Source organism: Dendropsophus ebraccatus, chromosome 2 (genome assembly GCF_027789765.1).
Source record: "Dendropsophus ebraccatus isolate aDenEbr1 chromosome 2, aDenEbr1.pat, whole genome shotgun sequence".
Classification (NCBI taxonomy): Eukaryota; Metazoa; Chordata; class Amphibia; order Anura; family Hylidae; genus Dendropsophus; species Dendropsophus ebraccatus.
The window spans coordinates 192,105,278-192,393,635 of NC_091455.1; the positions used below are offsets into that span (position 1 = coordinate 192,105,278).

General features: G+C 44.3%; 6 protein-coding genes across 10 annotated transcripts in view; 3 read left to right on the forward strand and 3 right to left on the reverse strand.

Annotated features, from left to right (window-relative positions):
- The first annotated feature begins 6,357 nt into the window (after positions 1-6,357).
- FZD8 (frizzled class receptor 8) lies at positions 6,358-9,175 on the forward strand. Its single transcript, XM_069958936.1, has one exon. The coding sequence runs from the start codon at positions 6,610-6,612 to the stop codon at positions 8,401-8,403; it is 1,794 nt and encodes a 597-aa protein (XP_069815037.1). The 5' UTR covers positions 6,358-6,609; the 3' UTR covers positions 8,404-9,175.
- Positions 9,176-50,414: 41,239 nt separating this feature from the next.
- Positions 50,415-53,590, reverse strand: GJD4 (gap junction protein delta 4). The gene is made up of 2 exons (XM_069960515.1): positions 53,527-53,590; positions 50,415-51,460 (listed from the first exon to the last, which is right to left on the reverse strand). Exons 1-2 carry the CDS (start codon positions 53,588-53,590, stop codon positions 50,415-50,417), a joined length of 1,110 nt encoding a protein of 369 aa, XP_069816616.1.
- A 14,369-nt stretch (positions 53,591-67,959) lies between these two features.
- Positions 67,960-191,967, reverse strand: CCNY (cyclin Y). 2 transcript variants are annotated; one of them, XM_069958937.1, is made up of 10 exons: positions 191,534-191,967; positions 102,910-102,984; positions 101,997-102,031; positions 98,177-98,277; positions 96,369-96,404; positions 87,059-87,116; positions 85,408-85,527; positions 81,139-81,305; positions 78,691-78,853; positions 67,960-76,603 (listed from the first exon to the last, which is right to left on the reverse strand). In XM_069958937.1, the coding sequence occupies exons 1-10, from the start codon at positions 191,685-191,687 to the stop codon at positions 76,487-76,489; spliced, it is 1,026 nt and encodes a 341-aa protein (XP_069815038.1). In that variant the 5' UTR covers positions 191,688-191,967; the 3' UTR covers positions 67,960-76,486. The 2 variants fall into 2 exon arrangements, with proteins under 2 accessions (XP_069815038.1, XP_069815039.1); XM_069958938.1 differs by lacking the exon at positions 191,534-191,967 and adding an exon at positions 120,370-120,448.
- A 24,915-nt stretch (positions 191,968-216,882) lies between these two features.
- Positions 216,883-234,164, forward strand: LOC138784823 (transcription factor JunD-like). Of its 2 annotated transcripts, none has more exons than XM_069960516.1 (12): positions 216,883-217,113; positions 220,002-220,113; positions 220,896-220,978; positions 222,685-222,809; positions 224,351-224,491; positions 225,180-225,320; positions 225,928-226,077; positions 227,061-227,153; positions 227,411-227,572; positions 228,911-229,078; positions 232,080-232,230; positions 233,992-234,164. In XM_069960516.1, exons 2-12 carry the CDS (start codon positions 220,012-220,014, stop codon positions 234,137-234,139), a joined length of 1,464 nt encoding a protein of 487 aa, XP_069816617.1. In that variant the 5' UTR covers positions 216,883-217,113; positions 220,002-220,011; the 3' UTR covers positions 234,140-234,164. The 2 variants fall into 2 exon arrangements, with proteins under 2 accessions (XP_069816617.1, XP_069816618.1); XM_069960517.1 differs by having other exon boundaries at positions 216,884-217,113; positions 224,399-224,491.
- A 10,276-nt stretch (positions 234,165-244,440) lies between these two features.
- Positions 244,441-253,902, reverse strand: LOC138783800 (cAMP-responsive element modulator-like). Of its 2 annotated transcripts, none has more exons than XM_069958940.1 (3): positions 253,813-253,902; positions 250,006-250,162; positions 244,441-246,017 (listed from the first exon to the last, which is right to left on the reverse strand). In XM_069958940.1, the coding sequence occupies exons 1-3, from the start codon at positions 253,835-253,837 to the stop codon at positions 245,873-245,875; spliced, it is 327 nt and encodes a 108-aa protein (XP_069815041.1). In that variant the 5' UTR covers positions 253,838-253,902; the 3' UTR covers positions 244,441-245,872. The 2 variants fall into 2 exon arrangements, with proteins under 2 accessions (XP_069815041.1, XP_069815040.1); XM_069958939.1 differs by lacking the exon at positions 253,813-253,902 and adding an exon at positions 253,308-253,472.
- Positions 253,903-283,826: 29,924 nt separating this feature from the next.
- CUL2 (cullin 2) overlaps positions 283,827-288,358 on the forward strand; it is a 57,231-nt gene continuing 52,699 nt past the window's right edge. The window contains exon 1 of one of the 2 annotated variants that reach the window (XM_069958943.1): positions 283,827-283,996. The gene's annotated coding sequence lies outside the window, so the exon portion shown is untranslated. Of the gene's footprint in view, positions 283,997-284,034; positions 284,139-288,358 lie in introns of those variants that run through there. The other variant, XM_069958941.1, reaches the window with a different exon arrangement.

A 288,358-nucleotide genomic window follows, 5' to 3' on the forward strand; every position in this document is an offset into this window, starting at 1 on the left:
ATCCTGAGACACCGTATGATTAACTGAGATCCATTCTGCAGAGCGGGATCACGTTTACACATCATTACAATAGCTTCACACCAAGGAAATGCGGGCAGAAATGGCAAACTCACACAGACAAACAAAATCATTCTAATTCTAGGGTCAAATATTGAGCGAATGTTAAAGCGAAGCTCCAGCGTGAAGCCGCTATCAGTCTATTATCTACTATCACACTAGGCCTTCAGGCAAAGAGCCATATTGGTTATCCATATAACCTTTTAAATTGTACTTAGGTTTAATATGGTAGCCATAAAAGCCATACTAGAGTCCTTCTCAACCCTTATATTGATAGGAGTTACGTAAACAGGATAGCACTGCAAGCTACACTGTTTACACAACTCCAATTAATGTCAATAGGAGTTAAGAAAACTGAATACTCACCTTCCTGGCTCCCCTCTGCTGACACTGTCTTCCAGTCCCTGCTGCCACCATCTTCTTCCAATGACGTTTCATGCTGGTCTGCACTGTCCAGTGATTGGCTAATCAGGCACAAAATGTTATCAGAAGAAGAGAATCATAGTGAGGACATAGAGGTGGGGGATTAGGGGAGGTGAGTATGCAGTTCTTTTTTTTTGTCCAAGGACATATTTTATATAAATTTATTTTCCCCTGGGAAATCCCACAAAGTATATTGAACTTAAGGAGGGTGATAAAGATGTTAAATAGCTAAGACTTAAAGAGGAGCTGTCACCCCCCGTGCCGGGGTGACAGGCTCCCGACCCCCGTTACAGCCCCCTATACTCACCGGGTCCCGCTTCCTGATCTGGTCGGGTCACAGAGATATCAGCTCCCGAAGCCCAGCGCGCGCTCACAGGAGACTCCGACGCTCATAGAGAATGAATGGGGAGTCCGATGCTCCGTCATTCTCTATGAGCATCGGACTCTCCTGTGAGTGCGCGCGCCGGGCTTTGGGAGCTGGTATCTCCGTGACCCGACCGGATCCAAAAGCGGGACCCGTGGGATCAGGTGAGTATAGGGGGCTGTATCGGGGGTCGGGAGCCTGTCACAGGTCTCCTTTAAGGGCATATGCTCCTTTTTCCTTTACCTATAAGAAGTTTCATCCAAATACAACCGTTCATGTGCCATTTTAACCACTTACTCACTTTATTAGAAATCACCCAGATTATATGGAGGAAGGGGGGAATACATATTAACTCCCTAATATATTAAAAGGGTTATCCAGCGCTACAAAAACATTGCCACTTTCTTCCAGAGACAGCACCACTCTTGTCTCTAGCTTGGGTGGGGTTTGTAACTCAGTTCCATTGAAGTATATGGAGCTTAAATGCAAACCGCACCTGAACTGGAGACCAGAGTGGTGCTGTCTCTGGAAGAAAGTGGCCATGTTTAGTAACACTGGATAATCCTTTTCATGTCTGGGTAGTCCACAGTCCAAAAGGTTAGTATATAGAAGCAATAAATTAGAACATTTCTAGAAGTTTTAAAGGGGGGGGGGGTGTCATACATCATTGGGGGGGGGGGGATTTATGAAGACCGGCAAAAAAGTACGCCAGTCTCATATTAGGCCCCACCCCTTTTCACTTACAGGATTCACTAAGAGGCGCACACCTCTGCGCCTGGCGTACTAAATAGTACATTTTTATCATGATAAATCAGGTGTAAATCATGATAAATGACGCCCCCCCCCCAGCTCCCCCAGCGCGCCCCTGAGCAGGGCATACGGGAGGCGTACGCCAGGGAAAAGGGGCGAATCTGCACCTTCTCACTGGCGTACGCCTCGGGCATATCTTTTATAAATGTCCCCCCATGTGTACATGCGCCAAACTGATGACAATAAACGAAACCACATTGAACAGCTTACTCTGGTCTGGTTTAGAGTGATCTTGCCCAAAAATGAAGGGAATAATATTATCCCTTAGTGGTCAGTGAACCATTTAGTCTTTTATATGACTATTCCCATACAAGCTGGTCAGGTGCTTAAGCCGTTTTATACTTCTCAGATCCTCTAGAATTAGGGGAAACAGAAAGCGGTGTTATTATATTTTACTGGAATCCATCCTACATGCGGCTCCAATCTGGCGTTCGCTTTAACAATATTGTCATCTTGTCACCAGCACAGAAGATTACACATGGCTCCGGTCCACTGCTAGTTTATAATAGTCACGGCCTAAAATAGAAGTCCTTTTCTCGGTCGTCCGCTACCACAGTTACACAGCTTTCCTTTCTAGAAATAACTCACCTTTACTAAACCTACAGATTGACAATTTATTAGGCCGAAACGCTGTTTCGATTGTTGTTTTCTGCTCTCGTCATACTTCTCTTTGCCTTCTTGTGTCAGTGTGCTTCTCCCCGCTGGTATGTTCTGCAACTTCTTAACATACCACTCAGTGTATCAATTTCCTGAACTCCTAGACTATCTGTCTACAGTCACCAAATCTCAATGGTCATAAATAAACACACATTGAGCTATACATATTTCAGGGGAGAAGAAGCAGAACGCTTCTTAAAATGTCAGGAGTCGGACTATCTGGTACGGCTAGTAAGGTGCAAACTCTATTATATGAGGGGATAAGGATTCAGAAGCGATATCTGCTTAATATTTCTATTTTCTAATTTATTCTAATTTAATATTTCTGCAAAATGATTTATTCTGCTCATGCATCCCTGCTTTATACTATGAAACAATATACTAAAAGGTCATAAGAAAGAAAACCGACATAAGAAGAAATGGCCAAGCGAATCTGGGTGAAGAAGTAATATTGGGCATAGCAGACCCTGTCCCAATGGCTACCATCAAGAGAATGTTTACTTGTTCAGTCCTATTGTTGTTCTGTTTGCCCAAATCAGTCAGGCTGAGCATGCTAGCATTTTATGTCAGTAGGGTAAATCCCTACTGACATAAAATGCTAGCATGCTCAGCTCTGCTACATATATGTTATATATATATATATGACAGCGTTTATGGCCTACTTAAAGGAATTGTCTCATATATATATATACAGTGTTGGACTGGCTCACCAGAGGACTGGACAATCCTCTGGTGAGTAGAGATGATCGAACTCAAACGTTCTTGAACCTGCAGCATTTGATTCCTGATTCCTTCCCAGTCCGTGGGGAAGGATGAGACAACTCGGGTACCTCCTGTACCCGGGCTGTCTCCTCCTTCCCCATGCACCGGGAAGGAATCAGGAATCAAATGCGGAAGGTTCGACAAGGTTTGAGTTCAATCGAACCTAAAATTTTCCGATGTTCGATCATTTCGATACCCTAGTCTGGTATACCCCTGCATACATATACTACCACTGGTGCATAGGTTTCGGCTCTGGAGTCATTCCCATCTCATGTCTTACATAGTCACTAGAGATAAGGCCAACTCGAGCATGCTGGAGTCTGATCATTCAGTATTTGAGTACCGGTGGCTGAAGAAGATGGAAGCAGCCCTAGGGAGTTCTGGAAAACATGGATACAGCCATAGGCCTTAGGCTGTATCCATGTTTTCCTGGACTCCCCAGGGCTGCTTCCATCTTCTTCAGCCACCGGTACTCAAATGCCAGTCGAGATGAGCATGTTCCAGTTGTGCTTATTTCTAAATGTCACGCATTTATCTAAATCAGGGATGGGGAACCTTCGGCCCTTCAGCTGTTGCAAAACTACAATTCCCATCATGCCTGGAAAGCCAAAGCTAAAGCTTTGGCTGTCCAGGCATGATGGGAGTTGTAGTTTTGCTCCAGCTGGAGGGGCGAAGGTTCCCTATTCCTTATTTACTGTAGATGAACACCCAGTAATACTTGCACCTGCAACTTCAGTCATCCATGGGGGTCTCTAGAAGCCAGACTCACAGTGATTTACATATAACTGGACCAGCTTCACTAGAACAAGAGGATGTCATGGCAAGATTGCACCTTTAAGGAATCACAGTCACATGTGGCACAGTACACATGGTTTCCTCATGTTTGTGGAGACTGATGAAATGTTTCTTTAGCCATATTGACTCTAGGGCTTCTCTCTTATGTATCTACCATTTACAAAACAAATAAATAAATGACATTCAATCTGACATGTAAATAAATCCTAATGTATCTTCCTTTGTACATATAAAGAAGGTAAATAAGACAACAAGCTGCACCAAAAGAAAGGCAGTGTTACATTTTTATTTCGCTTTTGGACATGGAAAGAATCTCTCGTATTCGCATCACTCATAGGAAATTGTATTAATGTGGCTTTCCAGTTGTTCCAGAACTACAACTCCCAGCATGTCCTTACAAATATGATGGGGTAGTAGTTTTTCAACAAGTGACAGGTTGGATACTCCCCCTTTTGGCTGTCGGGGCACAATGGGAGTTGAAATTTTGCAACAGCTAAAGAGCCACAGACTGGAAACCAAGGCGTTCAGCCTTTTAAGGATGCTGGGAGTTGTAGTTGTGCAACAGCTGGAGAGCCACAGGTTGGAGACAACAGCTTCTGGCCATCAGGGCATACTGGGAGCTGTAGTCTTTCTACAGTGAAGGAGCCATAGGTTAGAGACTACAGACTTTCACTGTCATAGCATGCTGGGGGTTGTAGTTTGTAAAGCCAAAGGTTGGAGATCACAATCTCAAGTTATCAGGGCATGCTGGGAGTTTTCATTTTTTCAATAGTTGGAGAGATACAGGTTGGAGACTACAGTTGTTGCCTTTAAGGGCATGCTGGGAGTTGTAGTCCTGAAAAGGCTGACTAGCCACAGGTTGGAGATGGCAGCATTACGCTGTCAGGGCATGCTATGAGTTGTAGTTTTGCAATAGCTGGAGAGCCACAAGTTGGAGATTGATACCTATGGCTGTCAGAGCATGCTGGGACTTGTAGTTCTGCAACAGGTTGTAGATCACTGTGATAATGTAATGGGACAATGGCAGAAGCAACAGCATTGCTCAAATTACTACAGCACTTATATGTTGGTGATATTATTATTATTATTATTATTATTATTATTATTATTATTATTAATAATAATAATATATTTTACAAATAATACATAAATATATTGTTTTATATTAAAATAAATAAATTAATTAATTAATAAATGTAATATATTCTACAAATAATATAGAAATATATTATTATATATAAATAAAAATTAATGAATATAATATATTCTAAAAATAATATAGAAATATATTATTATATATAAATATATATAAATTAATTAATAAATAAATATAATATATTCTAAAAATAATATAGAAATATATAAATTAATTTAATAAATATAATATACACTCACCGGCCACTTTATTAGATACACCTGTCCAACTGCACGTTACCACTTAATTTCTAATCAGACAATCACATGGCGGCAAATCAGTGCATTTAGGCATGTAGACATGGTCAAGACAATCTCCTGCAGTTCAAACCGAGCATCAGTATGGGGAAGAAAGGTGATTTGAGTGCCTTTGAACGTGGCATGGTTGTTGGTGCCAGAAAGGCTGGTCTGAGTATTTCAGAAACTGCTGATCTACTGGGATTTTCACGCACAACCAAGAGAATGGTCTGGAAAAGAAAAAACATCCAGTGAGCGGCAGTTCTGTGGGCGGAAATGCCTTGTTGATGCCAGAGGTCAGAGGAGAATGGGCAGACTGGTTCGAGCTGATAGAAAGGCAACAGTGACTCAAATAGCCAACCGTTACAACCAAGGTAGGCAGAAGAGCATCTCTGAACGCACAGTACGTCCAACTTTGAGGCAGATGGGCTACAGCAGCAGAAGACCACCCGTTACTAGCATGGTGTACCTAATAAAGTGGGCGGTGAGTGTATTCTACAAATAATATATAAATATATATATAATATATATATATATATATATATATATATATATTAATTAATAAATAAATATAATATATTCTACAAATAAATCCTATAATATATTTGTGTGGATGGATATAAATATTTTTTTTCAAGTTTGAAAAATAAATAAATAAATGACCCAATCAACACCCTCCTCCTAATAAACAATTGCAGATTAGATTACCCACTGTGATTCCATGCAGAACACAAGTGTGTATTTCCAAGTGGCAGCAGGTTTGTCACTGTGTGTGTGATGGGCTTCAGCAGTCCCTCATAAATACATCAAGTCAGTGATAAAATACATCCCAGCAGCCCTGTGCATAACAATAGCTGCTAATAAACACACTGAGACCACCTTTACAATAAGGTTGATTGCTTCAGGCAGCAGCAGCAGCAGTCCCACCTCACTCTGGAGGGGAAGGAGGAGAAGGGGGGGGGGGGGGTAGGGGGATTGGTCAGGGAGGGGTGGGAGCTGGATGCTCCTGGTATAAATATTCAATAGAGGAGTTACTGAGCACTAGTAAAGCTTGCAGAGTGAGGTGGAGGAGTGCAGCAGCATTTACTTCCAGGGACTGAGTTTGCACATCACTGAAGCTGTCATTGTGGATTTATAAGCTTTTCTGCAGCCTGGATGAACTTGTTCTGTAACTTTGCTGGCGCTGGCAGAGCTGATGCCCCTGCTGATCTGTGAGTGGCACAGGGGTGAGCAGAGGAGATGACCCTACAGCCTGGGCTGTGACACTGCACATAATCCAGGGACAGATCAGAGACTGTGGTGGAGACACGATGGAGAGGAGCTGCTGCTGCTGCTGGCTGCTGCTGGGGAAGACTTACCTACTGGCGCTGCTGCTGCTCGGAGCCGCTTCCTGGTTCCCCAGCGCGTACGGGGCGGCAGCTAAGGAGCTGACCTGCCAGGAGATCACTGTGCCCCTCTGCAAGGGCATCGGCTACAACTACACCTACATGCCCAACCAGTTCAACCACGACACGCAGGACGAGGCTGGCCTGGAGGTGCACCAGTTCTGGCCGCTGGTGGAGATCCACTGCTCCCCGGATCTGAAGTTCTTTCTGTGCAGCATGTACACTCCCATCTGCCTGGAGGACTACAAGAAGCCGCTGCCCCCCTGCAGGAGCGTGTGTGAACGGGCACGGGATGGCTGTGCGCCACTTATGCGACAATATGGCTTTGCCTGGCCGGACAGGATGCGATGCGACCGGCTGCCCGAGCAGGGGAACCCGGACATCCTGTGCATGGACTACAACAGGACCGATCAGACCACGGTGGCCCCCAGTCTACCGGAGCAGCCCCAGCGCCCCCCTAAAGCGCCAACACATGGGCACAACAAGGGCAAAGCACGTGTGGAGCCTCCCAGGACTAAGCCAAGACCCCCTGCTGGGTGTGAGCCCGGGTGCCAGTGCAGGGCACCCATGGTGCTGGTGTCCAATGAGAGACACCCACTCTACAACCGAGTAAGGACTGGGCAGATCCCTAACTGTGCCATGCCATGCCACAACCCCTTCTTCACCCCAGAGGAGAGGACCTTCACCAACTTCTGGATTGGACTTTGGTCTGTACTTTGCTTTGCCTCCACCTTTGCCACAGTATCCACCTTCCTGATAGATATGGAGCGTTTCAAGTACCCAGAGCGCCCCATCATTTTCCTGTCCGCCTGCTACCTGCTGGTGTCTGCTGGCTACCTGGTGAGACTAATAGCTGGGCATGAGAAGGTGGCATGCAGCAGGGAGCATGACCTGGAGCACATCCACTATGAGACCACTGGGCCTGCCCTCTGCACCCTGGTCTTCCTGCTCATCTACTTCTTTGGCATGGCCAGCTCCATCTGGTGGGTTATCCTGTCCCTCACCTGGTTCTTAGCAGCTGGCATGAAATGGGGCAATGAAGCCATAGCTGGCTACTCACAATACTTCCACCTGGCAGCTTGGTTGGTACCCAGCATCAAGTCCATAGCAGTGCTAGCTCTTAGCTCAGTAGATGGTGACCCAGTGGCGGGCATCTGTTATGTGGGCAACCAGAACTTGGACAATTTGAGGGGCTTTGTCTTGGCACCCTTAGTCATCTACCTCTTCATTGGCAGCATGTTCCTGCTGGCTGGATTTGTGTCCCTTTTCAGGATCCGCAGTGTCATCAAACAGGGTGGCACCAAGACTGACAAGCTGGAGAAACTTATGATCCGGATAGGGATATTCAGTGTTCTGTACACTGTGCCAGCTACTATTGTGGTGGCATGCTTCTTCTATGAACAGCACAACCGCCAGGGCTGGGAGGCAGCACACAACTGCAACTCATGCCTACCTGAACTGGCACAGCCACGCCGGCCGGACTATGCCGTCTTTATGCTCAAGTACTTTATGTGCCTGGTAGTTGGCATCACATCTGGGGTATGGATCTGGTCTGGGAAAACTCTGGAGTCCTGGAAAGCTTTCTGTACCCGCTGCTGCTGGGGCAGCAAAGCAACTGGTGGGTCCATGTATAGTGATGTCAGCACTGGGTTGACATGGAGGTCTGGCACTGCCAGCTCAGTGTCATACCCAAAACAGATGCCCTTATCTCAGGTCTAAGACTGAACAGGAAAAGGGGTGGGGGTAGGGACCAGAGACACTTGACTGTCTGCGATCTGCCAACCTAGTCCACCCCCCCCCCACCCCCTTCTTTTTTTTTTTTTTTTTAGTTTCTTGCTATTAGCATGATAATGAACTCTTAATGGTATCCATTAGTAGGGACTTGAATGACTGGTCAGAACAATGTACCTGGAATTGAAGCCTCCCTGATTCCTCTCCATTTATATGCAAGGAGCATCGCTGAAACCATAATTTAACTGGCCAGGGGCTGGGGATTGTCTCTGGACTCTCAAGTAATGAGGCGATAACTTATTTGTTTCTTGGAAGCATGTCTGGAGAAAACTTCCATTTTTGTTTTATTTTTTTTTACGTTTGCTGGATGTGTCCTTAAACATTTCTTTTTCTGCCATTGCTAAGAGGGGGGGGGGGTCGACCCTACCAATGCCCAGCTGCCTACAAACAAACCCCCCCTTATCAATCCAGTATGCCTTGTGGCACTCCCCAGTCACATGACAACAATGGGGGATGGAAACTGTTAATTAAAAGCCGAGTAAATGCCTTAAATCATTTGTCTTAAGTCCCAAGTACAAAAAAAAAAAAAACATACGGGTTTCTTCCAATTTACGGGATGGTAATTTATATAAATGTTTGTCGCGACTTTGTAATTAGGTGTAAGATAATGTATATAAGACAGAGCTATAATGTTTCTGTACATATTTGTATAAAGTTTAGAGGCTTCTTCGTAAGAAACGAAAATAATTGATTATTCTATTTTGTCAATAAAAGAATTTTTTTTTAATATAAATTATAATTACTGGTTTCCTGCTGTTTTTTGTTTTCTTATGTCAAAGGATGGGCCGGTGTTCTGGGATTGGGTGGGGAGGGGGTCTAGAGAAAACATTAGGGTGCTATAACACAGAGTAACCCGATTTATTGCACATTGATATATAAAATAGGTTAAACAATGTATTTTTTTTTAACAAATTCAGTTTTAGACGGCTATTGCAAAACTACAATTTCCATCATGCCTGGACAGCCGAAGGCTGTCCAGGCATGATGGAAATTGTAGTTTTGCAACAACCGGAGTGCCAAAGGTTTCCCACCCTTGCCCTATGACATTGTTGCAAAACTACAACTCCCAGCATGCCCTAACAGCTGGCTGTGGTTATGGTAGCTTTGCAGCAGGAAGGGAAAACTGCTTTGTGACAACAAAACTTGTTAACAAATATTGCACAAAATACAAAATTTGCCGTTTTTTTTTGCAACAAAATATAGTTGCAAAAAAAAATAGATATTCTCTATGTTGCAAAACAATTCCCATCATGCTTTGGATCTCAGGGTATGCCAAGAACAGTAGTTTGGCAATAGCTGGAGGGCCACAGATTGGGTAACACTGCCCTATGTGGCCTGCAACCCTACATTGTTGCAAAACCATCAGCTATCATCCCAAACTCACTTCCATGAAAAAGTTGCATTGCAACCAATATCCTCGTACAAAACCATTCACTATAGTAGAAAAACAACTTGCACTTTAGTTTTTTTTCCATAGGAAATAATTAAAGTAGCATTTCCAGGTCCAAAACACGTCTATGTCCCCCCCCCCCCCCCCCCCTTTCATAGTCACTGCGGATGCAGCCAAGAATCTCTTACCAGGCCTTAAAATGTCAAATTGGTCAATTTACCGGAATAATTTAAGGGGTTAACATCTTAGTAACCTTTTATACTTAACTTGTGTATATTAAACGTGATCCCCTTTGTGCGCAGAGAATGCATTGTGTGTCCGTCAAGCCTAAGTCCATTTACCCAGTAAAAAGGGGAAGCTGAATTAGTTGTAAAAATTCTTTGGAAATTATTGAACTTTTTACCTGTCTGCCTAGTGGCTCAGCACATGGGTCCCCCCTTTAAGAGAGGCCAAATGAATGGGGGTTAATCTGTAAGGAACTTGGTCTTTTCAGCCCGGGAAGCTTTGATCTTTTCTGTCCTCCATACATGATCTATAGTCTGAAGTCTGTTTCCCAGCTCCCTGTCCCCCCTGTTTTTGAACAGCAATTGACCACCGCTAGCCCTTAAAGGATCTTCAATTAAAGACATGTGGGATTCTTTCTCTTTTTTTTTTCACCTTTTATTTCAATTTTTTTTTTTTTACTATGAGTTGTAACAGTCAGTGCGGAGAGAGGGAAAGAAAGCTGCCTTTTTCCATTAGCCATCCCTACATTGTTAGCCAGACTGCAGGCAGCAAAGCATGAGGTAGAGAATGAGAATGCCCTACAGGTGGTCTGTTCACATAATCCCCCAATTTGCAGAGTTTTCCTTTACAAGACAATTTCATTACGAAAAGAAGAAGAAGAAAAAAAAAATCTCTTCTCTGCTCCTTATTCCTTAATTGAACCAATTGCGCAGGCATTATGGAGCAGGGCTTCTATAGAAACCTCTTCTGCCAGGGCCTGGGACTTCAATAAATTGGTGGGACCTTAGGGATAGGCCTGACATCCCCAGCTCCCTCTCTATATAGGGTTTTTTAGTTGCTTATACTTATTCCCTGTTGGTTTGGCCACAGTTTACGAATAATGGATAGGAGGATATGTGTTTGAGTGCATATATGCCCCGGGGACCCTTATTAGCCTGTCATTCAGGATCAGACATGGCAGCTAGCTTACTAATGACATCCGTCATCGGCGGTGGCTGAATCCTTCACTGCTCAATAAGAAGGTTTAACTTCTAAGATCCCAAGATCCCTGCACCTGTCATATCACGACTTTAGCCCAAACATATTAGGAATCCGGTAAACTGGCAATGTAGTACATGAACGTGTTAAGTCCTTAACGTCCTTAAAGACGTGTTAAGTAATATAGAGAAAGTTAAATGCAAGACCATGTATTTTAAAGGGTTAAAGGGTTTGCTATATCACTGATAACCATTGATAATCTATAACACCTATGCATTTCGATAATAAAGTAGGCACATAGGATAGTTTGGTCGGTATCTTTAAAGGGGTTATCCGGCGCTACAAAAACATGGCCACTTTTCCCCCTACTGTTGTCTCCAGTTCAGGTGCAGTTTGCAATTAAGCTCCATTTACTTCAATGGAACTGAGTTTTAAAACCCCACCCAATCTGCAGACAACAGTAGGGGGGAAATCCTACTCGGCTGACTTCAGCCTACTTTGACTTAAAGGGGCACTCCAGTAAAAATGTTTTTTTTTGTTTTTGTTTTTTTGTTTTTCAAATCAACTGGTGCCAGAAAGTGCAACTTCTTTTAAAAAATCTGAAGTCTTCCACTACTTATCAGCTGTTGTATGTCCTGCAGGAAGTGGTGTATTTTTTACAGTCTGGAGAGCAGGAGAGGTTTTCTAGGTTGCTACTGGACAGTTCCTGTCACGGACAGAGGCGGCAGCAGAGAGCACCATGTCAGACTGAAAAGAACCGTGTCACACCACTTATTGCAGGACATGCAGCTGCGGCTAAGTACTGGAACACTTGAGATTTCTTAATAAAAATAAATTACAAATCTCTGACACTTTCTGACACCAGTTGTGTTGAAAGAATTATTTTTTTTTTTTTGCTAGAGTACCCCTTTAATTAGGAGTGGGATTTAATTAGACTTTGGCTACAGAGTTACTTAGGGCCAGTTCACATGGAGTTAAACTGATGGAATTCCACTGCAGAATCCCGCCAGCTTCCGTGTCATACTGGCAGTCTATGGGAGGCTAGCGCACCTCCTCTCTCTTTGCCTCCCAGTTCAGAAGAATTGAAATGTCAATTCTTCCACATGGAGAGAGGAGGCGCACTAGGAGCTCAGTTGCCCCTAGCAACCAATCAGATTCCCCCTTTCATTCCTTACGGACTCATTGGAAAATGAAAGGTGGAATCAGATTGGTTGCTAGGGGCAACTGAGCCAGTTTCACTTTACACCATGTTTGATAAATCTCCCCCACAGTGTCCACCACTATGAGACAGAAGTCATAAGACTGGGTCAGGTCATGGTTGCAGTCACTTGTAGTTGACCCCATTTACTTACATTACATTAGGCACAAAGGTCCACATAGTACAACACTGATATTTTTCATAGCCATTTAGCCCAGTATCACACACTCACGTCTTAGAGGAAATGGAAGAACCCCCGTGCAACATTGCTTGGAATTGGAGGCCTACACTGACCCCATAGACATCTGTTGCAGCAATATTACTACTCTATGTGGCACTATAAGGCATACATAAAAAAGAATTGTCATTTACTTGCAGATAATAAAGTAAACTTGGGAAAATACAATTTTTTTATGCACTTCCTTCCATTATCAGACCCCAAATCCCAGCGTCAGACAGCGAATAATCTCTTGTTTACTTGTAGTAAATGGAGCCTGGAGTTTGGAGAGCGCTGGTCTGGTGAGTTACTCCATGTGGGCGTGTGGAGTTTAGCTTCCTATGTGTAGCCTGGAGCTATTCCCTCGGAAGGAGCTGAGACTTTACTAAATATTACTTAAAGTGTCTACACAGAGTCAATGTTTAAGCTGGAGATAAGGCAGATTTGTAGACTGAATTTCCTAGACTGACTTATCTTGATTGGTAAGGACATAATAGGTGGGCTTTACGGAAAAACTGGCTCCCACTGGAATTTTAATGCCATAACACCACATAGCAACATGAAGTAACACGGCAACTAATAGCACGGCCATTACCTGCCGCTCTTATCTGATTGACTCTAATTGGAGATTTACAGTATAAGACAGTGGCTAATTATGAATCGGACTGATAAGATCGTCTACCTCAGACCTGACGGCAATTACATGAGGCTGCGATAGGCAGGATTTCATATCCAAACATACAGGCAAATGGCACTTATGTAGCTGCCGCCCCACTCCCATGGGGTCATCCCGGCCTACAATGTCCAGATCCTTGTCAGCATCAGGATGTTAAGGCAGCTGTGAGACGGCACCCTCATCGCTAAGGGGTCTGGCCTAAGGCCTAATAATAAAAGGGTCTCGGTTATGAGTCTTGATAATTTAAGACATTTTTTTAGACCCTCTAAATAACCAGACTGCAGGCCTCGATAGGATCCAGCCCTTAATAGGGTGGGCCTGTAGGGGTCTGTTATAGTGTCATGGTGTAAGGGCCTGGGGGCTCTTAGTTTAAAGAGGACCTGTCACCCCCAGTGACGGGGTGACAGGCTCCTGACCCCCCGTTAGAGCACCCTATACTCACCTGATCCCGCTGGGTCCCGCTTCTGGAGATGGTCGGGTCACGGAGATATCGGCACCCGAAGCCCGACGCGCGCGCTCCTCAGATGAGTCCAACACTCATAGAGAATGACAGGAGAGTCCAGCGCTCGGTCATTCTCTATGAACGTTGGACTCATCTGAGGAGCGCGCGCGCCGGGCTGCAGCGGCTGAGATCTCCGTGACCCGACCATCTCCAGAAGCGGGACCCAGCGGGATTAGGTGAGTATAGCGTGCTCTAACGGGGGGGTCGGGAGTCTGTCACCCCGGCACGGGGGGGTGACAGGTTCCCTTTAAGGGTCTTGGTCTGAGGTCTGAATGACTAAAAACTTTAACATGTCAGGGCTTAAAGTGGTATTCCAAGTTACACTTATTCCCTATCCGCAACATAGAAGATAAGTGTCTAGGACAACCGCCTATCCCACCCCCCCATGATCTCAACAACAGGGTCCCAAGTCTTTGTTTTGAAAAGTTGTGTATGGGCACCCCCAAGCATTCATTGTCTATGAAGATGTCAGGGATAGCCAAGTGCATTCTGACACGTATCCCTTAACCTTAGAGGGGTTGTCTGGGGATACTTACAAGGCTGCCTCCCACTGACATCCCTTCCATTCTCAGTCCCCAGTGAACAGGTGTCTAACACATCTACACACACAAGAAGTGCCCACTCGACCAATCACTGGGGGCAGCAGTGACGCACACCGCAGACAAATGGACAGTAGTGGTGACAACTTCTATCTATCTATCTCCTATCTATCTCCTATCTATTATCTATCTATCTATCTATCTATCTATCTATTATCTATCTATCTATCTCCTATCTATTATCTATCTATCTATCTATCTATCTATCGTCTATCTCCTATCTCTCTCTCTATCTATCTCCTATCTCTCTAGCTGCACCTATCCCTCCATATGTCCTTCTATGTCATCATATATGTATAAATCTAAATATCCAGTTATTCCTCTTTGTCATTATCTATCTATCTACCTATCTATCTAATTCTCTATCCAAATTTGCTTATTTACAAACCGAATTAAACCAGTTGAATAAAAGGTCACAGTAACTTCTGAGAGGTAAGATAGCGCCCGATCTATAATCATTGCTGACATTTTTGTGTGACCTCCAGGCTTCTGTTTATTTTCCCGAGGAAGCGCAGTTATCCAGATTAGGGGGCTTCAGGCAGAATGTGCTAAGTTACTTATCAATAACTTTGACTAGACATGCGGTAAACTACTCCGCAGACTACAATGCCAATCAATACTTTAAAGGTCCCTCATTCAGTGCTGGGATTAATATTAAACTGCCATAGTATTCAATAGCCTTATCAGTATTAAGATGTCAGCGTTTAGACACACAGATATAATTGAGAGTATTTGGTGCTCAGATAGGTGATGCTGCTCCTTAATATAAGGAAATAACAGCTGGGCCAGGCTGCTAATGCTATACTGCCATCTAGTGGTAAATTGTGGGATACTACTACTACTATTATTTCATTGGTCTGATAGTATAATGCTAAAAAAAAAAATTTGAAACTAACTTTTTAGCACTATATTACTGGATGTAAATAACATAACTGCCTGTTAGTATCATATAATTATTATTATTCGCCATTAGGGATTCTCACTGCCATAAAGGGATGTACTTGGTCTGTATAATGTTCAGCTAGATGGTATGTATCACAGGAGCATCTACATGATGCCAGGCTTCCCAGCAGAACATATCCTTTCCCAGTTTGTCATTTTCCCATGGTGCATCTTCGTCTTATTTCTTCCCAAGTAGGTGATATACAGGCACTTGGCCATCTGCATGACAAAAAGCCGTTTATTAGACAATGACACCTTCTTCATTGCTCCATGGTCCAGTTCTGATACTCACATGCCCATTGTGGGTGCTTTCAGGACAGGGGTCCATACACTGCAAGCTGCACTGTATATTCTATAACCAGTCATTTGTTTTATAGCATAACCATAGCCCTGTAGTCAGTTGCTTTCCTTGGACCACTTTTGATAATTATTAAAGGGGTTATCCAAGATTTATTTATTATTTTTTTTTTTTTAAAAGCTACTTTCTTGCAAAAACAGCGCCACCCCTGGTTGTGTGTGTGGTATTAAAAATCGGCTCCATTTACTTCAACAGAACTGAGCTGCAAAAACCCCACACTGCGGACCTCTTTAAAGGGGAACTCCGGATAAGAAAAACTTGTTTTCTATTAAAAGTTCTGCCACACTGGTAGCTGATAGAAATCCAGGAAGTAAAAAAAAGAATGGCCCCTGTGCAAATCCACATTTTCTCCTGCTCCCACTGCTCTCCCACCTTAGGAGACAAATCTTTCATGCCTCTGTCTCACATTGTGTGTGTTTGCTGAGATCAGGCTGATGATGCAGACAGGGGGCAGGGCGTGATGTCACAGGAGGCGGGTCTGGATCCCCCAATCCCCTGAGTGATTCACCATCTCTAACCGGCCAGAAGCAGGTGTTGCACTGATTTCTCTGATACAGTGCAGAAGTGTGAAATTAGTGAAATTAGGGCTGTGCTCACACATGTTGGAGTGTCATTGCAGTACTTCAGCGTAGTCACAAAAATTATGCAGTAACACAAGTAAATGATGCTAAACGGCAGAGAGGATCAGAGCCTTATTGTGGGGCTCAACTTCAAAGATAACAGATGCTTAATCATAATAGTTGCATGGAAATGAAAAGAAAAAAAAATTCTAAAAGTTCTTTACTTTATTCCAATAACAGTGTTACAGGTAGAGAATACAGTGTGCTGTGTAGTGTTACAGGTAGAGAATACAGCGTGCTGTGTGGTGTTACAGGTAGAGAATACAGCGTGCTGTGTGGTGTTACAGTTAGAGAATACAGCGTGCTGTGTGGTGTTACAGGTAGAGAATACAGTGTGCTGTGTGGAGTTACAGGTAGAGAATACAGCGTGCTGTGTGGTGTTACAGGTAGAGAATACAGCGTGCTGTGTGGTGTTACAGGTAGAGAATACAGCGTGCTGTGTGGTGTTACATGTAGAGAATACAGTGCTGTGTGGTGTTACAGGTAGAGAATACAGTGTGCTGTGTGGTGTTACAGGTAGAGAATACATTGTGCTGTGTGGTGTTACAGGTAGAGAATACAGTGTGCTGTGTGGTGTTACAGGTAGAGAATACAGTGTGCTGTGTGGTGTTACAGGTAGAGAATACAGTGTGCTATGTGGTGTTACAGGTAGAGAATACAGTGTGCTGTGTGGTGTTACAGGTAGAGAATACAGTGTGCTGTGTGGTGTTACAGGGGAAGAATACAGTGCTGTGTGGTGTTACAGGTAGAGAATACAGCGTGCTGTGTGGTGTTACAGGTAGAGAATACAGTGTGCTGTGTGGAGTTACATGTAGAGAATACAGTGCTGTGTGGTGTTACAGGTAGAGAATACAGTGTGCTGTGTAGTTACAGGTAGAGAATACAGTGTGCTGTGTGGAGTTACAGGTAGAGAATACAGCGTGCTGTGTGGTGTTACAGGTAGAGAATATAGTGTGCTGTGTGGTGTTACAGGTAGAGAATACAGTGCTGTGTGGTGTTACAGGTAGAGAATACAGCGTGCTGTGTGGTGTTACAGGTAGAGAATACAGTGTGCTGTGTGGTGTTACAGGTAGAGAATACAGCGTGCTATGTGGTGTTACAGGTAGAGAATACAGCGTGCTGTGTGGTGTTACAGGTAGAGAATACAGCGTGCTGTGTGGTGTTACAGGTAGAGAATACAGCGTGCTGTGTGGTGTTACAGGTAGAGAATACAGTGTGCTGTGTGGTGTTACAGGTAGATAATACAGCGTGCTGTGTGGTGTTACAGGTAGAGAATACAGTGTGCTGTGTGGTGTTACAGGTAGAGAATACAGCGTGCTGTGTAGTGTTACAGGTAGAGAATACAGCGTGCTGTGTGGTGTTACAGGTAGAGAATACAGTGTGCTGTGTGGTGTTACAGGTAGAGAATACAGTGTGCTGTGTGGTGTTACAGGTAGAGAATATAGTGTACTGTGTGGTGTTACAGGTAGAGAATACAGGGTGCTGTGTGGTGTTACAGGTAGAAAATACAGCGTGCTGTGTGGTGTTACAGGGGAAGAATACAGTGCTGTGTGGTGTTACAGGTAGAGAATACAGCGTGCTATGTGGTGTTACAGGTAGAGAAAATAGTGTACTGTGTGGTGTTACAGGTAGAAAATACAGTGTGCTGTGTAGTTACAGGTAGAGAATACAGTGTACTGTGTGGTGTTACAGGTAGAGAATACAGTGCTGTGTGGTGTTACAGGTAGAGAATACAGCGTGCTGTGTGGTGTTACAGGTAGAGAATACAGTGTGCTGTGTGGTGTTACAGGTAGAGAATACAGCGTGCTGTGTGGTGTTACAGGTAGAGAATACAGTGTGCTATGTGGTGTTACAGGTAGAGAATACAGTGTGCTATGTGGTGTTACAGGTAGAGAATACAGCATGCTGTGTGGTGTTACAGGTAGAGAATACAGCGTGCTGTGTGGTGTTACAGGTAGAGAATACAGCGTGCTGTGTGGTGTTATAGGAAGTAACAGCGTGCTGTGTGGGTGGGACCACAATGAAATCATAAATTACTGCAAATAATTCAGTAACACAATGAAACTGCAATGTGTGAACACAGCCTAGGCCCTAGATGTTCTGCAACAGCTTTGGGCAGGGAAAAGGCAGGGTGGAGGACTGTAATGAACAGTTAAGGAAAAGCATTGCATTCTGGAACCTGTAGTACTGTGCACAACTGATAAACCAGGAAATACAGAAACACAAAACAGAACAAAACCCCCCAAAACAAATGGATTTTTGGTAGTTTCAAGAATGGAATAGATAGGTAAGTAATGCTATATGCTTCTGCAGAAGTTTAATTTTTCTTAACCTCTACCTGGAGTTCCCCTTTTATTTCTCTACACTGGGAACACCCAGACATGTTATATCCCCAGTAGGGATGGTCCGAACCCTCCGAGGTTTGGGTTCGTATGAACCCGAACGCTCGGCATCAGATTCCCGCTGGATACAGAGGGAGGACCGCCTGGAAAACTGGGATACAGCCTATGGCTGTATCCCAGTTTTCCAGGCGGTCCTCCCTCTGGATCCGCCCTCTCCACGGAGCGGGCAGACAGCGGGAATCATTACCAAGAGTTCGGGTTCGTACGAACCCGAACCGAACTCGGTTCGGACCATCCCTAATCCCCAGGTCTCACCATCACACTTTATTCCTTGTCAAAGTTATTCAGATCTTATTAACTTCCCCTAACAGGTTATTTTAGGAAAATGTTAGTTTCAACTTAGTTAGTGCCAGAAAGTGATACAGATTTGTAAATTATTTCTACTTAAATAATCTCCAGTCTTCCAGTACTTACCAGCTGCTGTATGTCCTGCAGGAGGTGCATTCTTTCCAGTATGACACAGTACTTTCTGCTGCCACCTCTGTCCATGTCAGGAACTGTCCAGAGCAATAGCAAATTCCCATAGATAACCTCTCCTGCTCTGTAATTTACTGCCATTTAAAGTGATTTTTGACATGTCAAAGGTTACTGATTTCATCAGGTCTCACTCCTGAGACCAGCTGTGATCCGCATATAAAGCCAGCTGAGTGTGTGTCAGTATGCTCTTCTCCGTGGTCAGCCAAATATCCAACTGTTTTGCTTCTTAGACTGTAATGAAGCAAAGGATTTGACTGTCAGCCATGCTGTCATGCACTCTCTTCCCTGGCTGTATCTCCAGATTGTAGCTGGTCTCAGGAGTGGGACCTGGTGCAATCAGTAACTTTCAATGTCTCTGATGACAAGTCAAAAGTTTCTCAAAATAAAGAAAACAAAGAAAAAGAATTGCGTTTTTTTTCCAATTTCACCTCGCATATAATTCTTTTCTGGTTTCGCAGCATATTTTATGCAAAAAATTAAGTCTGCAAAGTACAATTAGTGGCGCAAAAAATAAGGGCTCATGTGGGTTTCTAGGGGGAAAAATGCAAGTGCTATGGCCTTTTAAACACAAGGAGGAAAAAAACGAAAACGCAAAAACGAAAATTGGCTCCGTCCTTAAAAGGTTAAAGGGGAACTCCAGGTAGAGGTTAAAAAATGAAACTTCTGCAGAAGCATAACGCATTACTTATCTGTCTATCCCAGTTTTGAAACTTCCAAAAATCCATTTGTTGGGGGGGGGTTGCTCTGTTTTGTGTTTCTGTTCTTCCTGGTTTGACATTTTCCAGAATGCAATGCTTTCCCTCATGTGATCATCACAGCCCCCACACATTACAATCAGTAAAATTAGTGCAGCAGCTGCTTCTGGCCGGACAGAGATGGTGAATCAGTTAGGGGATTGGGTTATCCAGCTGCGCCTCCTATGATATCACACCCTGCCACCTGTCTGCATCATCAACCTGTGCTCAGCAAACACACACAATGTGAGACAGAGGCATGGAAGATTTGTCTCCTAAGGGTGGGATAGCAGAAGGAGCAGGAGACAATGTGAATTGGCACAGGGGCCATTTTTCACTTCCTGGAAGTCTATCAGCTACCAGTGTGGCAGAACCGCACAGATACGGTGATACATTGTATAGACACATCTATATAACTTAAATGTACTTTTAATACAAGTTTTTCTTATCCGGAGTTCCCCTTTAAAGAGCTTTTTATTAGGGAGGTCATTGGCAGAATATCACTTTAAAGGGGCTATCCAAGCTTAGAAAAACATAGCTGCTCTCTTCTAAAAACAGCACCTCTCTTGTCCTCAGTGTGGTATGGCAGCTTAGTTCCATTGAAATGAATTGCAACACCACAATGCTTTTTGTAATTCTGGATATCCTCTTTAAAGGAGAATGAAAATCAGGCAGACGTCAAGGGTAGAGGGGAATTTGATCCGGAGTAGGCACGCATGCCCGTTGTGAGCAGAGGGACCGGCCTCGTGACTCCCTGAGTTTGGATGACGTCACGACTCGGGGGGGAAAATGCCTGTCCCGGCTGATGGACTGGCCACTCAGCCAATCAGTGACTGGAGCGGTGTCCCACCATAGTTACTGACTGGCTAAGTAGCCAGTCCATCAGCCGGGTCATGACATGTTCTCCCCGGGGCCTGGCGGGGTTCCCAAGGCCGGTACTGCCACTCACCGCGGGCACAAAGAGAGGTAAGTGCCTATTTCTGATCTAATTCCCCCCCCCCCCCTGCCCCTGCTGGCTGCCTGATTTTCAAAATCCCCGGACTTTAACCTTTAAACAGCATATATACCAGCATAGATGCCAAGAACGGACAGAGCAATTCAGCTTAATTGAAATACCCTACAATATTGCAACAAGAGCAACATAACCTAATGGCTGACCCATCATCATAAGCTCAAGCCTAAGGCTACATTCACACATCAGTTTTTTTCATCCATTTTCCCGGACCAGGAAATACGGAAATAATCCATTTTTTTCAATTGTGCTATTTATACATCTAGTTTTTTTGCGGATCTGCAATCAGTGATAAAAAAAAAAAGGGACATGTTGTAATACGGTCCATAATTACAGAACGGACACCCCAATAGAAGTCTATGCAGAACAGAAAATTTGCGAAGAGTACATTGCAATCCGCAAAACCATCCCTATCATGGATCCGTTTTTTTGTGACATCACCAAGCAGGGCCGGGACAAAGAGTAGGCAGGGGTAGGCGATGGCCTAGGGCGCCAAACGTCAGGGGGCGCCATCTGGATGGGTAAGTAATTTATTTACCCATCCATCCTACCCCCCGCTCGCCCCCCTGCCTGTCTGCCGGCCCGCCCTGCACTGTAGCTGTTACATACAGCAGCAGGAATAGAGTGTCCAGGAGGTGTAAAGGACCTTTGATGACATCATGCCCATGTGACCAGTGTGGGAGGAGCTATCTTCCTTTGCTAGGCTCTATGAGGCAGCTAGTTTCCTAGGCAGTTTATGAGGCAGTGAGGGCAGTGTATAAGATCAGCAGGAGGTAAGCCACACTGAGGGCACTGGTCAGCAGGGGGAGGGGGAGGGGGAGCATAGATATGAGATGTTCTGCAGGGGTGTGTGTGTGTGTGTGTGTGCATAGATATGAGATGTTCTGCAGGGGGGGGTGTGCATAGATATGAGATGTTCTGCAGGGGTGTGTGGGTGCATAAATATGAGATGTTCTGCAGGGGGGGGGTGCATAGATATGAGATGTTCTGCAGGTCAGGGGTGTGTGGGTGCATAGATATGAGATGTTCTGCAGGGGTGTGTGTGTGCATAGATATGAGATGATCTGCAGGTGTGTGTGTGTGTTTGTGTGTGTGTGTGCGCATAGATATGAGATGTTCTGCAGGGGGAATGTGTGCATAGATATGAGATGTTCTGCAGGTCAGGGGTGTGTGGGTGCATAGATATGAGATGTTCTGCAGGTCAGGGGTGTGTGGGTGCATAGATATGAGATGTTCTGCAGGTCAGGGGTGTGTAGGTGCATAGATATGAGATGTTCTGCAGGTCAGGGGTGTGTGGGTGCATAGATATGAGATGTTCTGCAGGGTCAGGGGTGTGTGGGTGCACTGTTATGTGATGCTCTGCAGGGTCAGGGGTGTGTTGGTGCACTGTTATGCGATGGGGAGAGCGGGCTCTTGTGACCGCAGGTAACTCTGCCACAAGAGTGCAGTGAAGAGAAGACGCATGGCCCAGGTGAGTATAAGTGGGGTTTTTTTGTCTGTTTTGGAGAATTACTGTTATATGGGAAGGGTTAGGGAGCACACAGGGGTCTATATATAACTGGAAGAGCACACAGGGGTCTATATATAACTGGAAGAGCACACAGGGGTCTATATATAACTGGAGGAGCACACAGGGGTCTATATATAACTGGAAGAGCACACAGGGGTCTATATATAACTGGGGGAGCACACAGGGGGTCTATGTATAACTGGAGGAGCACACAGGGGGTCTATGTATAACTGGAAGAGCACACAGGGGTCTATATATAACTGGAAGAGCACACAGGGGTCTATGTATAACTGGGGGCAGCACACAGGGGGTCTATGTATAACTGGGGGCAGCACACAGGGGATTTATATATATAACTGGGGGAGCACACGGGGTCTATATACCTCTGGGAGAGCACACAGGGGTTCTATATACTTCTGGGGAGCACACAGGGGGTCTATATACTTCTGGGGGAGCACACAGGAGATCTATATATTTATGGGGGAGCACTCAGGGGGTCTATATATTTCTGGGGGCAGCACACAGCAGTCTATACTATATTGGGGCTGCACAGAGGGGCTTTACTACAATACTGGGGCACAGGGACACCTTAAAACTATGGGGGCACAGAGGAGTGTAACTACTATATAGGGGTACAGAGGGGGCTAACTACTGTATGTGTTGGAGCCTAAAATGTTTCTCTGACAGATTCTGGAGAGAAGATTCACAGCCAGAAGACGACTTCTAGGTGGCCCAGGCTGGATGGAGGGAAAAAGAAAATGTGACAGATCGGAGAAGACGGCCCATGTGAGTCACTGGATGTAACTGCTCAGTTATAGGGTTGTAGTGATAGGGGTCATGGTGTGGCGGTATTATGGAATGGTATCATTGCGGATATCTTTCTGTTCTGTTCAGTGCAGTTTTCATGTAATATGTAATCACTGTATGGTGGAAATAGTGTTATAAGGTAACTACTGTATGTATTGGGGCTCTTAATACAGTGTGGGGGTACATTCAGGGCATTATACTGTGCGGGGAGCACCAATTCTAATGTGGGGGGGGGGGCGCCATTTGCCTTCTCTGCCTAGGGCACCAAAACTCCTTGTCCCGGCCCTGTCACCAAGCTCCTCCTGCCAGAAATATCCTGCCTGATAGAAATCACTGTAAAATGGCCCCAGACCTTTTTTGGCGGTGTTGGAACAGAAAATAACATCATTTTTGCCATCCCCTCTTTTTTCTTCACTATACCGTTTTTTGCGGGTGTACAAAAAACGGATACAAATACGGAACACAATACGGATGATTTTTTTGCAGATTGAAAAATAGAGGATCCAAATTTTCATCCAGGAAAACATACTGACGTGTGAATTAGGCCTAAAGCTCAACATCCATTCCATGAAGCTGCCCAGTCATACTGTTACCTGCAGCGTCATGTCATTATCTGTTCACCTTTCCACCTTTGAGAAGCTGGTTAGTCAGGTGGATTTTTACTACGGAACTAATAATGTTACCTGACAACATACAATGTGCAGGTTATCCTATCCTAATTACTCATCTTTCAGAAAAGATTAGCTTCCTTGCAAATGATTTATTAGCAAGCCCAAATAGTTTCAGGTTTCCATGAACTGCTGAAAAGGGTCAGGGTCCTGGGATAGGAGATTAGACCCTAAGGGGCTTGTGGATGGGATGGGCCGCAGCCCACTAAGCCTGACACCTGGTAGGCAGGGTGTGGACATACTGGGGATGGTTAAGCTGTAAATCACTGGGAGAGTGGACAATGGCCAGAGGCTGTTACATAAAAAAGAGGCATTATCCCATGTAGAGTCACTAATTTGTAGCTTTTACTAATTGATTTTTTTTATAAAAGAAGGAAAAAAAAAACCTTTGTCCCATTTAGTAACAAATATAAAAAAAAAAAAGAAAGACAAATGACACATAGGTATTCAAAGGAACGCCCCATATTGTAATTCATTATCTGAATAGTGATTGCTGTTTTGTTAATGGTTTACATGCTTCTCGTGACCAGTCCTCAGATAACCCACAATGGTCAGAGGGGTTTGCTTCATGGAAGATGCTCAAAACATTATTTAAAGGGGTATTAGGGGTTTTAATGTAATTATTATTATTATTATTATTATTATTATTATTATTATTTATTTTATTTATTTTTTCAAATCAGTTGGTGTCACAAAGTTATAAAGATTTTTAATTTACTTCTATTAAAAAATCTCAAGCCTTCCAGTACTTATCCGCTGCTGTATGTCCTGCAGGAAGTGGTGTATTCTTTCCAGCTTGAGACAGTGCTCTCTGTCCGTGTCAGGAACTGTCCAGAGCAGAAATGGTTTCCTGTTTCAGGCTATGCTCACACTACGTATATGTCCGGCCGCATATTTTTCGCGGCCGGACATGTACGTGTAAAACTCCAGCCGGGATTTATGCAAGTTGCGGCCAGCTACGTACGGACCGTGAACTTACGCCCGTAAGCTACGTACGCTTCCCGAGCGGCGTACGTAGCGATCTGACAGCGGTCTTTTACTTGGATATCTTCGGCTAGCCCCGGACACCCCACAGAACCTTTTGGATCGGCAAATCAAAGTATAAAAATGAAGAAATCACCACTACGTACGGGACCGCATGTTACGCTACGGGCGTAAGTTACAGCATTTCCGTCCCGAAATAATGGTCTGGTTCATTTTTTACGGCACCGCATACGATCCGGGTGTAAGTTTGTACGTAGTGTGAACTGTGCAGCCGTAGATCGTATAATTTGCATTGTACGCAAACTACGTAAATCTCCGGCCACTTATTCACGGAGCGCGCTACGGCTGGAAACTTACGTAGTGTGAACCTAGCCTCAATGTGTTTATTGTACAAATCGTGGCGGAATAAGTTTAGCTTTCAAAACATCAAACTATTATGAAAGTCAGAATGGATAACAAGAAAAGATGAGTATTAATAGGCAGGTAAGAACATAAGAATATTATCTTACTTTATAGGCAGGTGAAAATATTTATAAATTTGGACTATGTTTCCATATCAACCACATTTCCCGGAATGGCTTGAAGGAATTGTTTCTACAAGCTATAACTTCTTTGTATTTAGACGTATTTATCTCTCTTATATGATATCTCTTATGTTAGGCATGGTGGTTGCTTTTCAATACCTGGTCAGTATAAACTTAGCAGTCGTCACAATTTTACAAAATAACATTGTATCGGTGATTTATTTTGGATACCCAGTGACAAATGTGTCAATTGGGGTTTTAAAGGGATAGTATGTTGAAAAGTATTATTTATTAGCATGGAAATTTCTTTCCAGCATCTTTATTGCTATAATGAGCAAGAAAGGTTTTCTATGGGGATTTGCTATAATGAGCAAGAAAGGTTTTCTATGGGGATTTGCTACTACTCTGGACAGTTCCTGACATGGACAGAGGTGGCAGCAGAGAGCACTGTGTCACACTAGAAAGAATACACCACTTCCTACAGGACATACAACAGCTAATAAGTACTGGAAGACCTGAGACTGACTATTCAGAGCAGTGGCAAAAATATATCATGGTTAAAACACATGAATTATCACAGAACTGGTGCAGAGCTTAAAGGGGTTATCCGGGGTTAGAAAAATATGGGCAGCTCTTTCTTCCAGAAACAGCACCTCTCCTGTCCTCAGTTTGGGTGTGGGTTTTGCAGCTAAGATCTATTGACGTGAATAGTGCTAAATTGTAATAGCACACACAACCTGAGGACAAGGGTGGCGCTGTTTTTTGCAAAAAAAAAAGTGGCTGTGCTTTTTCTTATCCGGGACAACCCCTTTACCTTTAAAGAGAACCAATCACCTCAAATTAACTGTCCCTATAATAAAAGATTATCTCTCCCTAAATCTATTCCTGAAGATACAGACTGCCTGTGCAGTCTGTATCTTATGCTTTTACCTAATCCTGTATAGCGGAGCAGTAAGGCCGGGGGCGGCCATCTTGATGACGTCACAGTGGTGCGTTCCAACGCTGGAACGCAAGGGACGTAATCAAGATGGCGCCCGGCTTTACTGCACCGCTACAGAGGACTGGGTAAAGTATAAGATACAGACTGCAAAGGCAGTCTGTATCTTCATGAAGTTTATTTCTGAAGATACAGACTGCCTGTGCAGTCTGTATCTTATACTTTGCCCAGTCCTCTGTAGCGGTGCAGTAAAGCCGGGCGCCATCTTGATTACGTCCCTTGCGTTCCAGCGCTGGAACGCACCAGTGACATCATCAAGATGGCCGCCCCCCGCCCTTACTGCTCCGCTATACAGGATTAGGTAAACGCATAAGATGCAGACTGCACAGGCAGTCTGTATCTTCAGGGACAGACTATAAGGCCCAGTTAGAATAGACATACACAGCGATCTCGCGCTGTATAGCGCGGGATCACTGTGTATTTACAGAGCGGCGGCAAAGGCTCATGGGAGCCCTTCCCGCCGCTCGGCATGCCGGGAGCTTCCTGTCTCGCGCCGGCTCTTTTGAAAAGAGCCGGCGCGAGACAGGAAAAGAGAATGTGTATATTTTAAAAACGCGGCCGTAAAATTAAATAATTCCAATTACAAATATTAATAAAATATTAATTTACAGCTAATTATCAAAAAAAAAATGTTTTAATTTCGGCCATGATTGGTTCTCTTTAAGTCCAATTCTTAAGCATTCCTCCCTGGGGTTCCATCCACGTGTCAACCAAAAGCTAGGTTGCACCCAAAGATGCTCCCAGTTTTCACCCAGTTCAACATTGTTGCATCGGGCTACTCCCTTTAACAGATGAACTCTACCCCACAATGCAATATGTAACATTTGATTTTTTTTCTTTACGCCTTGGAACCTTTGGGCCACTGGGTTAAAAGCGTCTATATACCTAAACCATTATCCCTCCCAACTGCCCCATACACATTAACGTTTGACGTGACTGCAGCCAGAACAATAAGATTGGGCAGGTAAAATCTAACATACCTGAACCTTCTGTTCCCTGACACTAATGTTGGGATGTCGCAAAGCCACCATACACCTATCTAGCGGTTGTTTGTGTGGCTCTGAATGCAACATAGTGGAGGGGTTTGTGGCTTCTTAAATAAGTGTGAATGAGTACAGTCTGCCAGTGTAATACAAAGAGAGTGAAGTGAGGGAAGCCATGCTGAGGAGTGAGAAGGGAGCCATACTAGGGTGTGAGCAAAGAAAAAACCAGGGTCTGAAAAAATGCCAGGGTCTGAGAAGAAGAGAACTGGGTAGAGGGAAGCCATGCTGGAGACAAAAAATAGAGGAGCCATGCTGGGGATTAGGCAAAGGGGAGCCATACTGGAGTCTAAAGGCCCTATTACACCAAGTGATTTTAAACCATACTGGCCCTGGTCTTTCAACATGTTGAAACGGCATGATCATATTAGCGACAGTCTGCTACTTTTTGCTCCGTGCAACAGGAACAGCGGCAGCAGACCGCTGCTAACTATAATGGGCCATCCGGACAATCTAAGGATCATCCGGGCAGCACCTCCCTGCTCACCATCTGTGCATGTAATAGCACAAACAGCTAGCGGGTAATGAGGAGGAAGCGAGCACTGACACGACAGGTTGGCAATTGCTTCCGCCTCAATATCACTGTGTGTAATACGTCCTTAAATGACCTTTTAAATGGGCCAATTATTATGTCAAAAAAACATTAAATTGTTTGAATGTAAGCGATAATCTTCTAAAGTAAATGCGGTAACGATCAAACAACGAACGAAAATTTGTTTCTATGGCGTTGATCGCATCATTTGAGCTGACCTAAAAACCATTGTTAATCGTCTTTCGCTCACAGTACAGTATATAGATACAAAAGCAATTACAATCATTCACAGTATATATGAGCGCAATTACAACCATATATACGATATATATATCGTTTTGATGACTACTCATAGCGATTTACCTTGTCTAAATGTCTTTTAAATGTCTTATTGTTTGAAAGAAGAAATCATTGCTGTTGTTCACTAAACAAGCACATAAGTGATTTATCTGTACATGTAAAAGAACCCTAAGTAAAGCAAAACCATGCTGAGGACTGATGAAGAACGCCAAGGTGGGAGCTGAAGAGAGGGAAGCTACACTGAGAAATGAGAAGGAAGCCATGGGAAGCAGTGCGGAGCCATGCTGGGGACAGAGGAAAGGGAAGCCATGCTGGGGACAGAGGAGAGGGGAGCCATGCTGGGGACAGAGGAGCCATGCTGGGGACAGAGGAGCCATGCTGGGGACAGAGGAGAGGGGAGCCATGCTGGGGACAGAGGAGCCATGCTGGGGACAGAGGAGAGGGGAGCCATGCTGGGGACAAAGGAGAGGGGAGCCATGCTGGGGACAGAGGAAAGGGAAGCCATGCTGGGGACAGAGGAGCCATGCTGGGGACAGAGGAGAGGGAAGCCATGCTGGGGACAGAGGAGAGGGGAGCCATGCTGGGGACAGAGGAAAGGGGTGCCATGCTGGGTACAAAGGAGAGGGGAGCCATGCTGGGGACAGAGGAGAGGGAAGCCATGCTGGGGACAGAGGAGAGGGGAGCCATGCTGGGGACAGAGGAGAGGGGAGCCATGCTGGGGACAGAGGAGAGGGGAGCCATGCTGGGGACAGAGGAGAGGGGAGCCATGCTGGGGACAGAGGAGAGGGGAGCCATGCTGGGGACAGAGGAGAGGGGAGCCATGCTGGGGACAGAGGAGAGGGGAGCCATGCTGGGGACAAAGGAGAGGGGAGCCATGCTGGGGACAGAGGAGAGGGGAGCCATGCTGGGGACAGAGGAGAGGGAAGCCATGCTGGGGACAGAGAAGAGGAGAGGGGAGCCATGCTGGGGACAGAGGAGAGGGGAGCCATGCTGGGGACAGAGGAGAGGGGAGCCATCCTGGGGACAGAGAAGAGGGGAGGGGAGCCATGCTGGGGACAGAGGAGAGGGGAGCCATGCTGGGGACAGAGAAGAGGGGAGGGGAGCCATGCTGGGGACAGAGGAGAGGGGAGCCATGCTGGGGACAGAGAAGAGGAGAGGGGAGCCATGCTGGGGACAGAGGAGAGGGGACCCATGCTGGGGACAGAGGAGAGGGGAGCCATGCTGGGGACAGAGGAGAGGGGAGCCATGCTGGGGACAGAGGAGAGGGGAGCCATGCTGGGGACAGAGGAGAGGGGAGCCATGCTGGGGACAGAGGAGAGGGGAGCAATGCTGGTAACAGAGGAGAGGGAAGCCATGCTGGGGACAGAGGAGAGGGGAGCCATGCTGGGGACAGAGGAGAGGGGAGCCATGCTGGGGACAGAGGAGAGGGGAGCCATGCTGGGGACAGAGGAGAGGGGAGCCATGCTGGGGACAAAGGAGAGGGGACCCATGCTGGGGACAGAGGAGAGGGGAGCCATGCTGGGGACAGAGAAGAGGAGAGGGGAGCCATGCTGGGGACAGAGGAGAGGGGAGCCATGCTGGGGACAGAGGAGAGGGGAGCCATGCTGGGGACAGAGAAGAGGGGAGGGGAGCCATGCTGGGGACAGAGGAGAGGGGAGCCATGCTGGGGACAGAGAAGAGGGGAGGGGAGCCATGCTGGGGACAGAGGAGAGGGGAGCCATGCTGGGGACAGAGAAGAGGAGAGGGGAGCCATGCTGGGGACAGAGGAGAGGGGAGCCATGCTGGGGACAGAGAAGAGGAGAGGGGAGCCATGCTGGGGACAGAGGAGAGGGGAGCCATGCTGGGGACAGAGGAGAGGGGAGCCATGCTGGGGACAGAGAAGAGGGGAGGGGAGCCATGCTGGGGACAGAGGAGAGGGGAGCCATGCTGGATACAGAGGAGAGGGGAGCCATGCTGGGGACAGAGGAGAGGGGAGCCATGCTGGGGACAGAGGAGAGGGGAGCCATGCTGGGGACAGAGGAGAGGGGAGCCATGCTGGGGACAGAGAAGAGGGGAGGGGAGCCATGCTGGGGACAGAGGAGAGGGGAGCAATGCTGGGGACAGAGAAGAGGGGTGCCATGCTGGGTACAAAGGAGAGGGGAGCCATGCTGGGGACAGAGGGGAGGGGAGCCATGCTGGGGACAGAGGGGAGGGGAGCCATGCTGGGGACAGAGGAGAGGGGAGCCATGCTGGGGACAGAGGGGAGGGGAGCCATGCTGGGGACAGAGGAGAGGGGAGCCATGCTGGGGACAGAGGAGAGGGGAGCCATGCTGAGGAAAGAGAAGAAGTGAGCCATGCTGGGAATAGAAAAGAGGGGAGTCATGCTGAGGACAGAGAAGAGGGGAGCCATGATGGGTACAAAGGAGAGGGGAGCCATGCTGAGAATAGAAAAGAGGGGAGCCATGCTGAGGACAGAGAAGAGGGCAGCCATGCCAGGGACAGAGGAGAGGGGAGCGATGCTGGGGACAGAGGAGAGGGGAGCCATGCTGGGGACAGAGGAGAGGGGAGCCATGCTGGTAACAGAGGAGAGGGGAGCGATGCTGGGGACAGAGAAGAGGGGAGCCATGGTGGGGACAGAGGAGAGGGGAGCGATGCTGGGGACAGAGGAGAGGGGAGCCATGCTGAGGAAAGAGAAGAGGTGAGCCATGCTGGGGACAGAGGATAGAAGAGCTATGCTGGGGACAGAGGAGAGGGGAGCCATGCTGGGGACAGAGGAGAGGGGAGCCATGCTGGGGACAGAGGAGAGGGGAGCCATGCTGGGGACAGAGGAGAGGGGAGCCATGCTGGGGACAGAGGAGAGGGGAGCAATGCTGGTAACAGAGGAGAGGGGAGCCATGCTGGGGACAGAGGAGAGGGGAGCGATGCTGGGGACAGAGGAGAGGGGAGCCATGCTAGGGACAGAGGGGAGGGGAGCCATGCTGGGTACAAAGGAGAGGGAAGCAATGCTGGGGACAGAGGAGAGGGGAGCCATGCTGGGGACAGAGGAGAGGGGAGCCATGCTGGGGACAGAGGAGAGGGGAGCCATGCTGGGGACAGAGGAGAGGGGAGCGATGCTGGGGACAGAGGAGAGGGGAGCCATGCTAGGGACAGAGGGGAGGGGAGCCATGCTGGGTACAAAGGAGAGGGAAGCAATGCTGGGGACAGAGGAGAGGGGAGCCATGCTGGGGACAGAGGAGAGGGGAGCCATGCTGGGGACAGAGGAGAGGGGAGCCATGCTGGGGACAGAGGAGAGGGGAGCCATGCTGGGGACAGAGGAGAGGGGAGCCATGCTGGGGACAGAGGGGAGGGGAGCCATGCTGGGGACAGAGGAGAGGGGAGCCATGCTGGGGACAGAGGAGAGGGGAGCCATGCTGGGGACAGAGGAGAGGGGAGCCATGCTGGGGACAGAGGAGAGGGGAGCCATGCTGGTAACAGAGGAGAGGGGAGCAATGCTGGGGACAGAGGAGCCATGCTGGGTACAGAGGAGAGGGGTGCCATGTTGGAGACAGTGGGTAGATAAGCCATTTTGGGGATATGGTTCTTCATGCCTTGTACAGGTTTGCCGACCATACTTGCTGTATTCATTTCTCTTTGCCATCCCATAGAAAGAAAATAAAGTTTTTCTGTGTCATTTCTGATGGCCATCAAAAGGGGCTTTCACTGTATTCACATTAAATAAACCTTCTTCCCCATCAACAACTGCAAAAAAAAAAGTTATAGACGTCTCTCCAGCACACTAGAAACATTCTAAATATGTCTGTGCAACCATCCCAGACATTAGGGGGTTAAAATTATAAATAGGTTGATCACTGTAATTGTGCACATTGCAAGGAAGGAATCTCAGCAGAACAAATGGGGAGAACTTTTCTTAGATCCATAATTGGCCACAATGTAAAATCTGAAAGGCCCTTTATCTCATTAGGAGTGTGTCAATCAACCCCTCGGCCTTTCATCCCGCAGCACATGTATATTTAGCAGTTTTCTGTTTTGCAGCCTTTATGATGTGAATTCCCAATTTATCAGGGGGCAGAGGTACACACAAGACACCCACGTGAACGGGGTGTAAATCAGCACATCAAACAAATCCTGTCCCATAGAAAAGAGGGGAAGACAGTTCTCATTAATGGAATTAGCTGAATGGAAGCTGGAAAGACGTACAATCTGCATCACACCACAATGAGGCGTATATCTGGAAACACGTGCATATTTTACAGAACGTCCATTGGGGAAAAAATAATAACTAAGCTAATTGGTTGCTGTAGGCAACCTCTCTACTTTCCATGTTCATTGTATTGAATCCTAACACACTGACACATAGTGGACGTAAGACCAGTAGTCAGATGATGATCACTGTTCTTATAAGCAGAAAATTTGAATATGACAATTAAAGGTGTACTCCGGCAATTTTTTCAAAATTTCTTTCAGATCATCTGGTTTCAAAAAGTTATATAGATTTGTAATTTACTTTACTTTAAAAATCTCAAGTCTTCCCATACTTAGACTGCAAGAAGTGGTGTTTTATTCTAGTCTGACACAGTTCTCTCCACTGCCACCTCTGTCTGTAACAGGAACTTTTTAGAGCACTAGCAAATCCCCATAGAAAACCTTTCCTCCTTTGGACAGAGGTGGCAACAGAGATCACTGTGTGTCAGACTGGAAAGAATACACCACTCCCTCAGGACATACAGCAGCTAATAAGTTCTGGAAGACTCCAACCTAGGGAATGACCCCAGATGTCCACTTTTGGGTATGGTTGACATAAATAATTTGATATACTGGATTGTCCAATCAGAACTGGTGTGTATGTTTGTCAGTTGTTTCTGGCAGCTCCTCCATGATGGTGGCATGTGTAATGAACATGCCACAATCCAGTTATCTTATGTATGCAACCAGCATTAGCCGTTATGTTGTAAGGAAGCACTCATAGTACCTGCAACTTTTTTTTTTTTTAAGAAGAAACTCTGTACTTCTCTGGAAGCATAAAGAGGTACAGTAGAGTCAGGGGTGTAACTAGGATTCATGGGGCCCCATAGCAAAAAACTGTATGGGCCCCCCCCCCCCCCCCCCCCTCCTCAGCATACTCCTGGAAGGAACACTGCCTCCGGCAACGTGGTGCGAGCCCTACATATACACATGCACCCACATAGCCGCTAGTGCACTGTGCCACCATCTCCCCCTCGTGTACCCTGTCATCGTCTTATCTGTTGCAAAACTACAACTCCTATTATGTGATGAAGTCCTGCATATTACCACACACAGCATGCTGGGATATGTAGTCCTGCATATTACCACACAGCATGCTGGGAGATGTAGTCCTGTATATTACCACACACAGCATGCTGGGAGATGTAATCCTGTATATTACCACACACAGCATGCTGGGAGATTTAGTCCTGTATACTACCCCACACACCATGATGGGAGATGTAGTTCTACAGCCCACCCTATACACCAAGCTGGGGGATGTAGTCCTGCATATTACCTCACAGCATGCTGGGAGATGTAGTCCTGTATACTACCCCACACACCATGATGGGAGATGTAGTTCTACAGCCCACCCTATACACCAAGCTGGGGGATGTAGTCCTGCATATTACCTCACAGCATGCTGGGAGAAGTAGTTCTACTGTGCCACTGCCTCCCCCCTCCTACACTGTGTCAACCTCCAATTCGTTGCAGAACTTCAATCCCCACTATGAACTGTCAATAGGAAATGATTGTTGTGATGATGGTTGTAGTTCTGCAACTTGAATGTCCACAGGCAAACTACATGTCCCATCATGAACTGTTAGCAGGACATAGTGGGGGTTGTAGTTCTCTGGGGCTAATCTCACCTGTCCTGGTTCCTGCTCTGGCCTCTGGTCCTGTGTGGCTTCTGTGTTCGCCTTTCTCTTCTCTCTGGTCTGTGGGGTTACTGATGGTGATGGTAGGGGACAGGGGCCCCGCAGGTTGTGAGGTTGGGGGGACTGCACAGGGCCCTCTGGGATATTGGGGAGGGTGGCCCTGGCACACTGAGGGGGTGGGGGGATTGGCCCTGGGAAGCTGGGGGGACGGGGGGCTGCTAGGGACGGGGGACTGCAGGGGCACACAGGAAGGGGTCGGGGGCCGCAGGGCAGGGGTGGATTAAGGGTACCATGGGCCCCGGGCAGTTCAGAAATTGTGGGCCCCTCACTAACCACACCCCCTCTAGCCCTTCCCCCACAGCAATAACCACGCCCCAGCTAACTGTGGCCATTAAGCATATAAATTACCACAGAAAAGCCCTAGTCATCATTTAGAGGTCACATAGCCTCAGACTATGGTATATAGCTCCCTCAGGCTATGTGACCTATAAATGATGACTAGGGCTTTGCTGTAACCATGTTCTCTGTTTGTCCCCTCACAATTTGCTCAAGCTGGCATAAAATAAATTAATTAAATCATCAAATCTGCAATGTATTCAGTAAGTGTGAACAGAGCATTAAGGAGACTCTGTGAGGTCCATACTAGGTACACGGCTGCAGCTACAAGGTGACACTGGTTATGTCACTATATCTTTCTAACACTTGTCTGCTGGGACCTGTAGTCCTCACAGACATCCTTTAAAAAAAATAAAGGACTGTTTTCTTTACAAATAGAGCGTTACATCCAGTGACTCACAGGGGGCGTCTTCTCTACACGAATTACAAGGGACTTTTGCTAGTCGAAGTTGTTAGTTTTTCCTTTTCTTCCCCATCTGGCTCCGCCCATCATGAAGACTTCTCTGGCCATGACTCCTCCCCACAGGATCTGTCAGACAAACATTTTAGGCTCCTTGCTCCATCATTCCTGTGATCACCATATAATAAATAAGCTTTTATCTTTGCTGTGTCCCCATTATTAAGCACCTCTATTTTGTTCCCCCCAATATAGAAAAAGCCCCCTCTGTGTAGCATTACCTCTATATAGAATAGTTGCCTCTGTGTAGCATCCCCCATGAATAGCCCCCCTGTATTCCCCATGAATAGCCCCCCTCTATCCCCCAAGAAAAGCCCACCCCTGTATCCCCCACCCCTGTATCCCCCACCCCTGTATCCCCCATGAATAGCCCACCTGTATCACCCATGAATGGCCCACCTGTATTCCCCATGAATAGCCCACCTGTATCCCCCATGAATAGCCCACCCCTGTATCCCCCATGAATAGCCCACCTGTATCCCCCATAAATAGCCCACCTGTATCCCCCATGAATAGCCCACCCTTGTATCCCCCATGAATAGCCCACCCCTGTATCCCTCATGAATAGCCCACCCCTGTATCCCTCATGAATAGCCCACCCCTGTATCCCCATGAATAACCCACCTGTACCCCCCATGAATAGCCCACCCCTGTATCCCCCATGACTAGCCCACCCCTGTATCCCCATGAATAACCCACTTGTACCCCCCATTAATTGCCCACCCCTGTATCCCCCATGACTAGCCCACCCCTGTATCACCCATGAACAGCCCACCCCTGTATCCCCCATGAATAGCCCACCCCTGTATCCCCCATGAATAGCCCACCTGTATCACCCATGAATAGCCCACCTGTATTCCCCATGAATAGCCCACCTGTATCCCCCATGAATAGCCCAGCCTTGTATCCCGCATGAATAGCCCACCCCTGTATCCCTCATGAATAGCCCACCCCTGTATCCCTCATGAATAGCCCACCCCTGTATCCCCATGAATAACCCACCTGTACCCTCCATGAATAGCCCACCCCTGTATCCCCCATGACTAGCCCACCCCCGTATCCCCATGAATAACCCACCTGTACCCCCCATTAATTGCCCACCCCTGTATCCCCCATGACTAGCCCACCCCTGTATCCCCCATGAACAGCCCACCCCTATCCCCCATGAATAGCCCACCCCTGTATCCCCCATGAATAGCCCACCTGTATCCCCCATGAATATCCCCCTCAGTAGCATCTCCCATTATTAGCCCCCCCTTTAGCATCCCCATGAATGGCCCCCTCAGTAGCCTCCCCCATTAGCTCCCCTTTAGCAACCCCATGAATGGCCCCTCAGTATTAGCCCCCTCTGTAGCTTCCCCCATTACTAGCCCCCCTTTAGCATCCCCATGAATGGCCCCTCAGTATTAGCCCCCTCTGTAGCTTCCCCCATTATTAGCCCCCCTTTAGCATCCCCATGAATGGCCCCCTCAGCATTATCCCCCATTATTAGCCCCCCTATGAATGGCCCCCTCTGTAGCCTCCCTTATTATTAGCCCCCCTTTAGCATCCCCCCAAAAAAAGTAATAAAATTATACTCACCTGGCACCGCTCCCCAGCAGCATCTCTCTCCTTCTGGAGCTTGGGCTTCTCTCTTCTCCCGGCCGCTGTTTGCCGCACCTCCGCGTCGGCGTGCATCCCGGAAGTGACGTTACGGGTCATAGGACGCTCTAGCAGACGTGCCTGCACGAGGCACGTCTGCTCCAAAATGGCAGACATTTTAAAGGGGCAGAGCGGCCTGAGATAGATCCGGGGGCCGCGGACCTTTGCTGCACTCCGGAGACATGCAGAGGTATGCTTTGGCAACATTATAATGGGGGCAATCGCCCAGATTGCCCTCATTATAATCCGCCTCTGCCGCAGGGGGACACGGGACGGAGACGGAGGCCTCGGGGGACACAGGACAAGGCGGGAGCCGCAGGGGAAGCTGAGAACGGGGGTGGGAGCAGCAGGACAGGGGAAGGAGGGGGCGGGTGCCGCAGGAGACGCTGAGGACGTGGGCCTCATGGTACACTGCGGATTGACGTTTGCAGCACCCGGGAGGCCCGCTCAGCGGTCGCGTGCTGCGAGTGTCTTCTCAGGGGGCTCGGTCCATTACAGGATCGGGCACCGGGCCCCCTGATAAGGCGGGCCCCATAGCAGCGGCTACGGCTGCTACGGTGGTAGTTCCGCCACTGAGTAGAGTGCTATAAAAGTCATTGGGCTTCCGTTTATGAATTGAATTTAGAGAGGGTCCAACTGATTATTTTACTCCTGTATTCTGTCTTGCAAGAGTTAAAGTCTATGGACACCATTGCACTGAATTTTTTTTTATTGTTTATTTGTTTCCTGCATGCAAAATTAAGTAGCTCTCTAAATAGTCTTTATTAAAAATTTCCTACCACTTAGCTGCTACAGTTCCATTGTTTCTCTGTGTTAATATTGATAAGTGGTCTATTTCTCCTCAAACCCCAGATAATCTCCAGGTTTTATTTATTTATTTATTTGAAGATTTGGTCCAGCAAGCCTTTGAGAACTTAAATAGGGAATTTTGAAGGGATTCTCCCAGAATTTAAGAATGTCACAAAAGAAAACATTCATTATTCATCGTAAAGATGAGCATAACTGGAGCATGCTCACGTCTGATTATTCGGCATTTGATTACCAGTGGCTGAAGTAGTTGGATCCAACCCTAGGGAATCCTGGAAAACATGGATACAGCCTATGGCCTATAGGTGTATCCATGTTTTCCAGGAAGCCCTAGGACAGCCTTCCGCTAGACTTGGGTTTCAATCCAATCAAATGCAACATTAATATATATTTTGTTTGTTTTCACCACGTTTGTATAAGATTCCAACATATTCTCTGGTTTCCTCCCATATTCCAGGATCATATTAATAGGTTAACCTGGAATCCAATTTATCAGCTTCAATAGTGGCAGATACCTGTCAGGGCCCTGGGGAACAAAGAGACAGGACAAGTGGGCCCTAAAACTAGTAACCCCCACAAATGAGTGACAGTACCCGGAGCGATAGTACGAGCCTGGACAATCTATGTCACTCTTTCTCTCTAAAAAAAAAGCAAACTTACCTCTTTACATGACCCTGTCGTGCCAATCACAGCCGTTGGATGTCATTCTTGGCCAGCAGCCGTATACAGTCACGTACCCGGCTTCTCCAGCTGCAATGTCATAGCCTGACTGAATGATTTCCCCACTCAGCCAGTCACTCACGGAAATCGGTAAGTCAGTACTACTGCAGGGGCACAGAGGTGGGTAAGTATGCTTTCCTTATTTTGTTCCCACACACCCCTGCCTGCCTTGATTTTTAAATTTGGTGGGACTTCTCATTTAGTCTTATAATTTTTTACATTTTCAGGTAAATACCTATTTTTAATACTTTTTAAGAGAAACATTTACAATTATTTTGTACAATTTGAACATACAATTACTGATATTACAATATTTAGGCTATGATCAGACACAGTAAAATAAAAGCAAAATACAACAGTAAAATTAGGTATATAACATGGACCTGTTTCTAATGTTTTTATGAATAAAAGAAATATGTATGTTTACCTTTTACACCTATTTTACTGCTGTATTTTGCTGCTGTTTTACTGTGTGTGAACATAGCCTAATACTAACTACAACTGACAAGATAAAAACAGAACAGATTAGCATGCACCTTGGGGTTCTAAATATTTTGTACTTATTATGTATTTTTGCTTCTTTACCACTAGGTGGCAGAACAAGTCAGTAAAACTAAATTCAAGTAAACTTTCCAAATAGATGTATTTTTTAAAACTCTGGCGCAGATGGTTTGGGGTTGGATTTATAGATGATAGTAAATTCTTTATTATGGCCATTAACATCATAATATCATATGTATAGGAACAACCAGACAGAGCACTAAAAATACAGAAATCATAGGAAAAACAATATTATACAGGAAACTGTAAGGCTAGGTTAAAACACAATCTGACTGTAATTTTGAGTGAAAATTAAACGTGGAAAATGTGTGAACAGGTGGGAAAAAAAACTGTTTTGTAGGGTCATAATCGGTTATAGCCGTTATTCTATGTGGTCTGTGCACTGGCAGCTAAATTCCCATTGACTTTAATGGGATGCATTATTAAATTAAAAATATTGTGCTATTATTTTACTATGTATGAGTATACCTACTTTTACTGTTTTAAAAAACGGACGTTGTTATTACCGTTATATGAACATACTCTTAAATGTGACACATGAAAGTGTGTTTTTTTAACAAATATTAACAGAACTTTGGGAAATTTGCAGCAGTAAAGCCATGTTCACATGGCGTAAGAGACCGGCTGTTCCGTGACCCTGCCGGGTCACAGAGGGGCCGGTCTCTACAAAGATCATCCGGATGATCTTTACAGCCGCAGAGTTCTGGTGCGGGCGCATCAGCGCGCGCCCGCATCATAACTCCCCACAGCTCACTATAAGGCAAGAGGCCGGAGCCGCTCGCTCCACAGTGTGCACTGACATGGTTTCCTACGGTCACTATTCACTGAATAGCGGCCGCAGAAAACTGACATGTCAGTTGTTTGCGGCGTCGCTAGGGGTCCCGGCCGGAGCGTATACTATGTGTATAAGCTCCCGTCGTGATCCCATAGACACCCAGCCAACGTATTTTATTCGTATTTTTATGGTCGTTGTTGCAATCGGCAACAACGGCCGTAGAAATACGAAAAAACACGTTGTGTGAACATAGCCTAAGACCGTGTTCCCACACAGTAAAATAAAAGCAAAATACGCTGTCATTTTGAGTTCAAACAACGTCCGTTATTTCAAAATAATAATGTCCGTTATTTTGCCTCAAAATGACGGCTGTCCAAATAGACGGCCATCAAACGTTCAAAAAATATCATTGTGTGGTTGTATAAAATGTGGTCATATTATGAAGTCTGTGAAAAAATGTGAGTTTGTGTTTGCATAGTAAGGATTAGAGATGAGCGAACCTGGAGCATGCTGGGGTCCACCCGAACCCGAACTTTCGGCATTTGATTAGCGGTGGCCGCTGAAGTTGGATAAAGCCCTAAGGCTATGTGGAAAACATGGATATAATCATTGGCTGTATCCATGTTTTCCAGACAACCTTAGAGCTTTATCCAACTTCAGCAGCCCCCGCTAATCAAATACCGAACGTTCGGGTTCGGATCGACTCGAACCTGAACCCGGTAGTAAGGATACAAACCCTCACCAGATCACCGCCTCCGCAGTGGATTTCACACTGGGAATTCGCAGAGAAATCCGCTGCGGATCTCTTGTTGGACATACTCGCAGCGGGATTAAACCCCCTTTGATCGCTGTGTGAACATACCCTCAAAATACGTCTGTGTTTCCTAGCTATTTGACTTTTATTTTACTGTGTGTGAACATAGCCTCAATCTTTGTAAATAAGACCTAATGGATTTTTATACCTTTATTATCAGCTTCTCCTATAATGGACGTTTCTTCTTTGTGTAGAGAATTAATCCTCGGTATTCCTCCACCTCCGTCCGTGTATTTGATGTTTCTAAAAATGTAAAAGAAAAATTTGACGACAAAACATCCATATAAACCTGTGGACACGACTCAAGTACCTTACATTTCCCAAATTCCGGGATTGCTCTAGAGAATGGCAGGAATGTGGAGACAGGTGCACGTCATCTGAAGTGGAGAGCTCATAAAATCGCTGTTTGTGTACTATCCCTTTAAGTAACACTTGGGTCCCGGCACCCTTGATCCTTATAAAACTCAAATGTTTTTTTCAAAGATTCACATTTCCGTCTCCATGGCAATAAAGTGAATAACCCTGAGTTACATGTACAATATGAATCTCGCACATGTGTATCCTGCAGCCTGGCTCTATAGAGCTGGGTTCACACTAGCGTAATACTAGCGTAGTCCATATTATGGTGCCAAGTCCAGGGCTTAGTGCAGGTCTGCACAGCTGGACATAAAAAATGCATCTGTGTGAACCCAGTCTTATGCTGCAGATTTAAAGGTTGCACAAATCATACCCCTTTATAAATGGTATAACTATTAAGCCATTTTTCTTTTGCTCCAAACCTTACTTTTTTATGCTGCAGCCCAAGCTGACAGGCAGGAATGAATAAAGGGGTTAACCAAGAAAAGAAAAAAAAACAGTTGCTTACTTCTAGTAACAGCGCCACCCTTGTCCTCAGGCTGTGTGTGGTATTACAACTCAGCTCCGTTCACTTCAATAGAACTGAACTGCAATACCACACTTAGCATGAAGATGAGAGTGGCGCTGTTTCTGGAAAAATAAAAGAAGCTAGGTTTTTTTGCAATCCCAGACAACCCCTTTAGGCTATGTTCGCACACACCGTAAAATAAAAGCAAACTTCAACAGTAAAATACAGTATAAAATGTATTACTTTAAAGTCAATGGGAAAGCAGTCATCTGTGCACACACACACACACATATATATATATATATATATATATATATACACACTCCATATATATATATATATATATATATATATAATCTCCATCCTACTGCAAGAGATGGGGCACAGCAGGTTAGGGTGGAATGAGCAGGGAGCTAAGTGCAGGTCCCTGTATATTTGTATACCTTTATATACCTGTATAGACCAGGGGCTGAAGGTCCAGGAGATAAAATGGTAATCTTGCCCTGGCCATAACTATAATAAGTAATTTGTATATAATGAATAGTTAAAAATTATTTGGACAGATACCAAATTGAGAGGAAGGGGTTATCTTCTCTACTCCTGTCAGTGCAGGCTCTTGTTTTATGCCTTTACATCTCTTAACTCCATCCTGCATGACACCTCAGCTCCTGTCGGTGCTGCTGCACAGACCTTTGTATACTGTCAACCTTAAAGTGACTGTACCACCAGGCCCAGGCTGAAGCACTGGAGGCGGGCCGACCCACCCTTAGTGGGAGGAAACCCCCGCCCCTCTATGATAGGGTTCCATTGATTCTAATGGAGTCATGTCATGGGGTGGCTGGGGTTTCTTCCCACTGGGGGTGGGTCGGCCCGCCTCCACTGCTTTGGCCTGGTCACTTTAAGGAAGTGAGGGACCCCCTTGACCTATGGACCCATTTGAAGCTGTGCCCATGGTGACCGCTATAGCTATGTTACTGCGTCCATCCAGGGAATAATGTAAACAGAATGTGTCTTCCATCAGGTTCATATAACTTCAGTCAGGTCAGATGTATTTCTCAGTAGTTAGGAAATGGCAACTTCCCATTATTCTGGCGTATAACCAAAGTTTCCCTTACAGTATTAGGCTATGTTCACACAACATATATTTTCGTAAATTCACAGCCGTTGTACAAATTATTACGAGATTATATACTTTGCATTGCTGTCTATAGAATCCCGACCGGAGCGTATACACATAGTATACGCTCCAGCCGGCTTCCCTAGAGGTGCCGCAAACAACTGACGTGTCAGTTTTCTGCGGCCGCTATTCAGTGAATAGCGGCCGTAGAAACCCTGTCAGTGCACACTGTGGAGCGAGCGGATCCGGCAATAGCGTGCAGTGTAAAGTTCTGCTGTGGGCGCGCACATATACGCCCTCATCAGACCACTGCGGCCCAAAAGATCATCCGGTCGGTACTGACCTGGCCGGGTTACGGAACGGCCGGTCTCTTACGCTATGTGAACACTTCTCTTGTTCCAGACAACAAAGGAACTTCATGCAGAGTTCGTGCAGGGCGTGAGTTCACTTCAGTAAGGGGTCCAGCATGCAGCATGAAGTGCAAATTTTTCCATAGTTTTTCTCATTGTCAGTATCACTCCTGGTTCTGGTAAAAAATAACCAAAAATAAGTTATCAATATAACAACAATACTACGGGTGAACCTAGCCTAAAGGGGTTTTGCTGGCCCAAACAGACTGATGAGCTACCCACAGGATAGCCCACCAGTCACTGAATGGTGGGTAATGACACCCGGTACCTCCACCGATCAGCTCTTTGGCTCCTCAGGACCTGGTGTAAAATCCAACTGGGGCAACATCTGCACAAAGCTTCTTTGTTGTCTGGTTTCCCCCCATGTTACAAAACACTCAACTTAGGATAAATACAATATGATATATACATCGATAATAAAAAAAATTAAAACCAAAATATCCCGCTTCCCAATAAATAAAACTTAAAGGGGTCTTCCACTCAAGGATAATTTTTCATATCTTGCTGCCCATGGTTAGACTAATTATTCCTTGCATACTTGTTATATATTCAGTCCACTTTCCCCAGTTCTGAGCTGCTGCTTTGTGCTGAAGACACAAAAATCTGTGTATGAGTTTTTCTCTCTATTTCCCACTCCTCCCCCCCTCCTGTCTGAGACGGCTGATGTAAACAAGTCCCTGGCAGTCTGTATCTGCAACTTTGTAGCAGCTTTGTAATGCTGGGAGGGTTATTCTGAGGTCAAGTTGCTGATGAACTCACTGTTAGGGATGGTCCGAACCTGCCGAGGTTCGGGTTCGTATGAACCCGAACACTTGGCAGCAGATTCCCGCTGTCTGCCCGTTCCGTGGAGCGGGCGGATACAGTGGGAGTAACTCCTGGAAAACTGGGATACAGCCTATGGCTATGGCTGTATCCCAGTTTTCCAGGCGGTCCTCCTGCTGGATCCGCCCGCTCCATGGAGCGGGCAGACAGCGGGGATCATTACCGAGGGTTCGGTTCGTACGAACCCGAACCGAACTCGGTTCGGACCATCCCTACTCACTGTGAATAATCCTCCCGGCACTACAAAGCTGCTACAAAGTTGCAGATAGGGACTTGTTTACATCAGCCGCCTCGGAGGGGAGAGAAAAGCTCACACAGTTTTTTGTGTCTTCAGCAGAAAGCAGCAGCTCAGAACTGGTAGAAGGAGACTGAATAGATAATAACAAGTATGTAATAAATTGTTTGTGTCATCATGGGCAGCAACACATGAAAAGTTATGTTTGAGCGGAATACCCTTTTAAATTTTATTAATGGAAGAAAAAATTACATCAATACAAGAATACCAACATGATTTGAGTATAAACCCACTCTTAATCATGGCATATACTGCATCCTCAGGACTCGGCCTGCAGCTGTTGTGTGCTCCCTAGATGGCATTGCACTGCGGACCTATAATATTATGTACAATATGGTAGAATAATGTATAGTATAATGGTATGCACATCTAGTGCATGAATATACATGTAATAATTCTAATCATGCATGATGTTGTAAATGTAACCTGAATAAATGAGGAGAACTTTTCTCAGATCCATAATTGGCCACAATGTAAATGTAACGGCCCTTTATCTCATTAGGAGCGTGTCAGTCAACCCCTCGGCCTTTCATCCCGCAGCACATGTATATTTAGCAGCTTTCTGGTTTGCAGCCTTTATGATGTCAATTCCCAGTTTATCATTGGGGCCGAGATACACACAAGACACCCACGTGAACGGGGTGTAAATCAGCACATCAAACAAATCCTCCGCCATAGAACAGGAGCAAAGATGGCTCTCATTAATGGAATTAGCTGAATGGAAATTAGAAGGACCTGCAATCTGGATTACATTGCACAATGAGGCCTGGTGCTAGGCCAGAGGCTTAGCCTGAAGCTGTTAGGGTTTACCCAAAAATTAGTATACAGTACAGATAGATGCATGCTACAGCGGCACAGGCATCACCAGAAATCAAGTAGGTCAGTGATTTCATTTTCTATTGTGCACCTAAATAATGGCAGCTATGGAAAACACATCCACTTCTGCCCAACAATAATCCCTAAGGGGTTATCCAGTGAAAATCTATTTATTTCAAATCAACTGGTTTCAAAAAGTCATATAGTTTTCTCATTTACTTCTATTTAAAAAATCTCAAATCTTCTAGTACTTATCAGCTGCTGTATGTCCTGCAGGAAGTGGTGTATTTTTTCCAGTTTGACACAGAGCTCTCTGCTGCCACCTCTGTCCATGTCAGGAACTGTCCAGAGCAGGAGAGGTTTTTTTTATGGGGATTTGCTGCTGCTCTGGACAGTTCCTGACATGGACAGAGGTGGCAGCAGAGAGCACCGTGTCAGACTGGAAAGAATACACCACTTCCTGCAGGACATACAGCAGCTGACAAGTACTGAAAGACTTGAGATTTTTAAATTAAAGTAAATAACAAATCTATATAACTTTCTGAAACCAGTTGATCTGGAAAAAAAAAAGATTTTCGGTGGAGTACCCCTTTAACTATGGAGTAGATGAGACTGTATGGTGCTCTGTATATTGTTGTATTATAGAGGTATTCTTAACTATAATCATAGCTCATGTAAGTTAGTGTACAATGCATTGCACTACAATTCCCTATATAAATCCAAGGTAATAAATAAGGTCCATTACATATTCCGGACTCAGCAGTTCTATTATAGTCCCAGCCCTATCTATATGTGCTAAATGGAGGCTGAGATTTTATATCCTGTGCATTTTTAATGGCTGTGGTTTGTTCTTACAGCATAACCATCAGTTTTATTGTCCTTTTCCATGTTTGTCAGAGCCGGTGACAGCAGCACTTACAGTAGCAGCCTATGTCTGATCATGTTACAGGCAAAAAGCAGACCGCCCCGGGATCCATATGTTGTGCTCTGACACTCTTGAAGTGACTGTCTTTTTTCATTTGTTTCACTGTAAGCTTCTATTGTACTCAGGCTCTGTCAGATATGGCTGCTGAAGATGTGATTCAGCCCAGATAAAATACAGCAATGCGTCCAGGGATGGTGAGATGCACTGTGCACACGATATAGATAGAAGATCGATAGATGAATACATAGATACAGTAGACAGAAGATAGATGGATAGATGGAAAGATGGATGGATAGATAGATTGATATATAGATGGATGGATAGATGGATAGATAATAAATAGAAGCGAAAAAAAAACTCTGGCACAATCCCGGTAAAATTCTAGTACAATTTTACTAGTTGTGGCTATGATGACAAATGCAATTACCTTTGAAATGCGTTGGTGCTATTTTGACTGTCTTTTGGACTTAAACGAGAAGTCCAGCGGGGGGGATGAAAAATCAATTTGGGCAGGGGGTGGGTAGAACATAACAATAACAGTATGCTTACTGGACCATTGAGCAAACTGCCTTACTCATTCTGGATATATCTCAAAATTGCAGCTGGTCTCAGTAGTGAGACCCAGTGCGATCAGTTAGGGCCCTATTACACGGGAAGATTATCGTTCGGAAAATCAATAGATCGTTTGGATTTGAGAGATAATAGTTTAGTGTAATAGCAGACAACGATTAAATGAACAAGAAATCGTTAGTCGTTTGATAGAATTTGGACCTATTTTTATCGTTGATCGTTCGTATGGAATAAGACGTTGTTCGCTGTAGCGACAAATGCAATAGCGATGACAAAACAACCGCAAGAACGATCATAGGTAACGATTATCGTTCCCTGTAATTGGGTGAACAATTTCAGGTCATTCGCCATAGCGTTCGTTTGAGATCATTTATCGTTAATCGTTGATCGTCAAAAAATTGCTTTGTGTAACAGTGCCCTAACTCTTGACATGTCTGATGACATAAAAAGCAAAATATGGCCAGCACTGCAATACCACTGTTCATACTGTACAGCTTGCACACTGCTGTCGCTAAAAATACAGAAAAAAATAAACAAAGATGGAACAGCAACCTGCAAGTGCTAGGACTTACCTTTTACACCTTATAGATATTTGAGATGGAAAAAGTGCTCTAAAATTATTTTGGAAAAAATTAGGTTCTTGGCAAACCATTTGATCAAATAGAGTGTACCATCTCACCAGGTTAAGGTGACCTCAGAGGGGTGGTTCCTACACTACTCTCCCTACTCTCTTGGGCAAATACAAAGTCTACAAAACTGGGCATGAAGGGTCCAACTAATTTCTATTTAATCGACACATCAAAAGTTAATGCAAATGACTGTAATGCTTTAAAGGTTAGTGATAGTATTCGAATGATACTTCTGGTAGTCTAGAGTGATTCAGTGGTAAATGTTATTTATAGTCGTCTTGGGTGAAGGAGTTATCATTAATATTATGATGGGCGTAAGTAGTCATGGGCTTTAGATGAGCATCCAAACTCCAAACCCGAAAGCTTTGATCAGCAGTGTTATCTTTGGCTGGTCTCCCTGAGGTCAGTGATCTGCTCCCACCTAGCCAGAATCCTGCTCCACACTGATGAGGGGCAACACCCTGAAACAGCTGTCTGTGGATGGATACCTGGCCTTGGTTTTTCCCTTGTCATTACATTGACTTATAGGGCAGCTTAATATGGTGGTTTTGGTGGTTTCCCTACAGGAGCCAGCCCTTGGCTGGGTCCTGTGTTTGAGGCTCTTAAATGAGGCTCCACAGGCTCTAATTACAAACCCAAACTCTTGGCATTTGAACTCTCGGTTGGATGCAGCCCTAGGGAGCCCAGGGAGCCCTGGAAAACATAGATACAGCCTATGGTCTATGTTTTTATCCATGTTTTCCAGGCAGTCTTATGGCTGCATCCAACTTCTTTAGCCCCTGGTAATCAAATGCAGAGAGTTTGGGTTCAGATAAACACAAGGCAACTTGAGGTTTGTTCCTCTCTAGTAGTTGTCAATTAAAGGTGTTATCCAGCAATAAAAAAAAAAAATTAAAGGGATCAGACCAGCTTAAGACCAAAATAAGTAAATTTTATCTGACTGATACCCCACTGCTGTCTAATGGTGCCCGGGTCCCCACTGAACAGCACTTGCTGGTCCCATCTCAACATGCAGGAAATGCCCAAACAGCCAATCATAGGCCTTAATGGTGACCTTGGCTGATCAAGCATTACCTGTTTTTCAAGACTGGGACAAGGATGTAGTCAAAGAACAGTGCAACAGCAACCTACAGGTGCAAGTGCCTACCGTATATAATTCCCCCCCGGCATAGACATGATGAAAATCTGCATCCTAGCAAACTATTTGATCAAAAATGTTAAAGCGACTCTGTACCAACAATCTGACCCCCCCCCCCAAACCACTTTGGATAGCTGCTTTTAATCCAAGATCTGTCCTGCGGTCCGTTCAGCAGGTGATGCAGTTATTACTTGAAGCCCCATGCCAAACGGGAGTATCTGTGCCCTAACTTTGCATAACCTCTCTGTCCCTCCTCCCCACCCTCCTCATTGCTGTTACACTTTCTGGTTTTTGTCTGTACTTAAAGAGGATGTACCATCAGGTACATCCTCTTTAATCTGACGCAGGAATAGAACGGCGCCTTCACGGGGATGCCGTTTCCGCGGTCCGTTTTTTGAATTGCGGTCCGGTTCCCGTGTACGGCGCCATTCTATACACGGGTACCGGGCCGGGACTGAAGCACAGGAGGCAGGCCGGCCCGCCCCCCCAGTGGGCGGAATCCCCCGCCCCTGTATAACGCGGCTTTATTGATTCTAATGGAGCCGCGTCATAGAGGAAAGGGAATTCCCTCCCACTGGGGGAGGGCCGGCTGGCCTCCTGTGCTTCAGCCCCGGCCCAGTACCCCTGGATAGAACGGCGCCGTACACGGGAACCGGGCCACGGTTCGAAAAACGCGGCACCAGCTTTCCTGTGACGGTGCCATTCTATCCCTGGTTCAGATTAAAGAGGATGAACCTGATGGTACATCCTCTTTACGCTACATGCTGCATGCAACCTGCAGTGTAAACAGTGGCATGGAGGTGCTGCCAATTTTTCACTTTTCTTTTTTTTTTTTTTTTGAACTAGGAAGTGTGAACAGTGGGGCCCCGGAAGTTGGGTAGTAAAGTATATCATTCCTGTTTAAAAAAAAAAAAAAAAACAGACAACCACTTTAATATCTAAAGTCCTCTGAGGGTACCTTCTTACCAAGCAAAAAAATGTGCCATGGTAGAAGATTGGGATTGCCATGGAGTGGTTGGAATCTTTTGTAGATAGATAGATAGATAGATGATAGATAGATAGATAGATAGATAGATAGATAGATAGATAGATAGAAGATAGATAGATAGATAGATAGATAGATAGACACACACATATATATGAAAATAGTAAAAAAAAAAACTGTGAAATAAATAGACACACAATCACTATAAATACGTAATATCTTTATTATGACTGACAACTCAGATTAAGGTAACAGTTAAGAACACTTATTGAGTTGTCCTATAAATTTTACAAACAAGTCTGAATCACCAACGGAAAAAAAATCCTAGAACGATAATAAGCTCATTCTTATCCCATGACATTGTTTTAAAATAATATTTTAAAAAATTCAGAGAAATTCAAACGTGTTTAAAAAAAAATAAATCAGCTGTTCCCAGAAATCTTAGAAAGGTCAGGCCAGCTTCAAGTATATGTGGGCCCCCCCTATGATATAACCTCACTTTACCACCCAGTATGCGGTATACCAAGAATGCCACCAGTTGCACCAAGGGTACAGTTACATGCAATGTTTAGTTTTAGTTTTTAGTTTTTTTAGTTTTTTTTGTTAAAAAAATTCCTCAAATTACACAAGGTAGCAGCTGCAAAGTTTGCAATTTATCTCTTTCATTACCAGAAATTTAGGTGCTGTGTTTGTTCAGGTAGCAGGTAAAATATAAAACCATATGTATGTAATTATGTACTTATGTATAATGACTGTCTTTAATATATATATAAATTTGTTTTATTATTATTTATTCACTTATTTTTTAATTTGAAGAAAATTAAATTGGCGCTGTCAGCAAATGAAAAAAAAAAAATTTCGACTTGTCATAGAACATATTTTTATTGGGTGCGATTTGATCATAATAAGCTGTGCTCACTTAACACATTCCCTGTCGACTCATATGTCATGTGATCAAGATGGCCACTTAGTGAAAGTCTATGGGGCTGTCTCCCTCACACAGAGCAAGAAGGGAGGCACAGTAACACTTAAAATAGGCATTGTAAGATTTAAAAAACTTGTCGTAGAGACATCAAAATCTAAAAGAGGTTGGAACCACTCTTTCTTCCGTAAGCAACAACCAAATGGCCCCAATCCGGCAGTTCAGTTGAGAAAGAATAAGATGTTCATCTTTCCAATCAAACAATAAATGTAAAGTACAGTCAATGGCAACGTTTCGACCCAGACATATTTAAATTGAGGCATCCTCCCTGATGCCAACTGGACCCCAAAACTATGCAGGTCAAAAAATACAACCACGTAGCAGTGGACCGCTCTTACAGTGCTATTGGCCCAACCTTACTAGTTGCTAATGGCCCATGACATGTTAATAACACATTGTTCCTGCACCATAAGTTATATAGTTAACCTGGTTTTGGTTGGAAAACAATATATACCACAAATGCACATAATCTGAACAAGGCCTAGAAAATACAGATGGCTTGGAATCATGCAGCACTTTTCTGTTTTTTTCTGTTACTGTTTCAGCTAGAAACTCTTTCATGTATCTCTTAGTCATCATCTAATATTATATATCAGATACAATGAGGCTATAGATCAAAGGAGAAAATCTAAAGATGTTCCTCGCTTTATTTATAGACACATTAGACCCACTCAGACTTTTTGTTTTTCGATCCGGTGTTTTTGTCGAGCTGTGATGCATCCGCCAGACTGGGATTACTGCAATTTTCTTTCTTAGCCTTTGCTTGCCTGTGGGTGAGCAGATGATGTTCGTTTCCAAATGTATTATTTCCAGCTGATGTCATGTTCACTTGCCAGGAGCAGGTTTTATTGCTGTTTGCATTGATGTTAGACTTTCCCATGTCTTGTCGAGAACTCTCGGTCTGAAATGAAGCCGTTTCCCCTTCAAATGAAGGCAGAGAATGAGAGTCCACTTTGATTTGCTCATCTCCTTTCTCAAGGTTATGGGAAGGGCAGTTGGGGTAGATGGCCATGGGGTCTGGAGTCACGGCTAGCTTCGCGTGCGGAGGGGTTTCTGAACAACAACCCCCTTTAAGAGAATCATTTTCGAGAAGCAGTAGCTGTTTCTTAATCTTCTCGGAATGGCTTCTTCTATGGAACACACAAACCAGATCCACAAAACTCAGAATCAGGGAAACCACCCCAGTGCCCCATATAAAAATCATCATCAGGGACTTTTCCGTTGGTCTTGAGATATAGCAATCGACATTACTGGTACACGGGGCCTGAGAACAGCTAAATCTACTTGGAACTAAAATCCCGAAAAGAAAGTATTGACCAATCCCAAAGCCAAGTTCCAATAGAATCTTCAGCACCACATGGACAAGATAAGCCCTCGAGAAATCAAGGATTTCCATCTGTAATCCCACTCCATGGTAGGTGGAGGAGTTACTTTTTCGACAGTTATCATTGGAAGTCGCCATGTAAGTCATTACTTTATGGAAGACGTGGACGCTGAATAAGGCATAGGGCAAAAACACCATGACCGTCTGAATAAGCCAATATCTCATGTGGGACATGGGAGAGAAAATGTCATAGCACACATTGGAACAACCTGGCTGGAGTGTGTTGCAGATGAATCGCTCTTGTTCATCTTGGTAGAGCGGGTATCCAGCAAGAACAACCATCACCATTCTTAGAAGGATCATCAGTGTCAGCCAGATTTTGCCTAGAATACAAAAACAGAATTTTTTTTTTCTTTTCAGAAATTCATGGAAAATTGGAAATTGTTATTTTAAATTGCAGTAAAATTGTGCTGAGGGCTAAAGATAAGGTTAGGTGAAACATAGAGGTTAAACAGTAACTCCTTTATTTCAGGTGGTCATACCTAAGGCACATTACGTCTTTGTAGTTATGGGCCACTTATCATGCCTGATTCTTTAAAGGGGTTATCCAGCCTTAAAAAAACATGGACACTTTTTCCAGAAACAGCTCAGTACCATTGAAGTGAATAGAGATGAATTGTAATACCACACACAACCTGAGGACAGGGGTGGTGCAGATTTAGCAAAAAAGTATCTGTGCTTTTTGTAATCTGGATAATCCCTTTAAATGAATGTTGGCTAAGGCTGCTGGTTCCATCTGCCCAGTAATGTCTATGAGGGTCTCCTAACTCTAATCTGATGGCACATGCCAGTGAAAGGAGAGCCCCACTTCATGACTTTAAAGATCAAATTAAATAATGTACAGTAATAATTTCCAGTGTATAGGTTTTATATATATATATATATATATATATATATATATATATATATATATATATATTATGCATGCTTCAATTGCAGGTGAATAAAAAAGGAAAATAAAGTCAGTACTAGAGATGAGTGAATTGGGTTCGGGTTCGAGTCCATCTGAACCCGAACGTTCGGTATTTGATTAGCGGGGGCTGCAGAACTTGGATAAAGCTCTAAGGTTGTCTGGAAAACATGGATACGGCCAATGACTATATCCATGATTTCCACATAGCCTTAGGGCTTTATCCAACTTCAGCAGCCACCGCTAATCAAATACCGAAAGTTCGGGTTCGGGTGGACTCGAGCATGCTCCAGGTTCGCTCATCTCTAGTCAGTACCTGTAATTTTTTAACTTTGGGTAAATGGGTCTCATGAATAATATATATATATATATATATATATATATATATATATATATATATATATAAAATTAAGGATGGTCCGAACCGAGTTCGGTTCGGGTTCGTATGAACCCAAACTCATGGTAATGATTCCCGCTGTCTGCCCGCTGTCTGCATCGGGCGGATCCAGCGGGAGGACCGCCTGGAAAACTGGGATACAGCCATAGCCATAGGCTGTATCCCAGTTTTCCAGGCAGTCCTCCCGCTGTATCCACTCGCTCCACGGAGCGGGCAGACAGCGGGTATCTGATGCCGAGCGTTGGATGGTTCGGACCATCCCTATATATAATATAGTAATTCTTACAATGATTAACCATAACATGTTCTAACAACTAATATTTGTTGCTATCAATAGCTATAACTTTAAACTAAAACAATATGTGAACTCAATGAATAGATGAATGAGACTAGATAGATACATAGATAGATAATAGATAGATAGATAGATAGATAGATAATAGATAGATCGATCGATCGATCGATCGATCGATAGATAGATAGATAGATAGATAGATAGATAGATAATAGATAGATAGATAGGAGATAGATACATAGATAGATAATAGATAGATAGATAGATAGATAGATAGATAGATAGATAGATAGATAGGAGATAGATAGATAGGAGATAGATACATAGATAGATAATAGATAGATAGATAGATAGATAGATAGATAGATAGATAGATAGATAGATAGGAGATAGATAGATAGGAGATAGATACATAGATAGATAATAGATAGATAGATAGATAGATAGATACATAGATAGATAAATCGATAGATAGATAGATAGATAGATAGATAGATAGATAGATAGATAGATAGGAGATAGATAGATACATAGATAGATAAATCGATAGATAGATAGATAGATAGATAGATAGATAGATAGATAAATAGATAGATAGGAGATAGATAGATAGATAATAGATAGACACTTTCCTCCAACATTATATTATAAAGGTAAATTGATAAAACTTCTGAAATCATCATGACATTTTATATTAAAAGACATATAATACATGGAAATTTTATCTTTATCATATTGAATAAAATTTTTCTTATATATAAATATAAATGTATGTTGTTCTACTCACCAATTACAGTAATGTTGTAGTTGAAGGTGATGATCAAATATCCCATTGAGTCAAAATACTCCATCATCTGTCAGGCTCCCACCTTCTAGCCACCAACCAGAATTTTTAATTTTATAATTTACTTTAGTATAGGATTCAATAATGTTTTTTAAAAAAAAAAAATTAAAAAGTTTGTTTGTAGACTTTAAGCCAGACGTCACTTGAGCAGTCCCTGTCCTTCTTCCTCTTACCTCTGTGGTCAGTCCAATCTGACAAATGCTGCAGGACAAAAGCCATCCAGAGTCACCCCAGTCATTGTGGCTATTCTTACCACCCAAGAGCATTCCAGTATGTGAAAATTGCTGAAATATTTGTCGGAAAAAGAGATCAGAACATGGAATGACACACGTCTATAAATTCCCATGGGACGCATATCAGACACTCTGTTGACAGAGACTGGCTCTTTATGACAGTCACACTTCCCATTACTTGTGCTATGTATCTGGCAATTTTTAAATTTAACCACTTAACGGCCAAGGACAATAAAAATGGCTAGGATTTTATGGTTCACATTTTATTAGCTGGATTATCTAGGTTATTTAACTAGTTCAATTTTTGAAAAAATTTGACTAATTAATATGCAACTTCAGAAACCTTTTGCACCAATAATTATATGTGGTAATGTGTTTGATTACAGTAAAAATCACAATTAGAACGTACCAAGTGAAAATTCTCAAAAATATTCCTACATGTTAAGATGTGTTCCCATTCCTCTAATAAATATATATATATATATATATATATATATATATATATATATATATAATTTTATTTTTAATTTTTTTAAATCTTGAAATTATGAAATTTGCCATACTCAGGCTACTATAGATGAGAAAATTTACAGTAATAGCAAAGCTCTTTGTTGGCTCGGTAGTCTGCTTATAAGCCTGTTGCCCTTGAACACTGTGTCGCTCCATTCCGGGTGCCTGGAAAAGCTGGATCCAGTCTTCTCACAGATTCCCGTGATTGTATCCAGCTTTTCCAGTTACCCAAAACGGAATGGCAAAAAGTTCAAAGACAGCAGGCAGGTAAGCCAGCTGGTGCTCAGCTCAAAGGAATCCAGTGTACGTAAACGGTTGGAGCTGGTAACATCCATTATACAAGGAATCTGGATCCGTTTTTTTCTCTATAATCAAAGACTAAATGTTAACTAAGCCTTAGAACTAGTCTGGATCTTTTTTGGACTTTGCAGATTGGGCTCTGGACTGGAGTGGCATGGATAACATAATGTTTTACCTGATTCCTATTATGCATATTAGACATAGCTCCATCTCATCCTACACAACACTAATGGAGGAACAACCAGTGGTTTGTTGCCTTGGATCCAATGGCCGTTGCCATTAGTACAGTCACTATGAGCAGCATTTACATTTATTTATAATTTCTCAGTTAATCATGATTTTTACTATGGTCATTATTATAACAATCAATCAGAAACATGTGACATGTGGTAACAAACTAATCCACAGAAGTGTGCCCCCGAAGCCTCCAAACACAAGTCCCGGTGCGGATGGAAAGGGATTGCAGTACGCATGTACTAGTTTCACTCAAAGTAAATTTGTAGAAAGTTTATAGAGCTTGAAGTAAAGGAGAAGTCCCATGAAATTGAAAAAAGTGAGGAAGGCAGGGGGGTGCGGGAAAATAATAAACTATGGAAACTGCAACAATGGCCGTGATTTATAAAAAAACATACATTGTGTGAACATAGCCTGAGGATGTATGCATAAAAGTTACTGTATATAGCAGTGCATTAAGGCCACCGAGTTTCTATATGCAGCTGTCCTGGTTGTGTTGGGTGCTCTACATATGAAGATTTTATCCTTTAGAAGTAGTACATACAGGGTCCAATGGAGCATGCCACAATTTGTAACTTCAGAAGCCCCCCGTGTGATTGTGTGTTATAACCCTGTACAATGATGATGTATGCAGCCATAAAAAGGTCATTGTGTGACCTCTAGGGCCATTGTCAGAAGAATATAATGTAGCTGTATTAAATAGCTTTATCATAGATGGAAGGTCCGGACCCTAAGGAGTTCAACCATAAAGAGAGTTAAAAAAAAAAACGTCATCAAAAAACGTCTTTATTACAGTCATATGAAATCGATCCTGCAGGGCACCAAAATAGCAGCGTATCTTTTATAAAACCCCCAGTGTCCTATTGCTATATCTATGGCTGCCATTGGGTATTATCACGATTAGGATTATCCATCCATTTCGGTGTCTAGAAGAGTTTTATACGCAGCATAAAATGCAGGAGACCAGACATATTTGCATCTATAGTCTCCGTCCATTTTTAGCTGTGGTTACATTCTACTAATAGACAAGAATGCGCCTCCATCCTTTCTAGCTGTTTAACACCATGCACCTGTCTGGGACATTTTAGACATAATCTGCAAAGAATGTTTCACATTTACTCTGTATCATCCAGCTTACCGTCACATCACGTTCCTAATCCGGCAAAAATTATATATAAAAAAAAAAATTAAAAAATAGTAGGACAAAAAAGAAAGATTCTGAATTATAATTGAAGTCAATGAATTGATGCCCGCTATGTGCTAATGATGGCTGCCTATAATGATCGTGAACAATATAGACGGCCATCATTAGTTCATATCGGACGTCTTTTTGTCAGTCGTCGGCAATGAAGGCAGAAAAATCCCATAATGTGGACATAGCCTGAAAGGGGTTGTCAGAGATAATAAAATGTGTGCGTTCAGCTTTGACCTAAAATTTAAAAAAAAAAAAAATGCACTCACCTGCTCCAATCGTCCACTGTGTCTAACCAATGGTGCCTGTCCCCGGCAGAGCAGTGCTTCCCGCCCATCCAGGAAGAGCTCACCCAGTCAGCTCACAGGTGACGCACCATCCCCGCTAACTGGATGAGCAGATGCTTCTTGCATTTCGAAATGGAAATAAGATGCGCAATATATTCAGAATCGGGGCAGGTGACAATAAAAATGCGACACAACGCGTTTCCAAACCGCTCCGGTTTCTTTTTCAAGTGTCATATGACACTTGAAAAAGAAACCGGAGCAGTTTGGAAATGCCTTGTCGCATTTTTATTGTCAAATAAATTTTTTACTACACACTGTCTGATGGTCACATTGGACTTGAGCCTGCGCCCTACAGTACCTCATGGTGGAGTGGAGGTTTTTTCTGGCTATATTAATCCCGCTCCGAGGAGTGGTTGCGGTTCACCTTCTACGCTGTTTGAGTGTTGTGCCTCTTAAAGAGGACCTGTCACCCCCCGTGCCGGGGTGACAGGCTCCCGACCCCCGCTAGAGCACCTTATACGTACCTGATCCCGCTTCTTGATTCGGTCGGGTGACAGAGATATAAGCGCCCGAAGCCCGGCGCGCACGCTCCTGAGATGAGTCCAATGCTCATAGAGAATGACTGGTGAGTCCGACGCTCCGTCATTCTTTATGAGGGTTGGACTCATCTCAGGAGCACGCGTCGGGTTTCAGGTGCTGACACCTCCGTCACCGGACCGGATCAAGAATCGGGACCTGGCGGGATCAGGTACGTATAAGGTGCTCTAGCGGGGGGTCGGGAGCCTGTCACCCCGCCACCGGGGGTGACAGGTTCCCTTTAAGATCGCACAACACGATCAGGTGAAAGCATTCTCTACTATCGCTCCCATTTGACGTATGGTCTGTATTATGCCATGGAGCACTGTTTCTCTTTTTCTTCTCTAGTTCTTGTCACCGACAGAGGTGGCAGCAGGGAGCACCGTGTCAGATTGGAAAAAATACACCACTTCCTGCAGGACATACAGCAGCTCATAAGTACTGGAAGACTTGAGATTTTTAAATAGAAATAAAATACAAATACAATAATACAAATCGATATAACTTTCTGAAGCCAGTTGATTTAAAAGGAAAATATTTTCACGGGAGTACCCCTTTAATTCTATGTACTGTTGCATCAATATATTTATAATATATCTCTGTATATCTATAATGTATCCCTGTCATTACAACTTTCAAAATCTAAATGAACAGTAGATGTGCTAAAAAGCAAGTTTGCAAATTTTTTTTTTTTAAGTTACCATGGAAAACATGGCACTTCCTGTTTTCTGAAAACAAGAAGTTCAGTTTCCCAGGCCATCTGTGCGCTCACAGAGAGAAGGGAGTCATGTGACTAACGGACACATTGAGCCGTGACTCTCTGTACTGACCGGAATTACTGTGTTTAGTCTGTTTTTTTCCACCAGCACAAGTCAGAAAATCTGCCTTCAGGAGACTGGACCTGGATTTCTGGTAAGTTCGGCTTTATTTTACAGCATAATAACACCAACAAAAAAATGAATGTACAGTATATTGCAAACTTTGATGATATAGAAAGTTATAAAAACAGTTACACTTTAAGTATGACCAGTGTGCTGTGACATCACTGAGTGCATCTTTCCTACAGCAGGAGCTGTTCTCCCTCTCACAGTCCCCTATATAGTGGCACATTGGCTCAGATTTACAAGACCCTTACCCCTTATAGTGGCCATGGACAGTAAATGATGGCTGGTCAAACACTCGTCTCCCAACTGTTTTTAACCCTTTATTGGCAAGGCCTGAGGAACCACAGTGGGTGGTCATCAAGAGGTTAAAAAAAGAAAAAAAAAAGTTTAGCTCAACCAAGTTTGTCTCAATGGAGAATAAGCTACTTCTATGATCTGTAATAGTAACAAAGGACTGGGCATGATGAAATCGGGGGACCCCATACACCAGGGGTAGGAAACTAAAACTCCCATCATGCCTGGACAGCTAAAGCTAAAGCCATACACCTTGGTTCAACATCCAATCCCACAGAACTCGGCCCCATTAGAATGACCCCCGCACTTTCTTACTGTGCAGTTTTCTCAGGATTGTGAATAATTTAGCATCAGCAGCAGCAGCACTGCGGCAGGGAGATGTCTCAGCCATGACCACATCTTCTATTTCTGTCGCTTCCATGTGACGCTCCTCGTCTCCCCTACCTGTTTATCAGTGATCGGCGTGCACATCTCTCCCTTTTGTATGCGCTATCAGTTTCTGTTCTGCGTTCACATTGTCCCTGGCCCGGCTCACCCCTCATTCTTCGGTTCCTTTTCCAGACTCTCCTGAGGCGTATAAACATGACAGGCAGTCAGGTCTATAACCAGGAACGGAATCCTTCTGATGGGAAGAATTGTGCGGATTGCCGTGCTAATTCAGACACTATGATCAGCATTCCCTGTCTTTTCTGGGACTGAGATCTCTCCATGCATATAGGTGACATTGGTTATCATTGCAAATAAATCCAAAGGACCTGACAACATCTTTAGTGACTTGGAAGAAGATGTCGCAGGAGAACATCTCATCACAAAATCATATTATATATGTGTGTTCTCCATATAAATCATGTGTATATATATGTGTTCTTCCTATAAAAATGTAGCTTTTAACCTTTAGCAATAATCCCGAAATATATAATGTGTGTATATACTATATATATATATATATATATATATGTATGTGTGTGTGTGTGTATATATATATATATATATATATATGTGTGTGTATATTTATATATATATAATGTGTGTATATATATATATATATATATATATATATATATATATATATATATATATATATATCCTAAAGTGTTACTGATATACAGCCTCCCCTCAAGTAATGTACATTGTTATCCCTTAGAAAATATACAGCGTGGTAAAGCAGGCTGGCTGTCAGTAGTGCTGCCACACACAAAGTGCTATTTATACTGAGCCTTCATTAGTGCACCGTCTAACTACACCTCTGCATCTGTGTTAGCCACGGTTATTAAAGGGGTGCTCCGGCAAAAAAAATAAAAATTTAAATGATGTCAGAAAGGTTTACAGATTTGTAATTTACTTCTATAAAAAAAAACCTGCAGTCTTCCAGTACTTATCAGCTGCTGTATGTCCTGCAGGAAGTGGTGTATTCTTTCCAGTCTGACACAGTGCTCTCTGCTGCCACCTCTGTCCATGTCAGGAACTGTCCAGAGCTGTAGTAAATTCCCTCAAAAACACTTTCCTGCTCTGAACAGTTCCGGACATGGACAGAGGTGGCAGCAGAGAGCACAGACTGTCAGACTGAAAAGAATACACCACTTCCTGCAGGACATACAGCAGCTGATAAGCACAGGAAGTAATAGAAGTAATATAAGTAATAGAAGTAATATACAAATCTGTATAATTTTCTGACTCCAGTTGATTTGACAAATGCCCTGCTCAGCCAGTCAGTGACTGGGGTGGGACAGTGCTGCAGTCACTGATTGGCTGAGCTGGCTAAATCCCACCCTTTAGTGACATTTCAGCCGGGTCGTGATGTACCCCACAGCCAGGGAGAAAATGACATCCGGTGGGGTATGCGATGCCGCAGGGGTGCATACTTTCTTTATAATGCCCCCCCTCTGCCGAACTTCACCTTTAACCAAGGGTGATCTGTCTAATGATTATAAGGGCCTAAACATCCAGAATGATCAAAACTTTTGGTTTTGCCGAACTTTAAGGTTTGGATGAACCGAAAAGTTTGGCAAGTTCGCTTATAACTACTTTTGCTATGCCATGTAGACTCTCCCGTTATTTCCGCCTCGCTTCTATGTAAATCTCAGGGTTTTACCGCTCTTAGTTGTGAAATTCCTTGGTGCTCAGGATGGGGATATTATTAACTTATAGAGAAGACACTTGTTCAGGAGATAAGCAGAAGCCAGACGTTGGTCTCTCTAGGATTTGTATTCTATATTAGATGCTTTACAACACTTACTATTTTATCGGTTGTATAGACGTTTCTGCCATCCAGGCGCACTGACCAGGGATAAAGCCCTAATTTATAGATGTCACTAAGCCGTCATGCACGGTGCAAAGACACGTGCGTAGGGATGATTCCGTACTATGGAACTACAGGCATTCCAAATGCTATTGTGTGGTTTCTCTACACTAGATTAGGTTGGAATTCTTCCTTAGAGTATTATGGAAAAGAGGCGGAATTTCCGCATCAAATGGTACACGGAATCCGCTCAAAATTCCGCCTGTAAAATATGAACATTGGTTCTTTCCACAGGTTCTAATTGGCTTTCCGCTCATTCGTGCACAAGGTGGAATTCTCGGATGGAAAATTTCACCATGAATGTGTGTTCCGTGGATGCGTGTTTGGGCAGATTCCGTTACAATAATCCTATAGAAGTCAACAGGTCTTGAATTCTGCTTCAATTCCACTCACATTCCGCTCAAAGGGTATGTTCACATGGAAGAAAAGGCGAGTATTTAGCAAGGAATTGAAGAGGAAAGTTTTCTGCTTGAAATTCCTGACCTATTCACCTCTGGCAGAATAGGATCAGAATGCAAGCAGAATTCAAGCCCAATTGACTTCTATGAGATTCCTCTAGCGGAATCCGCTCAAAGAATTGACATGTCAATTCTTCAGGCAGAAAGTGGATCCATGGTTGAATTTTCAGAGCAGAAATTCCGCGGAACCGGAAAGGCCATTAAAGCCAATGTACATTCACAATGTTTCAGGTGAATTTCAGGTGGATTCCGGATGCATTTTGTTGTAGAATCCACCTCAAATTCTGCACATATTCCTCAGTGTGAATGTACCCTAATTCTGCTTCAGTTCTGCCAGAGCTGAATAGGCGAGGAATTTCAAGCAGAAAACTTTTCTCCTCAATTCCTTGTGGAATCCGGGTGAATTCCATAGTGTGCACATACCCTTACAAGCAATGTGTCTAGGAAAAGAATATCTTTGTAGATCAGAGGCATGCTGGTGTATCCTAGTTATTCTATGGGAGACCCATTACAGTTTCATCCCCCCCCAAAATTTTATAGAGCGATAAATGAGGCCCAATATATTCCTCGTACACTTCTTATTGGTGCACGCCTGGAGCTTTATTGGGCTTGGATATTGTAATTTTTACAATATCCAATAAAATTATTTTGAGATCATCTCATGTTCATTTCCTTTTTTTTAGCTGCATTACCAAACAGGACCTGTGGACAATAGTGGCGCTGTCTCTTAGAGGGGGGGGAAAAAAAACCCAACCCTCTTTTTTCTAGTGTCATATTACCACTTAAAGGGGTACTCCAGTGAAAAATGTTTTCTGTAAAATCAACTGGTGCCGGAAAGTGCCAGAGATTTATAATTTGCTTCCACTAAAAAAGAACTCAAGTCTTCCAGTACTTATTACCTGCTGTATGTCCTGCAGGAAGTGGTGTATTCTTTCCAGTCTGGCACAGTGCTCTCTGCAGAGAGCACTGTGTCAGACTGGAAAGAATACACCACTTCCTGCAGGACATACAGCAGCTGATAAGTACTACAATACTTGAGATTTTTAAATAGAAGTCATTTACAAATCTGTATAACTCTCTGACACCAGTTGATTTGAAAGAAGAAAAAAAATGGCCGGAGTCCCCCTTTAAGCCATAACAGATTGCCAATATTAAAAGCATAAACCTTGACCATTTTTGCATACAGCAAGTGTTAGGGAGTAAACAGGAGTGGGCTGGTAAAGCATTAAGATAAGCGCTATCATTTACCGGATAGCATAAAGCCGGGCTATGGTGCCATATAACAAGGCAAAATGTGTTCACAGAGACGATTTGCAACATGTTATCTTGAGACTTGTGCTTTATAGATAGATAGCGGCTATGAACAGCTAAGAACTAAAAGGACATCACTTAAATACTGTACTTAAGTCATCTGCCACCTCAAGAGCTAAACATAAGCCGTAGTGTAAACTTACTGTTGACAACATCATTTTGCATCATGTTCCTAATTCTGTACTCTATTTCACTCAAATACATTGAAGATCACAATAGCACAAAAAACGTCACAAAATTAACGTTTCAACATGAAGCTTTGTCAGCATTGGCATAATCTAGGGCAGGGATGGGCAACCTTCGACCCTCCAGCTGTTGCAAAACTACAACTCCCATCATGCCTGGACAGGGGTATTTAGGGTACTATTACACGGAACGATAATTGGCTGAATCGGCCCGATTCGGTCGATTATCGTTCTGTGTAATAAAGACAACGATCAGCCGATGATCGTTGTCATCGGCTGATCATTGATATAGGTTCTGACCTATAATTGTCAGGCCCCGACCGCACACCGCTACATGTAATAGTGGTAGTGGACAATATACATTACCTGTCCAGGTTGCACGGATCCTTTTCTTTTGTACTTTTCCGTGGGTCCCGCGCGCTCCAGCTTCAGAGTGGCCTGTCTCAGTTGACAGGCCGCTCAGCCAATCACCTCCAGCCGCGGCCAGGACCTCCGCGGCTGAGTGGCCTGTCAGCTGAGACAGGCCACTCTGAAGCTGGAGCGCGCGGGACCCGGGGAGAAGCACAGAGGAAGAGAAGCCCTGCAACCTGGACATACCTGTATGTATAACATTTAAACAAGGGCTGCAAGGACATCGGTAAGGATGTCCCTGCAGCCCTTGTTAAACTATTATCAGGCCATGTAATAGGCCCAGTAAACGAGCGCCAATCTAGCAAATCGGCGCTCGTTTACATTTATTATCGGGCCCCCATCGGCCCGTCTAATAGTACCCTTAGAAACTAATAAAAGGTAGAGGAACCCGCAATGCCACCAGATGCCCCCGAGTTATGTTCCTCTGATCACCGCTTATGGGCCAATCTTTCACTGTCTTTTCCAACCAGCCCATGCCAGTGGGGCCCATCATCATCCTTTCTTTCCCCAGCCACTGCAGTTCCTCAGTTGTCCTCTAGAGCAAGCACCTGCTTTCCCAAATTGAAAAGGCCGGTGTACGCTACATTATTTCGTCCTCCACCTATCCTGATCCTCCAACGCCTATTTAAAACTGTTCCACCCATTCCTCCTTGCCTGAGCATGGTCGGTCCATAATGTTCCTGAGCAAAGGTGTGTTGCTATTTTGTGTATCCATCTTTGAGCAGGATAAAGGGTGAAGACCGAGAGGGCACCTAGAATATGCTCCCTGGTGCAAGTCCACATCCGCCGCGTGTTGCACAACCATATGTTTTCTATGCCGTCTAGTCTGGCTCCTTTCACACGGGTAGCCAAATTAAATTAACGCAGGATAGGGGGTAAGAGTGAGATTGCAGGGGGTTGGACCACTGTGCCCAGAATTCTTTCTTTTCAGTGGAGCTACTAGATTCCCTCTCTATGGAGCTGCTGAGGAGATTGAATTGAGCTGCAGCACTTGTGCCAACACAGAAGCCAGGGCCCCCTTCTGGAAATCATGAAGGACCCAACCGTTAGACCTCCACAATTTCACACTTATCCCCTATAACTTTGTGGATTGATATAATTTAGGTCAGAATACCCCGTTAACTGTTACCAGTCCCAAAGATAATCCTCATCAGATAGCCAGGTAAGCTGGTATCAAGCTGAGCTTGAGATGTAGTCAGATATAGATATAGAATTTAGTAGATGTTGAAGGAGAGAAGAATAAGGGTCCTATTACGCGGGTCGATCATTTTAGTAAACAGGTGCCGATCTGCTACATCGTTTACTGGACCAATTACACAGCCTGATAATCAGGCAGTAAGGGCTGCATGGACATTGTCGTCAGGGTAATAGGGACAACTGAGAGTGATATGGCTTTCCTGAAGAATTCTAGTCATTACTTTCTAATCATAGTAAACTTGGAATCAGATAATAGCATTACTCAGCAGTATTAATCTTTAGTCAACTCTGTCTTTCTCCGATGCAGTCAAGAAAGTGTACCGGGAGAGAGAGGGCCCTATTTCACGGGACGATTATCGTTCAGATTATCGTTAAATTGTTCGAATCTAAACGATATCGTTGATAGTTTAATAAGACCTGGACCTATTTTTATCGTTGCTTGTTTGCAAATCGTTCGCATTGAATAAGACGTCTTTCGGTCGTTCGCAGTAGTGACGAACGCAATAGCGACGACAAGAGCACCGCAAGAACGATCATAAGTAACGATTATCGTTCCATGTAAATGGGTGAATGATTTCAGGTCTTTCGCAAAAGCGTTCGTTTGGATCGTTTATAGTTAACAATTATGCGAAAGATAATCGTCCCGTGGAATAGGGCCCATAGAGTTAGCTGAATGACTGGCATGCATATCTTGTACAGAGGAGCAGGAAATCTGTTACAGAATTGAAGACAACAGAGCAGTTTACATCAACTGCTGAAGCAAAGCATCAAAGACCGCCAGGGGTCCTACCTGCCTTATGGAAATTTTTAAATATTTCCGGACTTCTCCTTTAAGCTGGCTTTTAGGTAAAAGTTGGCATACACGTTAGTCTAGGTTCTTCTGCATCAGAGTCTTTGATGTCTAGATGTCACATATTCTGTTAAAGGGGTAGTGCGGCGGTAAAAAATGATTCACAGAATAACACACATTACAAAGTTATACAACTTTGTAATGTATGTTATGTCTGTGAATGGCCCCCTTCCCCGTGTCCCACCACCCCCACCCGTGTACCCGGCCGGCACTCGGGAAGATCGAAGGTGTTCGGGATGGCCGGCCGAAGATGACGTTTGGCACAAGATGGCGGACGCATGTCGGCACGGATCAGGTATGTATAATGCACTACACTTCTGGGTACACGGGTGGGGGTGGTGGGACACGGGGAAGGGGGCCATTCACAGACATAACATACATTACAAAGTTGTATAACTTTGTAATGTGTGTTATTCTGTGAATCATTTTTTACCGCCGCACTACCCCTTTAAGCAGCAGCAAACAGAACCAACCCATCCACTGCACAACAGACACCAATGGAGCAAACCAACTCCACTGACCTTAACCTGGTCCGTCGGGTTTCCGGACAGTGTCTGTCATTTCACTAGATTTTACCAGACAAGAAATAGTGTTGACAAAGTGTTAACAAAGTGTAAATTTTTTTACCCATCAATTAGAGAGGAACAAATTTACAGTAAAAACCAAGCAAGCACTTAATTACCTCTGCAATCTGCTCATCAGACGGCTGCCATTTAACTCAATGCTGCTCTGCTCTTTTCCAGCTCCAGCTTTTTCCAGGCAATGCTAAGCAGATTGCAGAGGTAACAAAGTGCTTCACATTGTTATTACTGTAAATTAAGTAAGCATAGTCCGAGAAAGTCCAGGCATAGGTCAAGAAACACTGGAAAGTAGACACTGCAAAATACCTTCACTAACCCTGGGAACCAACAACTCTCAGACAAGAAGGAATGAGTGGTGCAGCTTTAAATAGGAGATTTAGAATAAGTAGGGGAAGAAAATGCAGTGCACACTGGCCCTTTAAATTTTGAAAGGTAGGCACGTGCTCTTCATTGCAAGCAGGGCCTTCACTCCTCTTGTGTGACTTGATAATTACATGTGTATCTCTGTAATATCTCACGCCGTCTATGTTTGTACCCCCAGAAATGTAAAATGCTGCGGAATATGTTGAAGCTAATAAATAAAAAAATATTATTATTAGAGGACAACAGAGGAACACCGTTTGGGAGGAGAGAGAATGAAGGAAGGCACCCACCGCCATGGACTGCACAGAGAGAACAGTGGAAGAGCAGGTAGGACCAGGACCGGGCAGAGAGCGGAGGAACACACTACAATAATTACGTAGGTGAGAAGATATGTGGTTCTGAAGATGGAAAGAATGAAACATTTCTGTACAATGGACAGATCTGCCACAGTGGGAGCAACCTGCAGCTTAAAAAAAAATGGATGAGGTTGGTGAGACGTCTGACCATTCATGTTTTTCCTTCAAGGCTTTTCGTTTGGCTATTCAGTTCTAACATAACCATATTCTATAGGATTTACATTGTAAACTTGCCCAGGCAGCACTTTTCGGCAACTCAGCCGAATGAAGGTCAGGGTCTGTAATGTTATACAGATACGGACTTCAAATAGATGTAAATCTTTAGACCACAGAATCATAAAGTGTCATCTTGTAAGCCCCGGCATGCTCCTTGGGCCGTGCTTGAAATAGATCAAGTGTCTGTGTAAACATAATGGCTCCTTCTCCCAGATCGCTTTACATCCCTTCAACAAATGTTTTTGAAGCCCAAAATTATTGCTGTGAAAAGGCCAAAAGTTGAAGGCAATTTACAAATTAATATAAGTCAAGTTAAGATAGTTATGTTAAGCCTTAGATACAAGTATCATGAGGAACATACCTCCGCCTTCTATAGAGAGACACGCGGGATACACTTTGTATGTTAGTGTAATATACTCAGAGGCACACACAAATATTTATATGGAGACTTTAATAGCTAATACAGAATAGATCAGAGAGAAGATGGTCATGGACAGAACCACTCAGTCACACAATGTGCGTAATATAGAGGTAAAAAAAAATGAAAATAGAATTTAATTGCAGCCATTATAGTAGTTATAAATATCGTGGAGCCTCCTAGAAATGTAGACCGACATATGGACACCAAAGAGGGTGGGAGTTCTCTCTTACATTAGAACAGCTTCTGCTCTTGAAAACGTCCTTGTAATACTACAAATCCCCTGTAGTGGCCACTAAAGTTTCCCCCCAAAAAAAATCTGTTGATTGGCGAGGGTGCCTGAAGCGAAGCCTGTGACAACCAAGTATTTGCAATCCTCAGAGACATCCCCTTGTAGGTCATATGCACAAATGGCAAACTAGCAGACCAGTTGAAAAGACTTGGTTTGGAATTTCCATGCTGGAACACTTATCCCCAATCCACAGAAGATAAAATGTTAGATTGCAGGGGGTCTGACCACTGGGACCCTTGCAATTTCAAGAACAGGGCCACACGTCCTTGTTTTGGATGGAGCTGTGAGTTGCATGCAGTTGCTTTACTGACTACGGAGCTGCCGAGGGTAGCCTTACTCGGCTATCTCAAGCAGCGTCAGCTTCATAGACAATAACTAAAATGGTGGTGTGCATACGCAATTCACTGTTTCATTTAACACATGGGGGGGATTTATCAAGACAGGCATCCTCATATGTCGGTCTTAAATTAGGCTCCGGACCCTATTCTCTGGCTGAATTCACTAAGAGGCAGGCCCCTCTAAGTGAATCCGCAAGGGCGGGCGCCCAAACCTGCTCCTGGCAAAACAAATCTACACCTGCAAGTAGGCGTAAATCATGATAAATGAGGCCAAACCCCTCCCCACAACCCCACCCCTTTAATCACAAATCATTGGGTGATACCTAATGGCTTTTCGATGCCTCACCAGCCATGATTGATATCGCTCTCTTTGTTTGGGTATAGAGAGAGATTTATCAAGCAAGGCCAGCAGAACCCGCTGGGGACTTCCTTGATGACTCGTGGTTTGGGCAGCATGAATGACAGGTCCCCTTTAAGAAGGTTAGATAATGCTCTTTATTGCCCTGGGTGTCGTGCAAACATAATGATGCAGAATACATTATATTATTGTGAACATATACAACCACACCATATTTTTCTTACAAATCCAGCTTTATTAACATTGTATGGAACTTGCAAACAATTGACAGTCACTAAGTGTAATCCAAAGTTACTGTACTTTTTTTTTTATTATTTGGCAAAATCAGAACAAGTATAAAACAAAAGCAGCGATAACTTCTCTCATTACAAGATAATAAAAATAATGAAAAACTGAAAAATAAACCCACACAGCAAAATCTTAGTTTATAGTGCAAGAGACATAAGAAAGATCATCAAGGAATAAACGGTGGACAAGGGGCAAGAGAGAGAGAGATGTGTATACAGAATATAAATATATAGCAATTTAAAAAGAAGCAATGAAACACTTCTTTGTCTTGCCCTATCTATTTTGTACCCAGTAAAGTTGGAGTTTTTTTTTTATTTGGTTATATTTATTTTGGGCTTTATTATCTTCTTATAGTTTGTGGAAAGAACCTGATTTAAGTTCACTGCAGCTAGGATTGGTGGGCTAGTGTGGTTTCCAGCTTATCTGTATAGACCACCTCAGCATGGTTATTATATAAACTGTAGAAAAAGGAATGTGCATAAATAGTTTTAAAGCCAACCTTGGACAGCTACCATAGGTATCTATATGATGCTCCTCAGTCAAAAGAAGCTGCAGTATTCTCAACTTTGAACCAACTGGTACCGCTATGGGGGTCGACCATACCCTTTACTATGAGTTAAATATCCTGCATTCTATATTAGATATCTGATGCTTCTGGATATTTGAAATGCTTGATATCTTCCTATACACTGCTCAATTCTTTGACCTGAATAATGTATTTGGCATTTAAGAGAAAAATCTAAGTATAGCAGTTGTAATGCCTTAACAGATCTGGGATTATGTCACTTGCCACAGAGAGCAAGCTGCTTAGTAAGACATCCCCTGCATTTCATGAAGAGAAGTCCTGTTCACATGGCCTATTAGAGGATAGGGGGGGTGGGGGCCCCCGACTCAGGACTGCCCTCTATGAACTATAAGCTTTCCAACTGTGATGCACTAAAGCTGGCCATCTGGCCGACTAAATAGCCACTATACAATACTACATTTTCCGCAGCAGTGGTTATATCCAGCCAGCATTAGCTACCCCTCCCCCCCTCCAAAAAAAAAAAAAAAAAATCAACTGTGTGCTAGAAGTGCCAGAAGCCAGACTCTTGGCATTTATCTGATCAATTCTGCAGCTCTTAGAGGTTATCAAGCTCTTTAAAGATCTAAAACACACACATTTAAACTTTTACTAATCAGAATTAAAAACAATATTAGAGATTACAATTTTTTGTAGAATCTCGTTGTAGAAAGTGTCTAGAAGATGCTAGACTTACCTGCCTCAAACAGTGAATGACTTCTCTTATGTAAGCAGTTCAGCATTCATATGACATAGATCTGATACAACAGATAGACCCATTACGTGTACAGAAAGAAAAAAAGTTATATTAAAAAGAAGTTGCTCCGTGGCACATATTATTAGCAGCCATTGTGGGGGGGGGGGGGGGAGGGGGAGGGGAAGGGTCACAACTGTATTAATCTATGTTATTATTAATTAAAGACTAAGGGGGCATCAACATAATCTGTGATTACGGTCTGTGCAGGGAAGATGTGCTATGGACCGGAAAGAAGAACTCCCGGTATCATTATTTATTATGATGCTGGGAGCTCCGAAAGTTTAAATCTTTGCGCTACTGTACTGATACACAGTAGCACGAAAATTACTTGTGATGAATCATTATGCTGGGAGTTCCATATTCCGGTCCATAGCACATCTTCCATAAACGGACACGGAATGTGTAAATGCCCCCTTACTCAGTTATTCGGTAATACTCTTAAGTTACCATAAGTGCTCTGCTTTATGGAGAGTGAGATAACCCTCATCATTTCTGTCAATTTATTTTTAATTGACAGAGAGGATTTAAAAACTTGGATAATGAACATTAACATTTATTTAAAAGTTGGATATCTGTCTACTGTGTTATTGAACCAATATACATATCAGGAAGGGGGCAGCTGTTACAGACGCTCCACAGCCAGTAGATAGAAAAGCTGTAATTTAAGAGCTCAAGTAAGCAAGGAGAACCCTTTACTAAAGCAGACTTATGAGCAACTTTTGTTGACTAAAGACCGTATACATCAGGGCTATTGCTTCAGGAGATAGAACTCTTATTTTATTCTGTCACTCCAGATATAAGCTTTAAAAAATTCTAAGCAAATTTTAAGCAAAAGCCCAAAAAACACCCCTATGCCCACAGGTAAACAAACACTCTGTATAAATTCACAGCCTGAATGTTGCTGGGCTTTTGCAGCCTGGGGAACACCCCATAGTCTTAATCTCTTAATTTGCATGAAACATCTAAAGGGTACAAACCCACACACCGTATACACAGCAGATACGCAGCAAAAACGCAGCAGATTTGAAGCAGATTTGGTGGTGTAGATTTGATGCTGTGTTCAGTTATTTAGATCTAATCTGCTGCGTATTTGTTGCGTATTTGCTGCGTATTTGCTGCGTATCGCAGCAGTAAATAAGCTGCGTATACGGTGTGTGGGTTTTTACCCAAAAGGGTACCTCTCATTTAGATTGGCAGGTGACCATTTTGAACCCCCAGCAGGTTTGCACCTAAAGCGAGCAGATATGGAACTGCCAGAAGCGCCATTGACTTGTAAGACATGTGATGCAAATAAAGGTACTTTTTAGTTGTCATGGTAACACTGTTTTTGCAATTTTTTAAAGACTTAAATAAAAATATTCTGGAACAAGAGCTATACATGAAGCCCCCCCCCCCTTTATGTATAACTCTTGTTCCTAAATATTTTTATTTAAGTCTTTAATGTTTTTTTTCCATTTTCATGATAGGCTCCTGATAATAGGCAAAGAATCCTTCAAAAAATTACAATAAAAAGATTTTCTAGAAATTAGTCCCTGATTAAGTGCGAGAACATACAAACATGCGTCTATCACAATGACCGTATCAAATATCGCTATCTCTCTTTTCCACACACCAAGCACATTTAATTCTAAAGGGGTCCAATGTCTTACATTCTCTTTCTCCAATATTCTAAATCTCTTACAAAAACATTCAACTTTTTACATTTCAGTCTATATAAAATGGCAAGAAAATGTTTTCTTAGAATTGGAAGCACATTCACAAGGGATACAAAGAGTTGGGATTGAGGAATTTAAAAAGCATCAGTCAACCAATGAGGTCACTGGAAATTTTCTAAATTTGGAAATTTAGTCAGCTCTATCTGGTTCAAATATTATCTGACCATCACATGTAAATGCATTTCCTAAATGAAAGGAGTTCCCATGCCTTATAAAATTTATATTTAAATCCATTCAATCTTCAAAATTTTAAGTCATCACAAAAAAATCCAAAATTAATGTTCACACACAGTATTTTGCTCAGAATTTCGGTCAGTATTTTTCAACCAAAACCAGGAGTGGGTTGAAAACACAGAAAGGCTATGCTCACACACACTGTTGAAATGATGGCAGTTTTTAGTGGACACTATTTAAAAACAATGGTTGCTGTTTGCCGTTAAATTACATCGGTCCAAAAAAAAAAAAAAAAAAAAAGGCCGTCATTTCATCAGTGTGTGAACATAGCCTTTCTGTGTTTTCAAACCACTCCTGGTTTTGGTTGAAAAATACTGAGCAAAAATACTGTGTGACCATAGCCTTAAAATGTAAGAATATTTAACAAATCAGTGACCTCCGTGACAGATGCTTTTTAAATTAAGAAGCGCTATAACATAGATTGTAAAATTGTAAAAAGTAGCAGCCTCACAAAGTAGAATTAATGCCTGTCAAATTATTGAGTCCAGAGGGTGGCGCTACTTAGCGACTGATAGCTAAATCTGTATGCATGTTAACAAAGAAAAGGTAATCCTTAAAGGGGCTTTCCATAAATAAATAAAAAGCCTGCATCAACTGTTCTCTGCTCTCCCTGTCTTGCTGCAGAGGGATGGGCTCCATAGACTTACTATAGTCTCCTGCAGCAAGGCGGAGAGTGCCGGGCCTGTATGTACAGCAGGTACCCCTTTTAGCTGTGGCCGTGATCAAGTGGTGTCTACTGGCCATTGCAACCACTGCAATGAAACGGAACCTGTCATGTTAAATTTTGCAGGTAGGAGAAGCGCCAGCCCGCCTCCAGTGCATAGAGCAGGCCAAAGTGCACATGAAGTAACCGGCAACGATGGCGGGAATCAGGCAGCATTTTAAAAAATGGACCGCATCACCAGGATCTCCAGGTAGAGAAAAAAAATTCAGTAACCAAACTGATACGTTCTTTTTAAGTAGACCTTGTGAACTATTAATTTAAATTCAAAGGGTGGAGGGCGGTCCTACTCAGTGACTTATTATCTCTTAATGCACACTTCTAAGGAAGGCTGTCAATCACAGAGTAGGACCACCCACTGGACTCCTAAGCCCAGAATAAGCTAAGATTTAAATGACTAGACCACAAAAGGCTACTTAAAGGAGAAGTCTCGTCATAATAATAAAGAATGTATACTTACCTGTCCCAGTGTCCCCGCAATGCTGTATCACCAGTTCCCTGACCACAGCCGGGCTCCAGTTTCTCCCGGCTTCCTGGTATGTCACAACCCGTCAGAAAGTACCCACTCAGCCTGGTTGAGCGGGTATCCATGAGCCTGAGTTATGACGACACAAGCCCGGAAGTTGCAGGGGCACAAGGACAGGTAAGTATACATTTTTTATTATGTTCCCACACACCCCTACCTTCAGCAGAGTTTTCAGTTTGGCTCAATTTCTCCTGCTCTGCGACGTGCTTCCTGCAGCTTAGACACCATGTTCAATGTGCTTTTGCATGCCAGAAGTTAATTTTAAGAGCTTGATAATATGGTTATACAAATGAGAAATTACCCGATGCATACATATATACATAAGATTGTAAACGGTTACTTTCACAGCGATCATGTTTAAAGTTTATTTTTAAACAATTTATAGAAAAAGTGGGATTTATAATTTATTAGTACTAGCCCAATCATATAGCCTCTCTAGGGTATAAATACTGTGAATAGTAAAAGCTGGATTTTTTTTTTTAAAGTTTTTTTGTTGTTGTTTTTTTAGTTTTTTTTTACCTGCAATATATATATTATATACAAGTACAAACAGATTTATGCTGCGTTAAGGTAAACATATACAAGTTTGAAATATTGCTTGCAAATTGGACCTAGTTGCCTCGCAAAAGAATGAACTTATGTTGATATACAGAATAAAATGTATTCAAAAATAGGAATTTCACTCCTGTTTAAAAACACACAGCAATGGCTATTCAATTGGCCACGACCTCTTATGTTTTTGACAGAAATAAAAAATTTCAAACTAGAGCAAAAAAAAAAAAAATTTTAAATATATTTCACAGAATTTTTTCAAGTGCAGGCAAAAAGGAATGCACTAAATCTTGCACACACACACACTCTCCCACTCACACGCACATATAATACATCCACAATATAAATAGTATATGTGTGTATATATATATATTTATAACCTCAGGAATGATCCACAACTTCCCAATGCACTTTTGGTTCAGCACTATGATATGAAGAATTGACGTAAAATAACTATGTGTACAGTATTTGTATTCTGCCCCTTCTGGAGGCAATAAAATAGGGTGCCCCACAGCTCAATGGAAATGACTTCACATTTTATATTACTAGTACATTTATGTTGTCTTTATGTTTTTTGATCCATATACAATTCACAAAATTCATGAATAAAAAAATATATAACTGTGTGAACTGTGTAAATTAGTAAAGAGGGTCTCCACCTTGTAGGTCAAACACTGAGTGTGTAATTTCTCTGCAGCGCCACCACTGGAGAAACTAAGTATTACTCAGCTCCTATGGAAATCAATAGACATCTGCAATGCATGGAAATTGAAATGCTGTTTATATCCAGTCTCATTTCGATGAGGAGACCCATCATGGGGTTTCTATATAGATATCTTAGACTCACAGTTACATAAAATTTTATCATATATATTTTGTTAGTAGATGGTTGAAAACTGAGAAATGATGAATTCAAGTGAATTTATGTATATGCTTGTGAAGAGGGTCAATGATATTAATGGTGACTTAGATTTCTGCCCATTGTCAGATGGACTACTGGTGGCACATACATGGTCATGGTATTCTCTCCACTAAAGAAAGACTGAGCATTCCATGCATCTCTATGCGCGGTATCAGGTGCTTTACTTTGTTTAGACGTATGCTCACATATGAACAACACTGTACAGTTCATAATCAGATTTAAGTTGTGTAAATTCTAACTACATTGTATTAGTTATCTTCTATTGATCAAGTGTTACGGTCTATATAACAGCCTTGTAAACTTTTAGAAATTATGGTTGTTGTCACTGGAAACAGTCAGTAAGTATATCACCAACAGTGGCTACAACCAGAGAAACTGACCAAACAATGAATAATGGGAGATTTCAGCACTGAAGCCTGCAGAACAGTGTATGCAGCTCGAGACTATACAGGCTGTAACTCTGGATCCATAAAACATAAGATAAGCAATGTATATATAATGCTATTCAAACTCTTGTGCAAGTTGTAAAATGGCATTACAATGAACATCTGACCGGTTAATTTTAAACTGTTGGAGTAAGGAGACACATGCTACCTTTAGCATATCTATCTGTGCTTCCATAAAGTAAAAAAATGCTTTCATTCTCCACTGCAAAGTGTCAAAGAGGCGTTCCCTAGCCCATGAGGGCTGTAATGTCTCCTTGCTCCCCCTTCCATCCCTATCCCTGTTTGATTAACAGTCCGCTGGAAGCCAAGCCCTGCTACCAAATCTCACACCTGGGCACAATTTGGAACAAAATTTGCAAGCAGTGATCGGCGCTGAACGTTAACTGTCAATTCAGAAGGGACTGGGGAGGAAGGAGGTATTCCAGCTTTTAGATTTCTGGAGCTTGAGAAAGCCCTCCTGACACTCTGATTTAGAAAATGAAAGCATCTTCTATGTTATGAAAGCACAGAGGGATATCTGAATGGTACCATGTGTCTCCTTGCCCGAACAGTGTCAGCAATTTGGAACATGAATTGCATCTGACAGATTCACATTTAAGTGTGGAATGTTGTAAATATGTTGTAAATTGTGCAAAAGTTAAAATTTCCTTTAAGGAGTACCTGTTGTACATTAAGAGAGTAATTCCACCTGAAATCAAGATATTCATGCTGTCCTTCTTAAAGGGATTATACATGATTACCTTTCCACATGATGGGTAGAATGTTGTAATCTTAAGATTACCTTTTACTGTATAGGCTTCTTGGACTGGAAGCTGAAAAACACACAGCTCATGAAGGGGAAGCATAACTGCTAAGCATGGTTATTAATATGTTATTAGACATTCACAGTGCTGTGGGAATAAGAGGAGGACACTTGGGGTGGAACAAGGTAAAAGTTGGATTATACACTAGATGTTGGGAAAAGGGCACCGCAATGGGGACAATCAAATATGCCAAAGCCATACATGCTTTAAATGTGTGGCCTGGAGTGATGGTTGGAGTCTAAGGCCGTGTTCCTATATTGTGGTCACCCCATGTGACCAAAACGTAAGGTGGGAACGCAACTCAAGGGCCCTTTTAGACTTTTGGGTAATTTTTACTTATTTCTAAAGCCTTCACGAGGCTTGATCAATCATGCAGCCAATAATCAATGGATCATTTGTACGGCCCTTTAAATACTTAATTTTCAGCCATACATGACCCCTTTACACAGGGCTATGTGCTGAGGATAGCGATGCCTTAAATAGCCGCACAGAAGAGCCAATCAGCCAATGGACAAGCATGTGATTGTTCATCAGGTTGATTATCAGGAACAAGCATTTATAGGATATAGGATTATGAGAGACACCAGACAATCTAGGCCTGAGGCTTCTGAGACCTAATTCTGATACCATGACAATTTATAGAGGACTATGATTTCAGGTGGAGTTCCCCTTTAGTTGTAAGACACCCCCCCCCCCCCCAATATATTTCTGCGATCACATTTGCTTTAATCACCTTGACCAGCACTCTGTACACCCACTCACAGCTGCTGTTTTTTTTCTTTACCATCAATGAACAGAACATGGTGACCGTAAACAGACTGGATCCTATTGTTATCCTATAGATTTTCCCAATGTATAGAGGGGGGGAAAAAATCATAATTTTGCCAGTTGATGGCTTTTTCCGGCATTTGTTTTCGATAAATTTTGTCGTTGTTCCTGTTTTTTGTGGTTCTTTTTTAATCAATATTCTTCATTTATTTTCAACAATTTAAGAACCGTAGTCCAAATACTTGAGAGAAGGCTGAAGCAATGAAATGGCTTAAAATGTCTCCGGAAAGTGACAGATGTGTCCCATCTTTGTGACAGGGAGGCACTGTAAGGGAGGCTTGTCGACTCTTCAGAATAATAATAAAAAAAAATAATAATAATACAATGTCTTATTTCCCAAGACAAAAGACAACAATATTTGGACAAAACAGTACATGAGACAGTGGAGTCTGGGTTGAAGCCACTGTTAGGATATAATGGCTGGAGACCATCGTACAACAGTTAGGTTATCAGTACTTGCAGAACGTCTCTTGGCCATTTTTCGGAAGTCCTTGTACTTATCCTCACACAAGCGAGAAATAGCCTAAAAAATAAGAACAACATCTAAATTAGTACATTTACTATTAGCAGAAAACTGGTGTAAAACACTTAAAATTTTTGCAAAAAAAAAAAAAAAAACATGGCTAGCAAATGTTTAAAGTGACACTGTCACCCCCTTTGTGCATTTTGGCATCTCTACACAGGTGTAAAGCGTAAATTTAGCAGTTTTCATACCTTATTTTTTAATCATAGTATCATTTTTCAAGTAAAAAGTCATCTTTTTTTTTTTTTTTTTTTTTTTCCCATCTGGACCAGCTCCTTTCCATTCCATTTGATCTGTAACAACCACTAAGTGTCTTATATATAAAAGAAATTCGCTTTTTCTTAATATCTAATTGTGACAAACTTAAAAATAGTGAAGCATTCGTGACCTGAAAAAATGTGTCATCTAGCGAGGCACGCCTCGCATTGTAATACCTGATTATACAAAAAGGATTGTGATTTTGCTAACCCATATGTTTCGGAGAGCTCTGCAAAAGAGCGAGCCTTGTCCCCCTCAAAAACCTGCTGAACTTGCGTGATACCTTGATTAACCCATAAAAAACAAATATGAATTTTTGTGAACTCTGGAAGATGGAGGTTATACCATAACGGAGTACATGGAAGACTACCCTCCACTCCGCACCAAGACCTAACCGCCCACCATACCTTATCTATCAATGTGCAAATTGAAAATCCCTTAAATCTGCTGTCTCTCAGATTCCCTGATTCCAACAGTTCAAACCAGTGAGTGTGTCTAGGTAGACTTTTTAAGTGTCTATATGTCATTACTTCATCACCCTTACAAATATTCACAAAGCTGGCCCCGCCCCCTCACCGGCCATTGGAACGGGCTGGCCAAAAGGTCTAGACCCCACCCCCTTTACATCGGCCACACCCACTTAATACAATCTGCAGTTGATAAAAGATGACTTTTTACTTGAAACAAATAAGCAATAGTTCAATAACATACATTTTTTAAAAATTTTTTTTTTAGCATACCTATCACTTCAGCAGGTGCCAAGACCGATTGATAAAACAAAGAGGCACAAGAGCTCGGCTGAGTGCCCGGCACTTTTTGGAAAGCTAAGGGAGTGGTATATGGATTTGCAGAAAGTTCTGCAGACTAACATTCATTTAATGCTTGCTTGGCTTTCTGAGAAGAGTCAAGCAAAAACAGTGTTCAGTCAAGCACTTCTGCCACCTTTGTTTTATTGATTGGTAGGGTCCGAGTGTCTGGACCCCCACGATCAAGACATCTAACATGGCACTTTGACCTGGCATAAGTTTAACAAAATTTGAACAATTTGGAATATCACCATGTTAGTCCCCAACGTAATGCAAATACAACATCCCTAGTGGGCAAAAATGGCACCGCACAAGGCGAGTATAGCCCCTTTTTTTATTTTATAGCTTTGTTAGCTATTAGTAAAAAAAAAAAAAAAACAACAACATGGTTCTGGAAGATTTCTTTTGACTATTTTATTTCATAGAGTAAGATAAAACTTGTCCATGGGTCTTGGGTATATTCTGTTTTTACCATGAAAAAAGTGGAACTGAGCCAACAGTCATTTGGAGTAACAGAAAAAGCAGACTGGGCATATTGCCCCCATTCTTTTATTGTCAAGGTAGACAAGAAAAAAGCAGCCATGGTTTTTCTGATCCTGGATAACCCCTTTAAGCATGCATGTGTATAGTAAGTTAACTGGTATAGTGATCTGCCAAATTTACATTCATCGTGCTATTGACAGTGTATGGCCAGCACTTAAAGGGGTATTACGGAAAAAATAACTTTTCCCCTATGCTGTGGATAGGGGAAAAGTAGGAGATTTGGGGGGTCTGACCCCTGAACCCCTCGGCAATGTCCATATCGGACCCCTGCTAGCCTATTATGAATAGAGCGACCCGCGGCTCTACTCATTCCTATGGAGCAACGGAAAGAGCAGAGTATGGCGTACTCGTCTCTTTCCGTTGCTCCATAGGAATGAATAGAGAGCCGTCTGGGGTCCGATACGGAGATCGTCGGGGGCTTCAGGGGTCGTTATGCATGTCAAAAAACAAAACAAACAATAGAAAATGAATTTATTTTACCTCAAGTTTACAAGCACGGTCCCGGCTGAGGGGTTCCAGAGGAAAGCTGAGGTTGTTACCTTCTGCCAGTGAGCGCAGGTCAAAGTAATACTTGGCATAGACACTGGACGGAACATTAATGTTGAACTGCAGCAACTCGAGAAACTGACGCTCCAGCTCATTCCTTTAAAGAAGAAAAAGAAGAAAGGGGTTAAATGTATAATATGTTATAATATTATATATGTTATAATATACGCTACTGTGTGGTATACATCATACATAGACTCCGATGCTAAAAAAAAGAAGAATAATCACAAGGTATAACATACTTTTTTTTTTTTTTAACTAGATCAGAGAGGTCTGCGCTATTCCATCCAGCAGAGAAAACTGAAACTCCAATGGAAAGCAGCTAAATGCAGGTCACACAGGATCTGGCCTCTTGATGTTCTGCACTCCTTTTGAAATATTTGGACTTGCTAATGAACTTGGGTGATGAGCTCATTTTGGAAGTCAGTGATGGGCACTATGTTCCACAACAGGTCTACTGGGTGCTGTCTAGGGCACCTTAGTAAGTCATTCCCTCAGGTTCGCACAAGTGGGAGATGCAGTATTGTGTTTTCTCCACTAGGTGTCACTACTGTCTCAACCTATTGCACAGCTGAAGGAGTGGAAGGGTTAAATTGTTTTGTACCACATGTTATGTGCTGACCAGTCACAGGTGCTAGTTCTTCTCTATCCTATCTCTTCTTCTCTCTCAACAAAACACCTACTACTACAAGCACTGGTTCTACCTCACTGTCAGCACCTACGTTCTATGTCAAGATTTGCTCTGTTATATTTTTACTAAAATGCATGGGACTCTGGTCTACTCTGTCAGCACCTACACACTTTTGTATACTTGCGTTATCCTTCCCTTCCTGTGAGTGGCAGTACCAAAAACCCTAAGTGGTCTACTACCACTCCAGGCTACCGTGACAAGTGCCCATGTGACCCTAAACTCCCCCGGATGTTGACGACCATAGAGGCAGCCGGACCAACCATCACACACCCATTGCTGGGGATTACAAATAAGGAAAAAAGAGCCTGTAGTGCCTCATTTAAGAGTCTCGAAACATAGGACTAACCAGATATCCCTCCAGAGAAAGACCTAGCCAAAGGGTTGCTCCTATAAGTAGACCACCAAAACCACCATATTAAGTGGCCTTTTCAGTCAATATACAACTCAATTTATGAGTCTAAGCCAGCAGTTCCCAACCAGGGTGCCGGGAGAACCCACCAGGGGTGCCGCAGGATCCCGGTAGGAAATGCGACACTGTTCCTTTAATATCCCTAGAAGCTGCGGCCGCGCAGCTTCTAGGGATATACCGATCGGTTTGATGTTCCGCCCGCTCACACAGTGAGCAGGCGGAACATTCAATTAAGCAGAATGTAGGAGCAGGACCTTTCAGCGTCCTGCTCTGACATTCACTCAAATAGGCCGCCGGCACTTCATGCCAGCAGCCTATGGGACTCCGGGACGTGAACTCTGCAGCAGGCTTGCTGATGTGACGTCATCACACCTGCCGGAGGTCCCGTCCCCGCGGCTCACAAGATGGAGCCCGAAGAGAAGAAGAGCAGCCACACAGCCCGGATTAGGTGAGTAGGATGTTTGTTTTTTTATGTATAGGTGGGGGCACAGCATGCAGGGGCCATTTATACTGAGGGGGCAGCATGGGGGAGAGTCAGAGAAGGGAGAGGGCACAGCATGGGCATTATTACTATATGGGGGGTACAGCATGGGCATTATTACTATACTGAGAACACAGCATGGACATTATTACTATATGGGGGGTACAGCAGAAGGCATGATCACTATATTGAGGGCACAGCATGGGCAGTTTGGGATTCTATAGGAGGGAGAAAGGGAAGCAAGTTGCTAGAAATGTGCAGAACCTAATATGTTTGTCTGGCAGCTTCTGAAGAGATGAAACGTAGCCACGGAGGTCTGGACCAGATGGAGAGGAAACGGAGAGTAACATCTCGGATCAAAGAAGACGTCACCTGTGAGTCCCTGAATGGCGGTTTATATATTGTGTAGAACATTATTTGGTAGGGGTTTCCCCTGAGGTGTAAAAGTTTAGGAAGCACTGGTCTAAGCATATGACAAGGGAAACACCAAAGCCAGGTATCCATCCACAGACAGCTGTTTCGAGGTGTTGCCTCTCATCAGTATGGAGTAAAATTCTGGCTAAATGGAAGCAAAGCCTAGTAGACCAATATGGTAAAACGATCACTGATCACCATCTAAAGAAGAAGACACTGTCAGCTACTAGTAAAAGGGCTCAACACTGTAAAAACCTAGGTAGATTGCTGGAGATAGCTTAGATCGATATTCTGGTCTTGTTTCAAAAATGTAGATAGAAAAACAGGAACACACGCTACATAAATGACACGAGAAACACATCTTGGAGTGAAGGAAAGTTAACTCACATGTCTTCAACCGTGATATCCTTCAGGATCTGACAATAGTCGACATTCCACACAGCCTGGTCATCCCAAACCTTGGAGGCAAGTAATATCGCTCCTAGTACAATCCTTTTCCAGTTTGCTGGACAAATGTCTATTTCCGCATAGGTTAACAGTCTTTCTAGATAAACCTGGAAATAAAGCACCCAGGTAAGTATAGAGGCGTTTATCTATTGTAGCACAATAGGTAAAAGCTAAGATGGGCTTGAATATTTAGAAGATGAAATTATTTCCCATTTTTAAGATTAGTGCGGTATTTGAACTTGGTATCAACATTCCCTAACCTGTCGGGCTCCATATTCTTGTCTATGGATTATAACTATTATATTTTAACCATTACGGTATTATAACTATTAAATAGATTGTTTGGATAGTTTGAAAAAATTAACCTAACTGCAAACATTTTACGTCTTGGTTTATTTCCCTGAAGCGTTGACGTCCTATGCATCCGCATGACCACTGCAACTAATCACTGACCTCACTAGTGTTGCTAACCTGGATGACAGGAATAGGGAATATTCAGCCCTCCAGCGGTACTCTAGGAGAAAAAACAGACATGGTAGCACATCCATACACTTTTCACTGATCCTTTTGCTTCTCAGCACTAAATACTACTAACATCAGGAGTAAGTTACATTTTAAAGTGCATAAGCCCACACACCAATCCAAGGTTCCTGTTACATGTGGGTCCCTAACTAAAAAGTAATGCAGCCCCATACAGTGACCACCATCGCTGCCAAAGGGAGGAGCGACCCAGTAGTCCAACAGAAACATAGTTTTTATACTTATCATTCCTCCTGAGCTGTTACTGTTTGAATTTCCCACTGTCTGCATACCCCCTGATTTCCATTCTCGGTCTTCATTTCTTCCTTACTTCCTGGTTTCAGCTTCCCATGATGCACTTTGGCTGCTGTGACGTTGCAAGTGCCTGCCCCTCCATTCACTTCAACTCCCATCATACACTAAACATGACCCTCTCTCTCTCTTCAATCAGGCTGCTATATAATCACACAGGTTGTCAGCCCCTGCACTGAAGCTGCACACACATACTTTCACTTTGCAGGATGGCCGTCCCTAATGAGGTCAGGGCAGCAGGGGAGAGATAAGACGGGGGTCTGTGCAGCTCATCTGCCGGGAGTCAGTCATGGAGGGAAGATGAGCAAGTGACATGACTCATCCACTCACTCAGGAGGGGGAAGGGGGGGTCTGTAGCTGGCTATGTGCTGGGAGTCAGTCCTGAGGGAAGATAAGCAAGTGACATGACTCAGATGGCTTGCAGTTGCTCAGCCAATCGGAGCTGAAGAAGCAGAGTCACCTGACATGGCAGGGGAGGGGGAGGCTGGTGTAACAGGAGCTAGCCCAGCCCTCCTGATGATGACGCACGGTCACAAGAAGGAGCTGAGAGAAGAGCCTGGTGACGACAGTAATTAGGTATGTGTGAGTTTCCTACACTTCCTGGTGGGGGGTTGAGGGGGGAAAAGACAGGGAAGGAGGGCAGATAGGTGATTGAAGCACATTACAGATGTATATAATTTTGTAATGTGCTTCAATTACTGGGAAAAAGTTTTTCATGGGAGTTGTCCTTTAACTAACTCCTGATGTTAGTAGTATTTAACGCTGAGAAGGGATAAGTATATGCATGTGCAACCATGTCTGTTTTTTCTCCAGAGAATTATTCAGCCCTCCAGCTGTTGCAAAACTACAGTTCCCATCATACCTAGATAGCCAAAGCTATAGTTTTTTTCACATTTCAACATCTCAAAGAACTCCTTTAACACTTGGTTGGTGAAGATATTAGGACCCTATACACCCTGGACAAAAGTTGACCAAACCAGATAATTTTGTCATGACTAGCTGACTACCTAGACCAGGGATGGGGGACCTTTAATCCTTCAGCTGTTGCAAAGCTACAATTTCCAACATGCCTGGTCAGTCAAAGCTTTGGCTCTCCAAATGTTTGCATAAAGACTGAAGGTTCCCCATCCCCATGTAATGTGCAAGAAGCCCATCTAACTCCTCCCAAAGAAATTTTGTAAGAAAAGAGAGATACAGGGTGCATTGCATTTCAATGCCAGATCCCTTTTCTTCTCTAGATATAACCTGTCTCTCGATGGACCAGCCAATAGATTCCTTTTCTCTCCAAATTGGAATACATGAGCGCTCAGCCAACCACCTGCTTGTATGGGGTGGTAGTGGACTGAATATTTCATCTGACAATTATTGAAAATGTATGGAGACTTTGTGACAACCACGCCCACAACTCAGAGCATCTCCTTCCCCCACCCTTCATGGCAGGTCCAACCAATTTAGAAAGGGACAAGAAGGTGCACAGGACAAACAGAAATATAATATACAGCCATCCCGGGAGAGAATCGCAGAATTAAAACAGTGTTTGGCTAAATATATTTTCCCTTCTCTCAGCAGCCCAGAGAGACACTGAGAAGAACATCTCTCACTATGAAGGAATGCTGACGTCAATGGATTACAAAGACGCTCATTGATTTCAGGAGGTGCTGTGTAATGTTGCAAATGTTACAACAGAAAAAGTCTGAAAATAGAGCAAACAGAGAAGACAGCGCTTCTTCCGCTGCAGTACTCTATGTACACCATCATCATCACCGCCATTTGTAATTACTAACCATGCTGGGTTGTACTAGGCACAACCCTACAGTAGCCATACAGTTGTATAAACCTCAAAAATACACCAATGCAAAACTGATGAGGAGGTCACAATGGATCGCTTGGCTGACTAAGTTGGATGCAGCCCCAGGGAGTCCAGGAAACGAGGACACAGCCTATGGCCTTAGAGCTACATACAACTTCTGCAACCACCGCTAATCAAATGCCGAGCACTCCGACTCGAGCGTGCTTGAGTCACGCTCATCTCTACTTCTTACCAAAGGGAATGCGGTGACAATGTAGTGCACTGAATAGTCTTGACATCGGCTGTAGGACTACACCTCTACAACTCTTTGGACACTGTGGTCATCCAGTATGGTCATGAGTGTGGTATATTATATTGTGCATAAAAATAGTACTAAGGGTACAAACAGACACACCAGATACGCAGCAGATCTGCAGCAGATTTGTTGCTTTGTTCAGTTATCGAGATCTAATCTGCTGCGTATTGCCGCAGAAAATACGCTGCGTATACGGTGTGTTTGTACACGTTTTGGCATGGTGTGGTGTATTAAGACTGAAACACATTGCCTTTTATTATTAGTATTCTACAAATAAAAGAGAGTTTTTTTAATTTTTTTTAAAAATCATGGCAATACTGGATGACCCAAGCACCGGCCTGGCACAGTCCAGTCTCCATGCTCCTGTTAAAATGGTGGCATTACTAGGGCAGAAGAGCTAGTGACGTGCCCCCCCCCCCCTTACCCTCAGCCACCAGCACCTTCATCATTTGCATTTCTCAGGGTTAAATGATGACCCTTATTGCTAGGTCTGCACTATTAGGACGTGCTCATACATTATAGTATGAGCTGCATATTAGTCAGTCCTGGCAATTCAAACATAGAAGACATGTTATTATGCATGTTTCTTGTATACCTTGAGATAAGACTTTGTGTAGTGATAGGTAAAAACAAAGGACAGGTGAAACCTTCTATTTTAGCCCCTGTACAACCCAGTCGGCATGAAATTTTGGATGCCTCCCTCTGGCTTGGCAACATATTCCAGTCGAATGTGGCCTATAATACAGATGAAGTCATGCCGCTCCGTATTAGTAAACTATTCTATCTTATGCTTTTGATACTGTGTATCTAGGTCCTATCGGTTTTCATGGTCATGTCTGTGAAAACATCTGCTCTTCTTATCTAGGCCCTGCCATGATGCGCCTGATGGGGACTTATTAAATCTTTTTGGATTCCTTTTCTCCACGAGCTGAAATAAGGGATCAGATAACCCATAATTAAATGGAATATTCCAGTCAGATACAAGGCTGGACATGATTTAATTTCCTGCGGCTTTCCAAGAATACCGTCTTCTCCGGGACGCGGTAAAAGATGCATCAGTTTCAGATGTACCAGAGGAAACTATGATAATATTACAGCTGTCCTAGGCTCTATATGTTCACAGGGACAACTGAAGAGATCTCAGGTATATACTGTATACTTGTATAGAGGCCTTACACTATAATAGTACAACTTACTAATGTCTATGTCACTGATTTGGTAAGAAATTGACCCTGACCATATCTAAAGTTTCACAAATCAACATCAGACTTACCAAAGTTACTATGGCACATTCAGCTGTCAGCTGGGCAGCACTGAAGAGCGTTCGAACAAATCGGTATATGTGTTTCTGTTCTGGGTCGTGCTTCTCATAATCAGATGGTACTTCTGATTTCTGCAAGGGGAAATTACTTTTCATATATGATGAAATAAAACTATATCACCTGGACATAAATAGGACATAGTAGTGTTGAATAGAGATGAGCGAACCTCGAGCACGCTTAGGTCCATCTTAACCAGAGCGTGCAGCATTTGATTCCCCACGGCTGAAGAAGTTGGATGCAGCCCTGAGGCTATATGGAAAACATGGAAGCCATAGGCTGTATCCATGTTTTCCAGGACTCCTTAGGGCTACATCCAACTTCTTTAGCCATGGGGAATCAAATGCTGAGCGCTCTGGTTTGGATGGACCTAAGCGTGCTCGAGGTTTGCTTATCTCCACCATAAACATCTAAACATTGATTTAAAAAAAACTGTTACTTAAATGGGTGTCCTGAGCAAGGGACTTTTTTTTTTTTTTTTTTAATATGCCCAGAAATGGGCTGTATGAAAATAATAAAGTGCACTTACCTCCCTGGCTCCAGCACTGCCACCCCTATCTTACAACTCTGTCCCACTGTTTGGCCACTTCTGGGTCCTGGGACTGTGACATTGCAGGCCTGCTGAGCCAATCAGCGACTTAGATGGGACACTGCAGCAGCTTCTGATTGGCTGGGCAGGCCTGCAACGTCACAGAAGTAAGTATGCTTTTTTTTTATTTTCGCACAAATAACAAAAAAAAAAAAAAGTCCCTTGCCCGGAGTACCTCTTCCAATCTGTCCTGTGCCAATCCGCCTGTCAGAGAGGCGTCTGATTAGCTCCGAAATGTTATTCTGCAACAGGACACGGACCCCAAAGTCGGAAGAGACAGAAAATTTGTGTGGGTAGCAACACCCACAGATCAGGAGTTAAATTCTCCAAGATGTTTGGAACAACCTTCCTGCCAAGTTCATTTAAAGAGATACTCTGAAGGAAATAAATTGTTTGCAAATCAACTGGTCTCAGAAAGTGATACAGATTTGCAAATTACCTCCATTTAAAAATCTCATGTCTTTCAGTACTTATCAGCTGCTTTATGTCCTGCAGGAAGTGGTGTATTCTTTACAGTCTGATATGCTGCCACCTCTGTCTGTGCCAGGAACATTTTATCATAGAAAACCTCCCCTGCTCTGTATAGTTCCTGACACAAACAGAGGTGGCAGAAGAGAGCAGTGTGTCAGACTGGAAAGAATACACCATTTCCTGCAAGACATACAGCAGCTGATAAGTACTGGAAGACTTGAGATTTTTAAATAATAATTCACAAATCTGTATAAATTTATGGCACCAGTTGATTTAAAAACATTTTTTTTCACTAAAGTACCCCTTTAAGACCTGTGTCAAGGTTACATAGATCAATTCATGCTGTTAAAAAAGTAAAGTGCAGTCACACCAAATAGCAATTTGCTTTGGATTCTCTTCCGTTCATTCACTTTGAATTTTGTTCATTTATAGAAAGAAAAAATGATTAACACATCTATAATTTAAAGCATTCCTACTTTGCAGCATTTTTTCCACACCTTCCCAAAAACTTTGCAGAAAAAAATATTAATAAATAAAATTCTTACAGAAAGCGGGTGAAGCTTTTCATCAAAAATGTCCAGCAGCAATCTTCCATCTCCATCTCTAGAGAAGCAAAAAATAAAATCAATAACAATCAATATAATTATTTATATATAATAGTATTTTGCCCTAACATCTATGATTTTGCATTCTCCTCATTTATTCTGGTTAAAGGTCATATGTAGAGATGAGCGAAGCGGATCTTGCGAATCAAGATTCGCTGCGAATGGCGCTGTCAATTAAATCCGTTCTGTGAAGCAAATTCCCGCTGATTTATTAAGGGAATTCGCAAAAAAATAAATAAATGGCGGCCGCACATGCTGTCTGGAGCATCACTTGGCGAGAGAAAGGTATTAACCATAATCCCTAGCGCCTGTCCAATCAGCTGCAGGCCCCTCTGTGATGTCAGCACCTCCCCCTCTATATAAGGAGGTTCAGTAACGGAGGCGGCCAGTCGGCTGTGTGTGGAGGAGAGAGGAGGATGGCAGCAGGCAGCTACAGCAGAGCAGGGAGAGACTAACAGCGTGATATAGAAACAGAGAGGAGAGAAATGGCATTAATTGGATGAGTGATTGGCTGATTGACATTTTTTTAAATTGTGATTTTCCGATTTTTTTTACACTTTTACAACAACATGCTTTAACAAATTTGCCCTTCTGTAATAGTCTCAGTATTGTAGCTACTATAGTTTTGGCTGTTTTAATGAAATACGATAAGATTCTCAAATCTTAATGAGTTTGACCGAAAATTCAAGAAGCTTGCGAAACAAATTTCCGGCAGCTTCATCTGTAGTCATATGGTTTATGGGTCAATAGGATATGATATCAACGTCCTGCTGGAGGGTCCAATTGTCACCTCCAAAAAGAACAATGACTAACAGCAGAACACAATGCTTGGCTTCTATGGCTTCTTTCGGATGTGCTTCACTCTTTCCATGAAAGAAGCCCCCCACCCCCAATATAAAGCTGGATGGAATGAATAATGAAAATGTACAAAATTTTCCCCCATCCAACACAGATACCCTCTGGGAAATTACATAGAAAGCCAAAGAACCTAAAAGGCAGACCAGTATGTGGGATTAAGGAAATCCACTATAACCACAAATAACATCAGAGGTTTTTATACTAAAAAAACTATAAAAACTGAATGAAGACCCAAGAAGCCATGTTAGCTACATGTCCCATGGTGTGACCAGCTATAATACTAAAAGTATTGAATACGGTAAAATGGCATGGTGAACAACTCCTATTACTATAGTGAACAGCAGAGGGCGCAAACGGCTCACAATGTAACACATGAGAAGACGATAAACATCCAGGACAGTCTGTGGCTTCAATCTTCTGTGGCTTCAGCTGAAATATATATTCTGGGACGATCCTCAGACCCGCTTTTGTTCCTAGTATTCCAGCCGTGATGCCAACGTGTGGTCACCCACCACATAAAATATGGAGCAACCATCTAAATATGCAGAACCGCTTGAATGAAGATGCTGAATGACAACCAGCGGCTCACGCCTGAATATATTTACATGATCTGTAATTGAAATGACCCTATTTGCATCTATTAATAGGCGCGATGATCCGCTGCCTCGCTTATCTCCGGGCTCTTGGACACATTTACTAGGTTATCAAACTTCAGTACTAGAATCGGTGATAAGAGTCGGAGTTGGCATGTGAAGTGTATGCTGTTTGTTTGGAAACTAAATATCGGGCTATGTAAATGTAGAGAATGTCAACATCAAGATTATTCAGATTACTTTAGTTCCCAAGGAGAATAAGAGCCACCATGTGTATCGGAAGATACTGGGTGCTACTGTAACTGAGATAGCCTTTGGCTAGGATATGCCATTGCTTTATGATCAGTGAGGGCCTGATCTCTGACACTATTGCCAATTTTGGGATAGGTTGCATGATTGATACAACGCCGAGCCTGTTCATTGTTGCACAAACTCATAAGCTAATTGGTTGCCAAATTCTTGCCAACAGCTTGTGTGTTTTCATTCTTTAATATGTGTTAAACTATAAAATTCCTGACAATGGTATAAGAGAGCAAGCCATGACACTGGGAGCGACCTATTGTATGACGGATCCAAGCCGAGACACTGGGAGGGACCCATTGTATGACGGATCCAAGCCGAGACACTGGGAGGGACCCATTGTATGACGGATCCAAGCCGAGACACTGGGAGGGACCATTGTATGACAGATCTAAGCCGAGACACTGAGAGGGACCCATTGTATGACGGATCCAAGCCGAGACACTAGAAGGGACCCAATGTATGACAGATCCAAGCCAAGACACTGGGAGGGACCATTGTATGACGGATCTAAGCCGAGACACTGGTAGAGACCCATTGCATGTCAGATCCAAGCAGAGACACTGGGAGGGACCCATTGTATGACAGATCCAACCAGAGACACTGGGAGGGACCCATTGTATGACAGATCCAAGCCGCGACACTGGGAGGGACCCATTGCATATCAGATCCAAGCCGAGACACTGGGAGGGACCCATTGCATGTCAGATCCAAGCCGAGACACTGGGAGGGACCCATTGTATGACAAATTCAAGCCGAGACAACGGGAGGGACCCATTGTATGACAGATCCAAGCCGAGACACTGGGAGGGACCCATTGTATGACAGATCCAAGCCGAGACACTGGGGGGGACCCATTGTATGACAGATCCAACCCGAGACACTGGGAGGGACCCATTGTATGACAGATCCAAGCCGAGACACTGGGAGGGACCCATCGTATGACAGATCCAAGCCGAGACACTGAGAGGGACCCATTGTATGACAGATCCAAGCCGAGACACTGGGAGGGACCCATTGTGTGACAGATCCAAGCCGAGACACTAGGAGGGACCCATTGTATGACAGATCCAAGCCGAGACACTGGGGGGACCCATTGTATGACAGATCCAACCAGAGACACTGGGAGGGACCCATCGTATGACAGATCCAAGCCGAGACACTGGGAGGGACCCATTGTATGACAGATCCAAGCCGAGACACTGGGAGGGACCCATTGTATGACAGATCCAAGCCGAGACACTGGGAGGGACCAATTGTATGACAAATCCAAGCCGAGACACTGGGAGGAATCTATTTTATGACAGATCTAAGCCAAGACACTGGAAAGGAGCCATTGTATGACAGAGGTAAGCCAAATTACGGGGAAGGATCCATTGTATGACAGATGCAAGCCAAGACACTGGGAAGGACCCATTGTTTGACAGATCCAATCTATAAAACTAAACAAGATCCACTGTGTGACAGATCCAACCAATGACACTTGAAGGGCTGCATTTTATAAAATATCAAAGCCAAGATACTAGGAAGAGTCCATTGTATAACAGATCAAAGCCAAGACACTGGGAAGGAAGGATTGTGTCACATCAACAAGCCAAGACACTGGGAAGAATCCATTGCATGAGAAATCCAAGCTAATACACTGGGAAGGATCAACTGTATCACAGATCCAAGCCAAGACACTGGGAAGCATCCATTGTTCGATAGATCCAAGTCAAAACACTAGGAAAGATCTATTGTATGACAGGACAGAGCTAAGCCAAGACACTGGGTGGGATCCACTGTACAACAGATCTAAGGCATAACGCTCATAAGCTTCCATTATATGACAAATACAAGCCAAAACACTACCATGACATTGGTAGGGTTCCATTGTTTCACAAATCCAAATGGTTACGGACTGACCCTACTGACCCCTTTTAATAGGGTCTGACAGGATATATGTCACGTTGACGAAAGAACAGATCGGCACACTGAGCGGAGTAAGTGACGGGTAAGGTGTAAACACAGCCTATGGCTTTTATTTTAAGATTCATTGTACATATATGTTGGATCCAAGCGGTAACAATGAACCTCACTACTTGGGGTCAGTCAGGGTTTCCAGCACTTTGAGCACCAGAGCATTGGTACATGTTGGGCTAGTCTTGCCATCCAAAGAAACGGTGCCACCAAATGGAAGCTCTAAAGATGTTGAGGATATAATTGAATTATAAGCTTGATAGACCAGTGTCTTTATTTACAACCTGAGCAACTACTACTTATAAAGCATCTATGGTACAGTATGGCTTCAGAAACCTCTAAGGCAACCACACACATCTCTTTTATATGTATATGTAATAGAAAGTTGCCTTCAGAAAACTAGAGCAGGATTTTTTTCCTTTGTCTCCACTCCATGGGAGATTAACACTGGGGCTGGCATACAGTAGAGAATAAAGATCCAGCGCCTGGGGTGAGAACTCCATTATTACAGCTGCTCTACTGTATTAGCAACACAAGAATCAGGCAGAAAATGCTGCTTTTTGCTCATTATAATTGACACGGACTGGCTGCAAAACATAATAAAAAGGCAAATCATCCAAAATTATTAATAGCCTTTAAAATCATGAAAAGATTTGGTAAGTGATGTACAGTGGAGCAGAGGATTATGGGTCTGAATAGATGTAGAGGCAAGCTAAATTGGTAGTCAATAGAGATCAGCGAACCGGGTTCGGGTTCGAGTCGAGCCAATGACTATATCCATGATTTCCACATAGCTTTATCCAAGTTCAGCAGCCACCGCTAATCAAATGCTGAAATTTCGGGTTCGGATCGACTCGAGCATGCTCCAGGTTCGCTCATCTCTAGTAGTCAACCAAGGCAAGTTCAGAACTGGCTGCAAAATATATGCAAAACCCAAGACACTTGCTGTATCCTGACGTGTTGACTGATTAGTATAGAACGCATATGTTTAGAAGGCATTAGTTCTCCTTGTGGAAATCCAGCTGATTCCTGGGAAAAAATTATGTAAATCATGTCTTCTATGGAAAGAAAAAAAACCCTCTCTCTTTAGTGCCACCTATAGGTAGCTACCCTGTACGTCAACCCCTGACCCATTAGACATATCAGCCAAACCAGAAACACCCGTCCTTGTCAGTACAGATCAGAGTACTGATGCAGATTATTCTTGCAGAAATCCAGTTGGTGTATGGAGTCTCATAGGCACACTTGAAGCAAGAACTGCGAAGTAATGCTGTCTACACATGAGTGTCTGGTTTGGCCAATTCGGACAATTATCGCTCCATGTAATAAATACAACGATCAGCTCATGACAACGATCATCGGCTGATCGTTGATATAGGTTCTGACTTATTTTCGTTTGGCGCCAACCGCGCACCGCTACGAAACAATATACATTACCTATCCACGTTCCAGGGCTGCTCCTGCGGTCTTCTCCCCGGGTCCCGCTCGCTCGGCCTTCAGAAAGGCCTGTCAGCTAACAGGCCACCCGGTCAATCACAGGCTGCGGCGGCCCCGGCCTGTGATTGGCTGAGCGGTCTGTCAGCTGACAGGCCACTCAGGCGCGGGACCTGTGGAGAAGCGGAACGCAGAAGCAGCCCTGGAGCGTGGATAGGTAATGTATGTAGTTTAAACATCATTAACGATGTCCCTGCAGCCCTTGTTAAACGATTATCGGGCCGTGGAATAGGCCCAGTAAACGAGTGACGATCTAGCTCTCCCACTCCTCCCCCTCACTTCCGATATGGCTGATGTAAACAAGTAACCATCTGCAATGTTATAGCAACTTTGGAATGCCTGGAGGGATAATCACAGTGAGTTCATCAGCAACTTGACTTCCCACTACTACAAAGAAGCTACAAAGTTGCAGATACAGCCTGCCAGGGACTTGTTTACATCAGCCGGGGGGAGGAGGGAGAGACAGAGAAAAAAGCTCACACACAGTTTTTTGTTTCTTCAGTAGAAAGCAGCAGCTCAGAACTGGGGGAAGGAGACTGAATAGATAACAACAAGTATGGAATGAATTGTTAGTCTCATCACGGGCAGCAACATATGAAAAGTTTGAGTATGTTTGAGTGCAATACCCCTTTAACCCATTCCTAACCTAAATTATGGTTCGTATAAAAAAAAAATAGCCATAATTAAAGGGAAAGATCTGACAAGTGCGGGGATGATCTGCAACAAAGCAGGCAAAATTTCGGAACTATAATAGCTCTCGAGGGATCCTGACTATCGGAGTATTGCTGCAATGTACTTCAGCTCTGAGATATGTCTTGCTATGTGACTAGTAAAGCCTATTTAATTGAAATCTAATATGGAAGTAAGACCATCAGTATCACTTTGAGGAAGCAGTGGTGTAATGTTCAATGCGAGAATAAATGGTGTAACACATTCCTGACAGTTTGCCAAGCCGATACCCGCTTCATGAGACATTTCCACACAAATTAAACCTGACATCTTTTACAGAGATTTATCTCACTGTCAGCCTGACATTCCTAATGTGTCCGTCTATTTTTTTCCCAGCCGGGCCATAGGATTACAGAGACGGGGCTCTAAAAAGTGATGAGGAAATAGAGCTGATTAACATATAGCAATCTCCGAAGAAATCTCATTGTCCTCTGTACTCCATTACCATCTTGGAAACAATGCCAATGGAATATTATTAGTGGAAATTATTCACATACTAAAACTGGAAATAAATGTAAAGGGTTCGCGGAAAGGGATTGTCTGATTTTGCTGCTGTCCACTGGCTATTTCCCTACAGTGGCCACTAGAGGAGAAATGGAGTATTACATGCAGCCATTCAAAGGTATACAGATTGGTAGGGTCCGTCAGAGAAAAAGCCACTCCTTCAAAGAGACTCTGTCAGCAGGTTTATACTGTCTTATCTAAAGGCCCTATTCCACAGAACGAATATCGGACCATAATCTTCCCGTGAAATAGGAGGCAACGATCGGCTGACATCTTTCGTGTCGGCTGATCGTTGGAGTCGTTTGTCGTTCAACATGTTGAAAGACAAACGAGTTATATAGCAGCGATCTGCTGCCGCCGCTGCAAGAGGTAGGAGCGGAGGCAGCAGACCGCCGCTATATCCTATGGGCTGTCCGGACGATCACCGATCACCCGAGCAGCCCCCCCGCACCTCCCCGCAGCTTCCCCCGGCCCTCCCCGGACTTATCTGCTCGCTGCTGCTGCGTGTAATAGCGGCAGCAGCGAGCGGGGAACAAGGAGCAAACGAGCGCTGACAGAGATGGGCCGTGTAATACGGCCTTAAAGCGTAACTGTCATTTCAAGGTCATTTTTTGGAAAACATTAAATATCAATAGTACAAGCGATTTTAAGAAACTCTGTAATAGGTTTTATAAACCAAAAGAGTTTCCTTCTGGACTGAAAAAGCAATCTCCCAGCCTCCCCCCTCCCTTCAGAAGAAGCAGGATTTCTGTCTCCACTATGTGGCTATGGAGGGGGGAGGGGCTGTTAGGAGTGACTGAGCACGGAGCAGTCCTGCACAGCACAACACCCTGCAATCTTCTCTCAGTAAGTTCATAGATAAGCACTGACCTAAAATAGTTTATACTACTGATTTCTGCAATAAAAAAAAATATGACAGTTACGCTTTAAGGGTAGCAAAAAACTAGTGACAGAGAAGCTGAACAGAATGATGTATCACTTGCATTGTTCTGTGCAGCTGATTCAGAGATATCCTCCTGAATAACATGGACAATAAGTAGTCCTCTCCATTATGTGCATGAGCTCAGTAGTCCTCAATATTCATGAGCAGCAAAGTCCTCCCAACAGCTGCTGATTGGCAGTTATCTATCCAAGCTGTGTATAGGCAGTCACCTGTCAATCAGCAGCGTGTGTGTGTGTGTGGGGGGGGGGATATTAGAACAACTGACCAGAATAATGTAAGTAATACACCGATCTGTTTAGCATTTCTGTCACTAGTTTATGCTGCCCTCATTTAAGGCCACATAAACCTAGTGACAGATTCCCTTTAAGTATGCTGTGAAATACTTTAACTTGGGAAATATTTTTGAGCTTTATGGATGCTACCAAGATGTGTATTTTCCTCCTACTATGATTTGTATACTATTTTTTATGTTTTTGTTAGATTACTTTCGGGCTGTTTTGCAGAAGGCTTTTGCATTGAGATGTGTCCTTCTCCAATGTTCATGACATATCAACCTGCAAGGTGTCCTGATGGCTCCACAATTATCATATCATAGACCTATCCAGAAAGGTGATGCAATAACTGCAGTGATTATAATGATTTTACTGATTTACTGTAAGCCATTTCATCCTTTAGTCTAACATTAATTCACAGGAGACGGGAGACACTCCAGGCACCTCTTGCCAGCAATACCATAAATTGTCTGAAAATATTTCAACATATCCTCACGGTACGGTTGGAGCGGGAGATAGATATCTCCTGACTTGTGACACCAATCACCCGGCTTACACACATCATTAAAAGTTAAAAAAAATATAAAAAAATTAAAAAGTATATACATGGTAGGTCCTTGCTCCCCATACACCTTCAATAACTGGGGGCCAAAGGATCATTCGGCCATCATTGATCTCTCCTGTCCAGTGCCCACCCTCCCTATACACAGGAACGTTCTCTATGGGGAGGGGTAAGTCGCAGCAGGAGAGCTCTGGCCGTGGCTTCTCTCTTCCAGAACAAAGGGGTCGGGCTTGATGGAAAATGCCCCATACACATTAGACTGGCACATTGGACTCCCATCGATCTCCCAAACAGATGACATTAGGGGGTGAGAAGGATCAGGCTTTGGGTTTCAATTGCCTAATCTTAATATTCTTGGAGGGACAAGCTGACACCGGAGTTGGCTGGCTGCAGCTTACCTCTCCTTATAGGTAACAGATGTCTATGGAGATCCTTTTAGCGATCACTTATCACCTATCCTATCAGTGTCCAATAACAGCTCGACACAACTAGAAGGTTCTACGAAGCAATCTATCTATCTAAACTATCTACAAAGTACATCTATCTATCTCAGGAAGGAAGAACCTTTAGTCTTTCGTGCTATTGAAAAACTACAATTCCCATCATGCCTAGACATCCACATCCAGCCATTAAAGGGGTTATCCAGCGCTACAAAAACATGGCCACTTTCTTCCAGAGACAGCATGACTTTTGTCTCCAGATCAGGTGTGGTTTGTAATTAAGCTCCATTCACTTCAATGGAACAGAGCTGCAAACTCCGGCTAAACTGGAGACAAGAAAGTGGCCATGTTTTTGTAGCACTGGATAACCCCTTTAAGGGAAATGTAGTTTTGAAAAAGCTGGAAAGGCTGAAGGTTCCTCATTCTTGACCTCTATCATATAAAAGGCAAATACTGACATTATGTAACCAGTCATATTGGTACGGGAACAAACAGCTACACAAAATAGTCACTTTAGACACCTCGACCTTGTGTCTGCCTCATCGGTTCTATGTATATTTTACTGTAATCGGTAGAACTCACAATGTTCAACATACCTGTTTTTTATGTGGTAATATATTGCCAGTGCTACGCTATAGAAAAAAAAAAAAAGTATAGGTTTAATATACATCATAATATCACCGAAGGACAATTCATTTTTTTTTATATATCTATATCTGTATCTATATATCTATCTATATATATATATATATATATATATATATATATATATATATATTCATACACATCACAAATCATAAAAACAATGCTCCAATTTATCGAAAATAAAATAAAAAAAAAAAATCAAATCAAATGTACTACCGTTATGCGTCTACAGCTCCTATAGTGATATATGTGTCTCCATGGAAATAACCCTTGATCTTCTAGGTTTCCCCTTACTACCTGGCCCCTATTTCTTACAAAGTTATAGGTTTTCTATCAAATCATTCCTTTATTAACGTTATATAATCCTTACTTAATATTATATTATATATATATATTTATATATATATATATATATATATATATATATATATATATATATATATATATTACATTTTAAATCTTGAGCAAAATGTATAAAACAAAAAAAGAACAGTATAAATTTTATTTGAAGAGGATTGTGCAGACTTGAAATGAAATGTGACTGGCAAAAAGCTATTTATAGCCAGAAAATATACCCACAGCGTCTTTCCACAGGAAACCACAAGTGTGATACGAGCAAGAAGTTATTGGTTCTTCAGTCTATAGAAAGCCCTTCGTTTCCCTCAGTGTTTCTTTATTATGGTTCATGTCATCCATGGAGTTAGAGGTTTCAAGAAATTTACAACTATAATTTACTTAAAATTCATGACTTCGCAGTGTACCACCATTGTAGTCTGTTACCACGGATACACATAGGTCTGCATAGGAGCTGTAGACAAAAAGCGACAGAGTACATTCAAGGGAACCGGCAGGAAATACAGCAGCTTCTGGCTTTATTTTAGATCCATTGGAACAATATAAAAATAGTACAGAGCATATTCTTTAAATGTCATTTTCTGTATATCAATAGTGGTTAAATACACCCAAAGAAGGGAGATATATCATGAGATGAAGTATTGTCAGTCTGTAGTCAGATCTATACAAGAGATTCTTTGTCCTTTATACCATAAATATTAAAGTGTACCTGTGGTTATAACTTTCAAAACCTAAATAATCTGCTTCACACCATTCCTCTGTTCGGGTATATGCACACTACGGAATACTTGCGGATATCATTGGGCGGGCGGCAAAATCCACCTGGGTGGAGAGTCAAGTAGGAGCGCACGGCAGAATCCACGGGAAGTTATCCGCGAGAATTCCGTAGCGTGCATATACCCTTATTCCACTTGGAAATATATGACTACTTTACTGCCAATATGGCGTGTCCTTTCGCAGTCTGGCACTGTCCAGTCGACACACCCCTTAGACAAGAGGACTGGTAACAACCAATAGATAATTTATTTAATAATTTTCCAGGTAAAATATAAAAAAATGCTCCAAAATTTTTATTTTAAGGCAAAAACAAGTAATTTGTAAGACATGCCAGGAGAGCTGACTGGTCCAACTTATATTGATAGTAGTGTTGAGCAGAGAGGCCAAACTGTTTGGCAAAGTTCTTATGGCTGTATCCATATTTTCCAGGACTCCCTAGGGCAGAATCCAACCTCTGCAGCTCCAGGGTGTCAAATGCCGAACGTTCGGGTTCGGGGAATGTTGGCGAACCCGATCAGTTTGGCCTAACACTAATAGGCCTTATAATAAACTGAAAAAATACTTGAAATAGTAACTTAATTTCCTTTTGGTGTTGTAAAATGACCTATAAGAAGAGGCAGGCACTGACCATTTAATGGTATACTTGAGGTTAGGTTGGCTGACTGTGCTGTCATCAAGGAAAATTGTAGAGCAAGAGCTGTACTTTCTCCTCATCTGTCCTGGTGGATGCTGTAGAAAAAGAATCAAAGCAGCTTAATAAGTTTATTATAACGAAACACGAAGCACCGAACACTGAACAATGGAACAGTTACAGGGATCTTCCATAATGGACATTTATCACCTATCCATAGAATAGGTGGCAATCACACTGATCACAAGAACAAGGGTCCAGGGGTATGTATTCACCAGTAGTGTTGAGCGGACTTGCCGAACTGTTCCGGTTCGGAAATAAAAACATGAATACAGCCTATGGCCTAAAGGCCCTATTACACAAAACGATTATCGGTCGTTACGACCGATAATAATCGTCTTGTGTAATAGAAGACAATGATCAGCGGACATGAACGATGTTGGCTGATTGTTGTCTTTTAACATGTTGAAAGACAAAATACTAAGATAGCAACGATCTGCTGCCATTGCTCCGTGACCCATCTCCTATGGGCTGCACAGAAGATCCAGCGATCACCCGGGTAGCTCCCCGCATACACTTCACCCCGGCTCTTACGCGCTTGTGGTCGACACGCGTAATAGCGTCGGCAGCGAGCAGTGAACTAGGAGCAAGGGAGCGCTGACAGCTCCTCTCCATCATCCTGTGTAATAGGGGCTTATGGCTGTATCCATGTTTTCCAGGACTCCATAGTGCAGCATCCAACAGTGTTCAGTGTCGGAGAATGTTGCCGAATTCAAAAAGTTTAGAAAGTCAGCTCAGCACTACTCACAAGCAGTTTTCTTAGGATTACTTAGGATTAGAAAAACATGGTGGAATTTTACCAAAAAATAACACCACTCTTCTTCTCAGTTCATTTGTGGTATTGCAACCCAGTTGCAGTGAAGTTTAGAGCTGCATTGTAATTTTACTGACAACCTGAGGACAGGTATGGGGTTTTTGGAAGAAATCATGTACAGTAGGATTTTTCTTATCCTGCTCTGTGCATGCTTCACCGCCACTCCATTTAGACTTAAATTGCATACGTGTAAGCTTCAATTCTATGAAATTTCTCAGAGTTAAAAAAAAATAAAAATCTCTTCCTATACTTCCATATGACACTTCTGAACTCACTGTCAGCCAAGCCGTGTATTTTTAGCGCAGACGTCGGGGGTTAATAAGAATTTTTGCCGTCATTCATCTCAGTACATTCTGAAATGGAATAAGTGCCCTGTGTGTTTGACCTTCATTTAGTCTAAGTGGCCGCCATTCATCCACTTTCCCGGGAAAAGCTGATCGTATTGATTGGGATCACTTCAATTTTGCCATACAAAGATGGATCCGCCCTTGTGTGATTATACGCTGCTGAAATTTTTCGTGTGAGTTTGTAGATGTGGAGACTGAAGTCTTCATGGAAAAATATATCAAATGGTATATATCTATAGAAAATGCAGGTTTGCACCACTAAGTGATGGACACAGCTCACTGTCACCCCAACCCTGTCAGTGACCCCTGCACAGGTCACAGAGCATGCCCACTAAATTCTCCAGAATTCTTCAACAGAAGTCAGTGAGTCAGCTACAGGTTCCTATCACCAAAATTCTAGATTGTACACTCTTTTTGTTTTTTGTTTTTTAACTCATACAGTGCATTATAGGGATGGTACTGTAGGAGTAGTCATTGTGAGTGTGCATTATATTATACTGGAGTGCTTCTTTAAAACAGAATAAAACAGACATTTAAAAGGAAAAATTAAAGGGATACTTCAGCGTAATAAAAAAAAAAAATTCAAATCAACTGGTGTCAGAAAAGATCAAAGATTTGTAATTTACTTCTATTAAAAAATCTCATATCTTACAGTACTTATAATGCTGTATGTCCTGCAGGAAGTGATGTATTCTGTCCAGTCCGACACAATGCTCTCTGCTGCCAGAGCATACAGCAGCTGATAAGTACTGGGAGATTTTTTAATAGAAGTAAATGACAAATCTCTGTCACTTTCTGGGAACAATTGATTTGAAAGATTTTTTTTTTTTTGTTGGAGTACCCCTTTAATATACAATCTGGGGAAAGAACTGCAAACTGTTAATGTAGAGGTAGAAATGATTGTCCGCTCAGCAGAATAATACACAATGTTATTTATGGGTTGTCAATCACATAAACGGGTGCATTTACATGAGAGCTCTGCAGTGCAACTCATGTGAGCCGGAGCTCCATTCCCTTCAATTAGAGATAGATGGTGCAGAAAATCTCTCCGATGGGGTTCTAAAAAGGTATTATTAATCTCTATGAGAAGCACAGGGCAAACAGAGATCTCTCCACAATGCAACAGAGCGAGGATACAACTTACAACAATGTCACAGCCGCTCTGCCGTATCCTAGGTCTCTCATCAGTACCCCCAGCTCTGGTGTCATACTGTAATGAAATATGGACCGGGGGTCCACAAACCTGGATGTCTAGGTTGCTTAATATTAAAGGGGTTTTCTAATTAAAACTAACTTGTCCCCTATCCACAGGATAGAGGACAAGTAAGAGATTGTGATGGGTCCAAACCCCGGAGATCTCCAGATCGGCCCTGGCTCCTTTGCTTTGAATACAGCTGCAAGTCAGCACATGAATCGTGGCTCTATTCAATCTTTTATGTAGCCGCCAGAGAAAGCAGAGTACAATACTCTGCTCTTTTTGGCGGCTCCATAGAGAATAAATAGAGCTGGGGGTCACGTGCCGTACCTGCAGCTGTATTCAAAACAAAGGAGCTGGGGGGGCGATATTGGGATTAAAAAGTAGCCCTTTAAGTGTAAAGTGTGAGTGTGTGCGAGTGGGGGGGGAGGGGGTTGAGGCTTTTTTAGGCCTTATTCACACAGTAGCAGTCTATATTTAAAGTGTCACAAAAATTTTTTTTGCAGAAATCAATAGTACAGGTGATTTTAAGAAACTTTGTAATTGGGTTTATCATGAAAAAGCTCTCCCCCCTGTCTTCAATGTTCTCTATGGAGAGGGGAGGGGTGGAGGGACATGAGGCACCAAAACAGGAAAACAATGAGTTCATTTATAGCTACATCACCAGGTTATCTCCTCTAAGGTCAGCACTGACCTCTCTGACCTCTGAATACGGCTTTTACACAGGTCCCGCTGTGTAATCTTTTGTTCTCTGCTCTCTGCTGGCGACTAATCTCCCTCCTCCCCCTTCCCTCTCCATAGAACAGACAGGACTCGACTGATGTAAACCAGTCGAGATTTCCTGATAATGAGCAGTGTATAAGAGAGAGGAGGGAGGGGGGGGGCCCAAGGAAAGTCTTTTTGAATGCAGATAATGGCATATTTGCCTAAAAACCCAATTACAAAGTTTCTTAAAATCGCCTGGACTTGATTTCTGCAAAAAAAAAAAAATGACAGTGACACTTTAAAGTTACCCTGTCACTTAAAAAAACAAAACAAAAATCAGTGATCAGTTGGGGGTCTGGTTTCTCGCACACCCACCAATCATTATATACAGCCGGGAGAAGCACTCAGCCAAGAGCTTCAATCCCCGGCTCGATCTCTCTCTAACTGCAGGAGACTATAGACTTATAACAGAGATGATTTACATTGGTCTATAAACGATATGACGGTTAGTATGGTTAGTATTGGGGCCTGGGAACACTTCTCATAGCATCTAAGCTCTGTAGTCACTGACAATGTAAACTGCTGGGATTAGTAGGAGGACAGAAAAGGGGTTCTTGGTATTTGCCATTCACTAAAAAGTGACAGGACAAAAATGTAAACTGTTTTTTGTCTTAATTTTTTTTTTTTTTTACTTACATGGTTTATGTAAAGGCTCTTCCGTTTTTCTCTCACTGTGAACATTAAAATAAGAAAATGAGGTTATAATGACCAAATAATTGTATACTATAGTCATGAGCCCCTCTTGACTAAAAAAAAAAAGATGAAAGATGAAAAAAAAAGACCAATCATAGCGTGTCATTGAACTAGAAAACTGATTGGCTGATGAGGAGCGAGGGGAACCGGGGCCAGGGGTTAAAGGGGCCAGGTCACATATCTGCAGCTGCAAGCTCGCAGCGTGAAATCCGCTGCAGATCCGGTACTTCTGAAGGCACCCTAAAGGAGTATTCCACGGGGAAAAAAAATTATTTCAAATCAACCAGTGTCAGAAACTGCCAGATAAATCTACATTCTTCCAGTACTTGTTAGCTGCTGTATGTCCTGCAGTAAGTGGTGTATTCTTTCCAGCCAGACAGAGTGCTCTTTACTGCCACCTCTGTCCATGACAAGAACTGTACAGAGCAGAAGCAAATCACCATAGAAAACCTCTTCTGCTCTCCAGACTGGAAAGAATACAGTACTTCCTGCAGGACATTCAGCAGCTGATTGATGCTGGAAGACTTGAGATTTTTAAATAGAAGTAAATTACTAATCTCTGGCACCAGTTGATTTGAAAGAATTTTTTTTTTAAATAAAAAAAAAGTAATTGGGAAAAGTTTACTAGGACCGATATTTCACACACTAACCCTAAATAGTCAGAAAAAAAAAGTTTTGGTGTGAGAACAAGAGAGACATATCAAAAAAATTTTAGCAGTTTTAGACCCTAAGCGATCAGGTGGACAAGCCAGAAGAAGTCAGTGCTTAGCGTGTTCTCTCCTGGCTCACATGATCTAGGTAGATGTAGCCTTGAAGATATCTAAGCCCCGACAGAAGACAAAGTACAGCCACATACCATCTGTCTGGGATTTGCTGAGGAATATTGTGCTTGCCCGTGGATGATCCGAGGGGTTAAATTCCATGTTCATATCTAGGAAAAGAAGAGACATATTCAGTTATTATATATCCAGCCCGGCGATGTAAACATTGTTTATTCTAGCAGACAAGCAATTTACAGAAGAACAAACAATTCACTATCCACAGACAAAAGCAATTTATAAGCTATAAGAAATTGTTTCTGCATAATAATGCAATTTATGAAGTGAACATGTGGAAAGAGAAGCGCTGGGAGATGAAGAAACGGCCCCCTAGATGGTGATTACAAAAGAAAATCATTGTCTCAAAGCCATTCTCATTTTATTTCCAGAAAAAAAGAAAAATTTTCTTACTGAAGCCTGTAAACTGAATGGAACACAAAACTAGATCACACCGAAGTAAAAGGGGTCCAGATGTTAGGGTATGTTCACACTGAATGTGTCTCTATGGGATGGCTCGCACGCCTCTGCTCCCGCCTCTCTCCGCTCAAAGAATTGACATGTCAATTCTTTGATCGGAGAGCAATGGAAGCAGAGACGCGTGAGCCATCCAATAGAGACACTCTTTGACACTGAGGCAGTCGGGATTCCACAGCGGATTCTGCCTGTTTACTCCTTTCCTTACTATGGAAGGAAAGCTGAGGGTGGGAGACAGGACATCACTGTAGCTGCTGACTGGCAGGAAGGGCCTGAAACACAGACATGCCATTGGTTTGGCAACGTTCTCCTAACCCGTATGCTCGGCTTATGACTCCCATTAGCTGGAGAAGTTGGATACCACCCTAGGAAGTCCTGGAAAACATGGATACAGCCATAGGTTGTAGCTTATATTGATAGTAGTGTTGAGCAGAGAGGCCAAACTGTTTGGTTCTGCTAAGTTCTTATGGCTGTATCCATGTTTTCCAGCACTCCCTAGGGGGGTATCCAACTTTTCCAGCTACTGGGAGTAGCTTCCAACCTATGCACGGAGAGATATCTGCCTGATTTGGGACCTTTATACCTGGTCATCCAAACCCGCCAAAGTTCAGTGGAATTAGATGGCCATCTACTATTTATAGGAGGGGGGGTCCATTGACTCTTTCTCGATAACAGATCTCGGAGGAAATTAGGATTGGGGACGTGCTGGTTTTCAACATGCCTGATTCTTTTGTTCTCAGGCCACTAGATTTCCTGTTGGATCCACCATTGGCTTTTGCTCATAAACTGTACCAGAACTAAATGTGTGGATGACAATTTTTTAAAAAGTAAAAATTCTGGATTCTCACATTTATTTTTTTGAATTGCTGTACAATTTCTGTTCCGTTTAGGAGAAGAAAAATGGAATTCAAGCTGTGACAAATTGGTCACAGGGACTGACTTAGAATGGGGTCAATCAGGTTCCATTATAGTGTCTGCCGGAAGAATAGTGCTGTATGCTGTGTGTTTCCTTCAAACATATAATAGAATCTATCGCATGGGCTTCAAGTGGAGAGTTCTACCCCCCATTGATCATGAACGATGCCATATTTTAGTCATATGCCATCGCTTTGTAATGGTATCAAAAAAAGAAAAACTTTTAGCAGGAGTACAAGATTTTGAAAAGGATTCTTTACTGTAACAGCCTACAGTGAGAGTAGTAATGTTTGTTGAGACAAAATTTGCAGTGCCCCAGAACCCAGCTTATTTCTGCTGCTGAACGTATAGCCGTAGGGAGGCACTAGTCTAAAGTTTATTCAGAGTCTGTGGATGAAGGGTGTGTAAACTGCACTTATCTGCGTATGCTATTCAGCAAGCCCATACTGGAGGCTACAAAAGGGTTAACTGTGTATGTGACTTTATGCACTCTTTATTTTCTACGACCTGCAAGTGAAGATAGACTGTTAGCATCCTCCCCTACCCCCTGGGTCTATCATAGCCCTGCTAAAAGTCTCCCAGTCTGTTCTGACCAATCCTCTGTCAAGTTACTAAGGCCTCTCTCCACCAATAGAAGCCCACTCCCAGGATAAAAAAAGTGGGGTGTGCCATGTGATCTAGTCAGTTCAGGAGTTAGTCAGTGAGTCTCCTGCTACAGTAGTTGCTCCAGTTGTTTATGTGCCTGCTGAACTAGCCGGAGCCAAAGTGTTGTCTTCCAGAGGCCTGGCCGCTATCTCGTACCTATCCCTGAATTAGCGTTCCTGTCTCTACATTCCTTAATTCACTTAGCATCATTAAATAAGTACACCAGAAGTCCGACTACCGCCCAAGAGACCTAACCTGTCCACGCTGAGGTGGTTAATCTCTACGTCTCAACTAAAGTCCTACAATACACTGTGTTCCGACTAAAGTCAGAGATTGGAGAAGTGCTCCTACCAGCGTTCCACCTGGTACCAAATACTCCTGGATGTGCTGCTCTGGGTACACATCTCAGCTAGATGAATTCCGGACCATGAGAACTGGTGCACAGTGCCTCTCTAGGTAGTCTGCCCTGTCGCTACTGCTACAACATATTTAAAGTCCTCCATTTCCCAAGTTCTAAACCTCAGTCTACCTGCTAACGCAGAGAATCAAGTGTTCGTTAAGCAAACCACTGACAGACCAAATCCCGAGCTAAAATGCACATTGTGAACAAGGATTGTACTGTGAACTGTTTCGCACCTTTAAAGAACTGTTCAGTAAAGCTTATCATTCTGCAAGTATTCCCTAACCGTATGTAACTGAGTCTCGCACCATCAGGCTATGTTCACACTACGTATGATTCTGGCCATACTGCGAACCGCGAATGTACGCACGTAGTTTCGAGGTTGATGCGTTCGCTTGAAAGTATACGATATACGGCCGCACAATGCACACTACGTATGAACTTACCGCCGGATCGTATACGGCGCCGTGAAAAATGAACACGACCATTGTTTGAGGACGGAAATGTTCCAATTCACGGCCGTGGATTTCCATGCGGTCCCGTACAAAGTACTTATTTCAGCCAAATTTAACTTGATTTTTCGATCCAAAAGGTTCTGTGTGGTTTACTGGGCTGGGCGAAGATTTCCAAGTAAATTACCTGTTTCAGATCGCTTCGAAACAAGCTAGGGAAGCATAACTGTACTACGGGCGTATGTTCGCGGTTCGTACGCATCCGGCCGCATGTCTATTTTTCCCACGGCCGTAGTTTCAACTACGGCCGGAATCGTACGTAGTGTGAACATAGCCTCACATTGTAGGAAGGAGTACTAGGAACACTTTACAGAGTGTTTTGTGGTACCATAGGCACCCAGGTCTCGTGCCAAGCACCTCAGCGATACCTCAACATCTACTAGCTCCAGCACTACACCATCAGGCAGGCCCCTCAGGTCACCACAGACTGATAAAAAATAGGGTTAAGGACAAAAAAAAACACCCCTGTCCATAGGTTGTGTGTGGTATTGCAATTCAGTGCCATTCACTTTAATGGAATAGCAAAATCCCACCCAACCTGAGCACAGGAGAGGTCCTGTTGCTAGTAAACAAGTGGCTATGTTTTTCTAAGTCTGGACAACCCCTATAAGGCCATGTTCCCACATTGCAAATACCACATGTGGCCAAAACCATGGTCCCCTATGTGGTCACCAATAGCTGTGCAATATTAATATACTATCGCGCAGCTATTGGTAATAGCATGGGGGTATGTAGTTTTGGCCACATGAGGTGAACACACTGTGATTAAGGTCAGGAAGGACTTTTTGGACCACATTTTATAAGGAATTCATCCTTACGACTGACTAGGTTTCCCTATTTCGTGCTAAGGATATGTTTACAAAACTGGTGTAATGTAGAATTAGTGTAGTTGCCCCTAGCAACCAATCAGATTCCACCTTTCATTTTTTTTTAAAAATCTGTGAGAAATGAATATTGTATTCTGATTGGTTGCTAGGGGCAACTGAGCCAGTTCTACTTTACACCAGTTTGATAAATCTCCCCCTATGTCTTTGTCATGCAACTATGTCATTCACTGGCAAACTTACTCACAGGATCCAATGACTCCCACCACCCGGCCATTCCCGCAGGATAAACACTCACTACCTGTTTCCTCTCCCACCATGGGAAATCTCTCTTTATTCAATGTAACCAGGCTCGCCAATTACCAATGACATAACTGCAAAAATATTCCCGCACAATGCAAGATAGGAATCTCAGCAAAGCAATAAATCACCATCATTATAAACATGCCAGCCAGATATTAAGTCACCGAGAAAAGGACACCTTGAAATATTTCACTTAATTCCATCAGAAAATCCGCTACAGGAGGCTGAGGTCCTATGTGACATACTATGCCTCAATAACAATACAAAAAAATCAATAATACACAGTGGAAACTCAGCGTAACACAATATCATCTCCAATATTAACCTGTTGTTTCAATAAAGGTGGTTTTTAATATTGGTGGCCTATCTTCTGCATGGGCTACCAAATCTGTGGATCACCTGAATGAAAGGGTGACACATTGGCACATTCAGGGGAAAAAAAAAATAAAAAAAAATATATATATATATATATATATATTAAAAATCTAAAAAAATATATATATATATATAAAAATGTGTGTATATATATATATATATATATATATATATATATATATATATATATATATCTTCAGTAAAACTTTTATAAAAATCCATGTATAAGAGCTCACGGCTGTTGATATTCTTACCAAGGTATTATATATAATATATCTTTTTTCTAAGCTCAAGAGTCGCAGATGCTGAGCTTAAGCATGCATGCCTCCTCCCCAACTCCTCTTTGCATGGCTACCATCTGTACATCAATTATAAAAAGCAGAGAGGAGTGGGGAAGGGAACAGGCATGCATACTGCAGCTCAGTCCGGCCTTTTGTCTCTTGAGCTTTGAAAGAAAACATTATTTTATAACTTTGCAAACTGTCAGCTAAGAGACAAGTATCATTCCCAGCTATCTGTCCATGTTTGCCACTTTGATCATGATGCGGACAGATTCCCTTTAAACAAAATGGGTAATATTTCCCACCAAAGTCCAACTTTTACATCTCTCCCATCCCATGCGATCTTTTCCGCTGCCCAGTTTCTATCTCTTTCTGGTCTATTTTTATGCCGAGACTTTAAAGTGCGGATAAACACATTCATTTGTGTAAGATAATTATGCAGTCGGCTAAAAGATACAAGGGAGAAAAACAAAAAACGAAGCAAACAATAACCACTCGACGGCTTCACAAGACACAAAAGACACCGGAGAAAATAGAAACATGTGTTAACAAGAACCTGAACAATAAAAAGGCAAATACAGTAATTGCCACCTGTGGCAGAGAACAAGGATATAGAAATTTTTTTAAAAAAAATTATAATAATAAAAAAAAAAAATACAAGACAGCCTTGTCTCACTGGAGATGACATGTTTTCTTACGCAGCTATAGTAATCATGGTTGTCACCCAATGTCTAGAACAAGTCCTGAGTGGTCCAGACACAAGGTACATGGGTAAAGGAAGATTTACTTAATAAAACTAAAATTTAGCATCTGCCGATATAATAAAATATTAACTTTGTAGCCAAGGAAACTGTCACAATAAACCCACATAGAGAAATGAATATGCTGTGAGATAATAATACATAGTACAACCCAGTCCATCAGCGGCTCAGATCTCTTCTGCTGCTGTCAAACTTCTATCTCTACCCCCGAAAAGAGGAGTAGATGAAATATTAAGCAGCTACATTGTGTGCAATTCACTTATAGACTGTCACTACTTCAAGGGGTCCTGCTGCTATCTGAACATGGAGACGGGCTACACAGCAGCCATGAAATATATACTATATGGTTGGCGTTAGACTACAAATAAAGCATCAAGGGTAAGGAAAATATGAACTTTGTATTGCAGTGTTAGTCATCTTGCTGCCTTGTGTATTTAAAGGGATTATTCAGCAAAAATAATTTTCTTTTAAAATCAACTGGTTTCAGAGAGCTATATAGATTTGTTATTTACTTCTATTTAAAAATCTCCCGCCTTCCATTACTTATCAGCTGCTGTATGTCCTGCAGGAAGTGGTGTATTTTTCCCCAGTCTGACACAGTGCTCTCTGCTGACACCGCTGTCTGAGACAAGAACTTTTCAGATCAGTAGCAAATCCCCATAGAAAACCTGTAACTGCTCTGGACAGTTCCTGACATGGCAGAGGTGGCAGCAGAGAGCACTGTGTCAGAATGAAAAGAAAATGCCACTTCCTGCAGGACATACAGCAGATGATAAGTACTAGAAGACTTGAGATATTTAAATAGAAGTAAATTACAAATCCATATAAACTTCCTGAAAACAGCTGATTTAAAAGAAAAATATTTTCACTGGATAAACCCTTTAAGCAAATGTGCAGTCTTGGTCATGAATACAATGCATCTTGAGTGGCATCTATTATTTCCTTCATTACCTTGTATAGGCTTACCTCTATTCCATTAAAAGGGATGGTCTCCACAAGTCGGTTCCTGTACTATACCCATTGAGGGCAAATTATGCCCAATCATATAATTTATGCAATACTATATTTTCCCTGTAGGGGCACTGTTGGAGAAATGCTCAGATGACTGCTTAGATTTTCTTTTAAAAAGGGATTGCTGCATGTAGAAAACCTTTTTTATTTACTTTGTACTTTCTATGTTTGTGCTCTCTAGTATTATATGTATATGTGGTTATATGTAGCTTATATAGTTGTATAGAGCAATGATTACCTATTATCCCTCACTATAATGCACATTTAGCACATGAGGGCCACATGTGGCCCCTAGACAGCCAGCTGAGTATCACGGGAGTCTAATGTAGTCTGATATCTCTTGTTTCTTGGGCTGCTGCTTTATCATTACTGAAGCTGGCATACACATATGATAGCTGTAGGCCAAAGGCTCAGTCATCCAACAGCTACATCTCTCCAGACCCCTGTGAATCATGTGATCAGAATAGAGAGAGGAGGGGTTAATCACTGCCAGGCTCCTCTGCTGACAGAAATAGGAAGATAATATCCAACATGCTTAAAAGAGTTAGAAAAACATGGCCACTTCCTTCCAGAGACAGCACCACCCTGGATAAGCTGGATAACGGTCAGTAGGCCCTGTTGAAATCAGCGGGTTCCGTCAACATGTGTCTAATAAGTAGTTATTAGTTATGATAAGTAGTGTTATCTATCCAGGCTAGAAAAAGCACTACTCTTAGGGTCCTATTACACGGCCCGATCATAAACTGTAAACGAGCACTGATCTGCTAGATCAGCATTTGTTTACTGAGCGATTACACAGCTCAACTATCAGACAGCAAGGGCTGCACAGACATCGTTAGTGATGTCCGTGCAGCCCTTGTCTTTAGTTTAAAATAATAAAGTATTAACTTACTTTACCATGTTCCCTGGTGTCCTTGGGCCTTCTTTGGATTCTGCAGCTCTGCCTTCTGTTCTGGTCTCTACACTGACAGGCCGCCGGCCAATCAGCCAATCACTGGCCAGTCAGTGCCAGTCAGTGCAGAGGCCGGAACAGAAGGCAGAGCTGCAGAGACCAAGGAAGGCCCAAGGACACGAGGGAACATGGTAAGGTAAGTGAATATTTCAGTATTTTATACTACAATCATCAGCCGTCAGCCCCACATTGCAGCGATGTGCACCTGACACCTGTTGATTTTAAGTCTGGACCTTAAAGGGGTAGTGCGGCGCTAAACAATTACTCACAAAATAACACAAATTACAAAGTTATACAACTTTGTAATGTATGTTATGTATGTGAATGGCCCCCTTCCCCGTGTTTCCCCCCACCCACGCCAGACCCGGAAGTGTGAGGCACTATACTCACCTGATACGTGTTGACTGTCGACATGTATCAGGTGAGTATAGTGCCTCACACTTCCGAGTCTGGTGTGGGTGGTGGGAAACACGGGGAAGGGGGCCACTCACATACATACCATACATTACAAAGTTGTATACCTTTGTAATGTGTGTTATTTTGTGAATAATAGTTTAGCGCTGCACTACCCCTTTAAGAAACGATCAGCCGATGATCATTTCATCTGCTGATCATTCTCTCACAGAAAAATAATAGGGCAAACAAGCTGATGAGGGTGCTGGTTTTGCAGCTCAGTTCTACTAAAGTGAATGGAGCTGAATTGCAATACCAAACACAACCTGAGAACAGGGGTGGCGCTGTTTTTGCAAGAAAATATGTCTATGAGCTACAGACGGAGAGATTCCCTTTCTAGAGACACTATATCCACTCCATCCAATACCATCTGTGTGGTCTCCCTCCTATATCGATGCAGTGAAGTCGTCTGTTCTGAGCCCGGGAGATTAAACATTTACTGTTCTACAAATATTTATGTGTGAAAGTGTAAATAAGGTTTATGATGTAACTTTTACAAACGCTAACAAATTCTATAATTTACAAGGTAATAAATCCGCTATCAGTCTTCCTGCCATAGTTTATTAACAATGTACGAGTATGTATTAGTTTCACTTAAAGTGGTTTCCACATCACGTTTTCTTCCATTAGGGTTCAAATCGCTGCTGAAATAAATAACTTTGAGGAGCCGTCTCCTCTCCTCCCTCCTCTGTATTAGGAGACACTTGAACTCACTATAACAATGGCGGAGCAGCTTTCTTACAGTTCCGCTTTTGTAAGGCTGGGTCCACACTACGTTTTTGCAATTTGTTTTTCTTCATGTGCTTTTTGCAAAAAACTGATGCATGTGTGTGCATCCGTTTTGATCCGTTTTTCCAGAGAATTCCATTATTAAAAAAAACGGATGTTTGTTTTTTTTAACGGACACAAAAATTAGGTCGACTACTATTTTGATCCGTTATTTTATAATGGAATTCTATGGGGAAAAAAAACCTGATCAAAACGGATGCACACACCTGCATCCGGTTTTTTTTTTGCAAAAAACATGATAAAAAAACTATTGCAAAAACGTACTGTGAACCGGGCCTTATGGTCCTTTACACGGAGCGATTATTGTTCGAATTTTCACGATAGTGATCGCATTTAAGCGATAATCGACTTGTGTAAATACAGCGGACGATCAAGCGACAAATCGTTCATTTTGATCTTTCAACAAGTTCTCAAATCTTCGTTGTTCGTTCACTGAAAATTCGTCGATCGCTTCATGTAAACAGCCTTTCACCGATTCATCCTATGTGTGAGATGGGCCTAAGCGATCTTAAAACGATCGCAATAACGATTTTTCTAACGATTTATTCGTCTAAACGCTGATCGTTATAAAAAACACATCGTTCCATTGGGCGAATTATCGCTCCGTGTAAAAAGATCATTAGTCTTATTAATCAGTTTTATGGTGCATTTACACAGAGATTTATCTGACAGATTTTTGAAGCCAAAGCCAGGAATGGATTTAAAAATGGGAGAAATCTCAGTCTTTCCTTTATGACCTGTTCTTTGTTTATAGTCTGTTCCTGGCTTTGGCTTAAAAAAATCTGTCAGACAAATCTCTCTGTGTAAATGTGCCATTATACCTAGTTTACAGTTTATTCATACGGTTCCAGGTGGAGTAACAAAGAATCGGGACAATATAAAACACTAATAAAATAGGAAATTAAAACACATATACTAAAAGTGACACGTCACAAGAGATAATATGTTTTAATGAAGATCAGGAACTAGGGCAGGTTGATGTCCTATTTAATGGACCAGACAGAAGGGACTGCCATACCCTGGGATACAGCTCAGGAGCATGGGCAACCTTTAGCAGAATCACCAGACACTATTATCAAGTATAAAATACAATAGAAAAATCTTGGCACTCACCAATTTCAGAATTTTTCAAGTTTATTCAATATCCATAAACCATACAAGTGTGAACAAATAGCAGAACGCGTTTTGGCCACCACCCTTATCAACTGTCAGTTGAGAAAAGCAGTGACCAAAACGCGTTCTGATTTTTGTTCACACTCGTACAGTTTATGGATACCGAATAAACTTGGAAGATTATAAATTGGTGAGTGCCAGGATTTTTCTATTGAATTGTTTCGTTGGGATTGTATTCCTTTCCTCGTGCACCCCCTGAACCACGTGGAGTGCTGCTCTGAACTTTTCCGTTTGATAATCAAGTCTGATATGGGGAATTAGGGATTTTACGTTAGAGTTGCAGGATAGACACATAGGTAAAAATGGACCAAATTAGAAACCGTATATCAAAAGGGAGTAAGCAGTATGATAAATGTGGCAGAACTTGCCAGGCATGTTACACCAAGAACCTCCAAACAGCTCTCTTGCTTTTGGAGGTGCTTTTGGCTTAGCTAGTAATCCCCAGTTATGTTTCAAGGCTTCTTAAAAGGGACTGAGCATTGACTTGCCAATAGGTGGCACCAGAGAGCAAGCTCTCTTCCTTTGCATATTTCTTTTCCAGTGGAGCATTGTATGGCCTACGACTCTACACACTTTTTGGCACTCTTTTTGAAGAGAAACCTTACCTCTACTATCCCTTGACATACTTATACACCACTATATTCCACAACAAATCTGACACGTTATTGCTCCTTGTAGCCACTCATCTTTTCCTAGACACGTCCCAAAACTCCAGAAAATATAATATATATAAACACAACCTAAAGCAGTGCATATGATTGACTCATATTTGGTGATGACGTCATCAATTTTGGCAGTTCTGCGACCCCTCATCCCACCACTGGGGGGTGCCCTAGTCATGGTGGCTGTTACAGCTTAGTACATCTCACAGTAAATACATCTGTATGTGGTTAGTGAGATGAATAATTCAGCACGTATTCCACCGCTCACATCCCTTTCATCTATTTACTTGACTGGACAGACGGCTTCATTGTTTGACAGTGTAGGTTTGAGATCTGTCCAAACACATTGTTTGCAGTTGTGTGAGCCGCCTGCAGATGAAAGATTACGGCACTTGTTTGTAATGCCCAAACACGGCCCTTCAATGTGGCTGGCAGTAACATATACAGACTCCTCTGCCAGTCGGATGCGGACGGCCACATCTAGATATATTAATATCTGCTAAACACACATATCTAATATACTGGGGGGCAATCCTGGACCTGTACTTAACCCACTGGTCACAGTAGCACATGTAAAAGACAGCGTATCATGGTGGGAGGGGATCCCATCTATAGTCATACATCAGAATGTGTCCATAATATGTCACAGTAATAAATGTCAGCATCAGGGTCTGGAAGGGTCTGCACCAAATGTTTCACTATCTTGTACTGATCGTAAAGCTCTCGATAGTACATTCATACCAGAGTGTGCCTGCCACAGACCCTACCCAATGTTCCCTTTGTAGATAGTGAGCGGGATGGTTATTCACCTGGTGTCTAATCCATCTAAAATGGAAAATCCTGGTGGCCTAGGGTTGTGACAGGGCCTATGTCTGAACCCCTAGGGGTCAAGGGCTCTAACAGATTCAATGTCGGACCCCCTGGTGGTCTAGGGCAGTAACTGATTCAATGTCGGACCCCCTGGTGGTCTAGGGCAGTGACAGGTCTAATATTGGAACCCCTGATGGTCTAGGGAAAATGTAAAAATATAATACTTAAGCGAAACACAGCCTACAGAAGGGTGTAATTTTAAATACCTGGTGGTCTGGGGTAGTATAGAGGGTAATGCTTCACACGTGCGGGCCAGACTTGAACCACACATGCAGTGTTTTTAAGCTAAAGTTATAAGTAGATCTCAAGACCTACCTAATGAGTATGGCAGTGTTCTGACTTACGGACACTGAACACTTACGGCCAGGTTTCCCCGCAGATTATCGGTGACACGTCCGCAGCTTTCTTGTGCCCTGTTCATGTACCATATACCACTGGCGTCTAATAATGCATTCAGGCTTGTATGACGTTAGTCATGGTAGGACCATGTCCTGTTACCCATCTCCATGGATTATAATTTTGCTTTTCCCCATACAGCAGGCTAAAGCCATATAGTGACTCTGGCCACTGCACAGATCATGCGGCTAAAGGTCGTCATGTGGCGCTGCAGTGCGTTACAATGGATTTCTTTGGATTCAGGATGGAGTTCTTATAAATGGAAGGTCAAGGCCACTGGTAGGTTACAAAGAAGCATTTTCTCATCCATTGCCTGATCCTTGGCCCTTTAACCCAGATCTGGAGTGCACATTCACCCCATGTCAAATGCCCTGAAAAAGTCAGGACACTGCAATACCCATTAGGTGGTACCCTGGTCCTATGAACAGGCTGCATGGATGTATTATATGTATGGGCATTAAACATGCAATTTTTGAGTTACAACTTGCTGCGGATTCCGTGTACGCTCCCGATAAAACATCGGGCCGTCCCATAAGTTCCATTCTATGGTCAGGCAGATTCCAGCGTCCGCCCAAAGAATTGACACGTCAATTCTTTTTTGGGCTTCTGCCTCAATAGAATGGAACCTATGGGATGGGCAGATCTGGAAGATGAGCAGAAAGCGCGTTGGGGGGGGGGGGGATGGGGGGCGAGCGCACAGAATCCTCCGGAGGTTATCCGCGCAGATTCCGTAGTTTGACCGTGTCCTTAGAGGGTCATGATCAACCTGTGTAACTGGACACATGTATGGATGCTTAGACAGCCCTTATACCAGCGTCCACATGTAGCAGTGTGCAGTCAGCGTTAGTAGCACAGCCCTCCTCATAGTCAGCATCTCTGAGAGGGACAGTATGCGAAGCCACACAGGCCCCAGCCCTTCCTCCTCCCCTATAAAATGCAGCATGTGGTGTGGGTGGAGGCCGTCCTCCGTGCAGGAAGAGGATGCTCACTATTACATGGAGAGGTCGCTCCTCCAAGCAGAGCCCAGGCTGCACCCTGCACAGGAGGGAGACGTGGTCACATTACAAGGGGATGGAGGGGAAGCTACGAGGTGATATTGCACAGCATTGTGACAGGCGAGAATGGAAAGTTACACATAAAAGGGCTGAGAGGCTAATGTGCCAGACAGGCTGCGGAGATGCTTTTGTTTGCATACAATGTGATGAGATGGATTCTGTTTGAAAGCAGAATGTAAGACCAGGGCGGCTCTTGTATCTATGGTGGTGGATGGACAACATTTGTTTTGGCGATAACACGTTGGAGGTCGTGACATTGGGTATGACGTGTATAAGGACACTGATATTTCATACATTTATTGCAGCTATATTATATGACAGACACCAAGGCATAAATGTGTGCTATTCTTTATTATACCTAGGGTTAGTGTTTGGACAGATAGACATGACCTGTGGTCAGTCCTAAAAAAAAAGTTGTTAAAATATATTTTATAGCCTTGGGTGCCCTGATGCCAGTGCTGTTTTTATTTTGTTGTTACGCCCTCTCGTTCCCAAGATATACACTCACCGGCCACTTTATTAGGTACACCTGTCCAACTGCACGTTACCACTTAATTTCTAATCAGCCAATCACATGGCGGCAACTCAGTGCATTTAGGCATGTAGGCATGGTCAAGACAATCTCCTGCAGTTCAAACCGAGCATCAGTATGGGGCAGAAAGGGGATTTGAGTGCCTTTGAACGTGGCATGGTTGTTGGTGCCAGAAGGGCTGGTCTGAGTATTTCAGAAACTGCTGATCTACTGGGATTTTCACGCACAACCATCTCTAGGGTTTACAGAGAATGGTCCGAAAAAGAAAAAACATCCAGTGAGCGGCAGTTCTGTGGGCGGAACTGCCTTGTTGATGCCAGAGGTCAGAGGAGAATGGGCAGACTGGTTCGAGCTGATAGAAAGGCAACAATGACTCAAATAGCTAACCGTTACAACCAAGGTAGGCAGAAGAGCATCTCTGAACGCACAGTACGTCCAACTTTGAGACAGATGGGCTACAGCAGCAGAAGACCACCCGTTACTAGCATGGTGTACCTAATAAAGTGGCCGGTAAGTGTAGGTATGTTACTATTTGATTGACTTTTCACTGAAAAGTCGGGTGGGCGGGACATTATTGGAAAGTAGCATGACAATACAAAACTCGGGGTGGGTGTTTAAGAGCTCCATACGCCTCCCAATGTTATTTATAACCCCCACAGCCTCATATTTACACACACACATCTCTCCTCTTGAGCCTTGCATTCACATCCCATTTTGCATTGAAAGGGATATTCCAGGGATATATATATATATAAGGGATATATATATATATATATATATATATATATATATATATATATATATATAATGCTGTTGAGGCAATACAGGAAAAAAGTGACATACATAGGACAGATGCCCTGCAGCTCCTATTCGGCTCCGACCGGTCCCTCAATCTTCTGTCTCCTTCCTGCTTTTAAGACAGGACCTGCAAGCTCAGCCAATCACTGGTCATAGCAGTGACCCACCTCAGCCACAGATTGGCTGAGCAGGCAGGTCCTGCATCGAGTGCTCATATCAGAAAGAGGAAGAAGATGAAGAAGATTGGAAGACCAGGTCAAGCTGAATGGAAGCTGTGGGGGCCAAGAGCTAGGCAAGTATGGCTTTTTCTTTTCTGTTGCTTTTTTTCCACCTCCTAGGAGCATATTTTCTATTACAGACCCCTGGAATACCCCTTTAAGTTCCCACTTAAGTTCCTATTCTAGACACAGGTAGCAAGGAGCTACAGGGGATGGAAATGCTGAGCACTTGAGGCTAACAGCCACACCTTGTGGGCACTTCAGACTAATCCCTCCACCATGCGGGCACTTCAGACTAATCTCTCCACCGTGCGGGCACTTCAGACTAATCTCTCCACCCTGCGGGCACTTCAGACTAATCTCTCCACCATGCGGGCACTTCAGACTAATCTCTCCACCGTGCGGGCACTTCAGACTAATCTCTCCACCCTGCGGGCACTTCAGACTAATCTCTCCACCCTGCGGGCACTTCAGACTAATCTCTCCACCCTGCGGGCACTTCAGACTAATCTCTCCACCCTGTGGGCACTTCAGACTAATCTCTCCACCATGCGGGCACTTCAGACTAATCTCTCCACCGTGCGGGCACTTCAGACTAATCTCTCCACCCTGCGGGCACTTCAGACTAATCTCTCCACCCTGCGGGCACTTCAGACTAATCTCTCCACCCTGCGGGCACTTCAGACTAATCTCTCCACCCTGTGGGCACTTCAGACTAATCTCTCCACCCTGTGGGCACTTCAGACTAATCTCTCCACCCGGTGGGCACCTCAGACTAATCTCTCCACCCTGTGGGCACCTCAGACTAATCTCTCCACCCTGCGGGCACCTCAGACTAATCTCTCCACCCTGTGGGCACCTCAGACTAATCTCTCCACCCTGTGAGCACTTCAGACTAATCTCTCCACCCTGTGAGCACTTCAGACTAATCTCTCCACCCTGTGGGCACTTCAGACTAATCTCTCCACCCTGTGGGCACTTGCTGCTCATTTTCATTCATAAAAATGCTAACGGCTTTGCACACAAGCAAAAGTTCCCAAATCTAAAAGGTTGTTTCAATCCCTAGCTGGCACCGTTATTAGATACACTGACAGGTTCACATTAAAAGAAGCCTATTATTCCTACAAACTTCTCATACCTCATAGTGACATGGAAGACGTTTTGAACGTGGGGGGTCTAGATGTTGAGAACTAGAGATGAGTGAACCTTGAGCATGATCAGTTTCATCCGAATGCTCTGCATTTGATCACCGGTTTCTAAATAAGTAAGATGCAGCCCTAAGGCTGCCTAGAAAACATGGTTGTACTTATAGACCGTATCCATGTTTTCCAGGTTTCCCTAGGGCTGCATCCAACTTCTCCAGCCATTGGTAATCAAATCCAGAGTGTTCAGGTTCGGATGAAATCCAAGCATTTTCGAGATTCGCTCATGTCTAATCACTATAAAATGGGAAAGGTTTATAAAAATGATGTCATTCATTCCTCAGAGAACCCAATATTGGCCTTCATTTCCTTCACGAAAATGCTGTGTGTACTTTACCCAAAAGTCTTTGGGAACTCTTGAAAATATTGAAAGAACAATTGCAAGAACTTTAAATCCTTATCAAATTGCTGGGTTGTGAACTAGGTAACAAACATAGTCGTTGTCAGTCAACTCATAGTATTTGGTGTCTGTGCTTTATATCCTGAAACAATGGCATAATACTAGAATTACTTCAACCAAGTGTATGAAAATGTTGCATCTGGGATATAAATAAATCATAAATCCTTGTAATAAACTATTAAAATACAGTGGTGCCTTGGATTACGAGCATAATTCGTTCCGGGACCGTGCTTGTAATACAAATCCGCTTTTAAACCAAAGCAAATTTTCCCATAAGAAATCATAGAAATGCAGACAATTTGTTCCACACCCCAAAAATAATGATTTATTATTCTGAATAACATGTAAAACAGATGAAACAAACATTCAGAAACAGCAGAATATGTGATATTATAAGTTACTGTACAGTAATGGAGAGGATGGGAAACACAAGGGCGGACAGAGACTGCAGGGAGCAGGAAGGAATGAGCAGGACAGATGTGGGCACATACATGCAGCGCTCTCTGTCCGGGGCCTGTCCCCAGCCTGAAGTGGATCTGCTATGATTTGGAAGGTGAGGGAGACCTGGGTCAGAGTACAGTGCTGTAGACCCCGCTATGCAGACCATGCCCCTCCTCCACTCGCACTCCCACCCAGTACAGGGAGCTCTTATACCAAAGCAATGCTCTTAAACCAAGTCACAATTTTGAAAAACTGTGAGCTCTTAAACCAAAACGCTCATAAACCAAGTTACTCTTAAACCAAGGTACCACTGTATTTATTGTAACTTCAAGTTTTCATTTATTTCATTAGGTATAAATATGAGAGAGAATGCAGAGGTGCACTAGTCATCACAATGCATGCATACTATGAGATGAGCGAACCTCAAGGCTTGTCCGAACCCGAGCTCTGAAGAAGATGAATTCAGCCCTAGGAAGCCCTGGAAAATGTTAATACAGCCTATGGCCTATAGCTGCATCCATGTATTCCAGGCAGTCTTAGGGCTGCATCCAACTTCCTCCACCAGTTATAAAATGACAAGAGTTTGGGTTCAGACGTACACAAATGAGCTCAATGTTCGCTCACCTCTAATGCATACGTATGCGCTCATGTTGCTGTATACAAAGCAAAAAGATGGAGCCCTGATCTTTCTGGTTTTACCAGGCAAACAAGAAATGTCAACCAAACACTCTGAGCAAGCAGCCCCTGGGTGAAAGTCATTATGCTTGTTTATGCCTGCCTCGGGCCAACTCAGAGTCGCTTCAAGACAGAACGATTGAGGTGAAGATACACAACTAACGTTAAGGACTCGTCCAGAACACACAAAACTCACCATTAACTCACATAGTTGAGCAGAAATAATTGTCACTTTCTTTAGCAATAGATTAGGGTTTGTTCACACACTGAGGTTTTTAACCGTAATGATAAAAGAGACCATGTCATCAGGTTTATGCTGTCCTATCTCAGGGTAGCATACGCTAGTGACAGAGAAGCTGAACAGAATGATGTATCACTTACATTGTTCTGTGCAGCTGATTCAGAGATATCCTCCTGAATAACATGGACAATAAGTAGTCCTCTCCATTATTTGCATGAGCCCGTTAGTCCTGGATATTCATGAGAAGCAGAAAACTCTGCCCATCAGCTGCTGATTGGCAGTTATTTATCCATGCTGTGTATAGGCAATCAACTGTCAATCAGCAGCGTGAGGGCGGGGAAGGGGTGTGGCAAGAATCCTATTTTCCTCCATATTAGGAGAACAGCTGAACAGAATGATGTAAGTGATACACCCATCTGTTCAGCATTGATATCATGGTTTGTGCTACCCTCATTTAAAGCAGAATAAACCTAGATTCCCTTTAAATACAAAGCCAGGAATGGATTCAAGAAGAGGAGAAGTCTCAGTCTTCACTTTGCCCGGATACATTCCTAAAAATAGGTTTTCAAGGAGAACTGCATCAGTACCACTTAAAGAAAATATATCACATTATAGTGAAACACGCTCATTTTCTAATTAGTTTATTTTGAGATTGTATATGTATTTTATTTAGCTGATGATTATGAGGCAACCATCTGCTACAGTAGCTGCACAGATTTGCAATATGCAACTGGACATATGAAAACTAAGAGAACAATTTCTATGGGAGAGGAGTACGGACATGCAGGGGCTGAGCTGATACACTGTTAGGCTGGATTCACACCACGTATATTTCAGTCAGTATTGTGGTCCTCATATTGCAACCAAAACCAGGAGTGGATTAAAAACACAGAAAGGATCTGTTCACACAATGTTGAAATTAAGTGGATGGCCGCCATTTAATGGCAAATATTTGCTGTTATTTTAGAACAACGGCCGTTATATTGAAATAATTGCAGTTATTTACTGTTATATGGCGGCCATCCACTCAATTTCACCATTATGTGGAGAGAGCCTTTCTGTGTTTTTAATCCACTCCTGGTTTTGGTTGCAATACTGACTGAAATATACGTAGTGTGAACGCAGCCTTGTCCTCAGTTTGTGTGTGGCATTCCAGCTCAGTTGAACTTGAATTTATTTGCAGAAATCAATAGTACAGGCAATTTTAAGAAACTTTGTAATTGGGTTTATTAGCCGAAAAATGCATTTTTATCATGAAAAAGCAGTTTGAAGCTCTCCCCCATCTTTATAGTTCCCTATGGAGAGGGGAGGGGTGGAGGGAGATGAGGCACCAAAACCGGACAAAAAAAGAGTTAATTTACAGCTCTCTCCTTTGACATCAGCACTGACCTCACTGACCTCTGAATAGGGGCTTTCACAAGGTCCCGCTGTTGTTCTCTGCTCTCTGCTGCTGACTAATCTCCCTCCCTCCCCCCCTCCCCTCTCCATAGAACAGACATGATGACTGATGTAAAACAGTATAGAATTCCTGGTAATTAGCAGTGAATGACAGAAAGGAGAGGAGGGGGGGGGGGGGCTGGAAGAAAGTCTTTTTAAAAGCAAATAATGGCATATTTGCCTAATAAACCCAATTACAAAGTTTTTTTTTAAATCGCCTGGACTATTGATTTCTGCAAAAACATTTTAACAACAATGACTCTAAGTATATAGAGCTGGGTTGTAATACCACACACAACCTGAGGACAGGTGTAGCACTGTTTTTATAAGAAAACACATCTTTTTCAAATTCTGTATAATCCCTCTAATGGTGGAGCTTCAACTGAGGTTTTAAAGGGGCACTCTAGCATTTAAAAATTTATCACTATCCATTAGCAGGGGGTCCAACCGCTAGTTCTTTCAAATCTTCCAAACGAGAACCCAAATCTTCTAGCTGAATGAAGCGGTGATGCACTTGTTTGTCATACTGCTCTATACTCTATGGAGCAGCTAGACATAGCTGAGCACTCTGTACTGTCCAATGGCTCAATAGAGAATAAAAATGACATCGGTGGACGTCAGCAGGACCCGGGAGCGGCGCTACAGAGGCACGAGGATGGGTGAGTTTACATTGCTAATATTTTTCCCGCACTCCCCTGCCTTCCTAGATGTTTGGATATGAGAGACTTCTCCTTTAAGCTGAAGGCATCATATTAGAGAGCAGATGGATATGTAAACTTGTGAGAAAAGCTCCAGGATAACCTGTCATTTATTTGTGGAAATGTCTGTTCATTCTCTGCTAAGGAGTCATGTGGGCGGTCCTGCTCAGTGATTGACAGCACTCTCAAACACATAGACAACTGTCAATCCCTGAGTAGGACCACCTTCTTGACTATTTACCCCATAAATGAGCAGATATTTCGACAAATTAACTATTTATCCTGGAACCTTTCCTATAAAATCATATATCAGTCTGCTCAGCTTTTGCTTTATAACATGGTGTCTGCAGATCAGACTGCATTTTCATGGTGACAGGTTCAGCTCGAATAGAAATGACAGAACCAGGTGGTTTCTTATGCATGAACCTCAGATTCTCCATGTATCCCACTCATTCACTGATAGAATGATACATCCTCCAAAGATTTACAGGCTGGAGAGGATACAAGGAATACAGAAGTGACAGCAAAACAACCAGTGATGAGTGACCAGTCAGCCATGGCAGCTGTCCAAGCAGCAGGAGGTAACTTCATATAAACTTCTGCAGGGCGTAGAAACCTGGAGAAGTGATCTTAAAGGAAAAGTATCGCCTATATATATATATTTTTTATTAGACCAGATACTAAGCCATCTTGCCTATGTAGTAGAAGTCCGGCCATTTTTAAAATCCGGCAGCCGGCAGGGGGGAATTTGGTAATAAGTAGGAACTTACCTACCTGGTGAGCGACAGGACCGACCTCGGGACCCCTGACAAAAGACATTTTCCCCCCAAATTATATGATGTCAGAACATCAAAAAGGCATGTCCTGGCTGATGGACTGGCCACTCAGCCAATCAGTGACCGGAGTCCCGTCCCAGTCACTGACTGGCTGAAAGCCCAGTCCATCAGTCGGTTCGTGATGTGTGCAGCGCTGCGAACCCGGAGCCATAGGGGGGCCCGAGGCTAGTCCCGCTGCTCAATGTAGACAAGGGGAGAGGTAAGTTCCTACTTGTTATCAAGTTCCCCCCTGATGGATTTTAAAAATGGCCAGACTTTTCTTTTAACAGCATATGGAGATATGCTTTACTGCAAGCCCCCAATAGACTAGGCCTGAACCTATTCAATGCAATGCAATTGTTTTTCTGGGCATGCTCTGTCCAACGGTCATTTCTCAGAGGAGAAAGCTGAGCTCTGAGCGTTAGCTATTGTGAAAATGATGGTGTTATCTATACACTAATGTCACGTTGTTTGTGCTAATAAGGAAGATCATCTGAAATATGGCAGCTGTCAGTGAGACACTGGAGTGGCACTACGATGCAGGATAGGTAAGTATGCTTTGTTTATTATGTTCCTGCACCCCCGCCTTCCTGTCGTTTTTCGTTTCATGGGAGTTCTCTTTTAATGTTGCAGTTTTACAGAATTATTTTATAGATAGTAAAATGGAAAAATAAAAAAACATCACCAAAAATGCTTTGAAATAACTTCAAACATAAAAAACTTTAAACAGTAGGTCATTTATAGTGAAACATTCCCTTTACGATAGCAAAAAGAGATGGTGGGTCATAAAGAAGGCCGGTCACTATGGGGGGGGGGGGCGCACCGGTATGGAGAAACAGATGGATTTCCAGTATTATGCAACATAATCATTGTATAATGCTTAGTCGTTCTATAAGCTGTTTCTCAAGCATTCAGCACTGGTGCGGTCATCAATGATATGTTAAAGGGGTATTCTGCTCAAATTAAACTTTTAATATGCTGCTGCCCTTGAGGAGAACATAACTAGAGATAAGCAAAGCGGGCTTCATTAAGGTTCGTACGAAGTAAACCAATGGCTTTTGAAATTGCTGCCAGCTTCATGGAGAAGGTAGATACATCCTGAGTACCGCCTGGAGAACATGGATACGGCCTATGGCGTATGGCTGTAGGCATATTTTCAAGGCGGTTTTTGGGATGTATCCACTTTTCCCAAGGAGCTGCTAGACAGCAAGATTCAAAAGCCGATGGTTCGGCTTCATATGAACCTTAATGAAGCCCGCTTCGCTCATCTCTAGTTATGTTCTCCCCAGAGGCAGCAACATATTGAAAGATTAATTTGAGAGGACTACCCCTTTAAACACACATGGTCTAAGTGGTGTCCACAAGGTGGTGGGTGGGTGGTCCTGCAATCTGTCTCTCTGCTATTATTATATAACTTTCTGATGGAGTATGACTGCTCGATCAGACTACACTGCCTTTGCTGTCTACATCCATGCAAACACACAAGTATACATTGGAGCTGCAGACAAAAAATTGTGAAGTTGCTTTACTTGTTTCCATATAACATGTTGTCGGCAGATACTAATTACTTATGTTCCACCGAAGAACAATGCTATTTTGAAAAATGTGGGGGCAAACATTTCTATTTCTCGCGTAAATATACTGGGTATTGGAGGCCATATCGTCATGTCCACTAAGTGAATGTAGATTGTTAGCCATGCTATTCTGAGAAATCTGAAGCTCTGAACTAGATGTATTCTACAAAGAAGCGGCAGACTATGCCATATAACAAGCAGGATCTCCTGATCTAGTGACTCACCGAAGGACAGGAACGACAATAACTGCCAGGATAAACCATGACAAATCGGTAATAATGGGGAAAAAAAAAACCACTGACTGACATACGAGGCTCCCACTGGGGACGGCGGTGACTCAGCAGCAACCCCCTACAAATAGGCTAACATTGCATGACTAAGGTACTAATGAGAGTTATGTTGTGCATGCTGCACAAACAAGCAATAACAACTTCAAAAGTAGGTTAATGGCGGCCTGGTGATGACCTCAATCACTAGCTGTAAGTAGCAAAAGCAACCATAAAATTAAATTTTTGTTTGATATATTTCAGAACTCATGGGCCCTGTTGAGTCCAGTCCCATTAAATTGACATAACCAAGGATCAAATGATAACCTTCTGGTGGTTTGGTCTAAAGGTCCCCATACACTTTAATCAAAAGTTGGCCAAACCCATTGACTTGGGTAGGATCGGTTGGCTGACTAAAGTTTTCCAACTCTCTTTGGTGGTGGGAATGTTGGATTTCAGTTGCCCAATCCTCTCCCTGTTCAGAACACACAAACATTTAGCCAGATGAGATATCTTTCGGCCCAACGAACATTCGACCAACAGTTATGGAAGGTTTAAGGGGGCGAAAACTAATATGACTCCTTTACTGTCTATGTAGATATGCCCCTTCTCACAAAACATTAAAGTATTAGATGTGGATGGGAAAGTCTCTGCAGGGTTGACTGAGTTGATTATGTGGAAGGCAATGACCTGTTGTAGCTTGGTGATCATGGGACATATGTAAACGAGGGACTATAAATAGTCTTGTGATCTCCCGTAAGATGCTGCTTGTCACGTTGATGTATATGATTTGCTCTTGTCATTGAGGACACATGTTTACATATTGACAAAGAAAGAATCTGAAAACGCCTTTTCCTGCCATTCTTGTCTGGTCAGAGTCAGGAAGAACATTGTAAGCCTTGTAGTGCCAATGAGGCCATATCCACTTAGTAGAGGAAACGTACAGTATGCTTATTCTCCAATACTATTCTAAACATGTAGAGTCATACTTGGTGGTATGGACGATTAATGCTGGTGAGAAAATAGAACGTACTAGGGACAAACAGAAGTAGCATCACCGATTATAATACAACTAATAGTGGGACATGGACCAGATACTGCAGCCATCAAGAATAGTGTTAAACGGAGTGGCTGAACTGTTTGGGTTCAGCAACGTTCTCAGAACCTGAACTCTCTGGGGTACTGGAAAACATGGATACAGCCATAGACTGTTTTCCATGGATTCCCTATGGCAACATCTAACTTCTCCAGACTGCAGGAGGCAAATGATGAGCATTTGGGTTCGGAGAACATTGCCAAACCTGAACAGTTCGGCAACTCTGCTTAACACTAATCAAAAATCTTTATTTAGTTATTTTTGGACTGTCTAGCGTATGCTATAACATATGATAAGTAACTAAAAGAGGTTATCTTGGTAATAAAAAAAATTTTTCTAAACGATCCCCCTCCTAATTCCACCCTAAATCTAATATACATGTATAACCTATCTTGCACCCTTTCCCTGTTTTTTTCTCATACTGACCCCTCTGGATGTCTAAAATCATCTTCTCTGAGTCCACTCTGACAACAGGCTGCTCCCCCTCTTCCCCCTCAGTTTATAGACACAGGATATGTGATATAACGTGCATAGAATTGGGGGGGACATGTCTGCCTCCCCCAGGTGTCACAACTGTATATTAAGTAGTGCAAGCTCAGAACTATTTACTACAGCTGAGCCGCAATATCAGCCACAAGACCACATGAAGCAGAGATTCTGGAAGAATTCTGGAAGCCACATTCTTCCAATAATGTAAAAGCCCCTTAAGCAACACAGCAATGCTTGTCACATATAAGTCTACCCAGGTTTATAGAAATGGTAGTGTAAGCGGCCTGAAGGAAGCCACAACTCTCACCAGCCCCATAGCAACACTGTATTTTGTCACTTGCTAAACCACATGTTTACACTGTATATAAGCATAGCAGGCCGAGTATGACCAATTTAATTAAAATAATCATGTTTCCCGGCAGCGAAACAATAGGTAAAAATTGCAGCATGATTTATGCGAGCATGACCGAGAGGATTCAAACTATTAAAGTGCTTTATGTATTGTGATTCAGTCTGAACACGACTCTGAAGTTCACCTGTCAGTAAGATTTATGATGTCATTCTGCACCGTGCAATTAAGGGGAAAAAAATCCATGATGAACTCATTCACCCAGGATCCATGCAGACTACAGGTGAGCTGCGAGGCAGTCAATGCACAGGGTTTAATAGTAACATTTTTTATAGCCTCTCGTATCGATCAGTGCCGGCAGGACTTGTGGTCTTTAATAGCGTTTGCCTAGGAGAAAGTATAGCATGCACATTGCAGGCACGTTGGACTACTAAAAGATTTGTAAACCTAAGAAAAGCAAAGGGATTCTCCAGGTCCTAATGGCCAGGATTGCACAAAGTTTTATGATTTTTTTGGTTGCAAAGGTGCCTGCTACTGCAACTCTCTTCAGTTCAGTCCCATTCAAGGGTATGGAGTTGAGCTGCAATACCAGGAATAGTCACTACCAGGTGTACAGAGCTGTGACACATAAACCGTGAGGAAGCCAAAGTATTCTGGCCTCTTCAATCAGCTGACTGTGGAGGGTGCTGGGTGTTTGACTCACGTTGATCTAATATTAATCAATATTAAAGTCCTGAAAAACCCTTTAAGTGTAGGTTATAACAAGAGCTGGTGATATAATTTACATATATGTACTATATATACATGTATATATAGTAAATTTCTTAAAATCCAGCACCCTTGGGATCACGGTTTTGCTGGACTACTAGGAAAAAAAACTCCTAGGAACTTGAATTATCTGGAAATTCATTTATGGAGAAGTCCGGGCTCAGACTTCTTTTTTTCAAAAGAGTCGGGGAGAAAGTAGCTGAACATAACATGTACTTACCTGCCCAGCTCTAGCACTGCCTTCCGCTGTCCTCCACTCTGACTGCCGGTTCCCTGGATGCTTCTAGGTCTGAATGGGGACATAGGATGTGATGTGTCAGCCCCCCTCAGCCAGTCAGCGGCTGTTTAATTAGGGTCCAGGCTGAAGGCTGTACAAAATTAATTAAAATACTCACCCTCCTCTGTTCCCCTGCAGCTGCCATGCCTATGGTTTAAGTTTTTTTTTTTGTTTCCAGCCATCCCGATCCCAAAGCACCTGTCCCACCTGCACCACTGACCAGGCGACAGGTCCTGTGGGGATGAGAGCGCACACAACCTGGAAAAAGTGGAGACAGGAAGTGCCTGCACCACAGCTGCAGGTGAATAGAAGAGGTGAGTATAGTATGTTTGTTTGTTTTTTACACAACCCTAGGCCCGAAAGCAAATTTTTGTTTTGCCCACTTAAGATAAAAAAAAAAAAAAATATATATATATATATATATATATATATATATATATATATATATAATATATATATATTTATATTAATGTAGTATTACTCTTTAGTCCCCATGCAGGGGTCTACATTAACTACTATAGGCCTCGCATGGGAGGTTTGTAGTGATTAATATCATACAATACAGAAAGTAGAGTCCAACAGTTCTTATTGTTCCAATTTACAGTAGTCAGTTAATGCACGCTAGAAGGTCCACAGTCCAAAGCGGTGGGCAAATGAAATGGAAAAAAAAACGTTTCAACTTACCATGAGTATATGATATACTATACTTGAGAACGACTCACAGCGAGTTGAAACATATTTTTTATGCTTGGACTTTCAAAAAAAATTTGAAGAACTCTATATCTATATGCGACTCCCTATTTTCTAATATCATACAATGACTGGCTGGAGCCTTCCCCCTCTCCAATTTTAAGATGGTCAAAAACAAAAAAAGTTGTGAAGCCCCACCCCTTTATAAAGCTCCACCCCTTTGTCAAGCCCACCCCCTTTGTTAAGCTCCACCCCAGGTCGATCACCGACCAGAGACAGAACAGATCCAGAGATGAAACTTTATATACCCTGCAGGATTTCTACAAGAGTATTTGTTTCCTTGCAGAAAATGCTGATATACTGAATATATATAAAAGAAGATTCAGCTGTGAATGGTAAAGTAGGCAGCAATCACTATTCTGCACAATGTATCATTCCTTCCCTATTACAGATACTGTACATTCAGCATAATACATCTGGATTAATATGCTGAAAGAGGAAACCTTGTGCGCCCTTTAGACCGTCTAACTCTTATTTAGTAAAGGAGGCGCCTTTAATTGATCTCCACAAATGAAAATCCTGCTGACATTCAAATTATTGGGAAAATTTTAAAGAGAAATAATCAGCGGCTTCTGCAATTTTGCTGATTCTTGCCAAGATAATGATACGTTATAAAAATAGTTCAGGGCTCTGCTAGGAGCAGCTGCTGGAGAAGTACAGCCGCCATTCTTCTGAAGTACGAGCGATGAGACGCTCATAATCTCTTCACCTCCCATCACACATACAGGATAGAGATCACACTTTCCTGTGCAAGGAAGAAAGAGCCATCGCAGCAGAAACCTGAAGGGGACAAGTTATGGGGATAAGATCAAAGCAATTGTAGATATCATATAATTCCCAAGTATGGAAGGAAATTCATTCCATAAACAGAGTCTGGCTTCATCAGTGGAGGAAGGGTTACATTTGCACTGTGCACATACAGGAAGCTGTCAATTGGCAGCCAGTGGCAGCTCATGACTACTGGGAGTTCTTGCCCTGTACGGACGGACAGCCACCAGAAAAAAATAAGATAGCCCTAAGAAAAATATTTTATTAAAAAGTCTTCCAGTACTTATCAGCTGCTGTATGTCATGCAGGAAGTGGTGTATTCTTTCCAGTCTGACACAGTGCTCTCTGCTGCCACCTGCTGTCCATGTCAGGAACTGTCCAGAGCATTAGTAGCAAATCCTATCCTGCAATGGACAGTTCCTGTTATAGACAGAGGTGGCAGCAAAGAGCACTGTGACAGACTGGAAAGAATACACCACCTCCTGCAGGACATACAGCAGCTGATAAGTACTGGAAGGTTTGAGCTTCTAAACAGAAGCAATTTACAAATCTGTATAACTTTCTGGGTTGGCCACTTTATAGTAAAATTGTTCATTGTCCAGTATTTTAGTGTACTCACTGCACTTACAGCAGTTCCCTGTGTACCCCATAGAACCGTGGTGAGGAGCCTATGGCATGCATACCAGATGGGGCAATCAGAGCACTCTCTCTGGATGCAAGCGACATTGATTGTTCACTAATGCCCCTATTCCACGAGTCGTTTGGAGGAGCAAACGAGCGCTATTAGCGCTCGTTTGCTCCTCGTTCCCCGCTCGCTGCCGCCGCTATTCAACGCGGCGTCAGCGAGCGGGTGAGTGCGGGAGGGGCGGCGGGGAGCTGCTGGGGGGGCTGCCCGGGGGATCGCTGATCGTCCGGGCAGCCCATAGGATATAGCAGCGCCTGCTGCCGATGCTCCTATTCAATGGAGCGACGGCAGCAGATCGCTGCTATATCAGTCGCTTGTTTTTCAACATGTTGAAAAACAAGCGACTGCAACGATCAGCCGACATGAACGATGTCGGCTGATCGTTGCACTCTATTCCACGGGACGAATATCGTTCGTAGCGGCCGATATCGGCCGAATACGAACGATATTGCTCCTCTAAACGACCCGTGGAATAGAGCCTTAAGGGGGAATCTAGGACTGCTGTCCCAGATCCCCCCGCATGTGCTCCTTTCAGGTGTGTGTGCATTTGGACATACACCTGAAAACTGGAGGCCATCTTGGCTTACGCTGACGCAGATGCAATGATATCAGGGGAAGAAAGAGTTTCTCCGGCTGCTCTTTGAAGGAGTATAGGTATGTATGTTTTCCACCACATAACTAATGCCCCTATTCCACGAGTCGTTTGGAGGAGCAAACGAGCGCTATTAGCGCTCGTTTGCTCCTCGTTCCCCGCTCGCTGCCGCCGCTATTCAACGCGGCTGCAGCGAGCGGGTGAGTGCGGTAGGGGCGGCGGGGAGCTGCTGGGGGGGCTGCCCGTGGGATCGCTGATCGTCCGGGCAGCTCACAGGATATAGCAGCGCCTGCTGCCGATGCTCCTATTCAACGGAGCGACGGCAGCAGATCGCTGCTATATCAGTCGCTTGTTTTTCAACATGTTGAAAAACAAGCGACTGCAACGATCAGCCGACATGAACGATGTCGGCTGATCGTTGCACTCTATTCCACGGGACGAATATCGTTCGTAACGGCCGATATCGGCCGAATACGAACGATATTGCTTAAGGGCCTTAAGGAACGAGGTAAGTGGTGACACTTAGCATCACCGCTTACCTCTTGGGGCCACGCAGCACACAACAGTGCATAGAGCACTGCACTGTACAGCGGGGAAGCCTGCACTCCACTTCACCCCTTACTGCTACCACTCAACAGAAGTAGTTAAATAAAAAAAAATATGCATTTATATTAATGAAGTTATAATACAAAGTAATAAAAGCTTAATTAAAGCAATGTGTAACAAAGAATACAATTCTCTAAAGAATACCGCTTTAAGCAAAATGAAATCTGCTGCAAAAATTTTTTGTAAACTTTGCCTGTTTACTTGTTTCTGTCAAGGCTTTTGAATAATCTGTCATTCAAGAACTGACTGCAAGGACACAAGGAAAAGCAAAGCTACATAATGGTGCAAAACAATAAACTAAAATTTAGCAGTACTAACCCTCAACATATTTCTCACTCCCGTCTACAATAAACTATGTCAATTACAACTCTCTTAAAAGGGGTTTTTCGGGGACAAATTGATTTCTATAAATGAGTTCCGCTGCTGCAAATAAAACATACTCACCTGCCCTGATACCCTGCTATTCTGATGGTGCATGGACCATGGTACTCTACGCTTCTTCCCACTATGGTGACCGGCCTCTGCCAGTGATTGGATGAGCAGGCAATTACTCCATGGACAGGATATCATAGGAAACAGGAAAAAGTGGAGGGCACCAGGGAAGAGTGAGTGAGTGCTTGTTTTGTCTAAAATACTGACCAAACTGCTCAGCTGCAATTCTGTCTTTGGCCTCTAGGGCAAAGGCACCAGCTTTCAAAAATGTATAGAGCCATGGCGCATATACTTTACCTAATCCTTCCCCTACCTTTCTTAACCCATTTACATCTACACAAGTCAGCTTTGTTCACTAGTTGTTGCCTGAGCTTTTTTGGTTCTTTGGGGGGGGGGGGGGGGGATTTATGAAGAACGGCATACAAGTACGCCGGTGTTATATTAAGCCCCGCCCCATTTTTCGCGGCAGGATTCACTAAGAGGCATACGCCTCTTAGTGAATCCGTGGCCGGGCGCCCGAACCTGCACCCGGCGTACCAAATCTACACCTGCTTCCAGCAGGTGTAGATTTGCGTCATGATTTCCGCCTGCGAGCAGGCGTAAATCATGATAAATGAGGCCTCATCACGCCCCCCCCTAAGTGCCGCCAGCCCACCCATTGGACGAGCGGGGTGCACGGGAGGCGTACGCCAGGGAGAAGGGGCAAATCTGCACCTTCTTCCTGGCGTACCCCTCTGGTGTAAGCTTAGTAAATCCCCCCCTTCACGTTTCTAGTAGAGATGAGCGAAACATGCTTCGTTGTGATTCGTACAAAGCAGCTCGCTCAGCTTTTGAATCTCCATGTCTGATAGTGAAGACAACCTGAGAATTGCATGGAAAACATAGATACAGCCCAGACTTCGGGATTGAAAAGTCAAGCAGGCTTTGCTTATCTTTGCTGCCCTGATCCTAACATTACGTATTCTGACCCATTTCCTGTTTTCCAATTTTGTCTGACCTGACCCTATGCCGCCTGCCTCAACCATTTGCCTGTATTCTGCCTCATCTCTGACTCTCCTGTGTACAACTCCAACTGCAGAATATGTTTAACTGCCTGACCCATTGGTACCATGCACTGGTACCATTTGGTTTGCTGGACTGGCTGATGCCCCACTTGTGGAGCAACCTGACCCCCTTGCTGCAAAAGTCCTGCTTCTATATACAGGGTGACGAAGTACTCAGATTCTACTCCAAAGCCAAACCAGTTTGGGTCCACCATTGCCCATTACAAGCTAGCTCAACGAACAAAGCCTTGCCTGGTACAGCGTTATCCCCTTCTCAGATACCAGTAGGACTTGTTATTTTACAATTTCCCGCCTGTTACGAGTATATAAGGGTGCTCTCTTCTGAAACACTAAGTATATTTCAAATACTGTACATATCTCTCTTCATTTATACACTTTACATCCTATCTTGTCGGAGCCCTACATTGCATTTTATCAGTTTGCGGTTTACCATTAGCTTTTCTTATCTGCAGTGCGTTCAAGGAGTCTATCGTATTTCTGAGAATAGAGCAAAATTCCGCCTCTGAAAGAAAACCCAAAGAGAACCTACATTACTGATAAGTGAATGAAGCGATAACCAGATGAGGTCCCATATCAGAGTCAAAAAGCCATTTATAATATTCTTCATCACAGAGTCCACGTCTATCAAAGCCTAATGGATGGCAGGAGGTGTCTACCCTGAAAACACAATGATCCAGAGGCGGGAAAGCTAAATGACATTTCAATTAACGCGTCCTGCAGTTTGCTAATCTCTGTGCCGTTTTCCATTATGCCACGCCGGCTTGCGGCACCTCGGGAGGAATAATAAAACACTTATTTTGTGACTGATTATTGGAGGAAGCCAAAGAACATGAAGTTATGTCTATGAGTAATTTGGACTGATGGCGGCTAAGGAAATACTGAGCTCACATAGGTTTCTGATTGATTTTTACTAATTGTTCCAGGCTCCCTGCAATAAAGCCAGTGTATTCCAATCTATCGGCGCACTTCGCTGTCATTGTCTTCCCATCAGTCTTCCCGCACTGGAGGCTCAACAAGGCTATAAAGAAAAAAAAAAGGGATTATCCAGCACGATTCCCTACACAGCTCCTCCGAGTGCCAGACCAGCAAATAAAATACGGTCTGAGCTTCTCTTTTCTTCCTCTGATCGGCAAATTATACCTAAGACTTGGACGGCGAAGCTGCCAAGATCTAAAATAAATAAATACGTGGCACGCATAAAAGACGGCACCGGGGAACAAGAGCTCTCACACTGTGAACAAAGACCATTACGGTGTCCCTAACAACCAATTACGAGCCCGGCTTACGTTTGTCTGGAGAAGGGTAGAAAATAAAATCAGGCACCTAATGGGTTGCTACGGGTGACAACTTTCCGCTCATTTGTGCTGCATAGCCTTTCCCATTATTCTTGCACATTGCTGCAGTGTGAACAGAATACAGAACTGATTGACCCGGATACGAGTGAATTTATACAATATTGTTATATAGCCATATTTCCCGCCTTCCAGGGACCTGTAGGTTCCATTTTCCAGCCTAGAAGTCATCTGTAAATGCTCAGTAAAGTTCTTAGTTGCTAGAAAAATCCATCCAGAACACAAGAAGTGGGGGAAGCAGCTGCAGTTTGTCACTCAAAAAAAACGCATATGGCTGGCTTCACGAGGGTGCATTTTTGCATTCATAGTACGGCTTCGAGCCCCAGCCTGGCCGCAAGCTTATTGACCCAATTTGACAGCATTATTATACTCTATGGTACTGTCAGTAAGGGTCATCTGACCTACGGTTAAGCCAGGACTTGCACTAGTATTACAGATACAATAACGCTCCCTTACTATGCTCTAGAGATGAGCGCAACTGATGCATGCTCGAGCCCGATCATTTGGCATCTGAATAGTGATGGCTGAAAAAGTTGGAAACAGCCATTGAGAGTTCAGGAAAACATGGACACAGCCACCAGTATTCAAATGCTAAATGATTGGACTCGAGCGTGTTCGGGTTGTGCTCATTTCTAGTATGTTTTTGTGAAACCAACCACCCAATTGGTATTTAGGCAGAATTCACACAACGATTTGTGCCTCGAAGGCATGAATACTTTGGAAAAATGTAAAAATTATACACTAACGTATCCCAGCTTGGATTGACAAGGGCCCCATTCATATTAATGGCCCAAGCACAGTCGGCTCGCGACTACATTCTTGTCATTGTATGATGGTATCAGAGTTTTGTGCTTTTGGGGTTTTACTATTAAGCTCCATTCACTTCAATGGAACGGACTGGCAAAACTATACCCAAACTGGAGAAAAGCTGTTTCTGGAAGAAAGCTGCCATTTTTCAAAGCCTGGATAACCCCTTTTAATCTGTTCCATTCTGGTCCAAGTAACCCGTATGTTCACAAAGAGTGGCAATATGTGACAGCATATAATTGGAGAATAACGGGCATGGCATTAATCACTATATTTGGGTTAAAGGAGAACTCTGGGCCACATCTAAAAATCCAGTGTGTGCAGGGGGTGGGGGGAGCATAACAAAGAATCTATACTCACCCGTCCCTGTGCCCCTGCAGTGCCATGTCAAAAGCTCGCTAACCACCAGGCTCCAGTTCCTCCTACCTTCCTGCATCATTATGCCCCAGTAGGAAGCACCCACTGAGTATATATTTCTCAACCAGAATGTGCCGTTGTAGGAGCAGGAGCTAGAGGAGGCCAACAGACTACTGATGTAGCGATTGTGGGACACAGGGACAGGTAAGTATAGATTCTTTATTTAGTTCCCTCCTCCCGGAATTTTTAGGTGTGATGCCGTTTTTGTTTTTTTTTTGTTTTTTTTATTTAGATGGGAAATCCTCTACAAGAAGCAGTATAGACTTTTATTGTTTCCTAAAACCCAGGATTATAAGTCTTACATTTGCTAAGATATCTGAATGTAAAACAACAATGATCAATTCAATGATTCAGTAATCGCAAAAAAGGAATTCTGAAACCAACGACTAACTTAATACTCTTATAGAAAACTGCCTAACATTCTATTCTACAGTCGCCCATTCAAAGCATGATAAACCTTACAATTCAATAGTATTATAACCTGAATTTTAATTTCCTATTTTTCTCATATCCGTAAAATAGAATAACATATTTTTATAAAAGATTGTTCTCCGTGTTCCTTATTGAATAAGGAAAAGGCAGCGGGAATCTTTCTAATGAGACAAGTGCGGTTGGAGAGATTAATAATCTACTTTTATAAAGTAAAACCTTTGAAGGCACCTCAGGTCTTTTTACGCACAGAAATTCTTAAATCTGGATGAATTTCACCTCTAAATTTTTTTCCCCCCGAACAGAACGCAGGTTAAGAGAGGCGGCAGAGTAAAAGTGAGATCATACACTGCGCTGAGATATTCATATGCCGGCGTGAGGCGACGGGGGACGCATTGAACTAAAAATATTCAGCGCACACTAATTGGTAGAGAACATTGTCGTTTCCAACCTGCTTACATACAGTTCAGATATCAATACATACTTTATATAGCTCAATATCCAGTTGCTAAGAAAATACAATACATTTGCGGAATGTGTTTAACCAAGCGCCAGGGCCTATTCTAGATTTTCTGCTGCCTAAAGGCGGAAAACTGTAATGGCGCCCCTCGCCCTAATTGAAAAAGAAAATGTGCAAAGTGAACTGTATACTTCTATATAAAAATCCTGACTGCCTTGCATTTCCTATCTGTGTCCTGCATCAATTGCAGGTCACAGAGTCAATGGAACCAACAGAAAAGAATGCGAGTGTGCTGCTGAAGATAAACATTATGATTTATGGCCACTCCATGAAACATGCCGCCTCTCAGGGACTATTCAATCTGCTGCCTGAGGCAAGATACTCATCTCACCTCATGGCAGATGCAGTCTAGTGACAGATGTAGCTGCACAGAGGTCCCTGCAAGTAGGGGATCCCATAGCTATCAGATAAAATAGAAACATTACCTATTATCTGCTAGATCTAGAGTTAAAAATTACATAACAACAGAATACACCGTAAAAACAATGAAACGCAGGGATATAGACAAACGCTGTTGTAACAGTAGTTATCACAATAGACCACAGAATGAGAATAATGACAAACGGTATTTTGATAGAACAATGTAAAGTGTTTAGGAATGAAACATTGTTGTGACATCATCACACTAGAACACAAACGCTTCCATGACATCATCACAAAAGAGTACAAATTAGGATATCATGAGGCATTGTGACAATAAAGCCTTGAAGAAAAAAAAAAAAAAAAAACTATAGTGACATAATCAATATACAACACAGACTTGGAATAAAGGGGAAACCCTTTTGTGACATCATCAGAACAAGAATAAAGCCTAGGTTTATGTCATAAACTTTTTATGACATCATCACAATAGAACCCAGGCTATTGAGACGTTATCAATATGGAACACAGCATAGAAACACAGACAATTGTACTGTAACATTATAAGAGAACACAGAATAAACGTGAGGACACAGTATATAGCAATAAATAATGCACAATACCACACGTCTGCTGATGTCAGTCATTAATGCAGCCTATAAATGAAGGAGAACCGAGCTGTAAACTAAACTATATGGAGTGACACATGATAATAAAAAAGTCTGTATTATAGATCAGGGGTAGTGAGTAAATACTAATGGAGGATGGATGACATGACTGCCATTGTGGTGAGTAGTCAGGATTACGCAAAAGAATATTGTAGACCCCATAGCTGCTCCTGATATAGATTGCCACTGCATAAGTGATATAAAACATGCTATAAAACCACCGGGACAACAAAGTGAGCAATAAAGATTAAACAGCACTAATTGAAAAGGCTGTGCAGAATTATACAAACACAGTCCCACATTGCAACTCAGCTTGGTTAAAGTCAGTGAGGATGAGTAGCAATACCACACACAACCTGTGGACTGGTGTGGCGCTGTTTTTGGAAAAAGGCAGCCATGTTTGTCTAATCCTATGCAACTTATTTGCAAGCATCAAAGACATATAGGGAGATTTATCAAACTGGTGTAAAGTGAAACTGGCTCAGCTGCCCCTAGCAACCAATCAGATTCCACCTTTCATTCCTCACAGACACTTTGGAAAATAAAAGGTGGAATCTGATTGGTTGCTAGGGGCAACTGAGCCAGTTTCACTTTACACCATGTTTGATAAATCTCCTCCATAGTGTACCCATGATGACAAGCTGTCAATGAGTAAAAGACGCATGACACATATTATGTAGTAGAGATGAGCAAAACTCTGGCATTCTCGAGTCCAATGGCTGAAGAAGTTGGATGCAGTCCTAGGGAGTCCAGGAAAACATGGATGCAGCTATAGCATAGGCTATGTTCACACTACGTAAAAAACATGGCCGTATTTCATAACAACGGCCATATTTGCGCAAACAACGGCCGTTGTTATGAAATACGGCCAGGTTTTTTTTAACGTAGTGTGAACCCGGCCACAGGCTGTAATCATGTTTTCCTGGATTCCATAAGACAACCTCCTACTTCTTCAGCCACCGATAATCAAATGCCGCACGAGTGAACTCGAGCATGCTCCTCTTGTGCTCATCTCTAGTGATTAGGAAAAAATTGTAAACTTTTTTTTTTTTTGTTTAAGGATCAAAGGTCCTGTGTGTTTTTGGTCCTTTCTAAAAGGGTCTGTCTAATCAGAAACAATCCCTTTAAAAATGCAGCCACAAGGGGCGATAGCTATGTTTCCCATGCTGCCTAGTCTCCATAACTACCTATATGACGACAATTGTTTTCTTTCACATCGGTGAGTGACAGGGAACTACTAAACTTCCAGTAAGTTGAGAAATTCCAAAAATTTTTTACTTCCCATTCCCCTACCCTCAAATCATCTGATGCTTCTCCATGAAAGCAAAACTTTACAATTCTTTCAGGGGGGAAATGAAATACAAATTCTAACATTAAAGGCCAATAATCCCTAATGCTATAATGATAGGGGAGGGGGGTGAATTAAAGAGAAGTGTGGCGGGGGGAATCATGGCAGGGGGTGGGGGGAACATAATAAGGAAGGTATACTTACCTGTCCCGTTGGCTGCACAGCACCGCGACCAGCTCCTGGATGCTGCGGACAGTCTTCATATCTCCCCTCCTGCTACTTTCCAACCCTGCTGACGGATGCCGCAACGGGATGCTGATGGGGCACCGCTGCACTCACTGACTGGCTGAGTATACAAAGGGCCCTATTACACCAACAGATTTTGACCAATTTATCTGACAGATTTTTTATAACCAAAGCCAGGAATGGATTTGAAAAGAGGAGAAATCTCAGTCTTTTCTTTATGACCTGTTCTCAGTTTATAGCCTGTTCCTGGCTTTGACTTCAAAAATCTGTCAGATAAATTGGTTAGTGATCTGTGTGTGTGTAATAGGGCCCTAAATCCCACCCGGGTTGTGTGACGTATGTTTGACGTACCCTGAAGCCTGGAGAAAATGAAATCTGGCAGGGTACAGGAGCCCAGTATGCACAAGGTCTGGTAAGCATACTGTCTTTATTATGATGATTATTTATTAAATGATTGCCCCATACCCCCCACCCCCATGCGTGTCGGACTTCTCCTTTAACCTAAGCCTTATTCACACGTTCCGTGAAATTGTCTGTGGTCATGGATCTGCACCATGGACAATTTTAGGCCCCTATTGAAGTGAATGCGGCAAATCACATGATCTGTGCCGCGACCCACACTGCGAAAAAATAGGGCATGACGTAGTGCGGATGGCGACACTGATCATCCCCCCGCTGCCCGGCCGCAGAGATGACAGGAAAGCATGATGTGCTCTCCTGTCATCCCATCTACTACCCACCTACTCCCAGCGCTCACCGGCTTCATGTTCACCAGAAGTGGCCGGTCAGGCCGAGGGAATAGGTGAGTACTAGATGAGATGACAGGAGAGCACATCATGCTCCCCTGTCATCTCTGTGGCTGGGTGGGGGGGATCCGTGCCGGGGGCTCCGGCTAGGGGATGCGTGCCGCGATCCTCATCCGGATCGCGGCACAGCAGTTTCCTGCCATACAAAAGTTGCTATTTTTGTGTGTGACTCATTTTCCAATTTCCCAACTTTTGCGCTGCTTATGGTGGAGTATGTTGTATTTCTTGTCAATGTGTTTTCCCAGTACAGAACCCAAGGAGATGTTCATGGCACATATTCTTATGTACCTCTTCTTCTATTTGGGCGTCCAAGACCATATGCTACTCGACAATGCACGGACAGTGAATGTCATCAGGCAGCACACGGCTGACATTCCTGTTCAACCCTACTGTGTTGATCCAGAAGAAGGCAAACACCCCTATGAGGCAAATGCCAGTTGCCCCATCACAGGGTCATTAGTTTGGATGTGGGTTTTGCAGCTCAGTTCCATTGAAGTAAATGGAGCTTAGTTGTAATACCACACATAACCTAGTGTTGTTTTTACAAGAAAGTAGCTGTGTTTTTTCTAATCCTGGATAACTAATGAGCAACCGGGTTCGGGTTCGAGTCGATCCGAACCCGAACGTTCGGTATTTGATTAGCGGGGGCTGCAGAACTTGGATAAAGCTCTAAGGTTGTCTGGAAAACGTGGATACAGCCAATGACTATATCCATGTTTTCCACATAGCCTTAGGGCTTTATCCACCTTCTGCAGCCACCGCTAATCAAATGCCGAACGTTCGGGTTCGGATAGACTCGAGCATGCTCCAGGTTCGCTCATCTCTATGGATAACCCTTTTAATGAGTGCCACCATTTTTGTGTTTATTTTAACCTCTTAAGCCGCATAGATGAAACCAGAGACCTCACATAACACCTCCATTGAGAACCTGCCATCTGCAGTGAGATGCAGAATCGAGCTCACAAATCAATGGAATCTACGATACAGGGGCCTGTTATTACCCGATAACTCTAAATCCCGTCCTGTCCGTCATCCGCACAATTTACTCTCATCTCGCTGGATAACAGGGACTTGTATCAGATGACAAGTCAAACGCTCTTAAATGCCCGCTAATTTATAGACCCCCCTTCCGAGTCCCAGATCTCCCATAAAATGACACATAAATACATCTCCTCCTTACACTGAACTGTGAATAAAATGTTTCAGTGACGGAGGGCCCAGAGCAATGCTGTTACAATGATTAAAACCCCAAACCAACAAGCTTTTAAAACCACATCATTTTTCCCAGCCAGCTGCTTCTGGGGACAGCATGTACTGAATAAACATGTCAAATGCAGCAGATTGCCGTTCCAGGCAGCAAAGTGGATGAAGATAAAAAAGCAGAAAAAAAAAAAAAAAGCACTTCACTTGGTACAATATAGTTGGTTGTATTTGCATTGGGAAAAGGGCAACTGTGCCAGTCTAGCACCCCCCCCCCAGCTGTTTGCATTGACAAAAATAACGTGCCGTACACAGACGACAAAAGCTGCCAAAACGGTAAGAAGTCTGGATGGAAAATTCTGAATGTTGTGAAATTCCATCATCTGGCTTTTTTTTTTTTTTAAATGCATCAATGAAGATCGGAGATTGTGGGTGATCTACCAGGACTATGCACTATACTGCTACATACATGTAGCTTCAACTCCCCGTTAACCAGGAATGGAAGACCTACGGCCCTCCAGCTGTTGCAAAACTACAATTCCCATCGTGCCTGGACAGCCGAAGCTTTAGCTTCGGCTGTCCAGGCATGATGGGAATTGTAGTTTTGCAACAGCTGGAGGGCCGAAGGTTTTCCATTCCCTGCTGTACACCTTATACTTTAGTTGGCCATGTCTGCCGCTTGTGATCGTTCAGCCGTCAGTTACTGAAAGTGTATAAGGACCTTTAGGCACTAAGGTCCAGTCAAGCCAAGTGTTGTGGCATTGACATTTACTGTCCCCTTAGACCCCGTACTAGGCATGTTACAGGGCATCAGATTGACCCAGATTGCTGTATAGAAGGGAGAGAAGGGATACTTCTATACAAGAAGACATTTATACATTTTGTAGCCTATCCTGATCACCCAAATAAAAAAAATAACTGAACCCCCGTTCAGTTAGGCCCCTATTACATGGGGCGATTCGTTCCCCGATCACTGTCTGTGCTATTACATGCGTTTGCAGCGAGCGGTTAAGAGATGGGGGGGGGGGGCTGCCTGGGTGTTCGCTAGATTGTCCGGGCAGCCCATAGAAGATAGCGATGGTCTGCTATCACTGTGATCGCTGCTATCGAGATTGTTGTTTCTCAACATGGTGAAACGTGTACAATCAGCCGACATCGTGTATGTTGGCTGATGGTTGTCTTCAATTACACTAAGCAATTAACGTCCGTAACGGTCAGTATCAGACGAATATGGCCAATAATAGCGCCTTTAGACATTCGTGGAGGTGAGTGACTGCTTTCAGACTGTTGATCCCATGTAACTAATATAGGCGGAGTGCGCGGTGCTGGTCAGCTGTGTCTTTACCCTGCACGGTTAGATGGAAATACCCCTTTAAGATCTATGACTCTTACGAGTGATAAAGTTGTGGACCAAAATGAATTGCTCAACTCTATTCTAGATGCTTTGAATTCAGCGCTCCAAGGGGAAAGCTCGATAGAGTCCGCTATCCGTCCTCCCCACATATAGGAAAGTTCCTGTGTTGTCTATGAGGAAGGGAGGGGAGGAGTGGCGGGAAAAACGATGGTTCTGCTATTCCTCTTCCATTTCCGTGGTGTTTCTATCACTTTCTGAGGTTTTCAGTTGAACCAAAACTCCCTCCCATCTGCCAAGCAGGGGGGCACCTGGTTAGATGCTGGAGTCTTCCATCGACTTTAATGGGGTTCGTTACTCGAGTTCAATACGGTAAACAGATCCGGGAGATCAGCTAGGATTTCCCCGCGTTAAGCATTTTGTCTGGCAGCCGAAAGTGTCTTCTTTAGCTGGTCTCCCTGAGATCAGTGATCTGTTCACTGTAATAATATGAATAAGGAAAACAGCAGAAGTCAAAAACAGCAATATAAAAACAGCAAAAAAAGAAATCGAATAAATTAAAATTTTGGTAAAAGGAAAATATACTCTGTAGTGTAATAAGGCTCCAGCCAAATGAGTCAACTACAGGCCCAACAACAAAATCATCTATTACTCTGGGTTAACCTAATGGGTCTGGGGAGGAAAAAAAAAAAAAGAGAGATTGATTAATACCTTTACTAATACCTTCGAATGTTTCACATAAAAAAATGCCAGAAAATAGCACCAGATTTGCCCTTTATATTTTTCATTCATCTTGTTCTAGATTGATCAACAGGGTGGGTGTCCGAATGATGGACGTGGCATACACTGCATGGGGGGGGGGGGAGCTTGATACAGGATAAAAAGGGGAGATAAAAAGCCACGTCTATGGGCTATAACATTAGTATAAAGTGATGAATGGTTCAGTCTGACACTCGGCTGTCAGTACAGATTGTCATTTCATGTATATACGAGATCTGATGTGAAAAATGAAGACAGAATGGATGAGTGGGAGAAGAGCATCGGATGGTATACACTCTATCACTGTCAGTTTGGTTCACTGTATATATGTATACAAAGAATATGAACACCTATAATTGCGAAATGATCTGGTAGTAAACATATAGGGATGAATGTGCTGTAGCGTGGGAGTAATATATATATATATATATATATATATATATATATATATATATATACACACATACACTCACCGGCCACTTTATTAGGTACACCATGCTAGTAACGGGTTGGACCCCCTTTTGCCTTCAGAACTGCCTCAATTCTTGGTGGCATAGATACAACAAGGTGCTGGAAGCATTCCTCAGAGATTTTGGTCCATATTGACATGATGGCATCACACAGTTGCGGCAGATTTGTCGGCTGCACATCCATGATGCGAATCTCCTGTTCCACCACATCCCAAAGATGCTCTATTGGATTGAGATCTGGTGACTGTGGAGGCCATTGGAGTACAGTGAACTCATTGTCATGTTCAAGAAACCAGTCTGAGATGATTCTAGCTTTATGACATGGCGCATTATCCTGCTGAAAGTAGCCATCAGATGTTGGGTACATTGTGGTCATAAAGGGATGGACATGGTCAGCAACAATACTCAGGTAGGCTGTGGCATTGCAACGATGCTCAATTGGTACCAAGGGGCCCAAAGAGTGCCAAGAAAATATTCCCCACACCATGACACCACCACCACCAGCCTGAACCGTTGATACAAGGCAGGATGGATCCATGCTTTCATGTTGTTGACGCCAAATTTTGACCCTATCATCCGAATGTTGCAGCAGAAATCGAGACTCATCAGACCAGGCAACGTTTTTCCAATCTTCTACTGTCCAATTTTGATGAGCTTGTGCAAATTGTAGCCTCAGTTTCCTGTTCTTAGCTGAAAGGAGTGGCACCCGGTGTGGTCTTCTGCTGCTGTAGCCCATCTGCCTCAAAGTTGGACGTACTGTGCGTTCATAGATGCTCTTCTGCCTACCTTGGTTGTAACGGTTGGCTATTTGAGTCACTGTTGCCTTTCTATCAGCTCGAACCAGTCTGCCCATTCTCCTCTGACCTCTGGCATCAACAAGGCATTTCCGCCCACAGAACTGCCGCTCACTGGATGTTTTTTCTTTTTCGGACTATTCTCTGTAAACCCTAGAGATGGTTGTGTGTGAAAATCCCAGTAGATCAGCAGTTTCTGAAATACTCAGACCAGCCTTTCAGGCACCGACAACCATGCCACGTTCAAAGGCACTCAAATCACCTTTCTTCCCCAAAGATGCTCGGTTTGAACTGCAGGAGATTGTCTTGACCATGTCTACATGCCTAAATGCACTGAGTTGCCGCCATGTGATTGGCTGATTAGAAATTAAGTGGTAACGTGCAGTTGGACAGGTGTACTTAATAAAGTGGCCGGTGAGAGTGTATATATATATATATATATATATATATATATATATATATATATATATATATACACACACATACATACATATACACACACAACTCAACCATGCCATAGGCTGTATCAATTTTGTTCCTGGCAGCCATAGGGCTGCATCCAACTTCTCCAGGTAGCGGAAGTCAACTGTCAAGCGGTTGTGTTCGAACGAACGTTCTGTAAGTTTGCTCATCACTTTTCATAACACAATATAAAACGGTTTTTACTGGCTATAACCTTCATTACATGCATGTACACAATAATCTCTCTCTTAAGTAGAGGCTACATTGAGCAATCACCAAAGTCAAGTCGCTGACCATTCATAAACTTTCACCAAATTAAGACTAAGCTCACACAGTCGTTTTCTGGCCTACCTTTTGGATAGCTGTCACTTTGGGAAAGCCAAGAAATGTCCAAAAAGAGACGTTGCAGGAACATAGTCTAAGGTACACTATCAGCAGGTTAGAAGCATCTGTCCCTATAGAGCACAGGGCACCAAGGATGAATGTAATTTCCTTACCTTGAACCTCAGGGCCGTTTTCGCGTACTTTGTAGTCTATAAGATAGGTAAATGAGGCGGTTTGGTGCACTAGGGGCAGAACCACCAATTGCAGCACCCCTCCTAACATTGTTTACTGGAGGGCAGGCCGGCTGGGGTGAAGTATGGTAGTCCCACTCCCAGTGCACCAAACCACCTTACATATATATCTAATATCCCCCAACCACAGCACTGAGTATCAGGGTAAGAAAATTACTTTCATACTCCCCTGTAAGCTATAGGGCCCTTTAAGGCCGGTTCCAGACAAGCATAAAACAGCCATAATTTGGGTCCACTACAGCTGGAAGCTGCTACATCCGTCACAATGTAGTGTGTTTTAGAAGGCGCAGGGGCACTTGTCTTTAACAGGAGTGCCCTATGCTATTAGTATAAGATGCCATGGAAACAAGAGCTGGGATTTGGGTGCGTCTTCAAAAGTAATCCAGAGATACATAAAGTATAGGTGGTTTACTTCTGAAAGTCTGGATAGATCTCCCAGGCTAGGTGCAGAGAACCCAGCCCCAATTAATCTGCTGACAGTAAGTCAGCAATGCATAAAGCATCACTGGCCTACTGTTAAAGGAGAAGTCTGGTAAAAAAAATTTATTACAGTATTGTATCCCCCCCCCCCCCCCCCCCCCCAAAAAAAAAAGTTATAAAATCCCCAATATACACTTATTACAGGAAATGCTTATACAGGGCTCCAGATGGCGACCAAAATGGTCGCCAATGCGACTGACATTTTGCAAATGGCGCCCAGATTTATTAATCTGGGCGCCATTTGCGACTGGCCCCGGCGGCAGCGCGCTGTCTCTTTAAGATGCGCGGCTGATGCGCGGCTGCCGGGGGTGTCCCGTCCTATCCCCGGCAGCGCGGCGCATCAGTGAGCTGCCTGGGGCCCTGACTTCCGGCACAGGAAGCGCGCGTCAGAGACGCTTCCTGTGTCAGAAGTCACAGCCCCGGCGTACAGGGAGCTCACTGATGCGCCGCGCTGCCGGGGATAGGACGGGACACCCCCGGCAGCCGCGCATCAGCCGGGGACAGCGTCCGAAGAAGAAGAGGATCGCCGGGGGAGCGGGTTGTCAGGTGAGTTTGTGTGTTTGTTTTTTTTAAATATTGCTTAGCATAGAGGAAAGGGGGGGGCTTTATAATGGGGGGAAGAGAAGGGGGGCATCTATAATGGGGGGAGAAGAGGGGCCATCTTCAAGGGGGGGAGAGGGGGCCATCTATAAGGGGAGGGGGTATCTATAAGGGGGGGAGAAGAGGGGGCATCTATAATGGGGGGGGGGGAGGGGGCATCTATAAGGGGAGGGGGTATCTATAAGGGGGGGAGAAGAGGGGGCATCTATAATGGGGGGGAGGAGGGGGCATCTATAATGGGGGGGGAGGGGGCATCTATAATGGGGGTAGAGGGGGTCATCTATAAGGGGAGGGGGCCATCTATAAGTGTAGGGCAAACTGGCTGCAGACACTGGGAGATAGATATATGCACAATTATTATTATCAGGGCCCCTCAGGTGTCTGTATTGTAGGGGGTCACTTGCATTAGTCACTAGGTGAGAGATATATCTATTTATATACACATCTTGTGGGGGGTCACTATGGCTACAGTCATAAGTCTAGCTCAGTATGTATAGACTGTTGCAAGCTTTTAAAGGGAACCTGTCACCCCCGGTGCCGGGGTGACAGGCTCCCAACCCCCCGTTAGAGCACCCTATACTCACCTCATCTTCACCCCGCTTCTGAAGATGGTCGGGTCACGGATATCTCAGCCGCTGCAGCCTGACGCGCACACTGAGAGATGAGTCCAACGCTCATAGAGAATGACGGAGCGCTGGACTCTCCCATCATTCTCTATGAGCGTTGGACTCATCTCTCAGCGCACGCCGGGCTGCAGCGGCTGAGATCTCCGTGACCCGACCATCTTCAGAAGCGGGGTGAAGATGAGGTGAGTATAGGGGGTTCTAACGGGGGGTTGGGAGCCTGTCACCCCGGTACGGGGGTCGACAGGTTCCCTTTAAGTTCAAGTTCAGAAGAGTAAGCCTCATTAAAAGGCTAGCCAAGTGAAGCTGAAGTACTGAGTCAGACTGTATATGGTTGTCAGACTGTATATGGTTGTCAGACTGTATATGGTTGTCAGACTGTATATGGTTGTCAAGTTGCAAGTTTCCATGTTGAACGTTTTCAAACTAAGAAAAGAAAGGATCTAAAGGAGGAGGCTGCCGTGGCCTCTGCACACAGTAAGTCCCATGTAACATAACATTAATTTTACATGGTTTAAAATGTTGGCGACCAAATATTCTATTTGGCGCCTAAATTTTTCAGGTTAGGAGCCAATGGCTCCTAGGTAAATTTTTTAGTCTGGAGCCCTGTTATAAAGTGCTTTTTTCACTGCACTTAATACTGCATCAAGGCTTCACTTCCTGGATAAAATGGTGATGTCACTTCCTGGATAAAATGCTGATTTCAAGACCCGACTCCCAGAGCGGTGCGGGCTGTGGCTGCTGGAGAGGATGATGGCAGGGGGAAGCTCAGTGTCCTCCAGTGCCCTGTGTCCTTCAGTGTTCCCCTGCCATCATCCTCTCCAGCAGCCACAGCCAGCACAGCTCTGGGAGTCGGGGCGTGACATCACCATTTTAAAAAGCACTTTATAAGCATTTCCTGTAATAAGTGTATATTGAGGATTTGTATAACGTTTGGGGGGCAATACAATACTTTAATAAAAATTTTTGCTTCTCCTTTAAGTACAAGTTGCAGTGCACTCCATATTTGACAGGAGTCCCTGCGTCACTTACCAAGTTTTTATACACTGCTGGCGTAGAGCGCCACATACACAGCTATAAGTGAACTGCAAAGAGCCCTATGAGGAAGAAGTGTGTTGTGGTCTCATGGTGCCAGGTCGATGTGATAGCATTGGCGCTGGCTATTTCTTTATGATGCTTTCATCAGACCCACTGACAGGTCTCGACTTAATACTTATGCAAAAAATTGTCTGAAAATGGCCTTGTGTGCACCCAATAAATAGTAAGTGGTCATCAGAAGAGGAAAGACTCTCTACAGAGATCTGTGGAGAAACAACATCCCTTAAAGCGACTCTGTACCCACAATCTGACCCCCCCAAACCACTTGTACCTTCGGATAGCTGCTTTTAATCCAAGATCTGTCCTGGGGTCCGTTCGGCAGGTGATGCAGTTGTTGTCATAAAAACAACTTTTAATCCGGCAGCCCTGTGTCTAACGGCCGGGCTTACATTTGTATATGCATTAGGCTGGCACACCCTCCCTGTCCTTCCTCCCCACCCTCCTCAACATTAGGAATACTCCAGGCAGATTGCTTCCTATTCCCCACCTGTGCAAAGCTCAAACAGCAGTAAATGTTCCTGGATCATTCCTAATAATGAGGAGGGTGGGGAGGAAGGACGGAGAGGTGGTGCCAGCCTAATGCATATACAAATGTAAGCCCGGCTGTTAGACACAGCTCTGCAGGATTAAAAGTTGTTTTTAGGACAATAACTGCATCCCCTGCCGAACGGACCCCAGGACAGATCTTGGATTAAAAGCAGCTATCCGACGGTACAAGTGTTTTGGGGGGGGGGGGGACAGATTGTGAGTTGCTTTAACATGTTATGACAGTTGAAAGTTAATCAGGGCATGCTGAGAGTTGTAGTCTGCATCTGCTGGACAGCCACAGGTTGGGAAGGGAAGTGGAAAATTGTAAACTGGAAATTTTCGATTTGGAGTGGATGTGAATCATTTTTGGGTGTTTCACATAGCTGGTGTTTAGTCGCACTCCTATTTGATTTGCACAGCTGCTTTTCATTTATTACAATCACAAATTACTTGCCATGGAATAAAGCCGGCACAGAGATCGCTGTAATTTTTCCATCCTCTAATTACGGAATTGTCTCATTATGTAAAATTAATCATTTACAGAATTCTTAAATGATATCAAATAATACAATTCCTCCTTCTGCTTCCTTTTATAATTTTTCAGTATTTCGGAGAAAAACTATCAAATTGATTTAGAGAAGCGAAGCCGAACAATAGCCAATTAGGCCGGGGCTACACGGAGGCTGCCCCCCCCCCCACACACACACACACCTTGCTCTATACAGCCAAAACTGTGCCGGTCTGCAGTTTCCAAATTAACTGTAGATAGAAATAATTTGACCACATGTTTCTGCAGTTTAGCTGCTTTGTCATGGCCGCAACGGCAGGCGTTATCCAGACTTCAGACAAAACATGGACACTTTCTTTCAGAAACACACTGTTCTCTTTTGAAGCTCAGTTTCATTATAGTGAATGGAGCCAAACTGTAATACCACGCACAGGACAGGGGTTGCACTGTTTTTAATGTGCACGCAGATTTTTGGGACCTTTCTAAATCTTATTTTGCATTCGGGCCAATCCTCTGAATTTTTTGGGCAAACACACTATAGGGGACATTTACAAAGCCTGTGTCCTGGGCGTACGCCAGGATGAAGGTGCAAATTCGCCCCTTATCCCTGGCGTATGACAGAAGTATCCCCTGCTCATCCAATGGGCGCGTAGGGGGGAGGGGCACGTCAAGGCAGAAAGGAGGTGTGGCCTCCTCCCACACCTGATTTACACTTGCAGGCATAAATCATGATACAAATCTACACCGTGCGCCTCTTAGTAAATTCGGCCAGGAAAAAGGGGGCAGGGCTGCATTTAAAGCGGCACTATCAGCAGGTTCTTTCCATAGAACCTGCTGATATGCCGCAGTAGCTGTGTACCACGCATTGTTTGGTAAATCGCTAAATGCACTTATGCAAATTACTTGCATAAGAGCATTTAGGACGTTGCTCGGGGCCGGAGAGCATCGCCGCGCCATGCCCGCCCACTATGCATATTCATAACTGCATAGTGGGCTGTATACACTGCCGCTGTGCTGCAAAGCAGTCCCACTGGAGACAGGCTGCTTGCCGCGCACCGCCGATCCTCTCGGAGGTCCCTAAAAACGTAAGTATAGAGTTTATCTTATACTTACGGACTGAGGGACCTCCGGGAGGGTCGGTGGCAGCCCGGGGGTTTGCTCATGCGCGGGAAGCAGCCTGTCTCTGGCGGGACTGCTTCCCAGCACAGCGACAGTGTATACAGCCCACTATGCAGTTAGGTATATGCATAGTGGGCAGGACGGGAGGGGGCGGACTGGGCGGGGCGCATCGATGCTCTCCGGCCCCGAGCAACGCCCTAAATGCTCTTATGCAAGTAATTTGCATAAGTACATTTAGCGATTCACAAAACAATGCGCAGGAGGAAAGGGGTTAAAGTAGTGGCTATGTACTACTGTGGTACACAGCTACTGCGGCATATTAGCAGGTTCTCTGCTGAAAGCGCCACTTTAAGCCTTCGATTTAAGGTTATATTTTAAGCGACTCTGCACCCACAATCTGCCCCCCCCCCAAGACCGCTCATGCCATCGGATAGCCGCTTTTAATCAAAGATCTGTCCTGCGGTCTGTTCGGCAGGTGATGCAGTTATTGTCCTAAAAAACAACTTTTAAACTTGAGAGCCTGTGTCAAATTGGCGTGGCCAGAGTACCCGTGCCCTAGGCTTGCTTCCCTGCTCCGTGCCCTTCTCATCGTCAGGAATGCCCCTGGCAGGAGTTCTACTAATCATCACTTGTCTGAACACTGCACATGTGCCGTACCGAACCAGCACATGTGCAGTGTTCAGACAAGTGATGATTAGGAAAAATTCTGCATGGGGTGTTCCTAATGGTAAAGAGGGTGGGGAGGAGGGACGGAGGGGCGTAGCAGGACTAGGGCATAGACACTCTAGGCCCCGCCAACACTGCAAGTTTAAAAGTTGTTTTTTAGGACAATAACTGCATCACCTGCCGAACGGACCCCAGGACAGATCTTGGATTAAAAGCAGCTTTGAGGTTTTTAAACAAAAGTAATTTACAAATCTGTACCTTCTGAACCCAGTTGATGTTACTTTTCTTTTCCTCCACAGTAGGGATGCACGATGCACCGAAATATCGATACTACCATCGATATTTCGGTGAAAAAAAACGGTTCGATACCAGGATTTCCTGGTATCGAAACTTTAAGTTAAGCTGAGAACACGGTGGGCGGCTAGCTGAGCGCCGGCCGTGTTCTCTATGTGCCTCCCCCTGCCCCCTGCAGTCTCCTCCTCTGCTCTCCCTCCCTCCCCTCCCATTGCCGCCAATTTCAAATAGCCGGCACTTAGCTATTGCTAGTGCTGGCTATTTAAGTATATAGATGCCGCTGTCACACTGACAGCGGCATCTGACCCCTCCTGAGCCCGCTCCATATACAGCGGGGGTCGGCTACTGTGTGTAACAGACCCCCGCTGCTGGTGTCTCTCTGATAACAGAGTCCGGCTCCGCCAGACTCTGTTATCAGAAAAATGATTTATGCAGAGGAGCCGGAGCTGCACGGAGGAGAGCGGCTGGAGAGGGAGAGCGGGAGAGGAGGACGGGGGAGAAGGCTGGAGGGAGAGCGGGAGGTCCGGGAGAGAGGAGTACGGAGAGGGAGAGCGGGATGTCCGGGAGAGGAGCCGGAGCTGCACAGAGGAGAGCGGCTAGGGAGGGAGAGCGGGAGGTCACGGAGAGAGGAGGACGGAGAAGGCTGGAGGTGGGGAGGATGAAGAGGGAGAGCGGGGGTCTGTGAGATCCAGGAGAGGAGGCCGGGGGAAGTGCAGCACATGTGAGGATCTAGCCGGCTGGCAGGTGGGGGAGGTGGCCGGGGCTGAGAGGAGCAGATAAGATCGGCTGTAGTGTGTGGGATCCTGTGTAACCTCCTCTTCTCTTCCTCCGCAATCTTGGTAACTGGTGCAGCAGAGCTATCTTAGTGATGGGTGGTGCAGCAGAGCTGTCTTAGTGATGGGTGGTGCAGCAGAGCTGTCTTAGTGGTGGGTGGTGCAGCAGAGCTGTCTTAGTGATGGGTGGTGCAGCAGAGCTGTCTTAGTGGTGGGTGGTGCAGCAGAGCTGTCTTATCGCTTGGTATAGCAGAGCTGTCTCAGTGATGGGTGGTGCAGCAGAGCTGTCTTAGTGATGGGTGGTGCAGCAGAGCTGTCTTAGTGGTGGGTGGTGCAGCAGAGCTGTCTTAGTGGTGGGGGGTGCAGCAGAGCTGTCTTAGTGGTGGGTGGTGCAGCAGAGCTGTCTTAGTGGTGGGTGGTGCAGCAGAGCTGTCTTAGTGATGGGTGGTGCAGCAGAGCTGTCTTAGTGGTGGATGGTGCAGCAGAGCTGTCTTATCGCTTGGTATAGCAGAGCTGTCTCAGTGATGGATGGTGCAGTAGAGCTGTCTTAGTGATGGGTGGTGCAGCAGAGCTGTCTTAGTGGTGGGTGGTGCAGCAGAGCTGTCTTAGTGGTGGGTGGTGCAGCAGAGCTGTCTTAGTGATGGGTGGTGCAGCAGAGCTGTCTTAGTGATGGGTGGTGCAGCAGAGCTGTCTCAGTGATGGGTGGTGCAGCAGAGCTGTCTTAGTGATGGGTGGTGCAGCAGAGCTGTCTTAGTGATGGGTGGTGCAGCAGAGCTGTCTTTTTGCATGGTATAGCAGAGCTGTCTCAGTGATGGGTGGTGCAGCAGAGCTGTCTTAGTGATGGGTGGTGCAGCAGAGCTGTCTTATCGCTTGGTATAGCAGAGCTGTTTTAGTGATGGGTGGTGCAGCAGAGCTGTCTTATCGCTTGGTATAGCAGAGCTGTTTTAGTGGTCAGGCTATTTGGAAGAGCAGAATTGTATTAATGATAATGACTAGTGACTATATTTCTACCCCTGTGTTTTTTTTTTTTTTGTTTTTTTTTTATACTTTACTAAGTATCGAACCGGTATTGAGTATCGAAATAAAAAAGTTAGTATCGGTATCGAACTCAAAATTTTGGTATCGTGACATCACTACTCCACAGTACCTCCTTAAGAATGCAAACTTATACTCAATATGAACCAACAGATATTTTACTATTGACGTTCACTGGCCTTGATTGATAGTTCTCTCCCTATATGTAAACAGGGATAGATCTATCAATCAAATCAACAGGGTCTACCGCGATTACTAGGATCCATGGTCGCAGTTACAGAACAGCCGTATATATATATTTATTTGTCAATGTTTCATGCTGCCTGAACCACCAAAACTATTGACTAGTCCTCCTCATTGTAATGATGCAATGAGGTGAAATTGGGATTTAGGACCCTCTTTCAGGGATCAGAGGTCGATCCATAAAAAAAAACAAAAAACATAACACCTTCAATGATCTGTAAACACGAAGCACTCCCTTTCCACATTTCCATCTGTCTGCGGATATAGCCCCCCGTCACAGTGCGCCAGGCCTAACCCCTTGAGTTAACATTTAATTAGGCAGAACAAATCAATAGGAATTCTGCGCTACTGCAATTGCCACACTGATTAACAGGATGCATTGCTTTTCTGAACAATTACAGCCATCTGTCAAGATCCATCCCTAATTCATTAGAATTCGCAGAATTCCTTAATGTAGCATATCTGATTATCTCGTACACGAGACGCTCCTGGATGACTAAGCAGTAGCCGCAAGTTATCTATTTTACAAGGGAAAGGCGGAGGCAGAACATTAGTTATTGTACTACGTGCATTTTGTTGGAGAAAGTCAAGAGGCTAGTATATAGACTAAACTGGCCATAAAGCATTAAAGGGGTTCTCCAGCGTTAGAAAAACATGGCCACGTTCTTCCAGAGTACCACGACTCTTGTCTTCAGTTTGGGTGCAGGTTTTGTAACTCAGTTCCATTGAAGTGAATGGACCTTAATTGCAACCAATACCCAAACTGGAGACAACAGTGGTGCTGTCTCAGGAAGAAAGCCACCATGTTTTTCTAACACTGGAGAATCCCTTTAAGGGTACGTTCACACTTACCGGATCCGCAGATGATTTTCTGCTGCAGATCCGCAGCAGATTTCATTTAAATAACTGAACACAGCATCAAATCTGCTTCGGATCCTGTAGGTGTGAACGCACCCTAAAAGGGGCATCTGTAGTTCCACAATACAAATGGCTTGAAAAGGACAGAAAAAAAAATAAAGAAGAAAAAAAGACACAGGGGTGCTATATAGTGTAGTAGGTATTGAGGCACTGGAAATATATATTTAAAAAAAAAAACGTGATTGTCAGACTAACCAGATGGTGGTAAATGACCCCTGAATAGGTAGACATTGTGGGTAAAGATAAATTCCTTAGCCGGCTAGTAATAAATAAATCTGGGAGTCCTCATAGATGCCCTCATTTTCTAAGAAGGAGAGTACTATCTTGAGACCCAAAGTATGTTCTATATTTGAATACAGGGAAGTAACATCCAACGAAATTATCAAATAATCTGAATTACAGCTTCTTAAAGGGGAAATAGCAAATTAAGCTAATATAACCTGTTGATAACCCCCTATAGCGCCCAAAACACTGAGGAGGAAAGTATGTCTCTTACCTTCCTCTTTGGCATTGTGCCAGTGCTGTTAGTTGGGGTAAACCGTTAGGAGCGCTGCTGCGTCATCCGGCCAGCCCACTCCATTTATTGTCATTAGAAGGGGAGGGCCGGATGACGCAGCAGTGCTCCTAATGGTACTCCGAAGATTAACACAGACTAACAGTGCAGAACCGGCGCCAAGGAGGAAGGTAAGACACATACCTTCCTCCTCAGCGTCCCGGGTGCTATAGGAGGCTATCCGCAGGTTAGATTTATCTAACCTGCGGATAGTTGAACTTTAAGATCAAGTAGTAGTGAGGTGGAATCCTTCAAGTATGAAGGCAACTTCACCAATTTCTGTAATTTTCTGTAAATTCAGGTCGACAGAATGAGACTGTTGACTCGCAAAAGAGCCAATACCTGAAATAATCGGCCTGCCTGGTAGATTTAATTCTTTTTTTTGTGCACTTTAGGCAGGTGATGGGAAAAAAAGGCAATACTTGGGGATTACTCCTGTAAAAATATTTTCTTATTTAAAAAAAAAATACAATACAAATGGCGCTTATAATGGAATCTGGAAATTCCCATCAACAAAACCTTTATGGGTTAGGCTAAAGGGAATGTGTCATCAGAAAAAGACTTATTGTTTAAATATTATTTTTATGTTAAACATATTTTTGAAGAATTTTTGGTGACATTTTTTCTAATTTTCCAGTTTTCTATGTTATAAAATAATCCTGAGATCTTGCAATTTTCATTTTTACCACTGGGGCTAAAACTAAGCTGAGACTTCCTGTTTTGTCTGTGGTGATAAAAGAGGCTGCTGTTAAGTGAGCTGTACAGCATTGCAGCGTCATGTGACACCAGTAGGAGACAATTCCTCTTCCTGGGGAATGACCTCCTCAATGGTCACGGAGAGTATGCTCAGTATGTTTCACATTCATTTAAAGGGGACAAACTGTCTATTGTAGTCTATGTCCAGGAGTTTTGCTGTAAAGCATGTCACTAAATGATGGGAAAAAAAAGTCCAGGCAATATGGGAGCCCCCATAACAATGTACAAAATATTTAAAAAAATTACAGTCAGAAAATAGAAACAGATAAGAAGAAAATAACATGTTTTTTTTGCTTCTAATTCTAATTAGTAAAAGAAAATGTAGGTGATAGATTCCCTTTAAGGTCAGATGTACAGATTCCTACGCAGAATTTCTTAAGACCCTGCATATAAAGGTTCTGATCTCATCCCATCATAAATACTATGAGACTTAATATGCTCAAAGTTTTCTTTAATATAAAAATAAAATGGAAAACGCTCCAATATACCATCTGCCAGATGGTGCACATTTATTTTCTTAGCAGATGAGGTGATGAGATGGAAGCAGATTTCCTGCCTGAAAATGCAAATCATTATCAGTTTGAGCAAAGATCAGAATCGTGTTTGCTAAATGTTCCAAGAGACATGCGGAGAACCATAATAGGGGGGTAAAAAAATATAGATGTATATATAGGGCTGGATCTATCACCTCAGCGGGTGTACATCACATGGTGTTAAATACATAAGCAAGTTCACAATGTCAGAAATTCGGATTAAATAGATGACTCAGACATCCATGGAGCAAGTGTGGGAGAAAATATTCAAATATTCTTCACAGTAAAAGCTGGAATTTACATTGGGAGGAGTTCTTGGCTTATATCTATCTGATGGATCCCATAGGCTCATAGGGTAGATAGATAGATAGATAGATAGATAGATAGATAGATAGATAGTGATGTGTGTCAGGAATTTTTATAATGTATAATGCATAGTCAGCTCAGTATACATATTGGAAATGGACCAAGTGCAGTTATGGTATTGTTCAGGGCCCAAAATCATGGTCTGCTGCGAGTCCTGCAAAGTAACATTACACATTTGGGAAGCTGCAATACTTCCAGACACATGTACTTCATATAAGATGTTTACGGTGGCGTTCACACTGGAAATGTATGTTTTTTTGACACAGTTATTAAAGTGGAGTGCATTTACAGTACTAATGTATAGTATTGAGCGAACTTGTAGAAAGTTGGGTTGAGCAACGTTCGTCCGAACCTGAACGCATGGCATTTGACTCCCGGCGGCTGGAGAAGTTGGATGCCGCCCTAGGGCTGCCAGGGAAACATGGTTACGGCCTATGTATTCTGTGCTTTATAAACTCTCCATTTTCATCTTGGCCTCTTTTACCTATAGGTCAAACTGTGTCCCTCCAGCCGTTTTACAACTATAATTCCCATTGGGCCTGACCAGCCGAAGCCCAGGCATGATGTGAATTGTAGTTTTGTATAATGTGCTGCCAACTCAAGGGCGAAAAGGAGATCCATTCTTTTTTCTTCTTTTTTTTTTTTTGGGGGGGGGGGGGTCAATATAAGTTTTACATCCTTGCATAAAAGGAGTTGAGGAGTTGAGAAAAAGACCCTAAGGAGGGTAAGATTTTTACAAGTTTAGGGGAAAAAAATTCAACATGGACAGTTTGTATTGGTAAACTATTGTAAAGGGATGCGAAGGAGTCTTTCTATATGCCGCCTTCCACCCATTTACCATAAGGCTATGTGCCCACAGCGCATGAGACTGGCCGTTCCGTGACCCGGCCGGGACACAAAATGCCCGGTCTTTGAGAAGATCAACCCGGCCGGTACGGATCATCGCACCCGCATCAGAACTACCCACAGCACACTATGGAGCTTGTGGCCGAAGCCGCTCGCTCCACAGTGACCACTGACATGTCAGTTCTTTGCAGCGCCGCAGGGGATACGGGCCAGAGCGTATACTATGTGCCATAGACAGCTATGTAACACAAAAATATATGTTGTGTGAACATAGCCTAATACAACATACCAGGAAATAGAAATCTTAAAGGAGAAGTCCTATGAAATTAAAAAACAGGCAGACAGACAGGGGGTGCAGGAAAATAAATAAAGTAAACTTACCTGTCCCTGTGCCTCCATAGCACTGCTCAGGGTTCCGGATGACATTTTCTACTGGAAACCAGGTATGTCATATACCCAGCTCTTCCAGCTGCAACGTCATGGCCTGGCTGAGCGCTCAGCCAGTCAGTGATTACATTGGTGTCCCACTGATTGGCTGAGCAGGCAATCGATCACCTGGGTATGTGATGTCGATCACCCGGGTATGTGGCTGTCAACGGGACCCAGGACCAGCGCTACAGGGCACATGGACAGATAAGTTTACTTTATTTATTATTTTTCCGCAACCCCTACCTTCCTCCTGTTTTTCCCTTTTTTAACAAAAAAAGATTCACCTAGCAATAGTTTCTTTTTCCACAGTATAAAACTTATTGTAAAGTCTAGCCTATAACCCTCCACCCTGCACAATAGACATATTTAGTATAATTCACTCACACCCGGGGCCATGACACAGCACAGAAAATGCTTTGGATTGTGTCAGGCAGGTCAGCGTGATACCCAAAGCAGATGTTCTTGAGACGACACAACAAGATCATTCATTTCGCAGACGATCACTTGAAACTTGAAAGGTCAGGTGACGGAGGATTTTTTTTCAAAGCGGCGACGTTCTAAATAAAACCAAATGAAGCGAGACGAGAAATACAAAGACATTTCTTAAATATTTCATAGGAAGCGTCAGAAGAATTAAAGGGGATGTTCACGCACCATGGAGTCACTGTGGAAATTTTGAAAAGCTTCAAATCTACACTAAAATTTGCAAATGTAACACATTGTGGATTTTCTATCCTGCAAAATTTTAGCCATGTACATAGGCTAAATTCCAAATACAATCCGTATGTAAATCCATGTAAAAACTCACCCCGACAGGTTTCAGTAGGAACCCGCATGGTAATTTATACAGCACAATTTTATTTGAAACAGGTTTGTAAATTTTAGAAATACTGTCAATTCTCTATCGTCATGGAAACCATGTCTAAAAAGTCTGAATGTAGATAAGCGCCATTCAATGGGGTTAAATATTCAGCCAAAATCCACAGCATAGAAATAAATAATCTTTGGCAGAAATTGCGAAAAAAAATTAATTCCCACACGGATCCATGGCAAAAATAGGACTTCAAAATGTGTAGTCTGAACTTAGGTCAGATAGGCTGCCCTGACTAAGGATAGAGATGTTCGAAACACGTTGGCTGTATTTTACTTAAGATATTTAATAAAGAAACCCTGTTTTAAAGGGGTTATCCAGGCTTAGAAAAACATGACTGCTTTCTTACAGACATACAAGAGGGGGGGGGGGGGGCAGTAGGGCGCCTCCTGGTGTAGTATATTAAAACAGATGCTCCAAACGGGTGAGTTACACAATAGAAGCACTCACCTAGTGGAGTTGTGCAATTGGATAGGCACAACTCTATGGAGAGTGTCTGTATAGCACTACCGCAGCTTCTCCTGGGACCACCAAACCAAAGGGTGTATGGAAATGTGCAGGGTAGGATCCAACGGATTTCAGGACCATAGAAAACCCAGGTATATATTGGGTGCCGGTAGGCTAGATAGTGGACTTGTAAGGGAACATCCACCGCGGGATATATCCAGATGAACCGATCCCACGAATAATATGGTACAAATAATGCCATTTTATTTCACAATGCGTTTCAGCCAGCCAAGTGAAGGACAGTCTTTCTCAAACGGATGAAAAAAATTTAGTGCGAACCCAGCCTAAGAGTACTATTACACGGAACGATATTCGGCCAAATCGGCCCTATCCAGGGCGATTATCGTTCCGTGTAATAAAGACAACGATCAGCCAATGATTGTTGTCATCGGCCGATCGTTGATATAGGTTCTGACCTATAATCGTCGGGCACCAACCGCGCACCGCCAAGTGTGATACCGGTGCACGGCCCATGCTGACAATATGCAAAGAGGAATACATACCTATCCAGGTTGCAGGGCTCCTCTTCCTCCATGCTTCTCCCCGGGTCCCACGCCCTGAAGCTTCAGAGCGGCCTGCCTCAGCTGACAGGCCGCTCAGCCAACCACAGGCCGGGACCGCCGCGGCCAGTGATTGGCTGAGCGGCCTGTCAGCTGAGACAGGCCGCTCTGAAGCTGGAGCGCACAGACCCGGGGAGAAGCACAGAGGAAGAGGAGCCCTGCCACCTGGACAGGTAATGTATAAAGTTTAAGCAAGGGCTGCAAAGACATCGGTAACGATGTCCCTGCAGCCCTTAAACGATTATCTAGCAGATCGGCGCTCGTTTACAGGTATTATCGGGCCCCCATCGGCCGGTGTAATAACACCCTAACTGATGGACCAGGACTGCACTGTAAAACATCTAAACATCTCCAGGAGAAAAACAACTCAATCCACTTCAGATCATTACGAGACACAATCACAGGCTGGCTTTCATCGATAGCTGAAATTTTTTGTATTAACATTTGTACAAAGTGCGCTTAATCCAATTATTTTACAAAATAATTTTTTTTAAAAAGGAAAAGAAAGGCATAAAAAGCAAAATAGCTTTCAGTACAAAACCAGTTGTTTTAAGAGCTATCTATACCACTTGCATTTTTTTTTTTTTTTTTGAAAATTTTCCTCCACAAGAAACAATAATGAAAGGCAATAATAAAGCATCGCTTCTAGTGTAGAACACAACCACTCATGGAGGCGTCGTGCGGGGGCATATGTGGTGTCTACTGGGCCACAATACAAACCTGTAGGTGATGGAAAAGAAACGTGTATTTCTCTACAGTGTTCTAGGTAGGTAGCTAAAAAGTTGTACAAAGTGAAAGGCGAATCTTATACAGGTAACATACTGGTGCAATGCGGATACAGGACACATATTGAAGCGTATGTATTTTAAAGGGGTTAAAAACAGCACCAGCATTACTCTCGTCCTTAGTTTGGGTGTGGGGTTTTGCAGCTCAGTTCCATGGAAGTGAATGGAGTTGAATTGTAATACCACACACAACCTGAGGACAAGGGGTGGCGCTGTTCTTGTAAGAAATTAGCTGGTTTTCTTTTCTAATCCTGTATAATCCCTTTAATTCCTCTCCATATACTTCAAAGTTTGTTTTCCATAAGCTTCTGAATTATTTCCAGTGCAGGTTACTAATAAAAAATAAAAAAGTGATCTGGATGATGTCCAGGTGCAAGTTCTCGACTTTTTGCCGGCACTAAGTTTTATACATGAGGCCTAGTTTGTTGACTTCTTAGTTAATGGTTAATCCCCCCACCGGCAAGAATGCATCAACTTTGTTCCAGTACGGGACTGTCATGCATGCTATACTGACGGGAATCATCCAGACGGTAAAATCTCATGTTTCACAGTTAGACTCTGTACTAGTCTATGGGAAAAAGGATAACTACCACAGCTGGCCATATACCTTCGGCCCTGTTTATATCACATTTTCTTCCTATGTTTGGACCATACATCTACTATATACATTAAAAATATACAGAAAAGAAAACCAGTATACAGGTGCATAGTGAATGGAGCCTGAAGCAGATAGTGCCATACTATCAATTTTGTCTGGCAACCAATCACAGGTCATTTTGAGAAAGAGGCCTGTTGGGCGCCATGCGTCGTTTGATGGAATATAGAACAGAAACCATGACAGTAGTGTGAAGAGGGCCTTAGCGGCATTTAAAGTGTCAGGGTCCTATTACACGGGCCAATGCAGGCACGATCAATAATGTAAATGAGATCGGCGCTCATTTACTGAGCCTATTACACAGCTCGATTATCGATTAGCAAGGGCTGCACAGACATCATAGAGATGTCCGTGCATCCATTGCCCTAAACTGTTCATACATTACCTCTTCGCACTCCCGGTCTTCTCCTGCCTTCTGCTTGCTTCCCAGCACGTGGTGGTCCCAGCTAGTGATTGGCTGAGCGGCCTGTCAGCTCAGAGGAGCTGCAGCGCACAGTGCTGGGAAGCAAGCAGAAGTCAGGAGAAAACCGGGAGCGTGAAAAGGTAATGTATGAATAGTTTATTCAATTGATAGCTGTTACACGTAGACCGATGCCCGATGATTTTAGGTCTGACCCTGACGAAATGATAAGCCAATGATCGTGTCATCGGCTGATCTTTGTCTCTATTATGCTGCGTTTACACGTAACGATTATTGGCCCGATCGTACGATTAGCGATGTCGGATTTACGATTTTTTTTTTTATAACGATCAGCGTTTAGATGGTACGATATATCGTACAAAATTCGCCTATCTCACACATTGGTTAAATCGGCGAACGACTGTTCACATGGAACGATTTGCGCATTTTTTGCGTACGATGAACGACGATTTGATGACCTGATGAAAGATCAAAATGTACGATTTATCGTGCGTCGTTCGATCGTTCGCTGCGTTTACACGTACGATTATCATTCTAATTTGACCGTTATCGCGCAAATTTGCACGATAATCGTTACGTGTAAACGCAGCATTACATTAAGGGATAATCAGCTTGATTTGGGCAATTATCGCTCCATGTAATTGGGCCCTTACTGACACTTGGAAAAAAAACATGTATGTGTCGTGTAGATATGTTAAACGTTTTGATCAATCAGGGTCTGGTGCGCTAGATAAAGCCAGGAGAAGCACACCCATTTGAACTTCATTCTCTGGATCAATGCCCGATCCGACTTGTTGCATGAGCCAGGCTCCATTGGAGCCTATCTGCTTCAACAAATTGGACAAACAGCAAGCTGAAGGGTGAAGTACTCAGCTGTGTTCTTCTCCCAGCTATATCTAGGCCTCAGCACGAAGACCCTGACCAATGAAAAGTTTCGGATATCTCATCAATCTTGCCCACAAAATCCCTATTGGATTGGAAAAGGCAGCCATATTGGTTATTTCTTAGCTTTAAATTTCTTTAAGGTATTGAAGGAAATGTTTGTAAATTCACTTACAAAAAATTCCCGCTGCGTGAAACTATTCCTATAAGAAAATTGCTATCATTTGCGTTTTATACAGAATTTTAATGTTTAGAGTACTTATATGATTCAGAAATAATAGCAGCTAGATAATAACAGCTTAGAGTTTCAGAAAAGAGGACACGATTTCCTATTCCTGTGAGGATAGCCTCGCCTTTGTCACTCAAGTTATTCTGTAGTGTGTGCGATATTCTTAAAGGGGATCTTAAAGGGATAGTCCAAGATAAAACTAAGTTGTCCCCTATCCACAGAGATTGCAGGAGTCCGACCTCCATACCACATGCCGTACACGTGACTTTGAATAAAGCCAAGTGTACGGCACAAGACCCACGGCTCTATTCATTCCTATGGAACCACCAGAAAGAGCCAAGTGCTGTGCTCTTCTCTCTCAGACAGCTCCATTCATTTTCTAGTGGAAAGGGGAAAAGTTAGTTTTATCTTGGAATACCCCTATAGGGTATATGCACACAGAGTAATTCTCGAGGAAAACCCTGTGCGGAATACGCCGCTTGGTCCCCTGCGCTCCCATCTGAATTTCTGCCTGTCAGATAGGCTCGGGCAGATTCCGTTGTCCTCCCAAAGAATTGACAAGACAATTCATTGGGCGGACAGCGGAAACTGCCGGAGCATATAATGGAGTCTATGGAGCCGGCGGAGAGGGAAGCGGGAGCGCGCAGGGAGAAGCGGCAGATTCCGCATGGAGTATTCAGTGAGAATTACTCTGTGTGCACATACCCCTTTAAAAGTAACATTTGGCAAGTGATAAAAATAATCAAGGAACTTGAATTTTTAAACACAACGGGGGGAGATTTATCCAACAGGTGTAAAGTAGAATTGTCTTAGTTGCCCCTAGCAACCAATCAGATTCCACTTTTCTTTCCCGACAGATTCTTTGGAAAATGAAAGGTGGAATCTGATTGGTTGCTAGGGGCAACTAAGACAATTCTACTTTACACCAGTTTGATAAACCCCCACTAACGCATTTCGAAGGCCAACCATCCTTGGTCTGAGACGGCACAGAGCACCAGGCTTGCCGAGGTTCCTTAACGGTTAATCCCAATTCAGCAACGTAAAGACGGAGCAAGATGATGCATCCTGCTCGGTGACAATGCTTGTACTGCATACTACAAAGAGAAGCAGCTAAAAACAAATCACATTATGTCAGGGCTGCCCAACTGGCCGCCATCCAAAGCTTTTGTATGACCTTCAGCATCCCCAGGGACCGGCACAGTTTAATTGTATGACATCACCGTTCTGTACAGGAATCCAGCCAGCAAGCATATATTTGTAACTGAATAAGCACAGTGACTTGGATAGGCCTATACTGTATAAATCAGGGGCTAAATGCTTATAAAGAGCAATTTTGCTACAATCAGCACAATTTGTTTATGGGAATACCAATCCAATCAAATAAAATGAAGGCTCTTTCATGTGGCCTGATATGGGGCCGTGCAAGGACACCATTGAGCGTTTGCATTGCCTTCAGTAGGCATGATTAATGGCATGGTCGGGCTGCATGAATGATCACTGTATCGTTTGTGCGGCCATTTACACAGGGAGATACGTGGCTTACAACATGTTCTAAAATCGTTGTTCGCAAAAAATTCGCAGATCGCTCCGTGTAAACAGTCGTTTGCCGATTTAACCAATGTGTGAGATAGGCTTAAGCGATCGCAAAACGAATTTCCGTATGATATATCGTACCGTCTAAACGCTGACAGTTATGAAAAAAAATCTGTTACTTTGACATCGTTAATTGTACGATCGGGCCAATTATCGTTTCGTGTAAATGCAGCATAGGTTGTTTGTGTTTCAACATGTTGAAAGGCAACGACAGACAACGATCAGCCAACATTGTTCATGTTGGCTGATCGTTGTCTTCTATTACACCAGACGATTATCGGCCGTAATGGCCGAGTTCCACCTGGAAAACAGGAATACAGCCTGGGCCATAGGCTGTATCCATGTTTTCCAGGTGGAACTCGGGCTGTCTCCACCTTCTCCACGAAACGGGAAAACAGCGGGATTCAGATGCCGATGGTTTGGGTTCGTTCGTACCTGAACCTTGGCCTGGTTCGCTCATCTCTAGTTCTAACTGTTAGATTTCAACTGCTCAGGTTTAAACTTAATTTAAAAAAAAAACACCAAAATTGGGGTCGGACCTCCACCAGTTAAGGCCCTATTCCACGGAACGATTATCGTTCATGTCGGCTGATCGTTGCAGTCGCTTGTTTTTCAATATGTTGAAAAACAAGCGAATGACATAGCAGCGATCTGCTGTCGTCGTTCCGTTGAATAGGAGCATCGGCAGCAGACTCTGCTATATCCTATGGGCTGCCCGGACGATCAGCGATCCTCCGAGCAGCCCCCCCGCAGCTCCCCGCCGCCCCCTCCCGCACTCACCCGCTCGCTGCAGCCGCGCTAAATAGCGGCGGCAGCGAGCGGGGAACGAGGAGCAAACGAGCGCTGAGAGCGCTCGTTTGCTCCTCTAAACGACCCGTGTAATAGGCCCTTTAGACATTGATGGTCTTTCCTGAGAATAGCTCACGGAGTGTTCCGATCTGATAAAGTGATAACACTTTGCTGGTGTCATCACCTGATTAGCAGGGGTCTCATCTCTAGCACTTTCACTGCTTCCTAAGGCGCTATAACACAAAACGATTATCGGCCGTATTCGCCCATTACGGCCGATAATCGTCTGGTGTAATAGAAGACAACGATCAGCCAACATGAACGATGTTGGCTGATCGTTGTCTGTCGTTGCCTTTCAACATGTTGAAACACAAACGACTTATGCTGCGTTTACACGAAACGATAATTGGCCCGATCGTACGATTAACGATGTCAAAGTAACAATTTTTTTTTTCATAACTGTCAGCGTTTAGACGGTACGATATATCATACGGAAATTCGTTTTGCGATCGCTTAAGCCTATCTCACACATTGGTTAACTCGGCGAACGACTGTTTACACGGAACGATCTGCAAATTTTTTGCGAACGACGATTTTAGAACATGTTGTAAGATCAAAATGAACGATTTCTTGTTCGTCGTTTGATCGTTCGCAGCGTTTACACGTACGATTATCGTTCAAATTCGATCGCTATTGTGCGAATTCGCACGATAATCGTTCCGTGTAAACGCAGCATAAGGTAGCAACGATATGCTGCCGTCACTCCATGCAACAGGAGCTGTGGCAGCAGACCCCTGCTATCTGCTATGGGATGCCCAGACGATCTAGCGATCACCCAGGCAGCCCCCCCGCATATCCCCACGGCCCCCTTTTCCATCGCTCCACGTAATAGGGGCTTTAGGACAAATGGACTATAATAGATATTTACTAATGCCCTTTTTCTACACAGTCAACAGCTGTAAAGTGAAATGCTGCGCGCAACCTCATTGAAGTGAATAGAGCTGGGGATCCCTAAAAAACCTTCCTGTGCAGGAAGAATTTAGAAGGGGATACAGTGCTAAACCAAAGCTGAGGCCTCTAGGTTTTCAGAAACAATGGGAGCACCAGAGGCCACCTACTGATAATAAGAGATAGGACACCATTTAAAGGGATATTCTAGAGCAAAACAATTCTACTAAATCAGCCATTCTCAGAAAGTTATACAGATGGTAAACTGCATCTATTTGAAAAAAAAAAAACAATCAAGCCTTTCAATACTTATGAGCTGCTGTATGTCCCGGAAGAAGTCATGTACTGTAATTCTTTCCAGTCTGACACAGTGCTCTCTGCCGCCACCTCTGTCTGTGTTAGGAACTGTCCAGAGCAGCAGCAGATTCCCATAACCTCTCGGGTTCTGGAAAGTTCCTGACACAGACAGTAAATAAACTCTCACACACTTTATAGAGCTGAGTATGCTGCATGTGTATGGGGATCTTTTTTTTTCTTTTTTTGTAAACAAATAGAAGTATGGAGCAATCGTCGACAATGGCGGTGGTTGTCATGGAAAAAATCTGGAGAGATGAAAAAAAAAAATCAAGGAAATTCAAATTCCCCATCTGCTCACCTAGATCTGTACGGGAAGAGATGAAAACACAAGAGGAACATTTGCTGCACGATTGCACAAGGTCGTACGCCACAGATATATTATCTTTAGCTGCCCACACAATGAATGCTCATAACACCTCCGTATACATAGGAGCGGACCACCAGGGACCATCATGGATAGATAGACTCATAATTAGGCTCAGTCTATGGAAACACCGAGCTCTGAAGTCAGTGCCGAGGGGTTTAGCTGAGAAACCTTATGGTATAAATATGTTATTATCACCATCAACAAAACGTTCCGATACAAAAGGCAGGTTCACGGCAGATATATGGCTTAATATGCATCTCCAAGGAAACAACTAGAGAAGAGCACAACTCAAACATTAGAATGCCGGTGGCTGAAGAAGTTGGATGCAGCCCTAGGGAGTCCGGGAAAACATGGATACAGCCATAGGTCAATATCTTAAAGTGTATATCCAAGGATGACTAGTGTTACATGCAGAGCGGAGTAGGTTTGTAAACACTTAGCTTGTATTGGTCCCAAGTTACAGTCTGTATTATATCTCAGAGCAGTATTTACAATTCTACAGACATCAGAGCTGAAATCTCCCAGCATTCCTTGCTGAATCCTAATCTGGGGGATGTCATGAAGAACTCCTGGAAACAAGCATGCTGACTGTATCCAATAATTACACTCAGTGCCAAATAATGAACTTCTTGTATCTACATGTAAGTTGTACCCGTTACCAAAATAAACTTTTCTCATGTCAGAGTGTTCAGACCCTGACCGATCAAAGGAATGAGCAGGAAGGACGTGCCCCATAGACTTCCATTATGTGGCCATCTCCTCACACGACACAGAGACGGGAGGGGACTGCGCTGAGCACGACTCCTTCCATATCCTCCTGATCAATCACAATCTCAACACTCAGACCATGACTGATCAAAACTTTTTGAAAAAAAGTTTAAGTTCCTCTTTAAACTAAAAGTTTTGAGCTGTAGTATGGCACCGGTAGAAGTCTGTTGGGGACTACTGTATTTGTGCAGGCTTTTAATTTCTTGAAATGGATGATTTTCTCCTGGATTTATACCAAATGCACATGTGAGGTTGACACGTGACATTTTCTAGAGCAATGCTTCTAGGGAAAAACACTTCTATAACATGGTGCAGTATGGAAGAACAGTGACTATGGTCCCAAGTGGGGGGCACTGCTGCAACCACTGATTGGCTGAGCAGTCTTTATCCCACCGAGTCATGATGTACCTAGAATCTGTGAGAATGACATCTGGCAGGGTCCGGGAGCCCAGTGACACTTTGTGTGCGCACAGGGTCCAGTAAGTATACTTTCATTATGATGTTTCCTCCACCCCCTGCCAGCACAGAATTTTTGGATTTTGTCAGACTTCTTTAAGGCCCTTTTACACGAATCGGTTATCGGCAACAAGCGTTCTTAAAAATACTGAAAACCATGTACAAGTGACCCCCGATAATGATGAAACTTAATGGCTGCAAGAACAACACCGTGATCATTCGTGCAGCCCAGATGCTCAACTGGTATTGCCGTGTAATTGGCACTTGTTTGCGGCCGCTGACGGCCAAAGATGAGTATAAAACGGCCCTGTTTGTCAACAAAACACATAAAAATGAGGTCAGCCTGTTCTTGAAGGTACCATCGATACTAAAAGAAAGGCGGCAGCAGCAGGAATACGCAAGCCTGCCAGAATTTTGGCGGCCCAGGTGGCGGCTCTAGTTACAACTAGAGATGAGCAAACACACTGGACATTCGATTTCATCCAAACACGAAAGCTCCTACTGCCTAGACAGGTTGGATGCAGCCCTAGAGGGTCCTAGAAAATATTCCTTGTTTTTCTGGCAGCCTTGGGCTGCATCCAACTTCTTAAGCAACCAGGAGTCAAATGCTGAGCATTCTGGTCCGGACAAACATTCAAAATGATTATACTGTTTATGGATCCTACAGAAATCGGTGGGATAGGCAAAGAAAACACCTTCTTCTCATGCTCTACATTGTACACCTACGAAGAGGTTAACATTCGAGATTTAGAAGTAGAAGAAAAGAACCATTATAATTGTCAGGCTTATAATCCAGCTGCGGCTGAAGAATTTTCCACAGAAAAAATAAAAATAAAACTGAAGAACAGAACCAAATATTCTCTAATATGACCCAGTTTTCTTATAAGTATTTCATGATGGAAGAAATGATTATTTGCCACACGAATAAAGATATTATAATCTATCCAGTCCCTCTGATTTCAGTCACTTAAAAAAAAAAAAAGAAACAAAAACAATGCTCGGTGGTTTTATAATCCAAGTAAAGCTCCACAGCAGTTTTTTGACGCGTGGCGTGTCGCTGTCACATATCACAGTGTCAGGCGATGTTCACACACAATATTCTGTCCCTTTTTTTTTTTTTCTTATTGGACTAAATAACTGGTCATTTTAATTTAGTAAAATTTTACAGCCATGAAATTAAAGGGGTTTACTGGATAAGTTGCCCGTTTACACTGACCAATAGGCGAGGAATTGTACAGGAAAGTTTTCTGCTTGAATTTGAGCAAAATTGGAGCAGAATTCAAGCTACATTGACTTCTATAGGATTCCTCTTGGGAAATCCGCCCAAAAAATTGAAATGTCAAGTCTCGCTCCCACTTACATTTCCGCGTGTGCCATACACTCTATGCTGTGGTCAGGTGGAGATGCGAACGGGGAGGAGCGGCGGAATCTGCTGGAACTTCTCTGCGTAAATTCCCTAGTCTGAAAGCGCCCTTTGGGCAGAAAGTGGATCAGTGACGGAACATTCCACACGGAAATCCATTTGAACTCAATGGTAAATTGCTGTGCATCAATTTTCCGGTCAAAATTTTAAGCCTGGATTCAAAGAGGAAATTCCTTGCCTTTTGCTCAAAGTGAACTGGCCTTTAAACGGGTTATCCAGCGCTACAAAAACATGGGCACTTTCTTCCAGAGACAACCCCTCTCTTGCTTGGGCGGGTTTTTGTTGCTTAGTTCCATTGAAGTGAATGGAGCTTAATTGCAAACCGCACCTGAACTGGAGACAAGAGTCGTATTGTCTCTGAAAGAAAGTGGCCATGTTTTTGTAGCGCTGGATAACCCCTTTAAAGGGGTTATCCAGCGCTGCAAAAACATGGCCACTTTTCCCCCCTCTCTTGTCTCCAGTTCAGGTGTGATTTGCAATTAAGCTCCATTTACTTCAATGGAACCGACATTGAAACCCCACCCAATTTGGAGATAAGAGACGGGGAAAAGTGGCCATGTTTTTGTAGCACTGGATAACCCCTTTAAGCTGACTGATGGTCTATGCACAGGATGGGTTATCAATCAGTGGTTAACAGGGATGGTAGTAACTTCCTTCATTCACTGTGTACCAACCGGGCCTGGTTACTGCAGCTCCACTGCCATTCATTGGAACAAGAGAGGAGCTGCAGTTCTGCATCACCACCACTATACAAGAAAGTAAGAGCCTCCAGTCTCGTTCACTGTATAGTGTGGGGGTCCTTTAAGTTCAAGGTCAATTTTTTTCCCCAGACATTTATGGCTCAAAAATAAAAAAGAATTCTGTTATTGTGTTTGCGTGTGCTTGCATGTGTGTGCGTTGGGGTGGGGGCATCTATTTTAATCCCAAAAGAAACACCTGGTTTGGAAATTCCAAAAATGTTTGAAAAACATGGGCCAAATGGCAGAAAACTCTGCAAAAAATTTCAGACCTGACACCCGCCAGAAATCAAAACCTGCTAGAGCTTCGGTTGTCGAAGCATGATGGCAATTGTAGTTTTTCTACAGTCGTTCGTATTTAAACGATAATCGTTCTGTGTAATTGCAGGCAACGATCAAAAAATCGTTCATATGCCGTTGATCGTCGATTTAGATCTGAACCTAAAATTATCGTTAATCGTTCGCTGTAATTCCACATTCGTTCGCTCAAGTTCTGCGTTTTTTCACTATTCGTTAAGTGTAATTGCACATTGTTTATTGCTTTGCTGGGATCAGAAGGAATAAACGATCATAGTAACGATCGCAATAACGATCATAGTAACGATCGTAACTAACGACCATTGTTCTGTGTAATATGGTGAACGATTTCAGGTTAACGATAAACAATCTCGTTTACAATCGTTAACAATCGCTCTGTGTAATAGGACCCTTAAAGGAAACCAATCACCTCCATGAGGGAGTGTGACCTGGCTCCAGTAACTTATAGCTGCCAGCACCAGGAAGGCTGGAGACTTGGATGCTGAATCACAAGCAGCAAGGCTGTAAGTATACACTACTGCTTGTGATCTGGAAACTGACAGCACAAATAGATACATACATATCCTATACACATATCTTTGCTGTCAGTTTCCAGGGCTGCACAAACAATACAAGGCTCATTCGTGCAGCTCGGCCACCAGATTTATTGCGCCTTGTAATGGCAAAGCAAACGAGCGCCGATCTCACTGGCCGCTCATGGCCATCAAATTGTGTAATGTGAAAGGACCCTTAGGGGCTTTTAACACAAAACGATTTTTCTACAATTTTCTATCCTGTAAGCTGATATAGAACCAAAAAGAAACCAGTGTTACACAGCAGTAGATGCAAAGGATATAAATTAACACTTAACGCGCAGTGCTGATTCATACGGAGGTTTTACGTCCACCCACAGACTGTTATTTTACTAGTTATTCCTGTTACCTCTGAACCAAGGAAGTCAGAGTATAAAAGGCTCGGTTACTTTTTAAAGCAATACTCCGCCTGTTCTGAATCTCTACAGATGCCCTTGGATTTGGCAATCATGTAGCTGATCCTGAGCAGGTCTCGCAGATAATCCCGCTCGCCCTCTCGGTCACCGGTCTTCATCATCCGACAATAATCAGCTGGTAATTCCCATAGAAACGTTCGGTCACAGTGAGGTCTACAAAATCAGGATGAAATTCGATAGGAAAATTGTTCATGTTATGGATGTTGCACTAATAAAATATTATCAGGATCTTTCTGATCAGGGATGTATCCTTATAGCAGGGGGGGGGTCACACTTGTGGCCCTCCAGCTGTTGCAAAACTACAACTCCCATCATACCTGGACAGCCAAAGCTTTAACTGTCCAGGCATGATGGAAATTGTAGTTGTGCAACAGCTGGGACGCAGTTTGACACCTGCTACAGCTATAAGCAACATGGAATCAGTTTTCTTATTTTATATACATTTAATTGGTCAATTATTTCAATTGTTTATTAAAGGGGTTGTTTACCAAGAGATTTGTAATATATTTCTATTAAAAAATCTTAAGTCTTCCAGTACTTATCAGCTGCTGTATGTCCTGCAGCAAGTGGTGTATTCTTTCCAGTCTGGAGAGAAGAAGTTTTCTATGAAGATTTGCTATTGCTCTGGACAGTTCCTGTCATGAACAGAGAGCAGAGAGCACTGTGTCAGACTGGAAAGAATACACCACTTCCTGCAGGACATACAGCAGCTGATAAAAAATCTCAAGTCTTCCAGTGCTCTTACCTAGCGGCCACCTGTTATGCTTCATACAGTGTATGACGTCCTCATGTAGGTCCTCTCGTCTGACTTTCCATAGGGCAGTTAAGTTCTGTAACACACCACTGACACAGATTATACTATGGGGGAGCAAAGGGAGCACAGGGGGGCTGTTAAGATGAATCTATCATTGACTCGTGCCTTTTTACTTCTCGCGCTCTCTCTCTCTCTCTCTATATCTATATATATATATATATATATATATATATATATATATATATGGCTGCGTGAAGAATAGTACATATATGTTGACAATAAGCAAAATAGTAGAGGATAAAGCACAGCCACTACCTCTTGAGTGATGCTTCTCTCTGTGCCTAAATAGACACACGTTCCTACTTGTGTTGGTGCTCAACTTATAGGTAAGAAGCACAGTTGCCAATTTACATATTTATACAGTGGTACCGTGGTACCTTGGTTTAAGAGTAACTTGGTTTAAGAGCTCACAGTTTTTCAAAATTGTGACTTGGTTTAAGAGCATTGTTTTGGTTTAAGAGCTCCCTGTACTGGGCGGGAGGGCGAGTGGGGGAGGGGCTTGGCATGCACAGTGGGGTCTGCAGCCCTGTACTCTGACCCAGGAAGTCTCCCTCACCTTCCAAATCATAGCAGATCCACTTCAGGCTGGGGATTACATCAGGGGACAGGACTGTGGTGGTAATCTCTCCATAGCTGTAACCCCTCTCTCCCCGGACAGAGAGCGCTGCATGTATGTGCCCACATCTGTCCTGCTCAGTCCTTCATGCTCCCTGCAGTCTCTGTCAGCTCTGATTGGTCCATGCTGAAAATACCCCCTTTCCCATTGCTGTCATGTAACCACACAGACCTCTGACAGCAGCCCTCCTTCTCTATTCGAGCCTGTTGTACTACGCTCCTGCATTATGGGCATCTGCAGTTCCATTCTGTATCTACAAATTGCGGCTGTTTTTCAGGTTTCTGCACTTACTCTATAATATATTATACACCACATGCTGATTTCCATAGTGTACAGTAACTTATAATGGGACATATTCAGTTTTTAAATGTTTGTTTCATTTGTTTTACATGTTATTCAGAATATAAATTCACTATTTTTGGGGTGTGGAACCAATTGTCTGCATTTCAGTGATTTCTTATGGGAAAACTTGCTTTGGTTTAAGAGTGGATTTGGATTACAAGCACAGTCCCGGAACGAATTATGCTCGTAATCCAAGGCACCACTGTGTATATATATATATATATATATATATATATATATATATAAAATCTCTACTGGAGGGTGAGTGCCACTACTTTACTTACTAACTTATGTTGACAGTGCCTATTGCGTATGTCCAGGTCCATATCAACTTTTCCAATTTCTTCCTGACAGATTTCTTTTTTTCTTTTTGGTCACATTCTCACCACCACGCACTTCCCAGCCCACCTCTATCTGGCATACATCTACGCCCCCCGGAATTTGTTTATACTTTCTCCATGGTTCCATTATACCCAGACTGTGGCTATTAATATCCTTCTACTGTTCACTTGAAGCTATCAAACATATTGTTCCCCTTATGTCTACACAGATTGAACCAAGAACTTTGTAACTTGTTCTCATTTATGTTTTTCACTATTTTTAATAACAACCAGACTCACATTTGTCTTCTGTCCTGGTGCATCGAAAAAGAAAATTGTCAACTTTGTAGAAGGATTTGCATATAATTATCCTACCGTCTACAAACACAATAGCCAAATTCTTAGTAACATTCAGTAGGTTAGCAAAGACTAAGGGCCCTATTCCACCGATTATCGTTCAGATTATCGTTAAATCGTTCGAATCTAAACGATAATCATTCGGTTGAAATGCAGTTAACGATTAACGACCAAACGAGAAATCGTTGATCGCTTTATAAGACCTGGACCTATTTTTATCGTTGCTTGTTCGCAAAACGTTCACAAATCATTTGCATTGAATAAGACGTCGTTCGGTCGTTCGCAGTAGATACGAACGCAATAGCGAAGAAATAGCAAAAAAAAAAACGATCGCAAATACGATCATAAGTAACGATTATCGTTCCATGGAAATGAGTGAACGTTTTCAGGTCTTTCGCAATAGTGGTCGCTTGAGATCGATAATCGTTAACGATTATGCGAACGATAATCGTCCGGTGGAATAGGGCCCTAAGGGTGGTATTACAAGGGACGATTATCGTTCGAAAAATCGGTAGATCGTTTGGATTTAAACGATAATTGTTTTGTGTAATAACCTACAATGACTAAACGACCAACGAGAAATCGTCGGTGGTTTGATTAAATTTGGACCTATTTTTATCGTTGATCGTTTGCAAATCGTTCACACCTAATAAGACGTCGTCCGCAGTAGCGACGACAGGACAACCGCAAGAACGATCATCGATCGGTGTAATTGGGTGAACGATTTAAGGTCGTTAGCAATATCGATCGTTTGAGATCGTTAATCGTTGAAAAATCGCTTTGTGGAATAGTACCCTAAGGTAAAATGGTGACCATTGTAATGTACACTATATGCAAAGGAACATAGTAACAGTTTCTAAGGCTGAATAAAAAAAAAATTTAAAAAAATTATCAACTTCAACCAGCACTCTTGTTCCACAGCAAAGCCAAAACCCCAATGAGATAGAAACCGATTTTTCCCACCTTTTTCATCAAAAAGAATCCCTGGATCATTGACCCTTGCCCAGGATTTTGTAACTTTAACCAGTATTATTACATGGCGTCTTCTGACCACAGTAACAACGTTCTCTAGCAGAAGGTCCTATAGTCTCACCGCTCTTACAGTAAAGAATTTCTTATGTCGGTGTCAAGACATTCTTTCCTTTAGATGTAGCAGACACCTCCTTTATTATAGATGACATCCTAGATAATAAATAAATTATGGCGGAAGATCCTGGGTTTGTCCCTTAATATACTTTGATATCGCATCTCACTTTTTCTAAACTAAATAACTAAGCTAACTAAAATTTTGTACTGTAGCTCACCTAATACTTTGGCGGCCCAACTGAACCTGGTTATTATTGGAAGTAATTTTGAATGAGCTGTTTTTAACAGCATTTAGTGACATACTTTACGGCGGGTCTCATGAAACACAATGAACATTGTAAGACTCCATTCTTTGTATAGGACACACTTGTAAGCATGCTTTGTTGTGCAAAGGTTATTCTACAGGGAGAGGGAGGCTGAGCTGCTACTGTCTTTGCTATCTACTGGTGTGACTTTTCACTGCAATCATGTACAGATCACTTTACAACAGCCTCTTCTTTATCATCACAGACAAAACAGGAAGACATCATACTCTAGCAAAAAAAATAAAAAATCTTTCAAATCAACTGGTGTCAGAAAGTGCCAGAGATTTGTACTTTACTTCTAATCTTTAGTCTTCCAGTACTTATCAGTTGCTGTATGTCCTGCAGGAAGTGGTGTATTTTTTCCAGTCTGACATTATTCTCTCTACTGCCAACTCTGTCCAGGACAGGGAATGTCAAGAACTATAGGAAATCCCCATAGAAAACCTCTTCTGCTCTAGACAGTTCCTATCACAAACAGAGGTGGCAGCAGAGAGCACTGTGTCACACTAGAAAGAATACACAACTTCCTGCAGGACATACAGCAGCTGATAAGTACTGGAAGACTTGAGATTTTTAAATAGAAGTATATTACAAATCTATATAACTTTCTGAAAGGAGTTGATTGACTGGTTATAGCTAGAAATATATATATATATTTATTTTTTTTATTATTATTATTATTATTATTATTATTATTATTATTTTGCTGGAGTACCCCTTTAAGTCTAGTGATTTCAATATTATTTTAGAATGTTATGGATAATATTAACCCCCTATTTGTCGGGATATGCAACTCCACACCTGGTACAGAGCCGACAGATTCCCTTCAAAACAAGAATTTGTATTCACTGCTGCACTGAGCTCTGTATTCCTTCCATACTGTGTGAAGGAGAAAAGGTGCAATAGATGGAATCTGAACACCTGCTGTGGTAGGGAAGAGAAGAAGGAGGATGCTAAATGTATCAGTGCCCTATGGGTACATAGAAAACAAAACATCAATACACGTTAGCTGACAATAAGCAGCATTCTAATTCGGCAAGCCTGGGGACACCATTATCTGGCAATAAGATTAATCTGATTATTCCAGGCCTGTGGCGGGCTTCTCAGCTGCCGCTCACTACTTTGTCTTCTGTTGCTACAGATACGCCTAGATGCCTTCTGCAATCTCCGATGGACACCGCCACATAATCAGCCGCGCCAGTCAAGTGTTTCTTTCACAGCTTACAAGTAATGACAAATGTACTCCAGACCCAAACATAAAGGAGCAGACATCCACCCAGCGGTAAATAAACAATGGCCTAGTGATGTCACTAGCACCTGTACATCCTGGCGCTGGCGGGGGACGCCAGCAGCGCTCTGTGGGAACCAACACTTACATAGTTACATAGTTAATACGGTTGAAAAAAGACACATGTCCATCAAGTTCAACCAAGGAGGGGATGGATACAGGGAAGGGGGAGGGGTGATAGGTTCTATACATATGCATTTATATTATTTTGCTCTAAGAACTTGTCTAGGCTGGTTTTGAAGCCCTCTACTGTTTTTGCTGTGACCAGATCCTGTGGTAGACTGTTCCACAGATTCACAGTTCTCATGGTAAAGAAGACTTGTCGCCTCCGGAGATTGAACCTTTTTTTCTCCAGGCGGAGGCAGTGCCCTCTTGTCTCTCCAGGCGGAGGCAGTGCCCTCTTGTCCTTTGAGGGGGTTTTACCTGGAACATCTTTTCCCCATATCTCTTGTAGGGGCCATTTATATATTTAAATAAGTTAATCATATCTCCCCTTAAACGTCTCTTCTCCAGACTAAACAAATGTAATTCTTTTAATCTCTCCTCATAACGAAGATGCTCCATTCCCCTTATTAGTTTAGTTGCCCGTCTTTGTACCCTCTCCAGCTCTAGAACATCCTTTTTATGAATCGGGTTCCAAAACTGGACGGCATACTCCAGATGAGGCCGCACCAAAGCTTTATAAAGCGGTAATATTATATCCCTGTCCCGAGAGTCCATGCCTGTTTTAATGCATGACAATATCCTGCTGGCCTTAGAAGCAGCTGACTGACATTGTGTGCTGTTCTGTAGTCTATTATCTACAAGTACACCCAGATCCTTCTCCATCAGCGACTCTCCCAGAATAACTCCCCCCAGGACATATGATGCATGTGGGTTATTAGTACCCAGGTGCATAACTTTACATTTATCCACATTGAACCTCATTTGCCAAGTGGACGCCCAAACACTCAGTGTGTCTAAGTCATCCTGTAACATCTGCACATCCTCCATAGACTGTACTATACTACAAAGCTTGGTGTCATCTGCAAAGATAGAAACATTGCTGTTAATTCCACTCTCAATATCATTAATAAACAAGTTAAACAGAAGAGGGCCCAGTACTGACCCTTGGGGTACACCACTTATTACCGGGGACCATTCGGAGTAGGAATCATTGACCACCACTCTCTGGGTACGATTATTAAGCCAGTTTTCAATCCAGTTACACATTAAATTTTCCAAACCAATAGACTTTAACTTACCCATCAGACGTCCATGAGGAACTGTGTCAAACGCTTTTGCAAAATCCAGGTACACTATATCCACAGCCGCGCCGCCATCCAGGCTTCTACTTACCTCTTCATAGAAACATATTAGGTTGGTTTGACAGCTTCTGTCCTTAGTAAAACCATGCTGGTTATCACTTATAATACTATTAGCCACTACATATTCCTGGATGTAGTCCCTTATAAGCCCCTCAAATAGTTTCCCCACAATGGACGTTAAGCTTACGGGTCTATAGTTACCTGGGGAAGTTCGAGAGCCCTTTTTGAAGATCGGCACTACATTTGCCTTACGCCAGTCCCTCGGCACAATACCAGTAAGCAAAGAATCACGGAATATTTCATACAAGGGTAGTGAAATTACAGAACTGAGTTCCCTAAGAACTCTGGGGTGCAATCCATCAGGCCCTGGAGCTTTGGTTACATTGAGTTTGTTTAATTTATCTTGGACCATATCTATAGTAAACCAGTTCAGTACATTACATGTGTTAGCTGCACTGGCCCCACCCACCTCAGTACTGGCCCCACCCACCACAGTTCCATCCTCTTTTGTATATACAGAACTGAAGAACCCATTAAGTAACTCAGCTTTCTCCTGATCCCCAGTTATTAATTCCCCGTCGCCATTATTTAGGGGTCCTACATGCTCTGACCTTGGTTTTTTTGCATTAATATATTTGAAGAATTTTTTGGGGTTTCTTTTGCTTTCTATAGCTACCTGCCTTTCATTGTGAATTTTTGCTGCTTTTATTACATTTTTACAGGTTTTGTTGACTTCTTTGTAATGTTTAAATGCTACAGCTGACCCCTCTGATTTATATTTTTTGAATGCCCCTTTTTTCTCATTTATAGCCCTTCTAAGCTTACAACTTATATGGGTCAGAGTATAGAGAATATTAGGCTGTGCTTTTACCAGGGCCGGAATACTGAATGCGGCTGATATAACAGAGTATCTCTATAGAAAACAAGAGCCAAATACTAAAACTGGTGGCTTCTAGAATTGTAGTTTTCGTATGACCTTATCAGTTTTACAGAGGGATAGAGAACATATATTTATATATATATATATATATATATATATATATATATATATATATACAATGGGGGAGATTTATCAAACCTGGTGTAAAGTAGAATTGTCTTAGTTGCCCCTAGCAACCAATCAGATTCCACCTTTAATTTTCCAAAGAATCTGTGAGGAATGTAAAGTGGAATCTGACTGGTTGCTAGGGGCAACTGAGCCAGTTCTACTTTACACCTCTTTGATAAATCTTCCCCAATATGTATTTTCTAACCACTTAAAGGGGTAAGCCCAAGATTATAAGTAGCGTTGAGTGGACACGTCAAACTGTTTGGATTTAGTAAAGTTCTCCAAACCTGAACACTCGGCATTTAAAGCAATCTGACCCTCCCCAAACCGCTTGTACCTTCGGATAGCTGCTTTTAATCCAAGATCTGTCCTGGGGTCCGTTCGGCAGGTGATGCAGTTAGTGTCCTAAAAAAACAACTTTTAAACTTGCAGTGCTGTGTCAAATTGGCGTGGCCTAAAGTGTACAGAAAGCAAAAGTATCAGCTCACCATGAATCGTTCACTTTATATGATGAGGGCTCTCCAGGGTGGAAGCACGTGAGATCTTTCCTGCGGGCCGTTCCCCGTTAGTCCATAACATAGAAAAAGAAGTAGCGATCTCCAGCTTCATAAAACGTAACTTCTTTATTCAATTAGGCATCAACATAAAAAAACTACAAACAATTAAAAACACGCCGACGCATTGCGAGGTAGACCCTCTTAATCATGAGGGTCTACCTCGCAACACGTCGGCGTGTTCTTAATTGTTTGTAGTTTTTTTATGTTGATGCCTAATTGAATAAAGAAGTTACGTTTTATGAAGCTGGAGATCGCTACCTCTTTTTCTATGTTGTGGCTTAAAGTGTCCATGACCTAGGATTGCGAGGCCCATCCAACCTTCCTCCCCGGCCTCCTCACCATTTTTCCTATTCATCACCTGTCGGAACACTGCACAAGTGCCTTAACAATCCATCTCATGTGCCATGCTCACACAGGTGAGGAATAGAAAAAAAAGGGCTAGGGGCATTCCTAATAATGAGGAGGGCAGGGAGGTGGGACGGAGAAGTGTCGCAGTCCTAGGGCACGGGTACTCTAGGCCACCCCAATTTGACACAGGGCTGCAAGTTTAAAAGTTGTTTTTAGGACAATAACTGCATCACCTGCCGAACGGACCCCAGGACAGATCATGGATTAAAAGCAGCTATCCGAAGGAACAAGTGGTTGGGGGGGTCAGATTGTGGGTACAGAGTCGCTTTAATTTCCTGTGGCTGCAGAGGTTGGATGCCTATGGTTGTATCCATGTTTTCCAGGACTCCCTAGGGCAGCATCTAACTTCTGCAGCTGCGGGGGAATAAAATGCTGAGAGTTTGGGTTTGGAGAACTTTGCCAAACCCAAATAGTTTGACAGGTCCGCTCAACACTAGCTATAAGTATTTATTCAATGGAAATCTGACCACTTGGACCCCCACTAATCATGACAATGGGGGGTCCCGTGTTCTCCAAAAGAATGGAGCCATGGCACACATGCTCAACCACTTGCCGTGAGAAGACAGCAAAGCAGTGTACTGTCCCAGATTCTGAAGGCTCATAGTGAGTAAATGGAGCAGTGGCCGAGCAGGCACAGTCGGGCTACAATTGCTGAAGTAGCAATGGCTCCCCATTACCCCAATGAATGGGGTCCCAGCACCTGTATATGAATCTAACCTGCACATAGCCCCCTATTGTGCATGAGACGCAGAGGAGGAAGGTATGTCTTTTACCTTCCTCCTCAGCGCCTTCTGTGCTGCTAGCAGTGTAATCCTCGGTCTGGAGCACCGTTAGGAGCACTGTCACTCCTTCTAATGATAAATAATAGAGCAGGCGGGCTGGATCGGTGCTCTGGGCGCGGGGCAGTGCTCCTAACGGTGCTCCAGACCGAGGATTACACTGCTAACAGCACTGGAATGGCCTAAGGAGGAAGGTAAGAGACATACCGTCCTCCTCGGTGCTCCGTGCGTAATAGGGGGCGATCAGCAGATTAGATTCATCTAACCTGCTGAGAGTTCCTCTTTAATAGTGGAGATAAAAGAACCTTGAGCACACTAGGGCTGCATCCAACTGTGCAGAACACGGAACGTGTGAATGCGGCCTTAGGTTAGGAGATGAGAGAACCAGCTCGAGGTTCGCTCCTCTCTAGTCCACGCCTGTATTGGAGAATTGAATTGTAATATTATAAGGAGACCACATGGAAATACTATGTGGGCTCATAGGGAAGTGTGATATGGATACTGCGTATTATTTGAGCACTATATAATTATAGATTAAAATTGTTAGAAACTCTGTTCAATGACAGAAACTTGGGGCCCCATTTTATCCCATGCATATAACCACCTTTGTTATAAACCAGGCTCTTACAATTTCCATGCATTTGGTATACTGTAAGAGTTTTGCATATATATATATATATATATATATATCCATATAAAAGTAATTTACGGAGAGCCGAGCGTATGTTAGTTGGATCTAGCTGATTGATTAAAAAAAATATATATAATGATGTTTCATGACTACATGATCTAGAGCAGCGCTCTTTAGAGAGGTTACCATGGTTCACTTTGCCGGCCCCCTACGGTTATATGCTCAGCATGAATTCACCGTATAAGCTGTAATTGTCAACTTTAAGAAAAAAAAAAAAAAACTCTGGGAATGTTTTATTTCCCTACCTCTAAAAAAAAAAAAAAAAAAAAAAAAAAAGACGTAAAAAGGGGGGGGAAAGTACTCGCAATTATTGGAAAGCAAGAAGCGGTGGAGTGAAGTTCCTGCGTTCGGGTGTATTATGTAATCCGGATGACTGCTGGCTCATCAAACAAAGGGAATAAAAAAAGTCTCAAAACAGCTCACTGAGGATTTTTTTTCTCTTTTCCTCTGGAATTGTGACAACCGTCACTGATCAAGGATTTGCTTCAATTTTCCCCATATGTCATAGAAGCCGGCGGTTGTCCTAGATAAAGCTAAAAAGACTCATTGATCAAGTGTCACCAACCTCTGGAAAACTACCTGCCAGATAGAATGGGGGATGGAGACTGAGAGCTTTATTAAATATTAGTTACCAGAGGGACCTCACAATGGAGGCACCACCGCTCACTCCTTTATATGTGATTCCCGATGACAACATACGAGTGGCCATTATTAGGGAACCTGTCACTGCGGATATGCTATCTAATCTATTAGCCTTGTGTTGTAGAGCTGGAAGAGCTGAGTAAGTTGATATATAATGTAAAGGGAAAAGATTAAAAGCCGTATTAGACGGCCTGACACACGGGGTAAGCGAGCGCCAATTGGATGGCTCGATAATCACATGACCAGAGCTGCACTAACATCGCTAGCAATGATCATGCAGCCCTTTTTTTTTCTCTCCTGTGAGGTGTACCCCTAAAGTAGATGATCTACTTTAGGGGTACACCTCACAGGGGGTCATCTACTATAGGGTCAGCTGCTATAGAAGGCAGCATCAGAGCAGGTGAACTACTATAGAGGGAGAGGGGGGTCGGCAAGTCACATCGGAGCCCTCTACTCTGGGCAGCAGGACATGGGGACATCTCCTATAGGGTGCTGCCTCTCCTGCCAGGGGCACTCCACAGACTTCAATGGATGCGGCAGTCGCATCACCGGACCGGCAGTGCGTCAGGACGCTGCAAGATACGTTCTGCCACACAAGGAGTCCGGCAATGCGGCGGCACTATTTGCACGCCGCATGCTTTGAACGGTCCCATTGAAAACAATAGGATCAGTTCAAAGATGCGTTTGCCCTCCCTTCCAGATGGAAACGCCGCAGCACCGCCGGGTGAATGTAAACCCAGCCTTATATAGATTTATAATTTACTTCTATTTAAAAATCTCAGGTCCTCCTATACTTATCAGCTGCTGTATGTCCTGCATAAAATGTTGTTTTCAGTCTAAGGGTGGGTTCACACTATGGAATTCTCGCGGATAAACTCCTCAGAATTCCGCCAGCTGCACGCGCGCCTTTCCGCCGGCTCCATAGACACCATTCTATGGGACGGCTGATTTCGCATTCCGCCGAAAGAACTGACATGTCAATTCTTTCAGCAGAATGCGGAATCAGCCGGCCCATAGAATGCAGTCTATGGAGCCGGCGGAAAGGCGCGCGTCCGTGAGCACGTACAGCCGGCGGGATTTCGCTGAGTTTATCCGCGAGAATGCCATAGTGTGAACCCACCTTAACACAGTGCTCACAGAAACTGTCCAGAGCAGGAGAAGTTTTCTATGAGAATTTGCTGCTGCTCTGGACAGTTCCTGACATGGACAGAGGTGGCAGCAGAGAGCACTGTGTCAGACTGGTAATAATACACCACTTCCTGCAGGACATACAGCAGCTAATAAGTACTGAAAGGCTTGAGATTTTTTAATAGAACTAAATTACAAATCTATGGCACTTTCTGACACCAGTTGATTTGAAAGAAGAAAAAAAAATAATCATGCGGAGTACCCCTTTAATTAAAATCACTGAAAAAGTTAACGCCAACGATGAAAGAAAATTGTCAGAACACGCAACGCATTGAAGCTTGCAACGTATGAGGCAGAATAGTTGCCCACTAGTCAGACCACCCTGGCTGAACCTTGTCCATCCCGGAAAGTGACAGCAATGGGCACGAGAGCATAACAGCTAGATGAGAAACAATGGAAGAAAGGGACCCGATACATATATTGTTTATCTGTGGAAAAGATGGAGAAAAAAAAAAGCTGTGTGACACTCTGGGGAATGTTCTTCTTGGAAATATTGGTTCCTGTCATTCATGTGGATGATACTTTGACAAGTACCAAGTCCCTGTTGCAGACCCCCCCTCCTGGCAACGTCCTCTTTCAGCGCTCTGCCACACTCAGGCAATTTCAGAAAAATGTTCCCATCATATCGACGTCCATCCGTGCCATGACAGCACAGGAGACGGTCTCATTCTCATTTGTACCAAACAGTTGAATCATCCCGAGCCGCAGAGGAAAATCTCAGTTGTCTTCTATACAGGGAGCACATAGCAGCTCCATTAGCTCCCATTATTCCTCATTCAGAGCTAGGTACACCGAATGAATCTGCTGTCTATACAATCTGCTATCATTCTGTTACTAACGCCGGCCACAGACGGGTGATTTGCCAACCAGCGTTCCAATATCCATCACTACAGAGATGCTGGGTGTTAAAGGGGCACACACACCATCGGATATCTGCAGTGATAGGAGCTTCTGCTCATCCGCTGCTTCCAGCTCTGGAGGGGAAAAAGGAGAAGAGACAAAAGGATTGCCTGCAGGGCACAATATAGAAAGCTGAGTGTTAACTTAAAGGCATATTGCAGGCACAGCAAAAGCTCAAGTAGGTCTTTTTCACATTGCGTCTAGTGGTGTATGGGGGGAAATCTCCGACCTATACCTATATTGGAGGCCACTTCTTACATTGTATTGTAAGACATGAGAAATGAAAAACAATTGTCAGTATGTTCTAATAACATACAACAAGTGACTGCAACCAACCCCATTCTGGCCTGCCTAACCCAAGATAACAATAAGCAGCTTGCGAGTGAGTAGAAGAAACATCTAAGTTTGTAAAGTCCTGTTATTACAGTCATGGCCAAAAGTTTTGAGAATGATACAAATATTAATTTTTACAAAGTCTACTGCTTCAGTTTTTAAAATGGCAATTTGCATATACTCCACAATGTTATAAAGAGTGATCAGCTTGGCAGCAATTACTTGAAAAGTCAATATTTGCCTAGAAAATGAACTTTATCCCCCAAAACACATTTCAACATCATTGCAGCCCTGCCTTAAAAGGACCAGCTAACATTGTTTCAGTGATTGCTCCATTAACACAGGTGTGGGTGTTGATGAGGACAGGGCTGGAGATCAATCTGTCATGATTAAGTAAGAATGACACCACTGGACACTTTAAAGGAGACTGGTGCTTGGCATCATTGTTTCTCTTCTGTTAACCATGGTTATCTCTAAAGAAACACATGCAGTCATCATTGCACTGCACAAAAATGGCCTAACAGGGAAGAGTATCGCAGCTAGAAAGATTGCACCTAAGTCAACAATCTATCGCATCATCAAGAACTTCAAGGAGAGAGGTTCCATTGTTGCCAAAAAGGCTCCAGGGCGCCCAAGAAAGATGAGCAAGCGCCAGGACCGTCTCTTAAAAGTGTTACAGCTGCGGAATCCGGCTACCAGTAGTGCAGAGCTTGCTCAGGAATGGCAGCAGGCAGGTGTGAGTGCATCTGCACGCACTGTGAGGCGGAGACTCTTGGAGCAAGGCCTGGTCTCAAGGAGGGCAGCAAAGAAGCCACTTCTCTCCAGAAAAAACATCAGGGACAGACTGATATTCTGCAAAAAGGTACAGGGAGTGGACTGCTGAGGACTAGGGTAAAGTCATTTTCTCTGATGAATCCCCTTTCCGATTGTTTGGGACATCTGGAAAACAGCTTATTCGGAGAAGACAAGGTGAGCGCTACCACCAGTCTTGTCTCATGCCAAATGTAAAGCATCCTGAAACCATTCATGTGTGGGGTTGCTTCTCAGCCAAGGGAATCAGCTCTGTCACAGTCTTGTCTAAAAACACAGCCATGAATAAAGAATGGTACCAGAATGTCCACCAAGAGCAACTTCTCCCAACCGTCCAAGAGCAGTTTGGCGATCAACAATGCCTTTTCCAGCATGATGGAGCACTTTGCCATAAAGCAAAGGTGATAACTAAATGGCTCAGGGAACAAAACATAGAGATTTTGGGTCCATAGCCTGGAAACTCCCCAGATCTTAATCCCATTGAGAACTTGTGGTCAATCATCAAGAGACGGGTGGACAAACAAAAACCAACAAATTCTGACAAAATGCAAGCATTGATTGTGCAAGAATGGACTTCTATCAGTCAGGATTTGGTCCAGAAGGTGATTGAGAGCATGCCAGGGAGAATTGCAGAGGTCCGAAAGAAGAAGAAGCGTCAACACTAAAAAAAATTGTTACTTCAAAATCGTTAATCGTACGATCGGGCGAATTATCGCTCCGTGTAAACCCAGCATTTAGTGACACCATATCTGTTAGGCTTAAAGGGGTATTTACCTCAAACATAACTTTTCATATGTTGCTGCCCATGGTGAGGCTAATTCCATACTTGTTATTAAATATTCAGTCTCCTTCCCTCAATTCTGAGCTGCTGCTTTTGAAGACACAGAAACTTTGCGTGAGCCTGTCTCTCCCCCTCCCCCCCCCTGACGACTAATGTAAACAAGTCCCTGGCTTTATCTGAAACTTTGTAGCTTCTTTGTAATGCTGGGAGGGTTAAAGGGGTAGTGCGGTAACGAATTATTCACAGAATAACACACATTACAAAGTCATACAACTTTGTAATGTTTGTTATGTCTGTGAATGGCCCCCTTCCCCGTGTCCCACCACCCCCACCCATGTACCCGGAAGTGTGGTGTGCTATACATACCTGTCACGTGCCGACCCCCCGTCTCCGATCTTCAGTCAGTGACGTCTTCTCTGGCCGGCGAACAGCTCTGACTATTCCAAATGCCGGCCGCCCTCTGCAGCGTCATCCAATGCTCAGCCGTGATTGGCTGAGCATAACTGAAGATCGCTGAAGATCGGAGACGGGGGTCGGCACGTGACAGGTATGTATAGCGCACCACACTTCCGGGTACACGGATGGGGGGGGGGGTGGGACACGGGGAAGGAAACTTTGTAATGTGTGTTATTCTGTGAATAATTCTTTACCGCCACACTACCCCTTTAACCTGAGTTCAATTTGCTGATGAACTTACTGTGATTAACCCTCCTGGCATTACCATGTTGCTACAAAGTTGCAGATAGGGACTTGTTTATATCAGTTATCTCAGAAAGATGCGGGGGGGGGACAGTTTTTTAGTTGTTTAGTTGAATAAGTAGGAGGCTGCGCTAAACTGTTCTGTACAGCATTAAAGGGGTTATTCAGCCCTACAAAAATATGGTCACTTTCTTCCACAGCTATTGTCTCTAGTTCCGGGTGTGGTTTTCAATTAAAGGGATTATCCAACACTACAAAAACATGGCCACTGGGTGGGGTTTGGAACTCAGTTCCATTGAAGTAAACGGAGCTTAATTGCAAACCGCACCTGAACTGGAGACAAGAGAGGGGGAAAAGTGGCCATGTTTTTGTAGCGCTGGATAACCCCTTTAAGTTCTATTTGCTTCAATCAAACCTGCACCCAAACTGGAGACAAGAGCCATGCTGTCTCTGGAAGAAAGTGGCCATGATTTTGTAGTGCTGGATAACCTCTTTAAGGGGGCACCGGAAGATAGGGAAGACAATATCTGAAGCTCACAGTGTGCACCTATATGGAATCACCTATTTAAAAGGTCACATAGTAAGATAAGTAATGTCTCTCATTCATGTCAATGGGACAGGTCCGGTCCATTATCACTTATTTCCAGGGGACTTGCTCAGGCAAGATGAATGCTGCCATAATAATGTACAAAATGCACAGATTTCACCTCTGTGTTGCGGTACCTGGAAAATGGAGATTTTATTCACATGCTGCAAATTTTCAGACCAAGCACGCTCATACTATAGCAAATTTCACCACTGTCCGAAAATGTACAGACTTTAGGAAGAAGGCGAGGTTTAGTGTGATCCGTCCGCTCTCAGCTTCAATGTCAGTATTCAGGGGACAACAATATTTTCGGTTACAAGACAAACAAAAGCTCAATATTTTGGCAACAAAGTAAAGTAAAATATTTTTGCCTACAGATAATACAGAAGGTGTCTACAGTGACAATAAAGCCTCATTTTACTGCCCGGTTACTAGGAACTATTCCACATAGCAATTCACCCCACGCCCTTGGGGAGCTCTGGAACTCCATATTAGTGGATGAGACAATAAGCAGGTCAGGTCACAGTAAGGGGCCTATTCCACAAAGCGATAATCGGCCTGACTCGGCCGACTATTGCTCTGTGGAATAGAGGCAATGATCAGCCGATGATCGTGTCATCAGCTGATCGTTTATTTAGGTTCAAACCTAAAATCAACGGGCACCGTCTGCGCATCGCAGCGTGGAATAGCGATGCGCGGCAGGTGACGATCTTACAAGCACCATACTTTACCTAAACATGTTGCAGGGCTTCTCCTGCGCTCCTTCTTCCTCCTGGTCCAGGAGGAAGAAGGAGCTGAAAGACCGCTCAGCCAATCACTAGCCAGGACCGCCGCGGCCAGTGATTTGCAGAGTGGTCTGTCAGCTCAGACAGGCTGCACCGAAGATGTTGATGCGCGGGGGACCGGGAAGTAGACCTGCAACATGTGTAGGTAATGTATGGTGTTTAAACAAGGGCTGCAAGGACATCCGTAACGATGTCCCTGCAGCCCTCGCTAAATGATTATTGGGCCATGGAATAGGCCTAGTAAACGAGCGCTGATTTAGCAGATCGGCGCTCATTTACATTATTGATCAGGCCCCCATCGGCCCGTTGAATAGGACCCCAAACATTCAATGCTAAAGGAGGCATTCTCCAAAAACCTACATCTCAGTCTGATAAAGAAGTGCCCACCCCCCATTTGCACTTCTATGGCCCACTATCAATATTACCTGCAAGTTTACCCTGAACTTGTCATACAGATATGACTATAAAAACTAACAATCCTCACCTCCTACTCATTCCTAACCTCAAGTGGTTGGAGGGTTCATATCATTAGTAATGACAAAGAGGACTACACATGACAGCCGCAACGTGAGAGGAAGAAAAGAGGAAGGATTTACAGACACACAATTAAAGTAGCAAGGCGACTGGATCCGAATCCTGGTAGAGCTCCTGTGCGGCCTCCTTCACACACACCATCAGCAGTGTGGGTGACAGGCATGCTGGATTTTCATGAAAAGCATGCTTTTTTTTTATTGTGGAGGTGTTTTTATTCACAGCTACAGATCTAAATTTATCCTAGGATGTATTTTCATGATCATTATAGATAAGTAAGTACATATGAGGATTTAAAGTGGTAGTCCACTATCAGATAAGTATATTTAAAGGGGTTATCCAGTGCTAAAAAACATGGCCACTTTTGCACCACTCTTGTCTCCAGTTTGGGTGCAGGTTTTAAAACTTAGTTCCATTGAAGTAAATGGAGCTTAAAGGGATTATCCAGCGCTACAGAAACATGGCCACTTTTCCCCCTCTCCTGTCCCCTGATTGGGAGGGATTTCAAACTCAGTTCCATTGAAGTAAATGGAGTTTAATTGCAAAACACACCTGAACTGGAGACAAGAGAGAGGGAAAAGTGGCCATGTTTTTGTAGCGCTGGATAACCCCTTTAAAGGAGTTATCCAGCGCTACAGAAACATAGCCACTTTCTTCCAGAGAAAGCCCCACTCTTGTCTCCAGCTTGGGCGGGGTTTTGCTGCTCAGTTCCATTAAAGTCAATGGAGCTTAATTGCAAACAGCACCTGAACTGAAGACAAGAGTCATGTTGTCTCTGATAGAAAGTGATATATATAACTTACTGATACAGTGTTATCACAAATTTTACTTGTATTAGCATATTTTCATGTAATTCTTCCCTAACAGGAAGTTGTGTGGTATTGTCTCCAGCTGCTCCCTTTGTAGGCCTGCTTGGATCTTGTCTCTGAGCTCTACCCCCACTCCCTGATTGATGTCACCAATTCTGAACAGCTTCCATCACCATCATCCATATCTGTTTACTGGGGCATTTAGGAAGAATGAGCTGTGTTTATAGCAAAAATGTCTTGTGCTGAGCAACGCCACAGAAAGAGGTGCAGACAGGCAATAGATGCAGCAGTTGCTGCAACCTCACTGTGTGTCTGCTGTAAAATGTGATGTTCTGCAACAGCACTGGGTGGAAAACTGGCAGGAGTGCTGTGGGAGGAGGGGTAGGCAGGGTGGGAGGACTGTCACAAAGAGCTGAAGGAATGCAATACATACTCTGATGACTGCTGACAAAGTCAGAATTTTGAGACTCCCTCCCAGTTGTCAATTTATTCATACATTTCCAGAAGGAATAATGGAATTTTGACACAATGTAGCATGGGTTAGTGCCATCCAGCTGGGTACTCTGCATCCAGGCCGATTGCTGGGACTATTAGGCCACATTCTCACCAAGGAGCGGTATAGGGCTGAATCCAAGCCCCCATGCTATCACCAATAGCTACGATTGATCGGAAACAAGACCCAGCTGTTGGTAAATGCACAGGGACTTGGTTTTGACCCCATTTATATATTGGCATGATATATATGATTATATTTATATTATATATGATGATAATCACCCCTGTAATAACATAACATGTATGGGTCTTAGATAAAAGAATTTTATAGCTCACAAATACTGGTCGATTGTTTAAGAAACATAAGGGAGGCAATTCTATAAAAAAAAACTACTAGAGACCAAGTGGCCCTTGGCTGTGTATGTGTCCGCCCCTACACCTGTATACTAACAATGATAATATAATCATCAACTATGATCAACTATGTTGGCGCTATACAAATAAATGTATTATTATTATTATTATTATTAACTTTTTCATGTCTGATCATTTTCAACGTCTTATGTGATTAGAAGATAACAAAAAAAAACACAAACCGTGACTTCATGAGAAACATTACCAATCCCTCGAAACTGACTACAACCACATGTCAGCAACCCAGACTACATCTAAGACAGAGGTAAGACCTGTATGGTGGCTATATAGAAGGACAAGATTGTTAGGGCGCCATGGATGTGATTAGGCAATCATATGTCATCAATATTCTGTATGAGCCTGTCATCTAATTCTAATAAATCAAAGCACCAATAAGAATATACTTGGACGCTGTATCTCATACAAAAAATTGGAGCAGTATCAGTATCATAAAAAGTCCCATTTCCATGTCATTTTGCTCCAGTCCCCTCATCATCATGGTCATTTCCACAATTTAGACTCCATTAAATCCCTACAACCCCAAAGTCTATTTGATGCCAGACGACTTATGTGACTCTCTGCACAATCCTATTGCACCAGTGACTAACAACAATTCTCCATCCTGTCAAAAACCAATGGGATACATTTGATCCAATTGTTTCTTTTTGCCTACAACCCCCAGTCTATTTGATGCCAGACCACTTGTGTGACTGTCCGCATATACTTGCTTGCAGGATTTAATCCTATTGCACCAGTGACTAACAACAATTCTCCATCCTGTTAAAAGCAATGGGATACATCTGATTCAATTGTTTGTTTGTTTTTTTGCAACATTGACATCTGGTTGTATTGTATCCTTCTCCTCTGCCCAGAATACCATGCAGAAGTTAGGTCCAGTAGTGGCTGATGGCAGCAGCTTTGGGTACAGTAAATCTATGCATTCAGCTGGCATCCTCCTCTATCCTCTCCTAATACTGGTGATGTGTGCCTGGATGCAAGCTGACAGCACACTAATGGAGCCCTGCACGACCTTAAGAGAAATCCAACTGTCAATCATCATTCCACCCACTGGACTGAGATCAGCAAGAGGTTCTGCAGCAGCTGGGCAGGTGACGCCCACAGGGCAGTCTCATTGTCAGGCTGGCATCCCCAGAGGGTGCCCTCTTGCAGAGCATTGTTTCCTTGCAGAGCATGCAGCTGCATCTCCCCCCTCCCCCTTACCGTCTATGTTCTCCCGGTCACTGATGTGCTGCAGGTTGCACCCGGTGTCCTCCCTGCTGATGTCCTGCTCTGGCCGGTAGGACTCCAGTCTGGAGTGGGCATTTCTCCGCAGCTTGGGGCTGGAGGACACGCAGCAGGACGTGGTGTTCCCCATGCTGGTCCCCTGCTATCTCCCCCTCCTCTCAGCAGATCACAGCAATGATGGGGAGAAATCAGCAAGATGCACCCCCTGTATGTCAGATACAGATGCCAGGGCTGGGGGGCTGCTGCTGCTAGCAGGGCATCTCCAGCTGCAGGGTGGGGGGCTGATCCCTCTAGATCAATAGCCCCTCATGGTGGATCCAGCAGCACACAGGCATCTCCCAGGCTGGCTCATGATTAATAGGATCCTGTATTCATGAGGCTTCTCGTCCCTGGTACACAGGGGCTCCTCCTCCTGTCTCTCCTCCCCAGCACCATTACCACACAGCCCGGGGCTGTCACTGCCGAAAGGTTCCGGTTCAAAGGGGAGGAAGAGAGTGAGGGAAGCCCAGCTGCTGCCTGTCATAGCAACGCATCCCTGGAGAGGGGAGATGGGAGAGAGGGGAAGAGAGAGGGACAAGAGAGGGGAAGAGAGAGGGGCAGGAGAGGGAAACAGAGAGGGGAAGAGAGAGGAGCAGGAGAGGGGAAGAGAGAAGGTCTGCCTAACCCCTGGTCCTCTGTATACAGGAGATGTGAGGGGGGAGAGAGAGGGGAAGAGAGAGGGACAGGAGAGGGGAAGAGAGAGGGACAGGAGAGGGGAAGAGAGAGGGACAAGAGAAGGGACAGGAGAGGGGAAGAGAGAGGGACAGGAGAGGGGAAGAGAGAAGGTCTGAATAACCCCTGGTCCTCTGTATACAGGAGATGTGAGAGGGGCTGCCTGACCCCTGGTCCTCTGTATACAGGAGATGTGAGAGGGGCTGCCTGACCCCTGGTCCTCTGTATACAGGAGATGTGAGAGGGGCTGCCTGACCCCTCGTCCTCTGTATACAGAAGATGTGAGAGGGGCTGCCTGACCCCTGGTCCTCTGTATACTGGAGATGTGAGAGGGGCTGCCTGACCCCTGGTCCTCTGTATACAGGAGATGTGAGAGGGGCTGCCTGACCCCTGGTCCTCTGTATACAGGAGATGTGAGAGGGGCTGCCTGACCCCTGGTCCTCTGTATACAGGAGATGTGAGAGGTGCTGCCTGACCCCTCGTCCTCTGTATACAGGAGATGTGAGAGGTGCTGCCTGACCCCTCGTCCTCTGTATACAGGAGATGTGAGAGGGGCTGCCTGACCCCTGGTCCTCTGTATACAGGAGATGTGAGAGGTGCTGCCTGACTCCTGGTCCTCTGTATACAGGAGATGTGAGAGGGGCTGCCTGACCCCTGGTCCTCTGTATACAGGAGATGTGAGAGGGGCTGCCTGACTCCTGGTCCTCTGTATACAGGAGATGTGAGAGGGGCCTGCCTGACCCCTGGTCCTCTGTATACAGGAGATGTGAGAGGGGCTGCCTGACCCCTCGTCCTCTGTATACAGGAGATGTGAGAGGGGCTGCCTGACCCCTCGTCCTCTGTATACAGGAGATGTGAGAGGGGCTGCCTGACCCCTCGTTCTCTGTATACAGGAGATGTGAGAGGGGCTGCCTGACCCCTCGTCCTCTGTATACAGGAGATGTGAGAGGTGCTGCCTGACTCCTGGTCCTCTGTATACAGGAGATGTGAGAGGGGCTGCCTGACCCCTGGTCCTCTGTATACAGGAGATGTGAGAGGGGCTGCCTGACCCCTGGTCCTCTGTATACAGGAGATGTGAGAGGGGCTGCCTGACCCCTCGTCCTCTGTATACAGAAGATGTGAGAGGGGCTGCCTGACCCCTGGTCCTCTGTATACAGGAGATGTGAGAGGGGCTGCCTGACCCCTGGTCCTCTGTATACAGGAGATGTGAGAGGGGCTGCCTGACCCCTCGTCCTCTGTATACAGGAGATGTGAGAGGGGCTGCCTGACCCCTGGTCCTCTGTATACAGGAGATGTGAGAGATGCTGCCTGACCCCTCGTCCTCTGTATACAGGAGATGTGAGAGGTGCTGCCTGACCCCTCGTCCTCTGTATACAGGAGATGTGAGAGGTGCTGCCTGACCCCTCGTCCTCTGTATACAGGAGATGTGAGAGGGGCTGCCTGACCCCTCGTTCTCTGTATACAGGAGATGTGAGAGGGGCTGCCTGACCCCTGGTCCTCTGTATACAGGAGATGTGAGAGGGGCTGCCTGACCCCTCGTCCTCTGTATACAGGAGATGTGAGAGGTGCTGCCTGACTCCTGGTCCTCTGTATACAGGAGATGTGAGAGGGGCTGCCTGACCCCTGGTCCTCTGTATACAGGAGATGTGAGAGGGGCTGCCTGACCCCTGGTCCTCTGTATACAGGAGATGTGAGAGGGGCTGCCTGACCCCTCGTCCTCTGTATACAGAAGATGTGAGAGGGGCTGCCTGACCCCTGGTCCTCTGTATACAGGAGATGTGAGAGGGGCTGCCTGACCCCTGGTCCTCTGTATACAGGAGATGTGAGAGGGGCTGCCTGACCCCTCGTCCTCTGTATACAGGAGATGTGAGAGGGGCTGCCTGACCCCTGGTCCTCTGTATACAGGAGATGTGAGAGGTGCTGCCTGACCCCTCGTCCTCTGTATACAGGAGATGTGAGAGGTGCTGCCTGACCCCTCGTCCTCTGTATACAGGAGATGTGAGAGGGGCTGCCTGACCCCTCGTCCTCTGTATACAGGAGATGTGAGAGGGGCTGCCTGACCCCTGGTCCTCTGTATACAGGAGATGTGAGAGGTGCTGCCTGACTCCTGGTCCTCTGTATACAGGAGATGTGAGAGGGGCTGCCTGACCCCTGGTCCTCTGTATACAGGAGATGTGAGAGGGGCTGCCTGACTCCTGGTCCTCTGTATACAGGAGATGTGAGAGGGGCTGCCTGACCCCTGGTCCTCTGTATACAGGAGATGTGAGAGGGGCTGCCTGACCCCTCGTCCTCTGTATACAGGAGATGTGAGAGGGGCTGCCTGACCCCTCGTTCTCTGTATACAGGAGATGTGAGAGGGGCTGCCTGACCCCTCGTTCTCTGTATACAGGAGATGTGAGAGGGGCTGCCTGACCCCTCGTCCTCTGTATACAGGAGATGTGAGAGGTGCTGCCTGACCCCTGGTCCTCTGTATACAGGAGATGTGAGAGGGGCTGCCTGACTCCTGGTCCTCTGTATACAGGAGATGTGAGAGGGGCTGCCTGACCCCTGGTCCTCTGTATACAGGAGATGTGAGAGGGGCTGCCTGACCCCTCGTTCCTCTGTATACAGGAGATGTGAGAGGGGCTGCCTGACCCCTCGGTCCTCTGTATACAGGAGATGTGAGAGGGGCTGCCTGACCCCTGGTCCTCTGTATACAGGAGATGTGAGAGGGGCTGCCTGACCCCTGGTCCTCTGTATACAGGAGATGTGAGAGGGGCTGCCTGACCCCTGGTCCTCTGTATACAGGAGATGTGAGAGGGGCTGCCTGACCCCTCGTCCTCTGTATACAGGAGATGTGAGAGGGGCTGCCTGACCCCTGGTCCTCTGTATACAGGAGATGTGAGAGGGGCTGCCTGACCCCTGGTCCTCTGTATACAGGAGATGTGAGAGGTGCTGCCTGACCCCTCGTCCTCTGTATACAGGAGATGTGAGAGGGTGCTGCCTGACCCCTCGTCCTCTGTATACAGGAGATGTGAGAGGGGCTGCCTGACCCCTCGTCCTCTGTATACAGGAGATGTGAGAGGGGCTGCCTGACCCCTGGTCCTCTGTATACAGGAGATGTGAGAGGGGCTGCCTGACTCCTGGTCCTCTGTATACAGGAGATGTGTGAGGGGCTGCCTGACCCTGGTCCTCTGTATACAGGAGATGTGAGAGGGGCTGCCTGACCCCTCGTCCTCTGTATACAGGAGATGTGAGAGGGGCTGCCTGACCCCTCGTTCTCTGTATACAGGAGATGTGAGAGGGGCTGCCTGACCCCTCGTTCTCTGTATACAGGAGATGTGAGAGGGGCTGCCTGACCCCTCGTTCTCTGTATACAGGAGATGTGAGAGGGGCTGCCTGACCCCTCGTCCTCTGTATACAGGAGATGTGAGAGGTGCTGCCTGACTCCTGGTCCTCTGTATACAGGAGATGTGAGAGGGGCTGCCTGACCCCTGGTCCTCTGTATACAGGAGATGTGAGAGGGGCTGCCTGACCCCTCGTTCCTCTGTATACAGGAGATGTGAGAGGGGCTGCCTGACCCCTCGTCCTCTGTATACAGGAGATGTGAGAGGGGCTGCCTGACCCCTGGTCCTCTGTATACAGGAGATGTGAGAGGGGCTGCCTGACCCCTGGTCCTCTGTATACAGGAGATGTGAGAGGGGCTGCCTGACCCCTGGTCCTCTGTATACAGGAGATGTGAGAGGGGCTGCCTGACCCCTGGTCCTCTGTATACAGGAGATGTGAGAGGTGCTGCCTGACTCCTGGTCCTCTGTATACAGGAGATGTGAGAGGTGCTGCCTGACCCCTCGTCCTCTGTATACAGGAGATGTGAGAGGGGCTGCCTGACCCCTCGTCCTCTGTATACAGAAGATGTGAGAGGGGCTGCCTGACCCCTCGTCCTCTGTATACAGGAGATGTGAGAGGGGCTGCCTGACCCCTCGTCCTCTGTATACAGGAGATGTGAGAGGTGCTGCCTGACTCCTGGTCCTCTGTATACAGGAGATGTGAGAGGGGCTGCCTGACCCCTCGTTCCTCTGTATACAGGAGATGTGAGAGGGGCTGCCTGACCCCTCGTCCTCTGTATACAGGAGATGTGAGAGGTGCTGCCTGACCCCTCGTCCTCTGTATACAGGAGATGTGAGAGGTGCTGCCTGACCCCTGGTCCTCTGTATACAGGAGATGTGAGAGGGGCTGCCTGACCCCTGGTCCTCTGTATACAGGAGATGTGAGAGGGGCTGCCTGACCCCTCGTCCTCTGTATACAGGAGATGTGAGAGGTGCTGCCTGACTCCTGGTCCTCTGTATACAGGAGATGTGAGAGGGGCTGCCTGACCCCTGGTCCTCTGTATACAGGAGATGTGAGAGGGGCTGCCTGACCCCTCGTCCTCTGTATACAGGAGATGTGAGAGGGGCTGCCTGACCCCTGGTCCTCTGTATACAGGAGATGTGAGAGGTGCTGCCTGACCCCTGGTCCTCTGTATACAGGAGATGTGAGAGGGGCTGCCTGACCCCTGGTCCTCTGTATACAGGAGATGTGAGAGGGGCTGCCTGACTCCTGGTCCTCTGTATACAGGAGATGTGAGAGGGGCTGCCTGACCCCTCGTCCTCTGTATACAGGAGATGTGAGAGGTGCTGCCTGACCCCTGGTCCTCTGTATACAGGAGATGTGAGAGGGGCTGCCTGACCCCTGGTCCTCTGTATACAGGAGATGTGAGAGGGGCTGCCTGACCCCTCGTCCTCTGTATACAGGAGATGTGAGAGGTGCTGCCTGACTCCTGGTCCTTTGTATACAGGAGATGTGAGAGGGGCTGCCTGACCCCTGGTCCTCTGTATACAGGAGATGTGAGAGGGGCTGCCTGACCCCTCGTCCTCTGTATACAGGAGATGTGAGAGGGGCTGCCTGACCCCTCGTCCTCTGTATACAGGAGATGTGAGAGGGGCTGTCTGACTCCTGGTCCTCTGTATACAGGAGATGTGAGAGGTGCTGCCTGACTCCTGGTCCTCTGTATACAGGAGATGTGAGAGGGGCTGCCTGACCCCTGGTCCTCTGTATAAAGAAGATGTGAGAGGGGCTGCCTGACCCCTGGTCCTCTGTATACAGGAGATGTGAGAGGGGATGCCTGACCCCTGGTCCTCTGTATACAGGAGATGTGAGAGGGGCTGCCTGACCCCTCGTCCTCTGTATACAGAAGATGTGAGAGGGGCTGCCTGACCCCTCGTCCTCTGTATACAGAAGATGTGAGAGGGGCTGCCTGACTCCTGGTCCTCTGTATACAGGAGATGTGAGAGGGGCTGCCTGACCCCTGGTCCTCTGTATACAGAAGATGTGAGAGGGGCTGCCTGACCCCTGGTCCTCTGTATACAGGAGATGTGAGAGGGGCTGCCTGACCCCTGGTCCTCTGTATACAGGAGATGTGAGGGGGGCTGCCTGACCCCTCGTCCTCTGTATACAGGAGATGTGAGAGGGGCTGCCTGACCCCTGGTCCTCTGTATACAGAAGATGTGAGAGGGGCTGCCTGACCCCTGGTCCTCTGTATACAGAAGATGTGAGAGGGGCTGCCTGACTCCTGGTCCTCTGTATACAGGAGATGTGAGAGGTGCTGCCTGACCCCTCGTCCTCTGTATACAGGAGATGTGAGAGGTGCTGCCTGACTCCTGGTCCTCTGTATACAGGAGATGTGAGAGGGGCTGCCTGACTCCTGGTCCTCTGTATACAGGAGATGTGAGAGGGCCTGCCTGACATAAGGCTTCTGATGTTATCTTGTGTGTTTTTTGTTTTTTTTTACAGTGGACTGTTATTCCATGTGTTTAAAGCGACTCTGTACCCACAATCTGTGCGCCCCCCCCCCCCCCCCCAAAAAACCGATTGTACTGTCGGATAGCTGCTTTTAATCTTTAATCCAATATCTGTCCTGGGGTCCGTTCGGCAGGTGATGCAGTTATTGTGCTACTAAAAAAACTTCACACCTACCGGATCTGCAGCAGATTTTCTGCTACGGATCCACAGCGGATCCGCAGCGGATTTGACTAAATGAATGAACACAGCATTAAATACGCACTGTAAAATCCGCTGCGGATCCGCTGTGTGTGAAAGCACCCTTAAACTTGCAGCCCTGTGTCAAATTATCATCTTCCCATTTTATATCAAGATGATAAACTGAGTAGAATATTAGGAGAAGGATGTGGTATAGTAGCCAGAAGAGGTAAGACCATTGGTAATGTTATCTCTCCTACAGTCCCTAGCCATAAATCCAATACTAACAGAACGTGGCTATCCCAAAAGGGATTTTTTCAGTGTGGGGGGGCCAGGTGTAATGTCTGCAAATATGCTAAAAAAACCTCTAAGTTTAATACTTCCGATAATAAAAGAAACTTTGACATCTCATGTTTTATGAACTGTAACAGCGATCATGTTATATATGGTATCTCCTGTTCCTACTGTAATAAATTGTATGTAGGGTGTACAGCTAGAAAATTAAAGACTAGGATTGCAGAGCATATATATGACATTAGCAGGAAAGGAGAAAATGTATCAGGAGCGGCCAAGCATTTTATCATAACACATGGTGGTGATTTGCAATATTTCTCCTTTTTTGCTATAGAAAAAGTGTACAGAAATCATAGAGAAGGCAGTTGGTCTCAGAAATTGTTCAATCGTGAAGCATATTGGATATTGAATCTGGACAGCCGATTTCCTAAAGGACTGAACTACAGAACTGACTTGTTGTATATTTATTAATTTATGGTCCTCACTGTTAGCCTATGTTCACATTGCATCCACAGGGAACTGGACGGCTTCTCCCACTCTCCTTAATGGTGTCATGATTTCAGGTGTCGGTAGCTTTGTCTGATTCTGACGCATGCGCATAGTATTCACCTGGACGCCGACGGAGGTGGGGGTAAGCACTAGCTCCCTATGTTAATTTTTTGTTTCTATATATATATGAGTGTTTTTAATTCAGTGAGTGTTATGCTGAGATAAAGACGGTTGCGTCGAAACCCGTTGCTTTATACACTATTTATGTGGATTTTATACTTGTGTGCAGTTAATAAAGGTATATGATTTTATGGGACGGAGTGCCTCACATGGACTTTTCCGTTTGGATTGCTGATGCTGACCTAGCAAGCTCCTAGGTGTAGAGTGCACCTCCCTGGATACCTTTAGAACACGGCCAGAACAGGTTTGCACATGTATGATCTCGCAGCACATAATTTTTGGTTGATGCGGTGAACTTTGCATTTTTGTTCGTCAAATTATCATGGCCTAAAATGTGTGTGCCCTAGGCTTGCACCGCCTCTCCGTCCTTCCTCCCGACCCTCCTCACCATTAGGAATGCCCCAGACAGGATTTCTCCTATTCATCACGTGTCTGAACACTGCACATGTGTTGGATTGTTAAGGCACCTGTGCAGTGTTCAGAAAAGTGGTGATTAGGAGAGCATTCCTAATGAGGGGGAGGGTGGGAAGACAGGCGGGAGAGGCGGTTAAGAACTAGGGCATGGACACTCTAGGCCACCCCAATTTGACACAGGGCTGCAAGTTTAAAAGTTGTTTTCAAGGACAAAAACTGCATCACCTGCCGAACGGACCCCAGGAAAGATCTTGGATTAAAAGCAGCTATTCGAAGGTACAAGCAGTTTGGTGGTGGGGGTCAGATTGTGGGTACTGAAAATATTTTTTCCTGGATTTCCCCCTTTAAGTTTCTATCCTTGTCTGGAGTTTTGCAGTAAATGACAGTTCCCTATACATTATTAGGCTGACTTCACACTGTAACACCACACAGCACGCTTTATTCTCTACCTGTAACACCACACAGCACACTGTATTCTCCACCTGTAGCACCACTGTATTCTCTACCTGTAACACCACACAGCACACAGTTACTACCTGTAACACCACACAGCATGCTGTATTCTCTACCTGTAACACCACACAGCGCTGTATTCTCTACCTATAACGCTGATATTGGCATAAAGTAAAGAACTTTTTGAATTTACTTTTTTTTCTTTTCATTTCCACGCACATATTATGTTCAAGCATCTTTTATCTTTGAAGTTGAGCCCCACAATAAGGAGTTTATCTAATACTATCTTACATGGGATATACTGTTTATGCCTTGTTTTTTCTCCAGGTGGGATTGGCAGTGCCGGCTCTGGTCCTCTCTGCCGTTTAGCATAATTTACTTGTGTTACTGCATCATTTTTGTGAATACGCTGCAGTACTGCTGTATTCTCTACCTGTAACACCACACATCACACTGTATTCTCTACCTGTAACACCACACATCACACTGTATTCTCTACCTGTAACACCACACAGCACTGTATTCTCTACCTGTAACACCACACAGCACACTGTATTCTCTACCTGTAACACCACACAGCACACTGTATTCTCTACCTGTAACACCACACAGCACACTGTATTCTCTACCTGTAACACCACACAGCACACTGTATTCTCTACCTGTAACACCACACAGCACGCTGTATTCTCTACCTGTAACACCACACAGCACGTTGTAATCTCTACCTGTAACACCACACAGCACACTGTATTCTCTACCTGTAACACCACACAGCGCGCTGTATTCTCTACCTGTAACACCACACAGCACGCTGTATTCTCTACCTGTAACACCACACAGCACTGTATTCTCTACCTGTAACACCACACAGCACGCTGTATTCTCTACCTGTAACACCACACAGCACACTGTATTCTCTACCTGTAACACCACACAGCACACTGTATTCTCTACCTGTAACACCACACAGCACACTGTATTCTCTACCTGTAACACCAGACAGCACACTGTATTCTCTACCTGTAATACCACACAGCACTCTGTATTCTCTACCTGTTACACCATACAGCACGCTGTATTCTCTACCTGTAACACCACACAGCACACTGTATTCTCTACCTGTAACACCACACAGCACCTTGTATTCTCTATCTGTAACACCACACAGCACGCTGTATTCTCTACCTGTAACACCACACAGCACCCTGTATTCTCTACCTGTAACACCACACAGCACACTGTATTCTCTACCTGTAACACCACACAGCACGCTGTATTCTCTACCTGTAACACCACACAGCACCCTGTATTCTCTACCTGTAACACCACACAGCACACTGTATTCTCTACCTGTAACACCACACAGCACGCTGTATTCTCTACCTGTAACACCACACAGCACGCTGTATTCTCTACCTGTAACACCACACAGCACCCTGTATTCTCTACCTGTAACACCACACAGCACGCTGTATTCTCTACCTGTAACACCACACAGCACCCTGTATTCTCTACCTGTAACACCACACAGCACGCTGTATTCTCTACCTGTAACACCACACAGTACGCTGTATTCTCTACCTGTAACACCACATAGAACACTGTATTCTCCACCTGTAGCACCACTGTATTCTCTATCTGTAACACCACACAGCACACAGTTACTGCCTGTAACACCACACAGCATACTGTATTCTCTACCTGTAACACCACACAGCACGCTGTATTCTCTACCTGTAACACCTCACAGCGCGCTGTATTCTCTACCTGTAACACCACACAGCGCGCTGTATTCTCTACCTGTAACACCTCACAGCGCGCTGTATTCTCTACCTGTAACACCTCACAGCGCGCTGTATTCTCTACCTGTAACACCACACACCACACTGTATTCTCTACCTGTAACACCACACAGCACATTGTACTCTCTACCTGTAACACCACACAGCACGCTGTATTCTCTACCTGTAACACCACACAGCACACTGTATTCTCCACCTGTAGCACCACTGTATTCTCTACCTGTAACACCACACAGCATGCTGTATTCTCTACCTGTAACACCACACAGCGCTGTATTCTCTACCTATAACGCTGATATTGGAATAAAGTAAAGAACTTTTTGAATTTACTTTTTTTTCTTTTCATTTCCACGCACATATTATGTTCAAGCATCTTTTATCTTTGAAGTTGAGCCCCACAATAAGGAGTTTATCTAATACTATCTTACATGGGATATACTGTTTATGCCTTGTTTTTTCTCCAGGTGGGATTGGCAGTGCCGGCTCTGGTCCTCTCTGCCGTTTAGCATAATTTACTTGTGTTACTGCATCATTTTTGTGAATACGCTGCAGTACTGCAATGACACTCCAACATGTGTGAACACAGCCCTAATTTCCCTGCACACTTCTGCACAATCAGTGAAGTTGCAGCAGCTGCTTCTGGCCGGTCAGAGATGGTGGATCACTCAGGGGATTGGGGTATCCAGCCAAGCCTCCTGTGACATCACGCCCTGCCCCCTGTCTGCATCATCAGTCTGTGCTCAGCAAACACACACAATGTGAGACAGAGGCATGGAAGATTTGTCTCCTAAGGTGGGAGAGCAGTGGGAGCAGGAGACAATGTGGATTGACACAGAGGCCACTTTTCTTCACTGCCTGGATTTTTTATCAGCTACCAGTGTGGCAGAACGGCACAGATATGCATTGTATAGACACTTCTATATAACTTTTTATGTACTTTTAATAGAAAACAAGTTTTCCTCATGTGGAGTTCGCCTTTAAATGCAGCCCTCTCGGGTTTGGACAGACCCAAAGAGTTTGGCTAATCTCTATTGATAACCAATCCTTCTAATGAGCAGAATGAAGGAAAACACGCATCCTCTCTGTTGTTTCCAGGCACAGCGCCATCTGTACATGTGGCCGTGTCTAGTACTGCAGCTTATAATCATTCAAGTGAATAATGTTCTGTAGGATGATGTCTAGACATTTTTTTTTTTTTTTACAATTAGAAACTAAACATAAGTAGAGGCATCAGGATTCTAAGGAAAATCCACAGATGCCCTCTGATTATTATTTTTTTTTTAGCATAGCGTACCTCAAGTGATCCAATAAAAAACCTCTTAGATGCTTGTCGGTGTGTAGATTCAAGTTTCTAATCTAAAATAAAAGAATTGTGTGCCTTCTTCTATTTGTAGCTTCATTCAGTTGCACGCTGCACGCTTCATTTCATTATGGGACAGAGTGGGAGGACTGCAGCTCTTTACTTCCCTCCTGCTGAGAGAAAGCTAAAATATCTATCAAAAACAGTAAATAATAAGGTTTCTGAGGAACTTGTTAGCTAATAAAGTCCTGTGATTACAGCAGCATGGGCACTTATTGGAGCCTATAGCCTCTGTGTTGTGTGAAAGGAGTCTTTTTACAGGGGGCAATGGGGAGTAGGAAGAGTATGGGGGCATTCATATGTTCAGTGCATGGTCTGTAAATGGAGTTCAGAGCTATCGGCATCATCATTCATAATGATGCTGGGAACACAGAAAATTAGAATCAATGGAGCTGCTCACAGAGGGGAGGGGGTTTCGTCACACTGGGGGCCGGTTAGGAATAGACCGGCACCATGCGGGAAACCTTAAAGAGGTATTCCGCTCAAACGTAACTTTTCATATATTGCTGTCCACTATCCATTCCATGCTTGTTAATATCTATTCAGTTTCCTTCCCCCAGTTCTGAGCTGCTGCTTTCTGCTGATGACACATAAAAACTGTGTTAGCTTTTCTCTCCATCTCCCCCTTCCTTCCGATATGGCTGATGTAAACAAGTCCCTGGCAGGCTTTATAGATTTTGTAGCTTCTTCGTAATGCCGGAGGGATAATCATAGTGAGTTCATCACAGATTAACCCTGCCAGCATTACACAGAAGATAAGCAAAGAAGTAGGAGTGGAATACCCCTTTAAGAATTATCTAAGGAACATTTCTATGCAATGCACAAGGAGTTTCCCAGAATGAATAGACATGATTGACTCCTGCATTGGCTAAGCCTCTGTGTATTGAGTATACAGTGGTGGATCCTAAGCATTGGGGCTGTACACAGCATCTGATATATTCATCACCAAGTCCAAATCCCAGCATGTTATGAACTGTAACAATCCCATCTGTGAAGTTGACTATTACTAATATGTGGTTTTGGCAATTAATATCATGCAGCTACAATTCAGTAATAGTGATAAATGGCAGAGATAACTAAAAGGGACAAAAAGTAATGGGAAGTCCGCCAGGTTCCCTTTTTTATACGGGGCATGGCAGCTGGAAAGATAGATGCTTATAATCAAGCATTTAAGTATGATCACGTTCCATAGATAGGGCACAATTTATCAGTGTCTCATTGAAGACTGGGAGAAAGGTCACGTCACGCTTTAATATTGCTTCATATTAGGGAATGCACTCTTAAAGGGGACAGGTTAAAAGTTTGCCTATTAGTTACATTTACTTTATAACATTTGTTATTTGTTCTGTATACATAACAAGAACAAGTTGTTGTTGGGTTGAGTGCTTATTAGTTATCCCAAAAGCAAAAGTCTTCCTCTCCTTCACATATTTGCATTAGAAATATGTGATGGGTGGCTGTCAGGAATACCACCACTCTGCAGGGAGCTCAGAAGGAGGAGGGGACTCACTGCTATGCCAAACTATCAGACTTCAATAGGGAAGCTCTGATGTTATGACTGTCTATATGTTGCAGTGAAATGATAGAGTCCAGGGATTTGATCAAATCCCGGGAAATGATGAAATGAACACGTCGTTCTATCATTTCCCTAGGGACTTGATCAAATGCCTGACCCCTTTCAGGGAAATGACGGAATGAACGATCGAGGAGTTGTCCGGCTCTATGTTCGGAGGCGGACAGGGGAGAAGAGCGGCGCACCTTTCCGGCAGGCATATGGCGGCGGAGGGCGACCGGGAACTCCCGGCAGGCTAGCGGAGGCAGACAGGGGGACCAGAGTGGCGGAGGGGTGGGTGGAATGGAGGCGGATGGGGAGCAGAGCGGCACACTTTCCCAGCAAGCATATGGTGGCAGGGCGGACGGGGGAGCAGAGCAGCACACCTCCCCAGCAAGCATATGGCGGCAGGGCAGACGTGGGAGCAGAGCAGCACACCTCCCGGCAGCCATATGGAGGCGGGGGCGGATGGGGAGCAGAGCAGACGGGCCAGGGGAGCAGGAGACATGTTGAAGGGTGGAGGGAACTGGAAGCGGACGGGGAGCGAAGCGGCACACCTCCCGGCGGACAGTGGCGGTTGCAGACGGTAAGCAAATTTTATGTCGCGAGGGGAAATGATAGAGTTCATTCCATCATTTCCCTGAAAGGGCTCAGTGATTTGATCAATTACCTAGGGAAATGATGGAACGGCGCGGTCATTTCATCATTTCCCGGGATTTGATCAAATCCCTGATTCTATCATTTCACTGCAACATATATATGTTTGATAACTGTTCATATACAGACAGTTATATCATCAGTGATTTCCCATCTCAGAACAGGTAGCATATCCCAATGCACAGGGTTAGCGAAATTCAACTTCGACAACTAGAGGGCGCTCTGCTGCTTGGGTGAGAACTTTAGATGATGTGCTCGCTATAACTGGTTATGGGACTTCTTGAAGCACCAGGTCTCTAGCTCGCTTACCCTGGGGGATACATTTTAGCCCTCCCAATATATACCACTGACAGAGAGCGCAGTGTGAACCTTGTCTAGGGATAACAACTCAATATTTCTTCGTGTAAAGTGAAACTGGCTCAGCTGCCCCTAGCAACCAATCAGATTCCACCTTTCATTCCTCACAGACTCTTTGGAAAATGAGAGGTGGAATCTGATTGGTTGCTAGGGGCAACTGAGCCAGTTTCACTTTACACCATGTTTGATAAATCTCCCTCTATGTTCACACATCATACGGTCAAGCAACAGCTGTTGTATTAAAAACTGCACTGAAATTAATGCACAACGGCTGGAAAAAATACATTTTGTGAACAACAGTCGTTGTTTGCATTGACTTTAATGCAACACATTTCACTATGAAAACAACGACCGTTCTTGTCATAAAAAAAGACATTTTTTGAACATAGCCTAACAGTGCAGTCCAATCCCTCGACATCATGTATATATCAGATTGATATGCAGCTGTCACTTGTTCATGTAAATCTCTGCATATTCTGTGCTGTGTAGTCAGGTGGGCGGTCCTGCTCAGTGACTGACAGCTATCTGTGTATAAATGTTACATACAGTAGAGGGCTGCTAATCACAGAGTAGGACCGCCTACTTGACCCATTTGTTTATAACAAGCAGATGATGTGAATAAATGTCAATTTATCCTGGAACTATATATCAACCTGCTCAGTTCCTTCAGATCTATAACATGGCGCCTGCCGGTTGCAGCCTGTTGTATTGTATTGTTGCTTGTGATGTCATAGGACTTTTTGACCTAATTTGTGGGGCATTTATCCTATTTTGCCCTATTGCCCTGCCATGAGGAAGCTTGTAACCTTTACTACACGTTTGCTTTTGCAATAAAAACAAAGAGAGTGAAATCACAAGAGCGAGCGCTGTGGACCAGAGTTGTACTGAGGATTACTTTCAACCTGGGAAAATATTTCATTTAGAGTAACTTCACGAGTACCTGATCCGCAGCAGATTTCACGCTGCGAGTTTTCAGCTAAATCTGCAGCAGGTCCTGTACTGTGAAGCTGAATGGGTCCCATACACGCAGCGGAACTGCTGCGTGTATGGGACCTGGCCCCTTGTAGGTCACAATGCGACCCCATTCAGTTAAAGGGGAACCTAAGGGTCCATTTACACAGAAAGATTATTTGAAAGATTATCTGTCAAAGTTTTGAAGGCAAAGCCAGAAACAGACTATAAATCAGGTCATAAAGGAAAGCCTGAGATTTCTCCTCTTTTCAAATCCATTCCTGGCTTTGGCTTCAAATCTTTGGCAGATAATCTGTCAGATAATCTTTCTGTGTAAATGGACCCTAAAGCTGGGTTTACACGGAGCGATAATTCGCCCAATCGTACGATTAACGATTTCAAAGTAACGATTTTTCTTTTATAAGGATCAGCATTTAGATGTAACGATATAGAGTACAGAAAATTCGTTTTCCGATCGTTTTGCAATCGCTTAAGCCTATCTCGCATATAGGTAAAATCAGTAAACGACTGTTTACACGGAAGGATCGGCGAATTTTTTACGAACGACGATTTAAGAACAAGTTAAAAAGATCAAAATGAACAATTTCTCGCTTGTCGTTCGATCGTTCGCTGTGTTTACACGTACGATTATCGTTCAAATTCGATCGTTATGGTGCAAATTTGCACGATAATCGTTCCGTGTAAACCCAGCATAAGAAAGATTTATCCCTGTTCAAACCCATAATCTAAGCTTGTGTCTATCACATGAATTGGTCCATTTGTCTGCAGCTCTTCCTGACTCACACCCTGAAGCTGCTGAAAATCCTCACTTCCTGCTCCATTCTGTCTCCATTCCTCTATCCTCCCCCTCCCTTTTGCGGCAGGTCACATGATCTCTGTCTCTTCTTTTGCCAGACAAGCTGTAACACCTCATCTGTAACCCCGCCCACCACCATCACACAGTTATCACCTGACCCAGGGCGGGGAAACAACAGCCTCTCCTGAGTAGTATAGGGGAATTTAAACACTGTTGTTTCCTCTCTCTTTCTCTAATCTAGATAGATAGATAGATAGATAGATAGATAGATAGATAGATAGTGTGTTTACTGTTCGAGCCAATGGTGGGCAGATACTACAAGATGGACGGCTCCTACATACTGGGAAATGTTGTTTCCCGGCCGAGTGCCATGATATAAAACTGGGATCAGGTGTAAAAGTCCGAATCTGGGATGTAGATCGGAACTTTTGTGTTAGTATATCCCAAACTAAAAGACTGTTAGGGAATGTTTATATCATATTTAGCCCTATGTCTGACATATATACAAGGGAAAGCTTCCTATATATACACCAAATGTATTTATACCACTATAGTTTATGGCCTTCGTTGGTCCGTTCTGCAGCAGTATACCTCTTTTGCACTATAGCAGTCATGGGAAACCTTGACACTTGGGAAACTACCCATTCCCTATATACCTGGGCAGACAAAGCCATATCTTTGGCAGTCCAGGAATGATAGGAATTGTAGTTTTGCAACAGCTGGAGATCCAAGGTTCCCCATCACTGCACTATAGATTAGCATGATACAGTAGACGCTATTTCATACAAAACATATACAGTAAAATAAAACAATATATAACGAACCACTGAAGATGCATGTCAGGAGATCCTCCTTCACGTGATATGCACAGAGCCTTACTGTACTGCTGGCGCTGGAGTTATTCCAGTTGACTTCTTCACTGTCAACTTCTTATGTTTCCTGTAAACAACGTGAGTCACATATGAAAACTGTTGGGTTACAATAATAAAAAAAAGAAGTTGAATATGAAACTTATTTATGAAGATTTCTCACGTTCTCCAAAGAAGAGTAAATGTCAAGTAAGGATATTCAGTTTCATGATAGGGTGTGATCACATTTGCAGCCATTTTTATGATGCCAGTGCTACTGAAATACAAAGGAAGAAACTTTACCCTGGTCTTGGATTAAACCTATTCTACTGTTTTATGCAGATTTATGTGTCATAATGGACTATAAACACTGATCCATACTCACCTAAGGTGTGAGCCAACCTTCCCTAATTGGAAAAAAATACAGTCAGGTTTTTCATTAAACTTATTGAAGCCAAAGCCAGAAACAGATTATATATGGAGGACGAGTCATAAAGGAAAGACTGAGATTTCTCTTCTTTTCAAATCCATTCCTGGCTTTTTATTTTTAATTAAATGCAATAAAAACCTGAGCGTGTGAACATACCATTATAGAAGGTGCAAATTTTGACTATACAGCCTAAATCACTGTTAACACTCTTGTGCATCCTTAAAAGGGTACTCCGGCGAAAAAAAAAAAAATTCTTTCAAATAAAAAAAAAAATTCAACGATTTCAGGTTGTTCCCAAATGCTCTCGTCTGCGATTGTTTATCAGTAATCATTACAAATTGCTTCGTCTGATAGAACCATAAGACACAGATATTACGTGAGACTCAGCATGCAGCACTGACAGGTAACAGGGCCAGGACAGGGCTTCAGCAGCCCTGCACTTCCTGGACCATGTCACCCCTTATTGATGCCACTCAATGTCGAAATGTAAAACACACACACACACACACATATATACATACACAGTGGTACCTTGGTTTAAGATTAACTTGAATTGAGAGCATTTTGCAAGAAGAGCTCACAGTTTTTCAAAATTGTAACTTGGTTTAAGAGCATTGCTTTGGTTTAAGAGCTCCCTGTACTGGGTGGGAGGGGGAGTGTGGGAGGGACATGGTCTGCATAGCGGGGTCTACAGCACTGTACTCTGACCCAGTAAGTTTCCCTCACCTTACAAAACATAGCACTACTTAAGGCTGGGAGCTTGCATCAGGGGACAGGACTGTGGAGATCATCTCTTCATAGCTGTAACTTCTCTATGTGCCCACATCTGTCCTACTGATTCCTTCATGCTCCCTGCAGTCTCTTTCAGCCCTTGTGTTTCCCATCCTCTCTATTCCTACTATAATCTGCCTGCACTCACACTTAGCTATACACACTGCTGCTATAATGTGCCTGCACTCACACTCAGCTATACACACTGCTGCTATAATGTGCCTGCACTCACACTCAGCTATACACACTGCTGCTATAATGTGCCTGCACTCACACTCAGCTATACACACTGCTGCTATAATGTGCCTGCACTCACACTCAGCTATACACACTGCTGCTATAATGTGCCTGCGCTCACACTCAGCTATACACACTGCTGCTATAATGTGCCTGCACTCACACTCAGCTATACACACTGCTGCTATAATGTGCCTGCACTCACACTCAGCTATACACACTGCTGCTATAATGTGCCTGCACTTACACTCAGCCATTCACACTGCTGTATATAAAGTCCCTGTCACTGTCCTCCTGCACAGCTCTGTGATTCTCACTTCCATGCTGAACACACACCCTTCCCCATTGCTGTCATGCTTCCACACAGACTTCTGACAGAAGCCCTGCTTCTCTATTCAGCCTGATGTAGGGGATTTTTCTTATTGTAGTACAGAGACTGGGAGGCTGGGTGTCTGCCTACCTTTAACTTTAGGTTTATTGCTGTATTGTATCAAGCTAGATATGAAAGATTAAACCAGACAATCCGTGAAGATTTCATATGAAAAAGTCTGAAATAGGCTATGTTCACAAACTGTAATGAATTCAGAAACCGATGGCTATAGTGGCCATTGCACACAACGGCCATAGGTTTCCAAATTCATTAATTTCTATTGATTTCATTAAAACAACGGACGTTCTTGTGGACACAGTGCATCAACTACTTGTTCACTGCGGCCCTACTAACTAATAAACATGTCTATTTTCTGCTGTAGAAAATAGACTGTTCACACACTATGCGGCCATTCTGCTGTCCACTATGCGGCCACACCCATACGGCCAGTAGACTTGTATGGGTGGAAAATAATGTTCTTAGCGGCCATTGTTTGACACTCCACACAACGTCCGTTGTATTACAATGTGAGAACATAGCCTCAATCTGTAAGAGATGGGAATTAAGAAATTGTGAAGAGTTGAGTAGAAACAATAATCTGTATCTATTTGGCTCCACCTCCTGGTAGCTTTGTGTCATGACATGCATGATATGTGTAGATTTTGCTATATTTATTGAATTTACTATAACAGCACCTATTTTTGAATTTAAAAAAAAACATTAAAATAATTTTTTTGGCCACAGTTTTAGGATGCTGGAGAGATATATGACATATTACAGTAGTTGCACTATGTTTCAGTCTGACGATTATGTAGGTTGCACAAACAAGAAATCTTTTTTTTTTTTTTTTTAAAGTTGCCCTAATGTCACAAATATACTTTATTTACTGATCCAGCGTCAAAGTGGTTGATTCGTCTACTCGGCCACTGCAGCCAGAACCCTCAGCAGGCAGATGGACTTCCAGTGAGGACAACCACTCAAGCCATGCAGGAAGACCTCCTACCACCTTGCAGCTGCTATGGCTTGGGTTTAAAGAGGATGTACCATCAGGGACATGCTCTTTAATATGACCCACAGATAGAACGGCGCCGTCACGGGTTCCCATGTACGGCGCCGTTCTATCCACGGATACCGGGCCGGGCTGAAGCACAGGAGGCTAATGGAGCTGCGTCATAGAGGGGAAGTAATTCCCTCCCACTGGGGAAAGGGCCTGCCCACCTCCTGTGCAACTATAAGAGCCATGCCACCCTGTCAATGACTATAAGAGGCCATGCCACCCTGTCACTGACTATAAGAGGCCATGCCAACCTGTCACCAACTATAAGAAGCCCTGTCACTGACTATAAGAGGCCATGCCAACCTGTCACCAACTATAAGAAGCCCTGTCACTGACTATAAGAGGCCATGCCAACCTGTCACCAACTATAAGAGGCCATGCCACCCTGTCACTGACTATAAGAAGCCATGCCACCCTGTCACTGACTATAAGAAGCCATGTCACCCTGTCACTGACTATAAGAAGCCATGCCACCCTGTCACTGACTATAAGAGGCCATGCCAACCTGTCACTGACTATAAGAGGCCATGCCAACCTGTCACTGACTATAAGAAGCCATGCCACCCTGTCACTGACTATAAGAGGCCATGCCAACCTGTCACCAACTATAAGAAGCCCTGTCACTGACTATAAGAGGCCATGACAACCTGTCACCAACTATAAGAAGCCCTGTCACTGACTATAAGAGGCCATGACAACCTGTCACCAACTATAAGAGGCCATGCCACCCTGTCACTGACTATAAGAAGCCATGTCACCCTGTCACTGACTATAAGAAGCCATGCCACCCTGTCACTGACTATAAGAAGCCATGTCACCGTCACCGACTTTAAGAAGCCATGTCACCCTGTCACTGACTATAAGAGGCCATGCCACCCTGTCACTGACTATAAGAAGCTATGCCACCCTGTCACTCACTATAAGAAGCCATGCCACCTTGTCACTGACTATAAGAGGCCATGCCACCGTCACTCACTATAAGAGGCCATGCCATCCTGTCACTGACTATAAGAAGCCATGCCACCCTGTCACTGACTATAAGAGGCCATGCCACCCTGTCACTCACTATAAGAAGCTATGCCACCTTGTCACTTACTATAAGAGGCCATGCCACGTCACTCACTATAAGAAGCTATGCCACCCTGTCACTGACTATAAGAGGCCATGCCACCCTGTCACTCACTATAAGAAGCTATGCCACCCTGTCACTGACTATAAGAAGCCATGCCACCCTGTCACTGACTATAAGAGGCCATGCCACCCTGTCACTGACTATAAGAGGCCATGCCATCCTGTCACTGACTATAAGAAGCTATGCCACCTTGTCACTTACTATAAGAGGCCATGCCACCGTCACTCACTATAAGAAGCTATGCCACCCTGTCACTGACTATAAGAGGCCATGCCACCCTGTCACTCACTATAAGAAGCTATGCCACCCTGTCACTGACTATAAGAAGTCATGCCACCCTGTCACTGACTATAAGAAGCCATGTCACTCTGTCACTGACTATAAGAGGCCATGTCCCCCTGTCACTGACTATAAGAAGTCATGCCACCTTGTCACTTACTATAAGAGGCCATGCCACCGTCACTCACTATAAGAAGCTATGCCACCCTGTCACTGACTATAAGAAGCCATGCCACCCTGTCACTGACTATAAGAGGCCATGCCACTCTGTCACTCACTATAAGAAGCTATGCCACCCTGTCACTGACTATAAGAAGTCATGCCACCCTGTCACTGACTATAAGAAGCCATGTCACCCTGTCACTGACTATAAGAGGCCATGCCACCCTGTCACTGACTATAAGAAGCCATGTCACCCTGTCACTGACTATAAGTCATGCCACCCTGTCACTGACTATAAGAGGCCATGTCACCCTGTCACTGACTATAAGAGGCCATACCACCCTGTCACTGACTATAAGTCATGCCACCTTGTCACTGACTATAAGAGGCCATGCCACCCTGTCACTGACTATAAGTAATGCCACCCTGTCACTGACTATAAGAAGCCATGTCACCCTGTCACTGACTATAAGAGGCCATGCCACCCTGTCACTGACTATAAGAAGCCATGTCACCGTCACCGACTTTAAGAAGCCATGTCACCCTGTCACTGACTATAAGAGGCCATGCCACCCTGTCACTGACTATAAGAAGCTATGCCACCCTGTCACTCACTATAAGAGGCCATGCCACCCTGTCACTCACTATAAGAAGCTATGCCACCCTGTCACTCACTATAAGAGGCCATGCCACCCTGTCACTCACTATAAGAAGCTATGCCACCCTGTCACTGACTATAAGAGGCCATGCCACCCTGTCACTGACTATAAGAGGCCATGCCACCCTGTCTCTCACTATAAGAGGCCATGCCACCCTGTCACTCACTATAAGAGGCCATGCCACCCTGTCACTCACTATAAGAAGCTATGCCACCCCGTCACTCACTATAAGAAGCAATGCCACCCTGTCACTCACTATAAGAGGCCATGCCACCCTGTCACTCACTATAAGAGGCCATGCCATCCTGTCACTGACTATAAGAAGCTATGCCACCTTGTCACTTACTATAAGAGGCCATGCCACCCTGTCACTCACTATAAGAAGCTATGCCACCCTGTCACTGACTATAAGAAGCCATGCCACCCTGTCACTGACTATAAGAGGCCATGCCACCCTGTCACTCACTATAAGAAGCTATGCCACCCTGTCACTGACTATAAGAAGCCCTGTCACCCTGTCACTGACTATAAGAAGCCATGTCACCCTGTCACTGACTATAAGAGGCCATGCCACCCTGTCACTGACTATAAGAGGCCATGCCACGCTGTCACTCACTATAAGAGGCCATGCCACCCTGTCACTCACTATAAGAAGCTATGCCACCCTGTCACTCACTATAAGAGGCCATGCCACTCTGTCACTGACTATAAGAGGCCATGCCACCCTGTCACTGACTATAAGAAGCCATGTCACCCTGTCACTGACTATAAGTCATGCCACCCTGTCACTGACTATAAGAGGCCATGTCACCCTGTCACTGACTATAAGAGGCCATACCACCCTGTCACTGACTATAAGTCATGCCACCTTGTCACTGACTATAAGAGGCCATGCCACCCTGTCACTGACTATAAGTAATGCCACCCTGTCACTGACTATAAGAAGCCATGTCACCCTGTCACTGACTATAAGAGGCCATGCCACCCTGTCACTGACTATAAGAAGCCATGTCACCGTCACCGACTTTAAGAAGCCATGCCACCCTGTCACTGACTATAAGAAGCCATGTCACCCTGTCACTGACTATAAGAGGCCATGCCACCCTTTCACTGACTATAAGAAGCCATGCCACCCTGTCACTGACTATAAGTCATGCCACCCTGTCACTGACTATAAGAGGCCATGTCACCCTGTCACTGACTATAAGAGGCCATACCACCCTGTCACTGACTATAAGTCATGCCACCTTGTCACTGACTATAAGAGGCCATGCCACCCTGTCACTGACTATAAGTAATGCCACCCTGTCACTGACTATAGGAAGCCATGTCACCCTGTCACTGACTATAAGAGGCCATGCCACCCTGTCACTGACTATAAGAAGCCATGTCACCGTCACCGACTTTAAGAAGCCATGTCACCCTGTCACTGACTATAAGAGGCCATGCCACCCTGTCACTGACTATAAGAAGCTATGCCACCCTGTCACTGACTATAAGAGGCCATGCCACGCTGTCACTCACTATAAGAGGCCATGCCACCCTGTCACTCACTATAAGAGGCCATGCCACCCTGTCACTGACTATAAGAAGCTATGCCACCCTGTCACTGACTATAAGAGGCCATGCCACCCTGTCACTCACTATAAGAGGCCATGCCACTCTGTCACTCACTATAAGAGGCCATGCCACCCTGTCACTCACTATAAGAAGCTATGCCACCCTGTCACTGACTATAAGAAGCCATGCCACCCTGTCACTGACTATAAGAAGCTATGCCACCCTGTCACTGACTATAAGAAGCTATGCCACCTTGTCACTTACTATAAGAGGCCATGCCACCCTGTCACTGACTATAAGAAGCTATGTCACCCTGTCACTGACTATAAGAAGCCATGTCACCCTGTCACTGACTATAAGAGGCCATGCCACCCTGTCACTGACTATAAGAGGCCATGTCACCCTGTCACTGACTATAAGAAGCCATGTCACCCTGTCACTGACTATAAGAGGCCATGCCACCCTGTCACTGACTATAAGAGGCCATGCCACCCTGTCACTGACTATAAGTCATGCCACCGTCACTGACTATAAGAAGCTATGTCACCCTGTCACTGACTATAAGTCATGCCACCCTGTCACTGACTATAAGTAATGCCACCTTGTCACTGACTATAAGAGGCCATGTCACCCTGTCACTGACTATAAGAGGCCATGCCACCCTGTCACTGACTATAAGAGGCCATGTCACCCTGTCACTGACTATAAGTCATGCCACCCTGTCACTGACTATAAGAGGCCATGCCACCCTGTCACTGACTATAAGTCATGCCACCTTGTCACTGACTATAAGAGGCCATGTCACCCTGTCACTGACTATAAGAGGCCATGTCACCCTGTCACTGACTATAAGTCATGCCACCCTGTCACTGACTATAAGAGGCCATGCCACCCTGTCACTGACTATAAGTAATGCCACCTTGTCACTGACTATAAGAGGCCATGTCACCCTGTCACTGACTATAAGAGGCCATGCCACCCTGTCACTGACTATAAGAGGCCATGCCACCCTGTCACTGACTATAAGAGGCCATGTCACCCTGTCACTGACTATAAGTCATGCCACCCTGTCACTGACTATAAGAGGCCATGCCACCCTGTCACTGACTATAAGTCATGCCACCTTGTCACTGACTATAAGAGGCCATGTCACCCTGTCACTGACTATAAGAGGCCATGTCACCCTGTCACTGACTATAAGTCATGCCACCCTGTCACTGACTATAAGAGGCCATGCCACCCTGTCACTGACTATAAGTCATGCCACCTTGTCATTGACTATAAGAGGCCATGTCACCCTGTCACTGACTATAAGAGGCCATGCCACCCTGTCACTGACTATAAGTCATGCCACCCTGTCACTGACTATAAGAGGCTATGACACCCTGTCACTGACTATAAGTCATGCCACCCTGTCACTGACTATAAGAGGCCATGCCACCCTGTCACTGACTATAAGTCATGCCACCGTCACTGACTATAAGAAGCTATGTCACCCTGTCACTGACTATAAGTCATGCCACCCTGTCACTGACTATGAGGCCATGCCACCCTGTCACTGACTATAAGAGGCCATGCCACCGTCACTGACTATAAGAAGCTATGTCACCCTGTCACTCACTATAAGAGGCCATGCCAATATAACACTTCTCTATATGGTTTATAAAGGTAACAGACTATTGTGTACAGCTATTGTGTGAGAAACTACAACTCCCATTATATTCCCACAGAGGTGTCGTCACTATGTGTCACAGAGCGTGACGTCATCAGCCTAGAGCCTGCGCGCGGCCGGTTACCATGGCAATAACTGACGCCGTGCCCCAGCAGTTGCTGTTACTGTGCCAGTCTCGGTGAGACCCCCATCCCCCCGGCTCCTGGGACCGGAGGCTCAGCCCTCACACCCCCGTATCTACACCTCCCCCACAGCTGACGTACCGCCTGCGTATATACTAGTCCAGCCCCCACGACTCCGCCCATCAGTGACGTAACGGTTACGTGTATACTAGTGACAGTCCCGGTAAGTTCCCACACGGGGTGAGGATGCAGTGTACCTTCTCCTCCGCCAGGGGGAGCCCTGATCCCAGACACCTGCGCTGTTAACTAGGACAGTGTTCCCCAACCAGCGGCTCTCCACCAGTTCCAACTACTACAACTCCCATCGTAGACATGAGAGTTGTAGTTTTACAAAGGAAGGAGATCTACAGGGGCAGTGTTCTGGGAACGCTAAAAAATAAATGGGGAGACCCATTAATACAGTGGAGTCATTGCCCATGGCAGCCAATCAGATCCCAGCTTTCATTTTTAAAAAGGCCTCTCAAAAATGATAGCTGAGATCTGATTGGTTCCTATGGCCCTGTAGCAGTTGCATGGTCTGATTGAGATAAAGGGGTATTCTATCGAATAATTTATTTATTTTTTTTACATTTTTTTAAAGTTGTAAATATATATATATATATATATATATATATATAGATATAGATATATATATATAGATATATATAGATATATGGCTGTGTCAGGCACTACACAAGTCGTGTCCCAGCACTTGGAGAAGCTGCCTGTGTCTGTAGTGCTGCAGCCAGGGCAGCAGGGGGCAGGGTGAGCGGGGATAGCTGTCAATCTCTACTCGTGGTGCTCAGGCTGCTGCGCTACTGACACAGACAGCTTCCCCAAGTGTAATGTCTATTATAATACTAACATGCAAGCAGACATTAGTGAAGGCTGAGTAGTCAGGAATTGTTCTATAATAATATGCAAAGTTCTTTTGAAAACAAAAATAAAGTATTAAAAACAAACAAAAAAATGGCATAAACAGCCAGCATCCGCCAATGGACCTTTTTGTATCTACATTTCAGTCCGTACCCTGAAAAAACGGCATTCTTATAAACGTGTAAATGACGTATCCAGGGGGATGTTCCATGGTGTCACGAATGCCGATTTCTACCTCTTCTCCACATGCCCCTGTCTGTAATTGAGAGACATCAAAGGGACAGTTGACCAAAATATTTTTTCTTTCAAATCAACAGGTGCCAGAAAGTGCCAGATATTTGTAATTTACTTCTTTAAAAAAAAAAAAAATCTCCGGTCTTCCAGTACTTATCAGCTGCTGGATGTCCTGCAGGAAGTGGTGTCTTCTTTCCAGTCTGACACAGTGCTCTCTGCTGCCACCTCTGTCCATGTCAGGAACTGTCCAGAGCAATAGCAAATCCCCATAGAAAACCTTTCCTGCTCTCCAGACTGCAAGAAATACACCACTTTCTACAGGATATACAGCAGCTGATAAGTACTGGAAGACATAAGATTTTTTTTAATAGAAGTAAATTACAAATTTCTGGCACCAGTTGCTTTTAAAGAAAGCATTTCTGAGTTAACAACCCCTTTAAGGGGTCGTTGGGTTAAGTAAAATACATGTTGAATCCAAGGGCGGATTGAGTGTCCCACAGGCCTTGTGCTGTTCAAAAATTATTGACTCAAGGCAAACTACGCCCCCTTTAGCTCTGCCCCCACCCTGCTAACAATGCACCCCGCTAACCACCCTGTATACCATGCACACTCAGTGTCAGACTGGGGTATCTGGGGCCCACCAGAGGAAATAATCCTGGGGGCCCACCAATGAAGAACCAGTGAGAAACAACATGTCAGTCAGTGTTTGCTCAGGTTCTAAAGCTGGGGGCCCATCGGAGGATTCTCCTGTCCTCTCGTGGGCCAGTCCAACACTGTGCGCACTCATCTACTTTCTAGTCAAAACCGACCCAGCACAGATCTGTAAACACCAGGATCCATCAGGTTTCTGTATCTCTCTCTCTATCCCTCTGGGGTTCCCCAACTGTATCACTCCAGCTGGTGCAAAAACTACAACTACCGTCATCTTCCATGCTGGGAGTGGTAGGTTTGCACCATTTGGAGAGGCACAGGTTAGAGAACAGTAATATAGACACATATATAGAGACGTATATGACACGTATTGCGGTAGACGCATGTTCACACCGTGGGGGCTAATCCTCGCCAACAAGCATGCACCACTTGGCCTGGCCGTCCAACGCGACCGCTACCCTGTTTGGGGAGGGAGCGTAGGGTTGTACTATAGATCAATGGGAGGGGGGGGGGGGGGAATTGGCCGGCCATGAGCAGAGGTGTGTGCAGCGGTGTTATAATGGGGGAAATTTGACTGGGCCCCCTGGAGCTCAGGGCCCTGAGCGATAGCCTAGATGGCCTTTATTATATATCGCCCATGGTTGAATCACCCCCTCTCCTGGAGACTAACCATACCTTCCATACTTGTCATTAACTTTTCAGTCTCCTTCCCCCAGTTCTGAGCTGTTGCTTTCTGATGAAGACACAAAAAACTGTGCATGAGCTGTTCACTCCGTCTCCACTCAGATTTCCCTCCTCCTCCACCCTTCCTTCTGAGAAGGATCATGTAAACAGCTTCCGCGTCGCCTGTCTCTGCACTCTGTAATGCCGGGAGGGTTAATCTGAGGTTAAATTGCTGACGACTAGAGATGAGCGAACCTCGAGAATGCTCAAGTCCATCCGAACCTGAACTTTTGGCATTTGATTAGCGGTGGCTGCTGAAGTTGGATAAAGCCGTAAGGCTATGTGGAAATCATGGATATAGTCATTGGCTGTATCCATGTTTTCCATGACAACCTTAGAGCTTTATCCAAGTTCAGCAGCCACCGCTAATCAAATGCCGAATGTTCGGGTTCGGATCGACTCGAACCCGAACCCGGTTCCCTCATCTCTACTGACGACCTCACTGTCAAGCTTTGGCTGTCCAGACATGACTTGAATTGTATTTTTGCACCAGCTGAGGGCTGCAGTTTGACATTCCTGATTTATGATGATTCAATATATTGCTGTGATAATGTTTGGTGTGTTTTTTTGTTGTTTTCTTTGCATCAGGTCGGTGACCATGGACTCTGAAGTCTCACAGACTGAAGGGATTCTTGTCCCTGATTTTGATTGTGATTTCATCGACGTGGTTTCTCTGACTCCTGTTGGCCGTGAAAAAAAGGTAATTCTGCTTTCACATATTCCCAGACCATTTCATTGTGTATTTAGTATACCGGGGTATGTTATAGTGACCGTCCCAAGATAACAGGTAAATGGTTAGATCTCTGTAATCACTAACCATACACCGCTGCTCTTACTTTGGATAATATTTTAATCTTAGGTGAAAATTCTATTAAAACTCAGGATATTGCTGCAGTTTATAAATTGTCAAAGGGGTGGTAACCTTCTATTGGGAGGGGGGGTGATGGCTGGCGAAAGCCAGAAGCAGACAGAGAACTACGGAGAGACTGCAGGAGCTTTCATTGAGTATCAGATCTCACAGGGTTGATTCTATGCTTACACTGCTAAGCACTGCTCCATAATGTCCTCCATCCTGCTGCAGCTTCTCAGGGTATACCATAGTATACTTCTATGTGTATAGCGGACATCATAGAAGCTAGAATACACTAACTAAGGGACAACTAAAAATTTGAGATGGCGCCTTTATTTATGACATTAAGATCATTTCAGCTGGATCTCCCCTTTAATGTATGCATGTCACTCTACTTCATAGCAGAACTCCATAGATAAATGTATACCTGTTTAGCACTACCTCCAAGTTTTAGCTTCTAGGGGAGAACTCTGTGACGCAATGCATATGGCTCCCGGGTAAGGATGTTACCACTGTGCCGCCATATGTAACAGGCTCCAACTATAGTATAATATTACTACACTGTCAGTGACACAATATGTAACACACAGTGGGAAAAGAAAGTCTGTAATTTTCTACATTGCGTTTTGTAGGTAAAAATATTGGAACCCTGGGAGGTCATAGACTCATCACCTAAAGTAGCTAAAAGCAGGAAGAGACAAGGGCGTCTACTGAAGTAAGTAGAATGAGTGAAGTTTAAAGGGGTACTCCGGGGGGGATTCAAATCAACTGGTTTCAGAAAGTTATATAGATTTGTATGTTACTTCTATTTAGAAATCTGCAGTCTTTGCATACTTATCAGTTGCTGTATGTCCTGCTGGAAATGTTTTCTTTTCGGTCAGAAACAGTGCTCTCTGCTGTCACCTCTCTCCATGTCAGAAACTGTCCAGAGCAGGAGAATTTTTCTATCGGGATTTGCTTCTGATCTCGACAGTTCCTGACATGGACAGAGGTGGCAGCAGAGAGCACTTTGTCAGAGTGGAAGTAAAACACCACTTCCTGTAGGACATACAGCAGCTGATAAGTACTGGAAGACTTGAGATTTTTAAATAGAAGTAAATTACAAATCTATATAACTTTCTGAAACCAGTTGATTTGAAAAAAAAAAAAAGATTTTCGCTGGATGTCAGGGGGCATAAGGGTTAGGCACCTGGATTTCAACATGCCTGATTCTAGCAAACATTATAGTTGAGATGGAAGGTGTCATTCATCTAAATTCTAACTAACGGTGGGAATGTTCATAAGAATTGGATCAGTCACAGGCAAGGTTCACACCATGTAAAATTGACGTCCTTCCTTCAGAACAACGGCCAGCATTGTGCAAATAACGTCCGTTATTTAAAAAAAATAATGGCTGTTATTTGCACAATGACAGCCTTTGTTATCAAAGTTGTCCGTCATTTTTACTGTACATAGTGTGAACCTAGCCATACATTGCTCCATCAGTGTGTCAGACGGATTATACACAGTTAAAAGAAAGTATAGCATAATAAGGTCTTGTGCAGAGTGCGGAGAGGTCGACTGATCACGCTATAGAGAGAGAAAACCTCGAAAAAATCCAGCATGACCAATTGCATTTGTGACAGATATTAGTCAGAAATGGATAAAATCATAGTCGAATATACTTTTCAATACAGTTAAAGGGGTACTCCAGTGGAAAAAAAAAATACTTTAACTGGTATCAGGAAGTTATATAGATTTGTAATTTACTTAATAAAAAAAAATCTCAAGTTTTCCAGTACTTATAAACTGCTGTATGCTCTGCAGGAAGTGGCAGATTATTTCCAGTCTGACACAATGCTCTCTGCTGCCACGTCTATCCGTAACAGGAACTGTCCAGAACAGTATCAAATCCTCATAGAAAACAGCTCCTGCTCTGGACAGTTCCTCTCATGGACAGAGGTGGCAGCAGAGAGCACTGTGTCAGACTGGAGAGAATACACTACCTCCTACAGGACAACCAGCAGCTGATAAGTATTGGAAGACTTACAAATCTGGAAAACTTTCTAACACCAGTTGATCTGAAAAAAAATTATTTAATTTTTTTATTTTTTTGTGCTGGAGTGCCCCTTTATGGCAAAAGTATATCAATATACAGTAACAGGGAAACATATGCTGAAAGCACTTATGCAGAAATACTGGACCATTACAGTTTAGATGCCATTGACTAGGCTAGAAAGCTAGTGGAAAGGGCTGAATAGAAAGTATACGGACAATAGTCATCTACAGAGCCTATATTCCTACATTCTATAACCTCTCCTGCCGAAGGACACCGGAGGAGGCCATCATTCTATGTCTGTCTCGTTCTGAGAGCTGTGTACACAGACGTGGGAAAAGGATTGCTAGGAGGCTTTGTATTGTAAATAGCTATTTGTCATTCAGGAGCATATTGAAGAAAACATCCACTAAAGATTCTCCAGTCCCATGTACTATTCAGAAGGAGAAGAACGAGACCCTGTCCACCTCCCCTACCATGGGTTGTCCGGAACAATTGCATCCTTTAACAGGTAGTATTCTCACTAGATGTGTAAATCTTCATAGGATATGAATTAAAGGGAATGTGTCATCAGAAAATGAGCCATTATGTACCTCAAAAAGCTAAAATCAGACTATCTTCCTCCAGGCTGGGCTGTCCTGCCCTGTGGTACGTCTGTCCATAAAATGGCTGACATGGAGGAGCATGTGATCATGCCCCGCCCCCCGGTGTGCTCCATAGGCATATACAGGCTCAGTGGTGGACACTGGGGGGTGGGGCATGGTCACATGCTCCTCCCTGTCGGCCATCTTATGGACAGCCTCACCAGAGAGCAGGGCAGCACAGCCAGGGGGAGGGGAGTCAGATATTAGCTCTATGAGGTACACAGGAAGCTGCTGTCAGTATATACAGTGACTACACTTACCAATACTGTACACTGAGCAATTTACTATGGCCAACCCCATTAAATTAGGTTTTTAGATTATAAATTGTTTGGATTTTGCATTTTACTGTCTATATTATAAAATAATCCAGAAATCTCGCAGTATTCATTCTTACCACCAAACCCTAAAACTAAGGAGACTTCCTGTTCTGTCCGCGATTTTACGGAAAAAGCCGATGGAAGGTGATCTGCACAGAATATGAAGACGAGAATGGGAGCTCAGCCTCCCCTATAGAATGACCTCTGCCTAGTTCACGGAGGTCACAGAGCATGCTTACAAATCTGCCCCAAAGAATAGCGTTTGGTTACTTCTTGCTGTAAAGCATGTCACTAAATACTGTTAAAAACTGCTCAAGCAAGATGGCTGCCCCCATAATAATGTGCTAAAACAGGATGCTGCATTTTACCATATGTTGAGTAATCCTTGCTCATATATGGAGTGGTTGGTGGGGAGACCTATGAGGTGTCCTGTAAATAAATGACAATTTTCCTATTTCAGGCCTTAAAGGGGTACTCTGGCCAAAATCCTTTTCGAATCAACTGGTTTCAGAAAGTTATATAGATTTGTAATTTACTTTTATTTAAAAATCTTAAGTCTTCCCATACCCAATAGCTGCTGTATGTCCTACAGGAAGTGGTGTTTTCTTTTCAGTCTGACACAGTGCTCTCTGCTGCCACCTCTGTCCATGTCAGGAACCGTCCAGAGCAGGAGAGGTTTTCTATGGGGAAAATGGCTGGAAAGAATACACCATTTCCCGCAGGACATACAGCAGCTGATAAGTACTGGTAGACAAGATTTTTAAATAGAAGTAAATTACAAATCTGTATAACTTTCTGAAACCAGTTGATTTGAAAGAAAATGATTATTGGTGGAGTACCTCTTTAAGGGTTAACAATAGATTTGATATATATCTTTTGTTGGTCAATGTCAGAAAGAACATTCTAATGATGTTCTCAGCAGTGCTGAAAGAATGAAATAAAACCCATCCTGATGCAGAAAAATTTAGGCCAAACCTGGATATAGAAAGGCAATACTTACCCACAATGCAGCTGTACCAGCACTTATGTCCATGGGTGGTTAATTTTTGGTCTTATGCATGCTTATGCCTCTTTTCCATCTTGTAACCCAGAAGTAAATAAAATGATGGAATTACCAGCTCTGACCATGTCCATTCCAGGACTCTCCACACCTGGAGGCACGATGGTATACGTAGACATAGAAGGAGAGGGCACACAATATTTCATACAAGACAGTGGAGTTCTCATGCCAGGTAATGTGGATCCTTCATTCTTTGTTTCCTGGTTAACATTTACCAGTATGTACTCTATGTGACAATACACTTGTGATGTCAAGGCAAAAATTAAGGAAATCAAACCTGTCCTGATGCTGCTAATTAAAGGGGTTGTCCAGCGAAAATATTTTTCTTTCAAATCAACTGATGTCAGAAAGTTATATAGATTTGTAATTTACGTCTATTAAAAAAATCTCAAGTCTTCCCATACTTATTAGCTGCTGTATGTCCTGCAGGAAATGTTTTATTTTCAGTCTGACACAGTGCTCTCTGCCGACATCTCTGGCCGAGACAGGAACTGTCCAGAGCAGGAGAGGTTTTCTATTGAGAGTCATAGAAAACCGAGACTGTCTCGGCCAGAGATGTCAGCAGAGAGGAGGGTGTCAGACTGACAATAAAACAACATTTCCTGCTGGACATACAGCAGCTAATAAGTATGAGAAGACTTTAAATTTTTTAATAGAAGTAAATTACAAATCTATATAACTTTCTGACATCAGTTGATTTGAAAGGAAAATATTTTTGCTGGACAGCGCCTTTAAGTCTAAGAGTGGCTATAAAAAAGAAAGGATCTACCCACAATGCATTTGTAACAGCACTTATGTTGATCAGTGGTTGCTTTTTGGTCTAATCCATGGTTATGCCTCTTTTCCACCTTGCAACCCAGAACCAAATGAAATGGAGAAATTACAGGCTTCTTCTTTGCCCAGTCCAGGACTTTCTATGCCCGGAGCCACAGTGCCATATGTGGAACAAGCAGGGGATGGCATACAATTGTTCATACCAGACAGTGGAGTTCCTATGCCAGGTAATGTAGATTCTTTCACTCTGTTTTCAGGTGAACATTTGCCTATGTGTACCCTGTATGACAATACACTTGTGGTGTCAAGGCAAGAATAAATTAAATAAAACCTGTCCTGATGCTGAAAATTAAAGGGGTAGTTCAGCAAAACCTTGTTTTCTTTTAAATCAACTGATGTCAGAAAGTGCCAGAGATTTGTAATTTACTTCTATTAAAATATCTCAAGTCTTCCAGTACTTATCAGCTGCTGTATGTCCAGCAAAAAGTGGTGTATTCTTTCCAGTCTGACACAGTGCTCTCTGCTGCCACATCTGTCCATGAAAAGAACTGTCCAGAGCAGTAAGAAATCCCCATAGAAAAGCTGTCCTGCTCTCCAGACTGAAAAGAATATACCACTTCCTGCAGAACATACAGCAGCTCAGAAGTACTGGAAAACAAGATTTTTTTAATAGAAGTAAATTACGGATCTCTCTCTGGCACCAGTTGATGTGAAAGAAAGGATTTTTTGCTGGACTACCCCCTTAAGCCTAAAAGGTGAACAGTACTTATGTTGATCAGTACTTGGTTTTTGGTTTAATCCATGGTTATGCCTCTTTTCCACTTTGCAACCCAGAACCAAAAGGAATGGACAAATTACAGGCTTCTACTTTGCCCAGTCCTGGACTTTCTACGCCCGGAGCCACAGTGCCATATGTAGAACAAGCAGGGGATGGCATACAATTGTTCATACCAGACAGTGGAGATCCCAGTTCCGAGACAGCATGTATGTTGATCAGTGATTGATTTTTGGTCTAATCCATGGTTATTCCTGTTTTCCACTTTGCAACCAAGAAGCAAATGCAATGGAGGAATTACCAGCTTTTACAGTAACATCCTTACCTCTCCACACTCCAGCGACATCTTCTTTGGTGTCTGGAGCAGCACCCCGAGCCCCTTGGAGACCCGCCCCGGTAGCTGCACGCTGCAGGAGCATGCCTCATTGCCCTGATCGCTACGCTGGCTATTAGTCTTAACTTAAGTGTGCTCACCATGCCCCTGTTGCTCTATATCTGTATTGTTGTACCTGGCTTTTCCTGACTACTTTATTGGATCCTGATTTGGTGCTTTGCTGTGCTTCTGGTTTTGACCCCAGCTCGTGGACCACCCTTGTATGTGAGTCTGTCTTGTCTTTGTTCTTGGTTGTTATTGTAGCCTTAGAGGCCCATTCCACGGAGCGGTAATCGGACGAATCCGCCCGATTCGGCCAATTATCGCTCCGTGGCATGGAAACAACGATCAGGTGCAGCGGGGCTGCCTAGGTGATCGCTAGATCGTTCGGGCAGCCCATAGAGGGTAGAGGCGGTCTGCTGCCGCCGCTCCTATTCCGTGTGGTGACGGCAGCAGTTTGCTGCTATTCCAGTCGTTTGACTTTCAACATGTTCGAAACGATATCGGCTGATCGTTGCCTCCTATTCCACGGGACGATTATCGACCGCAACAGCCGTTATCAGCCGTATACGGCCGATAATCGTCCCATGGAATAGGGTCTTTAGGAAAGGACCGTTTCTATGGTTGTCCACGGTGGCCTAGGACTGTTGAGGGAAGTAGGCAGGGTCATCTGGAACTGGGCTAAGGCTCAATGTCTCTGTCCTCCCTCGTCCCTTCCCTGGTCAAATCCTCTAATGCGTGGTAATCCTTGTTTTCCACCTTGCAACCCCGAAGCAAATGCAATGGATGAATTATTATCTCTTGCTATGTCCCATCCAGCACCTTCTAGACCCGGAGCCACGGTGCCATATGTCGGAGAAGCAGGAGATGGCACTCAATTACTGATATCAAGAAATGGAGTTCTCATGCCAGGTAGTGTGGATCCTCTTACTCTTGGTTTTCGGGTTAATGTTTGCCAATAAGTACTTTGTGTGACAATACACTTGAGATGTCAAAGCAAGAATGAATTAAATAAAACCTGCCCGATGCTAAAAATTAAGCCAAAGATTCGATACAGCAATTGAATACTTACCCACAATGCAACAGTAACAGCACTTATGACGATCAGCAGTTGATTTTCGTTCTTATATATGGTTATGACTGTTTGATTTTATTTTTTTCTTTTAAAGTAATTCCACCTTCCAACCCAGAACCAAATAAAATGGTAAAATTACCAACCCTCACCATGTCCGGTCAAGGGCTTTCTACACCCGTAGCCACCATGCCATATGGAGAAGGAGCAGGGGATGGGATTCAGTTTTACATACCAGGCAGTGGAGTTCTCATGCCAGGTAATGTGGATCCTTTCATTCTTTGCTTTCTGGTTAACATTTGCCTGTAACTACTCTGCGTGACAACAATAAGGACTGCACAACTGAGACTCACTTGTGACGTCACATCAGCTTACCTCACAAAAGTAGTCAAAGTACTTTACTGGACAGAATCACACTTGTAATGTCACAGCAGACGTCATAGTTGTCCGTGAGACAGACTGTCAGGGTTTTAGTAAATATAAAGTAACCAAAAAGACTATAATAAAATTCCTTAATGTAAAGTAGGAGTTAGGGTCAGAGTACTAGAGGATTCTCCGATGGGTGCCGCTACTGACACAATAATTGGCCTTTGATATTTGTAGCCTTTCCTGGTGCTAAACCATCAATAAAAAGATAGCTAAGCAGTCAAGTGGGTGGTCTTACTCATTGAACAACAGATACCAGTGTATTAGGGTATGTGCACACTGAGGAACCTGGGCGGATCACCCGCTGCGCATTCCGCCGCTCACCCCCACTCGCACCCACACACATCATCTTATGACCTGCACCCTGTATATAGTCTGTTCCTGGCTTTGGCTTCAAAAATCTGTCAGATAAATCTCTCTGTGTAAACGCACCATCAGGGTAGCTTCACACACACACCGTATCGCAGGGAATTTTCTGCTGCGGATACGCAGCAAATCTGATGTAAATAACTGAACACAGCATCAAATCTGCACCATCAAATCTGCTGCTGATCTGCTGCACATCAGTCGTGTGTGTTAGCACCCTTAGGCTATGTTCACACTACATATGAGAACGGCCGTTCCGTGACCCGGCCGGGTCATGGAACGGCTGGTCTCTGCCCAGATCATCCCGGCCGCCACTTAAGTACCAACTGGATTATCTTTCCGGCTGCAGGGTTCTGATGTGGGCGCATCCGTGCGCCCGCATCAGAACCTCCCACAGCACACAATGAAGCAAGCGGCCAGAGCTGCTGGCTTCATTGTGTAAACAATTCATTGAATTGCGGCTGCAGAAAACTGACATGTCAGTTATTTGCGGGTCCGCACGGGATCCCGGCCGGAGCGTATACGATGTGTATACGCTCCGGCCGGGATCCTATAGAAATGTAGGCAATGTTCCTTACTGCATAAAGTACGGCCGTTGTTGCCGATGGAAACAACGGCCGTACTTATACGTAGTGTGAAAATAGTCTTAAGGTGGAAGAGCTTAAGTACTAAAATAGAGTAGGATCTATTAAGAAGCCGTCCAGGCAGTAACGTGATATATATGAGAAAAAGTTTAATATTTTAGTTTCCTGTTAATTCATGAGGTGTCCCAGTAGGTGATAGGTGATTCTGTTTTGCAACCCAGGAGCTAATGGAATGCAGGGATTTCCGGCCTTCACCATGTCTGCTCCAGGAGCTTCTGTGCCCGGAGCCATTCCAGACCTTTCTGTACCCGGAGCCACAGGGCCATATGTAGGCCATGCAATTGATAGAACACCATTTTACATACCAGGCAACGGCGTTCTCATCCCAGGTAATTATCTGTTTTCCAGGTAACATTTGCCTATAAATACTTTAGACTGTGTTCACACATAGTATTTCCATCAGTGTTTTGGTCAGTCTTTTTTCAACCGAAACCAGGAGTGGGTTGAAAACACAGAAGCAGTGCAGATTTTTCTATTATAATTTTGCCTTGTCAGTTCCACAGGTTGAAAAAAGACTGACCAAAAAACTTGACAGAAATACTATGTGTGAATATAGCCTTACAGCAATGTCATAACAATTTACTAAAACCCTTACTAAAACTCTCTGCCCAAAGGAGAGCTCTGTCAAAAATCATGATTTTCCAGGAGGCAGGGAGGAACACAATTAACAAGCTCTACTTACCTGTCCGCGTGCCTCCTCAGTAGTTCAGCGTCACATGCTCCAGGGCCCCCGAGTTGTGATGTCGTCACAGCTGATGGACAGCCTCCATCCAATCTGTGACTGAAGCAGTGTCCTACCCCAGTTAGCAATCCATCAGCCATGTTGTGATGTCCCTTCAGAAGCAGGAGCCCAGCGGGAGCCCCAGAGTGGTAAGCCAGTGCTGCGGAGGAACATGGAGAGGTAAGTAGAACTTGTTTATTCCTTCCTGCCCCTGCCTTCTGGAAAATCATGATTTTTTACCAAACCTCTCCTCTAATACACAGACAGCAGTTGAAATTTACTTATGACATCACAAGTTATCTTTTACCAGTAACATGGTTGTGAGGTCACAGTAGCTTACCATGCAGAAATAAATTTGTGAGGACACAGCAGCATGATCAGTTTAAACTTACTTGTGATAGCAGAACAGCCTTCCTCACAGAAACACGTGTGATGTCACATTGATAGATCCTTATACTCTTTTTTTCTGGATAAGGGCCAATGCACATATCCGCAAAAACCCGTCTGTGCACGTACGATGTGCGACCTCTGAGCTTTCAGCATCATGATTAATTATGATGTCAAGATCTCCAATACTGTTTCTTTAAAAGTTTGCATTAGTGTATCGACACAGCTGCGCAGCTTTGTCAGTACACTAGCGCAAACTTTCAACGCACAGAACGCACTTGGCACCGTTGCCCTCCCCTCTGTGCTGCAGCTCCATTAGAATCAAAGGAGCTACGTCACAGAGGGGAGGGGATGTGGTCACACTGGGGACGGCGCGCCCGCCCCCAGTTCATAGAGCCAGGCCGCTGCATGGCAAAAGAACATCGCCAAACGTGGAAACCAGGTGTTGTTAAAAAAAAGGATCACGCTACCAGGATTTCCGCGCTGGCGCCAATTGGCTCTTAGAGCATAGAGCTGGGCCGGTGCACGCCAAAAGAACAGTACTGATCACAGGAACTGGGCAGCGCTTCAAAAAAGGGACCACACCACCAGGATCTCCACTCTGGGGCTGATCAGCTCATATAAAAAAATTTTTTAAAAGCAATGATGGTACATTTGCTTTAATCATTTTGCACGCTCTGCGCTGTCGTAGGGTAGGGAAAATGGCGGCAACTTAGTAGCTGTTCACTACATGGTGCGCTACGTTGTAAGTGAATACCCTCCAGCGTGTTCCAATTCTTCATCATATGTTCAGGAGCGGAGACGGTGGACATTAGACAGCCACATCTGTTCCACTTCAGGTGCTGTGTGTGCATCTTTTGTTGCTAAGATCTCTGCCCACAGCCAGCAGCTCTGGTGTCATTGTCATCATCACCTTGATCAGAGCTGTCAATCATCAAGCTCCTCATATTGTAAGCAACGTAATGGGAACAACACAGCAGAGCATTGTAAAGACATCATGAGGTATAGCCTTATGAGGTATGGCCTTATTCACACGTTCAGTGATTTTCAAGGTCCGTGGATGAAGTCCGCTATCTACCTCTGTGATCCGTGAAAAAACCTCTGTGATTGCATCAGTTTTGTATCCGTGTCCGTGTTTTTCACTGATCTGTTTAAAGCTTTTTAAGTTACACTGATTACATCACATCCATGTTTTTCACGGATTGCACGGATGCCAGATCCGTGTCATCCGTGAAAAACACAGATCTCATAGACTTCTATGGGGAAATGCGTGCCGTCATCTCGTCCGAGTTATGACCTGTCCTATTTTTTCATGGAACAGTTGGCGGATCTGTGAAAAAAACGGAACGTGTGATCTAGCGATCACCCGGGCAGCCCCCCCGAACCTCCCCACGGCACCCCCAGGACTCACCCGCTTGCTGCTGCCGCGTGAAATAGCGGCGGAAGCAATCGGTGAACGAGGAACAAACGAGCACTAATAGTCGGCCCGTGAAATAGGGCCTTTAGAGTAGCAAACAAGTCCCTATCTGCAACTTTGTAGTGCCAGGATGATTAATCACAGTGAGTTTATCAGCAACTTGACCTCAGATTATCCCTCCTAGCATTACAAAAAAGCCACAAAGTTGCAGATACAGCCTGCCAGGGACTTGTTTACATCAGCCGTCTCGGAAGGGAGAGGGAAACGGAGAGAAAAGCTCAGACAGTTTTTTTGTGTCTTCAGCAGAAAGCAGCAGCTCAGAACTGAGCAAAGAAGACTGAATAGCATAGAAAGAATTGTTAATCTCATCATGGGCAGCAACATAAATTATGTTTGAGTGAAATACCCCTTTGAATAATTTTTTTTTTTCTTGCTTAACTTCTGATATACATGCATTAACATATCCATAAAGGTTATGTCAACTCTTTGAACATAGATTAAAGGGGCATTAGTGGTTTAGTTGATAAAAGTTGTTCTTCATACAAGTGAGCTGCGAAGCGTTAGTCCTTGTAGGTGGCATATGACATCATCAGTAGTAATTGTTAGCTGGTTTCTTGTTATAATTCAGTATATATATGGATATGTGATGTAAAATGCCAATAATATATTTGTCTATATGGAGCACCTAATTATAGTGATAGTAATGGTAGCTATGAAGGTGACACACCACAACTAGTACATCTCTCCAAGAGACAAATGATCAAAATTTCTATTAAGGTAAATTACTTCATTTTTAACATGGCAGGTCCCGCAGGAGGTATGCTAGCACACCAGATACATGCTGCAGGCACTGGATTGCCTCAGGGACTATTTTTTGGTGCTTCCAGCTTGCTTAGTCCTTGGGAGATAACAGATGAGGCACAGAAGAAAAGAATAGTGCGACTAATGAAAAACAGGTAAAAGCTTGTTAGAAGTACAGTAGGATGTACGCAATAAAAAGTCACATAGCAGTAAGTCAATGTTAACCAACACCACCCTACATGACTCAAAAGTTCTCTGCTTGTGAAGCAACATCACTGGCAGCAGCACTGTACCACCTCACTTTAGATATAGACTTGGGTTAAATGTCAGTGGGCTACTTGAGGGAAGGGCTTATCCAGACCCTTGAGTTTTCAAATGGAGGTGCTCTGACCACCTTGTAAGAGTGGCGATGAAAAGTACTTGCATCCATGGGGATGAACGTCTGTCTTTTGCTGTCGGTGGGCATGGAGTGACATGCGATTAAGAACGTATGGCCCTCTTCTGGGTAAGCTAGCTGATGGGGTGACCCCTTAGGAATCCTAGCACTGGCAGCAGAGTTCTTGGCTTTAATTGCACTTAGCTGACTGCTGACTGCTTTAGAATATCTCCTGAAGACTTACAGGGTGAAGAAGATGATAACACAGCCCCTAAGTGTGGATACGTTTTTCCCCTACCTCTTGTAGCCTTGTAAGTAATAAAAATATATATTTTATCTGTTTTACAATATATTGGCGTCTTTCATTTGTTGTTTATTACATTGCATGGTATTAGCAGGTACCACAGGTGTTTTTATCTCCTTTGCTTGATTTATAATATCGCTGTGTGACTATGGGACTGCAGTGTTTAAATAACTTGTTCTCCCATCATGCCTTGCTCTCTCATGACTTGTGAGTCCTTTGTGCTCCACTGTATTAACATGGAATTACAAGGGTATATTACCACATGGCCTTTGTGAAGATGGAGGCCGCTCATTGTGGTCGTTGCCATAGAATATGTGAAGTTTCTTGAAGAGTATGTGGTTGTACTTTAGAATCAAAGCAAGATTTCAAGGCCCTCAAAGATCTGTAGTGTTATAGGGCAGGATTTAGTGGTATAAGGCTTTATATTTGGCATTGGCCTAAATCAGGGATGGGGAACCTGGAGGCCGCCATCTGCTAAAAAAAACAACAATTCCAATCATGCCTGGACAGCCAAAGCAAAAGCTATGGCTGTCCAGGCATGATGGGAATCATGTTTGGCAACATCTGGAGGGCTACAGGTCCCCCATTCCTGGACTAAATAGTTAGATTTTGGGTTCAAGTCAGGCTGTGATGGTTCCCATTCATGAGTACTATGTTTCTCAATTAAGACCTAGCTTCAGGCTTCCAGGCTTTTGGGTGTAGGCTTAAAATATAAGCCCTACTCCAAATATAAGCCCTAGTTATACTCAGCTGACCAAAACCATGACACTGGGTGGCTGAGCATCAGCCAATCAATGGCAGACCTGTTATGGTCCACCCCACCTGCTAAACACAGGCTGTAGGGGAGGCAGGAAGGGTAAGTAGGGGACATTGAATATGGGAGGACAGAGGGTATGTGGGCCAACTACAGAGGGTGAGGGAGGTATACAGTATGGGGACTACCTGCAGGGGGATGTATACAGTATGGGGGAGGAACTACAGAGGGGGAGGTATACAGCATGTAGGCCTAACATCATGGCAGCTAACTACTGTATAGAGTGGGGCTACAGTGTAGGGGCATACCGTGTTTCTCTGAAAATAAACCTCAGCCCTCTTTTCAGAGAAAAAAATAAAATAAGACTACGTCTTATTTTTAGAGACACACAGTAGTCTGAATCACAGTCTGAATAATACATTTTTGGGGGCAAAATATAGAATTTTATCTAATAATTTGCATGCGCCTTTTACCACCTCCAGGGCAGCAGCGAAGGCGTGTCGCATCAGGAGAAAACAATACATCACACAACTGGAGTCCAACAAAACCGTGTTGGAAACCAAAGTGAAGCAACTGATGGAAGAAGTAGAGTTTTATAGAAGCAAACCAACCTCTGAAAGCTTCAATTAATTATATAACTTAAACCTCTCACAAATCGGTCTCTTGTGTGTCTTATCTAGTAAAAGAAAATGAAGAAACATAAAGAGTAAAACATACAAGTATATAGTGTGTTAGGCTATGTTCACACAAAGTATATTTTCGTTAAAGTACGGCCGTTGTTGCTACTTTTTACGAAAATATACGTTGCCTTGTGTTCTATGGAATCCCGGCCGGCAGAACCCGGGGCAAGGCAAAGTATTGTCTCCCCCAAGATGCCCCTGGTATTGTACTTACCCTCCCATAATGCCCCTGGTATTATAATTAACCCCCAATGATGCCCCTAGTATTGTAGTTAACCCCCATGATGCCCCTAGTATTGTAGTTAACCCCGATGATGCCCCTAGTATTGTAGTTAACCTCCAATGATGTAGAACAGAAATACCTTATGCATTCAGTGATAATTATTTACAGTGTATATTATCAGATACAATTAGTCATTGATAAGCTAAATGTACCACAGCACTAAATAGTCCAATACAAAGAGCGATGTAAGCATCAGTCTCTTGGAAAGCACCTAAGACCCTTAGGATTGCCAATATATAGCATAGGATATCCCCCAGTCAGGGTGCTTTAAATGCATTGAAGGGGCAGTAACAGGGTTAATGTTGCTAGGCAGCGCCGGACTGGGCCACCGGAGGACCAGAGGATCCTCCAGTAGGCCCCGACGCCCATGCTGATGTGGCACACTGACTGTCGGGCAGCAGGGCCCCCCGACAGTTCCTCAGTGCTGCCGCAGGTCTTGCGGTCACAAGAGGCAATTCGGCCCCCAGCTGATGCTGCGCTCCCTGGGGGGTATCCCGGGGGCATCGGGAAGCTCTGTGTGCGCCGGGGGCCGGAGCGCGTTTTAGAGGCAGGGAGCGCGTTTTAGAGACACTCCCTGTACCGGAAGTACCGGCCCCAATGCACACTGAGCTTCCTGATGTGTATGTGCCGGGCGGGAATCCGGCCCCAGGAAGCGGAGCGTCAGCCGGGGAAGAAGAGAAGACAGCCGACGGGGGAGCGAGTGGTTAGGTGAGATTATTTTTTTCTTTTTATCTGCACACGGGGCCTTCTGTAACGGGGATTACATGGGGGGAACATCTATTAGGGGGATTACATGGGGGGCATCTATAAGGGGGATTACATGGGAGGCATTTATAAGGGGGATTACAGGGGGGCATCAATAAGGGGGATTACATGGGGCAAACTATAAGGGGGATATTAGGGGGCCATCCATAAGGGGGATTACATGGGGGCAAACTATAAGGGGGCTCATAGGAGACATCTATAAGGGGGATTACATAGGGGCAATCTACAGTATAAGAGGGATAACATGCGGGGCATCTAAAAGGGGGAATTACATGGGGGGCATCCATAAGGGGGATATTAGGGAGGGCATCTATAAGGGGGATAACATGGGGGCATCTTTAAGGGGGATATTAGGGAGGGCATCTATAAGGGGGCTAACAGGGGGGCGATCTATAAGGGGGATAACGGGGGCATCTATAAGGAGGATAACAGGGGGGCATGTATAAGGGAGCTAACAGGGGGGCATCTATAAGGAGGATAACGGGGGGCGGGCATGTATAAGGGGGATAACAGGGGCATCTATAAGGGGGAATACACATAGGGGCCATCTATAAGGAGGCTACACGGAGGGGGTATATACTATAAAGGGGGTCATATAGAGTCAGCCTACCCACTAAATGAGGGTGTAAAGGGGACAATACAGATGTGCAGTTTGTAGAGAGATGAGTATGGTGCCAGAGTGAGAAGCCTAATATGTTTCTCTGACAGATTCTGTGGATTAGGGGCTCAAAGAAGTTCTCATGATGGCCCAGGGCAGATGGAGAAGAAGATGAAAAGGGAAGAACTCTGATCAGAGAAGATGTCCCCTGTGAGTCACCTGATATAACAGTGTGATGATACTGTGATAATATGGTAACTGTGTGACAGTATGGTGATATTATGGTAACAGTGTGATGATATGGTGATAATATGGTAACTGTGTGACAGTATGGTGATATTATGGTAACAGTGTGATGGTATGGTGATAATATGGTAAATGTGTGACAGTATAGTGATAATATGGTAGGTGTGACAGAATGGTGATAGGTACAGTATGGTGATAATATGGTAGGGGTAGATGTTTTTGTTTTATCCACCTATTAGTGATGTTCTGGGGTCACTTCCCTGCACTGAGCCCCCACAGATCTATGTATTCTGATCTCCCACAAAGCATCCAGTGTATGATGCACCTAGGACCCAACTACAACAGCTGCAGGCACTACAACTCCCAGCATTTACTGACAGTCTGCAGCCCTCAGGATATGCTGGGAGTTGTAGTACAGTAGTACAATCCTCTGATAACTGCCGCTGTAGACAGATGTATTGCTGGACCATCAGGGCTGATGGTTGTCACCCACAGATTGCAGCCACCAGGCGACCCTGCACACAGTGATTTATTATAGGGTTGTCCTCTTAGATACTACAACTTCCACCATAGCCTGAGAGCTGTATAAAGGTACGGGGTTCTGAGATTTGTCACGTATACAGATGAATCCAGGAAAGGAGCGGGTCAGCATGTCGTGTCTCACTGGTTCTCACTGCAGGTAGTTTCACCCTTTATCTTGCTGGCTCAGGATCAATGCGTTTCCTGTGTATCCCATTGGTCAGCAGCAGGTAAGAGCAGCTTGGAAATACGTTTCATGTCCTTTTCATACGGTTAGCCAAAGTGACAGACAGTAGGACAGTACAATGCAGAAACAATAATCTGCAGCTATTTGGTTCCAGTTCCTGTTGGCTTTCAGTCATGACATTCCATGTGCAAATTGTATTTGATTACGAATATCAAAGTTACCATAACATTTTCAAATGAATACATTTTTTAAATCATTCAATAATTTTAGGAATAAGAGGGGGCATGGTTTAAAGGGACAGTGTCACATAACAATTTTCAAACAAAGGAACCAATCTGACTAATGAAATACATTAAAAACATTGTTAAAATTTTTTAAATTTAAACAAAATCTTATAATTATCTCAATCAATTAAAGGGGTTATCCCATCCCCACTGTCTCCTTGATCATAATTCTGATTATAGTGCTATTTTGGTGGTCTAAGCAGGAGAAAGTCCAAGAAAATGAAACATCAAAACTTAAAGGGGGTTATCCAGCGTTTTCAACGTTTTTCTTTTAATACATTTCTGCCCTGTTGGTAAACATAATACACATGTTATGCTTACCTCTCCGTGCTCCCCTGATGTCCTGATGCAGCCTCTTCGGTGTCCCCCGCTGACTGCAACTCTGCTATTTCTGAGAGTGTCTTGGGAGTGACAGGCTGCTCAGCCAAGCGCCGTGGCCAGTGATTGGCTGAGCAGGCTGTCACTCCCGAGATGAGTTCACCTCAGAGGTAGCAGAGTTGCAGTCACTGGAGAGACCACATTGGTACACAGGGGGGGGACACAGGGGGGGGACATTTAACAAGATGCCAGTTTTAGATAATGCCTTACCCTTTTTTTTCCAGCTGAAGAGGTGCACACCTCTTAGTAAAGCCGGCCAGCCCTACACACCTGCTGGGCCCCTATGAATTAAACTACAAACTACACAAAACGGTGCCGAGCATCATGGTAAAGAAATTACCTTCATCTTCAGTGCCCTAAGTGCTATAGGGACACATCAGCAGGTTAGATACTTCTAACATGCTGATAGTTTCCATTTAAATGTCAAGTTAAAGCGACTCTGTACCCACAATCTCTCTCCCCCAAACCACTTGTACCTTCGGATAGCTGCTTTTAAAGCGTAACTGTCATTTCAGGGTCATTTTTCTGAAAACATTAAATATCAACAGTACAAGCGATTTTAAGAAACTCTGTAATAGGTTTTATGTACTAAAAGAGTTTCCTTCTGGACTAAAAAAGCAATCTCCCAGCCTCCCCCCTCAGTGCAGAAGAAGCAGGATTTCTGTGTCCATTATGTGGCTATGGAGGGGGGAGGGGCTGTTAGGAGTAACTGAGCACGGAGCAGTCCTGCAAAGCACAACACCCTGCAATCTTCTCTCAGTAAGTTCATAGATAAGCACTGACCTTTCTGACCCCAGAATCCTGCGGTTTAGGTGCCCAGAGAGTCTACAAACAGCTGACCTTCATGTCACCTCTTCCTGCTCCCTCATCTCCCTCAGCCCCTCCCCCCTTCATAGGTTTACAATGGAGAGAGCAGAACCCGTCTTCACTGGCTTCTCTGTAATGAAGACGTGTTTGCCTGATAATGCACAGATAAGAAGTCAGGGGGGGAGGCTGGGAGATTGCTTCTTGAGTACAGAAGGAAGCTTTTTTGGCTGATGAAACCTATTACAGAGTTTCTTAAAATCGCTTATACTACTGATTTCTGCAATAAAAAAAACGTGACAGTTACTCTTTAATCCAAGATCTGTCCTGGGGTCTGTTCGGTAGGTGATGCAGTTATTGTCCTAAAAAAACAATTTTTAAACTTGCAGCCCTGTGCCAAACGGCCGTGGCCTAGAGTGTCTGTGACCACCTTGCACCACCCCTCTGTCCCTCCTCCCCACCCTCTTCATCATTAAGAATGCCACTGGCAAGATTTTTCCTATTCCTCTGCAGTGAAAACTGCACAGGTGCTATCCAGCCCATGTGCCGTGTTCTCACAAGTGATGAATAGTAGACAATCTGCCTGGAGCATTTCTAATGATGAAGAGGGCGGGGAGGAGGGACAGAGAGGTTGTACCAGCCTAATGCATACACAGTCTAGGCCATGCCAGTTTGGCACAGGGCTGCAAGTTTAAAAGTTGTTTTTTAGGACCATAACTGCATTAGCTGCTGAACGGACCCCAGGACAGATCTTGGATTAAAAGCAGCTATCCGAAGGTACAAGCGGTTTGGGGTGGGCAGATTGTGGATACAGAGTCGCTTTAAAGATTAAAGGGGTATTTCCTCCTAAATCTTTTTTATACCATGTAATAGCCCACTCATAGCGGTTTTGGTGCTCACCCTCTTTGGATGCAAAAAAGGAGCTAAACAGAGTCCACTCTGACACGCTACTTCCTCCTGGCCCTCACCTTCCGTGTCTGGGATCATGTGTCCTCCCTATCTTCAATGGGCTGGGTTAGCGTTTATAATGGGCTAATGGGCTGGGTTTTGTTGGTGTGCTTCTGGTTTTCCCAGGTAACCCCACTCAGAGCATAAATGGCTGCAGCCCAATTACCATAAAACAGGAAAGTGGAATTCAACATGTCAAGAGGAGGTAAAAGCAGATCATTTATGGTAGACAACAAACAAACACAAACACTTGAAGTGGATACAACACCTTGAAATACTGACGGGTTTTGGCAATTAAGTTTTACTCACAGCCATGATTAAGGCTTAATTGCCAAAATGCATCAGACTTCTGAGATGTTTTATCTACTTCAAGTGCTTGTGTTTATGTCTTTTCTACAATAAAGAATCTGCTTTTAGCTCATCTTATTGTGTTGGATTACGCTTTCCTGTTCTATTAGAAGTTAGCACCAGATTTATTCTGAGCAACACAGTAATACGTTGCCTCTTTGTAGTGTTATTTCCACATATCTGGTTAGTAGAGGGCATGGAGTCCATTTTATAAGGCCAGATGTGGAAGTACTACAGTCATGTTAGAGTATGGGTATTAGTTTTGGAAGGAGATAGTTCTTTTCATAGAATTGAAGTTATAAGGATGGCGTGGGATTCCTATTCTATGATAAGCAGGCCTTGAAGTATAACTCTATGCATGTGATTTATACTATTCAACCATCCCACAGAGCTTTAGGGTAGGAAAACAAAAAATTTATAGAAGGCGGCTGCAGGTTACCGGATGCCCATTGAAATCTATGGCAGTGCAAGAAGTGGCATTGATGAAGAGACATGGCTGCAGCTTGTAGTGATCGTTATATCTCACCCCACTGTTGGAGTCTAGCTTACACTGCTAAGTACTGCTCTATAATGTCCTACTTTCTTCTTCTGCTAGTGTTCTATAGAGATATAGTGGAGCTGGATCACCTCTTCTGATTGTTTGCAGTACACAGAAGACATCATAGCAGCTAGTTTCCACCCACTAGCTCAAGGGCAACTGAAAATGAGATGGCGTCTGAAGGGAAAACTGGTGAACAATGCCATAAGGTATGTAATGGCCAGATGTAATGTTAATCCTTATGTACACACTCAAAAGATTATCCTGAAATGTTAGTGTAAAATGCAGGTACATGTATGACATATATGCTTTTGCTTGCACAAGATGTGTACTTTGTACTTAGCTTTGTACTCTGACTCTCTTTTGTATTCTCTATCTACAATTTTTATAATCTTTTTATATCATTTACTGTAGCGTAGGGACTCTATTATTTGTAGATTGTGTTATGCCTCATTATGTAGCATGTGGTACATTGGTGGTCACCTAGATGGGTAGTCAAGTGGCTAAAAGGTAAGGCTGTGTTCACACTGTGTTTTTGCAGTCCATTTAACAGATCCACTTTTAAAGCGAATGTACCATCAGTACATTCGTTTTAAGTCCAGAAAGGAGAAGCGGGAACACTCACTGAATGTAGCAAAATATAAGTTACTTCTTTATTCCACAAACAGGCAACACATGAGATCGGTGGACGAGCAGTAGGCAACAGCTGTTTCGCACGCCACGGCGTGCTATGTCACAGTCCTACCCCCCCCCCCCCTAATAGCGTTCCGTAGATGCCGTAACTTGAGGGATGAAATAGTGAGGGGTAGATTTAGGGATAAGGAGGCCCAGGAGAAGAAGAAGACATGGTTGGGAAGAAGTAGCAATAAGATTTTAAATGCCACCATTGCCAATATTGTGCCCAATTAAATGATGTTCAACATGTTATTCTGGGAGGTCAATCATGGGATGTGAGAGATTTTCTAACGTGTCGCACTACATATGTAGTATATGCATTGATCTGCACATGTGGTTTTTACTACCTAAGAAAGACAAAAAGATCTATGTATGTACGTTTTTCCGAACATGTGAGGTCTGTAAAAACAGGCAAAGGGTGCCCTCGACTGATCACACACATGCGTACAGTCCATGCGGGGCATACCTCTGAATTATGTTTTATGGGTTTGACACAGGTGAAGCTGCCATCAGGAGGAGGTAACCGTGATGTCAGATTGTCACAGAAAGAAACAGACCTAATTCTGCGGATGGAGGCACTTGGCCCTTTAGGTCTGAATGATTGTTTAGGGATTTACGGTACCTGCTGGTGAAAAATTGTTTTACCATCTAGTATATAGTATTGTTTCATCTGAATGTAATGTTGCATTGTGCATAGATGTTTTTACGTCTTTTCCTATATTCTCTATTGAGGGTTATTGGATATGTTTAGTCTTTTTTAATTAGGTTTTAGGGCTGTGACATAGCACGCTGTGACGTGCGAAACAGCTGTTGCCTACTGCTCGTCCACTGATCTCATGAGTTGCCTGTTTGTGGAATAAAGAAGTAACTTATATTTTGCTACATTCAGTGAGTGTCCCCGCTTCTCCTTTCTGGACATGATTGCATAGAAGCTTGTTTACTATATGCGGGAGAGCACCACCGGTAGCTGCGGTCCCAAGTGGTATTTGGGGATACACCAGTCCATGGTCTTATTCAGACATACGGAAGTGCCGAGGTGTCTACCTTTGTATGGATTGACATTCATTTTAAGTTTTGCACATGGATAGAACAGTGCCAGCATGGGGAAACCGATCCTTTTTTTGAACGGTGTCCCGGTTCCCATATACAGCGCAGTTCTATTCCCAGGCAGTAACCGGAGGTGAAGCACTCGAGGCGGGCCGAATCGCGCCCAGTGTGAGGAACCCCCCCCCCCCCCATTCTAATAAAGCTGCGACATAGAGGGGCGGGGTTTCCTCCCACTAGAGGCAGGCCAGCCTACCTCCAGTGCTTCACCCCCAGGAATAGAATGGTGCCATATGCAGAAACTGGGCCGCGGTTCAAAAAATGGACCGCGGCATCGGCGCTGTTCTATCCATGTGCAAAACTTAAAGCGAATGTACTGATGGTACATTCGCTTTAAATTGTTACTTTTAACCTACAGAAAAACATAGTCAACCACATGTACCCTGAAAAAAAAATTAAAAATGGACCGTTTTGATCACTTTTTTTTTTTTAATAACGGAAGTCAATGGTAAAACAGATCCAAAAAGATGCACACAACTGCATCCGGCTTACCATAAAGCGTATACAAAAATGCAGTGTAAACCCAGCCTAACCTGAAATGCCACAGGTTAAACACTACATGGGGGTATATTTCTAATGATACATAATGTATTCAGTCTCTGAAATGTCATCTAAAGCCTCACAAAGTATGATAGTATTTTTACCCGAGCAGGTGGGGCTTTTCACAAGTATGTTTTACCGTAATCCCCCACACACACTTGCATCACTAGTAACTGTATCACAGGTTTCACATAACAATGTCAACAGCCTCCTTGCACTAACTGGTTCCTCAACATTGTTTTGATGACGTGCGTTCAGCGTGGCTCTTACTATCTGCAGGTCACATTCACCCCATTCACTAAACACATGCAAATGTGAGGAACCATTGTTCAGTACCACCTTATAGTCAGGCTCCTTCCCACATGAGACATAAGGCTGTACTCTACATGCTTGTATTGCACTAGAGGGGGAAGAAACAAGAAGCCTTTGACCTAGTTTTTAAGTTATATTTTTTACCACTTAGCTTATATAGTGCTGTAAATATATTATACAGATCATTATGATTATGTGAACAACTAGTAGTAGAGTTAAATTATAACATTAAACCTAGAGATCAGCTAATTTACAATACTAGCTAAGTGAAGCGTTTCGCTAGGCTCGGCGGTAGGCTTGTCAGTCCTCTGCCTTTGCACTCCTTGCCGCTCTTCACTGGGTGCCTGGTAAAGCTGGATCCAGTCCTGGGAAACTTCTTCCAGTTTCCCAGGACTGGATCCAGCTTTTCCAGACACCAGAGAGGAGCGTCAAGGAGTTCAAAGGCAGCAGGCTGGGAAGATGACCGTCGAGCCTAGCGAAATGCTTTGCTAGTACTGTAAATTCGCTCATCCTTAAAAGGGAACCTGTCACCCGGTATTCCGACGCAGAGCCCGCCCAACCCCCCGATGGAGCCCCGGATACTTACCCTTTGCTGCAAGTCCCACTCCTGGGACTGGTCCCCGGACGGAGATATTGCCGCCGGAAGGTGAGCACGTGCTGTATGCTAATTACATGAAATGAGTCCAATGACCATAGAGAATGACTGGAGCTGTCATTGTCTATGAGCGTCGGACTCATCTCTGGAGCACGCGCACACGGCTGCCTGCGGCGATATATATCTGTCCCGGGACCGGGTCCAGGAGCGGGACCTGCACCGGAATGCTGGGTGACAGGTTCCCTTTAAATATATATATATATATATATATATATATATATATATATATATATATATATATATATATACATACACAGTGGTACCTTGGTTTAGAAGCGTTGTGGTTTAAGAGCTCACAGTTTTTCAAAATTGTGACTTGGTTTAAGAGCATTGCTTTGGTTTAAGAGCTGGTTGGGAGTGCAAGTGGAGGAGGGGCATGGTCTGCATAGCGGGGTCTACAGCCCTGTACTCTGACCCAAGAAGTCTCCCTCACCTTCCAAATCATAGCAGATCCACTTCAGGCTGGGGCTTGCATCAGAGGACAGGACTGTGGAGGTAATCTCTGCATAGCTGTAATCCCTCTCTCCCCGGACAGAGAGTGCTGCTATACTGTGCCCATATCTGCCCTGCTCATTCCTTCCTGCTCCCTGCAGTCTCTGTCAGCCCTGGTGTTTTCCATCTTCTCCATTACTGTACAGTAACTTATAATATCACATATTCTGCTGTTTCTGAATGTTTGTTTCATTAGTTTTACATGTTATTCAGAATAATAAATCATTATTTTGGGGTGTGGAACCAATTGTCTGCATTTCTATGAATTCTTATGGGAAAATTTGCTTTGGTTTAAGAGTGAATTTGGATTACAAGCACAGTCCCGGAACGAATTATGCTCGTAATCCAAGGCACCACTGTATATATATTATAATATATTATAGCGAACCTCAAGCAGGCTCAAGTTCATCCCAACCCTATCGTGCTGTATTTGATTACCGGTGGCTGAAGAAGTTGGATGCACCTTAAAGCGAAATATTGTCTGCAAACTTTGATTTTTTTTTTTTTGCTTATTGCTCACATGTAATCCAATAATTCATCTTTTTTCCCCCCCACAATAAACATCTCTGAATGCATTTTTTTCCATGTGCTACAAATATTTTGTTTTAATACATTAGAATATGAAAAGCATTATGGGTAGTGTCACATAAAAAAAGTTATAAAACAGAAAGAGACATGGAAATTATTTTAAAACAAAACCAAATACATCTGAGGAAATGGTTGGAAGTAAAAATAAACCACTGGTAGTTATAACAAGAATACAATATCTGGTTCATGAAAGCCATCTGGTTAGCTACACGGATTTCTGCCCGGCTACGGACCAGCATACATAAAAGCAGTCACCTTATTACACATAGTTCCTGAGGTACATCGTGGGTTGTGGAGTCAAGAAATTACTTTAAAAATTGGTTAAAATAAGCAAAAATATATATTAAACTGTACGTGTCACCATTCACGGTACAACAAATGAGTGAAAAAGGCTATCCGTCTGTAGAATATTATATACATAGAGTTTTACTCTTTTTTTTTTTAACGTTGATTTTCCTATTTACTATAAAAGATATATACCATAGGCCAATTTGTGAGAAACTAGAGCTATATATTTTAGGAATGTCGAAGCTTTAAACGACAACTCCGGCCAAAATGTATTTTTTAATGTTATTACATAAGCAAAGTTGGACAAATTTCTAATGTACACTAATTATGGGATAGGCAGACATAGTGCTATTTACCTTAATTTTGTAGATCAGACAGGCTTAAATTTTTCTTTAAAAAAAAAAAATGTGATGTCACGACCCGGTCTATACCTGAAAGGTCCAGCAGGGAGCGCAGTATATGTAGAAATTACAAGTAAAAGATGATGTTATAATTTTTTTTAATGTAATTTAATTTCTACATATACTGCGCCCCCTGCTGGGCCCTTTAGGTATAGACTGAGTCGTGACATCACATTAGGAATTTGTCTAACTTTGCTTATGTAATAACATATTAAAAAATACATTTTGCCCGGAGTTGTCCTTTAAGGCAGGGATGGGAAATCTGCCACCATCCAGCTGTTGCAAAACTACAATACCCATCATAACATGATGGGTATGGTAGTTTTCCAACCGCAGGTTCCCTATCCCTGCTTTATGAGGTTGTTTTATTTGCACACATTTTTTCTAGAAGCTTCTAGCTCCTTCAGCAGCTGCCCATTTTGGCATTGCGGCTCCCTAGGCATTCATAGTACTCTTTTTCTCCTGAGTTGACGCACCTTCGCTGCTGACCTGCAAGCGGTGAAAGGCAAAAAAAATACCAAAGAACATGGTGCATGCAAATTATTATATAAAATACAATATATTACAAAGAAATAAAATTATTCTGATTTTCATTTACACTCCTGATTTGTGGATCGGTACTTTTTTCTTTCCCCCCGCCCCCCCAGATCCATCACAGTCCAACTCGGGAGTCCAAAATGCAACCGTTTAGGCTAATGGCATAACCAAAGTCCAAAGCCAAAAAAAAAAGTTATTCTCCTTTATGGCAATATAGATCTTTGAGGGCCTTGAGTTCCTCGATCAGAGTCTTGTTTTGGTTCTCAAGTACAGCCACGCGATTTTCAAGACATTTCACATATTCTTTCTTCTTTTTACGACACTCCCGTGCGGCTTCCCTGGAGCCAAAATAAAATATGGTATGTAAATATGGCAGCAACCACAAAATAAGCAGCCCCTAACTTACAGAGCCTAAGAATTCAATCCATAGTTATTATCTATTCAGTCTCCTTCCTCCAGTTCTGAGCTGCTGCTTTCTGCAGAAAAGAAAAAATTGTGTGATCTTTTCTTTCCGTCTCCCACTCCTCCTATCTGAGACGGTTGATGTAAACAAGTCCCTATCTGCAACTTTGTAATGTAGGGAGGGATAATCACAGTGAGTTCATCGGCAAAGTGATCTCACATTAACCCTCCCAGCATTACAAAGAAGGTACTGAGTTGCAGATACAGCCTGCCAGGGACTTGTTTAAATCAGCTGTCTGACAAGGGAGGGGGAGACAGAGAGAAAAGCTTACATACACTTTTTTGTGTCTTCAGCAGAAAGCAGCAGCTCAGAACTGGGATAAGGAGACTGAATAAATTAGTTACAAGGAATGAGTTGTTAGGTTCATAATTGACAGGAACATATGAAAAGTTATGTTTGAGTGGAATACCCCTTTATTCTGACATTTTACATAATTTAATGTTTTGCTGGAGCCTTTGAAAAATAAAAAAAATTATACTTACCTACTCCAGATCCCCTGCAGCTCCTATTAAGTTTCTTCCAATCCCCCATCTTCTTCCTGCTTCTGAGATTGAGACCTGCCTGCTCAGCCAATTGTAGGCCAAAGCAGTGTCCTGTCACAGCCACTGATTGGCTGAGAAGGCAGGTCCTGCACCAAATGCTCTTGGAAGCAGGTAGTGACAAAAGCACCAAAACGAGAGCTGCAGAGGACCAGGGGTAGGCAAGTACAAGTACTTATTTTTCTATTTTTCAAAGGCCCCAGAAATATATATTTTTTATTTAAACACAGTAATATTCCTTTATTAATACAGTAAAGAGTCAAAGATGGGTGAAGAGCACAAGTCATGAGAGAACAGCATGATATAAGTACTTGTGAGTTTATTACTGCAGAAGCAGGGAGACAAAGACTGTCTTAGTGTATAGACAAATAAAAAAAAAAAAGAAAGAAAGAAATCACAGCCATGAGGATACAATTTAGATACACAGGCCAGAAATACACAAACAGCCATATAACACAGTGCTAAACAAACTTCATGCAAAAATGGGAGACAAAATGATCCCATAAGCTGATGTCCCTAGGTCTGCCCCTTCTCCGGTGCTGAGAGTGGCAGCGGGTCCCTGGCTATCACTGCTAACTGGGTCCTGCCACGGATGAAACAGGCGCAGCTCCTGCGCCTGTGTCATCCTGGATCGTACATTAATGTCGCTGCAGCAACATTAATTTACTGTGGAGCGGCGGGAGGAGGTTAAACAAGAGATAGCTGATAAAAAAAAGGATATCAATCTCTTAGATGGATGCTTTTTGAAGTTACAAAATCATACTTTCCTTCCAAACTTAAGTCATGGAGGTTATGGTGAGCAGCTGTAGCATACAGGCCTCCCTCCTTGACTGCATGATTTATGTTGATTGAGGGATTAGCGTCGACCATGCAGGGCAGGGAGGAGACACGCATGCTGCAGCTCAGCAATACCTCAATGACTCTAGAGGTGCTGACTAGTGGAAGTGTTGTGGGCAAGCTCTGTGACCTGTGCAGAGATCAGCGAGCAGAGGGAGAAGAGGGAAGCTATGACCAGCACCTATTGTGGATATCTTTATGGACACATCCTGATATTCACAAAAGCACAATATAGGCATGTCCAGAAACAAGTCATAGTACCATCTGTATGCTGTGTAACTTCAAGCAGGCAGCAATATAAATTAGGAGGAGATGGAGGATGAAGTGGTATATTTGGAATATATATTGGCAGGAACTTTGCTAGCTGTATACAGCATAGTTGGTGTGATGATGATCAGCTGAGCATTGTGCCTGTTCATTTCTGAACAGCGCCATAGCATCTGCCACCCGCTCAACACAACTAGCTGTATTAAAGGGAATCTGTCAGCTGTTATACACTTTCCAAACTGCTGACACTATTACATAGCTATTAGGTAAAGGAGACACTTCGTACCTTTCATTTATCTGTCTGTGCTTCCATGATGTAGAAAAATATTTTCACAAGAAGTCAAAGAGGCTTTTCCAAGCTCCTGAATAGCTGTAACGCCTCCTCTCTCCCCTTCCCTGCTCGACTGACACCTGGAAGCTGAGTCTCAAGCAGGTTCAGGTATGGGAGGAGGGGGAGTGAGGAGGTGATTCTATAGAATAAGGGCCCTATTCCACCGGGCGATTATCATTTGCATAATCGTTAACGATAAACGATCCAAACGACCGCAATTACGAAAGACCTGAAATCGTTTGCTCATTTACATGGAAAGATGATCGTTACTACTGCGAACGACTTCTTATTCAATGTGAATGAGTAACGATAAAAATAGGTCCAGGTCTTATTAAACGATCAACGATTTCTCTTTCAGTCGTTGGTCGTTAACTGCTATTCAAACGAATGATTATTGTTTAGATTCGAACGATTTAACCAGTAGTGGATTATAATAGGGGCGTTTTGGGCGGCAGCCCGGGGCCCTGAGCTCCTGGGGGGCCCATGGCCACCCAAAAAGACTTATACTTTCAATGGTGTACTGTCTCCTGGCTACACTTCTGCCATGATTTGCAAAAAATCACTTTTTTTATGGCAATTTTGCACAAATCAGGACATCATGACATTATCTGCCCTGTACTATGAACGCCAGGCTAGTGCTGCCATAGTTACAGTGGGGTGGGGGGGGGGCCCAGGCTTGGTTAACAGCCCGGGGCCTATAGTAAAGTTAATCCGCCCCTGGATTTAACGATAATCTGAACGATAATCGTCCAGCGGAATAGGGCACTAAAGGTGCCTTCACGCGTAAGGGATACGCTGCGGATCCCTGCCCTGTACACTATGGGCAGACAAACTCGCAGCGGGATGGATATCCCGCTGTATGTCCGCAGCCCGCCCCGTTAACCCCCCCGCCGGAGCATATACATCACCTTCTGCACGCTCCGGCTTGCTTCTATGGCTCCCGGCACGTCCCGCTTGGCCAATCAGTGGGCTGTCCCACCACAGCACACTGATTGGCTGAGCGGGATGTGAAGACGGGGTAACGCGGTAAGCTGTGGACATACTTGCAGTGAGATGTCCATCCCGCTGCGAGTTTGTCTGCCCATAGAGTGTACAGGGCAGGGATTCGCTGCGGATCCGTTACGTGTGAAGGCACCCTAAAACATTTTTTTCTACATTATGGAAACACAGAGAGATATATAAAAATACCATGTGTCTCCTTGTCCTAACAGCCATCTAACAGTGTCAGCAGTTTGGAACGTGAATTGTAGCTGACAGATTCCCTTTAACTCCAAGATGGCTTATGACAGCACTGCTTGGTTTTCAGGTTGCCCTGACCAGCTCAGGCCGAGCACTGGTAACTTTGGAGGCATGTAGAGTTCTATCATGCTGCTTAAAGGGGTTATCCAGCGCTACAAAAACATGGCCACTTTCTTCCAGAGACAGCCCCTCTCTTGTCTCAAGTTTGGGATGGAGTTTTGTTATGCTGCGTTTACACGTAACGATTATCGTGCGAATTTGCGCGATAACGGTCGAATTGGAACGATAATCGTACGTGTAAACGCAGCGAACGATCGAACGACGCACGATAAATCGTACATCGTGATCTTTCATCAGGTCAGCAAATCGTCGTTCATCGTACGCAAAAAATTCGCAAATCGTTCCGTGTGAACAGTCGTTCGCCGATTTAACTAATGTGTAAGATAGGATTAAACGATCGCAAAACGATCGCAGTGCGAATTTTCGTACGATATATCGTACCGTCTAAACGCTGTTCGTTATAAAAAAAAAAAAAATCGTAAATCCGACATCGCAAATCGTACGATCGGGCCAATAATCGTTACGTGTAAACGCAGCATTACTCAGTTCCATTGAAGTGAATGGAGCTTAATTGCAAACCATGCCCTTACCTGTTTTTCATTAGTCGCATCTCCCTTTTCCTTGTTGCCTCTTCTGCCAATTGTTCAGGAATATGTATGTTGGTGGATGAAGCTGCGATCACTATTCCCTGAGGCAATCCAGTGCCCGGTGTGTGTATCTGGTGTGCTGGCATCTCTCCTGTGGCAGCTGCAAAATAAAGACGTTATACTTAGTTTCATCATATGGATGTAGTATCTGTAGTGTGAAGCTGCCCCCTGCTGTTCTCTATAGATATATACCTAGCATCAGGGGTAGGGAACCTTGGCTCGCCAGCTGTTGCAAAACTACAACTCCCATCATGCCTGGGCAGCCTTCGGCTGTCCAGGCTTGATGGGAGTTGTAGTTTTGCAACAGCTGGAGAGCCTAGGTTCCCTAGCCCTGAAGCTGGATCTTTGCATCTCATATCAGTAAGTACTTGAAGCCCATTACGTCCCAGCCATATTACACAACCCCTACCTGATTATGTCATATCCAATGACTAACACAATGCAGCATATACAACGCTGACTCATCTGAATCAGCAGCAAACAAGGTGACGTCATCCCTCAGCAATCACACAATCCTCTGACATCATATTTAGGCAATGCAGATTCCTGTTCAATGACAGCAAGCGGAGATCTTGGAAATTGTTAGGAACCACTATTATTTGCCAAGACAGTAACATAGGCTGAGAGACTATGTGGGGTCACACTGTCCTGGCAAGAGGAATGGCCAATGCTGAGCCATAAGAAGAGATGATCCAGAGCTGTTACTTTATAGTCCCTACAGACCGATCAGCAGATCCCACCCATATCTAGCTGTGGGGGAGAATAGATTCAGCAGGACACTGAAAACTACAATTCCCATGATGCCTCAGAGGCCTGTGGAGATGACATGTGCAGCCAAAGCAATCAGCAAATTGGTCAGCACAGTGAGCGTGTGAGGCAACTGTGTATAGCATAGTATATACTGTACATATAGTATATACACTAAGGGGGAGATTTATCAAACATGGTGTAAAGTGACACTGGCTCAGTCGCCCCTAGCAACCAATCAGATTCCACCTTTCATTCCTCACAGACTCTTTGGAAAATGAAAGGTGGAATCTGATTGGTTGCTAGGGGCAACTGAGCCAGTATCACTTTACACCATGTTTGATAAATCTCCCTCATAATGTATATACACACCTAATACAATAAATACACATACAACTGTATACACACAGTATATAGATACACAAACATCATACATATACGGTGTGTGTATATATATATATATACACACACATATACACATACACACACACACATAACACAGTGTATAGATATGTACACACACATACATAATACTTTACATGGATGCACATACAAGTATATATACACACACAAAACAGCATATACATACACATTGGTTATAGCCAAACACATCAACTGTTACATGTATATACATACTGTACACTCATACATAAAATATACTGTATATAGATACACCTACATACTCCTATTTCTATATACATTGTGCTCACAAATATTCACTTTATACACACACACACCATAAATACACACTGTCCACAACAAGTACAGTATATAGATGCACACACACACGTACAGTATATAGACGGGCGCGCACGCACACGTACAGTATATAGACGGGCGCACACGTACAGTATATAGACGGGCGCGCGCGCACACGTACAGTATATAGACGGGCGCGCGCGCGCACACACACACACGTACAGTATATAGACGGGCGCGCGCGCACACGTACAGTATATAGACGGGCGCGCGCACACACACACACACACGTACAGTATATAGACGGGCGCGCATGCACACACGTACAGTATATAGACGGGCGCGCACACACACATACAGTATATAGATGGTCGCGCACACACGTACAGTATATAGATGGTCGCGCACACACGTACAGTATATAGATGGTCGCGCACACACGTACAGTATATAGATGGTCGCACACACACGTACAGTATATAGATGGTCGCACACACACGTACAGTATATAGATGGTCGCACACACACGTACAGTATATAGATGGGGGGCGCACACACATACAGTATATAGATGGGGGGCGCACACACATACATACAGTATATAGATGGGCGCACACACACACGTACAGTATATAGATGGGCGCACACACACACGTACAGTATATAGATGGGGGGGCGCACACACACACGTACAGTATATAGATGGGGGGGCGCACACACACACACACATACATACAGTATATAGATGGGCACACATACACACACAAGTTTATAGATGGGCGCACACACACGTACAGTATATAGATGGTCGCACACACACGTACAGTATATAGATGGTCGCACACACACGTACAGTATATAGATGGGGGGCGCACACACATACATACAGTATATAGATGGGCGCACACACACGTACAGTATATAGATGGGCGGACACACACACGTACAGTATATAGATGGGCGCACACCACACGTACAGTATATAGATGGGGGGGCGCACACACACACGTACAGTATATAGATGGGGGGGCGCACACACACACACACATACATACAGTATATAGATGGGCACACATACACACACAAGTTTATAGATGGGCGCACACACACACATACAGCATATAGATGTCAACAGTCAAGAGTCTCAGGCCAGTAAAGTCAGTCAAGCGGCAGTCTTCCCGGTCCGGTGAGGAAGCAGTCTCTCCGGTCAGGACAGTCAGTCAGGCAGCAGTCTCCCCGGTCTCCGGTCCGGTCAGGAAGCAGTCTCCCCGGTCTCCGGTCAGGCAGCAGTCTCCCCGGTCTCCGGTCAGGAAGCAGTCTCCCCGGTCTCCGGTCAGGAAGCAGTCTCCCCGGTCCGATCAGGCAGCAGTCTCCCCGGTCTCCGGTCCGATCAGGCAGCAGTCTCCCCGGTCTCCGGTCCGATCAGGCAGCAGTCTCCCCGGTTCGATCAGGCAGCAGTCTCCCCGGTCTCCGGTCCGATCAGGCAGCAGTCTCCCCGGTCTCCGGTCCGATCAGGCAGCAGTCTCCCCGGTCTCCGGTCCGATCAGGCAGCAGTCTCCCCGGTCTCCGGTCCGGCACGCAGCAGTCTCCCCGGTCCCCGGTCTCCGGTCCGGCACGTAGCAGTCTCCCGGTCTCCGGTCCGGCACGTAGCAGTCTCCCGGTCTCCGGTCCGGCACGTAGCAGTCTCCCGGTCTCCGGTCCGGCACGTAGCAGTCTCCCGGTCTCCGGTCCGGCACGCAGCAGTCTCCCCGGTCTCCGGTCAGGAAGCAGTCTCTCCGGTCAGTGGCCCGGTGACTCACCCCACATGTTTCCCGGTGTGTCGGTGCAGTCTAGCAGCAGCAGTGTAGAGTGTGTGTCGGTGCGGGCTGGGAGCAGCATGATGATGATGATGGTGGTGAGGCTGTGCTGCTGACGTCAATGTGCATCTTGTTTGGAGTGTAACATTTCCATTTCCCCGGCTGTAACCAGATTCCAGGAAATCACATGACGTCTGCAGCGACGTCAGAGGGGGCGGGGCAGAACGGCAGATGACAGCCGGACCTCTACCCCCAGTGCTGCCCCGACCAGGGAGCCCCGCACAGCTCGTCCAGCGCCCCCGGCCTCCGGGGAGACCTCCGGGCCTGCTGGGAGCAGTAGTGCTCAGGGGCCATAGGTCACATCAAGGTGACCTCTTGTTTACTCTGCGCCCCGGTGACGTGGAGATCAGTGACTGTGGGTAAATCCGTGGGAGTGCTCAGGAGAACTGCTGGGAGTAGTAGTGCCCGGCTTCCGTACTTCTATAAATCCCATAGAGATGGCTCTTACCGTAGTCGTCTCTGGTGACTGCCATGTCCCCGCTGTGCTGCTCTGTCTGGACTACAAGTGCTGACACCGCCTATTAATGTGTGCGGATGCTGACATCATCGTGACGTCATTGCCCTGTGCGCTCATGCCTCGGAATAACAAGCAGCAGGGGGGGGCTGGGCCCGGCTAATCCTGCCTGATGTGTATTACCAGCAGCTCTTATAGGGGGCACATACAGTACTGGTGGGGGGGTGACTCATCGCAGTGACGTCATAGCCCAGACAGATGTTCCCAGAAGCCACAGCTGCCTCCACAACAGTATATAGGAGAGGCGACGGACAAGTATACAGGTTATATAGGTGCCTCCCTATCCCAAGTATACAGGTTATATAGGTGCCCCCACCACAAGTATAGAGGTTATATAGGTGCCCCCCACCCTAAGTATACAGGTTATATAGGTGCCCCCCACCCCAAGTATAAAGGTTATATAGGTGCCCCCCATTCCAAGTATAAAGGTTATATAGGTGCCCCCACCACAAGTATACAGGTTATATAGGTGCCCCCCACCCTAAGTATACAGGTTATATAGGTGCCCCCCACCCTAAGTATACAGGTTATATAGGTGCCCCCCCACCCTAAGTATACAGGTTATATAGGTGCCCCCCACCCTAAGTATACAGGTTATATAGGTGCCCCCCACCCTAAGTATACAGGTTATATAGGTGCCCCCCACCCTAAGTATACAGGTTATATAGGTGCCCCCCACCCTAAGTATACAGGTTATATAGGGGAGGCACCTAACAAGTATACAGGCTGAATAGGGGGACCCACAGCAAGTATATAGGAAATATAGGTGCCTCCCCACCCCAAGTAAATAGAAGGACTCACAAGTATATAGGGGGGCATCTAATAAGTAAACAGGCTAAATAGGGGGGCCAAAACAAGTATACAGGTCATATAGGTGCCCCCCAAGTATATAGGTTATATAGGGGGACCCAAAACAAGTATAAACATTACATAGGAGAGGCATCTAACAAGTATACAGGTTATATAGTGGGACCTACAGCAAGTATACAGGTCATATATGTGCCCCACCCCAAGTATATAGGTGCCCCCCACCCCAAATATACAGGTTAAATAGGGGAGGCACCTAGCAAGTATACAGGCTGAATAGGGGGACCCATAGCGAGTATATAGGTCCCCCCAACCCCAGATATACAGTTTATATAAGGGGACCCACAGCAAGTATACAGGTCATGTAGGTGCCCCCAGGGGAAGCACCTAACAACAGGGCCGTATTTACCATTAGGCACCCGTGGTCCGGTGCCTAGGGCAGCACCTTGCAGGGGGGCAGCACCAGGGAGCAGGGGGACAGAAAAAACATTTTTTTTTGTTTTTATTTTTTTGTTTCCCTCCTCCCGTTCAGACTTGCCAGTAAATCTGGTGTCTTTTCCAGGGGGTGGGGGGTATGGTGGTATTGGTCAGGTCTGGTATCGCCAATAGGTGCGTGAAGATGGGGTGTCTTCAGGCTTAGTGCCTAGGGCAGCAGCAGCTGTTAATACAGCCCTGCCTAACAAGTATACAGGCTGAATAGGGGGGCCCACAACAAGTATACAGATTGTATAGGGAGAATCCACAAGTATACAGATTATATAGGGAGAATCCATAAGGATACATGCCATGAGGCGGAATGAGCATTCCGCCTCAGGCGGCAGATTTTGTGGTCCTGCAGGGGGCGACATAATATTACCCCGCTGTCATTTTTGTTAAGTTTCACTTAACAAAAATGACAGCAGCCGTGCAGCCGCTCACCTGTCCACAGCCGGCCCGCCGCCCGCGCTCACTGCTGTCCGCACGTCCTGATGGGCTCCTGCGACGTCACTCAGCAGCACTCCTGGGTTACTTGGCTGTGGTGAGTGTCCGGAGTCGTCGGTGTTCGCGCTGCGGCGATCGCGTCTCCGTGGGGGGTTCGGGGCTTGCTGCGGGTGGGCGCGTGGGTTCGGGGCTTGCTGCGGGTGGGCGCGTGGGTTCGGGGCTTGCTGCGGGTGGGCGCGGGGGTTCGGGGCTTGCTGCGGTTGGGCGCGTGGGTTCGGGGCTTGCTGCGGGTGGGCGCGGGGGTTCGGGGCTTGCTGCGGGTGGGTTCGAGGCTTGCTGCGGGTGGGCGCGGGGATTCGGGGCTGATGCAGGTGGGCGCGGGGTTTGAGGCTTGCTGCGGGTGGGCGCAGGGGTTTGAGGCTTGCTGCGGGTGGGCGGGGGGTGTTCGGGCGCTAGTGAGGCGGCAGAGACCGCAGAATCGGCCCTGGGGGGAACCCCTCTTCTGATAAGTTCACATGGCCTACCGGGTATTACTTAAAGAAGTCTGGCAATTTTTTTTTATTAAAGTATTGTGTTACCCCTCAAATTTATACAAATCACCAATATAGACTTATTACAGGAAATGCTTATAAAGTGCTGTTTTCCCTGCACTTACTAATGCATCAAGGCTTCACTTCCTGGATAACATGGTGATGTCACTTCCTGGATAACATGGTGATGTCACTTCCTGCATAACATGGTGATGTCATTTCCTGGATAACATGGTGATGTCACTTCCTGGATAACATGGTGATGTCACTTCCTGGATAACATGGTGATGTCACACCCTGACTCCCAGAGCTGTGCGGGCTGTGGCTGCTGGAGAGGATGATGGCAGGGGGACACTGAGGGACAAAGGGCACTGGAGGGACACTGAGCATCCCCCTGCCATCATCCTCTCCAGCAGCCACAGCCCGCCGAGCTCTGGGAGTCGGGTCGTGACATCACCATGTTATCCAGGAAGTGACATCACCATGTTATCCAGGAAGGGACATCACCATGTTATCCAGGAAGTGACATCACTATGTTATCCAGGAAGTGACATCACCATATTATCTAGGAAGTGACATCACCATGTTATCCAGGAAGTGACATCACATGTTGATAATTGGTATTACTTTTTTGGGGGGGGGGGGGGCAATACGATACTTTAATAAAAAATTTTTGCTGGACTTCTCTATTGAACCCAAAAAACTATACTGCCCTAATTGTGATAGAGGAAGCTAAAATAAAATCCAAGAAATAGGCAAAACTGATGCCAATGAACCGAGCCAAAGGGTTTTACACTGCTGTATAACTAAACAGTAACTTAAAAGAGAGAAAGGAAAAGATTAAGAAAAAAAGAGAAGTGAGATAAGGGAGATGGGTGACCTGTCAGCGTAGTCTGTAGGGGAAGAGAGAAGGAGAAGAGGAAGAATCATACAGTAGAGGCTGCGGGTCTGTATGGGGATACCCCAAAAGAATGGAAATCTGACAAGGAGGTAAATGTCTCCCAGCAGCTCCAAACCCGTGCGTTAGCAACCTTGGTGAAGTGCGATTCCGCCTTGTTCCTCCATTCCAGAAATGTGTAACACCTCCTTTAGCCACTCAGGGGAAATGCTTTTTTTATTTTAAATTAACTGGTTTCAGAAAGTTATATAGATTTGTAAATTACTTCTATTTAAAAATCTCAAGTATTTCAGTACTTATCAGCTGCTGTATGCCCTGCAGGAAGTGGCGTATTCTTTCCAGTCTGACACAGTGCTCTCTGCTGCCACCTCTCATGTCAGGAACTGTCCAGAGCAGTAGAGGTTTTTATGGGGATTTGCTACTGGTCTGGACAGTGCTTGTTAGGGACAGAGAAGTCAGCAGAGAGCACTGTGTCAGACTGAAAAGAATACACCACTTCCTGCAGGGCATACAGCAGCTGATAAGTAATGAAAGACTGGAGATTTTTTTAAATAGAAAATAGAGGTAAATTACAAATCTACAACTTTCTGAAACCAATTGATTTGAAAGAAAAATATTTTCACCAGAGTACCCTTTTAATCAAGTAAATTGTGACATCCACAGTGGGTGTTAGGCATGCTGCTGTGACATTACAAGCGTGCTTTCTTCTAGTAAGCTACCGTGACATAAGAAAAGCAGCTGTGACATCATCAGTGAGTTTTAAAGGGGCACACTAGCATGACATCACAAATTATTACAATCAGATGAGCTACAATTGGGTTTTAGACAAGTAAGTTGCTATGACATCACTTGTGTGTTTTAGTCATGTGAACTGCTCTGACACCTTCTTTCTTGTAGGCTGCTGTGACATCACAAGTGTGTTTGTGTCAGGTACACTGTGAAGTGACAGCTACTGTCAGTCTGTTATACTCAGGGGAGTACATACTATGGGGGAGATTTATCAAACATGGTGTAAAGTGACACTGGCTCAACCAATCAGATTTCACCTTTCATTCCTCACATTTTTGAAAAATGAAAGGTGTAATCTGATTGGTTGCAGTTTTAGTTTAAAGGAGAAGTCAGGCAAAAAAATTTATTACAGAATTTAATTGCCCCCCAAAAGGTATACAAATGACTAATATACACAGGAAATGCTTATAAAGTGCTTTTTCATCCTCTCCAGCAGCCACAGCCCGCCCAGCTCTGGGAGTCGGGTCATGACATCACCATGTTATCCAGGAAGTGACATCACCATGTTATCCAGGAGGTGACATCACCATGTTATCCAGGAAGTGACATCACCATGTTATCCAGGAAGTGACATCACCATGTTATCCAGGAAGTGACATCACCATGTTATCCAGGACATCACCATGTTATCCAGGAAGTGACATCACCATGTTATCCAGGAGGTGAAGCCTTGGTGCAGTAGTAAGTGCAGGGATAAGAGCACGTTATAAGCATGTCCCATAATAAGTGTATATTGGGGATTTGTAAAACTTTTGGGCGGCAATATAATATTTTAATATATTTTTTTGCCAGACTTCTCTGGGGCGACTAGAAGAGCAAACAAGAGCTGTCAGCAGCCGTTTGCTCTTCGTTCCCTCCTCGCTGCTGTCGCCACTACTACACGCAAGCTGGTGAGTCCGGGGGGTGGGGTGGGGTGGAGGATCGTTGCCTTCTATTACACAGGACAATTATTGGCCGTGACAGCCGATAATCGTTTCGTGTAATAGGGCCTTTACACCATGTTTGATAAATCTCCCCCTCTACATGGCTGTTGGCTCTTGCTTTACATATGTCGGCTTCTGCTTTTATCCAGTTACAAGTGTTACTATGTTTCCTGCAATCCTATTATCTTCCGCTCATTACACAATTCACACACTACAAGTATCTGAGATCTGCTGAGTCACCAGGAGGCTTTTCCTGTCACCTGACACTTCTAAGCAACTTACAACTTTAAATAGTAATGGAAACTACTGGACCATAGACTATGAGGAGCAACACGTAGGTCAGGGTTCTGTGCTGGTTCAGGGCTAACATGAATAATGTTACTCCATGTCTGACAGCTGAGCATCTGACTTCAACCTTTACATTGCACTTCTGACAATAAGATCAAACTGGTAGAGCTGCCCGAAGAGGAAGCAGGAGTGGAACACTGAAAGAGGTTGTTCAGGGGAAAGTAACCTGTCCCCTATCCACAGGATAGGGGACAAGTAAGGGCCCTATTCCACAGCAACGATAATCGGCCGGATCGGCCCCATTTGGCCCGATTCGGCCGATTATCGTTCGGTGAAATAGAGAGAATGATCAGCCGATGATCGTGTCATCGGCTGATCGTTCATTTAGGGCCAGATCTAAAATCATCTTTCCCCCACCGCGCATCGCTACTGTTGAATAGCGGTGCGTGGCGGGCAGCAGCATACATTACCTGTCCAGGCTTCTTCTCCGCGCTGTCTTCATCCCCGGGTCCCGCGCGCTCTATCTTCAGAATGGCCGGTCAGCTGACGGAGCGCTCAGCCAATCACAGGCCAGGACCGCCCAGGAGTGTGGCCTGTCAGCTGACCGGCCATTCTGAAGATAGAGTGCGCGGGATCCGGGGATGAAGACAGCGCGAAGAAGAAGCCTGGACAGGTGATGTATGATGCTGCAAGGGCTGCAAGGACATCGGTAACGATGTCCCTGCAGCCCTCGCTCAACGATCATCGGGCTGTTTACATCGATGATCGGGCCCTCCTCGGCCTGTGGAATAGGGCCCTAAGAGTTGGCGGGAGGTCTGACCTCTGTATACGCCGCCTATCTCCATATCAGACCCCCGGCTTCTTTATTTTAAATAGAGCATGGGTACAGCATGTGACAGCCGGCTCTATTCACTTCTATGGAGTCGCCGGAAAGAACCGAGTAAGCCATCTCCGTTCTTTCCGGTGGCTCCTTTATAATGAATACACAGCGGGTCACGTGCTGGAGATCGGACCCCTGCAATCTCTTACTTGTCCCCTATGCTGTATGGGATAGGGGACAAGTTAATTTTCTCTGGACAACCTCTTTAACACTTAAAGGAGTATTCTTCTTTGGCACATACATTTTTTTTTTTTTATTTCTTTAAATAAAGTTATATAACTTTGTAACTGTGTTTAAGAATATATATACCGTGTTTCCCCAAAATAGGACATCCTCCTAAAATAAGACACCCCCACTATCCTACCAACTAGCCTAAAGTAAGACATCCCGCCAAAAATAAGGCCCCCGAAAGTTAGGCCGCGACCCCTTGCCGCCTCCCGCTACTCACCTAGTCCCCTCGTGGACCTTCACTGCTGCCGCAATCCTGCCGCACGCCACCGGCCAAATGCTCCAGCGCATGTCCTCAGCACGCTCCTGGTCCTGCTGCTGCCGTACTCCTGCTTCTCTCCCACACCTTGGACGTTGGTGAGTGAGATGGTGGGAAGAGGGGCTGAGCCGGGGTGTAGAGCCGAGGGGAGGCCAGGGGCAGTATCGGACTGGGGTACCTGGGGCCCACCAGAGGAAATGATCCTGGGGGCCCACCAATGAAGAACCAGTGAGAAATGACATGTCAGTCAGTGTTAGTGCAGATTCTAAAGCTGGGGGCTCACCGGCCAGGGGTCCTCCGGTCCTCTGGTGGGCCAGTTCGACACTGGCCAGGGGGGGAGAGAAATAAGACATAGTGCCTCTTTGGGAGCAGAAATTAATATAAGGCACAGTCTTATTGTCGGGGAAAGATGATGTGTGTGTGTGTATATAGTGAAACCCTAGATTACAAGCATGGTTTGTTACGGGACCATGCTTGTAATCCAAATCGCTCGAACATCGAAGCAAATTTTCCAATAAGAAATCATTGAAAGCAGACGATTTGTTCTACCACCCAAAATGAAGGTAGGTAAGGTGTTCTGTATCAATGAAGAAGAGGTTAATCAGTTAACTCCCTCCCCACACAACTGTGGCTACAAGCCTGCTGGTGCTGGTACTAGTGACGGCTGCCTGGAGCAGCTATTGTTGAAGGGGTTAATTCAGGGGTCAGAGGGAAGCAGTGGGGATGCAGACGGGCACAGGAGGAGAGCCCGTCTATCTGGTGTTTGTGCTGCACACGCCATTTGCACGTGATGCTTACCCTGACTTAGGTAAGCATCACCCCTTTCCCAAAGGCGTTGGAGGTGTTTTGGTCCTCTGTGGCCTTCCTCCTATTCTTTATGATGTCACTCAGACTGAGGGCGGAAATTTTTTGAAACATGCTACCGGTCAGAGCGCGCCCTTGACCAGTACTCTGCTCCATGAGCCGCTGAATTGGCTCCCCTGCGATACATATGCATTTTTTATTTGTTGAAGGACGTCGACTAATTACATAATGGATTATGGACGTCAAGACTTGTTTACATCAGCCGTCTCAGAAGGGAGGGGAAGACAGAGAGAAAAGCTCACACACAGATTTTTGTGTTTTCAGCAAAAAGCAGCAGTTCAGAACTGTGGGAAGGAGACTGAATAGGTAATAACAAGTATGGAATGAATTGTCTCATCATAGGCAGCAACATATCAAAAGTTATGTTTGAGTGGAATATCCTTTTACCCTTACCTAATTTAATGCTGTGAATCTTAGGCTTTGTTCCACCATTTATTATTTATATGGATTTACATAGTATAAAATCTGCAGTATAAAATTTACAGCATATATGTGAACACATCCTAAAATGGAAGAACAGACATAAACATTCAAAAACTGACTGATGTAAGTGGTGCACAGCTGCATTGTGGGTAAGGCTTCTCTTTCTATACCCGCTCTTGGGCTTCACTTTCAGCCTCTACCGTCAGCATCGGGATAGGTTTCATTTCATTCTTTCAGCACTGCTGAGACCATTAATAGACCAGTTATTCTGACCTTCTGCCAGCACGGTGGCCATCAAGAGATATCCATAAATTCTGCCGTCAGCCCCTAAGGCCTGAAATAGTAACGGTGTAATTTATTTACAGGACACCCCATAGGTCTCCGCTCACTCCATTCTCACGTGTCAGTGTGACTCAACCTATGGTAAACTGCCGCCAATGATGAGCAAAGTAAGAGAAATAGCTTACATCATACTCCGCTGATGTCATACCATAACAATACCATGACAGAATTACTACCTACCATAATGATTTCCAGCAACAATTACAGGCACAGTCACATGGAGCAATTACTGCTAATGGCTCGAAGGATTCTGATCTTGTCATTTGTACAAAATTGTTAAAGGGTTACTCCGGCGGAAATATTTTTCTTTCACATCAACTGGTTTCAGAAAGTTATATTAATTTGTAATTTACTTCTATTTAAAAATCTCAAGTCGTCCAGTACTTAGCAGCTGCTGTATATTCTGCACAAAGTGGTGCTTCACTCGGTATTTTCAGTCTGACACAGTGCTCTCTGCTTTCATCTCTGTCTATGTCAGGAACTGGGCAGTAGCAAATCCCCATAGAAAACCTCTCCTGCTCTGGACAGTTCCTGACACGGACAGAGGTGGCAGCAGAGAGCACTATGTCAGACTGGAAATAATACACCACTTCCTGCAGGACATACAGCAGCTGATAAGTATGGAAAGACATGAGATTTTTAAATAGAAATAAATTACAAATCTATATTACTTTCTGAAACCAGAAAAAGATTTTCCCAGAGTACCCCTTTAAATGATAAAAGTGTTGTTTATCACCGATGGAAATTAATTGTTCAACCCAAATTATGAACAATTGAGATTTGTAACAGAGCCCCTACGTACTATGTGCTATTTACAATAATGATGTCTTCATATGTGGCATAGAGCCCTATCTGCCAGGGCTATGTATCAGTCATTGGTTGCTGAGTGGGCAGGTCCTACCCCAGTGGGTTCCTGACAGACAGAGGTGGCAGCAGAGAGCGCTGTGTTAGACTAAAAAGAATACACCTATTCCTGCAGTACCTACAGCAGCTGATAAGTACTGGAAGGCTTGAAAGGTTTAAACTGAAGTCATTTACAAATCTGTATAACCTTCTGGCATCAGCTGATCTGGAAACAAAATGTTCCTGTTATTTTCTGGAATTTCCCATTGATTGATTTGGCTGTGCCAGATGTGATTCTCTTGGTTACATTAGATGACATTTTTTGGCAATTGACCTTTATGCTGAAGAACTAAAAGGTCAGAAGAGGATGCCATCATCCTCTCCAGCAGCCACAGCCTGCACAGCTCTGGGCATCGGGTCGTGACATCACGATTTTATCCAGGAAGTGACATCACCATGTTATCCAGGAAGTGACATCATCATGTTATCCAGGAAGTGACATCACCATGTTATCCAGGAAGTGACATCATCATGTTATCCAGGAAGTGACATCACCATGTTATCCAGGAAGTGACATCACCATGTTATCCAGGAAGTGACATCACCATGTTATCCAGGAAGTGAAGCCTTGATGCAGTAGTAAGTGCAGGGAAAAAGCACTTTATAAGCATTTCCTATAATAAGTGTATATTGAGGATTTGTATAACTTTTGAGGGGCAATACAATACTTTGATAAAAAAATTTGCCAGACTTCTCCGGCGCCCAACATTTTTTTCAAATGAGCCGGGGAGGAGGTGACTGAACCTAGCTACATGCACCTACCTCCTTGGCCCCAGTGCTGGGGTCTGCTGTTGGCCCCTCCAGTCCCAGTTCCCCTGGGTCTTCCTGGTCTGAGCAAGGACCGGGTCGTTGTGCTTCCACAAACAGCACCACTCTTCTCTCCATTTTGTTTTTGTTTTTTTAAGTAAATGAGGTATCCAGCGAAAATCTTTTTCTTTTAAATGAACTGGTTTCAGAAAGTTATACTGATTTGTAATTTACTTCTATTTAAAAATGCCCAGTCTTCCCATTCCTATCAGCTGCTGTATGTCCTACAGGAAGTAGAGTATTCTTTCCAATCTGACACAGTGCTGCCACCTCTGTCCGTGACAGGAACTGTCCAAAGCAGGAGAGGTTTTCTTTGGGGATTTGCTACTGCTCTGGACAGTTCCGGTCTCGGACAGAGGCGGCAGCAGAGAGCACTGTGTCAAACTGGAAAGAAAACATTTTCTGCAGGACATACAGTTGCTGATAAGTACTGGAAGACTGGAAAATTTTTAAATAGAAGTAAATTACAAAACTATATAACTTTCTGAAACCAGTTGATTTGAAAGAAAAAGATTTTCGCTGGTTAACCCCTTTTAAGTTCCATTCACTTCAATGGAATGTAGTAACAAAATGGCCATGTTTCTCTAAGCCCGGGTAACCCCTTTAACTTACCTATAGAATTAGAATGCAAATCTACTAGGTGTATTGCTCTAGAATTTCTACATAATTTTGGCATGTTTCCCTTATCCCCTAGCTCCTTTATAGAAAGGTATGATACACTACAAATCGGCCCATTTATGATGATGACTCATAGTGCGTTTACACAGACAGATTTATCTGACAGATCTTTGAAGCCAAAGCCAGGAACAGACTATAAACAGAGAACAAGTCATAAAGGAAAGACTGAGATTTTTCCACTTTTCAAATCCATTCCTGGCTTTGGCTTCAAAAATATGTCAGATAAATCTGTCTGTGTAAACGCACTATTAGCTATGTTTAGTGTGATCGTCCATTGCAGTTGATCGCTTCCCAGTGTACACAAGTGTTTTATTTTGCCACATTTTGTAACTGTGTCCTTGATCTGCCAGGTCAGTCTGATATGTTGATGGTGCAATGTCCGACCGATAGGCCCTGCTGTGTCTCATCCTATCCTTATATGCATGACCACCATTAGATAGATTTCAGCCCTCTCAGAAAAATGATGACAGCTCCTATCTAAGCTTTAATGGCTGCTATTTGTCTCTCCAGAAACAGCAATGACAAGAAAACAAGGCTGAAAGGAAATTGTGAAAACTGTATAACTCAATGATTTATAGTTACTGCTCTATAATGGGGAGAGAGCGTGGCGGCGAGCTGTGACGTAAGCCATAAGGGAAGTATGAACAAGGTCTAATCTAATTATTATTGCCTCATAAAAAGAATATGTGAGGACAATGTCACATGATGGCTGGAGGGAGGCGCTGTTCTCTAGCTTCTGTTACAGTCAACTCTCCATGATGGCGCCCAAAGATTACACTCTTTTTTTTACTAAGAAATATGATTTATTTCTAATGTTTTTTCTTGTATCATCAGGGATTTCATTGTTCGGGTTCCAGTGCAGACAGTAGCGGATTACAATAGGTCCTTTTCGGGCGGTAGCACGGGGCCCTGTGCTCCTGGGGGGCCCATGACCACCCAAAAAGACTTATACTTTTAGTGTTGTATTGTCTCCTGGCTACACTTCTGCCATGATTTGCAGAATCGCTGTTTTTTTCCGACAATTTTGCACAAATCAGGGCATCATGACAGTATGTATCCTGTACTATGAACACCACGCTAGTGCTACCATAGTTACAGTGGGGTGGGTGGGGGGGCCCAGGCTTGGTCAACAGCCCGGGGCCTATGGTAAAGTTAATCCGCCCCTGAGTGCAGAAGAAGAATAAAAATCTGTGTAAAGGCCCTATTACGCAAAGCGTTTATCGTCCGTATTCGTCCGATAATCGATTCATGTAATAGAAGACTGCGATGCCAGCTGATCGTTGTAATAGAAGATCGTGTAATAGATTGTTTAGTAAAAGACAACAATGTCGGCTGATCGTTGTCTTTTAACAGGCTGAAACACTAACGATCCGCTGCTGTCTCCTATGGCCTGCCCAGGCGATTAGCAGACCTCACAGCTCCCCTGGCAGGTCGGCGCTCGAGGCGGGACTCCGCTATGGCCGCCGAATGGCTGAGCTGCCTTGAGACGTCACGTCTCGTGCGGCAGCTCAGACCAGGAAGCGGTCGCAGGACGGGGGTACTTGGCGCCGCGATCCGGGACCCGGCCCTGGAACCGGGGAGGTAAGTGACCTCCGCCGCCCATAACCACCCCCTCCCTGGCCAGTTCTGAAAAATACAGCCGCGCCAGAGTACCCCTTTAACCCAACTGTGTGGCAGCCTATGGATTCGGGGTCGCAACATTACAGGACCTCTTAGCTAGTCAGTGGGTGAGGTGGGATCCTGCTGTAGCCTCTGATTGGGTGGGGGTCTTCCATAAAGTAATTAGGCCCTCTCAGTTAAGTGCCCGTACATCTCCTATGAGGGGAAAGTCAGGAGGCCACCACACACCTGGACATTTATCAAGACTGGTATACTCATAAATAAAGCCCCACCCCCATTTACCTGGCCGGATTTGCCTCTTAGTAAATCCGGCAGGAACTGTGCCTGTCACAGGGTATGCACAGAAATCGACACTTGCTCCAGCGCAGGCCTCCTCCCAGCCTTGATGCGCATCTCCATAGACAGAAAGTGCAAGATGACAACCTGTTAGATCAGTTTAGGAGAGGGCAGTTGGCTGTACCTCATGAGATTATCAATGGATCCTACATTTGACTAGAATGTTACATTTTAAATAAAAAAAATAAACTTTTATTTTTTGTGATTACTAACTGTAAAATCAAGTGAACTTGGAGCTGCACCATAAAAAAACAATGAACGCTGGTGTTGAACATTCTTAATCGTTACATTTTCCACTTATAGTTATAGTTAAATATAGTTAGGTTTTCTATTACTGGCAGCACTGAAACAGCTGTTTAAATAGTAAGTATAATTCTGGAGCCATATGGAGCCTCTGCATGGTTCTGTTCTCCCATGGAACCTATAGTTCTCCCATAGTACATGAGCTAAATTTTCATTGATTTGAATCACAGCTTTGTGACACTGGCCGATCAATGGAATGAGTTGGGAGAGAACAGTTATGTTGGGATGCTGTCTCTTTCATGTGGCACAGAAAACACTCTTAGGGTGGGTTCACACTTACCAGATTGCGGCGAGCAGGGGCGTAGCTAATGTCTCCTGGACCCTGGTGCGAGAGGTCCCCCCCCCCCTTTCACGACCAAGTCATGCTACTGGTAGGTGTATGTGTGACCGTAGAAAAGGAGAAATAGGCATGTACTATAATGGTACACCGGCACACCAAAATGTTAGATATATATAAAAGTACTTTATTAAATCAGGTACATAGATACAAACAAAAGGATCCCCATTAAAAACATTTAAAAACCCCAAAAAATGCTCCAGGGAAAGCACAAAATATAGTGCTAACCAAGATGGCAACCCTATGTACAATATATACAATATCCCTGTTCTATACAAGAAACACACATCAAAAAAAAGTTTGTAAATATGCCTGTAAAACAAACCACCATAACACAATAACACAATAATAAAGTAATGAAGGTAAATGGTGGAAGAAACAAGTATAAAGTAAATAAATGGCTATGAAAGAAAATTACCAAGGCTGTATATCACCATATAAATGGAACAGGGATAAATGTCGTGCCAGCCATAGAGCCCCACGCGTTCCGTCCGTAACCTCGGACTTCCTCAGGGGTAATGTAGGTATGGAATAACCCGTTATTTATATCAAAACTTATGCAAAACAAATGTAAATCTAATTACCTAAGTGCCGTGGGGAGTGGTACATGATTGTGATCCGGTCTCAACATGGCGGCGACCGCGTCCTGTAAAGTGCCAATGCGCATGCGCGAAGTATATCACATCCGCCCATATAGGGTCAATCTCACACGGAAAATCTGCCCAATTCAAAAATGGCGCCCATGACGCCACAAAGTTGTAATGCGCAGGCGCCAAAGCGTAGCATACAAACGAGTCCAAGACGCCATAAGGATATAGTACGCAGGCGCCAGAGTAAAGTACATAAAGAAGGACAGTTCCATGTGCTCTCAATACATCTAGAGTGCACTGCGGCGATCTCCGCCCATATAGGGTCAATATCACATGGAATCTACGCCCAACACTAAAATGGCGCTCATGACGCCACATGATTGTAGTGCACAGGCGCCAAAGCGTACCATACAGACAAGCCCATGACGCCACAAGGTTATAATGCGCAGGCGCCAGAGCCTGACATATGAACGACATATGAACGAACCGCGTCATCAGCCGCTCAGCCGCGATTGGCTGAGCACAGTTATGCTCAGCCAATCGCGGCTGAGCTTCGGATGACGCTGCAGAGGGCGGCCGGCACTCGGGAAGATCCGCCGGCCGCCCGAAGAAGACGTCACTGCTGAGGATCGGAGACCGTGGTCGGCACGTGACAGGTATGTATAGCGCACCACACTTCCGGGTACACGGGTGGGGGTGGTGGGACACGGGGAAGGGGGCCATTCACAGACATACATTACAAAGTTGTATAACTTTGTAATGTGTGTTATTCTGTGAATCATTTTTTAGCGCCGGACAACCCCTTTAAGTGACAGTGCCCATTTAAAGGGTCTTTGACATAAAAGGAAATATCAATAGTTTTAATAGGTCGGGGTCTGGGTACTGAGGCCCCAACCAACCACTACTGATCACTAGAAAGAGTGGTAGAAGTTATATAATGTAAGTACAAATAGACAAGTCATTCATACATACCTGGGGCTGCTGAGAATCTGTATTTAATCTATTACAAACTGTTTAACAGGGTTAATTTGGATTACTTGGTGATACTTGGTAGATTTAAAAATTAGGCCAAAGTTTGACAGTGATAACAGTTCTATGAGTGTATAAATAGCAGATAGTGTCAACCACTGAGCTGTGGAGGATCCTGCCCTTGAGTCTCTCAGTGCTAAACAGCAAGTCCAAGGTTCAACTTTATACTGCACAATTTGGAATGAGTAACATATCGATCTGTATAGCTTTACCTGCTCTCACATAAAGTGGCATGCATCAAAGGGGCTATCCCGAGATATAACTAAGGGTCCTATTCCACGGGCCAATGGGGGCCCGATCAACGATGTAAACGAGCGCCGATCTGCTAGATCGACACTCCTTTACTGGGCCTATTCCACGGCCCCGATGATCGTTAAGCGAGGGCTGCAGGGACATTACCTGTTCGGGCTGCAGGTCTTCTCCTTCTCCCGGGGTCCCACGCGCAGCAGCTTCGAAGCGGGGCTGTCAGAACTGACAGACTGCTCAGCCAATTACTGGCCGCGGCGATCCTGGCCAGTGATTGACTGAGCGGTCTGTCAGTTCAGACATCCCCGCTCCGAAGCTGCTGTGCACGAGACCCAGGAGGAGAAGGAGAAGACATGCAGCCCGGACAGGTAATGTATGGTGCTGCTAATATCGTCGGTCGCCGCCGCGCACCGCTTTTCCACCGTAGCGATGCGCTGGTGGCGAACAATGATTTTAGGTCTGAACCTAAATGAACGATCAGCCGATGACATGATCATCGGCTAATCGTTTGCTCTATTCCACGGAGCGATAATCGCTCCGATTCGGCCGATTATCGCTCTGTGGAATAGGCCCCTAAGGAGACAGTCACACGTTCTGTGCACAGTCCAGACGTACTATGATGTGCTGTGGAGCAGAGTTTGGAATTACAGGCATCATCATTCATGAGCTCTGATACTGTTTAAACCTTCGCGTTACTGTACCATCACAGTGCGTTAGTACAGTAGCATAAAGATTTAAAGTGTCACTGTCTTTATAACTTTCAAAATTTAAATCAACAATAGATGTGAAATGAAGCAAGTTCACAATTTACATTCATTATTGTTTTTGCTGTTATCATGCTGTAAAACTAAGCTGAACTTACCAGAAATCCAGGTCCAGTCTCCTGAAGGCAGATTTTCTGACTTGTGCTGGTGGGAAAAAACAGACTAAAGACAGTTATTCCGTCCAGTACAGAGAGTCACGGTTCAATGTGTCCGTTAGTCACATGACTGCCTTCTCTGTGAGCGCTCAGATGACCTGGGATACACACTTTTCTGACTGCTTCCTGTTTTGTTTTTTTTTTAGAAAAAAAAACTGTCAGAAAACAGGATGTGTTGTGTTTTCCCTCATAACTAAAAAATAAATAAATAATGAATGTAAATCGCAAACTTGCTTTATGTCACATCTACTGTTTATTTAGATTTTGAAAGTTATGAAAGTTTTGAAAGTTGAGTCCTTTGAGCACTCACACAAGGAAAGACACCTGTTCATCATGCAGGCTGTATATCAACTGAGGGCAATAAACTTGGACTGATTATATTATAAACTTTTGCTAAATTTATTATGAACTCTGCAGCTTACTAGGAGACATTGCTTTTTGTCAGTACAGAGGTTTTGGTGCCGTTTCACAGGAGAGCTGACCATATAGTGCGAGCACTTTTAGATTCCCTGCTTCCTAATTTGGACATGCAGCAGTGAAGACTTGTCCCATTCCGTGTGCGCTCAGGAATGGCTGTCAATCAATACCAGGCCATGTCTGTGAGTGCGTAAAGGACTGGGACTTTCTGTGTTAGATTTCTTCTTTTGAACAGATTAAAGACCAAATATCTGCAGGGAAGAAGCAAGGACGACAGTTATACAGGAAGGGAGACACCTAGTTGCCATATGTATAATGTTTGACAGCACCACCTCTAGGATATATGAGCAGGGGTTGTCTTTAGGAAACAATCTTTTCTAATGCTGCGTTTACAATTTACGATTAACGATGGAGTAACGATTTTTTTTTTCATAACGATCAGCGTTTAGACGGTCCGATATATCGTACGGAAAATTCGTTTTGCCATCGCTTAAGGCTATCTCGCACATAGGAAAAATCGGTGAACGACTGTTTACACGGAACGATATGCAAATTTTTTACGAACGACTATTTTAGAACATGTTGTAAGATCAAAATTAACGATTTCTCGTCCGTCGTTTGATCGTTCGCAGCCTTTACACGTAAAATTATCGTTCGGATTCGCATGATAATCGTTCCGTGTAAACGCACCATAATTCTCCTCAATTATTTAGCAAATCCATCAGAAGATGTAAGGGTGTTTACAGCACCTATTGTTAGATCTGCCTAAATATCTTCTCAATAACTGCAGGGAGCTTCTTGTCCGCTGGAGCTTTTACATTAAAAGATGTCACTATTTATGTGAACACAAATTGTACTTTTCAGTCTGAGCCTAATAATAGTCTGACACCTTCTGTTTTGTAGTGATCACGTATCAGCAGTCATCTAACTGAGGATGACAGTGACAGGTAACGTCCTTATAATATAGCTAGAGGCAGATAACACTGGATAAAGCTTAGTTTCTCTTAGGGTCCTATTACACGGAGCGATTTTTAACGACTAACGATAAACGATTGCAAACGAGATGGTTTATCATTAACCTGAAATCGTTGACCATTCTACACAGAACGATGGTCGTTAGTTACGATCGTTACTATGATCGTTATTGCGATCGTTACTACGATCGTTTATTCCCTCTGATCCCAGCAAAACAACGGACAATGTGCAATTACACTGAACGAGTAGTGAAAAAATGCGGAACTTGAGCGAACGAATGTGGAATTACAGTGAACGATTAACAATAACTTTAGGTTCAGATCTAAATCAACGATCGACATACGAATAATTTTTTGATCGTTGCCTGTAATTACACAGAACGATTATCGGTTAAATTTGAACGATATAACGATTTTTCGCACGGTAATCGTCCCGTGTAATAGGGCCCTTTCTATTTGCGCAGCGACCTTAGCTCATATGACAGAGCATGCCCACTACACTCTGAATGAGGTTATGGATGTTTATGTGCCTGCTGTAAAACAATATCAGAATTACTCCTTTAAATAATAAGTATGGGGCAGGGCCGATTCTGGGGTTTCTGCCGCCTGAGGCAAACCTCACAAAATCCCCCCCCCCCCCCCCCCGCGCCGTAACCGAATCACCCGCGCCTGCACCCCCCGCCGCCGTAACCGAATCACCCGCGCCTGCACCCCCCGCCGCCGTAACCGAATCACCCGCGCCTGCACCCCCCGCACCACCACCCCCCCCTGGGCCGGCCCTGCAGCCACTCACCTGTCCTGCAGCAGCCGTCCCGTCCCGCTTACCGCTGTCCCTCGCAGTCAGCAGCTGTCATCGCCGCCAACGCTCACCGCTGTCTCCCGACCCTGCAGCCGCTCACCTGTCCTGCCGCAGCCGTCCCGTCCTACCGCCAACGCTCACCGCTGTTCCTTTCCGCGCTTCAGTGCCGTCAGTCAGCAGCTGTCATCACCCTCCAGAGAGTCGTGAGTGCCTGGGGTCAGCGGGGGCATCGCGGCCCCCGCTGACCCCGGGCACTCACGACTCGCTGGAGGGCGATGACAGCTGCTGACTGACGGCGCGGGACAGCGGTAAGCGTTGGCGGCGGGACGGGACGGCTGCGGCAGGACAGGTGAGCGGCTGCAGGGCTGCTGTTTGCCGCCCCCTGCAGGGGCGCAGAATCTGCCGCCTGAGGCGGAATACTCATTCCGCCTCATGGCAGAAACGGCCCTGGTATGGGGCATGTTGCCAATATCAACAAATGTAATCCCTTTCCTAAGAATATTAACTATGTGTTCATCCTGCAGTTCATGAGGGTTATACTGTAAGAGAAGCAGGTTTGTGCGGCCTTTAGCTGTGTACCGCCTGGCACACAAGAGTACAACCACTGTTACCATAGGAATCATTGATTTCTGACATAAATGCTTTGTGTGCATCTATTCTTCTATGTCATGTACTTGTAGCACTGCAGGATGTGTGTAATAGAAATAGACATATGTGAGCATGCTTCTATACTACGTCAGACTTGTAGCTCTCAGCTTCTATACTACATAAGACTTGTAGCTCTCAGCTTCTATAGATATGTGTATATGGCTCCTGCTCATTCCTTCATTATAGCAATCATATAAGTAGTTCTCTTTCTTCCATACAGTATATGCTGATGTTGGTTATGATGTAACAGACCTGTGCTGTCATATGTACCAGGGTAGTAAATGGGATTATATATTATAAACTTATTAAAAACATTATGGGGGAGAATTATCAAACATTGTGTAAAGTGAATTTGGCTCAGTTGCCCCTAGCAACCAATCAGATTCCACCTTTCATTCCTCACAGACTCTTTGGAAAATGAAAGGTGGAATCTGATTGGTTGCTAGGGGCAACTGAGCCAGTTTCACTTTACACCATGTTTGATAAATCTCCCCCTATGCATCTCTTAATCTTAAATTGTTAAAGGGATCTGTCACTAGGTTTATGGTGGCAGGCAGAATGCTGCCTGTGGCTATAAGAGTGATTGGCAGGGTCGGGAGCCAATGGCTCCTGATCTTGTTGATCATAACCCTGCATTTAATTGTGAGCGCACATCAGGAATGCTCGCGGTTAAAGGACCGAGATCGGGACATTTGCAGCACCCGGGAGGCCCACTCGGCCGCTGGGTGCTGCAGTTGATGTCAGCTCGGGGCGTGGTGGGTGATGTCGGCCTGATGCGCAGGCCTTGTAGCAGCGGTTACAGCAGTAGTTCTGCCCTGATAGTATATATACACAGCATAGATGGAAAACTGCCAATCGGCAGCAGGTGGGCAAAGGGAGCTGGTGCTCATGAATATCCAGGTCTACTGAGTACATACACATACTAGAGAAGACTAGTTATTGTCCTTGTTATTCAGGAGGATATCTCTGAATCAGCTGCACAGAACAATGAAAGGGATACATTATTCTGTTCAGCTTCTCTGTCACTACTTTATGCTACCCTGAGATAGGACAGCATAAACCTGCTGACACAGTCTCTCCAAAGAGGTATTCCCATGTGAACATCCACAGGATATAAATGTCTGATAGACATGGGTCCCACTCAGGGGTCAGTCAAGCCACTCTGCTGCCTGAGGCGAACTATAGAAAGTACTCCCCTCCCCCAATGTGTGTGAGAGTATTTTTGTATGTGTGTGTATGTATATACACAGATGTGCAAATAGGCTAGTATTTGAAATCTGTTGAAATCCTATACTATGCACAATGTCCCCTTATACAATGACCATATATTGATAAATAACAATGGTAAATATTCTCTGCAAACTGTACAAATGATGACAGTGACTTCTATATGCTGTTTTCCCCGCACTTCCTACTGCATCAAGGCGTCACTTCCTGGATAACATGGGTATGTCACTTCCTGGATAACATGGTGATGTCACTTCCTGGATAACATGGTGATGTCACTTCCTGGATAACATGGGTATGTCACTTCCTGGATAACATGGTGATGTCACTTCCTGGATAACATGGTGATGTCACTTTCTGGATAACATGGTGATGTCACTTCCTGGATAACATGGTGATGTCACTTCCTGGATAACATGGGTATGTCACTTCCTGGATAACATGGTGATGTCACTTTCTGGATAACATGGTGATGTCACTTCCTGGATAACATGGTGATGTCACTTCCTGGATAACATGGGTATGTCACTTCCTGGATAACATGGTGATGTCACTTCCTGGATAACATGGGTATGTCACTTCCTGGATAACATGGTGATGTCACTTCCTGGATAACATGATGATGTCACTTCCTGGATAACATAGGTATGTCACTTCCTGGATAACATGGTGATGTCACTTCCTGGATAAAATGGTGATGTCACTTCCTGGATAACATGGGTATGTCACTTCCTGGATAACATGGTGATGTCACTTCCTGGATAACATGGGTATGTCACTTCCTGGATAACATGGTGATGTCACTTCCTGGATAACATGATGATGTCACTTCCTGGATAACATAGGTATGTCACTTCCTGGATAACATGGTGATGTCACTTCCTGGATAACATGGTGATGTCACTTCCTGGATAACATAGGTATGTCACTTCCTGGATAACATGGTGATGTCACTTCCTGGATAACATGGTGATGTCACTTCCTGGATAACATGGAGATGTCACTTCCTGGATAACATGGTGATGTCACTTCCTGGATAAAATGGTGATGTCACAACCCGACTCCCAGAGCTGTGTGGGCTGTGGCTGCTGGAGAGGATGATGGCAGGGGGACACTGAGGGACACAGGGCACTGGAGGGACACTGAGCATCCCTCTGCCTGGGTTTGCCAGGTGCTGACACTGGCCTTGCTGTCCATTCTGTCAGCAGCTACTTTAACCCTTAGGCGACCCTGGAAGTACCCGTACGTCCAGGGCCGCCTCCCCGTGTTCAGAGCAGGGCCGCGCTCTGAACCGCCGCAATCCCGCGTGTAATGGCGCATGTAGCCCGGGATTGCGGCTATTAGCGGGCACGGTCCGATCGCTGTGCCCGCTAATCAGGTAATCGGAGGCAGCTGTCAAAGATGACAGCTGCCTCCGATTACCGGCTGCAGCACTTCCCTGGTGTCTAGTGGGTGAGACGTTGTCCCGGAGGAGCGATTTGTGTACCTGCTGCCGACCAGGGACCTCTCCAAGATGGCGCTGTCCCCGACTCAGCACTCGTTTGTTTTCGGCTGCAGCAGCCGAAAGCAAACGAGTGCCGATCTCATTGATCTTTGCTGTATAACTATACAGCAAAGATCTCATTGAGAGATCTGAGTGTATATACTAGAAGTCCCCCAGGGGGAATAACCCTAACCCCAGGGGGGCTTCTACTATACGTGTAAAAGTAAAAATAAAAGTGGTGTTATAAGTAAAAAGCCCCCTCCCCTAATAAAAGTCAGAATCACCCCCCTTTTCCCAGGTTATAAATAAAAATAAATAAACATGTTTGCTATTGCTGCGTCCGTAATCGCCCGAACTATTAAATAATCACATTCCTGATCTCGCACGGTTAATGGCGTAAGCTCCAAAAAATCCCAAAGGGCAAAATAACGCATTTTTGGTCTCATCAAATCCAGAAAAATTGTAATAAAAAGCGATCAAAAAGTCGTATATGCGCAATCAAGATACCGATAGAAAGAACACATCATGGCACAAAAAAATGACACCTGACACAGCCCCATAGACCAAAGGATAAAAGCGCTATAAGCCTGGGAATGGAGCGGTTTTAAGTGACGTATATTTGTTAACAACGGTTTGAATTTTTTACAGGCCATCAGGTACAATATAAGTTATACATGTTATATATCGTTTTAATCGTAACGACTTGAGGAACATGCATAACAAGTCAGTTTTACCCCAGGGCGAACGGCGTAAAAACACAAACCCCCCAAATAAAAGAAATGCGTTTTTTTTTTTTTTTTCAATTTCACCACACTTTGAATTATTTCCTGCTTTCGCAGTGTCCTTTATTCAAAAATTCAGCCTGTCATTGCAAAGTACAATTAGTGACGCCAAAAATAAGGGCTCATGTGGGTTTCTAGGTGGAAAAATGCAAGTGCTATGGCCTTTTAAACAGAAGGAGGAAAAAACGAAAATGCAAAAATGTAAATTGTCCTTGTCCTCTAGGGTTAAATAAATTCATGGCAGAAGCCTCCCTGATCCCATTTTTGGGATACGCAGCTATGTCAAGGTCCAGGGCCCCGACCACCTCTAGCCTGCTTGTAGCAGTTAGTTTTTCCAGTTTGTGTAACACCCATTGATAATACCTGGAGATGCCGAAACAGCCCAGAGCTGCAAGCTACCCTGTTTATGCATTTCCCATTAACATCTATAACAGTTACACAAACTGCCTAGAATAGCCTGTCCAGCTGTCTTGGCTTCCTCATCTGTGAGCAAAGGTGCCGTCACCCATAGCAACCTATCAGATGCCAGCTTACTTTTTTCCAAAAGGTCCCTGAAAATAGAAGCTGCGTTTTGATTGGTTGCTATGGGCAACCACTGTACTGTTCCTTTATACAACTTATAAATCTCCCACCCTGTGCTGGGAGTTGTAGTTCGGTAACTGATGAAGTATTATTATTATTATTACTGCCTTTGGTTGGGTATAGTGTCTTATAGACAACAGTGCAGGTGTCTGGGCTCAGCGGCTCCACCTGGAGGATCAGAGCGTACACTGCAGCCGCTCTCCGTGTAGGAGAACTTATCAGGTCGGTCACTAGTATATACGTAACCGGTACGTCACGAGGGGGAGGGGTCATGGGGGCTGGACGCGTAGATACGCAGGCGGTACGTCAGCTGTGAGGGGAGGTGTATATACGGAGATGTGAGGGCTCAGCCTCCGGTCCCTACGGGGGGCGGGGGGATGGGGTCTCCTCCCGGACTGGCCCAGTTACAGCTCCAGTTCGGGCACGGTGTCAGTTATTGCCATGGTTACCGGCTGCGCGCAGTCGCTAGGCTGATGACGTCACGACACACATATAATGGGAGTTGTAGTGTTCTGTAAGAGCTGGGGAGGTTGTAGTCCTATGTATATGGAAGCATAGATGCAGACTAGCACATACATATAGAAGAGTATCTCATGTTAGGGACCACTATGGTGTATATATCGGGAACACTTCGGGACTATCCAGATGTACAGTGCCAGCCTGCCCCACCACACTGTGTCACTGTCCTGTGGACTATATCAAACAGACCTTACTTCCTATACACTAAAATAAAGATGTATAAATGATAACAACCCTTAGGATGCGCTTTTTACAGCCACTTGGTCTAAGCACTTCTTAGTATCTTTTTATTCTGAACTTTTAAAACTATGAACCCAATCAGATGCCATCCCTGCAGGTAGCTGCCTGCTCAGCCAATCAGTGGCTGCAGCCGTGGCCCGCCTCACTCAGTGATTGGCTATCGCAGGAAACAAGAAGCAGTGATGATCAGCAGGGACCAGCTGAAACAGCATCTCTGGGGAATTGGGGGACATGTGAGTATGTTTTGATTATTTTGATTTTTTTATTACTATTATTTTTATAGCATCCAGATTTTTTTTTTCTGGCATAGAAAAACATCTTTTAAAGGAGCATTTTCATTTGGACATTCATTTAAAGGGGTCCTAATGTTTGCTAATACATTGCTTTGAAAAAAACAAAAAACAAGAAATATATTATTTTGTAATATAACTTTATTCAAATAAATGTATAGTCTATCAGAGCCTTGCATAGCTTGACTTTTGGGCAGCAAGGGCTACATGAACATTGTTAAAGGGGAAGTATCAGCGGATAACAGAAATCTAACCTGCTGATAGCCCCCTATAGCACACAGGTAGCTGAGGAGGAAGGGTATGTGTGTTACCGCCAATGTCGGACTGGGGTATCTGGGGCCCACCAGAGGAAATGATCCTGGGGGCCCACCAATAAAGAACCTGCAGTTCGTTAGTGCAGGTTCTAAAGCTGGGGGCCCACCGGAGAATTCTCCGGTCCTTTGGTGGGCCAGTCCGGCACTGGTTACCATCCTCCTCTGTGCCGATCCAGCGCTGTTAGTCGGGGTAAACTTCGCTTAGGTGCACTGTTAGGAGCACTGCCGTGTTATCGGTCCACCCCTTCTAATGATAATCAATAGAACAGGAAAGCCAATGATGTAGCAGTGCTCCTAACAGTGCACTGGAGCGAGGATTACTCCAACTAAGAGTGCAGGAGCGGCACCGAGGAGGAAGGCAACAAACATCCCTTCCTCCTCAGCGTCCCAGGTGCTATAAGGGGCTGTCAGCAGGTTAGATTCTTCTAACCTGCTGATAGTTCCCCTTTAACGATTTATTTAGTAAATTATAAAATATATACTTACCTGCCCACGCTTCCCTGGTTTCTCCTGGTTCTTTCCACCTGACCGGAGCTGTCACTGAAGCTTCTACACCGGTCTCTGAAAAAACAGGCCTCTCAACCAATCACTGACCGAATTGGGACAGCGCCTGTGATTGGATGTGCCGTCTGTCACTTCAGAGATCGGTGTAGAAGCTTCAGCGGCGGCTCTGGTCAGGTGGGAAGAAGCAAGAGGACACAGGGGAGCGGGGGCAGGTAAGTATATATATGTTTATTATTTACTACTATTACTATTATTTACTCGACCGTGCACCTTCTATTAGCCGGAGCAATGCGTAGTTGGCAGACAATGATTTTTCAGCATGTTGAAAGACAAAGATCAGCTCCTCGGCTGATCATTGGCTTTTATTACAATGGGAGATATCTGCCTGATTGAGTAGATGATCGCCTCGTGTAATAGAGCTTTTAGACAGCCCTGTACTTCCCGACACAAACATTGGTGGCAGCAGAGGGGCCTGTGTCAGCCCTTACTGCTGCCAGTATATGTAAATAAGAAACTATACATTTATTTTAATAAAGTAATATAACTTCATTTAATGCAATTTATTAGCGAACATTTTTTTCCTCTGGAGTACCCCTTTAAGTCATTTCCACAGAATTCCCATCAATAGAATAGTGACCTACAGAGGTTTCTGGCTGTGGCAAATTTCTCCTTTGCTATTAACAACACATGCTGTGCCAAATTATGGCATAATCCCATGAGGGTATTAAGAGAAATAGCTCTCAGCTGAAAGAGTGTTCAGATAACAGCTTTTGAAGGTTTATGACCACTTTAAAGGGATACTCCGGCAGAAAAAAAAATATTTTAAAACAACCGGTGTCAGAAAGTTATACAGATTTGGAATTTACATCTATGTAAAAAAATCTCAAGTCTACCTATACTTATCAGCCGCTGTATGTCCTGCAGGAAGGGGTGTGTTCTTTCCAGTCTGACACAGTGCTCTCTGCTGCCACAGCTGTCCATGTCAGGGACTGTCCAGAGCAGGAGACGTTTTCTATGGGGGATTTGCTACTGCTCTAGACAGTTCATGACACGGACAGAGGTGGCAGCAGAGAGCACTGTGTCAGACTGGATAGAATACACCACTTCATGCAGGACATACAGCAGCTGATAAGTATGGGAAGACTGGAAATTTTTAAATAGAAGTAATTTACAAATATGTATAACTATTTGAAACCAGTTGAATTAAAAGAAAAAAAAAATTGCTGGACCCTTTAACATTACACTCCAGCAAAACTTTTTACTCTCTCAGTATAAGACTCGTGAGGGCAAATAGCTGTTCACACTGTTTCTGCAGTAACTTCTGCTAACTTTCCTGAATGAACATTTAACATTACATATAGAAAGTGACCACCGGTTCACCCACAAACCCAGCAAACAATCGGTTGCTCCTATTGGGGAGCAGCAGGAACCAGAAGTGTCATGTTTTTAGAAAATGGAGTTCCCAGTAAGAGGGGGGAGCAGGGCAGCCACCATTATGCTGGGAGGGTGCGATCCTGAGATACAGCGTTAAAGTGTGACTGTCGTTTAATTTTTTTTTGAAGAAATCAATAGTAGAGGCGATTTTAAGAAACTTGGTCATTGGGTTTATTAGCCGAAAAATGCATTCTTATCATGAAAAAGCAGCTTGAAGCTCTCCCTGTCTTCATTGTTGTCTGTGGAGGGGTGGAGGGAGATGAGGCACTAAAACAGGACAACAAAGAGTTAATTTACAGCTACATCACCGGCTTTCTCCTCTGACAGTCAGCACTGACCTCTCTGATCTCTGAATAGCGGCTTTCACACAGTTCCCGCTGTGTAATCCTTTGTTCTCTGCTTAATTTGCCTAATAAACCCAATTACAAAGTTTCTTAAAGTCGCCTGGACTATTGAATTCTGCAAAATAAAAAAAAAATGAAACAACAGTGACACTTTAAAGCATGCACCAGAGAATAAAAACATCTAAAAAACATGGTACCACATGTATTCTTGCTCTGACAACAATTTGGACCCTGAATTGCAGCTGACACCACCAGTGGGTTTGGATGACAGTATACGGTATATGACAGATGATGTTGTTCATGATGGATTTTCGGCTGTGTGGCTGTGGCTCATCCATCCCCTCCACATAGAATATTGGGCCGACAGTTATTAAAAATGTATGGGCATCTTTAGGGTAGGATATCAGTTAATAATAAGTGGAACCCCAACAATGTGCATAAAGTTATATTCGGTGCTGCAGCAAAGCCCCTTGAAGAAAACAAGGCCTAGCCACACTACCAGATTGACCAGATGTGTGTGGGTCACCAGGGCCGTATTACCAGCTGCTGCTGCCCAAGGCACTAAACCTGAAGACGCTCCATCCTCACTCACCTATTAGTATCATGAAGAAATGGGAGCCTGGTTTCATCCACATGTATTTCTCTACATGTAGAAACATTGGGGGGCATTTATCAAACATGGTGTAAAGTGAAACTGGCTCAGTTGCCCCTAGCAACCAATCAGATTCCACCTTTCAGTCCTCACAGACTCTTTGGAAAATGAAAGGTGGAATCTGATTGGTTGCTAGGGGCAACTGAGCCAGTTTCACTTTACACCATGTTTGATAAATCTCTCCCATTGTCTGAATCACGTTTCTCATGGTTTTTAACTGCTTAAAACATAAACAAATCTGACCACAGGATTGGTAGGTAATAGCTTCAGGCGTTACATATAACACCGTCACACCAGACCTGACCAATGACACCATAACCCACACACACACACACACACACACACACACACACACACCTCAAAGAGACACCAGATTTACGGACAAGTCTGAACAGGAGGTGGGAGACAAAAAAAAAAATAAAAACAAATAAAAAAGTTGTTTCTTTCCCCCTGCAAGGTGCTGGCCTAGGCACCGGACGACGGGTGCCTAGTGGTAAATACGGCCCTGTGTGTAACCTGTGCAATGGAGAAAGAGTGGGGTTCCAGCAAAGGGTGAGACCACCACAATCACATATTTGTGGCCTATCCTACATGACCCCAGCCTTAAATGAATATATGTAGGGCCATCAATATTCAGGTTACATACTGCAACCGTTAGAAAAGTCAGTGTGGTACCTGTGTATTAGGGGGCTTTACATACAGAGATTTATCTGACAGATTTTTGAAGCCAAAGTCAGTAATGGATTTTAAAAGAGGAGAAATCTCAGTCTTTCCCTTATCACCTGATCTCTGTTTATAGTCTGTACCTGGCTTTGGCTTCAAAAATCAGTCAGATAAATCTCTCTGTGTAAAGGCAGCCTAAGGGTCCATTTACACAGAAAGATTATCTGACAGATTATTGAAGCCAAAGCCAGAAACAGACTATAAACAGGGATCAGGTCATAAGGGAAAGACTGAGATTTCTACTTGTTCCAAATCTATTCCTGGCTTTGGCTTCAAATCTTTGGCAGATAATCTGTCTGCAGATAAATCTCTCTGTGTAAATGGACCCTTAGGCATGCATGCCAACTCGTCTGAAATAGTCCCAGGAAACAGCCTTAGGGTGGCATCCAACTTCTGCAGCTGCGGGGAGACAAACGATGAGCGTCCGTGTAACGTTTCCGAACCTGAACAGTTTGACAGATCCACTTAACACTAGTTATAATCTAGCAAAAGGCAGACCCTACCATTAGGATGGCAGGTAGGTGACCCCCCCCACACTATTTGTCACTTTGCACATACCAATAATTCCCTCCTCCCCATTAGGTAAGTTCCTCCCTTTTTATTGGTGGCCCTTTTGTTTCCAAATTGTTACCCCCATTAGGCAGATAGGCATACCCCCCTTTAGGTAGATAGGATGACCCCCACCTGCAACCAACTATAATCTCGGAAGGATTTCTGGTCATGGGTCACAACATGATCATATAATAATGATGAAGCACAATCCTTGAGCGGACATGGTGACTGGACTGTGGCCAAAGTTGCCAAGTAGGGGGAAGTTTGTTGACTTTACAAGAGTTGCCCTTGAGGGTGGGTTCACACTGAGGAATTCTCGAGGAATTGAAGCAGAAAGTTTTCTGCTTGAAATTCCTCACCTATTCAGCTCTAGTAGAATAGGAGCAGAATTTGAGCAGAATTCAAGCCCCATTGACTTCTATAGGATTCCTCTAGCAGAATCCGCCCAAACAATTAACATGTCAATTCTTCAGGCGGAAAGTGGATCCGAGGCAGAATTTTTTGCGAGGAAATTCGGCTGTGTGAACAAATAAGTGGAAAGCCCTTTAAAGCCAATGTACATTCATTTTGGGCAGAATTCCGTGTGCATTTTGCAGCAGAATCCACCTGAAAATCCGCAAGAATTTCTCAGTGTGAACCCACCCTAAAGGGGTATTCCTGGAAAAATTAACTTTTCCCCTATCCACAAGATAAGTGAAAAGTAGGAGATCGCGGGGGGTCCGACCTCTGAACAACCCTGGCGGTCTCTGTATCGGTCCCCGCTGGCTCTGTTATGAATAAAGCCCTGGGCCAGCACGTGACCCACAGCTCTATTCATTCCTATGGAGCGACAGAAGGAACGCCAGAAAAGCACTATACTCGGGCCTTTTTCGTTGCTACATAGGAATGAATAGAGCCGTGGGTCACGTGCTGGCCCGGGGCTCTATTCATACGAGAGGCGGTGGGGTCCGACACAGAGATTGCCGGGGGCATACGGGAAAAGAAAATTTTTTCAGACTATACCTTTAAGAGCAACCCCCCCCCCCCCCCCCTCCACCACAAACACAACAGTCATGGGTACAATCCCACCATACAGGAGTTGAGCAATGTATAGTTTTTATGAGAAAAGATAGTGACATCGCTTATTAATCTACATCTTTGCTCATTCCAGGCTGTAAGTATGCATTGTAACTGTCAATCATTGATTAGGACCGCCCACTGGACTCCTACACCCAGAATAAACAGGGAGTCAAATGAATGAATTACAAGTTATACTGAATCTCACCCAACCATACACTGTATCCACTTTCTCATCTCATCCTGTATATTCAACCTGACTGGTTCCCTTTAAGTAGTTCAATACACTGTAACTTTATTGATCTCCAGTAGACACACGGTCCCTCCCTTATTGATACAGTACAGCGCGGACATTTTATCCCTGGATGTAACTTTTTTTTCCCTGTGTCCAAACTGAAAGCGCTGGAGCCGCCTACCATGGGCTTCCCCTTTCCTGCTTGTCATCAGGGGCTGGAGCCGAAGCTGTTTGAGCCTCCGCAGTTGCCGTACTTTGGAGCAGTCTATGCCGCAGACGGGGGTGGCTAGATGCGTTGCCCGCCGTCTGCTCACCTCCTCCTTCCTCTTACCCCCGGCTCCTGGCTCATCATTGGCCGGGAATAGTAAGGAGCTGTAGGCTGTACCTTGCGCGGGGAAGGAGACTGATCGTGCGGATGGTGCTGTAAGTAATTGTCTCCGGTCTCCCCCTCTAGGCGTTGGGCGGATGGTACATTCCGGCATCCCAGGTAATGGCAGCTGAGTGAGCGGTGTCGGTGACAGCTGATGATCTCCCCCAGAGGGCTCCCCAGTGACGCGTGTGACAGGTACCGGCCCCGCTCCCCCGGGCTCCCCCCTCACTGCTCCCCCGCTCCGGACTATGGGCATCGGGACAGCGGGCACTGTGTAGCCGGAGTCTTCCCCTGGGTACCTCGGGGAGCCGGCACCTCCTCACTGGCCCATGCTCAGCACACATGTGTAGGCCTCTGCCAGGCTGGAGCCCTGGTGCACTGCAGCTGGCACTGACTATGGGCGCAGTGTAACAGTCTGCAGCTCCAGGGTCCTCATTTACTGCACTGGCCCCCAACCTGTTGCAAAACTACAACTCCCAGCATGCCTGGACAGCCTTCGGCTGTCCAGGCATGCTGGGAGTTGTAGTTTTGCAACAGCCAAGTCGGGCAACACTGATTTACTGTAATATCTGCACCACCCTGGTCACATGACTGGTTCAACGAACAAACTAAACTTTATTTATAAAACCATAAATATGATTTATAACAGTATACATTGCCATATCCACCAGTATATAAGTGGCACCAATATAGTGTATATATAGGAGTATTATTATTATATTTCCCCCCTAGCTATGATGGGAGTTGTAGTTTTGCCGCATTGTATAAGAGAACGTAGGCGGCACCATTATTGTCCAGGCATGCTGGGAGTTGTAGTCTTGCAATAAGTGGAGAGCCACGGTTTGGGTACACCGTATAAGAAGACGCCATTAGCGCACCTGTCACTATGGAGACATTGAAACGTCCATGTGCAGAGGCTGGTAGTTCTGGTTGCCGTGGATACATCCCACAATGGGGGACCTGTCAATATGGTTCTGTGTCCGGGTGATGCGGTTGCCGTGGATACATCCCACACCTGGACAGGTTTCGTGCACAAACCCCATTGCAATCCATAGGGCTCATGCATGGAACTTGCCAGGTGTGGAACGTATTCACAGCAACATGATCTCTGGAGGTCAACTGGAGATGGCCCCATCATAAATCGGGGAAATCCTCGTGTCAGTCCTGTGTGAACATACCCTAAGGGCCCTATTCCACCGGACGATTATCGTTCGCATAATCGTTAACGATCTCAAACGACCGCTATTGCGAAAGACCTGAAAACGTTCACTCATTTCCATGGAATGATAATCGTTACTTATGATCGTATTTGCGATTGTTTTTTCTTCGCTATTGCGTTCGTATCTACTGCGAATGAGGTCTTATTCAATGCGAACGTTTTGCGAACGAGTAACGATAAAAATAGGTTCAGGTCTTATAAAGCGATCAACGATTTCTCGTTCGGTCGTTAATCGTTAACTGCATTTCAACCAAACGATTATCGTTTAGATTCGAACGATTTAACGATAATCGTCCGGTGGAATAGGGCCCTAATGGTGCGTTTACACAGAGAAATTTATGTGACAGATTTTGAAAGCCAAAGCCAGGGACAGACTATTAACAGAGAACAGGTCATAAAGGAAAGACTGAGATTTATCCTCTTCTTAAATCCAGTGCTGGCTTTGGCTTCCAAAATCTGTCAGATAAATCTCTCTGTGTAAACGTACCATAATGCTGGGTTTACACGGAGCGATAATTCGCCCAATCGTACGATTAACGATTTTTCTTTTATAACGATCAGCATTTAGATGGAACGATATATATATATATATGTTTTCCGATCGTTTTGCGATCGCTTAAGCCTATCTCGCACATAGGTAAAATCAGTGAACGACTGTTTACACGGAACGATCTGCGAATTTTTGCGAACGACGATTTAAGAACAAGTTAAAAGATCAAAATGAACGATTTCTCGCTCGTCGTGCGATCGTTCGCTGCGTTTACACGTATGATTATCATTCGAATTCTATCGTTATCATGCAAATTGGCACGATAATCGTTCCATGTAAACCCAGCATAACAGACAGATCAGGAGAGACCACGGGTTCTGTATAATTCTAGTGTCTCCAGGTGACGTTCTCACTTCTACATCCAAGCATGATCTCTTCTGCCAACAGTGGTTACTGCTGAGATCTTTGCCCCTGCAGCTCTATAGCAGTCGAAAACTACAACCCTCAGCATGCCCTGGTAAAAAAAAACAAAAAAACAGTTGAAGGTAATTTTGCTTATAAAGCAATTTATTGTAAATGCATAGTGTGAACATGGCCTTAGGGCGGGACTGCGACGTGATTTTTCTGGAGCTTTTTATATTTCTCTTTGAGATGTATAAGTGTTATGTTACCAGTTGGGGGTCTGACCCCATCCGCTACAGCTGTGATGGGATGTGACTAGGGAGGGACGTTCCCCCTCTGACAGCTGTCAGTTCGGATTAGGGTCAGGTCAGGAGCCGTGACCGTATTACCGGCCTTAGGTCATGGTTTGTCTATCATTGCTGGTGCTTGTATATGACAGACCTGTCACTGCATTGTCGTTTTGGTTTGTGACAATAATTACAGTTATAATGTGAATGGAGCCTGAGGCTGGATTCACATGCGGCAGATTCTGCACATCAGCTATATACAGCACAGTAAAAGCTGGTGGGGTTTTAGGACACCATTCACATGTAGCATAAGGCTGGGTTCACACTGCGTTTTTAGCATACGTTTAACGGATCCGTTTTTTTTTTTTGTTCCGTTTTGTTCCCTTTTTTTATAATGGAAGTCAATGGAAAAACGGATCAAAATGGATGCACACAAATGCATCCGTTTTTGCAATCTGTTTTTCATCCATTTTTTCAAATTACGGATGAAAAAAGCGGATTGCAAACACCCAGTGTGAACCCAGCCTAACCTGACACAATGCGTAGCACAGTCTCCTCTGGGATTGCTTCTCTACTTTTACTTTATTAATATAATATACACTCATTGACAAAGTAACAACACACCCAGATAGAAATGTCAGATTGCTGAAGTCATCAGACAGATATGTAAATGGTTACAGGTGTGGTGTTATTAGATACTGGTTCTTACCACAAGAGGGCGTAAAAGTGCCCCACCTGCTACCCCATATAAGGACTCTCAGAGGCTACTTTTGGGTAGAGAGAGACTGCTAGACAAACAATGCACTGAAGACACTTTGGCGGAAATCTTTTTCTTTTAAATCAACTGGTTTTAGAAAGTTATATAGATGTGTAATTTACTTCTATTTAGTTTTTCTATACTTATCAGCCGCTGTATGTCCTGCAGGAAGTGGTGTATTTATTCCAGTCTGACACAATGCTCTCTGCTGCCATCTCTGTCCGAGACAGGAACTGTCCACAGTAGAGATCACCAGCTCTCAAAGTCTCTATCTAGATCAGGGATGCCCTCCAGCTAGTGCAAAACTACAACTCCCATCATGCCTGGACAGCCGAATTGTAGTGTTGCAACAGCTGGAGGGGTGAAGGTTCCCCATCCCTGATCTAGATGTAAGCAGCTCCACCATTACACCCCCGTCTCTGCACGGACCATTTATAGTGGTAGAAAACGTGGTGTCACGGTGCCCATTATTGACAGCCAGCCAACATCATCTTTGTGTACTGTGATGTTGTCACTGAGAAGCCTGGACTGGAACCATATTGTGTTAAGTAACAAATCCAGGTTCTGTTTGGGATCCCACAATGGTTGGGTTACAGTATGGAGCCTTGTGGTGAGCGTCTCTGTACGATGGAGTGACACACTGCCCCCTGCTGGTGTGATTATGTGGAGGCTATCACATATGACAGTCGGTCACCCCTAGTAGTGATATGGGGACACTGACTGCTCGGTCATATGTACAGGACATCCTGCAGCCACATGTGTTGCCTCCCATAGCAGCTGCAGGATTACCCTCCCCACACTCAGCAAGGGATTCGGAGGAGCGTCTCCACCAGATTGTCACACCTTCTTGTCCCGCCTGATATCCAGATCACCAATCAGATATTCATAGGATCTGATAGGACGCCACCTTTTGTAACCTATAAATGTGCAGGATCTATAGGACCAGCTGGAACACCTGTGGGCAAATGTGCTGCTAATTTTCCCTGTACTTACTACTGCATCAAGGCTTCACTTCCTGGATAACATGGTGATGTCACTTCCTGGATAACATGGTGATGTCACTTCCTGGATAACATGGTGATGTCACTTCCTGGATAACATGGTGATGTCACTTCCTGGATAACATGGTGATGTCACTTCCTGGATAACATGGGGATGTCACTTCCTGGATAACATGGGGATGTCACTTCCTGGATAAAATGGTGATGTCAAGAGCCGACTCCCAGAGCTGTGCGGGCTGTGGCTGCTGGAGAGGGTGAG

What these genes read in the sequence shown, in the direction of transcription:
- FZD8 (XM_069958936.1), top strand. Translation starts at nt 6,610, where the DNA reads ATGGAGAGGAGCTGCTGCTGCTGCTGGCTGCTGCTGGGGAAGACTTAC.
- GJD4 (XM_069960515.1), bottom strand. Translation starts at nt 53,590, where the DNA reads ATGGAGTATTTTGACTCAATGGGATATTTGATCATCACCTTCAACTAC. An exon ending in CTACAACATTACTGTAATTG is followed by an intron (nt 51,461 to 53,526) that starts GTGAGTAGAACA and finishes TTTGTATTCTAG; the next exon opens with GCAAAATCTGGCTGACACTG.
- CCNY (XM_069958937.1), bottom strand. Translation starts at nt 191,687, where the DNA reads ATGGGGAACACCACGTCCTGCTGCGTGTCCTCCAGCCCCAAGCTGCGG. An exon ending in GATATCACGGTTGAAGACAT is followed by an intron (nt 78,854 to 81,138) that starts GTGAGTTAACTT and finishes TCTTCTTTAAAG; the next exon opens with GAATGAGCTGGAGCGTCAGT. An exon ending in ACCGTGCTTGTAAACTTGAG is followed by an intron (nt 76,604 to 78,690) that starts GTAAAATAAATT and finishes CTTATTTTTTAG; the next exon opens with GCTATTTCTCGCTTGTGTGA.
- LOC138784823 (XM_069960516.1), top strand. Translation starts at nt 220,012, where the DNA reads ATGGACTCTGAAGTCTCACAGACTGAAGGGATTCTTGTCCCTGATTTT. An exon ending in ACAATTGCATCCTTTAACAG is followed by an intron (nt 222,810 to 224,350) that starts GTAGTATTCTCA and finishes CTTGTAACCCAG; the next exon opens with AAGTAAATAAAATGATGGAA. An exon ending in CAGTGGAGTTCTCATGCCAG is followed by an intron (nt 224,492 to 225,179) that starts GTAATGTGGATC and finishes CTTGCAACCCAG; the next exon opens with AACCAAATGAAATGGAGAAA.
- LOC138783800 (XM_069958939.1), bottom strand. Translation starts at nt 253,386, where the DNA reads ATGCTGCTCCCAGCCCGCACCGACACACACTCTACACTGCTGCTGCTA. An exon ending in CACACCGGGAAACATGTGGG is followed by an intron (nt 250,163 to 253,307) that starts GTGAGTCACCGG and finishes TTTATTTTGCAG; the next exon opens with CTGCCACAGGAGAGATGCCA. An exon ending in ATGCGACTAATGAAAAACAG is followed by an intron (nt 246,018 to 250,005) that starts GTAAGGGCATGG and finishes TTTTGGCTCCAG; the next exon opens with GGAAGCCGCACGGGAGTGTC.